This window comes from Symphodus melops, assembly GCF_947650265.1.
Source record: "Symphodus melops genome assembly, chromosome: 7".
Classification (NCBI taxonomy): Eukaryota; Metazoa; Chordata; class Actinopteri; order Labriformes; family Labridae; genus Symphodus; species Symphodus melops.
Window position 1 is genome coordinate 9,930,284 of NC_136697.1, and position 287,750 is coordinate 10,218,033.

The 287,750-nt window shown below is 40.6% G+C and overlaps 13 protein-coding genes across 28 annotated transcripts; 6 read left to right on the forward strand and 7 right to left on the reverse strand.

Annotated features, from left to right (window-relative positions):
• Positions 1–2,822: 2,822 nt before the first annotated feature.
• LOC306827527 (acyl-CoA-binding domain-containing protein 5-like) lies at positions 2,823–10,482 on the reverse strand. Of its 2 annotated transcripts, none has more exons than XM_079349416.1 (14): positions 10,283–10,482; positions 9,910–10,031; positions 9,507–9,630; positions 9,048–9,120; positions 8,453–8,597; positions 6,991–7,029; positions 6,465–6,686; positions 5,817–6,026; positions 5,336–5,433; positions 4,546–4,732; positions 4,149–4,357; positions 3,935–3,985; positions 3,731–3,846; positions 2,823–3,643 (listed from the first exon to the last, which is right to left on the reverse strand). In XM_079349416.1, exons 2-14 carry the CDS (start codon positions 9,989–9,991, stop codon positions 3,631–3,633), a joined length of 1,569 nt encoding a protein of 522 aa, XP_079205542.1. In that variant the 5' UTR covers positions 9,992–10,031; positions 10,283–10,482; the 3' UTR covers positions 2,823–3,630. The 2 variants fall into 2 exon arrangements, with proteins under 2 accessions (XP_079205542.1, XP_079205541.1); XM_079349415.1 differs by having other exon boundaries at positions 4,540–4,732.
• A 947-nt stretch (positions 10,483–11,429) lies between these two features.
• On the forward strand, positions 11,430–39,618 carry LOC306827528 (abl interactor 1-like). Of its 2 annotated transcripts, XM_079349417.1 has the most exons (11): positions 11,430–11,675; positions 19,837–20,004; positions 25,322–25,498; positions 28,375–28,389; positions 28,873–28,976; positions 29,153–29,293; positions 31,103–31,203; positions 31,845–32,060; positions 33,527–33,616; positions 36,419–36,604; positions 36,703–39,618. In XM_079349417.1, the coding sequence occupies exons 1-11, from the start codon at positions 11,559–11,561 to the stop codon at positions 36,876–36,878; spliced, it is 1,491 nt and encodes a 496-aa protein (XP_079205543.1). In that variant the 5' UTR covers positions 11,430–11,558; the 3' UTR covers positions 36,879–39,618. The 2 variants fall into 2 exon arrangements, with proteins under 2 accessions (XP_079205543.1, XP_079205544.1); XM_079349418.1 differs by lacking the exon at positions 28,375–28,389.
• Positions 39,318–53,364, reverse strand: LOC306827529 (amyloid beta A4 precursor protein-binding family B member 1-interacting protein-like). The gene is made up of 13 exons (XM_079349419.1): positions 53,344–53,364; positions 49,954–50,013; positions 47,100–47,172; positions 46,097–46,302; positions 45,956–46,018; positions 45,714–45,873; positions 45,431–45,552; positions 45,261–45,335; positions 44,523–44,666; positions 42,377–42,487; positions 40,906–41,004; positions 40,700–40,787; positions 39,318–39,996 (listed from the first exon to the last, which is right to left on the reverse strand). Exons 2-13 carry the CDS (start codon positions 50,011–50,013, stop codon positions 39,905–39,907), a joined length of 1,293 nt encoding a protein of 430 aa, XP_079205545.1. The 5' UTR covers positions 53,344–53,364; the 3' UTR covers positions 39,318–39,904.
• A 2,670-nt stretch (positions 53,365–56,034) lies between these two features.
• LOC306827524 (uncharacterized protein) lies at positions 56,035–62,513 on the forward strand. The gene is made up of 6 exons (XM_079349408.1): positions 56,035–57,119; positions 57,253–57,458; positions 57,844–58,014; positions 58,562–58,714; positions 58,967–59,033; positions 59,193–62,513. Exons 1-6 carry the CDS (start codon positions 56,456–56,458, stop codon positions 60,764–60,766), a joined length of 2,835 nt encoding a protein of 944 aa, XP_079205534.1. The 5' UTR covers positions 56,035–56,455; the 3' UTR covers positions 60,767–62,513.
• A 4,311-nt stretch (positions 62,514–66,824) lies between these two features.
• Positions 66,825–75,633, reverse strand: anxa13l (annexin A13, like). Of its 2 annotated transcripts, none has more exons than XM_079349425.1 (11): positions 75,508–75,633; positions 74,181–74,256; positions 73,529–73,623; positions 73,267–73,434; positions 72,760–72,793; positions 71,981–72,060; positions 71,307–71,375; positions 69,666–69,767; positions 69,498–69,573; positions 69,278–69,390; positions 66,825–68,312 (listed from the first exon to the last, which is right to left on the reverse strand). In XM_079349425.1, exons 1-11 carry the CDS (start codon positions 75,520–75,522, stop codon positions 68,193–68,195), a joined length of 948 nt encoding a protein of 315 aa, XP_079205551.1. In that variant the 5' UTR covers positions 75,523–75,633; the 3' UTR covers positions 66,825–68,192. The 2 variants fall into 2 exon arrangements, with proteins under 2 accessions (XP_079205551.1, XP_079205552.1); XM_079349426.1 differs by having other exon boundaries at positions 73,267–73,437; positions 75,508–75,632.
• A 1,510-nt stretch (positions 75,634–77,143) lies between these two features.
• gpr158b (G protein-coupled receptor 158b) lies at positions 77,144–149,727 on the reverse strand. The gene is made up of 13 exons (XM_079349407.1): positions 148,279–149,727; positions 139,254–139,359; positions 118,602–118,704; positions 114,170–114,381; positions 111,834–111,902; positions 104,094–104,203; positions 101,663–101,901; positions 94,930–95,068; positions 88,310–88,415; positions 84,398–84,544; positions 82,204–82,447; positions 81,026–81,579; positions 77,144–80,117 (listed from the first exon to the last, which is right to left on the reverse strand). Exons 1-13 carry the CDS (start codon positions 149,130–149,132, stop codon positions 79,146–79,148), a joined length of 3,855 nt encoding a protein of 1,284 aa, XP_079205533.1. The 5' UTR covers positions 149,133–149,727; the 3' UTR covers positions 77,144–79,145.
• A 7,710-nt stretch (positions 149,728–157,437) lies between these two features.
• dis3l2 (DIS3 like 3'-5' exoribonuclease 2) lies at positions 157,438–168,706 on the forward strand. 3 transcript variants are annotated; one of them, XM_079348505.1, is made up of 21 exons: positions 157,438–157,544; positions 158,106–158,879; positions 158,977–159,107; positions 159,368–159,421; positions 159,604–159,705; positions 159,853–160,021; positions 160,159–160,223; positions 160,638–160,867; positions 160,948–161,121; positions 161,250–161,329; positions 161,420–161,532; positions 161,654–161,761; positions 162,931–163,164; positions 163,593–163,672; positions 164,459–164,642; positions 164,965–165,051; positions 165,145–165,292; positions 165,547–165,677; positions 165,951–166,055; positions 166,413–166,517; positions 166,844–168,706. In XM_079348505.1, exons 2-21 carry the CDS (start codon positions 158,132–158,134, stop codon positions 166,943–166,945), a joined length of 3,150 nt encoding a protein of 1,049 aa, XP_079204631.1. In that variant the 5' UTR covers positions 157,438–157,544; positions 158,106–158,131; the 3' UTR covers positions 166,946–168,706. The 3 variants fall into 3 exon arrangements, with proteins under 3 accessions (XP_079204631.1, XP_079204630.1, XP_079204632.1); XM_079348504.1 differs by lacking the exon at positions 157,438–157,544 and adding an exon at positions 157,631–157,840; XM_079348506.1 differs by lacking the exon at positions 157,438–157,544 and adding an exon at positions 157,905–158,011.
• A 2,142-nt stretch (positions 168,707–170,848) lies between these two features.
• LOC306827541 (unconventional myosin-VIIb-like) lies at positions 170,849–195,478 on the forward strand. Its single transcript, XM_079349435.1, has 48 exons — positions 170,849–170,920; positions 171,047–171,199; positions 172,236–172,304; positions 172,426–172,541; positions 172,633–172,760; positions 173,217–173,359; positions 173,559–173,672; positions 173,764–173,917; positions 174,309–174,385; positions 174,483–174,602; positions 175,630–175,772; positions 175,854–176,064; positions 176,185–176,320; positions 176,415–176,581; positions 177,544–177,684; positions 178,726–178,884; positions 179,061–179,153; positions 179,533–179,627; positions 179,789–179,873; positions 180,013–180,114; positions 180,623–180,763; positions 180,876–181,091; positions 181,179–181,433; positions 181,530–181,685; positions 182,445–182,510; positions 182,603–182,727; positions 183,368–183,494; positions 184,214–184,333; positions 184,433–184,606; positions 184,726–184,953; positions 185,834–186,001; positions 186,083–186,200; positions 186,547–186,673; positions 187,165–187,331; positions 187,428–187,609; positions 188,338–188,447; positions 188,847–189,001; positions 189,559–189,712; positions 189,804–189,959; positions 190,422–190,527; positions 190,785–190,898; positions 191,231–191,318; positions 191,395–191,501; positions 191,599–191,784; positions 191,879–191,995; positions 192,088–192,171; positions 193,157–193,276; positions 195,299–195,478. The coding sequence occupies exons 2-48, from the start codon at positions 171,089–171,091 to the stop codon at positions 195,392–195,394; spliced, it is 6,327 nt and encodes a 2,108-aa protein (XP_079205561.1). The 5' UTR covers positions 170,849–170,920; positions 171,047–171,088; the 3' UTR covers positions 195,395–195,478.
• Positions 195,479–198,459: 2,981 nt separating this feature from the next.
• Positions 198,460–212,146, forward strand: LOC306826345 (serine/threonine-protein kinase tousled-like 1-B). Of its 4 annotated transcripts, none has more exons than XM_079347588.1 (22): positions 198,460–198,597; positions 200,944–201,065; positions 202,102–202,170; positions 202,862–202,900; positions 203,016–203,091; positions 203,350–203,393; positions 203,486–203,575; positions 203,673–203,753; positions 203,862–203,954; positions 204,051–204,161; positions 204,836–204,972; positions 205,112–205,303; positions 205,563–205,629; positions 206,358–206,455; positions 206,574–206,655; positions 206,754–206,845; positions 206,954–207,043; positions 208,196–208,365; positions 208,869–209,004; positions 209,149–209,260; positions 209,383–209,490; positions 209,922–212,146. In XM_079347588.1, exons 2-22 carry the CDS (start codon positions 200,949–200,951, stop codon positions 210,069–210,071), a joined length of 2,154 nt encoding a protein of 717 aa, XP_079203714.1. In that variant the 5' UTR covers positions 198,460–198,597; positions 200,944–200,948; the 3' UTR covers positions 210,072–212,146. The 4 variants fall into 4 exon arrangements, with proteins under 4 accessions (XP_079203714.1, XP_079203716.1, XP_079203715.1 ...); XM_079347589.1 differs by lacking the exon at positions 198,460–198,597 and adding an exon at positions 198,605–199,190; XM_079347590.1 differs by lacking the exon at positions 202,862–202,900.
• Positions 212,147–213,443: 1,297 nt separating this feature from the next.
• Positions 213,444–219,624, reverse strand: LOC306826519 (Golgi reassembly-stacking protein 2-like). Its single transcript, XM_079347883.1, has 10 exons — positions 219,408–219,624; positions 218,658–218,738; positions 217,411–217,614; positions 217,219–217,305; positions 216,988–217,118; positions 216,077–216,209; positions 215,794–215,908; positions 215,606–215,713; positions 214,946–215,068; positions 213,444–214,386 (listed from the first exon to the last, which is right to left on the reverse strand). The coding sequence occupies exons 1-10, from the start codon at positions 219,468–219,470 to the stop codon at positions 214,115–214,117; spliced, it is 1,317 nt and encodes a 438-aa protein (XP_079204009.1). The 5' UTR covers positions 219,471–219,624; the 3' UTR covers positions 213,444–214,114.
• A 3,479-nt stretch (positions 219,625–223,103) lies between these two features.
• Positions 223,104–246,419, reverse strand: LOC306826409 (glutamate decarboxylase 1-like). 5 transcript variants are annotated; one of them, XM_079347717.1, is made up of 17 exons: positions 245,931–246,419; positions 241,340–241,459; positions 239,406–239,462; positions 237,723–237,860; positions 236,558–236,800; positions 234,670–234,760; positions 229,499–229,611; positions 228,925–229,040; positions 228,552–228,631; positions 227,896–227,950; positions 227,696–227,812; positions 227,553–227,617; positions 227,033–227,111; positions 226,532–226,681; positions 226,275–226,382; positions 225,987–226,076; positions 223,104–225,188 (listed from the first exon to the last, which is right to left on the reverse strand). In XM_079347717.1, the coding sequence occupies exons 1-17, from the start codon at positions 246,220–246,222 to the stop codon at positions 225,015–225,017; spliced, it is 2,088 nt and encodes a 695-aa protein (XP_079203843.1). In that variant the 5' UTR covers positions 246,223–246,419; the 3' UTR covers positions 223,104–225,014. The 5 variants fall into 5 exon arrangements, with proteins under 5 accessions (XP_079203843.1, XP_079203845.1, XP_079203846.1 ...); XM_079347719.1 differs by lacking the exon at positions 245,931–246,419 and adding an exon at positions 242,420–242,715; XM_079347720.1 differs by lacking the exon at positions 245,931–246,419 and adding an exon at positions 241,591–241,680.
• Positions 246,420–248,120: 1,701 nt separating this feature from the next.
• Positions 248,121–259,883, reverse strand: erich2 (glutamate-rich 2). Of its 4 annotated transcripts, none has more exons than XM_079349428.1 (12): positions 259,721–259,883; positions 259,442–259,472; positions 259,263–259,287; positions 259,100–259,136; positions 258,964–259,003; positions 249,990–250,050; positions 249,261–249,297; positions 249,075–249,169; positions 248,859–248,956; positions 248,613–248,670; positions 248,416–248,487; positions 248,121–248,329 (listed from the first exon to the last, which is right to left on the reverse strand). In XM_079349428.1, exons 1-12 carry the CDS (start codon positions 259,726–259,728, stop codon positions 248,154–248,156), a joined length of 738 nt encoding a protein of 245 aa, XP_079205554.1. In that variant the 5' UTR covers positions 259,729–259,883; the 3' UTR covers positions 248,121–248,153. The 4 variants fall into 4 exon arrangements, with proteins under 4 accessions (XP_079205554.1, XP_079205555.1, XP_079205557.1 ...); XM_079349429.1 differs by having other exon boundaries at positions 258,964–259,000; positions 259,721–259,882; XM_079349431.1 differs by lacking the exon at positions 259,721–259,883 and having other exon boundaries at positions 258,964–259,000; positions 259,100–259,161.
• A 21,121-nt stretch (positions 259,884–281,004) lies between these two features.
• LOC306826520 (kidney mitochondrial carrier protein 1) lies at positions 281,005–286,979 on the forward strand. The gene is made up of 9 exons (XM_079347884.1): positions 281,005–281,248; positions 281,373–281,520; positions 282,101–282,195; positions 282,438–282,523; positions 283,204–283,299; positions 283,395–283,519; positions 283,906–284,029; positions 285,160–285,240; positions 285,757–286,979. The coding sequence occupies exons 1-9, from the start codon at positions 281,185–281,187 to the stop codon at positions 285,796–285,798; spliced, it is 861 nt and encodes a 286-aa protein (XP_079204010.1). The 5' UTR covers positions 281,005–281,184; the 3' UTR covers positions 285,799–286,979.
• Positions 286,980–287,750: the final 771 nt, after the last annotated feature.

The window sequence follows — 287,750 nt, forward strand, 5'->3', positions numbered from 1 at the left end:
AAAATAGGAAAAGCCTTCTGCTATTGCCTTTGACCAGTGGTTCACAACACACTTTAATTTAGTTATAAGCAGAGAAAAGGACTAATGTGTGTCATATATATGTTTTATTTCATGTTTGTCATCCATAACTTCTCCTTTAAAGTGTCATGTTTAAATAGAAAATACATAATCAATGCACAGTGATAAACCCGTTCTAACATTTAGTGTGGAAACAGCATGATCTAATCCCTACTGTTTGTATTGTTTTAAAGCTCTCATGAGGACTTTTTAGATGTTATAAATGCTTGAAACAATTTTAACTAGATAGATGTCATATAAGGTTGTTTACAGCTTCTTTACATGTTAATATATTTTACTGTTAAAAAGAAGCAGGGTCAGTATTTTTTGTTTATAAACATGACTCATGAATGTGCAGACAAAATGAGTATAAAGACAAGATGTACCGTTTTGTTGACAGGGGGTGCCAAAAATCGATTAAACAAAAAGTTCCTCACAGGAGCTTTAAATATACGTTGTCCCCTTTCCTCATGTCCAACTTCCAATGCCCTTCCCTTCACTGGTGGATGGTACTCAGCGGTCAATGATAAAGAAGAAGAGATTTGTATCTATAATGAGAGGCCAGCTGGAGTTTGACAGGCGTCTTCTGCAAACTGATAAAAAAGGGAATGAAAGTGAACAACAAGACGAAAGAGAAGAAAAAAGGGGACCCAGAACATTTGTCTTCTCACCTCATACTTGTTGAGATAACATGGGAACAGGGAGAGGGCACAGAATCACAACTCTTACCGGACAGAGAGGGGGATCTCCTGCTGCTGAAATGTCAGGGTGACTCGCTGTAAGGCAGAAAAAGACTCACAAATCTTTTAAAGCACATTGTGTATTCTGTGCTTATCCATCCCATTTGTAAAAAAAAAAAAAAATCAAGATAAATAAGAAAACGTGTTATTAAAAAATCCTGTGCAGTGTGCTCTTGACAAAATAAATAACTACATATGAATGATCAATATAGATGGTTTAATGATGTTTGCATTTTGGTGAAAGTTTATTTTAAAGTTTTACAACCTAGGGATTTGTGTCCAAGCTGTATTTAGCAATCATGATTCTTTACTGCCTCCCAGTGGCCATAGAGTCAAAATGCACACTTCAAGAAGAAACTGAAAGGATTGAAGAGCCACTGGATGATAAACAAAATAGTTCAATAATGTGTTAAAATAACTTGGTATGAATGATTTATTTGATTATCTTTATTTATTTTTAAATGTAAAAACAATCTATGTCCACTCCAAACATTTGTTCAGAGAAGAGGATGTTGTCATATTCTTACGCTCATTGTCTTAATAATTTTGTTTTTTCCCCTAACATTTTTTTGACTGGCCTGGAAACAACCATTATTGATCCGTCATGGTTTTTAATGGCTGCAAATGCCTGCTATGGGACTGCAGTAAAAACACACTTTATATTGATAGTGATCAGTGATGGCTATTACAGAGTCGGTGAGTGGCGTGTAGGTAATGCATCCAAAAGTTGTTTGCCAGCTCTTTTAGCAACCACAGAAGAAGCAGACGCACAGTTACGGCCTGCTGACAGACATCCTTTGCTTTCACTGTGAACCCATCAAATTAAATCAAAAAGGAAACACTGAGAATTAAAACATATTTTTAAAACAGAAATAAAAAAGAATAATCCAGAGAGAAACTGTAAGAGCCCATATTAGTAGCGTTCGTAAGAACTGCTGTCAATGTTGTGTTTTGTCTCTGTACATTGCCTGTCAACACCTGTGTGTCCAATCGGACTTACAGCTGTTTGTTAGCACTTATTGGCAACGTTTTCTTTTTCCAAGATCCTTGCTTCTGTTTTAGGCCTACTTACTCTCTGGTGCACAGTACTTTGGATAAAATGCATTTAATACTGTTGATAATGAAATATTTGTTCATAGACTTTATGATTTAGTTTGCTTGTCAGGCCCTGTTCTTGACTGGTTTTAAAAGACAGGAAGTTTTATATTACACTTTTTAATATAAAGAGAGGTTCTCTCTGGGGTTTCTCAAGGATCAGTCCTTGGGCCGCTGCTTTTATTAATCTATACATACACATCTTACATTTACAATTATGAAGTAACTTGACATACCATACACACACTGATGACACATAGTTGTATATTTCACTTTCATCTGATGATCTTAGCTATATTGAAAAATGTACAGACTGTATTAAAGGATTGAACTCCTGAATGTTCAGAAACGTTTTAAATCTTGCAGACAAGTTCTCATTCTTGGTCTAAAACAGCAAATCCATCTTCAACTCGAATTCATATCAAAGAGTTACAGTGAGTAAGTCTGGCCTTAGCTTTGATAAAATCACATCTCCAGCTTTACCATAACTTACTTTTACTGTTTAAAGAACATGTCACATCTTACCCTTCATAGCCCAAACAGAGAAACTAGTATTGCATTAGTAGTGCATTAATTTCACAGTAACAGTTTAGACCTCATTGGATGTGTTTTTGATTTGATTTCTTCATCTTATTCATAATTATAGAAACTGACCGAGGATAAAAACAGAAATACTAGAAACAACAATGTAAAGCACACTGTACTGATGAAATATGCCTTATAAATAAATGTTATACTCTATTCAATTTAATTCTATGCTATCATATAGAATGACTTTTCTCAGAACCTGCAACTGAAACTGACTTCAAGTGTCCCTATTCTTCTCTTAATTAACTAAACAAAATGTGATGAATACCATTCTGCCATAATGTACCACTTCTATGTAATCAGGAAAAACAAACAAACAAACATTCAGAGACTCTAAATCGATTATTTTGATTTTGACAATGTGTTTATTGCATTTCAAAATGTTCTTATGTTTGTTTTACATCTGTAGATCTGAAAGCATGATATATAGGGTAGAAGAGATACTATTTTCAATTCACTAAACAGCTATAAAGACAAAAGGATAAATAAGTGAGTCATCCTGTACTTGAAAGTGACATCTTTGCTATTATTGCACTAGAGTCATAAAATAAACAGTTTCAAACATAAAATACAATATTTTTTCCACATATAAATAAAATTTATGCTTTATATGTATATATATATGTGTGTGTATATATATACACACACACACACACACAGACAGACAGACAATGCATATAAAAGGTGCTGATTTCTAATTGCAAGAATACATTTACAAAAACAGTAAAGAAAACATAATAAAAAAAATAAATGTACAATAAATAAAATAATTACCAATAACTATGGTTGCTTATGTTTAAAAACTTTGCTTACTTAAATTATGTTTATGTTGAATATCAGTGAGATATTTCATAAATAAGACCCCTGCCTAATTCTATAAGCTAACTTTAACAAAGACATTGTGCTATCATGAATCTTCCCATTCTAAAACATCTAAATAGTGCACATCAAAATGCTACACTTCACAGGAAAAATGCCCTTTAAACAGCTTTCTGACAATCTATGTGTCTAGGATAACCTTTTGCACTTCTATCAGGGCCTCATTTCACCCAGAGTGGGATTGATTGTGGCTTAAAAAAGCCATAAAGCAACTCAAAGTGCAAGATTTTCATCTCAGGTTCATGTTCTTTGTTGATGGATTTCAGACTAGTCAGGTTATCTTCCTGTAAAGAGAAGAGCAGAAATAGAGGTTTAGTATTCCCAAGTATTGCTATAAACAAAAAAAGGGTTGTTGCCAATAGTTTTCTTACCTTCTCCTTCGTTGTAAATACAGATGGACAAGCCAATGGGAAATCAAAGGCCAGAGTGCTGTCAACACCACGGTGAGTGGACAGAAGTCAAAGGGCCACCAGGAAGGTCTCATAAACTATAAAGACACAAACTTTCATTTCACTGTTCCGATTTCCTAATTCCAAACATATACAGTAACATCAATTTAAGGAAATTTAAATGACCTTTTGTGCTATTGGAAGTTGATCCTCCTGTCTTGGTGAAGATGTTCTTGACTGTAATTTGTTTTATAAAAAAAAAAAATATATATATATATATATATATATATATATATATATGACAAATTGTCAGAGAGACATTCAGAGTACCACAGTGCCTCACATCTAATTCTGCAATGAAAAGACGTTCTTACAATCTCTCTGTCATCGTGTTTCTTACCTGTGACACAGTCAGCTCCTCCAGAGCATGCAGCCTGTGCAGCACAGCAGACATATCGTGCTGCAGCCTGATCAGAGCTGTGGCTATTTGCTCATTGATGTTTCCCCTGGCAGCACTGACAGTGTGTCTGCTCGATGACACACAACAGCAGGCAGCATCAACACTGACACACCTCTGAGAGCTGCAGCTTGCCCCTGGTGAATGAACACCTGAAATTAAATCAGAACGTGAAAGCTAAGTCCTTGAAAAATTTAACTTTTCTGAAAATGTATCTGTGTTTCTGTATATCTGGTGCCTTCTAATATTAATGAGGGTAAACTAAGCGTGGTTCTTAAGAGGAAAGGTTAATTAAGGACAACATGTCAGTTTGAATCAAAGTTGATGACTGCACTCTCACCTCTCCCTCTTCTTGAAAGAGAGCTGTTGTGCTGGCTTGTACTAATCCTGTCTTTAAAGTAGAGATCTCCCACGAGTATCTGATCCTCTTCTCCATTCAGGGTAGTGTTGCTCTCAAACCAAAGATCCTTTTGCCTCACTGAGGCAACTCTGGATCCTGGTGTCCGAACTTTAGATGAACGCAGTCCCTTTGCAGATGGAGGAGAAAGTCAACCCCAGTTGAGAACAATTCCAATGTTGTTTTATTTTACTTTGTTACTCTCATGAGTTACTCTATTCACCTGACATGATTTAAAGGGATAGATATTTTGGGAAAAAAACATTTTTGACATTATCCCTCGGACCGAGAGAATCGATGCCACTCTTCATTAAACATCCTGCTACAACTACTACTACTACATCAGTTCAGCTGCTGCTTAGCATAAACTCTGAGAGCTGGGGATCAGCAAATTTTGCAGTATGAAGTTCAAAACTACACCTGCATGAATTTTTACAATAATAAACCTGGACGGTAGTTTGATCAGTACAAAGTCTAAACAAACGTGCATCAACATTTTTCTTTCACTGGGACTTTGTGTGCTGTTTTGTTTCTTTGGTCAATACTTGGAAGTGTTGTGCCCTTTTAGGGTGTGGGTAGACCTGGGTGTCATCTCTCACTGTCTACTGCTAGCTTGCTGCAAATGTAGTGTATAGACCTGATGGTGGAGAGGATCTTGTCTTAAAGCTCTGAGATTTAAAGCGAATCAGAATCAGATATTATAACTATTGCTTTGACGTGGTGTAAACCACACCTCTTCCATGGCCAGGTGCTCCATTGAGTCACAGAATTCCTCATTATCTGAGTCTGTGGATCTGCGGAGGTTCTTCTCAGGGACAACATCACTACGATCTAAAAAAAAGTGAAAAACAAAGCACACAATCATCAACAGGAAATGCATAAACTACATAATCCTTTTTTTTTAAAACAACTTCTTGTAACTTCGCTTTGGGCCTTTGTGTTAACATTTCTATTGTGCAATTCAGAAAGAAATTACACACTAAAAATGTTCTGATCAATATTTTAAAGAACGGGAGTATGTGAAGAGGTTTTCTTAAAGTGACTAACACAGAAAAGCCTCATCCAACAATTATACAAACTGGAACCCTAATTAATTGCAATATTGCATAAGCAGACTAATGTTGCAAACTTTGACTAAAACATGTGTTTCTCTAGGGGTCCAGGTGGCGTTTTACAATCATACAAACATTTTTATTATGTATTTTCTATCTTACCACTCCGGTGTCCATTAAAGGTCATATTATATTGCCCACTGGGCTCCATAGAACAGACCAGCTCCTCCTCCTCCACCTCACTGTTGAGGGAGCTGTGTGTCCCATTGGTGAACGAGCACATGCTGGGTTCCATGCTGCTGCTTGACTCCCTGGTGTCAGACCTTCCCCTCTTGTCTTCCACCATCAGCAGCCTCGGGTCAGGACTCCAGCCTTGGACAATACAAAAAGAAAGAGACTGAGTGAGAAAAATAGAAAGGGTGCAAGAAAGTGAGAGAGAGACAGAGATACAGAATTGTCATCTATTTCAGGCGCTTTTGTGTGTTTCAGGTCAAAAAACATCATGTGATAAATATTCATTTTCAAAAAGGCTGTGTATCTTCCTATAAATGTAGGAAAAACAATTATTTTGTTTGGGGCTATTTTTAGTAGTTTATTTATAGACATTTGGTACACTAGAGCCTATTTATAGCAGCATTTTGGAGGACAGACTCTCAAAGTGCTGTCTGCTTGTAGTAAAGCGGAAATATGTCATTCATTGCACATTTGGGTCCAGTGACATGTAAATAATTATATAACTATTACTGTTTAATCGCTACAACACTGCACATTTCTGAGCACAAAACAACTAACAACAACTACTGATGGTACCTTTTTCATTCTCTTTGTCTTCATCATCTGTATTGTCTTCTTCATCCCCATTCTCCTCCTCCTCCTCACTTTTCCTCCAATCACTGCTTTCCTCACTTCTGTCCATTTCACTATTTTCATTGCTTCCCCCTGCATCCTCATTGCTAACACTTACGCCATGAACATTGTTGTCTTTGTCATGTTCTTGGAGGTTTTGAACATCATCCCACAGATCCCCAAAGCCTGAGCAGCAAGGGAAACACTCTTAGTTAACTCCTTCACACTGCACACTGCACAGCTACATAAAGCAAAGACATACCCACGGATGGCTGTCAGAAAAATCTACCTTTCACAGCTTCTAAACACTACATCTACACCGCAAAGTGCAAATACAGACGCAAGCCAACAGCAAACACACCAACTAACTAGAGCACACACATGACCATCTACCGTACACAATTAAGAGCAACTTGATATGGTTTTAAAGCTTAGACACTGAGGGACTCATTTATAAGCTCTATAGCTGCTGTGAACACCAAAGACTTGCCTTCCATTGTTGGTTTCTTAAATGGTTTGACCAGCTCATCTAGTGATGAAAAGACAAGTCAGACATCCATTAAAATCATAAATGTGACTAAGAAGATTAACAGGAGTACTACATCCAGCACGAGCAGCAAAGCCCTCCAGAGACTCTATTCATTATTTATTTGATTCATGTCGCTAGCACTTTAAGATGAATTCCGGTTTCCCTTTCACCACCTTTCAGGTATACTACTGGATTTTACTTTTTCATGAGGGTAATATTCAGTATCGATTCCTCGGATAATATATGAACTGTATGAATCCATTTTTTTCTGTAAACTATTTTAAGCTAAGCCATAACTGGTAGCTACATATTTGAACAGTTAGCTTACTATTTTGAAAATGAATTGATTTTTTGAGTTCAGTATTTCAGCTGCTTATCCTTTTCCATTATCCATACTGTTAGCCAAATGTTGCTGTTGATTTTATGTTCATATTCATACCTTTAGCTTATCTATCAACTATTAGCTTTTACTAGAGCTAACTTTTTTCAAAAGATATCTGTCTACTCTAACCGTTTCATTATCATGTCATCAAGTGACTTACTATCCCAAAAGTATCCATTTCTTTAGCTAACTATTTCAACAGTCTGTTAGCTAACCGTTTGATCTATGTTGATCTTTTAGCTGTTTCAACCCTTAGCATTAGTTTTACTTTAGCCTTATATCAACCTTTATACCATTAGGGATTTTTTTTTTTTACAATAATTCTTTGACTGTTGATCTAACTGGCTAACTATGTAAACTATTAGCTATTTTGCCCAAGTGTTTAGCATTCACGAGAACTATCCCAGCCATTACTCAATATTATAAACCAACATTTTGAACCGATTATCCATAAGTATTTTATTTTTTTATTAAAATACTATATACTATATACTATATAATATAATACTATTTATTAAATTAGTTTTTTTTTAATTTATGATCTGTTGATAAAGTCTAGCCAACATGTGAAGTGTCTATTTGAAACTGTAATCCTGTATGTTAACCAAACTATTTCCACTGTTTTCCATTACACTTTGCTGTTATTTAATCATTTATCCATTACTACAGTTAACAATAATCTGTATTTCAGCGAACTATTTCAACTAGTTTTTAACTACTTTTTTTGTTTATTTAAACTTTATTAGTTGGCTATTTTAAACTTTAATGAAAATGTTAGCAAACTTTTAATCCTGAACTTTTCATAATTGTAGGTACCTCTGAACACTTTTGCTTGTTCAGCTTATCTTTGCATACTCTTCCAGGATTGCAATAGGTTTGATCAGTTACAGCTGAAACAATGATTATGTTCTTTTACACAAATAATCATTTCTGTGTTTCCAAATGTGGTAAACTGACTGAGTTTTTCTGCATACTTCATGGACAAAGCAGAAGTACTCCTCGAGCAATAAGTACCCCTTTGGGGAATAAAATGTAGTTTACCTGCATGCTGTGCAAAAGGCCTGGTGAAGGGTCTCCTGTCCACTTCAATTTCTTCTCTTTCCTCTCCATCCACCTCTGTGTAGAAGGAGCCAAGCTTTTGAACCAGGTCAGACACTTCTTCTGACATTGGGATAGTCTCCAATATCTTGCAACACATAACATTTACAGTGCATGTTAAAAAAAAAGAGGAAAGAAACAAAAGTCATATAAGATGCATGTGTATTTATACGCAGCTTGTCTAAGACTGTATTGGTAACATTTTTGATGGTGATTTAACAGCCATAAGCAAAGGATAGCTGGTTTATTTTTATCAGACCAAACTCAAACTGATGCAGGCCCCTTAGATGATTTTAGGGTTTTTCACATTATTTATTTACACAAAAATGTTTTTTCTTCAGTACATGTAGCCATATATCCACAGTTATTCTAGCAGCTATTTGAGGCAGGCAAAATGTCATGCTAATGTAAAGACAGTAAAATGTTCAACATGCTATTTACTGTCTGTTTAACACAATTAATGTTTTGCTCCATCTTCAACAACTTATTATTCTGTATGCTGCTTCTATTCATCTTTTTTTCTCTTGAGAAGACATACCAGCTGGATGTCCTCAATATAATTCTTCATGGCTTCCTCTTGTGTCATATTTCCCAAAGAGTTCCATGCATCCCTGGCAACACAATGTCATAGTGAATTACTAAGAAGTTAGTGAACACGAAGGAGTAAAAGTGTTATTAAGTTACTATGGAATAAAGTATTACAGAAACCACATTAAACATAACCTATGCTGTAACACAGGAATATCCACAACATATATCTGCAGTATAACTAAACAAAAAGTTCAGAATAAGGTCAGGCATGCAAAGCAACTGTGCCTGTGATCCAGATTTCAAATTGACAGGGGGGGCAGACTTTGTGACAAAGCGAACAGTATAGTTCATCAAAGTTATGGAATCAATTTTAAATGCATAGTCTGTTTGTCTTTGCAAGAAGTAGCCATGACTCTAGAGTTGAAGTATTACCTTAGCTCTAACACAACTACATTAAACTGTTTACCATTTAGCTTTGCCTCGAGTGTCCCAGAAGCCCATTGGTCTGGGGATGTTGCAGGGCCCCAGGGTGGCCTGCTTATAGTAACTATAGAACATCAGCATCATGTCATCAGACGGCTGGAAAGGACCTGATAAATGAAGAAAGCAAAATACAACGTGAACAACATACAATACAGGCATCATTATGCTAAATACATACAGTATGATGCACAAGTTAGGTTAAAATGACTGATTCAGTTAACCGTCTCATATCCTTATAGCAGCTTTATCAATAGGTAAGTCAAGGGTTCATGCATGTATGTTAATCACCTCAATGTTAACACACCAACAGGAGCGGATTTCATATAATAGCACAAAACTTAAACATTGATCAATATGAGTGAAGTTTGATAGAATAGGTTAATCACCTTCTTCAGGTAAACTCCGGATCACACTAACTGCAGCAGCAAATTTCGCCTCCAGGCTGTGTTTGTCCTCCTCCTGCGCCATGCTGACTCCCAACAAGGATGCCAGGAGCGAGTCCTTACATCTTCAACAAGAAATTCAAACAATTCATAGGAAACAATCATAGTATAGATCAATCAGTTCAGACCGACACGTCAACAGTGTTTGGTCATCAATAAAGCTTAAAGCCTCTTATGGAGGCAGACAGTTTCCTAATTAACCTATGATGTTTTTGGATATGTTTTGTATAAATGTTCATCGGGTTGGCGCTAATGGGCTTCATCATCAAACAGAAATAAATCCTTAATTTCGATCTCTGATTGGTCAGATACTCACCATAAAGTTACCGTATGCGGATGGGATAATTATTTCATTAGCCGATAATAACAGTCTGCTATAAGCAGCACAAGCCAATCCTGACTCCAGTCGAGGACGAGCAAACAGTCAGTCACTGATCATTAAACTGATCTGGGAAATGTAGTTTTTGCTAAAGTAAAGCGCTGTCTTCAATTTACGATCAGACCCTTCAGACTCAGCGCTTGGCTCCTTCAAATCCCAGATAGCCATCGGGGAGGGTATTTAAACCGCGGGGATGCATGGGAAATGTAGTTTCTACAGGTTTCCTTCTGAAATAGGCTTTTTATTTGGGGTAAGACTTTCTATTACAAGCATTAATTTACACATGCTCTGACGACAAGTTTATCTTTATTTAGAGGAAGTTTAAGGAATTATGAGTAATGATGGGAAAATATATACAGGTTTACTGAAAAATCAGCCATCCTTCAATATTTCAGGCAATCTTATCTGTTAGGTGAGAAATGTAATGCCATTTTGATGTTGAAAGTTATTCGTTTACAATAAAAAACACATTTAACTTAATTCTTAAATTCCTTTATCGAGTATTTTTACATTCTTCTCTGTCTTTTAATGGATGTTTTCTTTCTTCTGCCCTGTTTTTTTAATTTCTATTGCATTCTTTCCTTAAGCTTTTTTTTAATTATTGTTTTTCTGTTGTTATGTCTGTGAAGCACACAGTGCTTATAAAATAAAAGCACTTCTTTTCTGTTGCTTTGATTTGATTTTGAGAACTGTAAATTAACACGTGTAATCTTTGTTGGCTTAATTTTCATTTTTTGGTGGAAATTGAAAAAACTAGATTAATGTAAATTATTTATAGAGAATATATAAAAGAAAATAAAAATGTGTTTTATGAACATGCAACATTTAGTGCTAAATTTAAAAAGTTTTGTTTTAAGAATGTCAAAATGAGTTATACAAACATTTTGTCATATAAAATACATTAATCTTCTTATTATTAAATGTTTTAATCACACTTTCTTCTTCGTTATCGCAATCTTATTTCCCCTTTTTTCTTTAACGGACTGAAACGTCATCATCACGCTAATATGTAATTGGTCCACTGAGCTTCTTCCTCGGTCTCTCAGCCAATCATCGGCTTCCGTTGATAACGTAGCTGCCATTTGTCACAGACTGGTTGAATCAGAGAGCAGCGGCCCCACAGTGCCAGGCGGGGGAGCCCCTCACTCAGCTCCACAGCAGCACAGCATCACCGCCTCGCCTCGGAGAGGAGAGACATGCAAAGGGATGTAAGATGGCAGAGCTACAAATGCTATTAGAGGAGGAAATCCCTGCCGGTAAAAGAGCCCTCGTGGAAAGCTACCAGAACCTGTCCCGGGTTGCGGAGTACTGTGAGAACAATTATGTTCAGGTAAGAGGAGCTTAAAGGTCGATAAATGTGGTGAATGTGTGAGTTATCTCCGTCGTGTCTGCGGTGTGTTGTAGTACAAGTGAAACCACAGGGACAGGAAATGCTGGTCGTAACGAAAGGGAACATAAAACCCACTGAGGACCACACGGAGTGGTCTTTATATCCCGGTATTTAGACTCATCTGCGGCTCTATGGCCGTGTTTCATGGTTTCCTGGTGTCGACCAGTCCGTTCACATTTAAAAGGCGACACTGGATCAGAAGAAAGCTGCTGGGGGGAAGGGGGTGGGGGGGGGGGGGTGGGGGGGATCAGAGGGTGTGTCGTTGTTATGACCAATGATTTAATACTGACTGCATGCTCTCATATGTACCTGTGACAGAAGATGAAAAAAACCCAACATATTTTCATGCATGTTCACATTTGATATACTGATTCAGTCTTTTTAAAAGGACGCACATCACATACCTGTATCTCACATGAATGCTGTAAATGGAAGAAATGGTAAAGGAAATGTACGAAAAGCCACATTGGTAATTAAAATGTCATAAATAACATTATCATATAAAGAAGGCTCTCAGTCATATTACGTGTACATGTTTTTAGACAAGAAAAAGAAAAGGAAAGCTTAGTCACTACAAACTAACTGGACACGATGATTACTGTTATAACGCTTTATAAGGGTTTAAAACATTTGTATTATATATTAACACAGATTCCAAACATCTCTTATCTGTGAGATCTTTTTTTAGACTGTAAGGGAAATTACAAGTCATGTTAGGATGTCGCTGTGAGGTCAATCTACTCATGATGTAGATACCATATGCATACTAACACAGTGCTGACGAGGAGCATGTTCATTCATGATTTGCCTACAATCAAATACCCATGCAGGTTAGAATAAGGTGTGGTTGCAAAGACAGATTGTTAAATCAGGTATCACAAGCACTGATTTCCCATATTTGGTACATACTTCAGAGGATGCTGCATGTTAAGGGTACTTGTTATTTTGTGATTTTCATTGAATGGGCTGTTCTCAATCTGTAAATCACTTATGTAATGTCATTTAGTTCTTTATACGTCCAACAGCTGCACATGTATTCATTAAATGTTTTTTTTGTATCTGGAATTCTTTCTATGAAGCCAAACATGTAAGATTCAGCACTGGCAAATTTTAAAAATCAAAATCTTTCATTTCTTGATCTATATTTAATGTTGTATTTCAGTCATGACTGTGTCCGTAAGATGATAAAATAAAGCTTTGGCATTAGTTCACAAAATGAATTTTTGTAGGGTTTTAACCAGAGCTAAATCATGAATTATATGAGACAGATCAGAGCCATGCAGAGTCAGTAGTATGCAGCTGTTCAAATACTACTGTAATAATATTATCTGGGACTGATAATTGGTCACACTCAGTATCGGGTTTAATTATCTGACATGGGGAAGGAAAATGGTTTAGGAACATTTATAACGGGGAGACTTCCTCCAGAGAAAATCACAAAGATCCATTGCCCCATAAAATATTCAAACCTTAACGGGGGGATTTCCTTCATTTAAAGTTACTCATGAGAAACCTCATCATCACCCTGTTAATGTTCCTGACTAGTCAAGTGTACTGAGTGTGGGTGAGAGTGTGAGCTGACAACGCAGACCGTCACTGAGTTCAATGGTCTGGTGCGATCGACACACCAGAGTCCCCGCTGTGCTCTAATTTTCTGACTGTGGTGCTGAGGAAGACCACAGTTGTGCCGTTACAATAACACGTCAGATCACATCGCCCTGGTTGTCATCACAAATGCAATGTAGGTTACACTGCTTGAACGCACGCCTTGACTCTGACACGCATAAACAGCTCGACGTGCTAAATGTGTCGTCGTGTCCTCTGATCACTACAGAGAAAACAGTCCGTGTGCCCTGAAGTCAAGCTTTTACCTTAAATGATTATAAGATAATTTCAGTGCAGTGTAATCATCTGAACTGAAGTGTTCAACATAGTTTGTTAACTTATGGATAAAATCAAGGACATGAATTTAATCCAAATGTTCTTAACACTGTAATTAAAAATGTTTCATTTTTAATTCATGTTTGGATTCATAAATCATTTAAGATTCGGGCTGGGTTTGAGGAGTCTAAATTTTCGGATTTAAATCGATTTTCATTTAAATGATCGATGCATAAAGTCCACAAATCAATCTTTTAATCGGCTATATCCCCCCCCCCCCCCCCATCCATTCAAATCAGTTCTTCTTCAGGCCCTGACGTCTGTTTCAGGCTGCACTGGCTGCTCAGATATCAAATCAAATCCAATCAGGAATCGAATGGAATTAGGACTCTGTGAATCAGAATCCAATTGATAGAGGCAATAAGTAGTGACAGCCAACCCGAGTAAAGATCAGATAGAAACACATATGTGAAGTCTTTGAAATGGACAAGAGACATGTTCAAATCAGATTTACTGACTGCTGTGTCTTTTAAGTCACCGTCCATCAAGAGCGAAAAACAAACTGAAATAAGAAATAAGATAGAAAGTATGACAGAAATATGTTTGTCTGCTGGGGGGGTTTATCACATTAACCCCCGTCGTGGTGAAACCAGTAGTACTAGCAGCAGTGCATTGTGGGCTTCATGATGTTTAATATAAGACACGTACGATTCAACAGCTCTTATTCTGTTGCTTCCCTTTATTGTGAGGTAATCACTCTGATGAGCACTTTAATGCACCACATCTTCTGAAGTCATGAAAAACGTGTCTCCATTAATTACTTAAAAAAAAAAAATCTACTTCTCAGAGTCGGTGACGCTTATTTGACTTTGAAAATGTTGTGAAACAGAAAGCCATATAATTTACAGCCTCAGGTTGTGTCTTCATGTGTTTTTGAGCTGAGACAGTTTGATGCTCTCCATCCCCCGTCACTGCTGGTTCTCTGATCTGTACTGGGCCGATCTCTCTGCTGCAGTATGGAGAATATTGGCTGGAATATGAAGATGCATGCTGCTGCTCCTGAATCAAGATCTCTTCAGGGACATGAACAACGTTAGCTGCATGCACATGCGCACGTTTCCTGCGCACAACAAGGAATACACAGTGAGGAGGCTGAGCAGCTGATATTCACATGTTCTACTGTAGCATTAAATATACAGTACAATATATATTATATCATCAAAAAGTCTCCTTCAGCCTGGACTTAGAATAATACCTGGTTGTGTTGATGTGACAGATCGTCATAATGGTGTGAGGTTATCATTTAGAAATTCAGTTTTTGTAGTCACACAATCAGCAAACTGTCACACAACAACACGTTACACAGACGTGTAAATCTACTCTGGAGGGAGAAGTGGATCGTTTTATTTTTGGATGAGATGTTTGAAATGAGCCGTTTGAATGAAACGTCACCTCCACTATGATGCGCTGCGTGAAAGAAGCTTTGTTGGCACTTTTCTTTGGGCCTTTGCGTCTAAAATAGCATCTCTTTGGAGGATATCTTTAGTGCTGCTGATAGAAACGGGCCTTCGCTGTCAGTGTGAGATTGTGAGCGCTGGGCTACGTTCTGATCCAGTATGAAGTTTGTCCTTTACTGACCGTGCATGAGAAGACGTTTTATCAGATGTCTTTTCCCCCAACTTTCAGCAACCCATCTTTGTGCTGTTGCTCTATCTAATCCGCTCTATTGTCTTTTAATGCTTTAAGTGAGTATCATCTGAACAAGCTCAGAACAATGAGCAGCGTCAGTATTATTGAGCTGAAACCTTTCAGCAGCATTTATAGACTGGTGTAGTAATGACGTATTTTTGTAGGCCAACCCGAAAAAATGGCGCCGGTGGTTCCTACGAAAATTGGTCTATGGGATTTTTGAATTGGATTTTAGATCATTGCTGAAAATAAACTCTGTGTCAAACACACGTTTCTGACGCGTTGCTGTCTTGTTCAGCGGGATAATCTTTACAGATGAACATCATTTACCGTAAATTTCGGACTATAAGCCGCTACTTTTTGTCGCGGTTTTTAACACTGCAGCTTTTAAAACGATGCGGCTTATTTATGGATTTTTCTTGCGGGACAATGAGCTTGTGCCGCAAAAACATTTGACTTCGTCACGTCGGATCTTAATATCAGTCATTTTGCGCTTCATGCATGCACCCTCATCATGGAAAACACATGGAGAAATACATATGATGCAGCTTTCAAGTTAAAGGCGATCGACCTGGCTGTCAAAGAAGCTAACAGAGCTGCTGCACGTTAAGATGACACTGACAGCGACAACAGAGACTGAGGAAGTGAGTAATGAAGTCATTCTGAGGCAGTGAATGGATGGACTTTTTCCTGTGAAATATATTACGGTAATCTTTTTCATCAGCCGCGTTACAGACACTGTTTGATAAAGGATTTACAGTAGACTTCATATTTGCGGATGTTACCAGTAGTACGTATTTCATTAAAAGTTAAAAAAATGTCTTTGTGTCACGTCTTTCTGTGTAAATAGCTCTTGTTATAACGTGGACACCTGCGGCTTATAATCAAGTGCGGCTTATATATGTACAAATACATTTTTCTACCTATTTTTAGCCGGTGCGGCTTATATCCAGGTGCGCTCAATAGTACGGAATTTACGGTATATGAAGTTTGAAGAGTTAATGCAGCCGAGAGAAGTAAAAAGCTAACGTTATGCGCTAGCGAACTACACCGCGGTCGATTTATAATGACGTCACGACCGTTATGCTTCATCGATCTAATCAGCGAATTTCACAAGCTAGCTAAACGTTAGCTTAATAAGTTGTTTATTAACCTAATATTTGCAAGAGCACTGAAAAACATGACTAGAAACTGTAAGGAGGATTAGTGAGAGAGTTCCCGGCATGATGACGTTTAATGTCTGTGACAACCACTGTAGTTTCAGTTAGCTACTCGTTAGCAACCGCCGTTTAAAGGTCGCGTAAAAAATGTAAAAGTCACAAGTGGGGTCTTAGCTAACGTAGTTTTGCTCGTCTAACAAAACATCAACATCTCTTCAGCTTGTGTTAACCACAGACCTTATTTCAGGTGTCTAAACACAAACACATTCAAAATCCCCATTGACTTTTAGAGGTTGTCAAAACTCAATCCCTTTTAGTAACCACTTTTCATAAGATTGAATTTAAAGAATTACAACCTCTTATAGTTTATTGATTGATAGTTTTATAGGATATCAAAGTCAGATTTCAGAGCTGAATCGTTGCCAACATTGTGCAATTCAAACAGTGTGAAAGAGTCTGCAGGACATGACTGAATATTCATTGCCTATTGAAAAGGTCTGTTTTTTGTTCTCGAATCGAAGACGACACTAATTGTGTTCTCTTTGTTCATCGTCTGTCGCGTCCTGTCTTGAATTTTCCCCAAACGCTTTTATGCTCTTCCTCACTGCTTGTTGTTGTCTTTCTGAATTCGAAATGTTTATCCTTGAACTAAGAGAAGCAGCTTCTCCGTCCTTCAGTATGTGTAGTCAGAAGAGTGAGAAGAGTCATCTGACCCCCTGAAACCCCCGGGAGGGGGGGGGGGGGGAAACTCACATGGTACCTCTCTGACTCACGGCTGCTCCATTCATGACTCATGAGCCTCGTACTATTTCACTATCAGACCTGGAGCTCACTGTGACACGATCTCACAAGAGTCTTCTTTGAGTGCTTTGTGAAGGTACGTTCTGCTGATGTTAACCATCATATCTCAAAGCAGGAGACAATGAGGGAGTGAGGTCCTTGTAAATGTAGATTATTAAGTTTCATTCTGTTGGAAGATGAACTTCTGTTTAAATCTCAGTTCACAGGTTTTTAACTCTTGTTTATGTGTAAGCCTGCTTTAAAGAGATAACTCTGTGTATATGCAGCATGTCTTTTCTTATTGTCTATGTACCGCTTCATTACATCTTTGTGTGTTAGTGATGTAACGCCCTGTGGGGCTACCAGTTACCCACAATTCACCTCAATCAAGCACATCAAACACGAAGGCGAAACTCCGGGCTTTATAATAACTAAATCATGACGAAAACAAACCCAACAAGACAACACACCATCACAGACTCAGAGGCACGGCAGTCCGCACACCAGAAGCCTCTCTCAGCCGCTTCACCTGCAAAGAGCTGAAGACACCAGGAGGGGGGAAGAGATGAACAGCACAGGGGAACACAGTCGACTCGTCACAGCGGCTGAAGAAAATAGTCAAATGTGACTCTGCATTTCCTTTTGTTTAAAGTTACGCTGCGACTGCCCGTCTCTTGGATAGTGCGCAGTTAGCACGCTGTTCTTGCCGTCTGACTCCATGTTGGACAAACAGGCAGTCTAAGGTCCACACGGGTGGACCCAGCCTGCAGCACTCAGCAGACATCTGCGTCGGATAATGGAGGTGCAGGTGGTCCTGCTGTGAAGTGGTGTCATGGTTACCACTCACATCCACCTCACTGGTTTGTTTACAGCTGTTCAGTTGTAGCAGAAGTATTTGTTTCCCCCCAGAATCGATGGCAAACTAGATTAGAGCCTTGAAACTCAACAGGCACAAAAAAGTACGATGATGGATATGAGCACTTTGATAGGAAGAGTTTGACATTTTTAAAAGCCCTGTTTGTCTTCCTGCCTGAGGTTGGGAATACATCGTCATATCTGGGCCACAAATTTAACCCTTTATAGGGCAAGTGACTATTTTTGGTAGTTTCCACTAACATCACATATGGCCAGCCTTCTGCACCTCAGTAAGGTCGAGAAGCATGTGATCCTCACTCAGCCAATCAGAAGAGATCACCCTACGCCACTGATCCTGCTATTGTGGCATTTTAGCCAAATATGGTAACTTTGTCAATGTTTATTACACTTACAATTTTTGAAAAATGTTATAAGAGAAATAAAGTTCTGTTATGTCCCTGAATAACACTCGGAGGTTCAATATTTTAATTTCAAAGTATTTCAATGAGCAATGAGTAAAGGGTTAAAACAACACCCGAGATGATACACGTTGCCTCGTAATGCTGAAGCAGGATGTCAGGCAGTGTAATTTGGCACATAACATAATACACTGGGGGGCACGGTATCCCATCTGTGCTTTTTTTCTTTTTTTGTTTTCTTAGCCATGTTATTCATCAAACATATCTATGATACAAATCTAACTCATTCAACTCAGGACTGGTTATTAGACAAACATGTTTTACTCCCTAAACTCAAGCTGTACATCAAAGGCAAGACAGCACATTCATGCATTACAGTTTCACGTTACGTTAAATTCACAGAACTGCAATGTGCCAAGATGTACTGTAGGTTATCAGGATTTAAAATAGTGACACAACAGCTGTATCTTTCTTTTTTCCCTTCAGCGAAATCATATTCTGACTTAAGACTAAAATCACTTCAGTGATCAGCTAAACATTTAGGAAACAGACCAAAAGGCTACTGTTAAATGTGATGTACCGTCTATGGCAACAAATATAGATAATAGTGTAAGAGTAAACGTTTACAGGTCATAGCATAAAACAAGCTAAAAGGATTAGCATTTCTTGATCATTTCTTTTTGTGCTAGAAAATGACTCTGAAGAATGTTTTGATAGAAACTAAAGCCACCATAATGATTTGTCCCGTGTTGGAGAGCTTCTCCGGGCAGCCTCGTTTTCCCTGTTTTGTTTCTAAACTATAAATATGTTCATTCAGTCCCTTCGCTGTTCAAAGGCCTCCAGAAACAGATGGTTTGCGCAGCCGGGTTGGAGATTTTAGATCCTGTGAAATGTCTTGGCATTCCTGCTCACAGGGCTCCCTGAGTTCCCACCATGCACCTGTCCCCTGTCGTCCATCTTAGCTATTTGGTTAGTTATGTTGTCCAAGTCCAGGCTGCTCTGATTCCACGGCATCCTCCCCTCCGAGAAAGAGATCCTCGCACAGCTTTTCAGTTTAGGAGCAGCAGAGAGTATGAATGTGGCTGTCAGATACAGTTCACTCCCTGCTCACACGACTGAGAGGAGAGGAACAATAAGACTGCAGCATTTGCTCCTGAGTGTTCTGCAGCTTACCTTACTTCTCTCTGCCAACTTCTCCATTTCTAACACCCACACATCCTTCCACTGATTTTCTGACATGTATTTTGTCTTTCCCAACCCCTCTCTCTCTCTCTCTCTCTCTCTCTCTCTCTCTCTCTCTCTCTCTCTCTCTCTCAGGCTCAAGATAAGAAGAAGGCCCTGGAGGAGACCAAGGCCTACACCACTCAGTCTCTGGCCAGTGTGGCCTACCAGATCAATGCCTTAGCCAACAATGTGCTGCAGCTGCTGGACATCCAGGCGTCACAGTTACGGCGCATGGAGTCGTCCATCAACCACATCTCTCAGGTACACTCCACATACCTACCTGTAAGCTACAGATGGCTGATAGTCAGGGCAGTATCAAACAAAGGCATCCATTTCTAATATACGATGGTTTGAACGTTCCATGTTCGCCTTTGCTTTCAAAGTCATGTCGCGGTAACACCAGGTTCTCATCTCTAATAAAAACACTTCATTTGACGATACTATGTTGAAGGCATATTTCAGTGCTTTAAGCTCAGCTGTCATCACATCATTGTACTGGGACGGCGTAATAACTGTGTCCCAACGGTCAATCCACATTGCATCTTGGCGTTGCAGAAGCACAGCACGAGCTCCACATACACGTGTAAGACGTGCACACACAACGCTGCGCTCCCCGCCGACTCACATGATTCTCTTCCTCCTCTTTCTGTTTTAACTTCTGAAGCAGGCGGTCAGTTAAACTGTGCCTTCCCTAATGTACGCACAAGTCATGCCTCTGTAGATACCGTTTCAACAGTGATTGAATATGTTTATCTCTGTCTTTTTTCTTTCTGATATAAAACCCAGTTTAACAATGATTATGAATGAATCACAGCCCTTTAATGTCTTATCTTCAATGTAAAACCTCAAAGGCTTAATGAGAGGAACAACTCCTCCAAACGCTGATTAGCCTTCTGAGGTGGAGCGAGACGGGATCATCACCAAATGTCAGATGCTTCCACTGCGTGTTCACATGTTGTGTCTGGCTTGTTTCCGCAACAGAAAAACTCAATATGAAAATCTCACACTGGTGCACCAATATCACGCTGTTGCAGACAGTCAGTGAAACAGTGCAAAAGGAGATATGACTGCGGAGCTTTGTTGTGGCACTCTGTAGGACCTTGCAACCTAAAAGAAGAGCTGTCGACGTCAGGCACCAGAACATGACCCTCAGTGGCCCGAACAACAAACAATCCAACCGTCAAAACCATTTAACTGGAAGTTTCCCAGATTGCCTGTTTCTACTCCTGGTGTGATGGAGCTGCTAACAGTCACTCCTAAATGTCATATCTTGTTTTGCCATTTGGTTTTTCCATCTGCTTGAACCCATATGAACCTAGTGCTCTTCAGACTATGATGCAGATGGTTGCTCTACCTTTGTATCAGCAACACCAGTTTGTTCACAGGTAACACAGTGTGCCCAGTCTGCATGAAGAATGAAGAAACACCTGGTCACTCACGGGTCAACATCCACCTGCTGTGGAACATTTGCAGGATCTTCTGTCACTGTGTTGACAATGATGTGAATGTACATATACAGCATCTATGTAGGGCTGTTCAGGTGTAATTATGAGGATTGTCAAATGAGGAGTGTGTGTCTGTGTCATGATGTCAATATGTGCCCACAGAATATACAGACAGAAACGGGGGGGGGGGGGCACAGATCATGCTGGAGCTGCCAAACCTCCACACCGCCCCTCTTGCTTCATCAGCAGTCCTCTCTCTATGTCTCTGTGCGCTTCATGCGGCCACGCTTCCTGTCAGCCAGTGAATGTCCCTGACTGTCTCCTCCCTGTGCGCTTCATTAAGCCTGTCAGGGATGAAGTGAAACCCTGACGCCAGCTCTTTCGCCTGGTTAGCATATATTTAGCTCCAGCTTTACGCCACAGGCTGCAGAATGGAGGAGAGTTTGGTGAAGATCTACTGAAGTCTGTTATCGATGGCTTCGTACACAGCAGGGTCAGAGGACACTCAAACATCACTCAGAATGAGCGTGAGCTGATTTGCATTTGGAAAGTCCAACTTCTGTGTTGCAGCAACATTGAACACAGAGCACTGTGTTGTACCTGATGTAGTCTGCGTTACACGTGAAAAATCAAGATATCTCTGCGCAATAAACTTTGGAAAAATGGGTAATCAATTTACAGTAAGTAAGAATGGTTTCCTCCCATCGTTTTTATAAAAGACCTGTATGAGATCAAACGGAAGGACACATCCAATTTCTAACCCCAGTGCTCCGACTCGCTCTCACTGAGGTATCATCGTCGATCGGGGTTAGTGAGGCAGTCCTCTCAAAGTAGATATCTCAGGCACAGATGGATTGGACTCGCCTCCAACATTTTCGAAAAGTGAATTCACTTTAACATCCATCTCTGCAGGTACAGCATGTCCTCCAGGCTAAATTGATTATTCTGGTAGTGACATGTCCAAGAAATTGAATTTTCACTTGCCTTGTTGTTGCCAAGTATTTTTTTTTTCTGGCTCACACATTGCAAATTGTCTCGGCTCGAAAGAGTTAAAAGGGGATTATAGAGAGAGAAGGTAGCCAAACATTGCTGCCAAATCCAAGTCCCATCTCTGCAGGATTATAGAGCCTGCAGCAGAGGAGGCTGTCACAAAATTATACATGAAATGCTAGCTTCTAAATGGAAAACAACAGTGTGTTTTAGTTGAAGCGGGGCTGTTACAGACGGTTTCTCCTGCATGTGTGTGCTTTAAGTTCAAGAGTGCAACCATTGCTTGGGATTCTGATGTGACCCAAAACACTTAAAACCTCCCCTCGAGTCATTTCCCAAGTCTGCCAGTCTGCCCTTTGATTCAGCTGCTCCTTTTTTTTCTCAAAATGTTCTTCCAAGCTGAGTGACCCATATGTGCCTCCATTCTGACTGATCATATCTTCTTAAATCAAAGGGAGGTGTCACCATTTAAAAAAAAAATGTTTTATCCGAAGTTCAAGGAATGATAGAGACACAGCTGTCACACGAGAACATAAACATTCAGAACTGAACGTTTATTTCCACTTGTTATTGCTACCAAGCAATAAGCCAAACCAAACCAATGAGATCATTGACGTATGAAGTCACACATCTGCCGGCACGCCTTTGAATCTCGACGCAGCCTTCATCACAGTTACATCTCGCCAATTATATTTCAACACGGGTGAAAGAAATGTTCAACTTTAGTGCAGAGACTAATCATCACCACAGTGCAGATGTTTTCAGGAGAACCTACTAAACACACAGAGATGTGAAACGACAGCTGCTCCCTCTGCTCTCTGAAACGTACCGCCAGATGTTTCTAAACGAGATTACACTGAGAATGAGAGCGAGCGCTCACAGGAAGGGCGGACAGGTCTGTTGTCAATGATTAGCTTACAGTTATTACATCTAGATGTGTCTCTCAGATAGCTTCAGTTTCAGTGAACAAAAAAAGATGAAATAGTGACGACAGGGTCCAGTCATCAGCTGCCGATCAGAAGCACTGCTGCTCTTTGTTAAAGAAGGTTCTGGATGCTTCTTTGGTGGTTTTAAAGTGCAGATGCGAGATGGGCTGTGAATTGGGTCAAACAATTTCTAATTTAAATCTACAGACTTGTCTTCAGCGCTGAGACCGTGTGACATGTTCATCCTTCTCTCTGTCTTCTCCAGCTGTCTGAGCTCTCTGACTTCAGTTCTCTCCTCTGCGCTCCTCCTCTGCTCGCCTGTCACTGACAGGAAGTAGGCGGTGTCTCTATTTCTTACTTCCCAGCTGAAGTTGGGGCGTGTCACTTACATTTCCTTTTCTAAAAAAAGAGCCCAGCAGCATGTTCTCTATATATATCCCTCACATAGAGCTTTCACACGACAGGTTAGACGCAGAGTTTAACAGTCGAAGATCAACATCACAAAAACACAGACTGTAGGTCTTCACCTCTAACACCCACACACATCTATCTATCTATCTATCTATCTATCTATCTATCTATCTATCTATCTATCTATCGATCGATCTATCTATCTATCTATCTATCTATCTATCTATCTATCTATCTATCTATCTATCTATCTATCTATCTATCTATCTATCTATCTATCTATCTATCTATCTATCTATCTATCTATCTATCTATCTATCTATCTATCTATCTATCTATCCAGTCTCACACATGACTTCATGACACCCACACTCTTTAACTGAAGACATCTATTCCCCCCTGTATTCCTCCACATGACGTTCAGCTCGCCCTCTCTATCCACTGTCATCTATCATTCATAAGCTGAAGGCCAGTGCGTAAAGAGCCTGCTGTGAATGGGTGCTGTGAGCCATGATGACTGTAATTGCAGTGGAGATGGAGGTCACTGTTGTGTTCACTCACTTCTGTTGTGAGGGGTTGAAGCAGGGCTCTGTCAAATGGGCCCCAGGGTGCAGGCCAGCAGAAGTTCAGCTGAGAGACTTGGTATAAAGAAATCAGAGTTTTGACTGAAAAAACACCATTACCATTTGTTATTGCACGTTTGTGTCGTGGTGTTTTTGAAGGCTTTGTCTGCATTGGATTTGACACTTGAAAAATAAATAAGTATGTTACGCCTGTATGTTGTCCTGTACTGTTTGTCCCTTCTCACTTCCTGTTGTCTCCAGCCCAGGTGAAGTCACTGATTGGCCTCAGAGCTTAAAGGGCCAGTGCCTCTCAGCCAGGGACTGTGTGTGTGTGTGTGTGTGTGTGTGTGTGTGTCGTCCTGTTTGATTACATCAGTTTGGAGTTGATCCTTGTTATCATTTAGTCTGTGTAATTGTAATAAATCCCTTTGTTGGACTTTGTTAAGGGCTTTGTGTGTTTAAGATGTGGATTGTTGTTAGGCAGCCTCATGTTGGGCTGTAATAGGGAAGGATCCTCTCTGCATCCTCTCCTGACAAAGATCAGGTACACAGTCTTATCATCATTTTATTCATGCATTTAATATGTTTGAAATAATTGGTGTGAATTAGACATGTTGTGGGGGCTGTTACTGATCGCTGTAAACATGAGCTCAAAAGGTCAAGATCAGTCGATCATTGGGACACGGTTAAAATGTAAATGAAACAAGAATGTGATGATTTGAAAACATTGAAAGATAATATTTTGTTGAACGTGGCACAAAGACTAAATATCACATTTTGAAAATGGAAAATGACACATTGTTCTTTAATAATCAGAAAGCTGTTTCCATTGATGCTATCATTAAAAAAGGATGAGGCCGAATTATTGATGGAACATGTCATAGTAAAGGAGCTGCATGTTAGAAACATGATGCAGTTTGAATGTGCATCCCAGAGAGGCTGAAGTAAAGACAGGGAGGTGTTGACCACTCCATCACTATCTATCATCCAGCACAATGACCTTCTTACTGCTCGCCTGCAGTCCAGACTTGGGACCCATTAAAAATGCTGGTGGCACAATGAAACGTAAACGATGAAAAACTGTTGAAAACCCGACATCAAAGCAAGAATGGTAAACGGCTCAAATGAGAGAAAATGTCCTCGTCAGTTGCCTGAACAGTGTCGTGTTTTAACATGAGCCTGGACATCCCAACATGCTTCAGTTGTACTCAAGTACCCATCCTGCATTTCTCTCCCCTTGCAGACTGTGGATATTCACAAGGAGAAAGTGGCTCGTCGCGAGATCGGCATCCTGACAACAAATAAGAACACCTCCCGCACTCACAAGATCATCGCCCCCGGCAACATGGAGCGACCTGTGCGCTACATCCGCAAGCCCATTGACTACACACTGCTGGATGATGTGGGACACGGCGTCAAAGTAAGAAATATGAACACTCAGAGTTCATTTTACTGTGAACCAAACGGACTCGCATGAAGGCCAATAAAGTTAACAGGGTCGTTTACAGAGGTCATCTCATCTCGCTCCATAACGCACCACAACCAGACTGTTCACGCTAAATCCCATCACTGTGATAAATGGAATCGATTTCCAGAGTTCATCAATCTCGCAAGTCAAGAAAACACGTACTTAGTTCACACCTGGCCACTCATTGGCTGTCTGCTTTCATAACTCACTCCCACGCACACATCTACTCACACTTACAGACGATCAATACGCCGGGCTTTTAGTTAATGAAGCACAGAAACACTTTCATGTGCAACACCGGGGGGGGAAAAGACGATTAGTCCGCGGATGACTGTGGCCAAAAAAGATTTGATTGACAGAGATTTTGTTCATTCACAGTAACAACTTCCTGAATGTGAAGTGAATGAAACAGTGTGTGTTTGTGTGTGCATCCAGAGTGTGACAAAGAGAGAGAGAGATTTTGGCTTGAGAGCTCCTCGCACACTCCCATCTCCGGTTGAACGGTGGCAAAATATTCTCTCAACCCTCTCTCCGACTCTTTCTTCAATTTTTTATTCTCTCTCCACACGAGCTTCCTCTTCGCTCGACACACACACACACACACACACACAGTTTTGTGCATTGATTGCCGGTGTCACACACATTTCCGCACCGTGTTTGATTCGGCCTCTTCATCCCGGTCTGTCTCTGTTGAGATAGTGGCTGTCTGCTGATTTTCAAACATCCGCTGATTCAAATTCAAAACGCTGCCGTTTCCTCCTCTGAGAGCTGGCTCACACTGAGACAGATTTTGGCACAGCTCGCTATGCAAATGAAGCATCATTCACGGATACTGCAAATGATGCAGCTCTGCAGAAATCAGCGCCCATCAGGGAGGGTGATGTGGAAAATAAAGTGTGCAACCTTTTTTTGTTCCCTCTTTAAGCCCGACCTACGTGGAAGAGAGGCTTATACTGCAAACGCTTTAAAGAGCATAGACGTGTAAAATGAGGACTTTAGGGAGCACCTCCAATTACAAGTTATTTTAGTACAGACTAGATTGTGACATCTGTGAGCTTAAGAGTCTTTGGTTCACTTTAAATTGTCTCTGATTTCTGTCTGGCCATGTGCGTCTGTGTGTGTGTGTGTGTGTGTGAGACTTGGTGCATACTGTAAATGTGCATCATATTGAATATTGTCCCTCAGAACACTTCTTACCCACTGCTTCATCGGAAACAATAATAGAACTACAGTTTTGTTAGAAGCCGTTCAGAGTTCACGTGTTTTTGCTTTTGTGTGTGTTTACATGTTTATTGGATGTTCACTTTGTGGGAAATAGCAGCTCATTGGCACTCCATGCTGGCAGCCTATCATCACCCCTCTGCCTTTCATGGCCTCCTCCAGGGGAGCTCACCCGAGGACGGATGAGCGATCAGACTGGAGCACGGAGACGATTCACACGTTTACTGATGAGCCTGCTTCACCACCACTACAACCTTTTACTGGCATTACTGGCTGTAACTGGGGTGACACAGTCTGTACACCTCACTGCTGTTACTGATGAGCTCACCATGCTGTACTGTCTTGTTTAATGTTGTGTTAATAAGCACATACATGTACAGTAGCTTCAGCACTTCTGCTGTCTGCCTCTCTTTCTGATTAAACTGTAACAAAAGCGACAGAGCTGCAGACAAACACACAAACACACTGGGTTGAGCAGAAGTTTCACGATGTATAATTCATCAAAAGGGACATTTTATTTCAGTTTTCTCACAAAGGGGCACAAACATTGTTGTCTTTCCCTGTAGTGGGAAAAACCTTGTTTGGATTGAATTTCCAGTCGGCAGGTTTTTTGATTGGAAAAAGGGGGGGGACTTATATTATATAGAAGTATTTCATCTACTCCTGAAGATGGTGTTTGTTGTACAGTAATGTCAGAATTATTGTAGCCAGTTTTAAATGCAATGAGACAACACTCTGCTCTTCCAGTTCATATATTTGTAAAGGCTTTCTTGGGATTAGATTTGTTTTTATCAATATTATCGATATCAGTTTTTTTTCTCTCCCCAGTATCAGTATCGGCCCCAAAAAATCCACATCAGTCGTTCCCTCATTCGAACCTTCGAACCACCAAGCAGCTCAGTTTGGTTCAGTTTGGTAGGGTAAACCCTGAACTTGCTTGTGTTTTCACAATAACCTTGTTTGGTAAGAGTTGGAGACAGCTGTGTGGTAGTGTGACTTCATGTTAGTCCAACACAGTGGAGCCAGATACTAATGAAGTAAAATGTCCAAGAAGAAGAAGAAGGACCCGTGGACAGAAGGGCTCCAAAAAGATAGGACAGTACGCATCCCTTCTTCCAACCTTTGACAGCGGAGCTCCTATAAAATTATAAATAGAAACCTCACTGAACCGAACGAGACCGCTTGGTGGAACTGAGGATTAATAGGATCAAACTAGTGAATGAAACATAAGCATTAGCACAAACAGGAGAAAGCTTTTTAATGTGATAAAAAAACCCAATACACACTAAGTGTAAACACATCAACTTTGTTTTCCTAATCAGAATTTGAAAAGGCCTTGACTGATGTCACTTATTAAAGAAGTAACCTGGGGAGACTGGATAACACAGACATGAAGAGCCTCTGTCAGAATGACAGAAGTCATTTTGTCCAACCTCTCCTTTTCGTCATCATTCTCATGAACTGTGTATACAAATGTTTTCATTATTTTCAGGTTTCATTTAATTCTTGAATTTCACACTTGCTCTCACTAATCTCTCTTTTTTTTATACAATTAACCAATGAGCGTGTCCTGTTTTCTGTCCTCTCTTTTTCCTGCTTTCACTCAGTGGCTTAAGGCCAAGGTAAGACATGGTAGCCTTCTCTCCTTTTCATTTAGTTTAAAAAAAACAAACTCCAACCCTTTAATTTATGCATGCAACCGATACAACTTTCTGTCATTTGAAAGTAAAACAAAACAGTATCATAAATGAACCTTCAAGTTGGAGCGGTGAGTTCAACCCGAGACGTTTAGATTCATGTAGAAAGTCTTTTATTTGACATGTACAGCATTCATTCATGAACACTTCCTGTTTCTTGTATATCTTCATCTGATACCCACTCAGTGTTTGGGGTCCTGTTTTAAATCCACAGTTTCTCCAGAGACACATTCAGCTGATACTCAGTGATTCTCATTTGATGCTCGTTAAAAACTAAATTCCACTTTCGATTACTCATTATGAGTTCATCGTGTCTGCTCGGCCTTAACGGTTGTTGACTATAAACAAAGACGTAAAGCCAACCAGAGAATACATCATTCACTTTTTAACTCGTGGTCACTCCTCCAGCAACACGGTAACAATGCAGCGGGACGAGGAGGGACCATTTCCAGGACCAACCCCCCCACACAGAAACCCCCGAGCCCCCCCATGGCTGGTCGTGGTACACTTGGGTGAGCACTGACATGAACTTTATAAATGAGTTAATGAATAATCTGTTCTTCCTTTTCAAGGCCAAAAAGGAAATGTGTTTTTAACAGTGTCTTCATTATATAGAACAATGATGTTCGATAACATCAGGAGCTCAACACATCAAGGAAACAATAATAATGAAATGTTTTGTATCCAGGCGTAATACTCCCTATAAGACTTTGGAGCCAGTGAAGCCTCCGGTGGTGCCCAACGACTACATGACCAGCCCGGCCCGACTGGGCAGCCAGCACAGCCCTGCACGCACAGCCTCGCTCAACCAGAGGCCCCGGACACACAGGTGACAAAGACCCTCCCTTCTTATAACTGGAAACAAGCAAAGATTTAGTACTTCATGTAAAACCATGAGCCCAATTCAGACTGTCGTGTGAAACTGCAGTATTCATGCTTCTGTGAGGACAGAGACGTTACAGAGGGGAGTCAGGATCAACTGAGCCAGCGGTGTAGCGCAGAGTGTGTGTGCATGTCTGACTGTGACTGTATGTATAGCTTATAACAATACATTTAATATTTTAAGGTAAAAGTTATTATATTTTACTGCCCTCGATAATTCCACTGCGTTATGACCTTAATTAAGAAATTATGTGGGAAACAAAAATAAAGAGCCACCCTGTTGGCTGAAAATAATTCTAAAAGACCAATGGAGAAAATTAAATGCACGCTTTATCGGCATCTTTAACAACAAAATCAAACCCATTCAATTGTTCTTCCAAAAGAAAATACTGTCCTCCTTTAATGAGAAAAAAAAAAAGTCCATCCAGGCAGAACTGCCTCCTTTGTCTGATTCTGTGGAAAAAAGTATCCAAAACAAATAAGGAACAGAAAATGTTCATTAGGTTGGTACTCACCGGTCTGGTAGCCTTCTTCCTTCCTGACCCCGGGGAGATAGAGGTCTCTGTTAGTCTTCTACAGTCCTCCAAAACCCATGCTTGACACCCATGTGCAGGAGGAAACACCTCACCTCAAAAAAAAGTCCACTGATGAAGAATCCACTGATCCTCATCCGGAAAAACACTTCTCTCTCACCGTTCAACGGTCCACACCCCACCAAAGCCAAAAAAACAAAATCCCCACAAACATTTTCCCCTCTGCCTTTCTTCACCTTAGCCCCGCCCCCTACACACCTGTGTGTCTCTGGCCAAGCAGGTCACCTGACCAGGCTACAGGCATTGAAATTACATGACACACACACACACACACACACACACACACACACACACACACACAAATGGACCTCCCTAACAGTCGTGGCCATGTCACAAGCTCCCACTGTGCCGTGCTTCCACAACGCCAAAACACAATTTGAATTCACATACTGGGACTCCAGTATTACGTCGTTCGGCCATGAATGTACAGAGACAGACACGATGACTGCTGAGCTTAGTGATGGAAAAAGCAGTGTGAAAAGGGCGATGTTAATATCACTCATAATAATAATATCACAGGCGTTACCTTTAAGAGTCATGAAGCCGTGAGTCAAATTGCTCTTATTGAAATATTGATGTTTGATACGAGGGGGATCATTATCCTAACACAGGAGTGAGGCTGTTGTCCCCTAAAACAGATCTAGTACTTAAAGCCTTTTTATACAGTAACCTGAATTTACATCAGCACAGTATAAATCCAGTATGAATAAAAATCACAGTGATCTTCTAATCAACATTGTTTGATGTAAGGCCTGTATGCCAGAACACGTTTAATTAAGCTGCTAACTGTGTCTGTCTGCTTGGACGAGCGATTCTCAGAGTGAAGATCATGAAGAAGCTTTTAATTTGGCAAAAGGACGTTTCAGCTTAAGCTTTTACATTCTTTCATCTGTTACCTGACTTTACATGGTTCTGATGACGACAACATCGTTTCATATTCAAAGTGATAATAATATGTTCATGATTACTCCGGAGAGGGAGCATGGTTCTGTCCCTTGCATCCTAAACAGCTGTTGGTCCGTCTTCTTCCACATCTGGGCCCAATGCTCGCGTGTGAACACGGCATATTCACAAGACTGTAACCATAGTAACACTAATATATATTATGTATGAAGGATTGGCTCCCATGTCGTCGTAGTGATTTGTCCGTGTGTTTCTTTCAGTGGCAGCAGCGGGGGGAGCGGCGGCAGGGAGAACAGCGGAGGCAGTGGAGTTGGAATCCCCCTCGCCGTTCCAACCCCGTCCCCTCCCAGCATGGGGCAAGGTGAGTCTCAGCTGCTGTAACCTTTAGCACTCACCACAGGCGTCCACAGTGGGAGCTGTTTACACCGTTGAACACATCTCTGGACCCCGTCGCTTCATTCTTATCCTGCACACTTTGTTGCTTAAGAAATGTGAAATCCACTCAATCATGAGGCTTTAGGTCAAACATATCGGACTGTAACACTACAATACCACATACCGCAAATACCACAGATAGATACCATATACCATAGAATACCACAAATAATGCAACCAAATGAAAGCAACATTGATACACTTTCACTTCATATACAGGCCTTTACAAGCCGTCGTCTTCACCTCAGGCTAATTTAAGGAGATGTGCTATAGGCCTTTGAAGAAACGTACAGTTATATGGTACAGGTATATTGATGGTAATGAGTATTTCTGAATAAAAGTTTTTTATAATGTGTGTCTGTGGACCTGAAGTGTTTGTTAAAATCACTTCTTTTAAATGCACATTTTATTCCAAGAGCAACATATTGTCCTTCTCCCTCTGCCAGGAAGTACAGTCAAAGCTAGCAAATACTCTAACAGCACTCCTGCTCATATTTATACCATATAAAAATGTAAAGTGACTTATTGGGCCACAGCTTTAACGCCTCCCCCCCCCCTCCGCTGCAGTGGCACCATCCTCGGCCTCTGTGCCCCAGGGCCCCGGCTTGGGCCCCATCCCCATGTCCCAGTTCGGCACCATCTCCCGCCAGATCTCCCGTCACAACTCTTCCACCACCTCCTCGGCCTCCATGGTGTCGGCCACCGGCACCTATCGCCGTGCACCCTCAGTCTCCTCCCAGCAGCCTCACATCAACGGCGGCCCGGCCTACCAGCAGATCGCAGGTAATACAGGATCAGTTTACGTATCGATAGGACTCTGCGTCTCAGCATGTGCTGTTCTTAAAGCGTTGACGTGTAGAAACAGTAAAACCAGAGCAAACCTCATCCTAGATCCATACAAGGCATAGTGGAAGCTCTTTTTGTTTTTATTGTGCCGTCCATTCTCTGCACTTGTCAGTTTTTGTTCTCTATAATCCATAATTATGTTAACTGGTAAAAACTGTCCTCTGGGTCTGAGAGATATGCAGGAGCCTGCTCTTCCAGAGGCTAATGAAAATGAAGGATGAGCCATAATTACTGAAGTCAGGGTTGCTGAAACCTTCCCACCTCAGCACTGCTGTGCAAACTGTTTCATTAACATTTCTAATTGAGTTATGACATTATCGCGCCAGTCAGCTGGAGGAGACAGGCAGGCAGGAAACTGCTGTTAGACAAGGGGAAACCCAGGACATATGCATATTGTCTGTCTGAAGAGTATTATTTATTTTGGCAGGCATCACTCTGAGCCGTTCTCCTCTAATAGCTTCTCTCAAAGGACAAACCTCTGCGTTGGCGGAGGGAGAGGAGGCTGTCTGTCTCGTCTGAGACGACAGAGATGTAGAGCTGCCTCCACCGGGGACTCAAACTGGGACATCATATGATCTCTGCGTTGCCTCCTCGTTGAAATTTCACGAGAGTGAGAGATGCGTTTGGATTTCAGAGTGTAGGAGAAATAGCACAGAACAAAAAGCTCCTTCACGAGGGAGCTCTGTGATCCCTGCGGACGGACATGGTTCTGTGGTGAGAGCACGCTGGAATAAGACATCACCGTCTCGTGAATATTCTCCATTACATGTGATTCATGAGTCAGAGCGTGTTACATCACGTCTGCCGGTTAGTCAATGAATGTGTTTTCATTTATCTCCCCTTTTCCGTCGAGGAAGTGAAACTAATGGAGAGAGTGATGGAGATGTGTCTGCTCAGACTGGACACGAAGGGCGTGGTTGAACTCAAATGTTACACCTGATCCAGACAGCTCAATAATTCAGCAGTTGATGAATTTCCGGTCAGATGAGATACAGATGTGGCAGCTCAGTCGGTACCTCATGTCTCTGATGTTTTGGGCTCTCTGTAACGCTTTGCAGCTTTTTCACCAGAGCACAAACCTATCGCTAGCTACATCCTTTGCTTTTCAGATTCTGATAGATTCTCACACTGCCATGAGATGAACACTTCTTTAGTCCAGCTTGAAAAAACTCAGCACAGAAGAGCCCCGATTGACAACGTGTTTCATGCTTCCTGCTCTGTGTCGCTCACTCACAAGCCTTTTTTTGTTTTTCTGTTTCCTCTTTCTCTCTCCCTCTGTATCTGGACTTTATTCCCTCTGTTTTCTTTATTTCATCATCTTCTTGCCCTGTCCACCACCTCTCTCTCTCTCTCTCTCTCTCTCTCTGCTGCTTCGTCTTCCGCTCTGGGTGTTGCTGCTCCAGTGTCTGTGGCTCCTCCGCCTCCTCCTCCGATGGTGCAGCTGACCCCACAGATCCCTCTGACCGGCTTTGTGGCCAGAATGCAGGAGAGCAGTAAGTAGACACCCGCACAGAGACGTACACTCGTGCATGGGACGATGGAATCGACTCTTTACACAAATGTGTACACTCACTTTGTCTCAATTCTGCCAAAGACCTCAAGATATGTACTCTTAAAAAAACTCTGAACATCCTCTAAATCAGACACATTCACTCCCCCACATACAGACTGTAGGTGAGGCTGGACCAAAACATTCACTGTCTTCAGTTACATACCTCACAAATCTCATACCGACTGTCCGTCCAGTGAGAAGAGCTACGACGACCAACAACATTTGAACACATCTTTAAACAGCCAATCAACAGCATGGAAGCTGCTAATGTAACTTCATACATCCCCCTGTTCCAACTTAATCCATATTGAATAATCTATTCTCATCTTTGAAGAATATACTGATGTGTTCTTTTAAAGTATTTAGGGTCATTTAAAGCAGTGGTTCTCAACTGGTGGGTCGGGACCCAAAAGTGGTTCACGGAGCTGTTTTCAGATGGTCGTGAACATTTGACTGTAAAAAATCAAAAAAGTGCCAAAAGTCTTTGAAGTGCTCTTAAACATGCTGGTTTTGTTCCTTCTCTTTGTTCCGTCACGTTTCGTCCAATCTGAGGTCTGAACTGCACTATTCATCATTCAATACATCTGATTGGTTGAAAAAATGGTGGTCACAGTTGTCACGAGGAAGTTGTTGGTGGGTCATTGGGCTAGACCAGGTGAGAACCACTGCTATAAAAGATATATATCACAGATTTGTTTTTAGATAAATTCATATTTTAGGCCCAAAAATTGTAAAGCAGCGTGAAGCTCTATGAAGATGAATCACGTCTCGACAGTGCTCTGAAGTTGTCTCCGTGTGCACCTGCTGCCACATATGATCTCGTCTGTGGCTCGCTCCACTCGGCACACCTTCTCTTTCACTGTATTAGGCATTGAAAGGGATCACATGCCCCTCAAATGTTCGTCTGTAGCCATGGTGATGGATCACGTCACGGAAAGGCGTGCAGCCTGCACCGTCTGTCCAGTGAAGAGAGAAAATGTGACCCTTTGTCGTGTCCAGATTCCCCGCCCGCCTGTCTGTAGAGATCTGTGTTTGTCTGCTCGAACGTAACGCAGGCTGAGTGATGAGTCACACTGGCAGACAAAGAGCAGATTAGACCAGGTTTTAGATGTTCAGCCCATAGTTAGCATGGAAGCTTTACCTTTACAGGTCTGCTTCAGAGCCTGTCTGGCACACAGGAACCGATGCATTTGAAAGTTTCAGCAGCAGAAACAGGGCTTAGTCTGTAAAGAGCAGAAGAGCTGTGAAGTCAATATGACCAGCAAGACTCCGGCGGCAGGCAAAGGAAAGACAATAAAAAACGACGGCACTGAGTAAACAAGCAGAAAACCCAATCGCATATGTTAACATATTTTAATGTTGTATCCTCTAAACAGTACAGTTCAGTTAAACACAGTATTTCCTTTCCAACCTGAGTAAGCTGAGCTGTGTTTGTTCAGACTGAAATGTAAATGCTGAAGCACTTTCAGTCCTGATTGTTTAAAAAGGATATAAAGTTGTGAGACTAGTGGAAAAAGACACGTCGTCTGGTCCATTATCTCAGTTTGTTTAATTCTACAGAGTCAAGTAGGTAGAAAGCAGAGGATGCTTGTATCACAAACACACACGGTTCAAAGACAAGTCAAAAAATCACTCCTCGGTTTAAACACTGATCCGTCTGTTTTACCACCTCGTGCATGTGTGACCCCACGCAGAATGAAGTAAGCCCACAGTACACAGAGAAGCGTACTACACATGAACACATTCTCTGAATGAAATAGAAGGGACTCTTTAGTAAGAGTCAGTTTAAAATGCCACCATTACTTTCTCAGTAACTAAGATTGAACCTGAACCACTTAGAGGAGGCTATTAAAGCGAGACCAAGATGTTGGCCACAAGATATTATAGGGCAGATTTCCAGACCACCAAGCTTGGGGTTCGGGGGGGATTTAGAAATCGTGTCAGCAAGTATTTTGTCCTGCAGAAGGTGCTCTGTCTTCATAGTTAAACTCTCTGCACTGTCTGCACACATCCGAGCAGCGCTAACATTGGTTAACTATGTAAACTAAATGTAAGTTGTACTTTTAAGAAAAGTGCCGCCCCACCATGTAAGACTTTTTCAAAACAGTGTCAAATTAAAAGGTTCCTATAGGTCATCTTCAAAGGCTTTCAAATCCTCTTAAGACACAAGAACATAAACATGAGTGTTACATTGACGAGGTCTTGTTAAGATCATCCACAGTGGTCACTGGAAACCTCGACTGCTCCTAAAGTTAGTCACACTAGTGCAGTAAAAAGGACCCTGAAGTGCCCTCTAGTGGACATTTTAATGAACACACATCGACTGTGGTATCATTTAACAGTGACAAGATGGCCAAGCTTTTTATTGGTCAACACGATGGTTCTCCAAAAAGACAAAATAAATCAACACTGTGTACGCTCTTCAGTTTAGCTGACATAATATTAATAAATATTAATATTAGATAAATAGATCTATTTATCATCAAGATAAATAGATAAATATTGTCCCAGTTTGCTTCTACATGGAGATGCTCGCGTTCAAGCCTCGTGGCAGATTGCTTTAACATTTTGACTTTGACCAGATCCAGCGTGAACAGTGGCGATATTTAAAGAAAAAGTGGATTTTTTAAGTGTAACATTTGCACACACGCTGCTCTGAGAGATAACATTTTAAAAAGAGCAAACACATCTCATGCCCTCCAGTATCTGTTTTGACTCTGTCGATCTGTCTGTCCTTTCTCAGTAACAGACAGCCCTGCCCCGCCTCCTCCGCCTCCCCTCGAGGACATTAATGTGTTTGAGGAGCCGTCTCCCCCTCCTCCTCCCCCACCTGTGGACTACGAGGAAGAGGAGGCTGCGGTGGTCCACTACAGTGACCCGTACTCTGACGGGGACCCCAACTGGGCCCCCAAGGCCTATTTAGAGAAAGGTTAGTGACGGCTCTCACTATGTTTATGCTCTTTACTCATTCAACTCAGCTGTGTTTCTTTGAAGAGAATAACCTTTCTGTGATGTTGTTTGTTCAAGTCGTAGCAATCTACGACTACTCCAAGGACAAAGAAGACGAGCTGTCCTTCATGGAAGGAGCCATCATCTACATCATCAAGAAAAATGATGACGGCTGGTTCGAAGGCGTCGCTAACGGGGTTACTGGTCTGTTCCCAGGAAACTACGTGGAGTCCATCATGCACTATGCTGACTAAAACAAAAACAAACACCCAGAACAGCACTGCAGTTTAAAACAGAGTGACAATGTACAGACAGGCGTATGCAGTTCATGCAGCCCCCTTTCTGAATGAAGTGCCATGCTGAACTTTGAAACTGGTTATCTTGTGGGGGGCTTGGGCTTGCACGGATTTTGTTGTGCTCCAAAATGATTTAAAAAACAAACAAACTGACGCACAAAGAAGGAGGGGCCTGAAAGGGAGGGGGGGGGGGTCTGTTAGTGTACACTGTGGAGCAACGGGAGGAGACAACAGTCACATCTGTGTCGGCAGGTAACAGTTTAACCTCCAGAGAAATAAACAAATAATGTCAAAGAAATCATGGCTAATCTCCTTTTAGAGTCAATTAGTGTTTCTGCAGTGTTACTACAGTTCATGACCTGACAGGGCGGCGCTGCTCCTCCTGTATGAGGATCAAGTGCTCCTCCTCCCTATATTTACACTGTAGACCTGCAGACCAACCCACTCTTCCTTTTTTCAAACCCTCCATGTTACCTTATCAAACAAACCTACAAGGACAAACCGTGGACAGTTATAAGAAGTGGACGTAGCCTCTTGTTGAAAAAGTGAAGCAATCGCAGAAATGCCTTAAAGCTGCTTTTTTCCTCATGGCCAGCAGAAAGATTGCAAAGTAATTTTCATTTTGTAAAATATAGTCCCACTTGAATTCAAATCGACGTTTTAGGGCGTGGCTTCCTGTGATGGACGAATCACTACGCCTGTTAAAGCCCCTGCGAGGAGAGCTGGTTATGAACCAGACTGAAATTAACATCTCTGTGAGCGTCAAAAAGCAGGAAACATGATGAGTGACAACACTCACCATTTCAATATTATACGTTTGAACTCCACTAACTGCTGTCACAGGGTCGAGATGTAAATGATGTTTCCTCCCTCTCATCTAAATGTTCTCTATTTCTTAGGTTGAAAATGTCCGCTTCTTATATTCAGTCTATAGAACAAACAGACTTCAAGTGCATTAGGACACGACTGAATGTTGGATGACGTCGATGTCCGAACCACACAAAGTTTAAAAAAGGGGATCAAACACATTGGAGTTTTAGCACGCTCTGTGTCGGTGGAGATGCTGTTAAAAAGGACGAACCGAGTGTACAAACGCATTACAAGAAAAAAAACAAAGTCAACAGCTTCTTCTTTCTGTTCTCTGACTTGTAAATAAATAAGCTGTCACGCGAGAAGCTGCCAGTACAGTTACATTTGTCAGTGTGTTTCACCTGTGACTCTCCGTCAGCGTCAGTGGAGGTGATGCCAAGATTCAGTGTTTTCCTTTCAAATTGAGTTTGTTTTTACTTGAATTTTAATTCGATTCATCACTCACGGTGCCATCTTAACTCCAAGTGGCTGCATGTAAACATGATTTTTTTTTTATCTATGTTCAGTCCGAGTTTCATGAGTTTGGTGAAGCTGTCCAGCTACTGTAGCAGAGCTCTGAAGGGTTCGCTGCTTCCAACTGTGAAGCAGAGGAAGGACTAACCCAGGTTTTCTTTTTTTAAATATGTCGTTTTTCATTGTGCACTGATTGTTTTCAGCAACTGTGATGACTTTATGATCACCGCTCTGATTTTTAAACATTCGCTTTCCTGAAATATCAACTAACCTTGATCCTGTCGTCGTCTGTTCTTTCAGTGGTTGCTGGTGTGGTGCTTTACATTGGTGCTCAACAACCATTATCACCAACACAAACAACCTCAAATTATGAACTCTCTATGAAGTGTAAAAAGGTAACAAGGGATTCAAGTGGTCATACTTTGTTTCAGAGACTGAACAAGCACTCGATTGTAATAGTCTTCAATCGCCTCTGCATTTCTTAGTGAATGTAGACTGAAGGAAAGTGATCAGTAATGTACTAAAGCTAGAATCAGCTACTTACAGATACAAGTGTGTGCTCCACATGAATGATTAACTGCAGTGAAGGAATGAATTACAACCCCAAGGTCTTAAAAAAGTGTGCATTTAAAAATATCGGTTTAGATTTTTCTGACTTTTGCAAAACGAGATGTCTGCTCTTAAAAAGTGATTGTTGGTCAAAGCTAATGTTTTGTAACAAGCCACTTCAACATCGTCCCATGTACTTGGGAAGTGTGGGACATTGAAGGTGACATTTGAATATAGTGTGTAAACAGTCTTGAAGAAGGATTGTTCCAGAGGACATTTTCAGGTTTCTACACAGACGAGAGGAGACGCAGATGAACAGTATTCATTCAGCTTCTGTGCATGAAAGTATCTAAACGTCATTACAGTGAATGATCTGCCACTACATCCCATTCTTGATTGTATCTTTTCCATCATGAGGTCATTTTGTGAGAACTACTTTTTTCTACCTAATGTATTTCTAGCTTTGCATTGGACATGTTTTTGTCTGTGTGTGTCAGAGACTGTGGCGAGACGGCTGACGAGCAGTTTGTATGTAAAGGCTTTATTTATACTTTTTTTTTCTTTCATAGAGAAATCATGAGACAACCGCTGACGTGCAGAACTTTGTAATGTTTACCACGTAACGTCGAGCATTTCAGGGCATCACAGGTCAAGGCGCCTCTCTCCGATGTGTGTTTTCTTAATGACGAAAAAAAAAAACAGTAACTTAAATGTTCATGGGAACAGAATCCAGTGTTTGTCTTCTCCTCTCAGTTTGTACATAGGATGTGTTCATTGAAATGTATGTACAGTCTTTTTGTAATAAACAGCTCATTGAAACAATGAACACAGCTGTGTGCTTCTTGACTGCCCTGTGCTGAAACTGTTGTCAGCTCAAAGTACGGTACTCATAAATAGTTTGTTTGGATCTATTGAACCTGCAATGCCCTACACTACCACTAGATGGTACTATAACTCCCTTTATGTATAGTATATCACAAACACCTCTGTTTCTGTTCATATGTGAGTTATTACTGATAAGATTGTTGGCTCCAATTAGGACTTTTTTTAATGCTTTAAAGTTAAAGGAAACTAACAGGACCTAATCCAGGCTGGCTGGAGTAATCCCGGGTTCAGACTTGGACATGTCCATGAGGAGGAGGAGGAGGGATGAAGTCAGGTGGTGACTGATGAGGATAGCCTTCAACATGACTGTTGGATGTTCCTGTAGAGACACATTTTGAGGGTTCAGATATTTTTTATTAGGCAGAGAGAAGCTTTTTGTCAGCATTTTTCTTTGAAAAATTCTGTGTTTGCTATGTTTTTCTTCTGTTTTAGCCAGTTTGCATTGAAGCAAATATTTATCTAGTGGGTTGTCTATATTTAAAAACAACAAGAATAACAAGAATAACTGTTCATCTAAGGTTTAATTATGTCTCGAGGTTGTACAAATTGAACATGCAGATACATAAAGTGGAGGAATACATAAGACCTGGACAACTGTAGGTATAAATAATCCAGGTCTAAGCACTCAGGATTGCTGCAAGCCTGCACCCTGAAGAAGGAGCAAGTTGATACACGATGTATTTTAATGTTTCTATCCCAATGAATTAAAGGCTTTTTATATTTTTCTAACCATCCTGAGTGCCTGGACCTGGATTATTTATACCTATGGTTGTTTAGGTCTTTCATTTTCCTCCACTTTTTTGAAGTCTTTCCTTCCATGAGCACCGGTGGTTTGAGGGATACCAGAAGCGCTCCAGTTGTCTCTTCTTTTCAACATGCAGCGACTTGAACAGATACAGATACATGTTTACTGTCTCCTGAGATAGTGAAGACTTGTTAACACTGACTTTGCTAAATGATTTTTTCCAGATTCTTGTAACCATCGTCTTTAGTCAAAGTCCTGTTCTGATGTGTACACTCACCTGTTTGTGCAGCAGAGTGGAGAGTTTGCAAAGTGGGGGCAGCTCTCTTCAAAGCAGTCTGGTAGTTTCTATACAGGACAGTCCCATACTGATCACACAGAGGACACATGCACAAGCACATTTAACTCTTGAAATTCCAGAAATTAATTCAAATAACTTTTTAAAAATTATTATTTTAGCTTTTGTGTTACAGAATTGAATCTGACCTTGGCTATCCTGATGGAGTTGACCCACAGCAGAAGTGTGTGTTTGTCCTCACAGCACAGGAACTTAGTGTAGTCCGACTCTTTCTGAATGCAGGGATGCTGGGAAAAGTATAAAATAATAATAATAATATGGATATAGGGGCAATCCTAGGTTATTGTTTAATTTGACCATACCAGTACGTTTAAGACTTGAAAGAGACCTATGACAAAAGCAACATTTATAAATGGCAGAGATAAATCTAGATTGATGTCTCAGGCTCCTGCAGCGCTGCATCCTACACCTCCCATAGTGCAACTCAACATTATTTGTTTTTAGATTTCGCCACCCACATACTGAAAGCACCACCACTTCAGCTTAAAGGGATACTTCACCCATTAACATGAAGCTGTGTATCATTAGAAACATGGTAGTAGTGTTGAATGGTCGTGAATCCAGCCCAGAAGTTTTCTTCATGTGATGCAACATGACGCTTTTTGCATCACATGAAGAAAACTTTCAAGCAAAGAAAAACACATTTTTCTCGTCTCAGGGCAAAATGAGGGCTGGATTCACGACCATTCAACACTACTACCATGTTTCTAATGATACACAGCTTCTTGTAAATGGGTGAAGTATCCCTTTAAGTTTGTAAATCAGCGCCTTTCTTCCAAACAAGCGGTCTGTAAAAGTCAAACTAAGAAAACCCTGATGACATTGGTGAAGTTTCTGTGATTAATGATTGTTTCATGATTAATCTGTTCGGAAAGCTGAGTATTCCCAGGAATGAATAAAATTAACTTGATGCGTCAAATGGGTAGATTGTGGGGCACCGGTGATGTAAGGAGACTGACTCCAGACGGGAGTTTAAATCTTTTGCCACATGTCATTACCCACTCTATCTCCTTGATGTCCTATATCTCTACAATAAAGGCTTGGAAAGCCCCCAAATCTTCAAACAAATAAATAAAATTAATTGTATTGCACTTTTTAGTGCAAAATCTTGTTGCTCTGCTCTGTCAGTTTATTTGTAGTCACACAAGAGCCAGCAGAGGGCAGCAGATAAAAAGCTGCACCCATGGCTCTCTGTGAGGGACACTGGGACTGGAAGCTTTTCACTGGAAATGTTGTTGACCACTAATCACTTTGTGTTTGGTGTCATCACATAGTTCACACATTAAATTACACATCAGACCACATAGTGTAAAATGCTCTCAGCACTATCTTCACACATGTTACAAATATGACATTGGTAAATTTCTACGAAAGAATAAATCCCAGTCCCACTTGTCCCATCCTGAACTATGAGCTACAAGTTAAAGTTCTTGTCAAACTTCTGCTCATTAGTTTTGAAGGACACATGGGCTCATTTTGTTAAATGTGCTGGGAGCAGCTTAAAATAGTATGAGTTAGAGTTAGCGCACAATGTTTAGCATTACAAAAATGTTCTCTGAATTCCGTTTACATGTTATTACTAACATGTGTTGAGCTTACTTTCAGCATGAAGCAGAAGTTGGTGGGAGCTCTATACTTCTGTTTGTAGTTGATGGTGGTGTAGATGTTGACTTTTTCAAAATGGATGAAGCAGGCAAGATCACTGGTCGACTGTCAGAGAGAAAAAACAACATGCCTCAGATCTTGTAAATGAGTCCTGCACACCAGAGCTCTTGGATGCTTTATGGGACGAGTGAATAACAAACATATTTACCTCAAAGGAGAACATGTGTGCAAGTTAATATGATTTACAGGATTGGTAATACAGAACATTTGAACAATGATATTTGAAAAAGTAGCATAAATTTAATAAGTCAACACATGGCTGTTGAATATTTAGTCTTAACGCTCTGATGTTGTTTTTACATTTTGTTAAGATGAAACCAACTTTGTCATTCTGACTGTATGCTACAGATAAACATTAAGACACTTGAAAGAACAGTTCAATGTGAGAGTGTTTGTTGTTTTGTTTAACTTTAGAAGAAATTTAAATCGATTTTCAGAGAAGAGTTTGAAGAGTTTGTTTCTCCCTTGAGCATTTCCCCATTCCTTTCTTTAACATTTGATGCTGTGCAGAAGCACATCATGGTCACACATTTAACCACGACGAAGACACGCACTGTTTACTGGACACAAGAAGTGTCTGCATGCAAGCAAAGGCAAAACCACTCTCTTTGCTCTATGAAGTTTCGTTCCAGACATTGTCTTGCACCTTTTCATCTCTTATCTTTCCTCCAATTCTGCCTGACTGGTTCTCACTTATATGAAGCCTACAGTACATGTGGGTTCATTTCACACTCCTGTAGAATATTGGTTATGCTTGCTCCTTGTCTGATTTTCTCTTCCTCCCTCCTAATGAACTATCTTTTTCAGATCTCCCTCCATAAGTCCTTGGCCTCAGATGATTCCTGCAGCTCTCTCCTGTTGTCCATTTACACATCTGCCTCGCAGTTTTCTCATCTATCTTTTTGTTTTTTTCAGGATGTATTTTTCTCCTCTCTCTCACAACAACATGTTTTTTAGCGTTATTTTTCTGTCTTGTTATCTTACCTTTATGCCTTTGAAATAGTTAAGCATTTAAACATTGGAGGAGAATGGCCACTTTGTGGTTTTTTGATGGTGATTCAATAAATTAAGGCCTACATTTTTAAAACATTTTTTAAGGCAATCGTTAAACATTTTGATTATTTGCTTTTAAACCATGAATTAGATGAAACGATTGAAACCACCCTTAAACAAACATGATGTAAAATCAGCAGATAGGGGACTCTCAATCAAAATAATAACAAAAGATGATGTCAGTGCTCATAAGGTATCACAAGAGTGATTCAATCTGCGACTTTTATTTGAGAAAAATTAAATTTTTAAAAAATAAATTTTTAAGAATATTAACATTTGTTTAATTAAGGGATATTTCTGGGAGTATTTTCTGTTAGTTAGCTTAGCATTGGACTATAGCTGTTTTTAACCTGATTTCAACGTTTCATTTTGAAACCAAAGAGGATAAAGAATTCATCAATAACAGCTAATACGTACTGGGAGAAAGCAGGTGGATTTATCATCACCTTTGATGAAGCTTGGCCCGCTGTGTCTCCGTCTTCTTAATCTTTTTAAAAAGCTAAGCCATATCTATCTATCTATCTATCTATCTATCTATCTATCTATCTATCTATCTATCTATCTATCTATCTATCTATCTATCTATCTATCTATCTATCTATCTATCTATCTATCTATCTATCTATCTATCTATCTATCTATCTATCTATCTATCTATCTATCTATCTATCTATCTTGGATGTAGAGGCAGAGGAGTGGTCTTCTCTTCCTTGCAATTTTTTATGTAGTAACAAAGCTGATTCTTTTTTTAGCCTACACCTTTTTTAGGTTAAGACTGAGGTAAGCTAAGAAAAACAAAACAGCATCAATTATCCAAGTAGATACCTAATAATAAACCCTTATTTATTTCCAAGACTACGGGGTACCTCCTTGTGTCAATGATTTAACTGTTTTTCTGATCATTAACATGCACGTTACAATCATTTTAGACACCTTACAGTTATATTAACATTTTGTTTGAGCCATCTTCAATTTTCTCAAAATTGGCATAATAAATAGTTGATAAAGCTTCTTTATATTGACAAACCTTTGTCTTCCCTCTGGGTACAAAGTAGAGGCCCGATGCCCTTAGAACAAAGAAGCGAGCTTTCCAAACTTTTTTTCCATCCTCCTTGAGGAACAGAGTGCCCTCAAGATCAGGAACGATCACAGTAGGACCTCCAAAATGCTCCTGCAGAACCGAACAACAAAGATCAGCATCAATATGAAATCATTACATGATGTTTTTCCACAGTGGATCATGTGTATGCCAAATGTACAACGAGGTGTCATCTGTCTAACAACAAATTGTGTTTTTGTATTTTTCACTAAAAACAGACCCCAAAGGAGAAATTTAAAGGAGAATTCTTGTGAGCTAAAGATGGGTACAAAGAATTTTTCAACAAAATCGTATCCCTTTTGTTTGTGAAGAGCGTATCATGAAGGGCCTGTGGTCTGTTGTACCAGCTAAGTGTTTAAGTTTTGTCTAAAGTTCTGGTTTATACCCTAAAACCTGTGTCAAAACTAGATGTGCAATCATTTAAGTAGCTGCATTATTTGGTTGCTATGGAGACATAAGGTACATCTTATCTAGCAGATATGACTTTTTCACTTCCTGCAGCCAATCAGCGAGTGATTTGTTCGTCTTATGTAAGAAAAAACAGGACCCATTAATATATGCAGGGAATTAAAGAGATAGGCATTAAAAAACAGTTTGTTTAGTGACAAACATCTTGATGTTTGTTCCTAATAATATGAGGAGTGTGCTCATGGGGCCGATACCAACCTTTAGTAAGAGCTGTTTGGCTTGTTCGTTGATCCCACTTGAACTTACTGCCCTCTTTTTCCACATGTAAAATAACTTCAAGCGGATAGAAGCATGATTTAGTTTAGTGACCACGAATTCATGTGTTTAATTAATCTTTTGCAGGAAGAGAACGACTCCCTCATACTCACCTGAGGGTCCTTGAACATTACATACTTCTGAGGCCTTGACACAAAATAGATTTTGTTTTTACTTTCATTAGTCCATGCAGACAGCGGCTCCACTAAATATTCATGGTCCTCAAAGCCTCGTTCTGAAATAATAAGAAACTTTCAATGTATGGTCTACATCTTCAGTCTAGGAACATGTATGTGGCAGTGTCTCATGCCTCGGCTCAGGAGTTTGTGCATGTAACACAATAGCGTGCATATGATTTGAGTACATGTTAAGCATGTGTGTGCATGTTTATCTCACCAATCTGCAGCTCAGGGTTGGTCTCACACAGGCTCCAGTCAATGCTGCAGTCACAGTGTGTCTTCTCAAACAGCTTGTCCAAAACCTCCCGGACGGTCTCTTTTTCATCCACCATCAGCATCTTGGAGCTGCCGTCACTCATCAGCACCTTGACAATCATCTTGGAAATAAAGTATTAACTTTAACTGTGCAGCTGAATGGTGATAAAAGACATGAAACAATGCTCGGTTTACTTTCCTTACTTTGGATTCTTTTATTTTCTCAAGAGCCAATTTAATTTTGTCCTCCTTTGTCTGTGGTTCACTCTGGAAACAAAAACAGTATGAGGACGTTATCATAGGTAATATATACTTGTACAGTTAAATGAGGATTTTTATGGTTACCATCTGCATTCCCCCTGAGGATCCAGCAGAGCTTGATTGTGGAGGAAGGGTGGGTTTAGATTGCTGAGTCATGGATGACTCTGCAGTTTGATTGTCTGTTTGGCTGCTGGTCTGTTGATCTGTAGGAACCTCTGAGGGGGTTGATTCTGATCTGAGATCAGCCACCAGAGCGTCCAGGTCCTGGTCCTCCAGCTCATTAAGAGACTCTGTTAAGGAAGGTCGGAGAAGTTATCCTGTAATGTCACTGATTCATCCCTGAGAAATGAATTTTAAAAAATTGCTCCTGCTGAGGTACACTAAACCTTTAACTTCCACCTGTTGTGGTGAAGCCCAATAGGAAACTTCACTTGGTAAAGAATAATTTAAAAACATTGTTGTAGGCACCAGTGGCTTGGTTAATATTTTTCTTGCCCATTTTCAGGAGTCTAGAGTCCTCAATGTGGGCAACCCGGGTTCAAATCTGACTAGTCCTTGTCGCATGCCATTCCCCAGTCTGTCTCTCTCTCCCCCTGACTCTTTCCCACTCATACTTTCTCATGTCTCTTTAATTAAGTGTATAAGGTAAATACATTTTAAGTCAATGTCAAATTGTCTTTACGAATCCTTCTCTCATTTTGTCTCTGAAAGAGGGAACAACTTCATTCTACTTGACTATTTTCAATACAGAATTTATTGATGTGATTCAAAGATAATTCTGATGCGTAAAAACTAATTTCTTTATGCTGAAGAATTTGAACTTGTAAATTTTATCCCACAAATATCTCTTGTTTCCGAAACTAACATAACTCTCCACTTATTCCCGTCAGTTTTTCAGAGGTTGGCTCGACCTCCTGGCAGAAGAAAAAGCAGTCACTCCCTGATACCGAACAGAAGCCTTATCTCTTGAAAGAGGGCCTCATACCTCCCTGTGCTCACTTTCAGGGCAGTGTGACTCTTGATTGGCTACGGATTTATGTACCATTCTTGCTTTAGATGAGAGCACAATGTTTCCATAAACACTCACCATTGAGATCTGTGAAGCCGAAGGTGCTCCTTCTCTGCGAAGCAGGGACCTCTTCTGTTTTGTCCACTAAACTCTGCAACAAATACACGCTCAATGAACAACAACTCACCCTGCTGCCTTGCAAACACACACACAACTGTAGAATATTTTTACAAAATTGTTAAGGTCCATCTGATGTTTACCGTCATGTTACACAGAAGTCTTGTCCTTGACAGAAGCAGATAACACTTACTTTCAAAGAGAAGCCTAAAAAGCAGCACATGTGTTTCTTTGAACTTTTCTCAATTATATAACAAGAGCCTGTTATTTATGACATTGTTTCCCTGCTTTTTATCATGCTGTGTTTACAAGTAACGGTAATAGAGAACACATTGCACTCTGTTTACTGTATGTATTGACAGTAAATCACGTCAGTTCATGAAGAAACATTAATTTGTCAGACCAGTGATGTTACAGCTTCTCTACAGGCTGCACAGTCTCTGCCTGAGGAATCTGAATGTCATAAAGAAAAGGGCTGATTTCCAAACAGCAATATATAAATCATTAACAAATGTCTCTGGCAAGAAGCCAGCTGCTGATCAAAATGATGCCTGCAAGCGTGCAGCTCAACCATGACGACTGCGCTGAAAACACATGTCGTCATGCTGAAGCTGCTGCTGCTGCTTAAGTAACACCTCAGAGCTCTCTGTAAGTCAGGGATGAAAAAGGGAATCAGTTTTTGTCCTCTGGCTCCAAGGAAAGTTAAGCAGGGAATTGACCCAATCAGAGCAATAAGTGGAATAAATTTAAATCCTTTCCTTTCTCAGTTTCTTGCTTTAATCAAAAGGCTTCTCTTGACGGTCTGTGGAGGGGTGTTTGTCACTCTGATAGGGCTCCAGAAGGACGCATGCCAAAGTGACATATAGAGCTTATTTTATCTGCTATGTCTGATGTAATGTTTTAGATTGATCCCACTCTCAGGGCTGCTCTCATTTAGCTTTAATGTGGGGATTTGAAACGGACGATAAAGAATTTCGCCTCAGGCTGAAGTTGCATCAGTTGGAAATGTGTAATGTTTTTCTTGGCGAGCTGCAGTTATATGATGAGCAGCTTATGTGAATTTAAGGATATCTGCAGCACTCGCCCAAGGTCAAATCCATATTTAATGACATCACATCTCAGTGTCGCCTTATATTTTTCTGTCTGATGCTGGGTTTAAAAACAAGGACTGCCGTTTGTAATCAAATAACGCTGAGATTACTGAGATAACCTTTGAGAGATTTGTCTGGCTCACCTTGTGTAACCTGTTCCTACTTCAAACGCTCTGACGGGAACATTCAGACAGAGTGTAAGGCTCATCTGTTCGTGTTTTGGGAAAGAATGCAACCAAAGATGTTGAAGATTGCACTCCGCCCACCATTCCAGATGAACCCTCTAATACATTGTGGCAAATATTGGTCAACTATTCTCCATGACATCAAAGATTTGACTTCTGATAAATGATTGGAGGTTAGTTGCTCAACAGGTTTACTTAGACAAAAAGATAAATAGCTGTCACCTTTCAGATAGCGAGTAAAGTAACAAGATATTTTGTTTTAACCCAAATGAAATCTCAGATTTGTAACTGTAAACTGTGTGCTTAAAATCAATCTGACATTACAAGTTAAATCGGGTTTTCTTGACTGATTTTCATGCAATCTACATGAAAGTAGCAGCTCTGAAAATGTCTTAACCCCTTGATGCCTGAATTTGTTTCCAAGTATTAAAACTTTTTTTTAAACATGTGTTTCTGCTTTCAAGTAGATGCTAAATGAAGTTGAGAAAGTTTATTTGAAAACAGCACATAAATAGATATTACATAATAATAGCACATCAAACGGATGTTGTTCTGTCTCCGACTGATCCTCTGACAAACTAATGCTTGCAAAAGTTTCCTGGGTATGTATTGAAAGTGCATCAACCGGCAGTGGAGGAATACGGACTCTTGCGGTTTGATGCAAATTCTCGACACTAGGCATCAAGGCGTTAACACTTATATTAAATAACTGAATAATGTTTTTAAAGGGTTGAGGGGATACTTTGACTCTTTCACTCCAGCAATCAACGTGTCAAAAGTTTATGTTTTGAATAGAATATCTAACAAACATTCGTGTTCTCATGAAGATTACTCAGCTATTTTGAGCTGTCTTCCTTTTCATACACACCTCACCTTTACCTTTTGTGTTTGAACGAAATCCCCAAATGTGATATGTGTGCAGTGGTAACAATTTAGGATTGTAACAATCTAGACTATAATAAATATATATCTTTAGCTCCCCCTACAGACTGGCTGCAGTCAAGGTCATAAAACTGACCTCCTTGGTTTTTTTGTGAAACAGTTTCTGTCTTCAGCATTGTTCTTATCATGCTGATTTACTCCTCAGTACTCGCTTTCCTTAAGTTTTAATGAGTCATCAGGAGCTAAAAGGGGATATATTACCATGATTAACCGAATGGATTAGAAGGGTTAGAGGAGACATGTCAAGAGGGCAGGTAGTAAACTACTAGGGTCATTGAAGTTTCCATAGTGTTTCTGTTCTGAGGAAAATTATACAAACCTCAGGGATCTTTGATGTCTTATCGGTAAGATAAAGGTATTTTTGGACACATTAAAGAACCACTACAGCTCTGCCTAAATGAAACTAATGTCACCAGAAGATTCACAGCCTATTGCAGGAGTATTTTGGCTTCAATTTTGTACAGGAGGAGAAAATGTAGATATGTCATCCATCTTTACAGTCCAAGGTCCAATTTCACACAGCTGGTTAGCAGGTAGCACCTGCATGTTAAGATGTTGAAGTATGCAGCAAGCTTACAGCATTGGTGTACAACTAACCTGAGAGAGCTGGTCCATCTCTCCGAGCAGGTGACTGAACATGGCATCTATGTCTTCCATCTGCAGATTTCATAAAGACTTCATTTAGAAGCAGTAATGAAAGTTTATCATGAGAAGTCGCATCAGGAACAGAAAAACTTGAAATAATTTCAGTTCATTGTAAAGTCAGTTTCTACTCGTACACTAGCATAAATCAAACAGAAAAGTTAGGGAACATTAACCAAATGAACTTTATTGAAAGACCAACATCAGCCCTCCACAAGCTCCTTTATAACAATGAACATTTTTGTGGTGTGGCGCTGCAAACACACTTGCACACATATACACACATGCATGTACACAGTAAATGTGTGCCAGAACTGCACAAACAGACCAACAGTGTGCTCAATCACCCTAAAGGGAAAAACAAAAATATGATATCAATTTCTAAATATGTCAAAAGTCACAAACACAATGCAAAGTCAGTGCCATGACTCTGCAATGTGACAGAGCAGACACTGATGTTTGAATGCTTTCCATGTTGCTCTGGCCGTGAAGTCAACACATTGTTTTCATCTCCATCCAGCAGACGAATGAAAGTAGTCTGAAGTAAACAGCATCACATTTAAGATCACATTCCGCTCACAATACACACCATCCAGAAATACACTGCATCTGATTTGTTGTTGCTTTGTCTTATTGGCCCCGAAGACACCACGAGCTGATGAAAAGCAGTGTGCCTTTTTCCTTGGAAATCTTTAAATATAGAATCCCCGCTACTTAATTAACTAAATACTCTTTTAATCATTGGTAATTGCTCAAGGCAAAGCAGATTTCAGTGTTTGGATTAATAACTGATACTTTCTGGAAGAAGAGAGCGTCACTGAGATCAAAGATTTTTCAACGGAAACAACTTTGTGCAGCTCAGGGTCTGGGTTTGTCCATATGGAGACGGCACCTTGCCAGCTTTAGGGTCAAAAATGCATCTCCCATGTGGAGCGGCTTCAAAAGCGAACAAAAGAATGAACTGTATGTGTCTTGCCAACTCTTTCAAATGAACAGAATAACAATGCATACAAATGTATAGTTAAGCCACAGCAACAGTATAAGCAGAGGACTACCAATATAGAATGAATAACTCAGACTGCTCCTCTTCTGCATTACTTCACGTGTACTTGATATGTTTTCAGTATTGCATAAACATGTTGGACATGGTGCTGCACAACACGCAAGAGAAGCACAACACACAGGAACAATGGTGCTTAATGAATTACGACTGCACAATTAAACTGGTCAAATGTAAGTATTTGTCTGTCATGTTGGATCATTACTATGAATGCCACTTTCTCATACAAAGTCATATAGTACTTTTAAACTTGTATAACCTTTGAGCAGCTCAGAACAGCAAACAAAGCTTACAACATTAAAGCTACAGAACCAAATGAATGTGCTTAAAGAAACTGAAGTGATTATTCAGTGATGGTTTGGCACTTTCACTTTTAAAAACAAGCTGCTCTCATAAAATACATTTTTCAGCCATTTGAGAGCTTCATGTATTTTATGAGAATGTGAATGAATTTTCGTAAGTGAATACAGTTTGGATCTCAATCAATAAAAGTACAACAATATTCTGTTGATATATTATATAAATTAAAACTACAGCTCAAATCGTGTGTCCTGTTTACAGAAACCCACATGGGCTGTTTGACACATTAATATATTTAGAGCCTCCGTTCTGGTCTTTTTCGCTGTCTTCATCGTCGATGTATTTATTTATACTCATACGCACATACATGCACAAATTCACACACACACACACACACACACACACACACACACACACAGCTTGTGCATATACACAAACAGACAGACATATAGTACACAGTTCTGACTGAGCAATGGGTTTCATTCTGTGTTTACGCTGCACGGTAAACAGAACATCCATTAAGCTGTAATGAGGAGAAGAGGAACAGTAAAGAGGGTGGGAGTGGATAAAGTATTGTTTCCTTATGAAAGTGAAAGCTTTGGGTCAAGAAAGTGAACTTTATGTTTGAGACTTCTGAAAGCTTCTGCCTCACATGTGTGAAAGTCAAACCTTACCTCTGATATAAATATAAAAGAATAACACATACTAGCACATGCATGTCTCTTATTAAATGACATGCACTCTTTATTGACACTGTATGTTGAGATCTGCACATAGACACAAAGACGCACAGACACATCGACCAACAGACACATGGATATTCAGACCCACAGATGCACGCATACACATAATCACACAGACTGATAGACACACAGACACACAGATTCACGGACACACAGACGCACAGACGCACAGACACACAGACGCACAGACGCACAGACACACAGACACACAGACGCACAGACACACAGACACACAGACACACAGACGCACAGACACACAGACACACAGACACACAGACACACAGACGCACAGACGCACAGACACACAGACACACAGACGCACAGACACACAGACACACAGACACACAGACACACAGACACACAGACACACAGACGCACAGACACACAGACACACAGACACACAGACACACAGACGCACAGACACACAGACACACAGACGCACAGATTCACGGACACACAGACGCACAGACGCACAGACACACAGACACACAGACACACAGACACACAGATTCACGGACACACAGACACACAGACACACAGATTCACAGACACACACACACACAGACACACAGAGGCACAGACACACAGACACACAGACGCACAGACACACAGATTCCCGGACACACAGAGACACAGACACACAGACACACAGACACACAGACACACAGACACACAGATCCACAGACACACAGACACACAGACACACAGACACACAGACACACAGAGGCACAGACACACAGACACACAGACGCACAGACACACAGATTCCCGGACACACAGAGACACAGACACACAGACACACAGATTCACGGACACACAGAGACACACAGACACACAGACACACAGAGACACACAGACACACAGACGCACAGACACACAGATTCACGGACACACAGACGACGCAGGCAGAGCCAAAGCGATTTATTGAGACTTGTATGCATGAAAGGACTCAAAAAGCATTGCCCGTTGACAGCACACCAACATGTTTTCTCTTCTCTTGTGGTTGAGCATTTTTACTGTTTTCTAATTAGTTGCACACCCTTCTATTGGCTGCTGGGAGAGGACATGTGTTTGTCCTAAACAAAGCTGATGTGGCTGCTCAAGAATTTAACTCCTCGTGGGACTAACAGAGTGATGAACAGGTATATACATTTCTTTAACAGCAAGTTGCTACAATACACACCTATCACACAAAAAGTCTTTAAAAAGATCCACAACCACTGAATTTGTCAGAGACCTTACCTTTTCTGTCCCTGTCACACATGGAGCATCATACAGTGTCTGTAAAGTGCTGTGACAGCCACAGTTCAGTGTATAAGAAACCACTTGCACACGTGACTTTGCACATTTTACTTCCTGTTAACAGGAGTTGAAACACTTATTCTGCTAACCCAAAGAGAAGTTAGTAATGTCTAATTTAGTTGCACATGTATGCCATGTTGTCTTCCACACATGTGCTCATGAACTAGAATCATAGCTGGAGATGCTGCATTCAGGTTTTAAACACCAAATATGTGGAACAGACTAACCCTTATTTCTTTTAAAACTGCTGTTAGAGATTTTCACTTTTATCATCATCTTCCAGTTTATTTCTCTATTTTCATTTCTTTTTATTTTATTTTGTGATCTTTTAAATCTTGTATATATGAATGCCTCTTTTATGTCTTACATGTTTAAAACCATGCATTGCCATCTTATTGAAAGGTCATTTACAAATAAACTGCCTTTCTTTAACAAGCTCTAATCAATCAGTCTAAATGGAAACATCTGTGAGTCTGCAGGGGCCAGTTGAGGTGACGCAGCCTATAACGAAGGCTTTGTTCAGACTGCCGCCCAATACTGATTTTTCCCTAAATCTTATTAGAATCCGATCTAACTGACTGACTATCCACATTACAAATTGCAAGTGACCAGATCCGATCTGCCTGTCCATATTGATGTGGTCTGATCCACACTGATTTCTATGGTAACAGGTAACGCCCAGCAAAAACAACAGCAAAATGGATGACAGAGAAGTGTGATTATTTCTGATGCAAACAATTTTACAGAGCAGTCTGTCTACGGGCTTGTTTTATTATGTTTGATTTGATTCTTTTTGTTTTCTTTCACTGACCGAAGTTAACTTCTGGCCTGCTGGATCCCCGTCATTGTTGTTATTGTCGAAGGTGCCGCGTTGAGAGTGACACAGAAGACACAGATCTGATTTGTAAAAATCAGATCTCATGTGGCTTCTTGAGTTCAGACTGGCAAAAAAATCAAACCACATACAATCTGAATGTGCTAAAATTCTGATTTGGAGATGCAGTGTGAACAAGGCCTAAGTGAGAACTTATAAGGTTGAGTGGAAGAATCTAGACAACTCTAGTTATTGAAAGAGTGTGCAAAATTAAAGAAATTATATTGGCATTTTGACAGAAGTGCCATAATGAATACATTCATCTGCCAAAATAATGCAGCTTCTGATCAGTCATGTGGAAGCGAACACATTGGAAAAATGATTTTCTGAGTTGTAAAATGCACATAAACACTGCTCAAGTTGAAACATTAATTTGGAAACTTCAAAAAGAATTAGGTGCCCAACTTGGTGTTAAGATACTTACCTACTTTTATGAATTGACGTATTGCACATCAACTTTTGAGTGACATTACACTGATCTTCTTTGTAGCGTGAACGCTGTTTTTTTGCTGTTGTTGCAACATTCCAACATCCCGAGCTGAAAGCATGTGAGCACGCAAAAGTTGGAAGAACGACTTCCCAACTTGGACTCTCAAACCATCCGAGGAGCGCATGAATGCAGCAATACAGCTCTATTGTGTAAAAAAAGGTAACAAAAAAAACATCTAGTTGTTTGAACTTCGAGAAGTTAGTGTTTGGATTTCTCTAGTTTCTTTGTACTCATTGCCTATTTTACTATTTCTATTCTATTTTCTATTCTTCAATTGATTTCTCCTCCTACTGTATAACAACTGAATGTCCCTCTGGAATTGATCAAGTATTTCTTATTCAGATTAAATTAACTGAATTTGAACTGAGGTACATTTGTATCTATTCAAAATCCAACTTGCCTAGTCAAATTAATATGTGATCTTTTAGGTCAGTTCACTTGTATTTAGAATTGCTGATTTTGGCAACACAGTATTTCCTCTTCAGTCATGGCTGAATCGACATGTAAAGCAGGCAGTTATGACATGAGTTAACACTAACATTTAAGTGATAGTCAACTGACTATGACTATAGTTGCAGTTATAGAAAGACGCTGATGATGAAAGAAGCACGATAGTGCAGACAGCAGCTACATTCAGACCGTGTGTGGTCTCAAACCTCAGAGGGTAAATTAGTAACTGTGCAACTGCTATCACCTGCAGAGAGTGTGTGTGTGTGTGTGTGTGTGTGTGTGTGTGTGTGTGTGTGTAGGTGTGTGTAGGTGTGTGTGTGTGTGTTCAGTATCGGCACATCAACTCCTTTTAAAAGTCAAAACATTTCTTCTTAGTCAGCAAGTGACGGTCTATAGACATTTCTGAGCATTACAATAAACTACAGCTGAAAAAGTGCAGCATTTAATACCTTGGCTTTCTCACTTATTCTGTTGTTGTGTCTCTAAGTGAGAGTTTGCATGACTGCCCTTTCATAAAGAAAATGACAAGAGGGGGAAACGTTTAAATTATTTTTTTAATGTGAGTTAAAGCTTTAATTAAAGACATGTGGGTGAGGGAGGGGAAATTAGAGGAGTAATAAACCGTAATTAAGTTTACATTTTACAGGAAATGCGGTTTTTGGTTTAAAGTTTACAACATAGCAGAGTTGTGTTTTGAAGTCCAGCCATTGCCCCCTAATCCAGTTATACAGAGGACATCAAAGCTGTGGCGCCATATAAAGTTGTGACGTTAATTCCAGTATGTAAAACGCCCATGTAGCTTTTTTTTCTTTTGGTATGAGCACACACTCATGAGTGACCCTCTGGAGTGTGAGAATACAAAGTTCAAATATTTACCACATGCACAGCCTCTATGGAAGTGCAGTGATTCGGCAGAGTGGAAAGCTACGGGTTAATTTAAGACTAGGAGCAATGCCTGTTGCCAATTAGGAGCAGTGAGCGCCACATGTGGGCTAGACGGAGCTCTCTCCAGAAGGGCAAAGGGGGCAGAAACCGCGGCGATGGAGACGAGCTGTATGTCTAAGCTTTCACCAGTATTACATTAATGGGAATTACATCTGCGGAAAATTACTAAATACTTTTTTTTGTTTTTCATAAAAGGGATGACCAACTAAGAACTGCTGGACTGAAGGATTAAAGCGCGTTAAAGGGCTGTATTCAGTCGTGGCCTGTTACCAATTAAACTTCAGCCTTGCAACATGGCACGTTTCAATACCATAGTTTTACTCTATGTAGCATCTTTACTCGGTGGCACAGGGAGCGTACCTGAACCCTGCCAGGGCTCCCGCTGCTTTCCTGCACAAGACTGGAGGAGACCATGCGTCGGAGCGCACTGCCAGAGACGCACGGAGTCTGTATCGTCTAGACGGCAGTTTCCTCAATCTGCACAGTCTCAAGGACACGTTTACCCGAGTTACCAACAAGACGCTCGTTTCAGTCATCACCAAGCCCAGAGCGCCCCGCTAGCACCCTACACCATCATCCAACCTGCCCAAGGAGGCTTCACGCAACAAGCGGAAACAGATGGCAACAGAAGGACGAACTCGAGGACTATCACAGCAGAGGTTTTTCATCCTGGCTGCGCGGGGGGGACCTGTCCGACCACTGTATCCCATCGCCAGAACAGTGATGATGGCGCAACGCGGGAGTGCAAAGGGATTGGATGTAAACTTCCCTCCATTATGCGCCAGAAGTCCAAGACGTGTGTCGGAGACGGTTGCGGAGCGCATGGAGGAGACTACGGTAGAGAAACTTCATCTCCAATTCATGTGACGGACAGGGCCGCACAATTTCTGGATGAGTTGCCAGATTTGGGGTCCGAACGCGGTGCGTGGATCCAGCTAACATGTGATATGAAACCAGGTCAGTATCTCCATGAGAGAGTATAGCCAAAAAGAAAGTTATAGGCCTATGTGTTCATATTCTTGCACTATTAGAAACATACAGTATTTATCCTTTAAATTGCTTCATAATTTTTTTTCTGACTTTGCTGCAGGGAACAATGAGGTCCCCTCAGAAGACGCTCTGGTACTGCAGCTGCAGCTGTCAAATAGCCAGGAGAAGCTGGTTGAGGCCCTCAGGGGCCAACAGGACGAAGTCAAAGAGCTTCAGAGGCTTCTTAGTGATCAACAGGGGGCGCTTGTCAGCCAGCAGAGGGAGATACTGGAGCAACAGAGGAGGATGTATGAACAGATGGAGCAAGTACGGCTTCAGTGATTGATGAAGGGGATTGATAAACAGGGAGATGATCATTTTCATGGACCAGTTAAGAGTTGATGGTTTTGTTTTTGGCCAATGATTAGAGAAAACCCTAAACTTTTATTTAGAGGAGATGAATGAAAAACACATGAACTAGAGAAGTTTTATTATGTGAGATGGTCCTGTGTGCTGACCTCCATATGGCACATCTGTTCTGTATGGGCATGAGAGAAGATGACTTTTGAACTGATTAAATTCAGCCCAATTTTACACAAAACTGACAGATAAAAGAAGCCAAAATAACCATGCAACTGTGGTTTATTTACATGTATCAAATCTCATAATGATTATTTCCATGATCCCGCTAAAATATGTTCTTTACCTTTAGGTGAAAGCCCAGTACAGCATGCTGATGGATGGCATCAAACAAACGTCTTTCCAGAACCTGCAAGGGGAGCTGGACACTCATATAGAGAGCATGAGTAGGCAGGTCAGACCCCATCAAGCGCAGCAGGCTCTGTCTCTTCACAAGGTGGACATGGATGCCAGCGTGATGGAGGTGAGCTGCAACCAGGGGGTGAAAGAAGTCTGACAATCAATAGTCAAGATGTTACCATCTGAAACACCAAATAAATACAAGAACAGTTGTGTGGTATCACATTTCGGTATGATAATTATGTACTAGTACTTTGTTGCACTTTTTTCCAACTTCTACTCCACAACATTCAGAACATCATAATGTACTCATCTTCAATCATCTGAAACCATTACCACTATAGATTAATAATACCTGATATCAACAAACATTAATCGTAATCCAATAATGTAAAATACATGTTTAATTTGGAAATACTGCATTGTCAGCATATCTTAATTCCTATACTTTTGTCAAGAAAGGTTTTAAATCTAGTATGCAAATTTAGTGGAGGATGATTCATCAACAAATGATTTATCTTTTCAGAAAATGGCTTACTCTCAATTCCCCTCAATTTCAAATGCTTCACCTTACTAAGCATGTTCTAAATAGACAAGGCAAGCAAATCATAAATGAACAAACCCGAGTTACTGTTTAGTTTTAGTCAATGTTTCATCTTTTATACCCTCAGGTGGATCAAACCATGTTGGCCTGTGGGACATGTAGTCCTGATGAGTACTGTGGCTTCAGCAGTGGTCAGCCTCACTGTGAAAAATGCACTATCTGCCCTGCTGGTTTCTTCCTGGTCGCCCAGTGTTCAGTCCACGCAGACAGAATTTGCCAGGTGAGCACCAACACAATTTTACAATATTGTACAAGCAGTTAGCTGCATTAATTCACGACTTTCAAGTGAGAACTTTGTGTGCAGAAACCCAAACAGTGTCCTAAAAGATGCTGAAACTAACTAACATGGCTGCAGAGTTTGGTGGCTCTATGTCTTGACTACCAATTCCTTTCACATAGAAGTTGTGGTAAAGTATTTATTCTTGCTTTAGAACCAATTCAAGGCTTTTGTTTTTGTTTTTTGTCATTACAGGACAGAGATGAATGCCTTGAACTATCTGATCTGTGTGGAGATGAACAAAGGTGTCAAAATACTCCAGGTGATCTGGACTTTTAATATCACTGGATTGTTTTTGCCAATTCTCTAAAAGTGATCAATAACAAATCTTACAATTTTCCATTGATTGAACTGTTAACAAATTATAGTGAATTCAGATATTGAAAAAATATTCAAACTAACTCAAGTTCCCTGTCCTCAGGTGGATTCAGGTGTCAGGGCATGACAGAACGAGATGCCAATTCAGGAATGTGTGGACATGGCTACTTCTACAACTCTGAGATGGAAGAGTGTCAGGCATGTAACGAGTGTGATGGAGAGCCCATCGCCTCACCTTGTACCTTTACTACAGACACTCTTTGCTCTGGACCTGCAGCAGGTGAAAGTGCCCTCTCCCTGTCCTGGGCTGGAGATGTGAGTCTGCATGGTGCAAAGGGCAATGTCCTTGCTCATGCCTTCCCCAGCGTGCGGCTTCACGTCCAGGGAAGAGGTGCCGCAGGTCTTGTGTCGGCTGAGGATGGGCAGCTGGTTCTACGGCAGCACGGTTTGGTCTGGCTGGATGAAAATCTTTCGGTGAGCCATGGATGTCGTAGCTTCATTCAGGTATGTCTGCGTTTGAACAACACAGATGGTTCTGAAGGTCGCGACCTTAGTGGAGTTAGGATCGAGCAGCGAGAAGGACGGTCTCTCCAGAGCACCAGCATCAGTGGAGTTGCAGAAGTTGCCCCTGGTTACGTGATCTCCCTCCTTCTCCGGAGTGCAAGCCACCACTGTAATCAAAGCAGTGAAGGCCTGAAGCTGTACGACCAATCAGCTGCTTCGTTCAGTCTCTTTTGGCTATCTCACGACACAGGGGCAGTTGCTATGACCGCACAGGCCACAGTGTCTGCACATTACCACACAAACTATCGGCCAACCTTTCGCACTACCTCCACCTCTGATCCTTACGTTGTTGGGCTGACTCATGATGGTCGTGGAATCCGTTTTGCAGAAAGTGGTACAGTGCGTTTTGTCTTCCAGCAGGCGTTGTACTCAATGGGTCAGGCATGTGTTAATGAGGGCTTCCAATTGTTGGCATACCTCAACCGTAATGGAACCGGCATGGAGCTTCTTCGTTCCTTCAAGTCAGGCGTTCATTATCGAGACATGTCCATATCTCTCTCTGGAGCAGTGAAAGTTGAACCTGGAGATGCCTTGGGCTTTGAGATCCTTTCTCCTTCTCAGTGCAATGTACGTTTCTTTGGTGATGAAACAGGCATCAGTGTCCTCAGCTTGGTTTGGGTCCCTGCTGCAATCTCTTCCTTTATGTCTGCCTCCGTGGCTCACATCGGCCTTCCTTCGGGAGCAGTCCGAAACAAACCGTTGTTCTTCCGCCAGACCAGTCTTCAGGTTTCCCAGATGGGGCTACTTGCCAGAGGATCCACAGATCAGAGACGAGATTTTCTCTTCAGGGAGAGTGGAACAGCGAGTGTGGCTTTGGATCTCAAACTCATTCACTCTTGCAACCTTGTTAAGGTGACTCTTCTACAACAAAGTGATAAAGGTGGGTCAGGAGGAGGCCGAGATGCAGATGTGGTACGACCAGTCCCACTGGCTCAGCAGGTTAGTGGTCAGATGTCCGAAGGCAGCCATTGGGCCAGTGTGAGCCTGCGTGCTTCCTTCCAGGTTCATAATGGCACCACAGTGTTCTTCACCCTGGACTGTGTCCGCGGACGGATTAACCAGATCAGCCACCAAACAGGAAGTGGAGTGTCAATCCTCTGGGTTGCAGCGTAACTAAAGAGAGACAAAACTTTACCCTGTTATTTTTTTTATTTTTGACTCTCCATTTAGATTAAAAGTTAACCCATTTATGTGATGGACAGGATGCATTGGTTTTATTTCAAAGGAAAAGTCGGACAGTTTGGGAAAGATTCTAGCTTTGGAGTTAGACGAAATTCTACCAGAAAGCAATGCATTTATGCCTAACCTTCTCCATGTGTAGGCCAACAAGTTGCGCTCCTGGCTTGAATCTAAAACCACACACCATGAACGTTGGATTTTTGCAAGCTTCATTGGCAGAGTGAAAAATCTCAAGAAACATCAAAAATCCTAGTCACAGCTTTGGCTGTGACATCGCTCAAGAGTATCTGGACAAAAGTTAGTGCTTCATTCTTTAAGGTCCACAATACTTGCTGTGTATTCGCAAGAAGATTGATACCAGCAAATCTCTGTAATATATTAAGTGAGTCTATTTGTTAGCTTAGCATAAAGACTGACAGCCAGCGTGGTTCTGTCCAAATAGTAACAAAATGTATTTATAAGTGACTTTAAAGCTAATTAACGCATCTATTTAAATTGTTCAAAAAGTGAAGCCTTTTGTGCTAAGCTATAGGCTAATGGATATGTACCGCATTGCTGATCTGCTTGTGTAGCTTATCATCATAAACTCAAAAAGGATTTTTTCAAATATATATTTTTTTATTCTTTGAGCTTCTTGATTTAATTTTGTATTACTATTTGTTTTTCTCGCTTTGAGATAAGATTACTTTTTTTTATATTCATTTAATTGAACAAGCAATTATGCACCCCTTACTGTATTTATAGCAATATGCATGATAATTGTTTTGTGATTTCTGAAGTACAAATGATGATGGCTCTAAAAAAATGTTAAAGGTCCTACATTCAGCTTTTTCTGGTTTTATTTGCTCTTTAGTGTGTTTTCCAGGTGTCTTGTGCATGGTTAGACACATCTATGTGCACTAATTCAAAGTCCCCAGAAAAGAGTCTTCTCCTATGGCCTTATGTTAGCTGTAGCAGTAGCTGCATGTAATGCTCTATCCCTAGCCCCCCTGAATGAAATTTGCCAGTGTAATATCACTGATCCAAGCCCACTGGCTCATTGTAGCAAGACCAAGCTCGTGCTGCACGCCCATGTGACACCCATGCAAAACGACTGACCAATTACAAAAGAACAAAACGGCCCACCAATCAGATCAAACTAGGCCCATGTGGGGACCCTGATCGTGGGGGTTTCAGAGCATTGCAAACACAGGCAGATGAGAGACACTGCATGGAGCGGCAGATTAGTGTGCACTTAAGTTAGATATATGAACCCCAAAGAGAGCATAATATGGAACCTTTAACAGTAACACTGCAAGACAGATTCAATTTTAAATAAAGTCCAGTTTTCTGCCATTTTAAATATAGAAAATTAATTTGCTTTGTTTTGTAATTTATGTAATTCAGTAAGCGTGTTGACACAGAAGTGCCTTCCTGCTCAATAACACTTTCTGCTGTCAGAGTGTGTTTTTCAGGAGTGTGTTTTCATGTTCCCCGCCATTTACTAATGTGAATATTTACTGCATGCTGTGTTAACGGACCACTTATTATGGCCCAAATGTCATGTTTAATTTAGGTCCTGTTGTAATTATACTGTCCTAAAGAAAATATATAGATAGACACCTTAGCACATTACTTATGACTGATTCTGTAATAAGATGTATATTTGATGTTAAATATCAAATTAAATCCGATGACAACAGAGTTGTTTTTTTATATTTTGAAGACATTTCTGAGTAGGTCTGCTTGGCGACATGTGCAAGACGAAAATAAAACAGTCAATTCTTAACCATTTAGAGGTTCACCTCAACAACCTAACTTGGTTTGGTATGTCCAGTGACTAACTCTGTAGTGGCTCATGTTAGCTTGTTTAAGCAGTTTTTTTTAATTTAACTTTAATTAACCCATTGAGATCACAATCTCTTTTACAGGGGTGACCTGTCCAAGAGGGCTGCAGAAGAGAAAACACCAATTGCATTGTGCAAATCGGTTTACAGATGAACTGCAGAGTCGTGATTACAGATTATAATTCAGACACTGTCCAATTGTCTCGCATTTTTGTCCTTTAAGATTGAGCCAAAGGTTTCAAGTGAAATGAGGTCGGCCATTTTCAAGTCATTCTGGAGAAAGTTCCCAGCCTAGAGGGAGCAGCAAAACTGCTCTTTTCCAAGCTCAGTGCAGACACAAGGAACAGACGGTTTAAAAACATCACAGGGACACAAGGCGTATTGGCTTCTGGTTCTTTGAAGGTATGCACATAAGTAATAAAGCACCAAACCAAGAAGCCCTATAAATAAGACTCAGCCAGTGTAAATACCTGTGCACCTTAAAGGATGGCCATTCAGATTTCATGCACAGGTCACAGTGATAAGTAAGGTGTCTGCAGCCTGTAACAAATCTTAATACAAATTAATACACAGTATCCAGTGACAGTAAAACGTTTTGCTGAGGCACCCATGTAAAACACATCACCATAATCCAACAAAGGAAGAAAGGTTGACGAAACAAGAGTGAAAAGCAGGATTCATTTCTGTCACCAAGTGATTTTAAGTGTCTTTTCAAAAAAGATCTGACTTACGTGGTTCCTTCAAGTGAATAAGTTATGTGTTATGAATCTCGTTAAAGTAAACAATACAGTTTGAAATCTCTATCATTTTTAATTGTTTTGGGGTTTTTTTTTACTCCAGTGATGATACGAGACCTTTTCAGTGATCCAGATTAGCTAATATTCACAGTGAGTGAATCATTTGTTTGTTTTTTTGTTTTTTTTTAAAGATTTATTTTTGGGCTTTTTGGCCCATGGACGGTGGACGGGGGGAGACATGCGGTAGGGTTGCCACGGGTTGGACGCGAACCCACGTCGCCCGCACGAGGGCTGTGGCCTCGATGCACGGGAGCATGCGCGGTGCCACTGGCCACATTTGTTTTTAAAGAGATGACAGAATGAGATTTTTATCAGCAAACATTGATTACTCATGAGTAGCAAAGAGATAAGATGTATTATTTTGTCCACAGGGGGGCACCGAGATCGCAGTACACTGAAAGTATCTCACAGGAGCTTTAAGTCAGTGAGACACAACGGCAGCTTGCAATGCACTGGAAACACGGCAAAATTTTTGTCTATTTTTCCTTTAATATACTTTTTTTTTTCTCTTTACAGGAGTTCTGTTGTATTGATTGATGCATTCTGTTCATTTGGTCAAATTGTTTTTTATTATGCTGTCACTGCAGATTTCTATTGCCAATTTTGGTTGTGATGAGCAGATTATGACGTTACAAAGAAGTGACACAACCCTTAAAAACACATTGTATATTCTCTCATGAGGATAATGGCCACCATTTGATAAAGGTAAATAACGCTTTGCTAGAAAGCATCCACGGCTAGATGAAAACACGAAAAATATTTTATAGTGTTTTTTGTATGATTTACTTATGATAAATTAATTTAAAACTGCAAAATTTTACAAAACATCACAGATTATTTCTGAGTTTTGTAAAAGTAAAGTTTCTTCACAAATGTATGATTAGGAGCATTTAGAGACTGATAATCTTGGATGTAAAAAAAAGCTATCATGAGATTTAATATGCTGCAGTAGCTGCCAGGTGTTACCTATTATACATCAAAGAACAGGGGTCCTCTATTGTGAATTGAAACAGTTCAAATGGCATTAGTCGGATAGTTAACCTCCTAATGGCCCTTTAGATGTCCACTGAAAATGTCTCTCTGTCCCAGAGAGCTGTTCTGCTTTGGAACAAGATCAAAAAGCATGTTACGATCTTCTGCATATGGTCTGTGAAAACCTGTGACCCGCTTGACGTTCTTATTTCAACCTTTGAAGTCAAGACTTCCTGCTCAGTGTGTGTCAAAGATTATTCAATAAATCAGGACTTTTTGGAGCTAAGTGCCTTTATCATGCAGGTTTGTCTCTTAGAAGTGCTGCTACGGAGTCTCTCAGAGAGTGCCGAGTCAGGCATTTCTCACTTCAGTTCTTTTTTTTCTGTACAGGTCAGGGTTGCTTGACCAAGGGGACATATGAATAAAACAAATGCAGCACAGTTCTTGAACTAATCGTACATTTTTCGCACAAGAGTCGTGAGACAATAACCAGAAGAGCTCAGAGAATAACCAGACTGGAGCTGAAGAACAGAGCATGGAAAAAAAAGCATATTGGGACAAATGGAAACCACTCCAGGCTGATGGATGGCGAGCTGTGTGAGTTATGGTGGTCTGTGGATGATAAACATTTAAGGAAAGAGGTCAGAGCCCCACAGTATGGAAAGTGGAGCTGTGTCTGGAAGTACTACTTGCCCTTACACATTAGCACTCTGGATAATAGAGTACAGATGGAGGGAAAGAGGAGCGTGTGCAGGTATGAGTGTGTCTTAAACACTGCACTGAGTTTAAAGGCATGCATGTATGTTGACTTTAATACTGATGCCTTTGGATGTCTTACAAAAGCAAATAAGACCATCAGCAAGACCACTGATTATTTCTATTTAGTGGTTTTTATGCCTGGCACACTGACATCATGTCAGTCAAGAGGATAAAGAACATTAAGCTCTTTGGTTTTTACATTTTTTGGGAAAAGTTTAATAATAATACCATAGATAATTAAAAGCAGGGACTGCAGGTCAACCCTAACCCTTATTTGAGTTCAAGAGGGCCAGCCTTGAAATCTGATTGACCCCCAAATCCTAAACTATGATTGGTTATTTGTCTTGTCAGAGGCGAGACATGTTAAGATCAACTGCAAGTACCTGTCAGCTTACTTTTTGGACGTTTACTTTCAACAAAAAAATCAACTCTGAATTTACCATGTTTTCTTTTTGAGTATTTAGAATAATATTTCATGTTACAGCTATGTTTTACCCTTTAAAGTAAAACAAAGCGACGTTTATGTAAGTAACACAGTTGAGCCCCCGTCAAAAAGTCTGGACACCCCTCTGGTTAAAATGCACGGTGGGACATGATCTATAATAGAATAAGACACACATTCATAGATAAGAAGAGAAATATGATGTTCTGTTTGTTCACAGGGTCGGCTTAGATAAATAAAATTGTCTCATTGTGTGTTTAACCTATTTTTGCTTTCATATGAAATGCTCTTATGCAGTTTGTTTTTGAAACATTAAGGAGGGTATACTGCTTATTATTCAAGAGGGGAGTCAAAAAATAAATCCTTACCTGGGAAGATAATGAACCTTGAACACACATAGGGTCTACTTACACACAAATAAATGTCTGATATCAGGAAAATAATTTATGAATTTCAACCATATACTGATAAATATTTCTCAAAGTCGAGTCTCACACTTGTGTGGGTATACCTCACTGAATCAACATCTACCTTTGTCTCATTTCCACAGACACGTGTTGCTCTCTTAAGCCAGAGAGACAGATCGGCTGCCAGAGTGGGAGTGTAGTATGAAGTGGACCGTCGAGCTGCTGGGATACATATGGTGCACAGGCTGTATAGGTAGCAAGAATGTGCAGAAAACAGGTGTTCTCTAAATGTTGCCCTCTGTACTAAAACAGGCAGAATGTCAAGGCAAAAGCAATGGAGAGAAAAGACAGATAGGGGGAAATGAGATAAAAAATAACAGTGTGGGAAAGAAAGTGAGAAATCATCTGCTTCTGGGTCAGTCTATCTGTTAGCATTTCTCTTTTGTTTTGAACTTTGAAATTTGCCTTTCATCCAGCCAGAGGCGTCACAATATTTCTGTGCTCTTTTGCAAAGGACAAGGAACATTTGGGGAAGATGTGGTCAAAAAATAACTTCTGACATCAAAGACCAAAACAAACACTTTAGAAATAAAAAGCAACCCAGGAACACATTTAGTGTAAGCAAGTGAAAAGTTTGTTCAAACACACTGCAGGTCACAAGTGTTAAACATTAGTTTAACATCATATCAGTTCTCGTTTGTGTTTGCCCTTTTCTACTGAAAAGAAGAAACGACAAAAAAGAGGTGCAGCACTGCCCTCTACAGGTCACACAGATACGACATCACAGGGCAGCTTTTGAGCTCAAATTTATTTCAGGATACAAATAAACATACATTTAAGGCCAACAGGTTAACAATAACTTCCTTCATATATTTAGTGTATTTATTTACTATGTGACAACAGAAACAGACATGTTATGAATAACAGTGTAATATGGGTTTGAAATGGGAAAGATATGAATCATGTGTCGATAATCTATGATTGTACTTCAGAGGTTAAAGAGCAAGAAGTCAAATAGAACTGTCATGACCAGGGCTGTCAAACTCATTTAATCACTTGTAAAGCTGGTACACTAAATTACCCCGCTGAGATTAATGAAGTCGAATCTGAATCTGTTTGAAATTCCATTATTTTGCATTTAAAAAAAAGTTTTAATGCTTTTAATTTGAATTTTTGTTCCGTTTTAAGTTAAGGGTTTGAATACAAACCTTTTAGCTTGAAATAAATTAAGTAAGTGCCTCGAGCTTGATATACCTTTGACTCGTTACCTGTGCTGTCTTGGGAGTTTTTTTTGTTTTTTAAGTCAAATGAGACATTCAAAGACGCAGCAGGGTCGTTCTTTTTCATCACTGTGACTACAGAGAGACGCTGGGGTGTCTTATCTATGGTGTTCTTCCAGGAACAAAATAACATGTGAATAATGCCCGCCTAATCACTTGATTTTAAAATATCATGATTGAGCAACGACAGGAGAACAGCAGCTGTTAAAAAAGTGTGAATGTGAGAGGCAGCATGTGAGCTGTGACTTATAATAAGACTGGACATCGTCTGAGTTAAAAATCCCTTAGAACAATAAAAGGGATGTGATTATAAAACTTTATACTCCTTTTAATTAAGGTAACAATATATTTAGCAGAATTAAAAGTGATGATTCAGCACTTACAGTAAGTGGTGCTGCAAAAAAGGAAACTGCTATTATTTGATGAAAGGCATCTTTGAGGCGTAGAGTGGTGGAGTTAATTGATGATGAGAGGAATAAAGTGACAAACATAAGAGGCTTCATGTGTTGAGAAACAGACCTCTTCATGTTTACAGCTTTGGTTTGAGCTTAAAATGCTGAACTGAGATTAAAAAGGTCTGTTAAGCTGCTGATAGTGGATGACGAACTGTGACAGTGGCATCAATTCCATTTGGATGAGTAACACTTGGCACCACTGTGTATTAAAAAACTGTAAAAGTAAAATACTGTCATATAGTTTTTGGTCCATGCTGCAGAGAGAACTGAGAGAGCGATGAAGACAGATGTGAGAGGACGTCTACAACGTGAATGATTGCACCGAGTAAAAGGAGAATAATGAGGAAGAGGATGAAGGGTAATTGGCTGCACAATGTGTAATGTTGGTTAAATAAGGCCTGCAGGGGGAAGGTGAGATGTTTTTAATGTAGCATCTCAATGAGGAGGACTTTGAAGTCTCCTCCACAGTCGGAGTTCAGAGCGTCTTTCAGGGTGACGTCGTATTTCTCCAGATACATGTCCTTCACCGTTTCCAGGTCGATCTGTAGGTTTACATAAAAAACAAATACTGCTGTCAACACAACATCGTTCTTCTCTCATTACATTATTTCTCTTTTTTTATTATTATTTAAAATAGTCTTAAATATTATTTAAAAGGAAAATAAGGACATCAGGATAATTATGCAGCATTTTTATAAGAGGGAGTAACTATAATCTTTATTTATTAATAAATGGGGGGGCGCCCCCACAGAGAACCCTTTGTTATGCTGGACCGAATCAAAACCTCTACAGAGCAAAATCAAAGCCTTCAAAGTAAAAGAAAGACAATTAAAAAATATCTTTAAATTGAAAAGCATTTATATATATATATATATATATATATATATATATATATATATATATATATATATATATATATACAGCAATATTAACTCTTTTCACGACACTTCACACTTAGACTTTTCATTTGTCATAACATAATACGACTATTATTACGTGATCATGATTGTATTATCAGAATATTGAGCTCATTATACGTTAAGCACATTTTATATTTACAGTGTTAATATATGAGAAATCATCTGTTCACTCACTGATTTTTTTTCATTAATCACACTTCTCATGTTCTATTACTTCATGTCATTCTTAAATACAAAGCTCTGACGTCCTGCCAGTCGCCCTTCTAAGCTCTTTAATTCTTCATTTATTTATTTGTCGATGTCTTTTCGTTGTTTGTTATATTTTTTGTTATTGACTTTGACCCATACATTGAGTGTCGGTTGTTTCACTGTCACTTCAAGTCGCTCAGCCCTGCACTCATCTTTAGCTTAGCGTGTTGTGAACTTCCAGCCTGAGTATGATCTTGGACGACATGTGCTGTGGTCAGACAGAATTGAACAGCTTTGATGTGATCTCCTGTCTCCATCTCATAGCGGGCATTACTCATGTGATCCAGCCACTGAACTGGATCAATCATAACATTATCTTCCACATCATACAGACTTGCCTCCGAGCGACCCAAAATGACGCGGATGAGCGTTTCTTCATCAGTGCCCGCTCCCTTCATGGCGGCATTGAGGCGCCGGGCAAAGTACAGCTGAGGGTTCTTAGCACACCGGACTACAAAAAAACACAAAGACAAGGACGTCAGTTTAAATAAAAACAGCTACTATGAAAGCTTTCATAACAACAGATTTGGTAAACACTACTGTTCAAGGGAAATCTACCCAGAGTGATGTAGCACTCCTTCAGAGTCCCTGTTGCCTCAGAGTCAATGGCCTCCAAAATGTCCGTTCCTGAAAGCTGCAAAACAAGAAGCACAAAAATGTATTATGGTTTATAAATAATGGGCTGCTGGAAGGAAATCGTAGAAAAGCAACGAGTGCTGTCCTCACCGACTCATAGAACTTAAAGGTGGCCTGAAGCTGCAGGTAGTTCCTGTGAGTCAGGATGAAGGTGAACGTCGACTCGTCTGTGCCAAATCGGCCTTCTCCTGCCTGACATTCAGGAAAACATTTGTCAGTTTGTGTCTCTGATTTAGAGCTGTCATGTTTCATTTCTCAGTTAAGCTTGAGCACAAGCACAGGTTTTCATGACAGGACTTTTCTTGTTTTTATTTCGTTCTGGGTCTCAAGTTCATTAAAAACAGCCAGAAACATGCAGATACAGTTTTATCATGGCTCCTTAAAGGTAAACATCATCAACAGACTACAGGTATTATTATCATTGGTTAGAGGAATATAAGAACACTGTAACAATTCACTGTGGCGTCAAGTATCAGGGTTTCTTTGGCTAGCACACTTCAGGCTGTATTTGGACAGAGCAGTGATGAGAGCTAAATGCTAACATGTAACTTCCTGAAGGTGGCAATGCTCACATGATGATGTTAAGCAGCTACAAACACAGGCTGTATAAACAAAGAGACGCCAGACTCCATGAATAAACCCACTGATTTGTCCCTACTGTAAGTTTGACATCATGACATCTGCTATCTTGATTTTTTGGAGCCAGAATAGAAGGCATGTAGACGAGAGACTGAATACATGCTGTGATGTCACTATCCCAGCGGCTGATGAGGCAGCTTGTGGATCACGGCCTACTTTTTCATCAGTTTAACGTCGAGTGGAACTCATTTCTAAAATGAAACACACAAATGTTCTGTAGAAGTGTGGAGACTCCTCCTGTTGAAAAATAGACCGACCATAGCTTTAAGGACCCTCCTCACTGGCTTCCCTTTTGAAACCAAGAGGCCCACTCATGAATATAACATTTGTTTTATTTTGATAGTACCTGCATGAGGACGACGGATGAAATGCACTGTCCTAACTCAATGAATACATAATGTGGGGCCTGTGGTAATGTGAAGCATGTTTATGGACAACAGGCACCCCCCATTCTCATTGTTATATTTTTTACATGTTGTATTAATGTACCACGTTCAATCATAATGTGATCTATATTCTTACTCAAAGGCACCTGGAATATTGCAGTACGTTTCTTTGCGGTCAAAGCTGAGTGAGGCTCACACAGGCACTTTTAGGGGCAGCACAGGGGTCCCAGGCATCTGGTTACAAGAAGCCACGATGAATTGATGTGTTTGTGTTTCTGTATTTCAGAGATCTAAGTGAAATTAGTGAAAAGATAATGATCAAAACAGTCGAGGGCTGATTATGTTCCTGTATGAAGTTAGTGTTAGAAAAAATGAGTCAACCGTTAAGAGTCAGAGTGGCTAAAAATAACTGATTCATGTTCATTTTAACTAAAGGAAAGACTTTATGAATATATTATAAATATTAGCCTCTTTGCATTCTGTCGTTTCTGCTCAGTAATGCTTTGAAACTCTGTAGACATCCATCTGTACTAAAAACCACAGTGCACGATTACTGATGAAAAACAGACTTGGCCTGTCATCCTGGGCTCACATGCTGGAACATTTTGACGAAGTATCACATTTCTTTGCGAGTCACTGTTATTTTAAGGGTCAACTATAAACCAGGCCTCTAATTTAAAGGAATTACTCAGCACCGTGAACGTACCTCAATCAAAGATGCAGCATCCTGTTCGGCTAAACCCTCATCCACCTCATAGCCCTCGTCTCTGCTCGCCTGTGGAATAAAAGGTAGGAGTGAGGGACACAGAAGAGCAGAGAGAGAGAGAGAGAGAGAGAGAGAGAGAGAGAGAGAGAGAGAGAGAGAGAGAGAGAGAGAGAGAGAGGAAGAGAGGTTTACAGGGATAAGGGAGGAAAAGTATTTTAAAAGCGAGAGATGTGTGAGGAAGAGGAAAATAATCTCAGGCATTTAACGGGCTAACAATCATCTGCTACACATCAGGGGAAATATTTGAAGGCCAATGGAAGTGGCAGCTCTTCTTAAAGGCGTCACTTTGAAACATGAGTCACACTGGCTTTGTCTTGATTTCTGGGGGGAAGGAAAAGGAGAAGGGAAGCAGCAAAGGGTGGGGGAGTTGGGGAAAAAAAAAAAAATCTGAAGCATGCCAGACAGTGGTGTGATGTGTGAGGAAATGTCTCTGTGGGAGAATGACAGCACAGAGAACAATTCTGTGAGCAAATAACAAAGAGGGGAAAAAAGGACAATCCTCCCTCTCTTTATGGCTTCCATCCAAATTCTACTTCCTCCTTTATAGTTTTGTTTACTATAGCTCCCCTTTGTTACTACTGGTGCTCGAATGACCTTTCTCTGATTGAATTTACCTGCAGCAGTGCCATCAGAAGATTCCTCACGTCTCCACTGGTGTCCCCCTCGATGTCTGCCTCCAAGTCACTCTCATGCACTGAGAAAACAGAGGACAAAAAAGGCTCTACTCCTCGTAGTCCTTCCACAGCCTTCACAACATCAACATGAGAGACGGGGATGGGTAACCCTCTGATCTGATATAATACAATACAATATGTGGCCCATGATCACTATAATAACCCGATACAGGGAATCTGGGATAAATGACATATTTTAAAGACAATCGTACAATGATGATGAAACATCATGGTATCTGTATATATTCACTTGGTTTCCGATTCATGCTCCATCTCTTCAATCCTTTGTAACGCAGTCGGACATTATCTCGCCGTCTTCCTCTTTTACTTTACCGCTTTCAACAATACAACTTTTTGTGCGGCTCAACCTCCCTTCGTGGTATTTTAATTCACGTTGTATGCTCCACCATGACGAGTCAATCTGTGGGGGGGGATTTGTTTAAAGCGCTGTACTAGGAGAGCGAGTTCATTATCGCAGTGCACAGTTCAGGACACAAGCAGCGCTGAGGATTCTGATATTTGTCCTCACACTACAGAGGAAGAAAATATGCTGTGACTTGAAATTGGAGCCTGAGGATGGGAGGATCAGACGGAGTTTGTGGCGAGTGAGTTAGGAAACCATGGCTCAACATGATTCACTCCCTGAAAAGAAACACCCCTCGACATCAACACAAACATGATGGGGTTTTGTGTGTGACTCATCGTGGGCTGAGACTCACCCTGCACATAGGCCTCCTTGTACCTCATGATATCCTGAAACAACAGAAGAGTAGATTTAGTGAAGCTGTTTCATGAAAGCTGCTTTTACCATTGTGAAATGGATCTCTTCACATGACGGTATATATGAGAGGTCGCTTTTATTGACAAACAAAGTATATCTGCTCAATCTTAAAGTGTCTCTCAGGTTTAGATTTCGTATTAAAGCCGGGTTTACTGTTTAAATACTCTCTTCCTCATTAGCTTCATTTCCCGCAGCAGGAAGCTGTTTCAAGCCAAAACACTGACAAACCCCCGAAACAATATCTGCCCAGAGCTAGCCAGCCCTCAGTCAAAGACAGTGATCATCCACTAATAAATAACGGAGGATCTAACATAGAGCGTAATCAAATTTAAACTTAAACACTGTATCAGGGATTTTTTCATAATATATCAACTCCAAAGAAATATAAGCAGTCACTGATAATAATTAACCTGCTTATATTAAAAAGTGTCTCAAACTGACAGACCTCATTGGTGGCCGTACACAGGATCTCTATGAGCACTGCTTCGTTTGTCCCCGCCCCCTTCATGGCCCTCTTCAGCTCCTTGGCGAAGAAAATATGTGGAGGGTCCAACATGGCCACGATGGCTTTCTCAAAGCTTCCAGTCAGCTCGCTCTTTAGGACCTCCTCCAACTCCTGGATGAACGGAAAGTTATTGCACAGCTTGTGTCATGCATGCTTCACATGCGTCTATGTCTGTGAGAGAGGACGCGAAGGAGCAACTCACATCGTCGTATTTTTCAAAGTAGGCCTGCTTGATCTCCACACGCTGAGCTGATGAACGATTGGCCAGGATCTGAATGATGCTGTCTTCATCTGTGCCTGCACAATAAAAAAACAGCATTAAACTTACAACACAAAATACCACGAGGTGTTTTCAGATCAAACTGTTCTGGGGACTTTTTGAGGAGGAACTATCCACTAAGAAGTTCCCTGAGAACGACACACCATGGGGACTTTTCTTTCTGACTGCATCCGCTCCACCGTGGTTTATTTCAAATCGTTTGAAGAGCTTTTACCAACTCTTATATGCCAACGTTTACTGTGGGATATAAAAATGGCGGAGTGGCTCTTATCTATGACCAATCAACGTACACTGATGGACCAATCACAGTGCACTTAAAGTCCTGAGTGGGGCTGAAACAGACTCGTATAATAATAAGACAACACTGCCAAGACATCGATGACACTATATTCCTGATAGGGTGTCATTCTCAGAGTGCTTTAAAAAGTTCTGTGTAGTGTCGTCAATGTTCAACTTCAATGGACTACAAAAAATGATGAACACATAACATGTTTCACAGAAGTGAATTATGTTTATTTGTAACGGTTACGAGCAGTGATGCAGCGAGTTCACATTTGATGCCTTGATCACTTACCTAAACCTTTGCATGCTTTTCTGATGGCTTTGATATCAGCTGTGACATCAAAGTCCTCTTTTGGGAATATGGTGGGCTGCAAAAAAGAAAAAGGAATTGGAGAAATAAAATGTATGCAAATGTGAAGAAATAATATAGCTAATAGCTATGCCCTTTGAAGTATACTATACATTTATCCATATATGACAGAGCCTTGTTCTGCTTTAAGGAGTCTGAATTATCTTGCTGAATAAGACGTATTAACTGACATCACTGTAGAGGCTAAATTATAAATATATTCAACCACAAGCATGGTCAGATTTTAAAACACGAAAAGGATAAAGGTTGTGTGAAATAAATCACATTTTTAATGTCACTACTATAAGTAGTGAACACTCAGTCTCAGGAATTAAATGTGTTTAAATCCGGATTTGTTATGATGCATTAAAGACAGATTTAATATGTTCAGTTTTAAAGCGTACACACTTTTCTGTTTTATGGATTTCTGAAGAAGCTTTGAGTATGTCGTATTTTAATTAATACAAATAATCTTTGTAATTGAAGTGTAGATGAGTCAGGACTTGTTGTCGTAATAAAAGTGCCCGTAAGCCTGTTTTAGGAATGGGCACTGTATGAATGAATCTATAATCATGTAGTCCATGCAACTTAAACTCTAATAAGACATATAAGTAAAACACAGACAATCTAAGAAAGTAACGCCCATTGCATTTAGTTTTATAAATTATTTATCATAAAAGGGGAAAGCTTCAATTTACAGTAAGTGCAGCCGGACAGATTGCACAGTGAGTCTGAGGATAAGATGAAGCTAGAAGGCTACTCTGTTACATCAGACCAGCCTGTCCCGCATGAAAAGGGTGCAGCCTGTGTTACAGCTGAGTCATGGAGCAGCAGTGTGCAGAGTAGGCCACCGTATCTCTCCTCGCCCACCCTCACATTAACACAATGAGGCCTTATTGATCAGATGTCTCAAATTCCTGCTGCTGCTGCAGCCTCCTCGGCCTGGCAGGAAACACACCCAGTACCAAAGTTAACTGCGCAACTTCTGCTCACACTGTTTAAACAACATTTTCCCCTCTTAAGAAAAAGCATTATCTAGAACACATAAAACACTCTTTTGACTGGCTCAGTAATATAAAGTGATCTTTTTTCCATGTTGATTTGTGACTGTGACTTTTATTTTGAAACATCTAAGAGCTATCCTACCGAGCTACATCAACGCTAACTCGGCATCCAAGCGCTGTCAAACTCTCTGACAAGTTACTTCATCATTTCAACGATGATATTCACTGACTAGCAGCAGAAGTTGTAGGAAATCCACTTTTCCTACCTGCACGTTGCCCATGACGATATTCCTGTTCGGTGTTAGTGGATAGAAAGTGGAGACTGAGTGTTTAGATGTTGTGCTCCTATGTATGATGTGAAGCGGATTCTGCCTGTGGTTCCTGCAGGGACGCAGCCCTCAAAACAGCTGCAGGGATGACGTCACTGCCGCTCATTAAATTAGCGGGATGAAGCTGCTGGATGCTGATGGAGGCGGTGGCTCCTCTCATAGATAGATACGTACATAAACAATTATTGAGGATATATAATATTTGACTTGTAACTGTTTGATTCGCTTAACAAGTATTTTCTTCAGTATTTGAGTAAAGCCTGTTATTCTACTTCCATATTTATATTAAACTACTTTGGAAGTTCACAAACTGTTTATTTTTCTATATTCCTTCAAAAGCTTTAGCATGTTATCAGCCCAGGAAAGGGTTTTTTTTGTTTTGTTTTTTGTTTTAACTTTTTCACTTACATTTTCAAGTTTAGCCTAACTTTTCAAAAGTTTAACTGCACACTAAATTTAACATTTAATCCCTAATTGAGTATAGCCTACACATTAAGTACTAATTTTGCACATCAATGGAAGAAACACTATTGCCATACAAATGTAGCCTAAAAAAAGAAATACTCTGATACAGGTAGGATCCTGTATTTACTTTGTCTGATAATATTGAAAGGATCATGATAAAAATGTACCAAATAATTAAAGGATTAAAAATGTTACGCAGAAATGTCCCTGCTTTGATAATAAATTATTTGATACCAAAACATGCTTAAAAATCTAAGAAGAGCTTTTGTCGTTCCTGTAGCTGAAGCTCATTACAGAAAAACAGAGCTCAATTTAAACTCATTTTGCTTTTATAAAGTGATTCTATACTGAACAATTGTAACAAGAAAACTGAAAAACAACATTTCACTTTGGGACGGCACCAAGTGGGAGTGAAGAAATAAATCTAAAGTAAAATCCTCCACACAGTGGCAGTGTTGCACAAACAGCTACAACATCCAACACCTGATGCTATGGAGTTTACAGAAAACATTTTTATTGTGCGTGCAGACAACAGTCTGAGTGTGAAGTGTGACACATCATTTACTGCGTATAATGTATGATACTAACGATTCCCTTACTGATTGCTGCATTTAAAAATATTTTGAAAAGTTTGAGTGTATGTTTCTTTTCTGTTTCTTGGCAACAGATTCTAAATTGATTTTTTCTTTTAATTTAATTTCTATTCTCCATTTCTGTATTTTTGTGTGATGAAGGTTTGTTACATTACATGTGTTTGTTATATCCCGTGTATCAATGTTGATCTCTGTGTGGTTAGTGAGCTGTGTAAGAGGAAACTTCACCAGCCTGTGGCAACAACATGATGTTGTTAAGATAGCTGAAAATGTTTGCTGAGATGACTCAGCCGAGGGGTTTTCGAGTCGAGCTGTGCATTGGCAGATAATCGAAATTCAATTACTATGACTGTATATACCGCGAACATACAATACTGGACAGACTGTGAGTGTTATTTTGATTTTAAGTTGTAAGATGTTATGATACAGTCACTGTTGTTGTGGACCCCAGGAGGATTAACAATGATGTGGCTAAAGATGATCCTAAACTGAATAAAGAAAGAACACATACCGGGGTTTCATAGAAAGATTTAATCCAGTATTGAGAACAGGGTAATTTCTGTATGTACATGCAACACAACATGAACGTACAATAAAAATACTCCCATGTGGATGCTACAACATTGTGCAACTTTTTGGAGCAACATTTTACAGCATAACGAGCATAAAATACATTAAGTGGGCAAGTTTCAACATTCCTTTGCAAAGAGGGGGCCAAAACCATCTGGTAGAAAAATGTAGTGAACGAGTGGTGGGTCATGTTTATTTATCAAGCCTATTGCTGTTTTCTGAACACTTAATAAGCAAAACAGATTATTGAAACAGAAAGTTATTTTTCCAAAATGCTTGATAAATCCATGACAGCTGACATCTACGTAGATTTAACAATCTCATGTGCTTATTAGCATTTCATTAAATATTCAATGATTTTTTAAAATCCTTCTCGTGAACATTAGTGCCATTACACCTGTGTTTTCACTGTTACACAACCGCAATGAAGCTGATCTGACTTGTGTGACTGTTTTGCATTGGACTTCACTGGTGGGTGGATGATCACAGTCCAGAAAGTCTGGCTGTGATGTTTGTGGACATGATGCTGAAATGATGAATTACTCATTTCCTGTAAGCATGAAAGTGACAGAAAAAGCTTTGGCCGTGCATCGTTATGGTTCTAACGACTGATTATGTGCAAAAACATGAAGTAAGGTGCATTCAAGCAGATGAGCAACTAAGTGACATAGAAAAAAAGCACTATTCAAATCATTGCCACAAGTCAGGCTCCGTGTTGGTCTTTAAAAGACTTCAGAACCTTTTTTTTTAAAACGTGGAAATACTCAAGCCTCAGAGAAGGGACATCAAAGGCGAGAATATAAAGAGTAAATAAATATCAATACTCTGTACTTGTACAGCTATTCCTGTTCCACTGTACTGTTTCAGCAAGCTGTTTCAAATGTGTGTGTCCATTACTTATGGCAACGCACCTCATTTCAAAAACATTATGCGTTACACAAGGAGACAAATACCATAGGCAACAACATCAACAGTTCCATTGTCATAATCGAGTACAAATTAACCAATTAACAGTTATTGGATGCTTGATAGTTTGGCACATGCAATAGAATTTTAAAAACACTGAATATTGAAAAATAAAACATACGCTGTATCTTTTTTTAAGGAGTTTCATTTCAACCCTTTGTGATTCCCTTTTTTTAATTTTCAAAGAAATCTTTTCGCTATGAATTTCTTATTCGGACTAAAAGTTGGACATCACACCCGCATCTTGGGCTTTGGTTTTTATTGTATCCCATTTTTCCCTGATACCTGCTGGTTTCATCATTAGCATCTGATGTTGCACGTCTCTGCTGGTTTCCTGTGTAACACAGAATAACGTCAGCATAACGGGACTCAAGAGTTAATGGGTTTATTGGCTGAAGCGTTTACTGTATTTGTGACAATCTGTACTCTCAACTGATGGTAAAAACAGGTTTCACTCATTGTTTTCTTACCTAGGTGGTCTCAGAGTGATAAAACATAGATAGAGTTCAGCTTTTAGTCTACAATGCCTGACTGATTCTTTAGTATTATCAACAAAACAGGACACATTCAACAAGCTAATCAGATGGAAAATTAAATGTCATTATAAAAAAGAGATTGTTTAATGATTCTTTTTCTGATTCTTTTTGATGTATTCAATGGCCTAAAAATGACATACAATGCAACTTCAACAAATGTGCAAGCAAAATTGCAGACTAAAAATTCCACTAGAGTGACTTCAAGGTTGCTTTCACTGCGATGTTACAACAAGAGGTTGCACTGAATTGCGTCAATGGACAGCAGAATAAATAGACTCTCTTGACAATATCTTTTTTTTCCTTTTTTTTTTTAACCTAGGTCACCCACAGAAAACCTTTCTCATCTTATTCAGCGCAACTTCTTTTTTATTCAGTTGCTCTGTTTTTTTATGGTGTGCTGTCAGTCAGTCTGTGAGTACAAAAAGTACAATCCTCACACCCCTCATCAAGCCATCTCTCCAGAGTCCTGCTCCTGAAAGTCCCAGGGGCAAACATCCACCGTTTTCCCCCCAGTACTCACTGCAGGTTTGTAACTAGTACTCAAAGAGCTCTCTTTCTTCTTCTCTGGGGATTTTTTAGTCTGTGTAACACTGGTGTGAGACGGCTCTGTTTCCCGGGAGTAAACCTCTGCCCTCCTGATTTCCATTGCTTCTGGGTCTCTTGTTGAGCTTCTCCGCCGCTCAGAAACAGCCATGCTGAATTCCGATGACTGACTTACACGTCTCCTTTCTGATTGTGGTTTACTGGAGGAGCTACGCCTTTCTCTACTTTTCTCCTTCCCTTTTTCCTTCTCGGCTTTGTGGTTGGATGAGCAGGAACCTTTCCGTTTCTTCTTGTGTATGGTGGGACTGTTGCACGACTTTTCCTGCTTAGGTGAGAGTGGAGCAGTGTAATCCCACGGGCAGATCTCAACCATAAGGGATGGTGGCTGCAAAAGGCTCCCTGTGGATTTGGAGTGATCAGAGTGGAGCCCCTTTGGTTTCCCATCAGTGGGTGTTACACTTTTCTTACGCCTGATCCTGTCCGGGGAGATGGAATCGGAGTCTCCTCCCATTATGGGTTGCTCTTCAAACTCCCAAGGACAGACGTCTGGTTTAAGAGGGAGAGGAGATCTGGGTGGGCGCGCTTTCCGACTCTCCCTGCCCTCATCCCGTTCTCCTTTATCTTTGGAGCGGCGTCTGTTGGAAGGAGAATGTCCTGCTCTTTGCCTCTGCTGAGATCGACTTCCTTTGGTGATTCCTGAGCTGCTGCTTCCTCTCCGGCCTGAGGTGGTTTCTACAGGAGCAATGGATACGTGTTTCTGGGTCTTTGCTTCATTGGGAGTTTGAGGTTCATCCATGTCCCAGGGACAAACCTCAGACACATCGTAGAGGCTCCTGCCAGTCTCAGAGCAAATGGAGGGCTGGCTGCCACTCACCTGTTAATATAAAGCAATGAATTAACCACTCAGTAAATCTGTTTCTTTATTGATCACAGACATTTATCTAACAATCAAATACTTTTGTTTGAATCAATTAGATGATTTGTGGTTTTCATCATTGCTTTAACTGGTGTCTGTTATTTACTTAAATTTTATTTGCCAGTGTTGACAGACTTATTGTCTAAAATGAAAGGTTCTCAAAATAAAACCCCAAACTCAAACCTTTACCAGCTCCTTTCATATAAAGTTCATCATCCTCAACACAAGATAGTCACTCCTCAGCTGGCATGGAGATATTTAAGATGACTTAATATGACTTACGTTTTTTCATATTGTGCTAAGAGGTTGTTGACTACAGATACTACATGTGATGTCGCACAATATTTCAGCCTTCCTGTCAATGGGAGTCCAGCTTTTTGGATACTCCTTTCTTGGCTTTTTATAATACTGACTTTCAGAAACTCAAAATGTGCTAAAATCAATATTTTCATTCTGAAAATAAGATCTCTCTGTCAGGCCAAAGTAGTGAACATCTCAAAGATTCATACCACCCAACTCTAAAGTTCTCCATAGCTAAATCCACCTTCTTTTGTGTTTTGAGCTCTGTACCTCTTTTTTTTTTTTTAGGTCAGAGTCAGTTTATTTCAAGTGGAAGCAGCAGATGTTTCCTGTTTAGGTCACTCTACATTACTTCTAAACACCAAATGACAGAAAGTTAGCAACTAGCCAGAGACTAGAACATTTGGCAGCAGTGAGTAGCAGATACTCGAAGGATTGCAACACAAAAACACAAAACACAAACATCTCAATATTTCAAGCCTACTTCTCACATACATTGTGTTTAGCTCTACATCTCTTTAAAATAGCCAAATGCCCAGTCTTGAAGGACAATTTGTTTAAATTACCTGTTGTTTCATGATACCCATCTTCATGGGTGTCTTGGAGTACTCCACTGATTGACTGATGATCATCTTGGGGTAATGCTCCGGTGTTTCATCCACCTCTGACAGCATCCTTTCGTCCTGACTCTTTGGACCCCTCTTACTGGCGTCCTCTACACTTTGCGTCTTATTGGTCAGCCCTGGCATCTTCTCCTTTGCACTTGCAATCACACTCAGAGACTTCTGCATGATGGAGGTCCTCAGGTGGACAGGTTTCTTCTCGTGTGTTAAGTTGTGAACGCTGGCTGATTTCCAGAACAGTGGAACAGACTCAGTGGACTCGGCTGGTTCCAGTCTTGGGGGGGTCGCTGGTTCGAGCTGCTTCTTTGTATGTTTCCTACCAATCAGGGAACCAAGAAGAGATCCTTCCCCACCTCCTCCAACAGGAGTTGTTTTGTCTCCTGCAGTCGAGCCAGTTTGGCTTCTGGTTTCTTCGTCCTGGTCGCAAACATGGTCATAACTGAGTGACTTCTTTAAGCCTGTGACTTTGTTCTTCAGGGAGTCATCGCGAGTTTTGCCTATGGGAATTTTAAAACAATAGATTTGCATTAAAGTAGGATGGATTTACTGATATTGTTGTCATTTGTCTTGGTTTAAAGTTGAGAGTTTCTACTCTAGACGCAAACATGTGTTTTATTCTGACTACGGTCCTATGAAGATTAGCACACGTTCATGCTGTTATTTTACACTGCAGCAAAGTTAGAAAGTATTATTCCTTATAAACTCAAGACATCAAGATAACTGTGATGATTGTTAAGAAAATCATGGGGATTAAATAATACTATGCATGCTTGTAGCAGGTATTCTCTGCTACAAGCATATTCACTAACCTGAAACAAATACTTGCACTGTGTGATGGTATACTGACTTGCTGCAGATTTCTTTTTTTCTATCTGTGGTTAAAATTGTAGTTTAACTCTTAGAGAATTTGATAAACAACATTAAGAAGACCCGGATGTACATGTTAAAATGCATGATTGCTTTTTCCCTTGAGCTGCTTTGTTTTGAGTAGCATTGTTCATGCTTGTTTACTTTTCACACTGTTATGGTCATGTGTATTCCAAAGAGTTAAAGATACATTTACTGTTTTTTTCCTACCATGACACATCATAATTTCTGCTTTGAAAAGAGGAAGGACGTACCATGGTGACTTGGTTCAAATGGGTTTCTTCTTAAAGTGCTGCGGTTGCTTCCATGTTCACTGCCATCGTCACGACTGCACTGCCGATGGAGGTGCATTGTCTCTGGGATCTCTGTTATGCGTTTCATCAGGGAGCGACCCAGACCTTTCTTGGAGTTGCGTTTCTTTTGGAGGTGAGGATTGTTGGCGAGCATCTTCTTACGTTTGTAGACTTCCAGCTGGGCATAAAGCTTCTTCAACTCATCCTAAAAAAGGATAGGAGACTGTTAATATTGGGCTTTGAAATACCTTATTGATACATATTTTGTTGATCAACTTTTAGATATGGATTGGTGTCTAAAACAAGTATCCTGATAATATGAGTTCCTCAGGGCTTATTGCTGGGCTCTCTGTTCTTCTTTATATACAAGTTCATTTGGTGCTGTTGAACAGTGTCATGGCTTCTCCTGCAATTGCTACGTTTAATGCTAAGCTAATTTCAATCTTTTCCCCTTGCAGCCTAGATAGATAGATAGATAGATAGATACTTTATTGATCCCGAGGGAAATTCAAGGCATCCAGTAGCAGTATACAGACAGGCAGGACACAAGACGTTACAATACACACCCGCTGTAACTAATGGACATATCAAAGGGGATGTCAAGTAATATAAAGCTTGGCCTGGATGTTTACAGAGCTGTATTATACAGGGGAAAGGATCTCTGGGACATGATTTTTCGGGGTTGTACATGGAAGTGACTCTCTATGACTACATGGGTCAAACATTACAGCAGAAGTCCTAACCTTATAATATTAGCTACTTTCTCACCAGGGAAAGTGTCAAGGTAATTTCACATCTACGGCCTGCACTACTGTAACACCTCCCTGCTGCTTATACATCAGTCAAACCTTTCCAATTTGTCCAGCAGGAATTCATCATACAATCCTATTTTCAGCACAACTACTCTATGTTCACTATTCTTGCTCCAACACAAAGCTCATATAGTGAAAAAAATGGAAAGGTCCTCTCAACCAGTTCAAAACCTTCGTGCCGACATACAGGGCAATAAAGCACTAGGCTCTTCTTCCCAACTTTAAACAAAGACGAACCCCTAAACCTGAGCAGGCTAAAAACACCATCTTGTCAGACTTTATTTGTAAGACTCTTGCTAGGATTAACTAATGCCCAAGTAAATTACATGTACAGAAGGCCTAGCACTTAACATACAAGTTGATTGTCAAAAAGCTCTGCACACCGTCTTTTGGATAACATGTAGCACTGACTCCTCTTTTGAATATACTTAATGTAAACTTTTTGGATGATTGCTCCTTCTTCTGCCTAGCACACTTATTCCAGGTTGTAAAACAGATGTTTTGTCACAATCCTTTAGCATCTCTAAGATGCACATAGTGTGAAATGTGTTTGGTTAGATCTGACAAAACAACATTAATGGTCAAATGTAAGAAAATAATCCCAAGGTAGTTTATTTCTATAAAAGGTCACTTGCTTTTGGATACTAGACTTTAGCCCCTGTTTCCTTTAATAAGATATCGTGGCTAATCTACCAACTCCAATTGGTACTCCAAGTCCCTTTCTAAAGCATCAACAAGAGCAGCGAGTCAAAGCATCTAATACTGCCGCCTATGAGTTTCTATCAATATAAGGCGAACACCTGGAGGGTCCCATGTAGTCTCCACAAGTAACGCATGTGTCTGTATGAGACACCAACATCTATCGGTGGTGTTGTGTTGATATCTTACACCTCAAGAATGTGAATGTGCTGGCTTTTCTTTGTGTACACCGAACCTGGTGAGACAGAGCCTTTTCCATCGCTGCCCCCAACCTCTGGAAATCACTCCCCAAACCTGTCTGTTCCTGCACACACCTCCCAACGTTTAAAGCCATGCTCAAAACTCCCCTTTTAAATTCGCTTTTAATACACAACTCTTTTCTTTTCTACTGTTTTTCTGTTTTATACTGTCTTTTGCTGTTTTTAATGTGTAAGGTGTCTTTGAGCATTTGTAAAAGTGCTAACAAATAAAATGTATTATTATTAGTAGTATTATTATTATTATATTCAAATTATAATCATTTCCTATGTTTAATAAACTCTTGTGTGTTGCATTTTCTGTCAGTTCTATATTAAGGGAAGTATGGGAGTAAAGCAAACAACTAAAACAAATGTAATACTTTTTGTTTTTAAATGATGCTTTACCCGTATATCCTCAGGATCCAGACTATGCTCACTCCAGGCCGAGGTGATGCTATTGTTGAGGTAAGACCCAGATCTCCCCATGTCCAGCTCCTCCTCATAGGCCTCAATTGCTATATCATCCCTGGCCTGAGTCCCTTTGGTCAGGAACTGAGAGAGATGGAAAGAAAGGTAAAAGAATGACATCGGTGAGGCTGCTGGATGGCAAGAAGAGAAGTATAATTGGAAATGTAGCCCCTCAGACAGCACAGGCCCTCTGTATTGAACTCCTCTGGCCTGATTTATTGCGAGAGAGACCAACTATGTTGCTTAAAGGTTTAATGTTAGATGGGCTGGAGATAAACAACTTTTTCCTGCAGCAAAATATATTTTCTGCCATAGATTTTATGTCAAGAAAAAAAGTTACTGTCCTGCCCTGGATCAACTTTTTCAAGGAGAATTATGTTTTTTACTATTATTCATTTTCTATTATTCATTGCTGTGTTCAATAATTTCCAGACAGTTTAATACCTCAGATATCGGATTAAGATTTAACATTTCATTTCATCTGTTGTCTGCAGGGCCAAACAAAAACGGTGTCAATATCAAGTTGGATTTTTTTTATTTTTTTACACAAAAAACCTGCAGTGCAGTATTCAAAAAGCATACTGTGAATAGTGTTAACAGGATAAAATTAATTATGAACACATTGGTTTTCAGCTGGTCATTATTGACCTACTGATGGAAGAGTATAGAGTCCAATCACTTGTAAAGGTAAGGGTAAATTAATACTGATAAAACCTTCTTTTTGACCTACACAAGCAAACAAGGCCATTAGCAACAACACTGATCACTTTGTAATGATGCTTTATACCTGCAACTGCTGCCAGGGGGCGGAATGAGCATACTGACAAAATATTTCTTTTTAAAAAATGTTTTTCACCCATACACTGTAAATAATAATGGATGCAGGAACACTGGCAACAATGCCCCGTCCTGTCAGAGTACTCTCTGACGACTTCAGGACCTTTCAGATATGACACGCTGCTGCGCTCTGTTGTAAAGCCCATTGTCTTTTGTGTTTCTCCGTGCAAGAGCGTATCTGTGCACCACTGAGTTGAGCGCAGCTAAAGGTCCCGCCGCTGAGCTGCGCGGTACCCTGATTTGTTGTGCGGAAGACAACACATTTTTAATAAAAGGGAAAATCAGATCATAACAGCGGTCCGGTGTCCCACTTTCCTGAGCTCTATAGGCCTACCAGCACATCTAAGAGAAATATCAAGTTTGAAAAGAAATGTCCAACAAATTGGGTTAGCAGCAGTGTGTCATGCTTTTGAAGCAGTTGTTATAGAGCTTTAGCTACGGGACGAGCCTAAACTATCCTCAATCCTGGCTGTAGTGCCCTGAGGATTTAATGGACAGACAACCTCTCTTTCTGTTTTACTCGTCTCTTCTTCATCAGCAGGAGAAAGATCAAAGTTTTAGTACTTATTCATGGACAGAAACAAAAACTGTATTTACAAAAAGGAGCTATTTTCCACCACCGTATTTAAAGTATGACACCTAAACAAACTGTATTTAAAAAAATCAAACTGTTTTGATCATTATGTTGTATACTGTCTATAATTTCACATCAAATATTTTTATTGAGCGATACATTAGAGTTTTTAAATAAAGCAGGTGGAGATCCTACTCACATAAAAATACCTCCAAAAAAGTGACTGTGTTTAATTAAAACATTTCTTGAAATTGTATTATTGTGATTTAAGTTTATGCAATAAAGCAGGAAATTCTGTTTTAATCGAAATTCATGCAGCGTATGTTTTTTGGGCACTACACTCCTCCTTACTCTTATTCCTAAACGGGGGAAACAAAAGGGGATATTAAGTTGTGTTGTGACAGTAAAGTCTGAAATTAAGTACTGTAGAAGCTGTAATGATGCAGCTTTTTTTTTATCTTGATTTCATAGACAAATGGTTTTGTTTTGCTATAATAACAAATTTAAAAACAAATGAAGACCACATATTTATAGATTCAAAAGCATACGCTTGGTGAGACTAACTTCTTCCCATTGTGTTTAATTATCCCAGAGTCCTCGGCTGACTTGTTCTTCTGAGGTACCCTAATTAAGAAAGAATGAGAGAACGCAGAGGGCTGATGGTGTTCAGCATTTCTCACACAGCGGGAGAATGAACTGTTTTCCATCAGACTTGAGAGATTGACCAGAACGACACCCGCAGGAGTACTTAGCTAAATTACAACACATGCTAACGCAGTTTGAATGAGTTTATGGTAGCGAATATTTGCATTTGTGTGTGATCAGTCATATCAAATAAACTTAAAATGATTTATGGTCTGCTGTGTGTAAAAGCTAAATTACAGCAGTGGAAATTATGGAAATCTCTGTAGCCTACTAATGTAATGTAACCTTCATTTAAATGGAGGATTTTGAAATCCCTCTCATAAGAAAAGTATAACTTCTGCTTTGATCTCTTCCAAACTTTCAATGGATGTTCCTTCATATGTACAGCTTTGTTTCCCAAACTAGTGAAGTAAATATCTGACACTAGGAATGTTTATTTGTGCCTATTCTATTTAAGGCAGGTTTGGTAGTTTTTGAAAACTAGCATGATTTCGAAAGTGGCATCCTCTCCGTATTCACCCACCCCCTCCCCTCTGTGTTTTCTCAAAAGTCAGGTCCGTCACTCACATGCACTAGCACCATTGTTCCAGAAGTGGATTTCAGCTCATGCTTTGAGTGTGGGCTCATACATGCATGGGGTAGAGAGGCTTGATTTGTTTATAAGACGTGTGACGAGTGCACACATAGGTCAAAGTTATTAAGTGTTTACAACTGCTGCAGATGACAGATTTTTTTGTTTCTTTTTTAAAAGCAGACGCATTATTAATTACTGTCAGGATCTAAGAACAATTTCAGCAAGAATCTTAAAAGGTGTATCTGGAGAAAATTACCTACCCTGCCTTTAATCTTTTGTTCAAGCACATAAATTACATTTTGGATAGTTATTACTTTCAAGGACAAACTTCCTCAAAGGAATAATGCATGCCACCATTATCAGTGCAATGAGAGTGAGTGCTGTCAAATGGGGCCCTATTAAGGGGGTTTCATTTTGTCATTGCAAACATTGCACATTTGCAATGTGTGATTTAAAATGTGTTAGCTCTCGGTAGTCCCTCATGGCCTGGGGTCTCAAACGGTTGCCTGCCTTGCCTGTTGACAAGCAGCACCTCTGCTTTCCAACATTTCATTTTCCACTCTTGCTTCCTAGTTTCCTACTCTACCTATTGTCCATCTAAAACCGAACAATATTTCTAATAAAAAAAACATTAAAACAGCTTAGGAGTTGTTCTCACTGGTTTCCAGTCCAGCTATCAGGCCCCTCCAAAATGACTTAAGATAAATCTGAGGGGTTGTGAAACGAGAACTGGGGTGTGAATGAAACATTAAAAAAGGTTTGCTGAAGAACATAGATTTCAAAGTTATATGAGGGAAATTTTCCAACAAATATTTTGTCAGGTCAGAATTGTCCATATGAATATTAGAGAAGGGAGGTATAGCAGACAAATCATCGAACCAACATCCCAACTCGTGTTGTTCTGTCCCTATAAGTGATTGAACCTAAACTATGACTTTGCTTCTGCTTCCCTAACGTAATTCCTTAGCTGTGTCTATTAAATGATATGAGAGTTGGGTAGGACCACACTGTTATTTTTAAAAGCAGATCTCTTGTCTATCTAAAATCTTATTTTTGTTTTAAAATCAATGTCGTGGAGTAAAAACAATGTTAAAGGAAGGTGTGGAAGACTGATTTAAAAAAAACGATGATTTTACAAACAATCAGCTTAAGGCTTATATTGAAGCCCAGTATAAGCTACACACAGGACTGAGATTGTTCATGAGGTATGAAGCTTTACCTTTGGAATGAGCAGCAGGCCCAGAGTCACGGTCACACTCAGGTGAGTGTGTGAGAAGAACAAAAGGAGCATCCAGTCAGGGTGCAGCCCGGGAACCAGGGAGAACCTGCAGAAAAACAACAACAGAAGACATGTTGTTCAAAAACACTTGATCAAAGTTTATTTACATGAGAAACTCAGCTGTGAAATCTTCAGACACCCATTTAGACACTGGCATTAAAAGCACTTTGGTGATTCTCTTGGTGAAGAGAACAGAGGTAAATATACCTAAACCACTAAGCAATACTTAAACAGAGTTATGGTGGTGAGTTACCACATTGATCAACACCCTAAAAGACAAAAATCATGAGTGGGCAATATTTTAAGGTTAGATCACATGATGTGATGAATATATGTAAAGATCATTCTGTGGTTTCTTATTTTCTGGTTTATAGCAGGTCAAAGGACATTTGAGACTTGGTCCTTGTGTTCTACTTCTGGGATTCTGAAGAGTTTGAGTTTAATTCCAGCAAATCAATTAGAAATAGTTGGGACAGGATCATGTTTACGATTCTAATGCATCCATTTCTTTTTAAACTTTTGCGTCTTGAGAAGACCCATTTCTGTCATTACTGCAAGACCTTCGATGAAAATAAGCTGTCTTTTTTGCATCATATTTTTCTCCAAAATTAATATATGATTAAGCATTAATGGTGCTTTCACAAATGTGCAAGTCAGCCATGCCATGTGCATTAATGCAGCCATGACCAAGATGCAGATAAAGCATCAGCGTTCCTAGGTTTGGTTTGTTTAGTATACGGTCATGTACCAGAGAATGCAGCAAAGGAACCGTGCTCACACAAGCTCAGCTGTCAACACATCTTTGTACATTCATGTTGGTGCTGAGACAGTGTAATATTGGTGTCCCAGTCTTTCAATACTAATTATGTTTTACATTACAGAAGCACGGCAGGATCTCTACATAAACACAAAGTCAGACACGCACACACACACACACACACACATACACACACACAGCGCTGCATTCCCCAGTAGGCTAATCTGATACTGTCTCACCTCTGTAACACCTCTGCTACTACCTCCTAAGATGGTAAAGAGGGGGGGATCACTTTCTCACCCCCTCACGCATCCGTGACATGAAATGAAGCTTTACATAAGCTGCTACTCCCTAATTTGACTTCTCATAAAAACATCCTAGATAATTGATTGTACCCATATGTAAAACATTCTCCAGCTGTCATGATGACTTTAACATTTTAAGAGTTAACTGCTTGTATTTGAAATCTTGCCATGATTAAGAGTCTGTTTGTTGTTTGTTTACTCCCTTACAGATATCTGAAAAATGTTTCATTGTGTTCAGAATGTAAAAGGACAAAAAAAGGCCCTAATGAGCTCTAACAAATGGTTAATGGATTAACTAAGGTTAAAGGGAGCAGGACCACGCCTAAACCACACCTCCAATCACTAGACAAGCCTACTTAAGCCATCCTACTCCACACCGTTTGTCTCAGTACTTTGACGACCCACCCTCGCTTCCCTTTTCTCATCCATTCAACCTCCTGACTCGTTCCACTCTTATTCGTCCAATAGGTACAATCTGGGGGGCAATGATCAGCTCAGGCAGAACTACGCCTGAGACGGAACCCCCACCCTGTCTCACTCCGCCCTGCAGTCAGTTCAGCCTTCCAGACCAGCAACCTACAACGTCCTCCTCCATCATAATCATGACCTTATATTCATCTCATCATTCATACCATCTATCATTAAATATCCTATCTTAAACGTATATGGTTTTGGTGTGGTCCTTGCTAGTGAAGTGAGGCTTTGGCTCTCATTTTGGACGAACCAATCAAAGCAACACACAATGATTAATTAATCAAAACAATTAGACAATCAAACTGCATATTGTGGTTTTTGTGAAAAGTGTGTGGAACAATTTCTTATCCAGCAAAAACATGCCAAAGACTTGTTTCTGTATCATTTGTAAGCTCCCAATAATCACACACTCATATCTCCAGCGTGGGCACACGTCCCTGAACCTGATAACCGTAATTATTGACGGAGGCCTTAATTTGAGAAATGATGATACAGAACATTTCCTGTAAGTTATTTGTGATACCTGAATTGACTTCGCCAAATCAAGTCAGCTGACACTATTTGCTCCTGACTCTCTGAAAAGAAGAGACTGTCCACCCAGCTGTAATCCTTTTTATCAAATCACTCATCTGCATTATCTCTGAGGTAGCTACAGAGGCCAGGGGGGAAAGTCACATTTCTTCTCAGGCTTTCATTGGCGAAAGAAGCTTCGGAGCTGTAAATGGAAGGTCCTGATTGGTCAAATGAGGTGTCAGTCAAAAGGCCACTATCCGCTAGGAAACAGTTGAACATTGGAGGGAGAGTTTGAATCATTACTTGGGTCTTCATGGATACATTGTGTTTACTGGAAGTGAATCATGGTGATGCAGATAGAGCATCAGACTGTATGAAAAATGAATCATAAAGACGTGTTTGTTCTGCAGCGGTCTGACAGATGCGTAGATTATGGCTGTTCTGTTGGTTGGATCTTGAAATTGTTTACATGTTCTGAATCAAAGTGACGCTGACGATGAGAAAGCACAGTTAGGCTTCAGTCCTCTGGCAGGCGGGCCATCAGGGGATATGATACTTGAAAAGAGTTTTATCATGCCCTCTTAACTCTTAATGAACAACAGTACAGCTACACTAAAAATGTAACCAAAGATAAAGTGTCAAGAAGTGTCAAAGTTAAACACAAAGCAATGTTGTGATTTAAAGTTTGTTATCTCTCAACGATAAGGTCAGGGGTTTGAGCCCCTGCTCCATGGGCAAGACACTAAACCCCTTACTCCGTCTTCTTCATCGGTGGTGTGTGAATGTGAACAAATGGATGAGTAAATACTGATGGCACACTTTACATAACAACCTCTGCCATCAAAATGTGAATGGGTAGGTGTGTATAAGCACTTTGAATAGTCAGAAGACTAGAAAACGCTATAAAAGCTCAAGTCCATTCACCATTCACCATAAGATATCCAAAATGAGATTTTCTGTGTACTGGCCACAAACAAACAGCAGCCTGCACTCGTCCCTTCTTAGCTAAAGGTTTCAATAGCAGGCGGACTATGCCACATGTTTTCCCCTAAAGCAAGCAGGACCAGCATGATTTATAACAGCTCCACACTCATATGAAGACATACCCATTGAAGTTACTCGACTGATTAAAAGGCTGTGATCTTTTCCTTTTCTGAGCACAATGGACAGCTGGAAGAAGAATCAATCAGCAACTTTTATAAAGGAGACGGTGTGACAATGGAAGTTTTTGCCCGAGGCTCATGTGAGCACAAAGAAAACCACCTGAGCAGATTTACTCCCACTGCAGCAGGATTTAGAAAGTTTCTTTTTCTTTACGAGTTTAGAAACAAGAAAGTGTGTATTTCTTCCTCCAGCAGTCTTTAAAATGCTCAAGTCTTTCAGCCCAGATACCCAGAAAACCTATATTCAGACAAGACAAATAGAAACCAGTGCACTTCTGTAAATGATCCAGAAGTGCAGTAATAAGCTAGATGTATTATGAACATGTAAAGTAGAGTGGCTGTAAAGATGTTTGAATAATGTTTGAAGTCTCTGCAAGCTGATTGTTCATGCAACACAAACCTAAAGCAGCTGCTTGTAGGAGAATCACATTCATTAAATCTGCCTCCACGGTGCTTTCTTCATAATTCAACACAGGTCATCTTTAAATACGCAATAAAGTGAACTCATCCAAACCACATTGTTTAGTTCAGACTTGAGCCAAAATAGACTTGTGCAACATTGTAGCACACTTTGTATCCTCATTGTTTTGTGACAGATTTAAAAAGACTTACAACAATGTAACCTACTTATTATTCATTTTTGGACACTTGTAAGCAGCTGACAAAGCTTATAAACAATACTGGCACATTCTCACATTATAAAGCTGCTATACTGTAGTTGTGTGATATTGTTGCATTGGTGTATTATTACTGCTTAGGTTAGATAAGCAGTACATAGGTATCATAACCTCTTGATTTATTTACTGCATACTGTGTGCTGTATTTCTCTGAGCTTTTCCATTTTCGTCTCTTGTATTTTTCAAAGGAAAGTGCTGAAAGAGATGTTTGACAGAGAGACTGTGAAAGCTAAGTTGGTTGAAGAATAAATGGCTACAGACAATATGGAGAACTTCAAGTGTAACTTTTACACAACCAGCTACTGAGTCAGATCCCCAACACTGGCTAAAGTCTGAGCAAATAGTTACAGAATTAAAAAATAATTCTTCAGACCTTAGCATGTATCTATATTTGTTCTTTAATGCAAGGGGTGTTTTTTGTTATATTTGCGTCTTCTTTTTTACAACATATTTTGGGGCCATTTTTGCCTTTATTGAAAAGGACAGCTGAAGAGAGACAGGAAATGTTGTGAGCAGAGAGACATGCAACAAAGGGCCAAGGTCAGATTTGAATGTGACATGGACTAAAGCCTCTGTTGTTGAGACAGATGCCCACCAAAGCTGCAGAAATAAACTGAAAGCAGAGTTAAAAATTAGTGAAGAGTAAAAAAAATGATATAATCAAATAAACATCTATAAAAATGTGAAAAACATCATAAAGTTGTGGGCAAAAACGCTCTAACTCAGATATTTGATCAATCATTCTTATTAGTCGATATCATTTGTTTTAAATATCAAATAGTACTATGATAATGTAATCCTCCGAAGTACAAATCAAAAGACATGTACGATACTCAGAAAGTTGTCTCACTGAGTACATGATGTCATTTCCACCTCTGTGGATGTGATATGAAGGCAGACAGACAGTTGCAGTGCAGCGAGAGCGTATTTTGGGTCTGGCTCAGAGGATCGACTGTGTCTCTGCTTGGGGAAGACATTTCTTATTTACTTCCTTTCAACTGGCTTACACAAGCACTCGGCTGACTCTGCTTTCTCCCTGATGAAGAGGGCGACAGAACTCTCTTCCTTTCATCTGACATGTTCAGCATTGTAATGCCTGCTCTAACAGGAGAACACCTCCATGGTATGATTGAACAACAAGCTTGTGCTGCAGGAGCAAGTCCTCTAAGCCTCTGCCATTGTTCACACTATTTCCTCCTCAACGTCACGGGGATGTTCAAGGGGAAGCTTTGTTACATTTCCCCTTTATTCCCCTTTTCTAACTCTCCATGTTATCTCTCCCTGTAAACACTAGGGATGTTCCTTGTGACTAATTTTACTAATGCTTAAATATAAGATGTAATTCTTTCCATTCACCTAATATAAAGGGGATAAAACAATCAAAGAGCAGTCCCAATTTGAAGCAATTAATGTAACTGTAACTGTCTCGAGCCATTTTGCATGTAGCCTATTTAATTAGGGCCCGAAGCACTGACAGTGCGAAGGACCCTATTGGGTTTTTATTCTTCGCGCCTTCGCCGCCATTTTTAAGTCCCTGAACGTGAACGAAAAGTCACCAAATGTTCAAAGGTCATCAGGTCTCGTGAAAAATTAAATTTTTTTTCCAAAAAAAGGTGGTTACCTGGTGGTTAATTAGTGCTAACCTAGTAGTTAGTTACACATACATTTCCCACTTACTAATCATTAGCTACTTTAGAACATGTGTTGAGGAAATACCAATACCTAGTAATTACTTAGATGTTAACCTCATCGTTAGTTTCCCTTTCGTTTCCCACTAACTATAAAAAATGTGTTGCAGAAGAACAAACTATGATTAGTAGGTTTTTTTGGGGGTTTGTAACGACTTAAGAATGGTTGAACATAAGCCGGGTCAAGCCTGTGCTTCATGTGGTTACAATTTGCTCCAGTCCAGTGTTTAAAAATAATTTGCCTGTCCTGCTTCTACAAGATACCATTGGTCCACTGTGCTGGTTTAAGTCCGGGCGGTATAGGGAAGAGCTGTTCCATTAAAAGAGCTACAGCCCCAGTTAGGCTGCAACCCAGCTGGAGCACACCATTTAACCAACATCGTGGGCATTAGTTTTACTGAATAGTAATTATGTTGCTGGCAAGGATGACCATTTTTAACCCTTTAGTCAGTTACACAGCATATTCCTTCATACACATATGAGGAACACATTGTTTGTTTGAAATCAATAGACTTTGATGTTCTTGCTTTGATGTTGTGTAGTGTCCAAACTGCTGAGGGAGTCGAGGACTTAATATTGTATTTTATTATGTACAGGCAAACATATGTATTTTGAAAGTGATACAACCAATCAAATAGCATCCTTGAATGCAGAAGAAAACTGAACATGAATAATCATGTTACTGATCTGATCATCTATGTTGACTGTTGTTGTGCAGATCAGTTCTCCTTTATCAGTGCTTCCACTGCCTACATGTCGAGGAGAAAAGCTTGCTCTTTTGTGTATTTTGTTATATAAACTGTGTTTTGTGTCCACCTGCTTGTTTCTGCATTCTGGGCTAATATGTTTTGAACAGATAAACAACTCACCTGGATAAATACAGATTCCTTTCAAGACTGTTTCACAATGAAAATGTGAAACTATGGATTTAGCCGAACCATGAACTTCTGATATGAGCCTTCTCCAACCTCTTCCTCACCCACCTGATGATGTGGAAGATGGCTGATAAGAGGAGCTCATTGTAGATGGCCACAGCCATGTAACGCGGCTCATGGAAAGCTGAGGGTACGGTGCGGACAGCATAGCAGAGATACACACCCCACAGCAGGAACAGGAACTCCGCTGGAATACCAAAAAAAAACAGAAAACAAACTGGTCATAAGTTGGGTTATAGAAATATGTCTTAATTAAATACTACTCCCTTTTAAAACCACTCAAGCTTGGACAAGTAATCGAAATCCAAACAGTTCAATTTTTTTCTTATAAAATGGCTATTTTTTAAATAAAGTGCCAACCTCAATTTAAAGCTTTAATTAATGCTACAACATTTTAGACAAGCACACATATGTTGTATTTGTTTGTCTGGTTAAAAGACCAGCACACACTCATTTAAATTTAAAAGGATTAATGGTTTGACATTTATGGTGATAATTATCGATATTGACTGATACAACATTTTTCGATGGTAATAACATTTTTAGTCATTCCCTAAATCAGACAATGACAAAAAAAAAACTCTTTAAAGCTCACTTTTCTGTTACTTTCACTTGTTTATGGAGAGATTACACAAATAGTCGGTGTTGAAGGTGCTGGTTTACAGATTTTTTGTTTTGAAGTTGTTTAAGAGTCAGACAAGTTGTTTCCAACATGATTGGTCAACCCCTTTTATCTCCACTTCTAAAAATTATATTTAAAAGTGGAATCAACCTCCTCCTCCAAAACATAAATAACATTGTTGCTCTGACCTATCGTGGGAAACCTGCAACATGCTGGTTTAATCCACTATAAAATCTAATTTCTAAAAAGACATGTTCAAAGATTCTGATCGTCTTTGACACTCTACCCCTCTAACACAATCGCAGCTCCTTAATTAGATCAAATGTCTGTGTTCTCACTGTTAATACTGAATCCAAAGGGGGAATGCAGCTGCTTTATTGACAATGTGTTAACATATTGCTGCTATCTTCATTCTCACATATGCTCCACACCCATACAGCAATTCAGATATATTACACACTGATGTGGCGTCACAGTTATCAACACATTGCAGGATCAACCGTTCAGGATATGTGCTCAGACAGCTCATTACCACTTAATTCATCTGTGAACTGAAATTGTAAAACACATCAGTTACAAAAATCAATATTAATCATATTTACAGTATGGCACAGGCAGACACTGCTGGTCATCCTCAGCTCCTCATCACTTTATTGACATTCATGTAGAGATTTAGAGCTTTATGACATTAGGTTCCTTACATACCAGGTGCTGAAGAGATGTGAAACTAAGAAGAAGACTTTCAGAATATTAAGAGCTAAACAACATGAAACAAGACTGCGTAATGCTGTGCACATGGCTGTGATTTCTAAGAATTGTAAACATTTGTTGTCAATGAATATTGCACATTGTGAATAATTAGGAAACTGAATGAGTAAAAAAGCAGGTAATAATAAATGAATGGGTAAATGCAATAAAAGGCACAGTGAAAACCGTCCAGTGTAAAGTGTCAGTAATTATTGTCTACAATTCACTTAGCAGACGCTTTTATCCAAAGTGACTGAGAGTAACCACGACACAAAAAGGTTTTCGAAAAGAAGAAATGTCAGTAAGTGCAAACGAACAGCTTTAAGTTCGATCAGACACTAAAGCTGACAGGAAGTGACCAGACGCACAACACAACACTGGCAGCTGTTCTTGAGAGCTCCTTTATATAGAAACCATCTTCAAAATCATTGTTATCCAACAAAACCATTATCATCCCCATCATAATCTTCATCAATAATATCTAAACCTTTATCATCACCATCATAATCTTCATCAATAATATCTAAACCTTCATCTATCATCAACAACATCATCAACAACATCATCATCATTATCATCATCATCAATAATATCTAAACCTTCATCTTCAACAATAATATCAAAACCTTCGCCATCACCATCATCATCATCATCATCATCATCATCATCATCATCATCAATCATATCAAAACCATTATCATTAAGGTTGTAGGTATTGATGAAAGCTTTTATTAGCTTTTCAACATTGTGGATATCAGCCTCGATCAGGTTTCTGTGTCCTTTTCTTAGAAATCCTTTGGCTCATTTAACTCATCACCAAATGTGGAAAGGAATAAAGTAAGTAAAACTTTACTTAGTATGTTTAAAGCACACAGGTATGAAGCAGTCAAATAACTAATAAAGGGGAGAACCTTTACACAAATAACTCATAATGCTGAGCAGGTCAAAGGTAAGATCCTGTAAACACAAGAACAAACTAAAGAATAGTTTGGGAGTTACATGAACGCTTGTCTGCACATTGAAGTTTGAGTTGTTTCTTTAAACAGGCCAAATAATAATATCGAACGTGTGAAATAATTTGCCTTCTCATCATTTGGAAGCTTTGAAAAAATGATAACTATTACCGATAACTACTATTTCTGTTGATTTGAAAATGGCCCGTTTTATATTCAAACTGATGTACATGCGCCTGAGCTGCCTTACCTGACATTGTTAGGTGCTCTTTGATAATGAAAAAACAAAACGATTAAATATAATTAGTTATCGATAAAAGCATATAAAGTAAGGTCAACCAAACACGAGCAGACGGTGAGAGCTGCAAACCTGTTGTTTGATGGCAGTGAAGTGAGCACAAAGAACTCTGCTGTGTTTGCATCCATAAAGTACTTCCTGTGATTACACAACATTAATATTCATGAACAGGCTGAGTCTATAAATCATGACTCATTACGTGCTACTTAGCCTCTGAATGGGGATGCATGGAAAGCTGTTTGCGAGAGAGAAAGGAGAATAATTCACACTGATGCAGATTAATTGTGGATTCAAATAAACCGCCTATTGTTGACATTGTCGATTCTCATCTGCATCAGCGCTGCTTTTCACTGCATTTCAATGCATTTTTTTCATTTTCCAGAGCTACACGTGTCACTGAGTCAGCACATGTGAAAGCAAAAGAAAAAAAGGACATTTTCATATACACGGCAAAAACTTGGTTGCTTGATTCCTCCAAAACTGGTTTTCAGGGTCATTCCTGTCCCGCAGTGTAAAGCCTCGGCACGCCAACCGGATCCTGTTTTTTTTTATGAAATTAATACAAATCATAGGATGATAAAAAAAAAAGATTGGGGGCTGATTGTGCTCTGTATTTCATTTCATTAAAGGTTCTGTTTTTGTTCCTCCAGGTATTATCTGTTCCTCCACTTTTGTCCTCAAGTTGTCCTTCCTCTCCCCCTTCTCTTCCTCAATCCAGCTGGTTCTGCATCGCTGCCCACATTCGAAAAAACCTGCATCCTTCACACGCTTCACTCTTCTTCCTCCCTGTCTCTCTTTCTCTGAGCCAACCTGTCTGTCAGCTTTAAGAGGCAGAAGAAGCTTCTCTCAGGGATCCTTCCTCTCACTCTTTCCAAACAGGATTAGTCTCCCTGCTGTCAGACCGGCTTCAGCGAGGTGCCCATCACTGCCTCTTGCTTCAAGACACATTTATTAGGAAGCTACTGTACCACAAAAGTAAGGCTCTCTATAATACTTTAGGGATATTGCCTGCAACTTTTTACCAATAAAATCAATGTTCAGCTAGCCAAGGTTCGAAATTAAGGTCAGTAAGATTATCCTCAAAACATCCTTCAACACTAGCTGGTTCTAAATGGCTAAATGTGCTTAATACAAACAAACGAGACACTGGGTGGCACCTCTTCCCCTCAGTTGGGGCTCAGCTTCAATATGGCTGTCCAACACTGTAGAATTAGAATAAATAGAATGAGAGTTCCTCTAAGTTCCACTCAATTTACATTTCCAGAAGTCATTTTACTTCAAACCATCCTCTCAATTTGTGTGCAATCCATTTCCCTCTTGCACCAACAACTTCTATAAAAAGGACCACGCAGTTAGAAAAGATGAGAGCAGCTACTTTATTGCCAGCTCAATTCTGTGAGGCTGGAGCTTCTCTGTTTGCCTCTGTCATGGACTCAGCTCAAGCTTGCGACTAAAACTCTCCCTCCTGCTGCCCCTCTTGCACATACCCTCTGCTCGTTTTCCATTCAGCACCTGCCAGCTTTTCCCTCAAGTTCCTTGTCTACACCCATTGGCTTTTCCCTGTATTGTCTCTCAGCCAATCGGCTGCCAGCGTGCTAATTCTGCCAGACACCTGTTGCTTGTCGGCTCAGTACTTAAACCAGTCAGTTTGGCTTGTTTGACAGATTGTAGTTTGTGCTCCTGCTTGCTTCGTTTCCAGCCTGATTGTGTGTATTGACTGTTTGGATTTTTGACCTGTGCCTGCTTACCTGTTTTGAGTTTTTACCTGATGGCTCTGTACTTGTGCCTGGTTATCCTGATTTTAGTTTTTTTACCTCTGCAATGCACTGAATTGTACTCTGCCTGAAAACTTCAGTAAACTCTCAGTTGTTGCCTTACTCCTGCCTCTGCCCTTTGATTCTGCCTGTGGGTCTGTGGATTTTAACAGCCTCACTTTGTCCATCAGTGTTTGAACTGTGCAGACTGTTTCCCTCTGACCAGGTGGACAAAAGCCTCAAAGCTGTTAAACCTAGTTTTTGAGTGATGCCCCAAGTTCACTTTTTTATTGTTTGTGTAATTTCTAGTAGCTTAATTTGAGAAAAAAATTTCCATTCATATTAAAAAAAACTGCAGGCAGTATTTATGACGTCAAAATAAATGTGTATACTAAAAGGATTGACTGCCACCTTAAAAGACTTTAATCAATGACCTCCTTAAACCCCCCCCCCCTTTATAATACGTAGCTGTTACTGCTAACATGGCACAATCTTGAACCATTACAACCAGTTATCCCGGCCACGTAACGACGAGCAACAAAAACAACAACCGTATTTCCCCAGTAATAAATGAAGTATTTCTGATTCTGTTTCTACATCTACTTTATTCAGTGCTTTTCTTTACGTCTCATTCTGCATTTCCATCTGACCCCTCACAAAGCTAACACAGTTTTGACAGTTCATGATGAGTCGGGATCTGCTCAATGTTCTGCTCAACTGGTTTTTCTTTGCCAAGTGCTGTGCTCATGATGGACTAATGTTGGGTCTTTGTAAATAACATAATAAACAGTGAGGTACAGACCTGCTCTTAAGATACCATTCAATTCAATAAAATAGCACTTTATAAATCAAGATTGGTTGATTTTCTGTACTGATGTATGTCATGATTTGTTTAATTTAGTTTGTTCAAGATTGCATCTCATGCAATGTGACAACTGAGCATATCTCAAAGGCAAAAATATGATGCAGTCCAAAGCAGTAGACTGTAGCCCTTTGTCATTTTAAGTCTTACTTTAATAACCCTTCACAGAGGTATAATCGGAGGGAAAGTGATCCTCTGTACCGTCTTCAGATGTAGTGAAAGAGGCGTTACAGAAGCGAGATGAGATCAGCTGAGCCAGTGGGAAGCACAGCACTGTGTGTTTGTGTGTGTATGTGGAGCTCCAGCTGTGCCACGCTTCTGCAAGGCCGAAACACAATTTGAATTCACAGACTAGAAAAGCAAATATTACATTGCTGCAGAATCAATATGAATGCACTAAGATGTAATGACGGCTGAGCTCAGTGACGGAGCTATAGCAGAAACAGTCTGACAGGGTCTTGTAACGTCCCTGTAGGGCGTGGTTGGAGGTGCATGTTTCTGGCCCCAGTTAAACCGCGGTATCTTGTTTATTTTTTCTGGTAAACAAGCAAAAGTAATGTTTACATTCAAGATAAAAACACACCAGCTTTATGGGGCTAATCCTTCATAAGGTACCTCAAACTTATCCATGAATGTGTTGTTGTTGAAACATGAATGATATATAACACACACACACACACACACACACACTCACACACTCACACACACACACTCACACTCACACTCACACACACACACACACACACACACACACACACACACACACACACACACACACACACACACTCACACACTCACACACACACACACTCACACTCACACTCACACACACAGTGCAGCAGACAGTGCAACCACCCCAGAGGGAGAAATAAAGAGAGAGGCAGGGAGCCAAGGTCGTCCAGCTTGGACATCTGCAATCAAGCTTGCCATGAAATAATTTAGTATTCACATCAAGGCTGCAGCGTGCTCAATGTTGAAGAACATTGTTCTGAGATTACGTCTTTAGAGTTATTAATGCTATCTTGTTGTCATGTACATTTCCCAGAGGAAAACTCTGAAAGAGCACAGCATCATTTCTTTCTGTGTGGAAAGATGTATAGCTGTGTTTATATAAGTTGGCCCACTTCATTAATTCTGAATTAATTTGTGTTCAATAAATTACCTTGTTTTTCAAAGAAGTTTGTATGAATAAAATAAAGTAAGAAAGAAAGAAAGAAAGAAAGAAAGAAAGAAAGAAAAAATATACATATACTGTATATACTTTATATATACTTTATATATATATATATATATATATATATATATATATATATATATATATATATATACTCTAGATATTCAAAGCATTTACATCAATAATGTTCAGAGAGTCACAAACCCATATGACCCTATCTGAAACATTTCAAGTAAGTAAACTTTGTCTTTAACTTAACCAGAATTAGCTTTGACCTGAACTTTGAGCCAATTAGTGTCAGGAGGACCTTTCTTTCACTCCTCATCAGATACATCAGAAAACAAAAACACCACTCATAAACGCACACTTACCGACAGCCATCATGTAGTCCCAGCGGTCCAGCAGACACATGCTGAACTGCAGACCCTCGGGGGTCAGGCCTGCAGCAATCAGAGCCCGGCTCAGCTCTGGGTTCTGGCACACAGCGGAGGTCCAGGCCACCAGGAACCAAAGAACAACCAGCAGGATAACCAGGAGCAGCCGCAGCACCCGCCAGCTGGTCATGTAAGGCGTCCTCTGAGCCGTGCGGGACAGGAACACCTTTAACACCCTGAGAGAGAACAACAGAGCCTCAGTTTACTGCAGAAATGATCAGTGTATGGATACCACTGATTCCCTCATATGATTGACAGCTCACACCTCCAGCTGTTGCTCATGCCCACTTTCATTAAAATAAATTAGTTTGGTGGAAAGACATGAGCAGTGTAATTCATGTTTTAATTTCTCCTAGGGTTAGGAGCCACTAAACAGAGGGCAGAAGTACTGTATGTCTGAAAGAAGAACAAGGACACTCATTGTTTAAAACAAAATGAAACAGATATTTCACTTGAATTATTTTTCTTGTGGAAATTAGTTTTTTAATTTTTTCGTTTTGGAACTAAAATAATTTACAAACATATATGTCCAAATGCATGCAGAGCTGCTTCATCTATGAGCTGCACAATATTCACTATAAGGGAATAAAAACTACAACATATCAGCCAGTATAAGTTATAAGAAACAAAGTATGTATATAAGAAGTGGACCAAACATCAGCATTGCCCATCTACAGATCTGCATTACAGCAGTCACTATCTTTTTCAGTTTTGGACAGATGGGCCTTGTTAGGTCTTTTTGGTTGTCGACAGGTTTACTATGGTCGCAACTTGTCATTTATGTTATAACTGTAGCATAGCATGCTTTGCTATAGTATACTACCGACATTATGCATTTTACTTTACAACATAGCTGCACAAATATGCAATAGTTATTCAGTACTGGCTATTACTTAAGTCTAGATATCATAATCATATCAGCAAGGAAACAGTCGTATCATGGAATCCTAAGTGAGAGGTCAGTTTCAGATCTTGTTTAATGAAGTCTGGCTTTTTTTTGTATATTTTACCTTTACAGTTAATGAGAGACAGAACATTTGGTATAGACATCCATGAAAGAGCTGAGGCCGGGAGTCAAAACCTGAAGCTGATCAGTCGTGTATTGAAGGCTCCATATATGAGACCCCTGCTTCACAGACTGAGCCAAAAGAAAGCGCCCTTAACATTTGCTTCACTTTTGAAACCAGATTGCTTTTAAAGTCTATGTTATATAAAGTAATCAGTGTTCAGTAAAGAGCATGGACAAAGACATCATCTACTCCAATATCACCATAGTCTACTCTCTGTGCTCCTCTGCCCTCTTCATACCAGTCTGAGACAAATCTATTTGATCTTTGCATATTTAGGGGGACTGGGCTGTAAGAGCTCTCCTCATGGGTCACACTTCACGCCCACCTGGTGCAGAAAAAAAAATCTAATTGGTAATTCTGCCAAGGGAACTCTCCTGAGGACCTCTGACCCCCTTCTCCCATCTCAGCAACACTGGAGAGCAGAAAGTGAGTGTGGGTCTGAAGAGATACTTCAGCAAGCAGACGCACAGGGAGCAGACCTGATGTGAAATTCAAATGGGCTCATTGGTAACACAATGTCAGTGTGTGTGTGTGTGTGTGTGTGTGTGTATGTGTGTGTGTGTGTGTGTGTGTGTGTGTGTAGGTGTATGTGTGTGTGTGTGTGTGTGTGTGTGTGTGTGTGTTTGTGTGTGTGTGTAGGTGTGTGTGTGTGTGTGTGTGTGTGTGTGTGTGTGTGTGTGTGTGTGTGTGTGTGTGTGTGAGTGTGAGTGTGAGAGAGAGAGTTGTTTGTCTGTGTTTGAGAGGGAGCTGAGCAACTGAAAGTGAGAAAGACTCATTGGGCAAGTTAATAACTGAGAGGAGAGGAGAGGAGAGGAACTATCGCTCAATTTTGGTGAATATGAAAAAAAGTTCCAGAATTTAAAAAAAAAAAAAAAACATAAAATAAAGGGGGACTGAAGGGACTTCAAGAAGAGAGAAAGAATATTAGGTGAAGAGATAAGGAAGTTTGGAGGAGCGAAAGGAGGGATAGGAGAGGATATGGAAGACATTGCATTTAATGTTAACAGACAAGGGGATAACTGTAGAAAGGAAGAGAGGAGAAAAGAAAAGGAGTTAAGGGGATCACAAGAAGAAACAAAAAAGGAAAGAAGAGAATAATTAGGGATCTGAAGATGGAGAAGAGAAACATGCAAGGAGAGGAGAAAATGTCTATTTTTGGATTTTTTTTTACTACTTTAGTTTTCTTCTTTGGCAAAACAAATGATCATATGAAAGGGATAAGTTATATTCTCACCCGAATGATCATTATCACACTTCTGAATCCTTGCTTTAGTTATAGTAAAGTATTGTAACAGTACCTGTAGAGCTTGAGGACCACAGTGCCGTACATGATGGCGAATCCCAGCAGGCGGACCCACCTCAGGAGGATGCATCGAAACACGCTGGGATGGAAGTATAGGATCATCACCTACAGCGAGATACAACAGTTTAAGTGTTCGAAATGACTCACACATGTTGCTCAGTGAATCACTTCCTCTCCTGTGCTCCTCCTCTGACATGAACACAGAGAGAATCAGAAATGAAAATTATGTGGATCTGCAGTGCGTGAGAAGCTGGAGGCAGATTTGACCTTGTAGACATGAAGAGCTCCCACTGTATGTTGCTCATATGTCGGCCGTACAAACACAGCAGATATGAGCATTTTAAGTGTTAGATAATATCTCACTGGTGAAATAGAGTATAAAAGTTATTCATGTGAGAATGACTGCATCAGAGTAGGATTTGGATGTTGTTATCAGGCGAGTGTCACTTGCATACTGTATGCAGGGGAGGCATACAGTAATAGTAGCATGCACAGAAACATGTACAAAAGCATTCAGCGACCTTTATTAATCCAGTAAATCTGTCTACTTTACCCATAAATATTTTATTATACAGTCATTAAATTCTTGTGTAACATTTGTATAATTAACAGTTATTTGTATACTAGAGTCTTTAAGGACTAAGAGGAGGTAATGACGGTAAATGCCTCCAGGTAATCAGCGGTGAGGACTTTTCCCCAAGACTTTGTTTATGGAATGAAGAACGGAGAGCAAAGCTGCAGTTGATGCAAAACATGTAACAGGCACATTTGTAAGCTTTGCTTGCATGCAGACATCGGTTCATATACATTCACTATTGCTAAATGTATTTTAGATGACCAACCATAGTTTCCACAATTTTCATTATGGCTGATTTCATTCTGGCTTGGTTGCTCTCTACCTGGACTGTTTTCCTGTGTACAGTACAGTCAATGTAAAAACACAAGTGGATGATGCTACATGGGAGACAAACACAAACATGACGACACCTGACCGGGCAGAAGGTAATAGTCTAACTTCATGGGGTGACACCTGGGGTTGCCGATTAGATTTCAAGGTCAGGTGGGAAGCCAACCCAGGCCACCAACTGAAATGGCTACTGACAACATGTGTTAGAGAACATGTGACTGTGTGTACATGTGCAGCCCAGAATGCCATTTTAGATTTATAATAAATCTGAGAATTTCCAGGTTGGCTTGATGTTCGTTTCACCCCGAAACTGTGAAATCAAAGCATCCATTAGCATTTTTGTTTCTACTTTGTTTCATTTCATTGGAGTGCATCTCACAAGGGTGCCACATGTCACATGTCCACTGACCCGAGTGAAGCTTAGTTCTAATCTCTGCTCTGAAGATCCAGCACAGCAACTCTGTGCTCGTTTCTACTTCAGCAAAGAAAACCAAATTCACTCAGCTGATGGATAGACATCCTCCAAGGTGTTAAAGCTTGACTCCTTCCTGAGTCAGACTCATCCTACTGTTAGAATTTACTCTGCATAAATTCACATCAACCACACAGGATCTCATCTTTTAATTGTTGATAAAGCTTCAACTGAATATTCCACGTGTAAGTGCTTCAACTGAGTCCTCTTATAAGTCTGTATCATGCATGCCCGGAGGCGTTGATCCAAAGACGTAGTATGGAGGAAAACTTGAGCTTACTACAGACGAGACCTCTCATGCTCCTACGAGCAGTGAGCGTGGGATTTACATCAGGCCGACTCATCCACAAGTCCAACTGGCAGGTTAACTCCAGCTTTAGTGCCTCACATGGATTTATATCATCAAGACCATAAATAAATGCTGCCGAGAAGCTTGGCTCTATCTCTTATGCCACCATGTGATGTCCCCGGCTCATTACCTGTTGAAAGCCTGCATGATTGGTAGTTTAGAGCTTCCTATTTCTTTATACATTGGAAAACAGATTGACTGTTTTCCATCACCCACAGTATGTAATAAATGTGCAGGTGGGGGAAAGGCAAGTTTCCTGCAAGTTAAGTTATTGATCACCTTTTGGCTGCTATGACTTATAACAAACATAACAGGATCTTATTTCCCTTCAGGATAAAGATCAACTCTGCTACTGGGATAAACAATGTACGTTTACTCAGTTGCTCTTGTTTTTGTCTGGATTTCCCCTCTGGGGATCAAAAAAGTATTATCTGCATTAACACCTTTAATTATTAACAGGTTTTTTTCATTTCTGGAAAGTCTTCATTTTGACAAGCAATTGAAAACTCATGTCCTTCAGTAGATTCTATATATTATTACATTTATATATTTTTCAGTCTTGGTGAGAGGCCTTTTTGTTTTAGGCTGAAAAAGGAAGTGAGACTTTGTGTTGACTGAGTGTTGGTTTGAATTCCTGAGGTGTTATTGTCAGTAATGACCAAAGAAATTATCTCCACACATTGAGTAGCAGTTACATTATGCCTTCATATGAACTCCGTGGATGCACTAAAACATTGCTACATGGATGTACTGCCTCAAATAAAATCAATAAAAAACAACTGAAAACTGTATAATCTGACATGTTTAACACATGGAGATTACCTAATCAGGGTCCAGATGTTCACAATGTTTCAGCTTTTGGGCTAAAGCTGCATTGTACATTATATCAAATCAAAATCATCTTTAGCTACCTTTCGAGGTTAAAGGTTTTTCGTGTGTGCTATTTACGGTAAATAAGCGAGGTTATATTTACTGTGAGCATGCTACAACAATTCACCATTACATTTATAAACTGCATTAAAGATGGACGACTTTAGAGTTAGCCAAAAGTGAAGCCAAAACATTTGGCACTCCCCTGGGTGCAGTTTATGTCATGAACCCTGTCTCCTCAATGTTAAATGATGGGACATGGGTCAAACTAAAATATCAAAATACACGTGAAATAGATTTCTTATTTTAGGTTTTCATCTTAGATCAGGACAGAGTGGCGATGCGGTCAACCTGTGGCTACTGATAATTATTTATGTGTATTTTTTTTTACACATTTATTTAAAACAATATGTTTAAAGTTATCATTAGTTTATATACATTATATACATTTCTTCATTGTCCTATTGAGTTCACACATCATGTACAGTTTATTCTTCTGTATATCTACATTACTATTTTTAAAAATGTGTATTTATCTTATTATTCTTTCAGTTTTGACTTTTTGATTTCTGTATTGCTGCTGCAATGCCTGAATTTCTCCTTGGGGATCAATAAAGTAATATCTTGTATTTTCTTATACATCAGCCTTGTGACTGACTTGTGTTGTCTTCTCACCTAACATGAGCTGTGTTAGCCTCTCTCACCCCTCTGCACTGGCAGGATGTAGCTCTTGTTAATGGACGGATGGATTACAGATGGATGGATTAAGCACTTCCCTGAGGAGCAAAGTGATGTAGCCCCGCTCCACACTGCTTTGGCATTAAAGAGACAGCAGCTATCCAGAGTAATTAAGCTTCAGTAACAACAACACCTGTAACCTCTTTTTTCTCGGAGAAGAAGCACAACATCTGTGAAAAAAATAAACAAGCAGGCAACCCCGAGGCAGGAGCAGTCTGTCTGTAAGAAAACCTAATTGGGAACATGAATAATGGTGTAAACTTTGCGTTGCAGAGAGAATAATGAAAAGATTAAAAAAAAAAAATCTGAGGTTTGAGGATACCAGTTCAAGTGTAATAAAGAAATGTTACAGGGACATTATCAGTGAATTCATACAGCGCATCGGCATCATAATTTGATATATTTGTTGTACTATATAGTTTCATATAGTTTTCAAAATGGCGCGATCAAACTGGAAACTGTCCGAAACTGTCCGAATAAGAACTTTTAACACAGTGACTAAACTGACACTGGCCATGTTTTCCGGCCTCCGTCGGTTCTTGTTCAGTTTGGTTCAAGACGTTCATCTCCTCATGATTAAAAAAAATGACTCACAGAAATCAAAGCACTTCTGTTCCCATCTACAATCCTCATCAAATTCTCACAGTGCCAAAGTCTGTCATTGGTATTCTGGTCATAAGTGAGCGTGAGCCAGGTCCATTTTATAACCAATAACAGGATTTAAGTGTGTTTCTTTTAATGATCTGCTAACCATGTGAGTCATTCTACAGATCAGGATGTGATATATTAGTAGGCATGTGGAGAAAAGACAGCTATGTATTAATAGAAGGGGTTTTGTTTTATATAATCATTTTGGAAATGTAATTGCTTCCAAAAAAACGTTGCTCCATTTTCAGAGAAAGATCTGTAAAATAACAGGGCTTTCTGAAGGATGAGGGCCTTATTTTCCCTTTTTTTTTTTACCAGTGATGGTACCAAAAGAAACTGAAATGAGGAGAATGATGTTAGTTTTGTGTCCGTGCATTTATTACAGCACTACAACCAGGAAAACATTGAACTTAGCATCAGGGAAAACAGAGAGCTGGTTTTGTCTAAAGTAAAAAAAAAAAAAACTACCAACACCTCTTAAGCTTATTGGTTAACTAAAAGTCTGTTAAGTCTATAATAAAAACAACAATCTGTATCCTAAACCATTTCCTTGTTGACAAGCCTATAAAAACATTTGTTGGAACAACTCACAGAGGAATAGTTAGTTTTTTGAAGTGGGGCTGTGTGAGGTACTTTTCAATGGTGTTTAGCTACAGGAGATGTTCAACACTAGTCAGAGTCCCTGCACTGAAGCTATACACCGCTGTGTACAGGGCTGGATTTACCCCATAATTACACTATTTTTACAGCCATACACTAAAAAAAACATAAACACCAGGTAATTGTCCACTACATCTAGAAAGGTTTTATTTTAGTTTCATTGTGTCATGCAACACCAGGAGGAAAGTGTTAAACTGATTTGCAAGCAGAAGTGAATCCTCGCTCCTTTATTCTGAACAGTTCATGTGGGCCTGGCTTCAGCTCCACACAAACACGTGACTGCCATCAAACTATTTCACCCCAGAGAAGAAGGCAAATATTACCTCCTATTTTGAACCTTCTTTCCAGCATGTATTCATTTATTTTGAGGCCTACTGTATATGAGGGCAGCATTACAGCCTAAATACACAACCATATATCATCAGCATTTAATGATGATATGGTGAACATGCAAGCAAACAGTGACTTAATACAAATCAGGCGTATAAAGGTTAAAACTACTTTTCACTTAGAATCATTTGTCTTGCAACTTCATAAGTTCAGTATTTTCACTTCTATCAGCTTCATTTGAGGTCATCATTAATTCCATGGACATTTATTGATAGACATAACTAGAATTGTGGATTTGACTGAAACTGTTTAAATCCACTTCTTAACATATTTCTAGTTTTACCTTAAGTTCAACAGTGTTTCCAATATGGAACGCCACTTCAGTCACCAATGGGTAACATCACTGAGACAACGTCCATGATATTGGCCTCAATGTGCAGTGTTCATTATTGATTTGTTTGATAAAAACAGATTTACTGAGCAGATTTGTGTCTTTTGGAGGAAAGTGTTGTTCATAATCTTCAGTGTCTTCTCTCATGCTCCTGCCTCTACAGATCTAATTGCTAACTTGTGGTTTCGATTAGCCTCCTGCCTGGCACCTTCATGTCTTTGCCTGCTGGGCAAACATCCAGCCTCCCCGTGCTCTGGTCCCCATCACAGACCAGAACCATAAATCTCTTCCTCAAAAACAGGTAAAAGTAGGCCATGCTGTTTCTGACTCCCACAAACTTGAATACACAAATGCAGTAATGCTAACCATGCATGAATGCACATGCAGATAGTTACATAAAATATGAAGTTTTTGATCCACTTAATTTATAATCCATCCTGCCTATACACACACAAACAGATTCGCAGAGACAGACATAAAAACACTGTCACACCCTTTGCGCAGTGCTTCCCGTGTGGACAGCATACCCACGGGAGACTTTCAAATAAAAAGCCACATTTTTATTCTGCCCTGAAGAGAAGGTGGCCCTTTTGGTTTGCATCCAACCTCCCATCCCTCTTCCATCAATTAATCAGCAGATGTATTTTTAAAACAACTTGTGCTAGAACTTGATGGACTGTTTAAAAATGCATTGAGCACCAGAAGCGGAGCAGCTGCAGCAGCAAACTCAGCTGAGCAGGTTGCTTGTGATGGCAGCAACAATAGTGGCAACAAACGTTAAGACAACGAGAAAGGAGACAGACACAAAGGTAAGGTGCAGGGAAAGCATGCAGAGGGGTAATGAAAGGAAAACATGAGGGGAGAAGGAGAGGGAGAAAAGGTAGAGACAGGCAGGTGAGGTGCAAAGAAAAAAGCAGCAGAGCAAAGGGAGGAAGAGACGCTTGAGTGTATCCAAGTGCGTGTGAATATAAGAGAGTGGCAGGGTATTTTTGGGGAGCTATTATTGGTACTTGAGCTATCCTTAGGGCTGAATGGGGAAGATGGAGGATAGATGGATGCAAAATCAAAACCAATTTGAGTGTAATGACTGGTCACACAAGGACAACCCTGTAATACCTGGGGCCTTTAATCTGGTGCAAGACAACTGCCAGACTTCACACGCTAATGCTAATATCTTTCTTATAGTAACACTCCAGAAAGTCAAGAAAAAAAACCCATTATCCCAAGAGTCATCCGAGCCCTCAGAAAATCTTTCTTCTCAACAGATTTTACATTATTTTTTTAAAATGGCGAACATCCAGCCACCAGGCTTTGTGTTTGAGGACAGCTTCGGATTGGCGGCCTGTGCGAGTATTTGAAGGGAACGAATCCCCCGGTTCCATCAGATCTCATCGACGCAAGTTTCTTCCATCTGTTTCCTCGCTAAAGATGGACTTCTGACGCAGCACTCCAGGTGCACTGTGGGTTGTGTGCACAAGTGTAATCACACAGACACACACACACGTCGACAGCACACATTGGCAGGGACCCACATGGACCTGCTTACTCGTACAGACAACAGAAAGGCTTGCAAAGGCGCACACACAATGAGACTCTCGTACTACTCATGCCACCAACTGTGATGTCCAACTCTCTGTTTCTGTCCAGCCAAGAATCATAAGCATAATACAGTACAATACAGTGGAGTGCAATATTATAACAGCAGCCAGCTGTCCCTGACGAAAAAGCAAGCATGGTTTACTGCCTAATGTATTCACTCATTGATATCAACAGAAATACTATTTTAGAGAAGTTATCTTTTTGCCTTGTCAAAATAAATGCATAAAAGGTTATATTCAACACACACACACACACACACACACTGGCGGCCGTAAATAGAGTGCCCAATACTTATCTCTCTCAGAACGCTCTGTTTCGGTGTGTGTGTGTCTCTTTAAATGCAATGAGCTCGCCCCCCCTTAGTTTTCCTGGTAGACATCACTCCTCTGTAGCGAGAATAAAAATGACAGACCTGCACAAAAGTTTTGCTCTAGGCTGGGGTTGGGGTCAATGGATGGAGAAAAAAGGGGAGGGGACCTTTTTTTTTTTATCATAATCTAACTTGTGATGTCACAAGTTGAGCACATTTGAAATGGAGCCATTTTCTGTGCTTTGTAAGAGATGGCTGTATTTCACATTTGAAATACAGCCATCCAGTCTTTTGGGTTGATAGACACTTATGTTACCCAAATAAATGTTCAAAAAGAATGTGAAAGTAGATTTTTCATAATATGTCCCCTTTAAGGCATTAAAGTGAACAAAGACACTATGAATGACTAGCAGACTGACTGAGTACAAAAGTAGGCGGTGATAATCAGGAGGAACACTTACTGGGAAGTAGAGCAGTAGAGCCCCGAACAAGATGGCTTCCAGGAGAATGAGACCAGATGTTCGGATGCTCTGTAAGTCAAGAAAGGGAAAAAAAGAGTAATGACATCAATCAACCAAAATAATCTTAGAGAGAATGTGCTGTATTTATGGTTTAGTGTTTTCAAGTAAAAGATCTCTTTTAATGATCATTCATGTGGTTTAAATAAAATGCATGATGCATGATAAGAGGGGCCGGTGTTTACACTTGAGATCCTGTTGCTGCAAATCTGAGCTGACACCACAGTTTGTTCATGCACAGTATTTTGGAGCAATTGTAGCTGCAGCGTCTTTACCACCGTAGGCAAGTGCAATTAATAAACCTGTTTTTGTTTTAGCAAAACAATCACAAATAGGCATGAAATATATTTTTTTATGTTTTTCCTTTCCCAGTAAAAGGAATATGGGTGACATCAGCATTTTGTGTGTTGGATTTAATTACCCACATTATCTCCTGGAAGATTTTTTTATGTAAATTCGAAGAGCTCCGGGGACATTTCTTGTGAACCGATGAAACGCTGGAGATATTGAGGGTACAACACATTTATCTATAAATAACACACAAGGGAGAAATCCAGCTCAACTCTGCCTGAGGATTGGCTGTAATTATCCAACTCTTTGAGAAGCTCATATTTCTTTCACTTTATTCTTTTGGTAAAGTCGATATTAAGACACAACTTTGTGCTTTATATCTGAGTGGACTCCTTTTGTGGATGGTCATTATGTAAATCTGCATTATAGTGAAAAAACAATGTAAGATAAGACATATTGTCTCTAATTTAGCTCAACTTCTGACGGTGTCTTAAAAATGTATGTGTGGAAATATAAATGTTTAATCCTCTACAGTGTTCTGATTTTACATCAATTCACTTTTTTAATCAGCGTACACAGGGACTTCTTTTTCAAAGCCTTGTAGAAGATAGTAAACTGTAATTCATCAAGCACTCCCACATACTCCCCCAGGTAAAAAAAGAGCAATTATTACTTACACTTGCACCTCCACAAAGTTTGAAGAGTCAAGAATGATTTTTTTGCTATGTCCAATTCTAAGCAGCAGATTTTGTGATTTGAAGTCCTTAGTCATGATCGCTAAAGTATGATGCAACTGTTTACATAATGCAGCTCAATCAAGGCTCCTTGCCAAGTCTTCCTTCCAGAGACAGCATTTCTGACTTTCAGTCTAAATCGGTCTCAGTGAATCTTCTCATGAAAAACATGGACACCTGTTTGTAGGGAGAAACTCTAAACTTTATCTACTGAAGAAGCTACAGCAGATTGAAGAGATTGACAGGTGGTTCAAGCTAAACCTACACGCCAAGACTTTTATTGAGCATGCTCGACGAAATTAGTTATTACAGTTCCTCACAACAAACTTAATAGAAAGTAAAGGTTGATAAAAAAAAACATAGCTCTGCTCTCTGTTGATTGTGTGTGCTATCTACGGGGGAGGAGTAGGGTAAAGGAACAAAATAAACATTTTGATTTTGACTTTTTTTTTATTCTGACTTTAAAAGCAGTTTTGTTGTTTTATTCTACAGATAAACTTTTTAAGATTTTGGTTGAAATTGTCTTTAGGTCTTGACAGAAATAAATAATTCATGTTCTCTGAAAAGGACATGGAAGGGTTAAAATGACCAAACCCACCTTTAATTAGAATTCTGAGATTACAGTCAAAATAACCAAAAACATCTTTTTCACTGGCCCTAATCCTCTTCTGTAGTTATTACATTAGGCTGACGTCAGCTGTTTTTATGTCTGACTAATCTCACAGGTAAGACCAACTTGAATGATCGCTCCATTGGATGTTTCTGAATCAGAAGTCTTTTAGGTTTACTGATTGATGCATTTGATGTTTATGACATGGGAGTATAAAAAAACAATAGCATATCTGTGATTATTGGTCTGTAAATGTTCATGGGCAATGCATGACTGTTTACTGTGCACATGCACACAGTCAGGGTTAAATAAGGGTAGCTTGTTATTCCTCTTAAACACAAGATGTTTGATTAATCCATCAGTGTTTAAGTGACAAACCTTTTAGACCCTCTTCAGCTAGAAGATGTCCAGCTCTCAAACCCAAACTCTGTGACATCCACAGACCTTCATATGTGGCCAAACAGAAGGTAAGACTTGATTACACTCCAGAGCTAAAGCAAACCCTAAAACTTTTATTAAATTTCTGATTTCTTATCACAATAAACGTCTCGTGAGGACGGTATAATGTGTTTAATTTGTGTAGTTCATTTTTATCTTATTTTCTTTGACTCTAACAGGAGACCACTGTATCCCGAGACCCTCACCTTGTTCTTCCTGAAGTGATAAACCACAACCATGATGGCTAGATCCAGCACCATGCACAACCCCTGGAAGGAGGCCACAGCAAGCCTCAGAGCTCCGTCCTCTTGAACCAGACAGGGTGTGTCGTCCCGGCAGTATGGGCAGCCTTCACGACACGGCAGACACTTAGTGGACACGTCAGAAGTCTCGTCTCTGTTCGAGCCCAACTCCTTACCTGATGAAAGGTAAGAGGACAATCAGATCTCTAATGCTTGTTTATATTAATACACTGTGTATTCCTGCAGAGCTCCAGTATTTGTGCTCCTGTAAAGCTTTTTGATCAATTTTAATTTGATTACAACTCACAGAAAAGGTTGATTCAGAGGAGGGTTTTCAAGGATTATCTATGTAACTAATTTGTGTTTATCTGTCACCCCGACTCCTGATTAAATACTCAGTTAATCAGTTTGAAGGAGTCTAATAAATCACAAAGCCTCGCGGGTGATAATTACCAGAATGCCGCCTTTGATTAGGCAGATAAGGGAATAATAACGAAGTGGAGAATTAAATATTGTGACACCATTTCCTTCACCACTGCAGTCTGTGTTATTGTTATCAGCATGTGGCACACTTACAAACCTGGCCCAAGATTACTATTTATTCCCTCATTCATGTGAGTGATGTGTTCTGAATCTGACCCATTACACGTGAGAATGTGACACCCAATGTGAGAAACACAATATACACACTGCTACGTGTCTTTAGTGGCAGTATACAGAGTCAATCGTCAAAACCTCCTTTTTTCACTGAAGACTAATCTTGTCAAGCTCTTCCAGCAAACAATGCTTGATAAGATCATTAATCCTCTGAAGGGCTCAGAGCTGGAACAGAATGCAAACACTGAAATGTCGTCATTCAGTACTTCAGTGGAGAGTGATGGCTAAAGAAGATGTATAAATTGTTAGAAAAAACAGTTTGACAAGTTGACAGGTAAATTAATTAACAGCTTGATAAATACAATGATCTATCACGTGGGCTCTGATGTGAGAAAAAACACAAAGTGTTAGTAGGCGGTTCAGATGGTTTGATTTCATATGAAGGAACTTGAAACAAGTAGCAAGTGAACAAAAGTCTTTCAAACTTCCTTGCTTAATTCTTTGTGCACTTTTCAAATGAGTCCTTCAACACTTCAGTTTCTAATGATTATCAAATCTTCAAAGGTGCCAGACTCCAGTGTCAGATAATGAGGTACATCCCTCATCTGTTCCAGACTCAAGCACTTCACAAGTTTCTTGTCTTTTCTTAAGCTATCTTTCACAGCTCAAATGATCAGGTTAAAACTGATGAGGTTATTCCAGATGCAATATTCCTGCAAAGATCTTACTACCGTGATGATTAATCATGAATGCATAGTGAGAGGATAAAAGGAAAGACAGATAAAACCCCATGAAGTTTCTCTTTTTGGGCTCAGTTGTCACATTGTCAGGCAGCACCTCCTACCTGTCATATTACTTTTATAAAGTGATCTCACACGGAGTTTAGAGAATCACAAAACATTTAAGCTGTCACTGGAGTTTTGTTCTGATGCCTTTTTGCATACCTGTAATTACACTGTGATTCATTAAACCTGCCCTGCTTGAAGCTGCTGCAGAGTTCACCATCGCTAAATGCACCACCCTTTCAGCAGACATTTCAATTGAGATGAACTATAGTGTTACTGGTAACCTGTGCTGCCTCTTTTTTGGTTTTGGTTTATACAGTGTTTATCAAGCCCCATGCATTGGACAAAAGGCAAGTTAGTATTTCAGAGGTCAACTTTTATTCAGTCTTTATCTAGTGTATAGACAGGTTCCCATTAATAGCATCAGTGAAATGCACCAACAAAAAAAGGGTTCAAAATCAATCAAAATACCAAACAATCAGAGGCTGTATTTATTTTTATTCATCCATCTATATGCCATTCCAGATGTGTTTGTTCACCACCTTATTTGCCTCTATGAAGGTTTATTCTCTGATGGGCCCACTGCCCAACAGAAATGTAGTTTTGCTTATGTAAATTATGTAATGAAAAACAACAACAACAAAAAAAAAAACCGCCCTCGCTCGGTCCGAGCGCTTTCACGTGAAACCATCACATAAAACGGGAATAATTTGACGAGGGTAGCGACAATGTTATAAACAATGCGACGACAATAAGAAGAACAACAATTGACGAGAACAATGACAGTATTAAAGCTTTTCATGCTTTTCCATTCATCATACCCTCCATCTGCCAATCCATATATTCAAATACTATTCAAACTATCTGTCCATATGCCACTTTTCATTCACCAGTCTATCCATTTTGTTATTGGACAGCCAAATGTGTCACAATGAAATGTCTTATAACACCAGCAAAACCAATTTTCATATACATTTTAATAAAATTGTTATGTTTTGAAAGGTCCCACTGCGCATTTCCAAATAATTGAGTTGTTTTCTCCAGCCTTCTTTTTCCCCTTTAATATCTGTCCTTTTGGCCTGTTGCTAGGGAACAATACAAAATCTGTTTCCAGTCTGGTGTATTAGGATGCACAAGGAATAACAGACAGGTTTAGAGGGGGGAATCAGGGTCACCAGCAAATGCAACCCTGTCTAAACTGCAGGGAGTTTTAATGACAGGGGCTGCACAGGGTTTGGAAGATGAGGCTCTTGACAGACTGAGTCGTTTGACTGCCGACCTCAACGCACTGCATTTCAATAAAGCTGCAGCTTACACCATAGGCCCCTGGGTAGTTTGTATTGTTGGAGTGAGAGATGAAAACGACCAGAGATTTCTGATGATCTCACTCATCAGGGCCAAGGTTTCTTCCAGAGGAAACTGCAGCACTCTCAAGGTGTCGGAGTACAAACATTCAGGGAGAGATAGTACGTATTTTTATGGATTGCCTCATATCGATGAATTTGTGGATATATCTTTTAATTGTGTCAACCATGTGAGAGTAATTCTGTTAGGTTTGTGAAGCTGTAATACATACATACGTGAAAGAGATCTTATTATAGCAGCAGAGTTATAATTCATCCACCGCCAACTGTCTGTTGTCTGAGAGGTTTTGCTTAACATAGATGTTTGACATTTCAGTCAAGGAGATGAGTTCTTCATGCCTTATACAGAGTCAAGTATTTGTGGGCTGTCTTTCTATCAGAATATAAGGAACACTGTGAAGAAGAATACTTTGGCCAGTGACTGCAGAGTCCTGGTCCAGCATGCAAGTAACTGCAAGGTTCTGGTCATCAAAAGCATGTGGTCAATCATTGTGAAGTCTTGGTCAAGCATGTTTGAATAATTGTCTGTGATGTAGTTATGTTATTTGACAATGGCTAAATAAATCTAAGATGATCCACAGGTCATTCAACACAGAAATAGAAACCCCTCACCTTTCAGTACAGGTAAAGGACATATTAGTGGAGAAAGGTCAACGCTAAGGTGTGCTGTCTTTACTATCATTTTTTTTATTTATCTAAACAAGAATAAAAGGAAAAATAAGGATTGGTGTGACGCCCCTGGGGCTAACAACAAAAATTGACACGATAAACATACAGCAGTAACACGTGCCTATTACATTAGAAAATGGGATAATTAGATTTCAAGAGGCTTTTACAAAACTAGAAGGACAATAGTAGGCAAAAGATCCAACAATATCATGTTACTGCAAACATCAGCATGCTTGCTGTGTTAGTAACTGCATCTTATTCCCATAAATAAATGAAGGCTATAAGCCAATTACATAATTATACTTTTAGGTTGCATTTAAATCTAAAGTTTGGCAGTCGAGGATGTTTATGATGTGATCCAAAATGTTACAATTTTAGAGATTCAATTGAATCCTTCTCTTTCGTAATTGGGAGGAATAGTGTTTGTTCATCTCTTGCACAACTGACTCAGAGTAGTGATGTAACAGACTGACTTTGTAGTAGGTTCAATAGAAATTGAAAATTGCCTGGAAGTGAACAATGTTATTTGGTTTTCCGGGGTTATTATTTAATTAAAAATGTGCCTTCTACGGCTCCCCTGTATGTTAGAGCAGTGTCGAAAGCATTTCTATCATACTCGGTTAATGAATGCATGCCTACCTGCACAAGAGATCAGAATAGAAACAAAGAGGACATTTCCACACTGAAAACAGAAATAATTACAGAATGGCTGATATGTTGAAATTTCAGCTGCTGCAAGGACACAAACAGTCGAATTCCTTTGATTGAGGTTTAAGGATTCATAACCTCACATGCCCCGGGAAACACGTCTAAAGAACAGAGGAATTTCAAACAAAGTGTGTGGCTGTCAACTAAACAAAGGATGCAGTTTTATTTTATTTTTTTATAAATCCCAGCAGCTTGCTTTTGAAAGAGTGAACTTTTTGATCTGACAGCTCTCTGCAGTATGCATTTAAATAACAAAGGGGATTTTTAACCTACTTTTGAAGCCATTGAGCGCCACCCGGCTTGGATGGTAGAACCCTCTCCTGCATTGACACTTGTACTTGTCCAACACGAATCCATGGCCGACGATGGGAGTGCACTGTGAGAGTAAAAGACAGAAAAAGACCCGTGAAGGAAAACAAAAAGTCTTTGTTGGCTTTCTCTTTTGTTTTCAACAAGAACATCACAGGAGGTAATTGCATGGGGGCAGAAATGAGAAGCTGAAAAAGGAAATACAGTAACACAATTGTGAAACAACAGGATGTAGAGGGATGATGGAAGATGGTGAGTCAGCAAATGCAGCTCCTCCATGCTTCTTCACTCCAAAACTACGTGGGAGTTAAATGATCACTCTTTCTGGTGTTTGTGATTTCAGGACAACAATATAAGGTAATGAGACAAAAGGGCACAAAATCAATCTGTCAGAAAGGTTCTAATTTCTGCAGGAGACACTTCGAGCTCTGAGACAAATATTACATTTGTCAATGTACAAGCTAGTTCAAGAAACTAATGTGTCAAACGAATTAAGAAAAATACAATGGAAGATAATTCATTCAACCAGACTCATTTCAGTCTGGCCTCATGACGTGTTTACATGTCACAACTGTAACTGTATCATGATAGATCTACATCTGTGGTTTTCCTCACTTTTACCTGGATTTAACTTGTACATAGCTTCTGATTGGTTCGTTCAATGACAGGAGTAGTAAACATATTGTATCGCACTTAAGCAGATACAAGCATGTGTCCCGATTACTAGGCTGGATCCTTCAGAATTCACATTTGAACAAAGCGTCCCAGAAGCTGCTTTATTTGAAAGGCTCCAACAAATGCGTTCTCCTTCCCCAACATCTCTAGATTAATTCTGCATCAATACAAATGAGTGATGACGAGTGATGACACACTTTAAAATGATGTCATTGGTTTAAACTTAATTGTAAATCTGTCTATGCTAATGTTAAATATATGAAAGGGGCTTGAAATTTCAAATTTTCTTTAAGACAGTGGGTTAAGTTACCAGACGTTAGTTATGTTAGCTCGTCACAGTGTGCTTGTCGAGGTTGCTAGGAGACAGGGCCAGCACCTGGAAACAAAAGGGTAGCCTATGGGCGAGAACAGTCGCTGAACCCAAAATGAAATCCTTTGTACACCAGATCATCTCATTTCAGTTCGACCTGTGCTGAGTCTATGCGGGTGGATCCTTCAAAGGCTGCGACCCTGAACTGACACAGCCCAGGTGTGTAAGGGCCAAACAGTTTACAGGGAAGTGATCATAAGAAAGTTATCCATCTGGATCCTGAAGAACGCTTCTGTTACAACAACTAATAAAGCTTTGACGTAAAATAAAAAAAAGCCAAAGATATCATGTAGAGATGTGAAAAATAAAAATACAGAATGGTTGATATATAAAGATGACTTTGAAATCTCGACTGCGACAAGGACACAAACATTTTTTCCTCAAACATTCATTAATAATTTCTGCATTTCTGTCTCCACAATATGCTTCAACATGCCTCTTGAGTAAATATGAGCAGTCTCGGGTTGAAGCCTGCAAATATTTACACTTGTAGGGAAACACCGTCGAGGGCTAATACACGGAGACTGAACCACATACAGAAAGAACAAGTGTAACATTTATAAGGCAAAAGGCTAAACATGTCTTAATCAGTGAAATCTAATAATTGGAACATTGTACATAAAGTCACTCTGTGTTCACTCTCCTTGACATTACACTCCTGAATGGCCATGATTGTGGCCTCAGTTGGTGATCTTGCTTCTGTGTTGTTCAGTCTCCACGTGTGCTGCAGCAAGCGCTCCACTTACAAACATGCTTGTGTCAGGGGAAATCACACGATGTTGCCAAGTAACGGGGAAACTAATTAATATCTAAATGAAGAGATGTTTGCAGGATTTGAGTGCTTCTGTATAAATCGAGCCTGCATGGATGACTGTGGAGCTCCATGGGCTTACCGACCATCTGGAGGGAGAACTCACACAGTACTGCGGCTTCATGAACGCACAAACCCCTTCGCTAAAATAAAGCTGCAACACATCCAACATGAACATTCATAAATAGTGCATTACTTTGCATGCTAGCAGTAAAGACAGTAAATCTCCTCAGGGATGCCGACTGTGGAGAGAAGCGGGACTATATTTATATCTCATGAATCAATGAATGTCACAGATAATCTTTTTATTTCCTGATATTTGAAGCAAAACCTATTTTTGATATTTTCTGCCCAAGAGCAATCTGAATTCATTTTTACCCATGTGCCTGTCGAGATATTATTGGCCAACATTAGAGCATGAATGAGAGATAAACAATAGCTTGATATAATAATCACATATGCACAGAGAGCGTTGTGTATAAAGCAAGGCAAGTTTATTTATATAGCACATTTCAACAACAAGGCAATTCAAAGTGCCTTACACAAGACAACAAAGGCATCATGACAGGAAAGAAAAGACACATTCAAAAATCCAGTTTTGCTTATTCAGAACGATGTATAGGTTCTTAAAATCATGTTGGGTCTGTATATGATAAGCCCTGCAGTCAGAGCAGGAGACAATGCTTACGTCTTTAATTGAAATAAAATTGTGGACAGTTTTAGCAGCGGTACTTGTCCTATGTGTTCTTGGGCTTATGTTGCTCCCCTGGCAGCCACGGTGTACAGTATGCATGATTATGAAAGGGATTAGTTACTTCTGATGGCCCTTTAACATAACTGCCGTCAGTGTGTGGATGGGTAGGTGTGACATGCAGTGTGAAAGTGCTTTTAGTAGTCAGAAGACTAGAAAAGTGCTATATAAGCTCAAGTCCATTTACCATCAACAGATTTGTATGCTCTGAGCTTTTTCTTTAGATTTCCTCGACAAGGTGTACGAAGATGTGCGGCCACTGACACACTGATACACAAACCTGTCAGTGTACAGGGGAGACTAACCTCACCTTGTTGTTACGAGTTAGCATGTCTATAAAACAACTTCTCTACTGAGTCCAAACAATCTTTTTAGAAGGCGTTCACATGCTCCATTAATTTCTCCTCTGAATTGATTGTAAGCTACCAGTGACTAACAATCTACAACCAGTTGTGCTCCACACAGAAAACACGTTTGCAGAGTGTGAGGAATATAGGGAAACAATAACATTTCTCCTGACAGAAAATATTAGCTTTTACAAGACAGTTGACTTCCTTGCCTTGTACTCACAACAATTAGCAACATTTTCCAGGAGATACGCTGGCCTTTTTTAATTTACCAAATCATTGTGTTATTGTTTTTCAACAAACAATATATTCTGTATTTTTGAGTACAATTCAAAGACTGCTGTGATGTTTCCTCCCCTCATATAAATTTTGAATGATTGTAACATAAGAAGGTCACATGGTCATTTCATTGAATTCTGAGCAGGAAAGCAATTATCTCTAACAATGGAGAAAAGCTTTCTTTGAGGGGTTTAAAGTGCAAGTTGACACATGCAATAACATAAAACAACAGACAAAGCATGATTATTTTAATTACAGTGATTAAAGCAGGCTGGTGAGGAGATGACATGAATTAAAGGACATTTTTATCAGGGTTCTCAGCCTGACTTCCACGACCCTTGCACAACTCAAATATAGAAGGGATATTTTGCAGTTTATTCCCTGCAGAGCTTTGCTTTGATCTTAATGAAATTTACATATGAAAAGGACGGTAGCTTTGAATATTTAATACTTCAAATCAATTTAAAACATGTCTGAGTTTGGTACTTCAGTCTTCTTAAACCACATCTTTTTTTTCAGATATGTACGTCATGTTTTAATATTTTGGTAAGGGGAAGACTTCCACTCGGGAAAGCCTTCTGCTCTTCTGCTCAGATCTGTTGTTTTTCAAAGCAGACAAATGGCCCCAAATCTCTGAACTGGGAGGCTGCAGCAGAAGTGGTGGGTTTAAACATCTAAACTGGAGTGACAAAAGTGTTTGACAGAATAAACAGATAAAGCGGATCATTGCGCCACTGTTGCACCAGTAAAGACAATAAAGAAGGAAGCTGTGATGCATGTTTTCAATTGTTGAAAAACGAGGAAAAAAAGGTTTCCCGCTTGAGGATTCCTCGCTTGTCTTTATTGTTTTCCTAATGTAGTTTTGAATTTTAAAGTTTATACACTTTACCTGTTGGTTTATTTTTAACATGTATATGTGTCACTCGTCTGTCTCTGACATTACCACAGGTGTTTGTTTTGCCATCTGAATCTGTCTTCTATAAACAATCGGGCATGGAGAAACAAAAGACTGACTGCATAATTTCACCAGACGCATTTTCGGTCCGTCTCCGCTCTGTTCCGGAAGCAGAGCTGATAGGTTTCAGTGCCAGTGTGACTGCGCCCTAAAGCTACAGACACAGAAACAGCCTGTTCTGAGCAGAATTAGAGGGGTTTATTGTTACCTTTAAACAAAAGAACAGCCACAAAAATTAGCAAAAACACATGAAATGAATGTCTTGTGTACCAAATATAAGTGACACTCTGTTTATTTAGGTTGTTTTGTATGTAAAGTGAAAACGCAGAACTGTTGTTGATTTATCATTAGAAATAAGCAGAATGCAGATATTGACCTTCAAAAGGGTTAAACTTTCATTGTCCGTGATGTGTTATATTCAAAGACAGCCATAACGAAGCTAAATTACTATGTTTAGTTTGACTCTGCACAATATAAAAAGCATTTGTGGAAAATGTTTTCAATAGTAAAAGCAGCAAAACAAATCTATTAAATCCTGACAGCAGTTACAGATACAAAAATTAGCACAATTATTCCATCACTAATAACTCTGTTTCAGCATGCCTTAGCTTGACTGTTGACTTTAACCTGCACTGGGAGCATTTGGTAGCTAAACTAATGGTCTCGATCAAGCTTAAGGTCTCTGTGAGGCTATGCTAAGGCTAACACTTTGAGCTAATTTAATATAATTATGAGCTAGCATCATGCTAAGCTTAAATTTGTATGTTTAACATTAGCATAACAGCATGTTATTGTTTGCTGATCGGCACTTGAAAGATTGATGAATATTCTGAACTGAACCAACAACAGAGCAACATTTTGACTCGTTAGGAGCGCTAGCGTTGTTTTCCAGTGTTGTACGTTTCCCTGTTTATACTCTTAACGTTACACATATCGACACACACACACACACATATATATATAAATATATATATATATATATATATATATATATATATATATATATATATATATTTCTATTTTTTCAAAGGTTTTTATCTTTTCAATTATGTTAAATTTCCTTTGGTCAAATGTAAAATATTAACAGAATGTAACATTCCTTTAAACTAAAGCATTTGCAGGCAAGAGATTGTTTTCTTGACTTCGGACCTTCACATCACAGCAACTAATCAAACTTTTAATGTTCTTTAGTTTCTGTGTCCTTAAGTGCTTTTGCAGTTTGAACCCTTAACTAACCAAATAACTCTGAACCAAGAACACAAATCAGCAATACATTAGTCCAACATCATTGACACAAAGAAAGCCATGAATAAAGACGAGAGAAAAATGACAGCTGAGTCAAAGAGGAGAGTGTAGAGGAAAGAGGTTGAACAGTCTAAAGAACAGCTCGGTTCATAGCCCGGTTGATCAACGCTGCTTTCCTGTGTGAGGATGAATCATGTGTCATGGTTTGGAGATTTCCAAGGTTAAATGTCAAAGTACAGTAATATGTGAGGCTAGAGAAACCATAATGTACCTCTAACTGACTACATAGTACTCCAGTGTGAAGAAAGTTACAAGTCAAGGTCTCTAAGTCTGAAACAGAAGCAGCAGCAGTGTGTGTGTGTGTGTGTGTGTGTGTGTGTGTGTGTGTGTCTGTGTATGTGTATGTGTGTCTGTGTGTCTGTGTGTGTGTGTGTTTATATTTGTTTACCGTCACAGGAGATAAGCATGGGTTTTAAATCAAAGACTGCAAAACACAGACAGGGCATTGCTTTGAGCTGAAACCTGAATCATTTTTTAGTGAAGAATGATTCAAGGTCTTGACCAGGTTGAGTCTGCCTCTTATGACTGGAGGAGCAGCTGGTGAGTCGAGGACTCACACTCCTCAAAGACAAACACAGCTGGAGTCCAACTTTAAAACTTTGAACATCAGCTAAGAGGAAAAGATGAGAGGCTACAATAGACAGGTGGATGTGTACACTTCACAAGTTGACTCGTGATTCACATCATCCATTTCTTATGATGTTCAATTATATTTTAATTAGCATGTTCAGCAACTTGAAAGTAACGTTTTAAAACAAACCCATAGTGTCTCTTTCTACCCGTCAGCTCTCCCTCACTATACTGTTCGCGGTGTGTGTGTGTGTGTGTGTGTGTGTGTGTGTGTGTGTGTGTGTGTGCGTGCACATGTCTTTAACTGTAACTATTTGTAATGTTTAGCATTCTATTCTTAGTCCTTTTTAGTGTTCAGTGGAGGATTGAAGATGATGTAGTAGGAATGCTTAGGCTTGGTGGTTTGGGACGATGGATGGTCAAGCGTCTGTCCAGGCTTTAAGCATATTTATGGCCAACTCCACTGTGGAGCCCTGCATGTGCAAAATTGAGGGAAGAGATGTACCTACCTGTTTGACAAGTTAGGAGTGGGGTGACAAAATGTAGAAACTTTCCATGTGAATTAACGGAAATTTATGGGAATAAACAGGGAAAAAAAAGGGAATTTACAAACTTGAATGTCGGCCTTTAACAGGGAACTTAAATATATGTATTTTAGCATAATCTTGATTAAAACAAACATATTTCATGCAAGTATACATGTATATGCTATTCCTTAATCACATGCACAGAGCACACTAGTCTCATTAAGATAAGAAATTACCCAGGAACACTGAGGGTGGCAGGAATAAAATATGATGCTTATTTTGGACTTTTATTAGGCTCTGTGCTTGTGTTTTGTTGTATTTATTAAACCTGTCGGTGCTATCACAGCAGAGGCCGATTTCAGTTCCTAAGTGCATTTTAAAGTGAAGCAAATAAGAGTGAGTAACAATTAATCGCCCATGGCTTCAATACCCAAACTGATTTCAACCTTGTGTGAGAAGATAAACATTTTGTTTCATACAAACTCACATCATTTGAGTCCAAAACTCTCCAAGTTCAAGTACAGATCCTGTGAGCATTTGAATATCAAATATATGCATTTAACATGGCCAAGGCCCATCAAAACTAGATTAATGTCACCAAACCCGAGAACAGCCTCACTATTCACCGAACCATATGTCATCTTTCACCAGAGCTCCTTTTATCCATTAAAGTGCTTCCCACACATGCAGCAAAACACGCACATACATCAAATAGACACACATACAGCGACATTAACAGTACCAAGGCCAGCCTCCGTTTTTCCTGAGCCTCTATGAAAGTGCTATAAAACGGTCGTTTGACGTGTCTCCGTTTGATGGATCACCTTCATCACACTGCAGGCTCAGAGTGTGGAGGTATGTTATAATTGGACCTTACTTTGGACGCTGTGGTGGAGTTTAATTCCACTTTCCATAAGACTTGACTGACAGGGTTCAAGGTTGCATTGTCAATCACAGAAAGCTAAAGTGAAAGACTTATCTTTAAAGAAAGGACACGCAGGGGAGAGCGAGCGTTTTTATTAAAGAGCCAAGACCTGATCCCTGCAGTTTCTTAGACCCGTGTAGTTCATCAGAGGCATTTTACCATTTAAATGCTAATTTGAAGGGAGAAGTTTGTGGTCATTTTTGCACTATACAATGCAGTGCTCTAAAGATTTTTACAATCACTTTACGTTTATAAGATGCCCTTTTTCTCCGGGTGCAAGCACACTCACAAAAACAAAGGAAAGAAACCCTGTCTTGTTTTTTAACCCGTCATTTGTTCAGTCATTCATTTTCTCAACTTCTTACCCCTTCTTCATGCTGCCTACAAAGCTCTCACAGAAACCCAGAAATAAAGATAACTTTTAAATCAAAAGGTGAAAAGATCATTTCCACAAAGGCACAATTCACAGCTTCGTGAAGTTAACCTTTCAGGGAGCGCCAACAACAAATCCTGAATCTCACTGGCCAATGAAAAAACAAGTGTACGGTAAAACCATAAACATATCAATCCAAGTATGTCACTCGATGGAAAAGCTGGAGCACAGACTTCTTGGACACTCAGTCAGTGTGTTGATGTCTAGCAGAAAGCCAGCAGTATCAGCCTGTCACTCAAAGCTACCATCATACATGTGAGTTATATGACACAACAGTCCTCATTGGAGCTGCCGTAGGTTTGAATCCAGTCTCGGTTCTTTGCTGCGTGTCTTCCCTTTACTCTCTCCTCCCAACATGTCTTGTCTCTCTGCAGTCCAATGCAGAGAGTCTATCTGTCCAATAAAGGCAAAAACTGCTGAAAAAGACAAATGTAAAAAAGATGACTGTCTTTGTACATGAACATGTTTATTTCCTTTATAACATTGGGCCTTTTTTAATTCAGGTCAAATGGGGATTGCTGTTTTTTGGCTTTTTAAGTTTTTGCCCTTTCATCTTTGGTTTAATCTTTTAACACCAAAATAAACACAACAGAGCTAACTTTCATAATCTCTAAAAAACTAAAAAATGCCCAAGTTTCACTTCAAAGGCAACACATCCCTTGCTGTACATCCCTCCTGGCATACTGTATGCTGCTGGTCGTCCAGCTCTGGAGCGTTTTTTTTCTATTTTTTAGGAGGAAACTTGGGACGAAACAAAGCAAACTGTTATGGCAGCGGCATAATAGTTGAATCTCCGTCATTCTAGAGTTTGTGTTGCATTGTGGTCTTCTACGACTACAATCAGTGGGTTTTTTAAATGTTATTATTATTATTATTATTATTATTATTATTATTATTATTTTGGATTCACTGGTTTGTGCATGAGAGTCAGTTCCCTACAGAGAATGATGCTAAACAGCGCAAAAAATTCATACTAAAATTTAGCATGCACACAAGATCCAAGAATGATGTGCACTAAAGCTTTGTGATGCGATGTGTGCATGTGCAGAAGTCACATTCAATATTGTGCGATGTCACGCTGCAGCTTTTGTGTCATTTGATGCAAACATAAACCATACATTTTCTTGTTTCAAGGGCTAATTACCAATAAATGTCTGTCTGTCGCCAAGAGTTGTCAGAGAAGTGACCGTCTGCATGCAGAGTTTGTGTCCCTGCATGTAAAATTGTACAAGCTACAGGCGACGCTACTGCTGTCAGATAAACTAGCAGGACGCTTTTAAGTAGACACTTAATGACAGATTTGAAATGAACATATCTGCTGTCGGCAGAAACTCATCCCAGTGCTTGTTATTGCTTTGGTCACATATACAGACACAACAGAGAGAATGTGCTGCTGTTTGTTTACCGTGAGTACCTTCATCTGCAGCACACACGTTTTCTGTAAGCCAGAGGCCGCTGAAGATGGTAAGCTTTCGTCGAATGAAGTTACAATCACTGAGCTGGCCATGTAGAGTAAAAGTAACTTACTGATGTAACACCGTTAGAAATGGTTGATGATATACAGTAAGTAAGTAACACAAGAAAGCTTCTGTAAAGCTTCTGATGAATTGTGTCGTTCCTTCAGTTCTCTCTCCACCTTTCCTCCTCCTTCTCCGAGTGTGCGAAGGCCTCTGTCAGGATTCAACAGAGAAAAACCAAGTATACTTTCTCACAGAGAAAATCATAGTACTTCTCACTGAACCTAAGGTATGATAATGTACATATTACATATACCGGTAGTCTGGTATTATCAGAGGCTCTATAGCATAGTGCCACATAACAGATCACTTGCTATCACACTCTATGTGGAATAATCTCAGAGTAAGTGAATACAAATCCTTCATAGACTGATGAAGAATTAAAAGCAAACATGACTTATCTGTACCTCTCCAATGTACACCCCTTATGTTTGGACTACAACCTGCGTTTCCCGTTACAGGATTTTCACCCTACAACTCGATGAAAAACTGTGAACATAATAGTAAGAGGGGAGTTGAAGGGAGCGAAAATGAAGTAGCGAGGGAGGGTTAGAGCACTCGGCGTCCCTGAGAGATCTATAAATACACTGAAAGCATTAAACCCTAAAAGCATTACAATCACTCCGTCCCCCGGGCTCCGCCTCTGACTGCCGTTTCATGGGACGTTCAAACACTGAAACAAAGCATGTCTGAGGAGAGGAGACCTTGGACTGAAACCTGTCTGGAATTTCTCCATCAATCGAAGAAGCAATAAGAGTGACATATAAAGAGTTATTGATTGGTTGCTTGTTGTGGTTACAGTGCCGTGACTGGAGATGGAGTCACCGGGAAGGATAATGTTGGTCTTTAAATGACATTATCGAAGGGAAAAGGGGATGGGAAGGTAAATGAGGAAATGTTGGGTTATTATTAATAAATCAAAGGTTGGTAAAGTTGCAAAATGCTGAAAATGTCACCGCCGGCTGGCTGTGCAGCTTTTGGAAAATTGTCAAACATATAATTGAAGTCCCACTTGGCACTAAAAGACTTGTGAGATGAAGCCTCAACATCCTCGCTCACACATCTGGGTGGGTGGTCTCCAGCTCCCCAGCTCCCTGCGTAGACTCGACTGGGAGGCCTCACTCAATTAAGATCCAACTGCTGCTGCCGACTAGACAGCCTCTTACATTTCACAGTGGCAGCCACTGAGCTGCAGGCAACAGATTAGAGAGTGAATAGTGTTTCTCAGTGGAGGATGATTCCTCCTTGACGACTGTCCCTCTCTGATGTCACTCCCCCCCCCCCCCCCCCCCCCGCCCGCTGGCCTGTCTCGTCCTCGTCTTCATCCTATATAACTCCTTGTCCTTCTGCTCTCCTTCCTCACTGTATGTTCAATGTATGAGTCATCATCCTAATTTAAGATCTAAGAATACCAGACAGTTCTTAAAGTTCTGCAGAGCGTATTCACCAGATAGCTTTGATTTTGTCACAAAACTTTAAATGCATGTCCAATTCACATTGGGTGTTTTTTAATATCTTTCAACAGTTTAATGTTAGAGTATAGCGTTTGTCAGATATAAAGAAAGAGCCAGAGCAGGCTTTAAAGAGCTGTGTCAGATAATGAGTTAAATCAGCAGAACTTAGTCGCAACTACAAAGACTGGTTTCAGAAAAAGAGGTAAACATCATAGAAGAAGCGATTAAGATACCCGAATTCCAGTTTCCAAATTGGGTCAAGAAAAATTACATTCAAAGAACATTTCCAAAACAAGTTTTGGAAAGTACAAGTCTACTTAAGCCCCGTTTCCACCAAGCGGTCCGGCTCAGTTCGTCTCGGTACGGCGCGCATTTGCTGCGTTTCCATGGACTAATCCCGGGAAAGATTCCCAAATAACCGATCCGTACGGTCCCACTTTTTGGGACCCTTCCTATAGGGCTTGGAATCAGTGTTCATTCCTTTAAGGCTCCATGCAAAACAACCTGATGCCAAGAAGTTCCCATTCAAACAACATGACATTGTTCCATTTTGTATACAGATCGAGAAAAAAAACATTATTGTAGCAGCTAATCACAAATGTTTTTCATGTTCATGCATCTTCTGACTCTTGAAGCCCGTCACTTACATGCACTACATTTGTTCAGAAGCAGATTTCAGTTCATGCTTTGATTGTGGGCTCACGCATGCATGGGGTAGAGAGGCTTGATTGGTTTATAAAACGTGGTCGAGTGCCGACATTGGTCGAAGTTTTTATGTGTTTACAACTGCTACGGATGACAGATTTTTTTTCAAAGGACATAAATTATTAATTACTGTCAGGACCTAAAGACAATTTCAAACAAAATCTGAAAAAGTGTATCTGAAAAAAAATGACCTACCCTCCCTGACAGAGTCTGGACTAATTGGACATCTTAAATTAGAGAGGACCCAGAACAGATCTGTGACGGACAAGCTGGTGTGAAGCTGATTTCTTTTTACAGAGGAGCTGCAGGACTGTATTTTGTTTTCTGACATTATCCATTTCCCTTCTGGAGAATAAGGAGCATCATCCAGTAGAGTTTCAGCATCAGTCTTTGTAGAGAGTGAGAGATACACATCAGCCATAACTCAATTCCAAAGGCCATTGGCTCTCATGTTACATAGTATAAGCTAAACTGAATGTCTTTAAACAGAGATCAACTAACAATCTGCTATTATGTAATCTCTCGACGACAACTTGCTTTCCAATCTTACTTCCTAAATTTCAAAGCAGACAGCAGTTAGTCGTTCCCAGAGTAGCCGATGGTCTCAAAGAGGGGGACTCAAACTGTTACCAAGGACAGAAACCACGATTGGAGGCAGCAGAATGCAACATGAAGTGTTTCACCTTCCTTGTGATCTATTTTTTAAAAACTTCTTGCGCCACAGGTTGTGCAGGTTGTAGTCTGATTTGGTGGAATTACCCTTTAGGGTATTCTTACTTTGGATATCAGATGTCAAAGATCCAGCTCATCATACATCTCACCAAAACTACACATGAGCTCCTGCTCCTTTAAGTCACGTTGTTATTCATCAGGCATCATTGAGTGTCACAATGTAATTCCATCCAATAACTTCTTGTCACTCAAGATTAATAGTACAATTCATAAACACTGTTATTTAGCTTAAACTTTGACAGGAAAGCCCCACAAGAGGAGGCTTTTATCTGCAGAATCTGCCCTCTGAATGTTTTATGAAGGAAAGGAGAAGTATTACCAAAGTCCCTTTTTAATAAAAATTGTTTATGGTCAGTCCACCAATAGTGAGAGCAAGTGATAAAACAAAGCATTGCATTAAACTTGTATGTTGTTTTAATATTGACGTGGTTTTCATATTAATAAAGGTCTGTTTAGATAAAAACAGTTCTGTGCTCCATGTGTGCTTCTGTTGAATAGATTTAGATTTTTCACAGCCCCCATTAAAAACACTTTGTTGCAGTCTGCGCAGTGTTTAAATGTTCAGTATAAGAAGAACATAACGCCTTGCTGTGGTGTGTATATGTTTTACCAAGTTGGCTCGTTTGTATAAAAAAAAAAAAAGGTAAGTGTTACAGTCGTGGAGGTGTGTAGGAGCACACGGGATGTATGCTAAGACACAGTTTCATCTCTTGCTCCGTTCCCTGCAGCCTCCTGAGGAGAGCAGACATGTTTTTGAATATAATAAGAAAAACGTACAGCCACAGGGACAGACTATTACATTTCCAAAGCTGCACTGTTCAACTTTTTAATTTAAGGTTTTATTTACCTTACTCTGACCTTTCCTGTGAATGCAACCGCTAATGGTCTCTTTGATGATGAAAGGTGAGAGGGGGGGAACCTTAAAAGACAGACAAACACACACCTTCATGCTGTGCCAGTTGCTGTACACACACTCAAAGTCTTGAAACACTTCGTCCTGCTCTAGCAGTGGAGCTTCAAGCTCCCAGAGGAGAGACAGAGAGCCTCTGGCAGAACAAAACACAAAGAGGAGAGTGAAACAGGGAAAGACAGAGCAGAACTGGTTATATTTTGTCTGCTCTGCTCTTCAAGTTACAGGGGTTTTTTTACATGCTGGATAAGAAAACAAGTCTTTCTTGAGAGTGCCTGCTTCTCTGACAAATTCAGAATGACACTTCAGAGTATTCCTTCAACCTAAATATCCATTACTACTTACATTCTGCACAGGCTTTGTGTAGCTGGATATCCCTCCTGACATACAGTATTTACAGCAACGTTGGAAGCGCAAATCCTTTTCTTTCTCTGCAAGGTGCAAAAGAGGATAAGGACTGCAAAAGCGGCACAGCACGGCATCAACAAATATTTAATTTATGCCCTTTATTTCGCAGGATTCAGCGCAAGTCTGCAGAGCAGTAGCCTGGTTCTTCTTGCAGCAGGGCAGAAAAGGCCTCTTGTCCAGATGATTGGACTTTCACAATAGAAGGGTCTCAAACATCACAAGCTGCAGCCAGAAATAATGGTATTTTTTCATTGTCAAATGGTGCTTTTCCTGTGTCTACATCCACAAATGAGGGGGGCAGAGAGTGTGAGCGCTGCAGTGAAACTGCACTGCTAACAGCCGAGGTCGCGGATTAGAGCAAATAAGGATGTTTCTAAAGTAGGATAAGATAATGAGGAGGATTTCACGATTATAGCTTGGTCAGATGAAATGATGATTTAATGTTTAAGGATGTCAAATAGCAGTGAATGATTATTTCTTGGTTGTCTTGCTGCCCTCCTTAGAGCAGCTAATTGGCTTTAAGTAGAGAAAGAAAAGGAGCTAAGGGTGATTGAAAAGGCAACACATGGAGAACCAGAGTGTGAAAAGGAGACAGAGAGGGACTGATGACTTAAGAAAGAGGGACATTTTGGAGAGTATGAATAGCCATGAAAACAGAGTAGGCTAACAGTAAAAGAGCTGGTGAAGGAGAGGAGGAAGTGTAGCTGATTGAGTAGAGAGAGAGAGAGAGAGAGAGAGAGAGAGAGAGAGAGAGCAATGGGAGACACAGAGGGGGTAACCCTGCTCGGCTGTCACAGCAGTTTACACTCATTAGCAGAGCTCTGCCTTTGAAGCCCCTTATCTCCAGCGGCACGTTTCATATGGCAGGAAAAGAGAGAAAACACACATACAGTGCACACACATATGCAAACAAACTGCAAACATATTGATGCTAACTTCAACTCAAAAAGCAAACACACAGAAAAAAAAATCAACTCTGATTCATCCAGTCAGAAAGCTTCCACAGTGATCACTCCTCAAGTCCCCGTCTAATTATATAAGCAGTGGCTACTTATGTAAGATGCTTCCCCTACCACTGAGTATCCATAATGCATGAAGTCTTGTATTTGGTTCATAGTGACACGTTCTACCTTCGTCTTCTGCCTTGTTGTATCCGGGCAGACCAGAAAAAGAAGGCAAAGAAGAAGAGGATGAAGAAGATCAAGACAACAGAGTTGGCGTTAAAGAAGAAGACGACAAAAAAAGACAGAAGAAGACGAAGAGGACAACGGGGAAGTCGAAAAGTGATCCTCAACCCAATGCAAGAAATCAGTTCTAGAAACACAACTCTTACTTTGAGGGATATTTTAGTGCTTTTAAGGGGATTTGTCTTCTGATCATTACTATGTGTTCAGTTTATAAACGTCCGTAGGTCTTGTACACTCTTTCCTTCAGCCATCAGACAAACATAACATTTGATTGCACCCAACATTTTAAAATATTTTAACTTTCCTAAAGCCCTATGTTACTTAAACAAACAATAGTCCTATGTTCCTAAGCGTGCCATATAATGTTTACTACAGCTATTTATATCAGCCTTACATCCATTACCATTTGTATAAATATTAGAATGAATCTTAGAGATAACTGTAAACTCTCCCTCTCTCTCTCTCCCTCTCTCTCTTTCTCTCTGTCTCTCTCTCTCTCTGTCTCTCTCTCTCTCTGTCTCTCTCTCTCTCTCTCCCTCTTTCTCTCTGTCTCTCTCTCTCTCTCTCTCTTTCTCTCTCTCTCTCTCTCTGTCTCTCTCTCTTTCTCTCTGTCTCTCTCTCCTTCTCTCTCTCTCTGTCTCTCTCTCTCTGTCTCTCTCTTTCTCTCTGTCTCTCTCTCTCTCTCTTTCTCTCTGTCTCTCTCTTTCTCTCTCTCTCTCTCTCTCCTTCTCTCTGTCTCTCTCTCTCTCCCTCTCTCTCTTTCTCTCTGTCTCTCTCTCTCTCTCTCCCTCTCTCACCCCGATTTCTGACATTTCTGACATTTGAACCAGAAGAAAGAAATGCATATCTAATTCCAGCTGGGGGTTGTAGCTTACCCACTCGTCACATTAGGAGACATATTTTTATTTAAATTGTCAAATAGCATTCTACAAATAGCATACTACACTTTTATGTGGTAATTAATCTTTCGTCATTTTAAACCTAATGTCATAATGTGAAAGCTGTATACAAAATAAGCAGCAGCTGGCTCACATTCAGGTGTTAAGAACGTGTTGTTTTGCCCCCTATTTCAGTACTAAATGGATTCTTTGCATCTCAGATTCAACTTTCAGTGAGTGATGCTTCGTTGTAGTGAGATTTAGACTGAGGGATAATTCTGACACATTACCTCCTCAGGTTGCTTTCCTGCCTTTGGGAAAAAAAAAAGAAAATGGGCTTAAAATTGGCTCTTTTCCATGAAGTAAAGGAAACGCCATAAAAAAGCCATCTGAACCATCTTATCACAGTTACAATAAGAAGAGAACTGTAACGACAGAACACATGAAGCTCAGGCACATCAGACTGTTTTCTTATTATCTGTTCTCTGTGAGACAAAGCCTCAGGGTGTGTTTGTGTTTGATGTGGAAAACAATAATCCTCACAGTGACTTTCTACGGCCTATTGCACACACACAAAACATGTTTAGAGAGATTAAGAAATAAACTGTTTTTAATCTGAATTGTGGACACAGAAGATATTTTCAAGGCTTGTAACAACTACCTAAGAGAAATGAACTTCTTCTGTTCCTTAATGAAGGTTTTTTCTTAAAGATTGTAATAGGTGTGTGTTGTATTGAGAAATTATTCTGTTGGAAGACTTCAACTGCAACAAGAAAACTGAGATGCCAACACATCAATGTTGAGGTAAAAGAGATAAAAATGTCAATGATGTTTAAACTTTCATATCCTTACATTTAATTATCCACATTTTGTTCCAGGCTGGGATCAAAAACCGAAACAGACACAAACAGGGAAACAAAAGCCTGCTGTTTATTTACCATATTTAGCCCCCACATTTGATTGTAAACAGTGTTTAAACTGTAAATGTTAATAGACGAAGCTTGAGTGATGTCATTGCAGGGGGCTCCGGAAGCTCATCAGCCGCCATGCTGAATACTGACTCAGCCTAACTTTAAGTCAGGTTTGAGCCACCTGTCAATCATGTCAGCTATGCGCTTAAGGATAACGTTTTTAAAACACTAATCCCTATACAGTGTGTGCTCGATGTCAATAGCAGACTAATATACCGTAAATTCCGTACTATTGAGCGCACCTGGATATAAGCCGCACCGGCTAAAAATAAGTAAATAAATGTATTTGTACATATATAAGCCGCACTTGATTATAAGCCGCAGGTGTCCACGCTATAACAAGAGCTATTTACACAGACGTAGGCTACCGGTAACATCCGCAAATACTGTAGCGTCCGTACGGACGTTAAAGGACGACGAGAGCGTTCAAATAATAACTTTTAATAACCCGATCACTGTCGGCCGTGACCACGCCGTTTACAGCAGAGAGCAACACATAACTTGCCGTAACAATCCAACTCTCTCCCCCCAGCGTTCTCTCATACAGCCACTCAACACGTTCTCGCTGGTGCATTCACTGACTCTCCACATAATCGGAATTATGAACACATTATCAACTACTGACTTTACAACATGAACCGTTACAATACGAAGCCTAGCCGACGGTGTCTGTAACACGGCTGATGAAAAAGATGACCGTAATACATTTCACAAGAAAAAGTCCATCCATTCACTGCCTCAGAATGACTTCATTACTCACTTCCTCAGTCTCTGTTGTCGCTGTCAGTGTCATCTTAACGTGCAGCAGCTCTGTTAGCTTCTTTGACAGCCAGGTCGATCGCCTTTAACTTGAAAGCTGCATCATATGTATTTCTCCGTGTGTTTTCCATGATGAGGGTGCGTGCATGAAGCGCAAAATGACTGATATTAAGATCCGACGTGACGAAGTCAAAAGTTTTTTTTTTGCAGAAGCTCATTGTCCCCCATAAAAAATCCATGCATTAGCCGCACCGGAGTAGAAGCCGCAGTGCTCGAAGTGTGAGAAAAAAGTAGCGGCTTATAGTCCGGAATTTACGGTACTTCTACTGTAATGTCTTTTTTCATGGAGCTAGCCTCAAATGGAACAGAACAACAGGATTTTGCAATTCTGCTTTGGCATCATTTTTGAAGATGAGAGGTTGCTACTTGGTTAAGAGCTATTTTACAAAAAAGAACATGCTATCAAGCTAAACTGATGAGGTGAACAGGTTAGACCTGCTTTGCATAAGCATGTTAACACAGTAATTTGTAGCTGAATCGTTTTAAGCATTTTTCATGAACCACAGTTGTCATCGATACGCACTCTGCAGTGTCTTAATATGGAGGATTTTTTTTCTTCAGCATGTATCCTGGTATCCGGTTTGTGTCTAACTTAATTACCAAGACAAAGCTGCACCTTTTCGGATTGCTGATTTGATCAAGAAGAAAAAATATTACCCTGTTTCCATCTATCAGCATAATGTACATATATCTCAGAGAATATTTGCTGTAAAAGACGTACATACCATATTTCAATCATTAAATATTGTGTATTTGGAAATAGCAAATCTTTACACTGATAATCACATTTGCTTTTGTGATTCAAGATCCGTTTATATAGATTCCAGTCTTATCATAACCAGCGAAGAGCAGGAGCTTTAAACACTTATGTATTGTGTGAATTCTAACAGTGTTTTGAATTAAATCATAAAAACATATTGTTTACTTTATCATTCGACTGCTTCTTCTGTCTTCAATTTCAACAAGGACAGCATTCAGGCTGAGCATGACAAGGTGACCAATTTAAGATTCTTTCACTTCAGTTCTATTATTATTACTTTTGTAATTTTTTAAGAGCTTTATCATGCAAAAATGTTATTTTTCAACCTCTTCCTCTGAGCAGTAAACCTCTTGAACTTCCTTCTGTTTCATTTCAGACCAACCTTACACATGCTGAGGAAAGCTGATATTTCTAAACTCATCCTGCAAAATACATCGATAGCTTTGTTCATCTTACCACAGCATTCAATCATCCTTTAAAGGACAAAATAGGTTATATTATTGGAAATAGATAGCCAATACTTGTCCCCTTTGACAACACATTTGTAACATATAATGTCATTTACTGGGTTGTTTTCGTGCTTATATTGCTCTATCTGAAATAAAATGATAGTGAAGACTCAAGACGTCACTGACTGGAGTTGAAAGAAATCATGAGAAATCATGAGAGGAGATGAGTAATGAGCGGTAAGCTGTGTAATCATCCTTTAAAAATGTCCTGTCATTGTGCTGCATGTTCAGGATTAATGTTATTTACAGAATATAAGCAGTTTGAAGGAAACATTTGCATGGAGATTAAAAGGAAAACCTTAACACATGCATCCAATGTGAACCAAAATAAACATGTTTCACTGAAGTTGACAGGATGGCCTTGGTGGGCTGTCGCTGACACACACACACAGACCATACAGACCTTAACATAGTACTGTACAATCATCACCAACCAGGTTACCACAAACAGCAGCCAGGGGAGAGTAACTCACAATGAATGGATGATATGGAGGAAACAGTAGATCAAGACAGACATGGACCCCTCCTGTTCTTCTTCAGTAGTTTTACCCCTCGACACACAGAAAGGGGGCCGGCACACAGACAAAAAGCATGGTCAATTATTCACCACATCTCGCAGCAATCCATTGCACTGCATTTATTATACATCATATGGCCAGCGACATGCCACGCAAGCCTGAGCAGCTTCACTCCCATGCTGGAGTCAGGAGAGGCTTTCTGTAATTCATCACCGACAAACTAACGCATCGGCAATGCCATGAGGAAGGCATGGAACGCACACACACACACACACACACACACACACTGACAAACACACACATGCACACAAAAGCAAAGAGTACTCAGAAGCACTAACAAACATGATGAATGGCTGCTGTCAGTTCCAGCTCAGCTCTCACACAGGTATGAACACTGTAGACACTTACTCACATAAATCACTATTACTAAGACTCATCAACAAAGACAAGCAGCCTGCAGCACACATACACAAACTCACATACACTCTTTTCACACCGTTTACTATGTCATGATGTCAACAATCTATGGGTCACTAAGTAGCAATGTTAGCACCGTGGCGACTGGACTGTTTTCACTTGGTCCAGACTGAAAGTGTCTGAAAACACACACTATTCTCAGATCATGTAAGAGGGTTTCCACTGGGGCGGCAGTAACTCAGTCCGTAGGGACCTGGGTCGGGAACCGGAGGGTCATTGGTTCAAGTCCCGGTGCGGACCAAAATACGGAGGTTGTTCTGGTAGCTGGAGAGGTACCAGGGCACTTCTCACGCACTGCCAAGGTGGCCTTGAGCAAGGCGCTGAACCCCAAAATCCTGCATAGCATTATGTGGCGTTAATATTTATGTATGCATGTCCACAGGTCCTATTTGTGCATCTGTGTGATGCATTTCCCTAAAAAAACAGAGTGCAAACCCGAATTTCCCTCAGGGATTAATAAAGTTTTGAATTTTAAAATTTCAAATAAAAAAAGAATTCAAATTAAAATGTAGCTTAGACCAACAATATGCCAAAGCACAGCCTAACAGAGCTGTTGGATTTAAACAAGTCTAAACCAAACAAACAATACCTGCTCAATATTAGTATGTTCCTGTCATTGTGGTCATTTAAACATATTCCTTTTAAAGAACTCTAAAAATAACACACCTTATCATTTTAGGACTGCATATTAAGAGGAGATGATGAAAAGACGTATCTAAATATGGTTCAACAATAAGTAGGGACAAAACACTTGAAAAAAAATACTTTTTTGTGGTTACTGCTGAAGGTTTGAAAACACAAGTCTATGGTAGAACGGACTTACTTCCATACTGGTGAGATTACAGCGATGAGTCCCTGCAAACCAGCCACTGGTGGAGCACTGATCAATGTCCACATCCTGCAGGTTCACATCCACTCGAACGACCCCCCTGCAGAGAATAGGAGAGGAAAAGAGGGAAGGAAGTAAAACAGAGTTTAGAGGGAAAAGTATGAGAAGTAAGAGAAATCATGAGAAAAGATGCAACATTTGAGACGAGTCACAGAAAGTGAAGCGAGGGGCAGAAGATTCAATAATTGATTTGAAAAGGAAGCAGGATTTAATGAGATGGGTGCATGGCAAAGTATGAAACAGTAAAAATGGAAAATGCAGAATAAGTAGATTTAGAGAAATGATAACCACATGGAGGATAAAAATAAAAGAAAGACTTAATATATGGGAAAGGCATGATGAGAAATAGGAAAAATGAAGGACAGTTATGTTGGAGAAGTTAGAAGAGGTTAAAAGGGAAAGAGTCGAGAAGTTAAACAAATGCGTGTGAGGGAGAGAATGAAGGAGCAGAAGAGGGAAAAAGAGAAAAACCAGAATGAAAGTAGAAAATGAAGAAGGACAGGAGGAGTGATTCTCAGAGGGAGTGAGGTCAAGAGATTAAGAAGAAGGAAATAGAGGATGGTAATAGAGAGAAATTGAGGAAGTGGATTGAAAAAAGGGAAGGAAATTAAAAGTGATGTTTGATTTAATGAAGAGAGAGAGAAGAGTAGATAGAGGTAGAGACATAAAGACACAGAAGAAAAGTGGAAGTTCTTTATTTAACAAGAGTTAGTTTTATCTGCTGGACATTATAGAAGCACTAAAATGCAGAAACGGTTGTTCAAAAGTAATCCACATTAAAACATCAACATAATGGCTTTGTGTTTTTTTGGTCCTTTTCATTTTGACCAATGTTGTGTTGTTTTAGAAATGCAGAGGTCACCACATTTAGCTGTAAGGATGTATACTTCTTTGTCTCTTTCGTTGTTGCAGTGTGTTACTTGCAGTGTATTTGTTAATCACAGGGGGCCACTCCCTAAAGGGTCCCATGACCTCCTATCCGAATGACGAGGCCTGAAGCCTCAACATGGAACGTCAGCTCTCCCACTGGTATAAATAAGCACAATATTTATTTGGGTACTGTTAATGGTGAGTTGGCTATATATTATTTAAGAAAAAGAACATGTGGCAACGGCTTCACAAGTAGTTGACTCAGGATATTTCCAACACGCTTGCCAGTTTTTATTGCCAGGTGGTTGAAATGTGTCTGTAGGGCAGAATAGTTTTCAGTGAAAGGACTCGAAAATTAAACTGTACTGTTCCAGCTCAATGCCAAACAGGAAAACATACAAAGCTAGCAATGCACTAGAAAAAATAGCAGACACAGCAGCTGAAGATGAAGATATTTGTGTAGAACAAGCAGAGTAAAGATTGGACTCTTTGCGGCAGATGCCCAAAAGAAACATCCTGAAATGATGATAAGACATCTCTCTGCTGGGCTGCTGGATTGCACTATATGAGGTGATTCTGTTATTCTGCCTGCTGAAATTGATGATCTGTAGTGAGGCAAAATAATACAAAAAACTTTGAATGTAACAATACAATTTCATTGCAGCACAAACTGCAACCTCCAAAAAGATCAGACATTTGTACCAACACCTCTATGAAATTGTTTTCTCATCAGAAGATTTCATTATGAAAACAAATATAGTGATGTAACTCCTATAATATTCAGTGGCGATTCTAAAGCCTGTTGAGGCCCTAGAAAAATCAATTAAGGGGCGGCTCCAACCTTACTCAGCAGGGTAACGAGATGAGTGCTGACCGATGGGGCCCCTTTGGGGAGGTTTCCTATCGTCGTTGCAAAATGTGGACCTGCATGGTCACTGCTTTGGGGCCCCCTACTGGTGTGGGACCCCAAGCAGTTGCCTGTCTTGTCTGTTGACAAGCAGCGCCTCTGATAATATTACACAAGATGTACATAAAATGCAATAATTCAAAAATTCCTTTATTCCCAATGCAATTGGGGCACTTAACACCATGTCCCATTGATGTGTTGTAATGTAGCTGTCATTGCTGTCCTGCCTTTTGCCCTGAAGATGTCTGTGTGTAAGTGCTGTTGTTATTGTTGGTGTTCTGCTTGACAAAAGACAAATTTCCACTCCGTGGACAATAAATGAAATGAAATGAAATAACCATTCATTTTGCCCAAGCCGGTCAGAACTCAAATGTGTGCAAGAGGGGTCTTCAACGCATTTGTAAAGTCTGTTCTTAACAAATCCCATGGAAGAAAACATTGATGAATCCCAGAATCATCTTCAAAAGTTTGTACGTGGGATGTAAGAAAATATTTAGTCTTAAGAACAGTTGATGAATATCAACTGTGAATATCAAAACTACTGTGAATATGTGAAAAAATTGTGAATATCAAAACTTGAATTTCCTTCGGGATCAATAAAGTATTTATCTATCTATCCATCTATCTATCTATCTATCTATGGCCCATTGTTCTTTTGACAAAAAGCCATTTGGCTGTGGTTTTTTATAGTTATAGTTAAATGCTGAATTGATACAGGACTTTTTTTTCTACATATACATAGTTTCACATGTATTAGTGAATGTTTAAAGCTGTAGAACAAACTACAGTCTATTACAGTCATCTACCGGGTTCATCATAATGAAGGGACATGTCACCTCGGGGAATAAAGGGGCTCATTAATGTGTTTTTAATAGTTTCTGGAGAACAATGAAGCGCCGTCTGAGAGGAATAGGATTTGGCACGACAAACAACAATTGATAGAGGGATAAATTCATCGTGTGTGGGTGTCTTTGTGGGATTTGTTCATAATAAGAGTAGATTTATGCCTCTATCCCTATGAGAAATAATTTAGAAAGTTTAGTTTCATAATATCTATGGCAGGTAGCAGCACTCCTGGTTTGGCTCTGAATCTTAAAGGACAGCTTATGTTGTTGGTCCCTCATGTTACTGTTCAGTAACAATACAGACATGTGGCAGAAAGTCAGAACGAAATCTTGTTTTCTTTCAGCTTGAAAACTGAGACATCTCAGCAAAACATAGGAGCCGCTTGAGATGAATGAATTTAGACAGTTCCAGTCTGTCTGTCTGTCTGTCTGTCTGTCTGTCTGTCTGTCTGTCTGTCTGTCTGTCTGTCTTACTTCAGTTTCCCATATGAACACAGTAGCCTATGCTTTATGATATTGGACATGCTGATATTGTCATTTTTATTCACCCAATTCTCAATTGCATTTTAACTGAAAAGACAATTAATATTGAAAATCAAGTCCTTTTCTCAAGAAAAAACAATATAGAGTAGGCTATTCATAACTGAGCTACCATTAGACAACGATTAATCTCTCTCTTGTGAACATTAGCGAGGAATGTTTTGCCCTCCCTTTCTCATATCTTTCTTTCTCAGAGCTGTTGAAATGTTGTTTGCTTCTATAGCAAAAGGAATAAAGATATAGTCTATTAAAATTTCTAACTAACTACAGTTACATCTGTATATATATTTTTTTCTTTGGTTCTGATTTTTATGCACTGTAAAGCACTTTGTTCAGCTGAAGCAGTTTTTAAATGTGCTAAACAAATACACTTGACTTGACTACAGTATAGCTCACAATACATTTAAGTACAATTGAGCTTCCTTAGATGTCAAGGTTTAAAAAGTTTATCTTTAGATTGTTTTAACGACAAATACATTTAAACATTAACAAGAAAGTGAATGTCTAGCCAACATAAGGTAATATTGGCTAGAATGAAAATTCCTACCGATTCTTTAGATTGAAAATAAATTGTTAGCTTAAATTATACTCACAATGTAGAAAGTACTAGCTAGCATACATTGACAGAACATTTCTACTCATTATCTAGAAAGTTAATTTCTAGCCCATTATCTTAGCTGGTAAAGTCAATAGCCTAACTATTTTTAATATTAGCTTCAAATGTTGTAGCTAATGGTAATATTATCAAGTGTTTTCTGCTAACATTAACTGTGTCAGACTGTAGCAAATTGACTTAGAAGGATGTTGTTTTTACTTAAAAAATATCTACATATCCATCCAGATTTGAAATGTTCTTCTCTTTCTCGTCAATTCAGAAATGGTAAAATAAAGCTGCTATATCAAATACCATATTCATACAACTTACAACCTGAAACACAAACTATATCATATCAGCTTTGGAGCTTTTCAGGGCAAATGGCAGCTGTGTGAAGATAGTCACTGCAGCATTTGAGGAGAATTTTAACTTGGATGAGATCTTTTCAGTTGTTGTCGTAAAGCCATGTTGTGCCAAACCCAGCTCCTCACTTTCTCTCTCTGCTTGTTACGTTCACAAGTAAAGGCTGCTTACTCTTCTTTGATTTAAACCTCTCTGGCCAAATTACCCCACCATCAAACAGCCTGAAAATTCATGCACTCTTATATGTCCCTTATCCTTTTTTCCTCTGTGGTTCAGTGGATGGGACTAACACCTTTATCTGGCCACTCGCAAGTGGAACAAACCGCCATGGAGAGGCTTTCACCACCAGCTCTCTGACCAAGTAGATGACCAAGGAAAAAGATAGGGAGGCAGAAGTGTTAGTACCACTGACTGACAGAACAAGTGTATGTTTACAGGTCGAGGCTTGACAGAGCAGTAGAAAAAACAAAGAGATAGGTGCCATCTGTGGAGGTAGACACAAATGTCAAGTGTGGACAGACATACTTCTTTAAGCCATTACAAATTAAAAAACACTGAAGCGTTTTTGTAAAGAAATGACAGTCAAGGTTGAGACTTTGCAAGCTGCTATCACAGATCAATGGCAATGAAAAGCTTCTTAGAACTCAATACACATTCATCATAAGTGCTTCATTGTTCCCCAGCACAAGGTAGATGTGGATTTATTACACCTGCTCTCTCCTGCATTGTTGGAAACGTATTGATGTCAAGAACAGAAAGGAAAGGGGCCTACAGCCACGCTAGCAGCTCTGTCAGGCTGTATGAACAAGATGCTTGCGCATCATGCTAATATTAATATGCTAAGAATGACTTGCTGATGTCACACAGTTATTTTGATGATGTTTTTTTTTTTATTGTTTTAGTGTATAAGCAAGCTCACATTAGCAGCAAAGTAAAGCTGAGGCTGAATGGAAGTTAGGTACTTTGTAAGAATGTCAGACTGAAGCTGTCGCTCCTGAAAGCTTCTCCAAAAGTACAGGACAGCCTGCCCAATGAAATTTTTCAAAGATGTTTTTCACACTTGTCCCTCACAGTCTGAACTATTCCCTGTCAGAGCAGAGACATGACATGAAAAGAATAGTATTTTTAATTAACAAGGTATCAAACATGATAGGCTAATTAAAGTTCGACAATATAAATAGCAGTTTTTGCCTTAAAATCAATGCTACATGTTATATAATGTGTCCTCAGTATCAAAAGAACATAGGAGAACATACTGAGGAGCGGAAGAGTATGAAATGCCTTTACACAAGCATTATACACACGTCACTCACAAGGTAGAGTGATGTAAATGTAATGACACCCTTCTGAAACACGCATGGTATCTGCGCAATGATCACCTGCTGCATTCACAAATTTGGATTTCCCCATACATACATACATACATACATACATACATACATACATACAGAAATTACACCAGGAGGCAAGCAAGAAAAGTACCCAAGTTATGCATGGACTTCTAATTAGCTGTTTGCTTTCATGTTTTGAGTTTAGCTGAGTCAGCCGTGGTTAACACATTGAGACAGAGGGCTTAAAGATGCAGAACATTGGATCATGGGTAAACAGACCAATCTGACCAAGCGCCCTTCTTTTTAGGCATACAACTGTATGAACATGTGAAAAGTGTCATGGTTCATAAAAAAGTGAATCTGGGTTGGATGGGCAGTGAGAAAATATGAGAAACAGCTGCTTTGAGGTAGAAAGAAGAAAACATGGTGACCCCATCATCTACACTAGCTTATACTTTACTGACCAAAGCTATACAACTTTCTATTTTTGGAAACCTTATCACAGGATAGGGATGAGTGAAGAAGCCATACAAAAGCTGCAGACCCCGACTCACAATACAAGAAGGAGAGTGAGGAGGACAACAGCTTGTGTCTGAATGTGAAGTTACTGCCAATATCTTTACTCAATTAGGGAGTGAGCCTTATTACATGAGCCACTCTGGTCTTAAACAACCATTTCATTCTGTTTCATTCTCATTCGTCTTCCACTGCTGACATTCAAAGTGTTTCCAACAAATGCCAAGCTACATTACTTTGGAAAACGAACAAAATAATCTCAAAGTCTTCTGGCTGGCTGGCTGCTTTTTGGAAACACTGAATTAATTTAATAAAACTGCACATCATATGCTTAAGTCAACTGTCACAAGTGCATAGAGCTTTTTGTCATCTCATGTATCATTACTCCATGTTGATGATTTCAGACAGGAAACATCCCAGACCGCAGTAAGTCAATTTAGAGACCAACAGAACATCAAAAGCAAGAACTGTATGAGCTCTAGCAAATTAAATAGTCCACTATTAAAACATGTGCAACAAATTATTTTCTATGTAAGCTACAATCTAAAATCATGAAGATATTCTTTTCTTTAGTCTTTGTCACTCAACAACATGCAGCCACCTCAGAGGCTCAGAAGTTCTGACCAATAAGATTCCTCAAACAGCCACTAGAGGGTGGCTTAAAAGAGAAGTCCATCACTATTAAGCCCAGTATTAAAATGCCAAACTTTACACTAGAAATAAACATGTCAGAGGACAGTTTAGGTCTCTATACCTTGATTTTCTGTTAATGAAACCTTGAAGGGATTTCAATTTTATACAATTAACTTTGGGTCTTTCGGAGTAGATGTCCTGTAGGTTTCCCACCTTTTAACACCAGTCTCTCATACCAAAACGGAAATGTTCTTCAGCAACAACCTGTCCTTTAGGGCACCACCTCCCCTCCCCTATTGTTCGGACCATGTGTGGCTGTTTGTAGGGCAGATCTTTTTAAGACTTCTCGACAACAGAAAAGATTTCCTTTGGTTTGGATAGCCTGTTTGGTTTTCAGTCTTCTGTCGGACTGTAGCGACGACACTCCACTATGAATCCTTCCATTTCTTTACATTCAGGGATTAAAATTAACCGTATAGCTTCACTGATGTTTCTAGTGACTTTCAGGATTCTTTTTAAAGGCAATTATAGGACATTATTATGGCTTGATGTTTGGTTTATTTTAATGATAGGCTGTCTAAGATGTCAGTGCTGCTTGATTGCAATCCGAGCACTGTATTGATCGATGTTTTAGGTCTCTCTCTGCTGCTTCTCTCCACTCATGTTCCTTGCCTGTAAGCGTGTTCAGTGTTTATCATACACTAATTTATTCATGGGACATGTGCAAGGAATCAAGGATGTTGTTGGCATTTCCCCACAGAGAAGACGGTATGTTAAAGAGATGAGCTGTTATTCGTCATTTACCCGCCCCTATCTCTCTCTGTGGAGATGTGGGTAACTGAGAGGGCAGCCTGACATGTTGCTATTCCAGTTAGCTACGACCACAATGAGCTCATTATCAAGCATCTAAGTTTGCCATGAGGTCAGATTGTTTAGCATTGATGACTTTGCACTATGGCCAAAAAAAGCTGACGGCCAAAATGCTGAACTTAACACTTCAAAAAGGCACTCATAAACCAACGGGTGATTTCACAGTGGATATTTTTATTATTTATATAGGTTAGGGATGACAACAATTGCATTGTATTTCCTAAAAATGTCCTGAGTGACTCAAGGCCACATCAGAACCTTAAAGTGAGTGTCCATGAAGAAGTTATTGATACAACTTTTTTGCTCAGGGACAAGTAAACAGGGTGCCAACACATCTGGTCTCACCTAACTCCCTGCAGCCAACATTTCAGCGTCATCCAAATGAAACGTCACATTTGTTTTGTCCCCAACTGCAGTGGAAGATTTAAATAAACGTTTTTTTGTAGGTGTAAGTACGAAGGCGTTTTTTGGCATCAAGGGCAAACTCTTTCTTGTCAGATTTTCTGAGCTTTATTTGTGATGTATCCATACAGATGTAGAGCATTAATGCACCTGCCATTCACAGTTGCTTCTAATGCAGTTAGTGATCATTCATTGTTTATTCATGATTTAATTGATCTTCTCCACACACTCTTGGACTGCAGCCTTGAAATATGAGATCCAAGGGTGATTTTGTGCACCTCACGGCTACCCAAACTCATACCAAAGCCAGCTTGTTTAGATCCCTTCACCCACAAACACTGTGTAAAGCCTGCTGTGTTCATTAGATGGAGGGATGCAGCAGTGGAGATTCACAGCTGTGCTTTGACAGGCGAGCATTTTAAATGAGAAGAGTCTATACCTGCGTCTGTGAAGTCTCTTTTACACCATCTGTTAACAGCATCAAGGCAGCAGATGATCAGGATCTATATTCTAGTTTCATGGTGAATATTGTCAATCAAATGGAAATGGGAATTTCTTGAATTGATGTCTACAATAAATAATTTGGGTTGATTTTGATAACATTATTGACATTTATGAAAAAAATAATAACTAACAATAACACATTTTTCCAAGTGGCGAAAAAAGAGTACTTCTTCAACACATAGAACTAATTATACAATTAGTAGAAAAAACACTTATTACTGACAGTTTGCTATATTTGATTATTTTAGCACTGTTTTGGTAAGCTTTCTTTTCAAAATAATTAAGCTAAAAAGTACTTTTTTTAAGGGAGCTTTTGCATATATAAGATGAATGTACTGAATGGTTAACCTCCGATAGTTTTGACAATATTGAGACAAATATCGAAACCTATTTCTAAGTGATTGATTTCTCAAGTGACGTCTTAAAACTGTGGAACACAAAAACGCCACATGAAATCCAACTTTTCATTTTAGAGACAAATAGTGAAGTGACAAAACTTGTGAAAAACTATCTTTGTCTGCATGCTTTGCCTCTGTTGCTCACATTGACTCTAACACAAACACAAACGTGCACTTCCTCTCACCTGAACTCCGGGGCAGAGTTGCTCTTCAGTCCATAGAAACCTGCAGACAAGGTGAGAAGCCAGTGAGGCACAAACGCCCCGTGCTCGCACTCCAGGTACGGAGCGGACCACTTAATCTGGTTTTTCTCCAGGAGGTAACCTCCACTCTGGGCTGCTTCCGGGAGTCTCCTGTGCATCTGTGGTCTCCTTCGGTCTCTGAATTCGTTATACCACTCGAACTCCGGGCTCCTGCTCTTCAGGTGACGGTGCGCAGAGCTGGATAAATCCTGCAGAACCACCTCTTTCTCAGTTCTGGTCGCCTGAAGGAAAACATGCGGTCCTGGAGTCGGCGCGTCCTCGTGGAAAGTGACAACAGCTCTGTGGATTTTGGGATCCCCCTCTAGGATGCTCTGTACCAGCGCGTGGTACCAGAGGATGTCCCTGCGTAGGGTCTGCTCACGGGACCTGTTGGCCTGCAGGATCATGTTCAGGAAGTTTGTCGCGTGCGCTACGGTGTCCAGGATGCTATGCAGGGAGTAGTGGGAGGCGACGTGCAGGCCACCTCGCAGGCTGCTCAGCTCGTATCTACGTGAGCAGTTGACCTGCCGGAGCGCGGAAGAGTCCCCGGTGTGTAAGAAAGCGGTCACGACCCGCGGGAGGTCCTCCTCAATTTTGTGCGCCACCACCGCGCGCTCTGTTGCCGGTACAGGAGGATAGTAGGTCGGGTGGTGGGGCGGCTCCCTGTTGATGTTTTGAGTGCTGAAGACTTGTGGGTTCTTATCTTCTCGGTCGTTGTCAGACCACTCCACGTACCCATAGTTTGAGCCCAAAACGAGCCCCGCGTGCAGGAGCAGCGGAACCACCAGGAGAGCCATAATGTTCCTCTTTAAAGGCGCAGAGATGAAACCGGGGGCACTTTGCAAAGTAAGGCTTGCATAACCAAACCTCTATATTTGTTCTTTTTTTATGGATTAGATACACTTACAGATGCCAAATCCAGAGAACATTCTAAATTTCAAATCCATAATCGCTCTAAAAAGATTCCACTTCCCGTCTTTCGCTGTTTTCTTCGTCGTCTTCTCCGTTTATGTGAGTCAAAAATGCCCACGCAGCCTGTAAGCCTCCTAACTCGTAGAAAAAACAACAATGACTCCTCATCAGTCCGCCATCCATTCACGTGAAGCGACGTTAGAACCGCGCGCGCACGGTCTCTTCTTACTCCCTCCCGGATAAATCCATGTGAGAGAGAGCTAGATGACGAGCAGGGGAGCAAATTGTGCCTGAAGTTTCCTCCCTCCCAGTAAAAACGCGTAATAGGCCACCTGAAGTGTGGCCCAGCAGCGTGTGTGGTTGTTTCTCACTGCCTGTCAGCTAGAGGTGGGCGGAGCGTGGGAAAGACGGGCGCTGTCCGGTGCTGAAAGTATCGCGCCCGTGGGAAGAACAGCGAAGGAGGTGTTGAAGATGATGGTGGTGATGATGATGAAGGGGTTCTTGGTAATGAGGATGGAGAAGCGGCCTGTCAATTAGAGTTAGTCTAATTTTAGAACAGTAGAGTGTGAAGGAGGGAGAGACCAATAAGACACAATGATCCACACACCTTACTGTATGCACCTTACATTTGCATCACTCACTTTCATAAACACTAGATTTAATACAGCCCATCTATAATTATGGCATTTTTAATAGATGCCATTTTGGCTTGTTGGTTGAATCAGGGTTTTTTACACACATTTTCACGTTTCACGAGATAAGCAGAGGAAAATATATTAAACTGCTATCATTATTTGTAGGTAAAAATGATGCACTGTTGGATGTGCAAGGATCAGAAGTTTGAAGGGCCATTTTATGTAGTGTCAGTGTAAAGTGTACATACGGAGGATAAAAATATATATATGTATACTATATATACTATAAACAATTTAATGTACATGTTCAAAAGTGTCAAGGAGGCAATAAGAAAATCTTTTATCTAAGCACCTGCCATTCATGAGCAGTGGAAGCTATTTTCTGTCTTCAGATATTTTTATCTGTTTTTGCAATACAACGACAAGAAGTGTGTCCACATGTATTTCTCCCCTTTAACATCAACCAGGTCTCATCAGGAGTCAGTCCAGGGCTGTAGGTAAATGGGCGTTGCGGTGTGAAGCTCGCCCGGGGTGACTCGCAGGCCGTTGCCATGGCAGTGGGAGGTGACGACCGCAGAGTTTCTTCCATCGTGCCCGCTGCAGCCGGCCCTGCAGCACCTACATCTGCTCCAACAGTGATCAACTCTTTCTCTCTCTCTCTCTCTCTCTCTCTCTCTCTCTCTCTCTCTCTCTCTCTCTCTCTCTCTCTCTCTCTCTCTCTCTCTCTCTCACACACACACACACACACACCAAATCAGCTTTATAGTTAGGCTGTAATCTTGCAAATTATACAGACAGATATTCACAGGCAGAAGGATAACTGCTGATGGAACAGATAATGAGAAGTGACACGTATTTCACCATCAAATCTCTCATTCAAGACCCAAATGAAGTGTGGATGTGATGAGATGGTGAAAAAGGCAGCAGAAACAGAGAGTCGGTGCAAAGTATAGAGGTAGCATGGGAGAAAAAAAAAGACACTGTATGAAGTGACTGCTTCTGCCCTTTCTATTTCATCCTCTTTTACAAGCTGCACTGCCTCCCCTGGCCTGATGAATATTTGATGGGCATTTGCTGCTTCATCTGCATGCTTTACAACTCAGCTCAGTACAACCGCAACAGTGAAGAGACTGCTGTCCCAAAACTTTTTCACCAATGCTCCCTGTTCTCCCAGAGGTTGCTTAAGGGTTTCCTCAGAGAAAAGCAAAGAGTTGACAAAAAAAAGACCTGTTTGAAAAAGTCTGTCCTCTGTGGTGCTTTATTTCTGTCTTCTGCACATGCAAGGAGATGTTTTGAACTAAAGCAAGTAGAGCTGCCTTTAGAGTGGAGATAACCAGGGCTAAAGAGAAATGTTTCACTGTTCTTTTATTTTAAATGTCTGCATTCAAACATTAACTGGTCAAGCATTAATTACCAGTTATCATAAAATTAAGACAAAAATTAAATTCCCACTGAGGCTCACGACAACTGGATTGGATCAAAAATGATCAACATCCAGTCAAGATCATTGATTGTATAAAAAGATGGATGTTGTCTTTGTGATATCACCCATTCATGTATGAAGAGGATTTCTGAAGCACAATGTCACTATATTGGAAATACTATCTAACATAATTATTAATCAGTGTGATCAGTGTGCAAAGAGGTGAAGCTGAGGCGGGCCGAAATGAAGAACGACAACTTTGTTAAAAAATAAAGAAAAAAATCTTTGTTTTAAGTTTTATGTTTCAAACCCCCTGAAATGGCCAAACAAATTTTATTTCATACTACAATGTAGGACTAGAAATACTAGGGAGGGATTAATCGGTGATGTTGATTGCTATTTACAGAAGCACATTGAAATAGGCTCGGTAACTAGAACTCCAGCAGAACTGCAGTGAGAGGAACAGGAAAATCTTAAGGTTAGCGTACATTGGATGCTAACCTGCAAGCTCGCTCATAGGTCATGGGAGAATTACAACTATGGAGGTGACAATGAAAACAATTAGAAAGTATCGAATTGGATTAAAAAATCATGTATTTTTAATGTCAAGTATACTTTAATGTTTATTATCTCACTTATACTCACTTATCAGAGCCACTCTGAGTCAATCAAACTTGTTTTATGGAGATGTGAAACAGAATCAGGTCATCATGTTTTAAAGAAGAGAAATGATCGAGTTCAGAGGAATGATTCTTTCATTTTAGTGTAAATTTCACCCCAGTAGCATTTGTCACCCGGTTAAATGTCATCGCTCCAGCTGACAGCAGCCTGATGAAGATAAAGAACACTGCTCGCAAACTGTGTTACCTTTAGCTGGTACTGTCTCTCAAAGGAAGAGAAGTCTAATGCTGCTAAAAAGAAATATATTTCATTTACTATCATAACTATCATAACATTGTTCAATGGTCTGAATGTGTGGGGTAACTGTGAAAAAAAACAAAACAAATATAACTGTACTTAACAAATGCAGGTAAAAATGTGCCTGTTTATGTACAGCTGTGTTTCCCTATGCACACACGGTAAGAATACAATAAGCACTGAATCCCAAGCCAAACAGGAACAGACATTCTCCCTACTATGAGATATCTTGCTGAACTTTTCTCATTCTACAGTAAATGCACAAATTTAGAACATAATTAACAGAGCCAGACCGGTTAATCAGCCAGACCGTATAGTATCGGGCCCATATGAGTTTATCACTTGACAGTTTGTATCACCTAGTTTAATTGCAGATGTGCGAGAATTATTCACCAATGAAAAAGCATTTCATTTGAGTATCATTGTATTAGACGAGCACTTGTCTTTCTGGCTGTCACCAGCAGAGGGTGCTGTATGGATTACAACAAGCATGAGCCCTCTCCAGAATGTCAAACTGTGAAACATGTACATGACCTGTTAAGCCTAGTTTATACTTCTGCTTTGTAAACCCGACGCCGTCATTGAGCATTCATAGTTTTGCATCGAGGGAACGCGTTTCTCTGCAATTCACCGCCAAGCCGCTAGGGCGACGAAGGAGACGTTTGCGGAGGTGGTCTGTCTGACAACTAAACCAATTAAGGCTGAAAGCGGGTGAATTTAACACACTTGTTAGCTCAATGAGGAACCTGGAAGAATGTAAATAGGCCGATTTTCTTCGCCGTATACAGCCTTGTAATATTTCCGTTGTGACCGAAAAAGTAACTGCCTGAAATGACGTTCTGAGTGGATCAATCACAGTCCTTGCAGTTCGCGTTGAGACAAGGCGTAGTCAGAATTTTTTGGAGGTGTGCATCGGGCCGCCACTGTGTAGGGTTAGCATAAAGGTCCACGTCAACCATGTAGCTACGACGTTGACACAACGCAGAAGTATACATTAGGCTTTGCTTTCCAGTTGAGTGACCATCTTGTCTTCATTATATATTTTTTCTACAAGTGTTTGATAATCAGCTCAATAAACATGTTTATCTATTAATCTGTCTTAATGAATGAACATACATTAGGTCTAAGAACAATAGTGGCCTTTATATCGGTACTGAATTTTTTACTCTTCTCAATATCGGCCAAAAAAAATCCCATATTGGTCGAGCCCTAATAAATAGGTGCTTCATCTAAGTGGCGCCAACAAGATGCATCATTCAGCACATTAACAAGGTCACATGATCTTCAAAACATCTTTGCAGATGTATGTTGGAGTTGTAAGTTGCCGATTGACAGACAGACAAACAAAACAAACCTCTCAGAGAGCAAAGCGAATCACTGAGTTATGAATCAATGATTTAACAGGACAGATAGATGGATGGAGTGAGTGTCAAACTGGGAGATCGTTACATTCCAGCAGCAGATGGTCCAGACTTGGCCCAAATTTACACAGTAAATGTGGGAATGGCCACACATTAGAAGACAGCTGTGACAGGACAGATCAAAACACACCAAAAAGAAAATAAAAAGAATTAACATAAATATCGGTATAATATAAATACAACACACAGCATATAACAAGGGTAAACATGATTTAGGCCTACTATGCAGATAGGTAGTAAAGGTTGAAAAATGCAAACACACATTTACAGAGCCGCCCCGAAGTCAGCTTAAAAAAGGAATGTTTTCCTGTTCTCTGGATTTTAATTGCAACACTGTAGGCAAGGTTTACAAATCCGTGGGCAGATTACAAATCCAAAAGCATGGTTAATGAACTGCACACAGATTAGTGAACCCAGAGTACAGATTTACACATGGATCTTTTTTTCTGCACTGACTCCAAGGGGGTTCTGAATATTTCTCTCCCAAAATACATGAAGCAGAAGAGGAAGTGTTGGATTAAATCTGTTGGCTGTTTGGCATTTCTAATGCAGTTAGCATCATCACCAAAGATTAAAAAAAATACTCAGTATTGCTGTTAGTTAACATGCTAATTCCTTTGGATGTTAATCATAAGTGATCCCTTAACAATCCCTTCAGGTTTTAGAATAAGTTCAATACTGTTTCCAACAAATGTAAAACTTATATCATTAAATTCTGCTATGGGTGAGGTTTAAATTTAACAGCAGATGTGACTCAATTAAATCATATCTTTTTTCCAATTACCGCCTGATCACTGCATCACTGTGTTACAAATGTGCAACCCAGGTGGGTTATAATTAGAGAGCAGATGTTTCAGACAGACAATCGGAGTTGTCCTGTTGGTGTCAGATAACATGAACATTGCAATGTTGTTAATAAGACTCACTGGTAGAGGTAGCAGGCTGGTGTGTGGCTCAGGAGTGCGAACATGAGACCAGGTGTTGATAGAGACTTTGCAGATGAATGTTGAAGACTTCATCAAAATGTGACAGGCATGAGCGGTGTGTAAGAACAATAAAATATGCAAAGCTCCAACTGTAAATCACAACATTAACTGAAGCAATCATTGTGTGTGTGTGTGGGGGGGGGGGGGGGGGGGGGGGGGGGGGGTGCATTCGTTTTCAAGATATCCTGGCTTCCTTCACATTGAGATCTGCCAAGCTCATCCGCATTATCCCCTCAGATGTGTGAGAGCCCATCTGACTGCACTCACCTGTCCTGTGTGTCATGGTAAAGGTACTGAGGAATGAGAAACAGCACAAGTGAACACAGTAAGACTTCAGAAAATAAACATGTCAGTGGCCATGAATAAGATAAAGGACCAGACAAATTTAAACTGAATCGTGTTGTTACATTGTTTAGTAAGTTGACAGATATGTGATTGCTGTTTCTGGCCTGGCTGTCTGATTTCGCTTTACATACTACACGTGTGTGTGTTTGATGGATCCCTCATGACTTGTCTTTTTGCTATGCAAGCAAAGAAGCCTAGTACAAGTGAACAGACAGGTATGAAATCAGCCTGTCAAGAAAGAGAAGATAAGGATTTTTAGTAAAACCTGACACTTCAGGGCTACATTTGTTAAAACTTAATTTTAAAAATATACATAAAGCTATCGTTGTTCATATCACCGAAAACATACAAGTTGGAGTTCCACCAGTCTGGTGTCTCGTAGTAGTCCATTGATAAATGAATAGAAAGGCAATGTGTGTGTTAGTCAAACTTAAAGCGCTTTGTAAACCATTTTTAGCTTTGATATGAAATAGACTGAGATCAAGAATGATGGTGCCATCTTTTGCTTCAATGACTCAGTACAGGATGTATGAACTTCATGTGGTTTTATCTGGCATTAATATGATATCACTGTTCTAAAGCGTCTCACGTGTGATTTAACACTAACACTATTTGCATTAGATCAAAGTATCCAAAGAGTCCAAACAAGGTTACAATGTGTATGGTTAGAAATGCATGTGTAGAAATGTCTAGAAACATTTTTTTCCCTTTAAAGCCCTTTACTGAACTTTTTTTGGTCCTCACACATAATCTAAGATGTCATCATTTAGAGTGGTGGTGCCTGAAGTAGTGGGCATACTCTTAATTTTTACCCAATTTTTCCCTGATACTCACGAGACTCTTCTTGTATTAAGTTGCTGTGTACTAGTCAAGTAGAGACAGAATAGGGAGGGTCACCATCCTAGGAATTGCAGCATCCTACTGAATACTCAATCACAATCCAGCCCCTTATGCTACTGGACAAACTGACAAGCATGCAGGTGGACCCCCTCCTGGTGACTTGGATCTCCAGCTATACTCACTGACAGACCGCAGTACACGGATGAAGGACATCGCGTCTGACATCTCTTGCTTTAGTAGCACAGGGGCCCCTCTTCTATTCACTCTGTACACCTCAGACTTCAGCTACAACTCTGAAACCAGAAGTTTGCTGATGACACAGCCATCAGGAGTATTGAAGCCTGGTGAGGGACTTTGTTATCTGGACCCATACAAATCACCTGCAGCTCAACACCTCAAAACCAAAGAGCTAATCATAGACTCTGGGAAGTCCATACCATGCCCTCAAGCTAGGACGTGGAGGGGGCTGATGTGGAGGTTGTGGGTGCCTACGATACCTCTGGGTGTAAATCGCTGAAAAGCTGGATGAAGCAAGAAACACAGACCATCTGTACAGAAAAGGTAGACTGCATTTTTTGAGGAGGCTGTGATCCTTCAACATCTGTAGGAAACTCCTGTGGATGTTCTGTCAGTGTGGTCGCCAGCGTCCTTTTCCACTCAGTGGTGTGCTAGAGGGGCAGCACATAAAAGAGGGACTCCTCCAGACTGGACAAGCTGAACAGGCGGGTCGCCTATTTTTTGAAAATAAAAGGTTAATGGACTTGAGCTTGTATATCACATTTGTAGTCTTCTGACAACTCAAAGTGCTTTTACACTATGTTACACCTACCCTTTCACACACTGATGTCAGTGGTTGCTATGTGGTGAGACCATCACATGCTACTGGCGAAGCAGCAGGAGCAATTTTGGTTTAAGTGTCTTGCTCAAGGACGCATTGGACATGTTGCTGCAGGAGCTGGGGATCAAACCCCCAACCTTTCAACTACTAACTGAGCCACAGACTCTCACTGAAAAAGAAACAAGCAAAACAATACTGACATACACTAAATATTAAACAATCAGGTAAATGGTTACTGTTCCAATTGAAATTTCATAAAATAATATCAAAGTAAAGGCTCTGTTGTACATAATCAACCACTTTTCTTTCTCACTGAATGAGATTTTTATTTCTGAGTGACACACAAAACCATTCTTCATGTCTTTGCTGCCATCTAGAGGTTTCCTGTCTACAGCTTACATTGCCAAACAGACATACCCGGTTCTTCTCTAAAATAATGTATCTGTACGTTGAGTTATAATGCCTGAATCCATCATTATGTCCTTGGGTGTATTTCATACAAATATATACAGTAAGCCTACCTCGCTGTACTGTTTTCAGCGAAGAGATATTTTTTCAAGCAGTGACATTAGTGCGATAATAAGATGTGTCAAGTCCCTTTAGTGGGAATAAACCATTATTATTACCAAGTTTTGTTCCCTCCTGGTACTCTATGAAATCTCATGTATTTTTTTCAAATACATTAAAAGTTAAAAAGGTTGAGTTTGTATCCTATAACAATCATTTTTGTCACCGCATAAAATACAAAATAACTTTTGACTTTCCCCAATGGGTCGTTTCAATTCCGATATTTCCGACTGCACCCAAACGTTGCATAATTTGAACGTGACGACGAAGGACGTGAACGCATCAGCTAACACTTCGCTCTGAACAACCGACAAGTTACACAAGGTAAGAACTGTTTTGTTTTTTTTCTAATGTTTGACCTTTTATGTTTGACAATCGTGTCCCACTTTTCAGCGACGTTTGTCGTGGTCATGGAAACGGTTGTTAAGCGTACATGTCAGTTAACGCCGTAGCAACACCTGCTGTTGCTGGCAATGCTAATAGCTGCAAGCTAACGTGAGGTTACCAACTTTGAACTGATATTTAGTCCAGATATGTTGTAAAAGACATTTTAAAGGCATGTTAAGAAAGACAACAGGGTGACACAGCATTTTCTAATTGTACAACAACAGCAGCCCAAGGTAATGTACATTTTGGGGTCATCTCGTATCTTTACTACATTATTACTCATCAAACATATGATGTAAGGGAGGAGGAGGACTCCGCAACAAGCCCTCTTCTGGAGAGCTGTTCATGTGAAGATTGACCTTTTCCTGACTTTTGTATACTTTCAAAAACAACAAGACTTTAAGGTACACTAGCTGATAGCATTGCTTGTTCACTCATCTTTAATTGTAGCACTCAAATTTGTACGTTTTTTTTGTTGTTTTTTTTTTGTAATTTCAGAGACAGTATATTTCAGGGTTTGCCTCATGGATTCTCCGAGGCACTCTAGAAATGCCAACCTGAACCGAGAGCCAAAGAGCAACCAGAAGCAGTCATCCGCTCCTCGCCAGAAAGATGCCTACGCCAGGCTTCTGAGCCAGCACAGCAGCAGCAAGTTCAGTCAGTATATGGAACAATATGCAAGGGAAACATCTTTCCAAAGAGAAGGAATTGGACTGAACACACAAGCCCAGAGTGACCGGCTGAATATACCACAGCGAAAGAGGGACCAAGCGCCGTGTGATTTCTCAGATTCGAGTGACTTCTCCCCCTCGTCCATAAAAAGCAAAGGAGAGGAAAGTTCACTGTCTTTGTACATGGAGAAATTGAGCAGCCGCAGTGGTTTGCAGGACTGTGAGAGGAAGCAGGGTGTGTCTGACAGACAGCAACGGGGACAGAGAAGAGACACCGCCACCAGTCAAGATGGAGACATCGACTCTGGCGAGGAACTCATCTCTTTAAAACCCAATGACTTGAAAAAACAGCAGAAACAGCAGAAGAAAAATAAAGGCTCCAGGGAGCCCGACTCGTTTGTTGGACAGACCCAGTCCCAGACGACAGCGAGTACAAGTGGACAGGAGCAAGAGAAGACCACAAAGTCAAAGAAGAAAAGTCAGCCGAAGCACCAAGAAGAGGATAAAGTCAGAGAAGAGCCATCAAAATCTGAGGTTGACCCTCAGACGACAAGGCCAAAGTCCCCTCATGGCAGAGACAAAAAACCACAGCAGTCTAGAGGTAACTGCTGGGTTAGGTTTTATCTGCTGTGATAGTGTTGTTTGGATACTCTTGATCATTTATGCTTGACTAAATTAATCCGTGAAATTTATTTTAGCTCCTAGTGCCAACTCCCCTGCCGACAAGCGTAAGAACAAAGGAGGTAGAGGGTCAAAGAAACAAGTGTTTGAGCCCTACATGACGCTCGAGGAGGTTTCCCACGGCCTTAAAAGAGGAGAGCTCATTCAGGTACAAGTCCAGCGTGACAGGTCCTTAGACTGTATTAATAATATCCACAAGGTTACTTTGACTAGGGGGTCAAACTACATGGGTGTAAGTTTCTTACCATTACAATGTAAAGAAATACCTCTGTCTTGGTCTCCTTTACAAACCCTCTTAAACCTCCATATTTAGATAAATGTTAAAGTGACATTAGTATTTTATTTCAGAAGTAAATGACAAAGTATACTGTTGCATATGTTTCTAATGTCTCTGTACTTTGTTCGCAGGGTCAGTTAAGAATCAACCCGAAGAAATTCCATGAAGCTTTCATCCCGTCTCCCGTAAGTTTGAGGGCTGAGTCAGACGCATTGAAGCAGCTTGTTGCTAACATTTCTCATGTGTCCTGTTAAACAAATGTAAATGTGTGATTTCAGTGTTTTGGCATGTACTCTATCCGTGAAAGTCCTGAAAAAGTTTAGAAGCAACATTTAAAGAGACAGAAACTCTTTTTTATGTTTTTCAGGATGACACCTGGGATATATTCCTCGACGGGATTGTAGTCCGTAACAGAGCGCTGAATGGAGACGTGGTGGTGGTGCAAATCCTCCCTCGAGAGCAGTGGAAGGTAGACGACGTTAACGACCACATTTCTTCAACTTCAACATCAGCTTTTCAACGTTTTCTGTTTTTTGGGGGTTTTTTTAATCACTACAGAATCCGAGTATTGCGTGCATCAGCAGGTTATAAATTCTCTGTGCGTGTCCTTTTTTAGGTTGTGAGGTCGGACACTGACTGTGAGGGCAGCAGTGAGTCAGAGACCCAAAGAGACTGTACAGTGCAGAGGAAAAGCGCACAACGCACCCCCAGGCCTGGCGTAGACCCGGGCAGCGACCGCGAGGAACCAATCAGAAAAGTTCAGAACGCCACTCTCACTGACGCAGGTACTGTAGCAGAGTGTCAAGAACATAGAAACACTTGCATTCAGTATTACAAATTCAAATGTGCCTGACTGGTTTGTATAGAAGAGTATTAGTTTAACGAATCAGTGTGAATCTGTCCTGTCATCTGGTGGAAACAGGGGAACCTTTGGAAGACCCCTCAACCCAAAGATCCAATGGGGAAATTCTCCAAAAGACGGCTAAAGTGAGTTTTTTGATTGTTTGTTGTGCTGCAGATTGTTCTTATCCCCAAATCATCACCTAGCTGAAAATAACCACTCAATCATTGGTGTTTCCTGCCAAGCTACACTGCCATGGTTCTACGTGTTAGCAATATGTAAAGGCGAGATAGTTAAGTTAAACAAATAGTCTGGATATCGTATATTATTTCCAGTCTAAATCACAACTTAAACCATGTGTTTTGAAACACAACAAAAACATTCAAATTGTTCAGCTGGTTAATAATAAAACTGAGAAACTTAGAGTTACTAATGAGCTTTTATTTAAGAAAAATAGTGTGCAGAAAACAATATGCTAAGATCACAAAGTTGCCACCTGTTCATTTGGTTTGCTTGTGCTCAGGACATTTTTTCTCCCCACGCTTCTTTTTGTATACCAGGTGGTGTACATCGTTGAGAAGAAACACTCCAGAGCTGTGACAGGCTTCCTCAAATTCCTGCCAGATAAACCTTTTGCCATGTTCTCCCCTGTTGACCACCGGGTACCACGGATTAACATCCCCCTCGTCGACTGTCCCGAAAACTTTAGCTCCCGCCCAGGCGACTACGCAAACACTCTGTTTATATGTCGGATCACCAACTGGGCAGCTGACAGCAACTTCGCGGAAGGGTGAGTGTTAAAATGCAAACGTCACAAGGTCACAACAGTGGAGCAAGCAACCAGACTCTGCTTCTCGATGTCTCCTCCAGTCAGCTCGCTAAGACGCTGGGTCAAGCTGGAGAGATCGAGCCGGAGACGGAGGGCATCCTGACGGAGTACGATGTGGATTGTTCTGAGTTCTCAGACGAGGTGTTGGACTGCCTGCCCAAAAACCTGCCCTGGAGCATTCCACCCGAGGAGATGAGCAACAGGAAAGATCTGAGGTACGGCTTTACTCTTTGTACTTTTAAATTTGTTGCAATTGCTCGACTTGCATTGGCAGCAATTATATGTACTGTACAACTTCTTTATTCAGATCATGATTGATACGGTACAATTTTATCTCATGTAGATCGGAGTGTATCTTCACTATCGACCCTGCGACAGCCAGAGACCTGGATGATGCTCTGTCCTGTAAACAACTCCCTGACGGTAAACAACCTCTGTCATGGATCTCGAGGATGACGACTTCTGGTCACAGATATTGACTTAGATGTTTTGGTAACTGTCTCTTTAACACAGGTAACTTTGAGCTGGGCGTCCACATTGCTGATGTGAGTTATTTTGTGGAGGAGGGCAATGCTCTGGATAACATCGCCAGCAGAAGAGCAACGAGTGTGTACCTGGTTCAAAAGGTCAGAGTTCCTATGTATAATCCCCCCACACATCTACTGTCTTTTTGTATCAGTTATCAGAACTTTGACGGAGCCCTTTTGATGCACAAACCTTTCCTCATGTTCACGCTTCCCTCACCAGGTGATCCCCATGCTGCCCAGGCTGCTGTGTGAGGAGCTGTGCAGTCTGAATCCTCTCACTGACAGACTCACCTTCTCTGTCATTTGGAAAATCACACCAGAGGGAAAGGTATGGACCTGTTAGAGCTGTCCATGTCGGGGTTTTTTTGTCTCGGTTATAAGTAAACTGAATGAGCTTTAAGTTGAAAGGGGAGATCAGTCCTGTTTAAGGCCCCGTGTCCATCTCGCGTTTTTTTTCCCCGGGCAGAAAAGCGCCGACTGTGCGCTCGCATTCAGCGGTTTGTGTGCTGAGAGAAAAGGCGCTGCACGTCAGCCCTGTCTCCATGACAACAGTTTGTTTACAACCACCGCTGTATGAACAACACAGCTCCGTTACTTTTTACTGCATGTTTTATTATATTTGATTGTTTTTTTCCCTTTACTCTGAGCATTAATCAGACTATTGTTGCCCTTCGGCTTTGTCTGGATGGTGAGCTTCACAATGACGGCCCCGTTAACACGACTCCAATCTGACACGGAGCGAGCAATATGTGGGTACAACACGATCCGTAGGAGACAAAAATACAGAGAATATCACCGAAACATTTACCAGCAACGTCAAGTGTCTGCCCAGTCCGCTCCCACAAACAGAACTTCCTGTCTTTGTTGTGATCATTTTTCTCTTTTCACTGTTCAATCAGTAACAGTTTAGGATAAACTGAAACGGCCGAAACCAACTTCTCCTCCACTGTTTTTGGTTGCCATGGTGACAAGTACCGGCCTTTCAACCTTGTGATTGATTCGTTGAAGGAAAAAAAAGCGCTGGTGACGTCAGCAGCGCCTTTTTGAAAAGTTGAAAGGTTTTTAACTTGATCGCACGGAGCGGCCGCACGTAAACGGCAGAGCGCTCGTTAAAAAGACGCCGGGCGCTGCGCCTTTCATCCAGGCGGCCGCTTTCTGCTGAAAACGCCCTCTACCCGTTAAAACAACTGCTAGATAGACACAGGTCCTGAGGCACACATTTGACACATATCTTTGAAAAGTTAGCTGCTTCCTGTGTAATATGTTGAGACGTGCCGACATTGACACTACTGCGTGTAGCCGCCATTATCACACTTTACACAGAACTTTGTGGTTATCTTCACTGGTCTCACGATTTGATTCATTCAGGTTACATCAAACGAAAGCCTTCAAGTAAAGAGGAGAGCACGGTCTGATAGTTGATGTAATTTAGCAGGAAATGTCCGTCGATGCTCCGGGTGGTTATTGAATCCCCTCGCCTTCCATCCCTCCTTCCAGATCCTCAGTGAGTGGTTCGGCCGCTCAGTCATTCGCTCCTGCGTGAAGCTGAGTTACGACCACGCCCAGAGCATGATCGAGGCGCCTGAGAAGATGTTCTCTGCTGAGGAGCTGCCTCCTGTAGACCCTGAGCACCCCATCGATGAGATCCATCAGGCTGTGCTCAACCTGCACTCGATCGCCAAGAACCTCCGAGCTCAGCGCTTCTCAGGGGGAGCTCTGAGGCTGGATCAGGTTGGTCTGTGCGTGCGTGCGTGTGTCTGTGTGAGAGAGATGGAGCAGGAAGGAACTGTCTCATAAAAAGCATCAGGCTGGAGAAAATCTCCAGAAGGAGTGATTTCAGTTTATCATCTTTAGATACAAATGAATCTGTGACACCTTTCAAAAAACTGATGACTGCAATTCAAATGTGTAAACTTAATAATGGCTGAGTCATCATTTTAACAATTCAGTTCATTCTGTGAGCTCTTTGTTGATCTGGGTTTCTTTGACTCGTGCTCTAATCTGTGCGGCTGCTAACGATGGTTTCAGCTTTTAGAGTTGGTCAAAAAACATTTATTGAGTATAATTGAGCTAGCTGAGGCGATATGTCGTCCCAATTTTTATAATGAATGTTAAAACCCAGATTATTAGATCCACTGTGTTTCTTGTTTTTAATTTAGTTGAAACTGTCCTTCACCCTGGACAAAGAGACCATGATGCCTCAAGGCTGCTATGTTTACCAGTACAAAGACAGCAACAAGTGAGTAACAGACCCGTGTCACCGACAGGCCTGCCTCTGTATCTCAACTCTTCCAAAACCAACAAGTGTTTCACGTGTTTGCATGTTCAGGTCAAACATCAACATCCTAGTGTTAGTTAGATAGTGAGTAGAGTCAGAAATCAGGGACAGACTGGCATTCAGAGAAGGAGGCACAGGTCAGATTCGATCCCAGGCCGCCCGTTTGGAGGAGAACAGCCTCCATACACACTAACCACTGCACCCCAAGTTAATTTTATAGAATGACATTTTCTATATAGCACCAGATCACAACTGAAGTCATTTAAGGAATCCTTTTTTCCGACAGCTGTTGTTAAAAGAAAGGCACGAACACCAAGATGTGACATGTCAACCTGTTCCTACCTCACCGTTTCATTAACAAAGTTGTCCCACTAACCCGAAGTTCGACCTGGTCTCGTCTAAAAACATCAACATTGGAGGCGGGGTTTGTGTTGCATGACCTCCATAGTCCATTCAGGCGTCTCTGTTTGTCAACTTAACGACAGAGCAACTGTGCACGTATGTGTAAACATGTCAAAGGTCCAGTTAGCAACGTTAACACCAGCACTAGGTAGGTTACTTCTGCCATTGCACATATCTCATGTGAACAGTAGTGACAGCGTCGCACAGTGTGACGTCACCAGCTTGTCCCCCCCCCCCCTCCTCTACACGTCAACACGTCAACTCCTCATCCAGGAAGGAGTTTGTGTACGTACGAAAGGCCAAGAACGTCCGCCTATGGATGGATATCATGTCTGTGTTTTCCAGGTTGGTGGAGGAGTTCATGTTACTGGCCAACATTGCCACAGCCAACCACATCTACCGCAAGTTCCCCCAGCTGGCCATGCTCAGACGACACCCTCCACCCAAAGCGAAGATGGTGGATGAGCTGCAGGAGCTCTGCGAGCAGCTGGGCATCAGCATCGATCTGTCCTCGGCAGGAGCGCTGCACGTCAGTAACAGATCATGTGACCCGTTCAAAGACATAGAGACAAGTGGAAAAAAAAAATTCATCCGCAATAAGATTATCACAAACGAGTTCTAGATGTTCTTTAATGGTCAATACAATAATTAATCCCAGATTCACACATTTCCTTGTCTATTGAACGTTCTCTAGCCCTCTTACTTCATCACTCTAGGAAATAGTTTCATAGAACTTTAGTGGTTTACAAAATTGTATCAAGTATGTGGGTCTTTCCCTCGAATGTATCAGACATATTGTCTTCGTAATAATACCTTAAATCTCTTCCCTGCTCTGCTTTCCCAACATGCAGAAGACTCTCAACACTGCTCTCGGTGACGATGAGTACACGTCGGCCAGAAAGGAAGTCCTGACTCACATGTGCTCCAGACCCATGCAGGTTAGAGCTCAGCTCGACATTTATTAACGTGTGTTGTCTTTCGTCAACTCAGGTCTTCAACAGTTGAATGATTGTGTCTCCGTGTTTTCCCAGATGGCGTTGTACTTCTGTTCAGGTGGTCTCAAAGACGAGAAGTTGTTTAAACACTACGCCCTCAACGTTCCTCTCTACACTCACTTCACGTCACCTATCAGACGCTTCGCTGACATCGTCGTCCATCGGCTGCTGGCTTCTTCTCTGAGTGCGTACCTTCCTTACCAAAGCCACTGAAACACACACACACACACACACACACACACACACAGAGCAGTGTGCTCTCTATGTTTGGAACAGTGATGCTGTTGATCAGAGAGAACAAAGCAGCCTCAGATCACTCGTTCAGTAAACCTGTTGATTTTTGCCTTTGTGTGTCTTCACTGAGGAGTCCTCTCTGACCCTCCTCTGTGCGTCTCACAGTTTAATGCTTGTGATCATAACATGCGCCTCTTTGTGCAGAGTGTGGACCTCATTTGGGGCTGTCGTCAGAACAAGTCCAAAAACAGGCAGCACAATGTAACGACAGGAAAACGATGTCAAAGAGAGTCCAGGAGCTGAGCTCGGAGCTTTTCTTTGGAGTGTTTGTGAAGGTTGGTGTCTCAGGAGTCGGTCAGGCTGAAACTAATGTTATTCTGATGGTCGTGATTCAATGATTAGCTTGTACATCAAATGCTTAATGAACTTTTACACACACGTTGAAAGATGTATTTATCTCATAAAGAAAGGTAAGTGTTTCACTGATCATCCTAAGCGTCATATATAAACCTTCTTCTGTGTCCTCTGCCCCAGAAAGCATCGTGTAGATATAAAAGAAGTCTGTTTCTTGATGCTTATCCTGCATCATGTTGTTCCCGTGTTCACAGGAGTGCGGTCCTCTGGACTCTGAGGCCATGGTGATCGCTGTGCTGGATCAGTCCTTCGATGTGCTGGTTCTCCGATACGGAGTCCGGAAACGCATCTACTGCAAGGTCAGCTGCATGACACGCTCGGCAACAGGGAGGAGCTTCAGTCTTCATGCTAACATCTGTGACCGTGCACGCAGCACGGGTCGTGTTTGATGTGCTTTCAATATCCTCTTTTATGGTCTTTAACAGTTTCAGGCTTATTAGACATTACTATACTTGTATTGCATTAGCGTCATTCAACTTCAGTAACCTGAGTAACAATCACATCTTAAAGTTAGAAATGGTTTATTCAGGGGAGAGAAAATGAGGACGTTAGGAGTGTGAGGGTGTGGAAGTTTAGACCAAAAACAATCAGACAGGTGGTGTCGGACGTGGAGGGACATCTGAAACAGTTTCAAACTGGTTTGTTTCCACCTTCAGTCTGTTGCGGGCCTGGACTCGTTCCGCCATCGTAAGGTGGGGAAGAAATCTGAGCTGACTCTGGTGTGGACATCACAGGACCCAGAGAAACCTCCTGAGGAGCAGGTGAGAACCACGCATGCTGAAAGATCGTTCAGTCAAGCTTTTGTGTCCCAAGAAAACATTAACAGTCTCTTACAAGGCTAAATAATAATACTTTAACATCATATAAACTCGATGTATGACTGTATCCAAATATCTTGGGGATCATTAGCTTGATGTAGCTCTGTCCACATTTACAGTTTACATTGTTTCACACAATAAAACAACACTAAAGATACATTCGGATCACAGACATGTCGTACTTGTAGCAGCGAGCTGAGGGTGTGTGTGTGTTAAAGCTTATTGACAGACTGTGTGGTTTTTCAAAGGGATGTTTGTGTTCTCTCCAGGTCATTTCAATCTTCACACTAGTGGAGGTCCAGCTCAAAGCAGACGAGGCCCCGATGAAGTACAGCGCTGAGCTGAAGAGGCCCGAGGAGACCAGCTCCTAAGCATACCGTGCACAAACACCGCGATGGAAAAGCTGTCCTGTAGAAACGAGTCGTAGTTTGAAACCAGTATTACTGTACTGAGCAGTCACTTCACTTGAATCCCTGTTGCAGGGTTTGCTTTTTTTGTTTTTTTTGTTTTTAGCCGCTTACTACGCACATGTTCATAACTGCTGCCAACATCACATTTTTACGAATGGTTTCAAACTTTCTGTAAGGAGGGACTTAACTTCAGGGCGTAAAAGGCGAGCCGACTTTTATTCCTCAGAAATGAACGGAAACAATGACGTTAAAAATGGTCAACATTTATTTGGATATTCTTTGTGAATTGTATGAGCTGTAATTTAAAGCCAGTGGGTTAAAACATGTAAATACTGCTATCTCTATCCGAGCTTAGATATGCTGATTGAAGGGGGTCATGCCCCTTCAATGGATTTTCAAAGTAAAAGTAAAAGACTCTGGTCTAACAGTTAGGCAGCAAATAAGGTTGACTCTGCTGTAGACTTCAACTAGTGATAAATGTTGTGCTAAATCTAATTTGAAAACTGACTTTTAACACATCTACTTTTAGATGCATTACTTTTTTCAGACTCAAAACGTGTATAGACCCACATTTGTGTCTGACAGCAATAGGAAGAGAGTAAACTGCACTACTGAAGCTTATTTATGTGGCTTTTCGTTGCCATCATATAGGATTTAGAGAGGTTACATAGATCAGTAAACAAAGTGTTGCATTAGCTGCAGGGAAAAACAATAACATTTGAAACAATAAGTTATTGTTGTTCTATGCATGTTTAGACTTTTACTGTAGAAAGAGTTTCAGATTCTTCTGACTCATAAAAAGAGGAGACTCTTAATGTCACAGTGATGAAGTCGTTTAATGTAAACAGTTAAAAAGTGTCTCTCGTGGATATATTACCGTGTTGTAGTCTAATGTGAGGTACACTTTCTGTTTTTAGAGTGCCAATCAGGACACCTCTTAATAATATATATATCAACTCATTGTTACTGTTTTTAATCGAAAACGTGGGAATGACTTGAATGTGAATTGCTGCTGAAGTAGTTGGTGGCCTTGGATCTTAATGCGTTTTATTTTGGCTCATCTTTGAAGTGCTTCCAACTGTTCTTTCTGTGTTTGTTTTTTTTAATACTGGGACTTGATTTGTGCAGCGCAAATACTTTATGGACCTCACTAATATCAACTGTGAATTCAGCCGGGTGAAGATAAAAGCTAAATATCAGTGCTGCTGCACATTTTAACTGATTTGGCCTCCAATTTCTTACTTTAACTGAGTCAGAGTGCCTTTCTGTTTCTTACTCTCTCACATCTTAGTTTAACAGTTTTATAGAAAGTCAAACAGATTAGCAGCTCAATATGCAAGCCTTTCTTTTTCTTATGTTCGGATATGAAATCTATTTCTGTTGCCATGTTTCATGCTTATGTTAAACTCTTTAAGACGACTAGCTTCAATTTGGAGGTTATTTTTATTTCCAGGGACTGACTGCGTGCCATGAGCTGTAATTTAAACCAATAAGTGAAGAGCTTATGTTGTCATTGTAGGGTGTGGCTCCCCTGTTTGGATTGGAAAAATACTTCCTCCTATTTAAAACCATCGAAACAAAATTCCACTTTGTAGTCTCTGTCATTGTTTTTGTTGTTATAGCGTAACATGTAAGGTCAAAGTGCATTTGTTCTCAGCTTCACAACATACTGAGAAGTAGATGTCTATGTCTGTAGGAAAATAAACACATGAAGTCCATCAATCAGTCAAAGTTTGTTTCTTTAGCACATTTAAAACAACCATGGTTGACCAAAGTGCTCTAGAGGCAGACATCACACTATTAAAAAAAAAAACAATTAAAATACAATAAATAGGAGAATGAAATAAAAAGATGTCAAGTTCAGCTTGTATTAAAGGCCAGAGTTTGGGTTTTAGCAGTGATTTGAAATGTTCGATGGTTGGAGCAGTTCATGCATCAGGGGAAAACTCACGACTGTTTTTCTTCTTCTAGAAGGCTACTGACTATACACAGTTTTTATCATCTTGGGAGTGTCTCCTAATCAATCAACCATAAACACACCAGCATGCTAGAAGATATCGAGGCAGACTTTTGTCACGGCTGATGACCCCATCTTAATTAACGACACGTACTGTAAAGACACATCTACATGAAAGTAGGTAAAACGTCACACACTCCCAACTGTGTTTAGAGTGCCAATCTGACATCTGGGGTATATTTAAAGTAAACTTTGCACAAGTCTACAGGTAATATCTACATGACCGAAGCTTCTTTCCGTTATCGTTTTTACTTGGACAAAGCACAACTTCACTGTTGTAGGATCCCAACTGGGCAACATGATTCTTCTAGAGATGTCTCGGGCCTATCCATGAAACATCAAGGAGGATGTGCCCACCTGATGAAGCGATTACTCTTACCCCCCTTCAAGACATCAAGACCACACTTTCTCAAGTTCCAATTACTGTAAGAGGGATTATTACATCCAGTCCTATGAGCTCAACTATAGTGTTGACCTGTCTTTGGAACAGTAGCAGACACTGTTTACGAGAGTTTATATTTCCACTCTTTGACTACCTTTCAGAAAATTTCTTATCAGAGCTGAACACTGACGTCAAATAACAATCAGTCACCTCATGTGTAAGGATTGAACTCAAGCCTCTTCAGTTTTACAGGAGTGCAGATAGCAAACAATTTCCACTTAAAGGGAGGTTTCCCTTCAAGTTAAAGTTCAGTTTTAAACCTCACACTGGCAGTTTAGAATCAGTACTTGGAAGATGTGTCTAATCTCCAACTGGGAACCCTGCAGGGTATTACTCATAATATGACTTGATTGATAACCCTCACACCAACAGCTAATTTAGTCTCCCCCACTGATTTTAAAGGATGGGTAATTTAATCTCATATTACAGATTTATTGCAGTGACAGATAGAGATGCCCAGCAGTTTCTTGTCTCTATTTACACAAGCAAAGTCCAAAGGTTGCACATAAATTCATTACAAGACTTACTGGATGGCCATCTTTATCAAGGCCATGTATGGAAAGAGTGGTTGAATAACTTACATCATTGTGCCTTTATTGATCGAAAACGGTTCTTTCTGAAGGTTACCCCAACAGATAGAAAACAGAGATCAACATGGTTGGGACAACACCCGCTCCATGACAGGACAGAGTCACACATCTACGTAAGAGATCAAGAGATTAGTTTTCTTTCCTCTTCCTTTTCCTTACACTCTGGTGCAAAGTCAAAGTGCCATAAAAATCTCTCTGTCAGTCCCAGGAGAGCTGTCTTGCTGTATTTCCTTCTTCTTCATTGAGACGGATAGCAGAGGGTGACGAGACTAACAGCAGCCCTACTAGCTGACCGAGTGGGATTAATGAAGATAAAAGAATCATCAGGTAGACGTCTTAATGTTTAGTGACATTTATTTATTCTGTCGAATGGATACACGTAATTGTTGTCTCTGGAATGAAAAAGCAAATGCGTTAAGTAAAATGTTCATTTTTTAATTGTTTCTAATTATGATTCGCTGAAAGCCTAACTGGACATGTTTTGATGGAGTTTATTACGTTTTGTTGAAAACTGAAGCTCATGTTTTGGATTCTTTTGTCTAGGGAGTAGGACAGTGAGGAAGCGGAGATGTTGAGAAAGGTGAGTTTGGAGAAAGAATCTGACAGTAAACTTGTGAGTGTGTTTCTTATACAACATTTCGTATATCATTTAAGAGCATATTTCTTTCCTGGAGGTAATGTCACATTTCTCTGCTGTAAATCAACCAAGGGAATTCATGGAAGGATATGAAAACGTTTTCAGATTTTCCTAGACAGGCTATGTTTATTGTTCTGTGTATTTTCAGGGGGAGTGGGTTTGGGTGGACTCGGACATCGGGGTCCCCATTGGAGCCAGGGTGAAAGTCACACCGTCAGGCCAGTGGTTTCTGGTGAACGATGATGGAAAGGTAAACACCCTTTGTTGACTAAGATATTATCAATACAGTGTATTCTTCTACATCAAACATGAGGAAAACATTTTCCACCCTACATAGAGTAGATCTTGTTTAATTTCTCCCTTTAACCTCGACCAGGAGCAGAGTCTCTCCCCGGAGCTCGAGGCCTCTCTCAAGATTATGCACCCAACATCAGTAGAGGGTGTAGACGACATGATCAAACTGGGAGACATGAACGAGGCCGGCCTCCTCAGAAACCTGCTGCTCCGACACAAACAAGGCAAAATCTATGTAAGCCCGCACAAACCTCTCAGCTGAATTCATTTGACTTTTGAAAGGGAACGTTCACCTGATATGATCACTGACATGACATGACTTTGAAACTGTGAAAGTGTTGCCACTAGATGTAGCTACATTATCTGAGTTAGAGTGTTTCCTGCATTGAAGTCAATGTTCTCATTCTGCTGCTACATTCATTTTTAAAGGGCTCGTTCACACAGATCCCAAAAATGTTTGTCGTCAGAATTTGGGTACATTAATTTTACAGCTCGGTCTCCCGGATTGAGATCATCAAAACGAGATCTGCAACGCAGCAGAGGCACAAACAATGTTTCCTGCTTCATACTTTCTTCTCCACCCGCTCTAGCCACACCAGACATGTATACCTCTTATTTTAATGATAAGGTTTCAACCAGCAGAAATCAGTATTCTGAGCCTGAGCAGCTCAGCTTACAGGCACACACTGAGAGTGCTTCTTTTTCCCTTTAAGCTTGTACTAGACTCTCAGCCCACCTTTCCTCTGGATTTTGGGGGAAAAAAAGCGTCTGCTTAATGAATTATAGAAAATTAAGGCACCCAAGATAGTTGCACACATCCTGCACTCTCTTTATTCACTTGGTTTCAGTTCATGGGGTCTAAAACAGGTTGTATTTAAAAGCCTGTGACGCATCACCTGTGAAGAGAATCACACCAATCAAAGGGCGTCGGCGGATGACTTTAGTCAGATATTAATCAGCAGCAGAGATCCTTTCAAATGTGAGTTCAATAATGTTGTAAACATTGTATTTGCCGTCTGAAGGAGCCCAGTGGACTGTCTGACCAAATGGGATGTTCTCTCTTTTTCTTTCTTTCAAAGAGCTATGAGAAAGTCAAACAAAAGTCCATTCTCCTCCTCGCTTAAGGGCGGCTGCAAAAGTTAAAAAAATTTTTTAGTGTTTGATTTGATTGAACTGATGTTCTAAGATTCAAAAGAGAAACTCTACACCACACTGAAAGATGAAATGTGAAACCTGATTTTTCATAATGCCATTTTTCTCTTAAACGTAAGACCTACACAGGCTCTGTGCTGGTGGCCGTGAACCCGTACCAGGATTATCCCATGTATTCAGCTGACCAGGTAAAGCAGGCAAACAATGAACAACCAGATTCAAAGCATATTCTTAATATTTAACTTTTATCCAGGAAAAAAGTGTAATCTCTTCCTCAAAGATTCTAAAAATCGGATGTGTTTTCTTCAGGTACGGTTGTATCAGGGTCGAAAGCTCGGAGAACTTCCTCCACACATCTTCGGCATTGCTGAGGCCTGCTACAGTAACATGAAGCGCCATCTCAGGAACCAGTGCTGCATCATTAGGTTGGACATAAATCACTTCTTTTTAGTGTTTTTGATAAGAACTTATGTCAAGTTTTATTTTTAATTGCTTGGTTTTTTTTCTCTCTTTCAGTGGGGAATCAGGAGCAGGGAAGACGGAGAGCACGAAGCTGATCCTTCAGTATTTGGCAGCGGTCAGCGGAGAGCTGTCTGAACAGCAGATTGAACAGCAGATCTTAGAGTCTAACCCCATACTGGAAGGTAAACAACTGTGCTGACACCAGTACATTCAAGCAGCAGACAAGCGATCACTGCATTTCAAAAACACATCCCTGCTGCTCAGCCAAACAGTCGCCTATCAAACACAATGACAGATCAGATCAGATCTTACAAAGTGAGAAAGGAAAAACTTTTTTTTTTTTTCAGTTTTTTTTTCTTTCTTTGTAGGGTTTTTTTTTGTTTGTTTTTTTCAAATATAATGTGTTTAATCCCAGGAGAAATGTAATGTTGTTGATTTTTCTCATAGGCTCATAAAACTATTTTTTTTTTCTTGAATAAGCAGTTTAAAAAAAACACTCAGACATTTTTCAAGTATTTAAAAAAAGAATTGTCTTATTGAATTATTTGGTTCTGGGATGCTCTGACATCCTCTGCACATGAATGATGCACACAGGTACAGAATGATGGTTGAAAGTCCTTCCCGTTTGTTCCCTGCAGCATTTGGAAATTCTAAAACGATCCGCAATGATAACTCCAGTCGCTTTGGAAAATATCTGGAGATATTCTTCAGTAAGGATGGAGTGATTCAAGGAGCTCGAGTGGACCAGTATCTGTTGGAGAAGTCTCGTGTCTGCCATCAGGTGAGGCAGTTTGGCTCCTCTTATCTCTCTCAGAGGGCACATCTTTTTGTACAGCTGTAAAACGCTATCTGTGGCAGGGCTGGGTGAATAAACATTCTGTTATCCTAATCTTGATGTGTGGGTAGAGCAGGATACACCATGACACCTGCAGTTGATCTTTCTGCCACATGAACACTGACTTCTCCTCTCACCCTGTCAGGCCCTGGAGGAGAGAAACTACCACATGTTTTACTGTCTGCTGGCAGGATTAACAGCAGAGGAGAGGAAAATCCTTCACCTTGGAAAAGCCGAGGAGTACAGATTCCTCACAAAAGTATTTCAATCTACCTTCAGCCTATTGAGTCTCCTTCGCCAACCACAAAGGTCAACAACAATAACAATAACGGGAATCTTCCTTTCCACAGGGCGGCTGCATCCTGTGTGATGGAAGAGATGATGCTAAAGATTACGCACGCATTTATTCAGCCATGAAGATCCTTAACTTCTCTGACAGCCAGTGTCAGGAAATCTTCAAGCTGCTGGCGGCCATTTTGCACCTGGGTAACATCTGCTTTGAAGGTGAGCGTATGCAAATGTGAACATGTTTCATGAGCTGGAGTGACGGGCTTCCGCTTTCATGTCATATTTATGAATCCGTTTATTGTGACTCTCCAGTGAGAAGAGTTGGTTGATGTAATGATTATTTATTTTAGCTCTTTAATGCTTGGTAGATTAAGCTAAATGAATGTTTAGTAATGTTAATCATATTAATTATATCAAAGGGATTGTATGTCGACATTATTAATAACAATTATAAAACATACGTTTGATGTATAAAGTACCAGTCAAAAGACCTTTAAACTGCAGTTCTTGAGTAAATTAATATTCTCTCCAGATCTCCCTTTTCTTCACACTTTATTACTGTGTTGTTGTTGTTGTCGTCACATTTGATTAATTTTTTTCCATCCAGCAAAAACCCAGAACAACCTGGAAACCAGCGATGTCAGCAAGTCAGAGCACTTCAGCATCGCAGTGTCACTACTGCAGGTGAACTTTTGTTTGTTATATGACACTACACCTAATGATTTCACCGTCTTTCTTCTTCAGCATTCAACTGAGCTGTTTTTTTTTTTTTGGTCTTCAGGTCCAGAAGTCTTCTTTGTCCTCCAGTCTGACCCATCGTTCGTTCATGACAAACAGAGAGAGTGTGACTAAACCTCTGAGCTGTGATCAGGCCTCTGACTGCAGAGACGCCTTTGTCAAGGTACTGAAGTTCACTGAGTGTTGGTAGATCAGTGTGTTTCCTCATTACATCCTGGCTCCATAAAAGAACCGTGACTGTGTAAATATTCCCCCCTGTGTCTTTGAAGGAAGTGTTGGACTTTAAGACAGCATGACGGGAATTTTCAAGTCGGTTATTGAGAGAATCACTGAAACATTATACTGTTGTACTTCATATATACATTAACAATGCGTTGTGTATAGACCCATGAAACCATCCCATGGAATCACCACTTTTGTTAGTGGTATTGCCTGGTATTAAAATGTATTTAACACAATTAATCTGCTTCACAAACAAAAAAGTAATCACATCTATCGGATTTAAAATATATGTTTGAAGGCTCTTCAAAGTATAACTGTAATATTTCCCCCAGATTAAAATGTTTCACCTTTATTTTTAATTGATGAAATACAACACCAATTCAATTCATTTCAAGCTTCTGTTGGGACTTTTCAGCTGTGAATGAAACAGTGAAATGAATACTGGTGTATTATTTTAACTTATGAAAGCAAACAAGAGTTACTTACTGCGGGCTGCATAAGCAGTTTTTTTTTCACATTTTATGCTGAAAAGATTCACAATATTTGATACATCTGACTGTATCAAGAAAGCAGGGAAAGATGTATTGTTGAATATTATGAGTTAAATGTGTATGCGTCAAAATCAGCAAAGTGATCAGAGGCGCTGCTTTCTTCCACAGGGGTCGCCAAAACCAGCACAAACCAAACTTTCTCACAGTGGCTATGATTTGCATTTAATTATAATATGACAAAATGTGTCAATAAGGATGTACAAAGATAAAGAAGTTGAAGGATCCAGGGATTAAAAACTCCAATTACTTTTTTCTTTTTTTATATCAACATAATTTATTTTCAGAAAACTTAGTTTAGGGTGTGCCAGTAAACTTGTGGTTGGTTTACTCTCTGTTCTGACTGTGTCCACTGTCCTATCTGTAAAATACAGGCCTAAAAAGACTGCGTTTAACTGCTGTTTGTGTCTGATCTTTCAGGCAATCTACAACAAGCTTTTCATTTGGATCGTTGAAAAAATCAACAGTGTGATCTATAAACAGTTGATCAAAACCCCCAAATCCTCCTTCCTGTCCATTGGCCTGCTTGACATCTTTGGCTTTGAGAACTTCAAGACCAACAGGTCAGTATGGTTTGTGAAACATCTGCAGGACTAATCACAAAAGCACAAAAACTGAACAAATACCTCCCTGTCATTTTACAGCTTTGAGCAGCTGTGCATCAACTTTGCCAACGAAAAGCTGCAGCAGTTCTTTGTGGCTCACATCTTCAAGTTGGAGCAGAAGGAGTACCAGAAGGAAGACATCACATGGAATAACATCAATTTCAGCGACAACCAGAAGATCCTGGACCTGCTGGCTGGGCAGTCCTGTAACCTGCTGGCTCTGATTGATGAAGAGAGCCAATTTCCAAAGGTGCTGGAGCTTTAATGGGTTGATTTTTCATTGACATGAACAACATGTGTCAAATCTGCCGATTCAGTCTAATACTAGTGCCTGTTTTTAAATTCAGAGTGTCCTTTTTGTGGCTCACAGGGCACAGACTCTACGATGCTGAACAAGATGAACCAACAGCACAGTGGGAACAAGAACTACATTGCCTCTAAAAGTCAACACGACATGGATTTTGGCATTCGCCACTTTGCAGGCGTTGTTCTCTACGACTCTGAAGGTAGGAAATGAACCACAGAAAGTCTAACAGGAGACTAAAGAGCCTGCTGCTGCTGCTGTAAATTCATAGGTCATTCTCCGTTTTTTGTGTTAAGGATTCCTGGAAAAGAACCGAGACGCAGTTAGTTCTGACATCATCAAGATGGTCGACGTCTCCACCAATAAGCTGCTCCGTCAGATATTTGAGTCAGAGCTCTCAACAAAAGGAGGGAACATCGGCAACAACAAGAAAGTCATCATGACACCTAAGAGCTCACTACGGGTATGAAATCACCTTAGCAGTCATTAGAATCAGGTTTATTGCCGACCAGGTTTAAACAAGGAACTCGTCTGGGTGCTTCTGACACGAGAACAATGAACACAGAAGTAGAATAAAAAGACAGTCAAATGTGCAAAATATGTAATGAAGGAGGTGGACAGTTGTGCAGGAAAGATGATTAACCCTTTATCGGGCAAGTGACTATTTTTGGTAGTTTATGCAAACATTACATGTGGCCATGCTTCTGCACCTCAGTAAGGTCGTGTGATCCTCACTCAGCCAATCAGAAGAGATCACCCTATGTCACTGATCTTGCTATTGTGGCATTTGAACCAAATACAATTGCATTTTTTTTTATGTTTGAACATAAATAACGTTATGTTACATCCCCCAATAACACTCACCCTTTACATGGCACCCATTTCAATGTGCATTTTCAATCGTGTCTCAACCGAAAGGTAAGGGGTTTGTTCTCCACCTCCTGCAGCAACATGTCAGATGTGTCCTTGGGCAAAACACTTAACCCCGAATTGCTCCCGCTGCTATGTCGGCGATTCGTTACTACTGATGGTCTTACTACACAGCAGCCTCTGCCATCAGTGTGTGAATGTGCAGGTGTGACCTGCGGTGGAAAAACACTTTGAGTAGTCTGAAGACTATAAAAGCGATACTATTCGTTTACCAATTGTACATAGTGTAATGATATTGTTTATTTTTTCCTTTACTCTGAGTCTTGAGCTGGGATAACAAGTGAAACCTCTGATAGAGTCTAATCTTATCTGATCTTGTCTTATCTTATCTTGGGCCACCTTTCTGGCGATGGAGAGATAATGTTTCCTGTTTGGCTGGAGCTCAACTGATTTTGAGCAGAAGACATTATTGTACCATCGAATCCTAGAATGGTCTTGAAATGTCTTAATTGTAATACACGTTGCATTGATTATGAAACTGGTCTGTCTGTACAGGGTCGTACTGACGGCAAAAAACCAGTGCTGACACTGAGCGGTCAGTTCCGTCAGTCTCTGGACTCTCTGATGAAGGCTCTGTCCGCCTGCCAGCCCTTCTTCATCCGCTGCTTCAAACCCAACAACAAAAAACAGTCTGAGGTGAATCACACTACTGCTACTACCGTACATTGCAGAATGATTACACAGAGTTACACAACAATGGCTACTATTTTAAGCATGTGTATTTAAACAATAATAACGAAATTAGGGAGAGTAGTGGTTATGTAAGTTTGCACTTTTTTTCCACCTTTGGCTCTCATGTAGAAAATTAATTTTCCAGTTTGCCTCTCAGCCCCCAGACTATATGGGTTAACAACTATCTCTTCCTGTTTGTTACCATAAAGCAATCGAGCAAATTTCCTATAATATAAACCAGAGTCGAGTTGTACCTCAGAGGCTTTCCTCGCTGCTTTTAATTTAGTCAGAGTTATATTCCCTCCTCATGTTTTACCCGCTCCAGCATGGGCTATATCAGTGTCTCTCCAGGACTTTGTGAAGATGGAAATATCCTGACATCTACTGGATGGATCTCCATCATAGTTTATGAGGAGGTTCATTCTCCCCAGAGGATAACTCCTCCCCATGAATCGACTTGTAATGCCTTTAGCATCTCAAAGTTCTTTTTAGTTATCCTCTGAACTAGCTTAAAATCTACTTGGTGGGTCATTCCTGTCCCCAAGATGACTCCTTATGAATTATGATGACTTTCCCTCCAGAGCCTTGAAAGTTTCATTGGTTTCATGAAAATTTGGTTTTAAACAGTCGACATCTCGCAATTTATTGCCTTTGGTCCTTTGGTTTGGTTTCATATATCCCCAAACTGAAGACATTCCCATCGACCTCGGCTGTACTTTGCATTCATCTTTTTTACCAATGACACTGCAAGCGAAACTATTTTGGTCTGCCGTGGTGTTTTTTTTAATTAGAAGTGGATATTTTTAGAGCTGTGCTATTTGATTATATAACATTTTATATAATACGGGTGAAATGGCAAGTAAGGGTGTGTTGTTTCCTTTCCTTTTTAAATAATATCACCAACAATAAGCTGATAAAACCGTTTCAGACCTATTGTTGCTGTTCCTGCAAAGAAAGAGGCCAAACGTACAGTATCCACACTCACTGAAATCTGCTCTCCTCCAGCTGTTCGACAGAGAACTGTGTATTCGTCAGCTGAGATACTCCGGTATGATGGACACTATCCGCATCAGGAAGCTGGGATACCCCATCCGCCACACTTTTAACGAGTTCCTAAATCGCTACAGGGTGCTGCTAAAGACCACCGTCTGTGACCCCAGAACGGTTAGTCCTGTTTCTATGATTCATAACAATGTGGACTTTAAATTACAATTTGAAAATGTTTATCTGTAATTTCAACCAAGACAAATTCAGCACATTTCATTGTTCTATCTTTAAAGGTTGGTTTGCATCTTTGATGTCTTGACTGTCATCATCAAATAAACTTGTTGTTTCTGCAGAAGTCGGCTGCTGACTGCTGTGAAGCCATCTGCAGAACGGTGATTAAAGGAGAGGACAAGTGGAAAATAGGCAGGACCAAGGTTTTCCTCAAGGTGAAGAAAACAGACATTAGAAGAAATCATTCTATCCGACTTAAATAACCTATTATAATAATAATAGGAATTGTGCTAATAATCTCAGCGGGGTCAAAATGTGGTAAAAGTAGGACAAATATCGGAGTTGCTTTTGAAAAATGGTGAGTAGTTAGAGCTCAGTAAGGTTTAGAGAGAGACACAGAACTGGCTAAACACTGAAGCTTCAGTGTCTGCCACATGGAAACCAGAGTACCAGACGACTGCAGCACAGATTTTAAAGCTAGGGCCCAGAGTTACATATTTCTCCTTTAATATTAGACCTACATAATTAAATAACATAATAAGTAATTTTCTTGCCAAACTGAAAATTGTGAATGTGTTTGTGTCTTGACTTCAGGACACTCATGATGTTTTCCTGGAGACCCTGAGGGAAGAAGAACTGAGCAGGAAAGCTGTGGTGATCCAGAGGGTCATGTTGGGCCATAAAGACAGGTGAAGAAGAGATATGAGCTCTGATTTTAATGAGGTCATAGGTACAATGCATTATCTTTATTTACTATATGACAACAGGGATCGGCTTGCTTACATTGCAGCTACAGGTAGATAGATGTTATTATAATGATATGTGCTGCCCTTTTTTTCTGTCTTTGCAGAAAGTCTTTTCTGAAGAAGAGGAGGGCAGTGCTGGTGCTGCAGAAGAACTGGAGAGCATACAAACAGAAAGAAGGAGAAAGAAAGGTCCGATTCTAACAAGCTTTTATGAAACTCACAGGTTATAGCTGACGTAACGCTGTCTGCCCAGGTGTCTGCTACAATAACAGAACTTATCTCAGGGTCCACTGACCTTGTCCTTTGTTTCAACTCTCACTCCAACCAGCTCCAGCGTGGCTACGACCGGCTGACTGCAAAGATCCGGAGTCGGAAGCTTCAGCTTCAATACCAAAATCAGAAAGCAGCAGCGCTGACAATCCAGAGCCAGGCATGTGACAGAGTGTATGAATACTGTGCCTATACATACATACAAAAAATACAATGATTTATGGTTTTATTACTTTTGGCATTAAATATTCTGAACTTTTTTTTATTATTTTTATTTTTACAAAATGCTTTTATTAAATCCAACTTACTTCACCCAAAACCTTGTTACTTAAAAACAATGTAACTCTACATATTGTTTGTAGAGGTGGGGCTACAGCAGCCCGAGCTGGCAGCCCCCTCACTCTGACATCTCTTCATTCGTGCATGTCCATAAGATCCTGTTCATGTGTGTGTAATTCAGCCAATGTGTGTGTGTAACTAGCTCAGCTACACGGTGTAAAATTGAATTTCCACTCACATATAAATGAAGTATATATCTTCTTCTTCTTCTGCTCGTCACACAGAGGCAACAGCTACTTTTCCTTAGATCAAACAGAAACAAGAACATTGAGGGACATCATTCTTATTAACTCCTTAATAAACTACTTAATGATACTGATTAACTACAGGTACGAGGCTACAAGTCACGAAAAGAGTGGAAGCAGAAGAGAGAGGCGGCTATCTTGCTGCAGGCTCACACCAGAGGTCTGCTGGCCCGAAGAGAAGCTGACAGATTAAGGAAGGACAGAAGAGATGCAGCGATTGAAACTGTAAATAATCCCATCACTGTTCCTGTTTTCCAAGGACTGCAACCATTTCTTTTGTATTCTGTGTGTCAACACCACTCTCTCTGTATTCTCTCTCCACAAAACCTCCTCACAGGACTTAGTTTTACTCCAGGAGAAAGAAAGACAAGCACAGATAGCCTTGAAGCTTCAGCAGCGTCTTCAGCAGCTTGACATCGCTCTATCACAACAAGACGAAGAGGAGCGTGAGTCAATCACTGAGCAGGACTTCAGGGAGAACGTGTATGAACGCACACCCACTCCTCCTGTGGAAGTGGTCAAACGAGAAACACTGATATCAGATGAATTTAAGGTAACTGATAATGTGACACAATTCACATCATCACATATTACATTGACTGACAAAACCGGTGATATTTATCATGCTTTCACTCTTAAGACGAGAAATAACCTGTTCGAGCCGCAGGAGAAACCCCCGATTAACATCATCATCAGTCCAGCCTCAAACTCGACGACCCCGACGCCTTCGATGAGAGTGGAAGAGGACGAGGATGACATGTTTGATGAAGACAGCGATCAGTTTTCTTTCTACAAGTTCAGCGTACAACACTTCCACTGCGAAGCTACACACACGCACGCCACGCAGAGAATCAAACATCCTCTTCTGCCTCACGATGACGAGGCCGACGCAGTGGTGAGAGCTCAGAGAAGAGAGAGAGAGATAGATTTATATTTTTCTTCTCATGACAAATCTAACTCGTACTTCCTCCACCCGTTTCCCCCCCCCCAGGCATGTCTGAGTGTGTTCTGGATTATTATGCGTTACATGGAGGACACGCCAGAGCCAAAATCAATGGACGGCGTGTCCCTCGCGTCAAGCACGATCTCACGTGATGTTCCTCACAGGCGAGGCCGCCGGCTGAGCAGCCTGGTGGGGCCGGACCAGGTAACAAAGTCTCCTTAGTGAGGTAGTCGCTTTTTATTGTCTCCCTAAGGAGAAATTTGTTTCGGTCACAAGAGAATATCACGTTCTCATACACATCACGGAAAAAAACAAAACAAAAACAAAAACACGTTACAACACAAAGGTCTGTTTAAATACAGCATAGCTTCATATCAGTAAAGTTGTTAAAGTGTGTGGAGGATTGTGGAGGTGACATATTGATTCTGTTATTGATAATCACCACCAAACATCAAAGTTATTTTTTGGCAGCTATTTGCGATTTAGTCACATTTGAGTCATTTTCACCCTTTATAGTTTTATTCATGTTGAGAAGCTGACAACTCATGGAGGTCCATTTTCAGCCTATAAAATGTCATTACATTGTTCATTACTTTAAGTCAATATGCTTTCTCCTTCTGTCCCTCTGCTTCAGCATACACAAACGCACATAGGCACAGACAAATACAGACACACAAAGACAACCACACACACATCATCTCTCCAGCCTTATTTTGACACACAGGTTGGACACATAGAACGTTTGATTATGAGTGTCCAGATCACGACTATCCTTTAAGTCCTATTTGAGGACAAATACAAAATATACGTATGCGTGGTCATAGTTTTTATGATCAAACTTTATTGTTTCTCTATGTGAGAGTGTTTCTATAACTGTTTAAAAGGCCTTTAGAAAGGTCTCAATGATTCATTGTTTGCTCAGTCATTAGTAATCCCTGTATTTTTCATGGCTCTTCTCGATAGAAAATTCTGAGGAAGAACAAGAAAAAGCTCGGAGGTGGAAGAAAAGCTTCCACCATTCCTGAGGAGGTCGGTGCTCTGCTGTTCATAATTTAATCAGTATATCTGTGTCATTATGTGCGATCGAGGCTGATTGTTCTTTCCCTCTCGTTGTTCACCAGTCGGAGGACCTGACAGAAGACGAGGGCGTCCTGATTGGAGAGGGTCCTAAACTACAGCGATACCTAACATCCCAGGAGAAAATACACATTATCATTGGATACGCTCTATCCAAACCAGGCATAAGGTCAGAATGAGAAAAAAATACAAATAAAGCACACTGACATTAAGATACAAAGTCTGTAAGCAATAGAGAGTTCCTTCACATAAGAACAGGCATGTTGCCTCCTGTACTGTCTGCAACATATTATAAAGGCGTCTTTGAACCATTTAAGTTGTCGTATCATTTCCCTCTTTTTTTTGCCTTTTTTATTTTTCTTTCTGCTCTGATAAATTAGATCCTGCTTCCTAAATGGAAGAGGCAAAAAAAGAAGCACCAAGTAACTCAGGAAAAAAACAACTATTTTTATTTTTAGAAAAATGGAAAAAAAGTTAAACTACAAGATTTTAGAAATTGTTCACATGGATTAAACAACATTTTTATTGTACATTTGCTTCCGAGACTTAAACACATCCATTTAACTCCGAGAATGTTTACAACACAGTGTATTTGGGTGCTGTAAGAGGAGTGGTTAGTATCTTTTTTCCTAATTGATTGGCCTGCTTTACTCTTAAATTGTTGAAATGAAACCTATCCTGCTTGCATCAATATATTTACAGTGAACTGTGGAAAATGAATATTTATGGATCATTCCTTTTTCCATGTAAAATGGTTAGCATTGATTGTTTCTGTTTGTTCCTGTCCCTCCTGTTTGTTTCTGGAGCAGGGACGAGATTTACTGTCAGATCTGTAAGCAGCTGTTGGAGAACAGGAACAGGAGGAGCCGCACTCTCGGCTGGACTCTTCTCTCCATCTGTCTCGGGATTTTCCCCCCGACAGACTTCTTCATGAAGGTCGGTGTGCAACGAGTCAGTCGCACAGAACCCTGTTAACTTAACGGTGTCATTTTGTGTGACTCTCTCACACGTCACTCTGTCCCTGTCAGGAGCGATTTCCTCCTTTATCAAAGATGGATGTCAAAAAACGATAAACACAGCACCTCATTTAAAGAGTTCACACCCACCTGCGCTGTTGGTTGTATTAGTCGTAACATGAGATAAGACGAGAACACCAAATAAAGTACAGTAATAATCTTTATCATTGTTTATTTTGAATCATCTGCTAGAAACTGAGATTTACATCCGTTCAATGAGTCACTTTTTCAGGATCTTTTTAAATACGTTTACGAAGCATCAGTCAAAGTTGGTGGTTAATCTTTTCCACCTCGTTTTAAACTTTAAAGAAAAAGGAAACAGGTACCACACCTGATAAACATAAATCAACACACGCTAAACCCTAATACATGACACACTCCTTTATTTAACTCTTTGGTGTCTCCTGTTGATCAGTCAGTCTTTTTAACTGGGATAAAGTCATTTATTGACTTTATTGTTTCTTGTTTTTGTGTGATAAGTCTTCCTCTTCCCTCTCTTTGTTATGGCTTTTACAGTCTTTGTTATTATTTCTGTGCAGCATCACTTTTTTTTTTACTTCATTCTTCACAATACTGCTCGTGTCCTTTTCTCTCACTTGGCCTCGTGTTGAATTGACCCTTTCCTGCTTTGTTCTGCAGTATTTGGAGAGTTTTGTCCGTAGAGGGCCGGGTGGTTATGCAGCGTACTGTACTGAGCGCCTGCGTCGTATAAGAGCAAACGGTGAAAGAAAAGAGCTGGCATGTGTCATGGAAATACAGGTAGAGACACTGAATCATATTTTTGTCCATTTCTTGGGGGGGGGGGGGTGTTCCTGATGTTTTTAATCCACTTTCACCTTCCTTCCTATTCTCTGACAGGCTGCCACGTCCATGGAGCCGTTAGACGTGACGGTGACTGTGATGGACGGGCGCTCCTTCAGTCTGCCTCTTGACTCAGCCTCTACCTCTGCTGAGATCTGTGAAGCTGTGGCTGACAATATTGGCCTCAGAGACACTTATGGATTCTCCCTGTATATCAGTCTATTTGAAAAGGTGAACTTTACTTTTTACGCTCATCTCATCCCTCCAGGCCGCCCCTTTGAATCATTTCCGACTGTTGTTTAATCAGCACTGAGTTCCAGTATCAATAAATGCTGCTGCTTTGCCTCCAGATGTGGTCTCTGGGCAGCTGTGGGAAACACATGTTGGACGCCGTGTCTCAGTGCGAGCAGGAGATGAGGAGGCAGGGAAAGAAGGAGAAGGACGCCCCCTGGAGTCTGTCCTTCCGCAAGGAACTGTTCACACCCTGGCATGACTGCTCAAAGGATGCGATCAGCACGGATCTGATCTACAGACAGGTCATCAAGGGGGTCAAGTCTGATGGATACACCAGCGAGAAGGTGAGAGGGGAAAAGCTGTCTGAGCTTAATGTCTGGGGAAATGCTAAAGCTAATGTGGAAGAAATAAAGAATTCTCAAGTCTTAGACGTTGTGTAAAATGTAAATGCATAACGCTGGTTATTCTTATTGTAATGTGAAACATTGTCCCCAACTCTACAGATCCACCCTGCTTTAATATCTGTTCTTACAACCCTCAGACCCCTTTAGCTCATTGTTTTGGTTTAGTGCTCTGATATTTTACTGTTTTAATCCAACTTACTTTCTGCTTCAGCAGGCAAGGGTTTCCTTTGAACCGTCATTATGCCCATCATTATTCAAAGTTAACTTTAAGCAGCTAAGTAGCAAATTACTTTGAACAAAGTTAAGCTGTTAGCAGATACTTCTTGATGGTGGCTTTGTTTGGTCAGTTTCCTAACCAGATTGGAACTCCTCACAGCAGAGGCGCTGCTTGTCAATAGGCGAGGCAGGCAACGGCTTTGGGCTCGAAGGGCTTACAAACCTTAAACCACAGCAGCGTGCACATTTTGCAACGAGAGCAGGAAACCTCTCTCAGGTGGCCCCATCCGACAGCACTCGCTCTCCATGCCCTGCTTAGCATCACATGCTTTGTTGCTGTGAAAACCAACGTTTTTCCATGAAAGTTGGCGAGAAGACAATAAAAAGGAATTATCTATGATGGTGATGAACGTTGGTTTGAAGGGGCCCCCAATGAAATTTTGCAAAGGGCCCAGACAGACTCTAGAATCGCCTCTGCTTCAAAGTATGAAAAAGGTGGTTTTTAGAATCCAGTAAACCACCTTAATGTGAGGCTCAGTTGTTTTGGTCAGCATCTTTCTTTCTTTAACATCATTGTCCATTCCCAAACATAAACATCTCTCAGGAGGATGACTACGTCCAGATGGCAGCGAGGCACTACTACATCCGGTTTGGCTCCGTTTACAATAAAGACAACGTGCGGAAGGTGGTCGATGAGTGCATCCCAACTCCGCTTATAGAGAACAAATCAATGGCAAAGTGGATCCAACTCATCAGCACTGCACACTTACAGGTACAGCGCACATATGTGTACTTAAAGCTGAGTTTTTATGTTTATGCGCCTAAGATTCATTGCAACGCTGTCATTGTTCAGGGGCCTTATTGCAACGGGCAGCAGACGTCAGAGAGTGTGAAAGGAGAACTGGTGGAAAGCGCTCGACAGTCTTGGCCCATTTTCTTTTCGAGGTTTTATGATGTCACAATGATGTCAGGTAAGTTAGCATACACCTTATCAATTCCAATAGGCCTTTGTGCTTGTAGGCCTTTCTTTTTATTAATGTGTTTTTCTTTTCAACTTCGTAAAAAAAAAACAAAAAAAAAAACTTTTAAATACCACACATGGTGAGAAAAAACTGTCAACGCGTTTTCTACTAATCCATAAAATATGTTTGTGGTGTGACACATTGTTTCTTATATTTCTAGTACATTTCTCTTATTAATACTCCTTTCATTCCCAGCATCCCAGCTGACATTCTGTGACCAGGTGCAGTTTGAGAAAACTGTAGACAACTCTGTACTCGTCCTCTGACACAGTTGTTTTCCCACATCTGTCCACAGGACCTCCTTTGGCCAAAAGCAAGTTCTTTGTGGCGGTGAACTGGAGCGGCGTCTTTTTCATGGACGGTAAAGACAAGAGTCTGCTGGAGCTTCCTTACCTGGAGATGAAGGAAGTCCGCTTGATAAGGTATGGAAAGCTTTCAGGGTATTCTGCTGATAAAATATATCTACAATATGCATCATAACTGCAGAATGACATTTCAAACACAGACCTATATGTCCAATTGGTCTGCAATAATTCTTACTTTTTTCTGAAACGATTAATGTATCATTTGTCTTGTTTATACGGTATGTTGTTGGCATTTCCCCTCCTCCTTCTTTTCCTTATTTTATGAGTAACACTCCAGCTATTTCCTCCGCAATTGATATCCTTTCTCATTTAACGCAAGATAGTGTACAATTAAAATAGGACACTATTCAGTCCTGCACAAACAAAACATTCAAGAATCCCATACGAGTACATGTCCCTGTTCTGTGTTAATTGGACTGAAAAAAGATGACACAAGAACTTGTTTCAACGGATATCCCTGATTCTGCGGGCCTCATCTCCTCTTTTTTGTTTTCAATGAGCTCTGACGGGTTTTTAACAGATAAATCTGATGCTTTGAATCTGTGCAGTGACGACAATTTGAGTTCTCAGTCAATCAGTTTGACCTCGATCAGAGATGAATTTGTCTTGATGACTGAAGAAGCTTCGGACATGACAGAACTCATAGAGAAGAACCTGGAGGGGCTGAGACAGCGCTCAGTGTATGCTGTAGTTCAGCATGATGCCAGTAAACAAGGTAAGAGACAGCGTGTGCACTTGTAAAGTTGTTCATTTTACTGAACACGTGTTCACACACACATTCCCTTGCATCTCTCTTTGGTCCTTTCTTCAGGTGACCCAAAGTTCCTGGTGTGTAAACGAGGAGACCTGCTGCTGGTAGAGAAAGATGAAGACTATCCTCCTGGAGACAACTTGATCACAGCCACTAATCAGAGGACCAGCAACAGCGGTGCAGTTTATACAGATGCTGTGCAGTTTCTGCCAACTCTCAGCAAACCCTCGGATGAAATGCTGGTAGAGTCCCTTTTCATGTCACACCTTTGAATTAACACTCACTGGATCAAGACGCGCAAGTGATTCACAGAAGAGGGAGTGTGTTGTGAACAGCTGTAATAGGAATATTTTGCACACATACACACACCAGTCCGAAAAGAGGCAGAACAAGAGGAACATGTGAAAGGAGTTATATCTATAAGCAGACTTGCATTCATACATTCGATTGACTGTCGACCTATCCTATCATCTCAGGATAAAAACGCGTATAAAGGAATCATTTTGTCATGTTTTTTAACGACAACAAAGCTTGTCTTCTCTTTGTGATAGCAGTAACCATTTCTGGTGGCTTGGTGGTTTGTGCGTGAGCCCCATGTACGGAGGCCATAGCCCAGGTTTCAGTCCGACCCGTAGCTCCTGTCCTGCATGTTGTCCCCCACTCTCCCACTCTCCCACTCTCTCTCTCTCTCTCTCTCTCTCTCTCCCTCTCTCTCTCTCTCTCTCTCTCTCTCTCTCTCTCTCTCTCTCTCTCTCTCTCTCTCTCTCTCTCTCTCTCCCCGATTTCAGACTCTTTCTGTCCTAACTCTCGAATAAAGCCACAAAAAGTCGAAAATATTCACATATTCAGAGTGCACACTACTGAAATATGTTTTTGCAGGGACTTGTCAGACCCATTGTTGTAGCGGTGTGTCACAGTAACATGATCTCCCTCTTGTGGTGAAACTGATGAAATGTTTCTTACCAAACAGGAGCTGCTCACTCCAGGCTCCAGGAAAACGTCAACAGCACAGAGCTTTTCTCAGAGAGAGGAAACAGTAGCTCCTTCCTCCCTTAAAGAGTTTGCACTGGAGAACTTCAGGTAGACATATAAAAGAGTCCTTTTAAATATTTAACAGCCAGCCAACTAATTATTTGGTTTAACATATAATATGTCATTTGAAGAGGAGGGTGCAAAGAGAACCTTTGACTCTTGTATTAGTGTAGACTGCTTGTATTTTTAAATATATTTTTGTTATTTATTGTTTCATTGCTTTATGATTACTGCCTGTTTGATGACAAATTACCCTCAGGGTCAATAAAGATTATCCTTATCTTTATCCAACAGTCATGTTGACCAAAGAGTTTGTAGGTAGTGTTGTTAAACTCTCCAGAGCAAAGTTAAACTTAAATATCATGCACCTATCGTTCATTTTAAATGAAATCCGGGGATATTTTTTCCGAACTCCCTCAGTGACTCTGTGTGCGCTCCTTCTCTCAGGCCTACAGGTAAAGATGTCAGTCGACAGGGTGCCCTCAGAGGGGCCCGCAAGGAGAAACTGTGGGCTTGTACCAAAGAGCCTCTCAAACAGCCGCTGATGAAGAACCTGGCCCGTCACTCGGACCTCAGCAACCTAGCATGCAACGCCTTCACTGATATCCTTTAAAACAAACGTTCCTGTTTATATAAAAAAAACATTCCTGTTTATATATCATGTCAGTGCTCTTCCACACACATCCCAGTCCTTTAAAATATTTTGTCCCTTTTATTAGATTCACATTTAGATTCTCTCTATTTCCCACAAGGGGACTATTCATTTAAAAATAATATAAAAAGTACAAATTAAATTTCTATGACATGCAAGTACAATTTGGAGGTGTGCAAATGAGAAATAGCAGTGCAAGTGAAGAAACCTTAATTTCCATTAAGTGTTTAAATTGCACTTGGGATAACCACAGGTTGAGGTGAAAAGCTCAAACAGAGTCTAAAGTGGAGGATTCCGGCAATCCAGTGTCGCATAATAAGGACCTGCCTGTTATTAATGTCCCGAAGTCAATAGCCTGATTACTCCCTAGAATATTGCCTGCTGTTTAAGTTTCCAGCCCTGCAAAAATACAAAAACCTCTGTTAAACTTCAAATAGAAGCTGTCTAGAACAGATAATGGTACTTTATTGGACTCTGCCTCCTGTTTTCTTTAACCTTTGCTGCTACCTATCCTAAAGTACATGGGTGACTACCCAATCAAACAAGCTCGCAGTCCTCAAGAGCTGGTCGAACAGATCTTTGGTCCGGCCACGCAGCATGAAGCTCTGCAGGACGAGATCTACTGCCAGATCATGAGACAGATGACAGGAAATAACAACATGTACTCGCACAGATTCTAATAATAAGCACATTTAAAAAAAAAACTAAATCAGATGCCAACATTTCTAATTGTCTTTGCATTTTTTAATCAGGTTGAGTATGGATCGTGGCTGGCAGCTGATGTGGCTGTGTACTGGCTTGTTCCCGCCGAGTCACAGTTTAATGAAATATACTGAGCGCTTCCTGCAGACTCGACCCAGAGAACAGCTGTCTTTCGAATGTCTGCAGAGGCTGAAAGAAATTCGCAGGTCAGCATAGAGTTTAATACATAAAAAAAAAACTTAAGCTATACCGAGAGGACGGTGATGTCAAGGAGCAGAATACATACATTACTTTTAAACGTAACTCAATGAACCAGTGATGGTATACAGAAATGGACGACACATCTTCTGACTTCACTTTTTGGGAGTTGTCATGTCGGCCATCTTTTTATTAAACGGGTGTAAGGTACATATAAAGCTGAGGAACTAGCAGATAACTGTAATTAGATTTGTATTTGTATGTTTTATATTTAGTTAAATGGTACAATCACAACATAGTATCAACTTTTTTAGTTACCTATATACATTATAAATGACATGTTTAAAATCAATGATCTTGATTTCTATTTCAGATCCCCGTTTGGTTTAAGTTTAGTTTCCATAAAGAAGTAGAAAAGAGTGTTTATGTGTGGTCTGAATTCAACAATCTGAATGCTTTTATACCCACAGTAAGGATCCCAGGAAACTTCCTCCTCATATGGTTGAAGTGGACGCCATCCAGCAGAACAGCACACAGATCTTCCACAAAATCCACTTTCCAAATGATACAGATAACGTAAGAAACATCCCAACACTTTAATGAAGTGTCCTTGTGTGTACAGACTCTCACCAGCAGTTGTCTTCGTCAGATTATACACTGCATGACTTTCTATTTTGAGTCATTCTTTTGACTTTTATCCAGCCTTGAACAGAGAAACACAAGCAAACATGATTTCAAATGTGTCTTTGTTTAGCTTTCAAATATTTTTCAATGTCAAAGACTGTTAGATTTTTGGAGAACCATTTGGGGAATCATCTGTTTCTTTCATGCAGATATTTGAGGTGACATCAACGACCACGATCAAAGAGCTGTGCTTCAGCATTGCCTCTCTGCTTAAACTGAGCTCAGCTGAAGGATACGGCCTGTACCTGAAAACACAACAAAAGGTGCAGTTTGGTAACAATCTTTCAAAATGAATGAATGAATAAATATATATCACTTTTGTTCAAACCTTAAATTACATTGTGATGGGACAGGAACAAAAGCTGGATTTTAATTTATCTTCACCAACACAGACTAGAAATGTTTTGCTTATTGATATCTTGTGAAAGAGAGGCAGATTATTTAAGATTAATCTTCTTTCATTCAAACTTTGAGATTTTATATTGTATTTAATTATATTGATTTTTTTTAAATGAAATTAAAATGTATAAAAAAATTAAAAAATACACAGGTCCATGCGTCTCTTCTGTTTGACATGCATGTTTTTAATTCTAAGGTCACAAGCATGGAAGAGGAGAACTATTTCTTTGACAGTTTGAGGCAAACATCAGACGCTCCAAAGAAAGGAAGAAAAGTGAAAGAAGGTATGAATCATGGTGACATCTCTACTTATTCATGTCAGTGACGCTTCATATTTTTAATTTGACTATTGTTTTCCAGGCACGCCGACCAACATACCACACCTGGTGCTCTTTAGGAGGAAGCTGTGGTTCAATGTGACTCCGGAGAAAGACCTGATCGCAGACCTCACCTTCCATTTCCCACAGGTATTCAACCAAACACTCTCTTCATTCTCACATATTCTCTTTTTTTAAGACATGTACCATTGTGGCGATACATGACTTCTGTTTTACCTCCATACAGGAACAACCAAAGTACCTGCGGGGATACCACAACTGCACCAAAGAGGACATGATCACACTGGCAGGGCTTCTCTTCAGAACTCAGGTAGATTCAGACAGGTCCCAGTTCATCATGATCCCAAAAATGTTGAAGACGCTGGTTCCTGCCGACCAGATAAAGCTCATGTCACCGGAAGAATGGAAGAAGGTACGAAAAAAAAGGTTTAGAAGCAGGATGGTAACATGTTGTGTTTAGTGTACCCAATGTCTATTGATTGTGTTCTCTGTTTTTATATTTGCAGCACATCATCTCCTCCTACAACAAGCAGAGCGGTATCACCGTTGAAGAGGCCAAAGTTGCTTTTCTGAAAGTCATTTCAAGCTGGCCGACCTTCGGTTGCGCCTTCTACGAAGTCAAAGTAAGTCATAAGGACAAAATATGAGAGAAGAAAGCCTGTAACAATTATAGGAAAAGTGATTACTCAAGTTATAATCTAACTTAACTTTGCAGCAAACATGTGAATCCAGCTACCCAAACATAGTTTTGATCGCTGTCAGCAAGCAAGGTGTGAGCCTAATAGACCCAAAGACAAAGGTATGTACCAAGCCAAGCACGAGGATACAAACACTAATAATCACTAGAGCTTGACCCATATATCCCTCAGAAGATATTATCAGACCGATACGGCCAATAATTGGTATTTCAATGTCTGCTTATTTAGTTTCATGCTCACAACATTTTTTCAAACAATAAATGTAACGCAGAAAGAAATGCTGAAATGGTTTCATTATGTAGTTTGTTCAGCATAACGTGCTCTAAGTTAAAGCCAGAATGTCCAACATTTTACACATGAACAGAGTAGAGATCCAGTATATCCTCTGAAAATCCCTGAGTCATGTCTATTAAGTGTGACACGTGAGTCCCGCTGTCTGTGATGTTGTCTGAGCATGTAGATGCAGTGTGAAGTTAAGTCCAAATTAAAGAGCGCTGACATTAGTCTGCTAACACAACAATGTAGCTCGAGACGAAGGTCATTTTGGCCGCCGCTTAGTGCTTCATTATGGTGCTTTCCAATTTGATCACTCCTTTAATAAAACACAAGGGGAGGGGGTTCGGAGGTGTGTCACTGTAGAAGAGTGGAGGATTCAGTGTGGCGGAGGTGTCGCCAAACAGCCGTTTACTTTGGTTTCATGCATAGTGCTTAAGGGCGACGTCTACTAGATCCAAAAGTCGCACATTCCTCCTTTAAGAGAACCGTAACAAGTTGTTTTGTAGAGTCGATAGACACTAAATTGTTGCACAATCCAGCTAGGTAAGATTAGTTTGGCATTTAATCTTAAAAATTCCCTTAATCTGCAACCACATGGCTGACTCGTGGGATGTTTCCTCTCAAATATCAATAATAGTCTCTAATATCTAAAACCAGCCCGCCTAATATATACATAATTTCAGGTTGTTGTGTGATAGCGAAATATTTGTACTCTGTTATTTTTGTTAAATATTCATAGACTCACATCTGTGTTATTTGTAAGAAACGTTGATAGCTTCATTTGGATTAATGAGGCCGTGAACCTTTCAGGAGCTGCTGGTGATGCACCAATATAACCGCATCACAGACTTTTACAGCAAAGGAGAAACCTTCCAGATGACTATTCGCACGCTGTTGAAGAGCACCATCTTTACCTGTGAAACCACACAGGTGAGCACCTTTCTGTCTAGTTATCCTGAATCATGAAAGACGGGACATGATGGAAAACTGTCCATTGTGCCAGTGGTTGGTAATACACATGAGGTTTGCCTTGATGTTGAGAGTGGTGTGAGAGCTGTATCTTAGATGTGGGAAAGATGTAAATCTTGGGAATCCGAGCAAAAGACAATTCAAATCAAGTTTATATAGCTAATTTACAACAGCTTCAGCTGACCAAAGTGCTTTGTTTGTTTGTTTTATTTTGGATCCTCAATAGCTTGGCATAGCGAGAAGCTATTCTTCCTGAGGTCCGCAGCCTTTCATTGTGACAATACATTTCACACATTCAGAACATAACAGTTTACATAAATAAAAACAAAAAGAAACAATCACAAAGGCTCGGTATGATTTTCAGTATCTTAACTTGGTTAAGATAACATGGTTACATAAAAAAGGCCCATGGTCCTATCAGTACTGATTTAGGTCTTTTTGAGATAATGTTCTTTGAGTATTTTCTTTTTAAAATGTATGCTGTGCTTTGTTGTTTAACCTGAATTTCAGCATTGCTCTGTATGTTACTGAGCGTTGAGATGCTGATGTTCTTGTTTTAGGAAGAATAAAACAACTTCCCACAGCATGCCTAAGGACAGAGAGTCAGGGACTCCTACAAATCATGAACCACGGGACACATCATCAGTAGTGTACCTTTGAGTCACAGGGTGTTTTAGCCTTTTAGCACTAGACACCCTCATCAAAGGTGGCCAGCTACAGGGTGATTAAACCTGAGCTTGTGTCCCATGCCCAATCATGAGAATTGCCCAGTTGTTTAAATGGTGCAGCTCATGGGACTATGCAAGGCAGGGGATGTCCTCTTCCCTGAGTCAAGCTTAGAGCTGATTGTTCACCCTACTCCTGGAGGGTTGGGATCTGGGTGAGGGGAGAAAGAGTATCCAGGTTCTTAAGTGATAGTATGCAGGATTAAAAAAAAATCCATCTGAGCCTTTGAGCTTATCAACCTATTTGGTAACTGAGTTTAATGATACGTAAACAGATTAATTATTTTCAGCCTGCAGTCATATTAGAACCTTGAAGAAATAAAATAAAAATCATTGCATATGTGACTTTCAGTTTTCGGATTGAGAAATATTTCATAGAAAAAACTTATTTTATTTATTTATAAAAATATTTTAATTTATTTATAAAACAATGGAGGTTCAAACTCCCCACCCTTGTTGTTGTTGCTGTTGTTACACAATTCTTGGCACATTGTAGAGATGCACCTGAAACACAATAGTATTCTTAAATTCTGACAAAAATAATTTGGAAAAGAATAAGAAAGTAGCCAATGTAAACTGTATTTTGACTTTACTGGGATATGTCAATGCAACAATATATCATGACTCCCTGAAGTATCAGATATGATGCTGACATTTTCACCAGAGCTTAATGATACGTAAACATGAAACATTAACTGTTAAATCGATCAACACATTTTCAACACCATTTTACTATGAAATATGCCACTTAATGGGGCTGCCGGTGGTGTAGTGGTTTGCGTGTGTGCCCCATGTGCAGGAACTGTGGTCCTTCGGCTGGGCAGCGCAGGTTCGGCCTGTGACTCCTTTCCTGCGTTTCATTCCCTGCTATCTCACAATTTCTGGCTCGTGTTGTGAGGCATAGAAAGCCTGAAAATAAACTTCAAATAAAATTTGCCACAAACTGTTATGTTACACATTGCCCCATCTACTGAATATTCATATTTAACTATCAGTAACAACATTAATTCTTCTTTTGTCTAATAATTTTCAAAGTTTACACAAGTATTGATGAAAATCACATTCTTGTCAGCGATGGACAATCCCCATTTTAATGTGTCATAAAAAGGTCATATGGTGCATGCTTTCTGCCCTCTCGGGGATAATCTGTGCACTGCATGTATCTGGTTATATTCCTCCGGTTTTTCTGGAAAACAATTAATTTGGGTGTGGATGCAGAAGTCATCAAATAGGTTTCACATGTTTTACTTTTTTTCAGGCCGAAACAATGGAGGACCTCCTTAGATCGTACGTCATCATGTATGAGAGGCAGAGGGAGACTTTTCAGCCCAGGACCAGCATGATTTTCTTTTGAGGCTTGAATGGAAAAGAATAGACTTACCTTATATTATTATCAATTATTATAAAATCTGGATCACTGTTTGCACAATAAAACACTTTTAAAATTAAAAAACTCATGTTAAAAGAAAATTTCTACAGAAGAAATTGTTGTCACTGTCTTTGTTGTAATAATTTACTTACACATTCAATACATTTACTTTTAACATGTAAAGTCAGTCATCTCTCATCCAGAGGGTTGGGGGTTGAATTCCCAGCTCCTGCAGGAAGTTTTTAACATGAAGTCCAGCGAGACAATGAATCCAAAGATGCTCTCAGGGTCTGCAGGTCACCTCATAGCAGTACAATTAGATTTGATCATTAGCCTCACATTTATATTTAATTTTAGCAGACTATAATGCTTTGTGTTGTTCAATGGACATTTGAAATCTGCACTCTGGAAAACTTGACAGTTAAATTTAAAGCAACAAAATTGCCAGATTTGAGTTTTTACAAGAATTAACATTTGACACAACACGAACACTTAGGTTCTTTAACAGGTTTGATCTAATCGATGTTGTAGTGTTTTAGAGCACCGTAGTAATGAGATATGAGGTGAATACTACTTTATAATACATTAGCTTAACCAAATACATATAAGTGATATGATGTTTATATGTCTGTAAAGTGTAGAGAGATATTTTAAATGTGTAATAGAACAAGTTAATTTATATAGAAAAAAAATCACTGTGGAAAATGAATAAAACTTGTCACCATGACAACAGCATCTTGAAAACGGAAGCTGTATGACCGTCCCGTTACTTTTTACTTCGTGTTTTATTATCTGAGCTTCGAAATGATGCTTGCCGTCCTACTTTATCCGATCAGATAACAAGCAGCATGTGAGTAAAGGATTCATAGATTGATATAAACAGGATCTACAGGAGACTACAGTACTGATGGCTAAATAAAGCTAGCTTGTTATACAGTAGTTAGTGTTAGCATGCTAACTGACAAGCAAACCAATAATAGACTTGGTATAAAATGTTATCTTCATCCTTTGTTTAAGTCACCTATTTCACAACTATTCACTCGGTCACTGATGAGACAGTAACTTCACAAGCGGAGCACAAAGCTAAGACTTCAGTGACAACTGAAACACTCAACAACAGACTCAAACACTTCCTGTTTCCATATTTCCTCTTTGACAATCGTCCCCTTTGAAGGTCTCCAAGCTCCGCCATACACTACTATTCAAAAACACCAAAACACAGCAACATCCTTGAAATGACTCTCTCCAAATCCACAGGACGTCCGCTTTCGCACGGGAAGTGACGATTTTTGTTGGCCAATTAATGTACAGCAGTGAGTCTAACTCAGGGAAATAAGTGGTAAGTACACATACATACATACATACATACATGCATACATACATACAAACATACATGCATACATACAAAGTGATAGTAGGCAGGATATTACTTATGTACTTAAGATTTATTTCTCTTTAATGTGGTTAGCCCTTTTGATAAGTGTGATGGTAACTAAGAGAACTGAGAAAGAAAGAAAAATGTATTAGCTGACATCTATTACTTTAAAAGTTTAGTTGTATTTGTGTGTGTGTGTGTGTGTGTGTGTGTGTGTGTGTGTGTGTGTGTGTGTGGATATCAAATGTAGCTCAAACTGATGTCTTTCTTGAAATATCAAACTTATGTTGAAAAAACGTCTATAAAAAAATTTTGCTGACTTTTTTGTATACTTTTATTAGAATAGGCCTACATCTGCAACAAATAATGAATTATGTGATATCTGAGTTGTTTCATTTTCTATTTGATGCCATGTGAAGGTAAAAGACTGCTACATCTTCTCATCATTGTTGTCTGCCACAGTTCTATTTTCTTTACACAAGCTGGAGAGCCAACACTGCACATTTTCCATCTGACATTTGATAGATGCTCCTGCAAGTCCAGACTGCTGCTTTCATATCAGTCACCCTTTTCGTCGTTAAAACACACCTCACATTTCGAACCTGAAATGGCTTCACAAACTCTGTGTGTGCATACAGTGTGTGTGTGTGTGTGTGTGTGTGTGTGTGTTTACGTGTGGAGATGTGTGTCGTGTAATGTAGTAGACTGCTTATACAACCCTCCTCATTGCCTGTCAAGACTATTGCTCTGTTACCATGGAAACCATGTGACCAAAAAAAATCAGGTTACCATGGGCAGGTGTATATGAGGTGCAGAATGATGGTTTGTGCCTCAGTCTGTTTCCTGATGCAATCCGACTGCAAGGAGAGCAGAGGTTTGACAGACAAAGACACTGAAACAGCGTTGGTACTACAACTCGGTGTCCTCATCTGAACCAATGAAATCACGTTTTTATTGTTTCTGAATAAACATGTTTTATCGAGCACAATAGACAAACAGCTTGCTGGTTCACAGTCCGGGCTACAGTTTATTAATATTTATGAAAATAAATGTTTTACATTTTGAAACAGTAGAGTGTAATGTAAAATTAAGATGTAGGCCAAACACTTGATCTGTGTGTCTGTGTGTCTTTTGTGTATATGGTGCCCTACAAGAAGGCAAAGGCATTTTGATGCACTGCACCAAATTTGGAACAAAAGACCTTATAGCCTAGACCACATCACTATCCTCCCACCTGCACCTCCCCCCTCAGCCCCCCCACCCCCTGCAACTTGTATTTCAAGACTGAAAACAGCACAGTGAGACTACAGTCCTACATATGCATGGACAGACACATAGCATGTGCACATAATGTATGTAGTCTAGTGTAGATGCATACTGTACATACTTTAATTTGTAACATGTATTATACACAGTGCATGAGGGATGGGAATCAACAAAATTATACATTTGTAAATTTGTATATTTCCTTCTAAAAGAACAAACACACACAATCACAGTAACAATCTATTTTTTATTTTTTTATTAGTAGTATTTATTATTTTATAAACGAACTTGCATATTAACCATTAAAACACACACACACACACACACACGTATATATAGGCTACATTGTACCCTCGTAATAACAACTAAATAATTTATTATGCTTGTTTCATGAAACTGTGTGCGTGTGTGTGCGTGCATGTGTTTGTGTGTGCGCGCGCGTGTGTGCTCGCGCGCGGAGGGGAAGTATGCTTTTTAGTGTGTTTGTGTGTTTGTGTTAGGAGTCGTTCTTCCCAGGCAGACAGGAACTTTCGGCCATCTTTTCGGGGTGTGTGTTGTTTTCAAAACAAGAGGGCTGCTCTCAGGTCGTTGCCGAGCTGTAGCTTCCAGTGAACCCGGGTCTGGTTTGGAGGAGGGTAAAATGATCCCAGATCAGTGTCTGTGTCGGTGTCATGCCACCCCCCTCGCGCTACTAGGTGCGCGCCAGCCTCGCGATAGCCTCGCCTACAAGAATCAGAGCTCCGCTCGCGAACTGGATGCTGACAGGCGCGCGGTGCGGTCATCATGCAAAGGTTACATTGGATCCGTTTCAGCGAGTCTCTGAAGAAGCCGCTCCTCCTCCACAGGACCAGCACCGGTCACAACATGACAGACGTCTAGCGACACTTAAAGGGGCTCCAGCTGACGTTTACCGGACTGTTTGACGACAGCAGGTGTCAAATGATGGACGCGAGTTTGGGATTTCCGCTAACGGCAGAGTGTACGCTGGCTCCTCTCGGCGGTAAAGTGGCTTCATGAGTGTCCAAAGTAACAGTGGAAGTGGTGGTGGAAGTTTGGAGGCGACGCCATCTTGGTCGCAGCTCTCCTCGTCCCCAACGATTTCTCAACAACCTATAACGGCGACCACAAAGAGCAAGGAAGGTATATTAGCCCCCCAAATACTCCGATCGACTCCTGCTCTCCTCATACTGAACTCTTTGGAGGAGAAGTGGACTGTTTTAACCGTGTACAGCTGACGTTTGTTGAAGTAAAAATGGATGTCAAGTTCACTGATGCCGTGAATTGGAAGCCAAACGTCAGCTGTCAGTTCAGTTGATGGCAGGTCGAAGTAGCAGCGAGCTCTCCTGTTTGCACAAAGGCAGCAGCGTTAGCCTGTTGGCTTGTTGTTTTTGATGCGATAACAGTGTTGTTATAGCAGTTTGTGACTGTCAGCAACCCCTTTCTGCATCTAGTTCAACAACGGAGCTATGCATGCATGCATCCATTAATGCATTGCAGTGCATGTCCCTGCTGCTACAAACTTGATAGCAGGCCCTTTATTTTACCTTCCTGCACAGTTTGCATGCAGTACGTCTCACATTTTCGACATGTTGACACTTATTTACTCTGATGTTGCTGAGTTGCTGGATGTGTTGTGACATCTGTAGACGCAAACGGTTGTAGTGAAGCTATGTTTTGAAGTCAGATAATATATTGTGTTGTATACAGATGTTGTAACGACGGTATAAAGTTGACCACAGTATTGGTGGTATCCTTGACGCATTGTTTCTTAAACCTGAGGCTCTGAACTGCAAAGTGCTAAACTATAGATGAATACAGGAAGAATATATGTCTAGCTTTATGTATTAATTAACCCAACTCAGAGCCTGTCCCTGGTTAACCTCACAGGCCTTGTAGTGTGTTTCACTGCCTCAGTGTTTCACATTATCCATTTTTGCCTTTCAGGGATCAGCCCTGTGCAACAAGGTATGTAAAGATGACAGCCAGGAAATGTCCAATAAGGTAGCACACACCAGCAGCAGGGGTCAACAGGCAGCAGAGGCGCTACATGTGTGTATGAGAGTATCCCTCCCAGGAAACCGGTTGTCATAGATTCAGTCCCAGTCAGGGAGCGTGTGTGTTCAGCCTGCTGCTTGTGACTCTTTTTATGCAGATTTACAGTGGTAAGGTTTTTACCCCTCAACAATCTGCAATTATGGGCATCTATTTAAGAAACTGAAGTGTAGGCATTTTCAAAGATGTATTGGTTAGTAAGAAGAAGAGCTATGAAATACAGATTTAAATTATCATAACTTTAGAATACTGATTGTGATAGCTGAATTTATGGATTTACCCGTATTACTGCTATAAACAGCTGCTAAATGATAATAACATTATGCATTTCTTACTGTTGCGCTCTATTTGCAAAGCTTCAGAGGAGATTTCTAAATATCACAGACTGTTTTAGCACAGTGTAATGAGGCCATTGTGACAGTCTCACTTCGGTCATGATAGAAAAGCCGGTTGGAGATTTTTGTGTTGACGCACGGTGAGTCTCCGCCCGGCCTCTGCTCTTCTCCCTGACTTCCAGGATGTCGACTGACCCTCATAGGTTGAATAAGAAATGCAGGGTCACTCATTATAACACTGTTCGCCGTCATAGCGTGAAAGTGCATCACTCAAAGAGCGACCTGCCGCCCAGCTGAATCAAATCCATTTTTCTATTTTTATCCTCTAATCACTCTAATTTCACTTTAATCCTCCCACAGATAGCATCCTACGCTCCTTCTCTGAGTGCTCATTTTTTATTCCTCCAGCAGTGTCGTCCCAGGAAAAGTGTTAAAGGCTCCATTTCTCAGATTCCTTGCTGGTAATGGTGATGATGTAACCTCACTTTGTTGTTCCCTCATGCCAGGCCCCATGGAGGAGCTGCACAGCCTGGACCCCAGGAGACAGGAGCTGCTGGAGGCCAGGTTCACAGGAGGCGTCAGTGGAAACACTGTAGGCAGCACTGGGAGCACCAGTGGAGGAGCTAAGGTAACCATAGCACAGCATAAAAACACTCTGTTTACCTACGTTAGGCTCAGACTCCAGACTCAGAAGGCCTCTCATTAGAGGACCCCATTCAATTGTTTTAATCTAAACACCACAGGAAGGTCAACACCATGAACACTAATAGTCAAACAGTACACAATATTATGAAGATTATTTCAGTGTGTTCGAGGGATGGTGATCATGTGTGATTTAGCAGTGGAGAAAATGTAAACAAAGACTAAAACTGGCTGTAATGATTCTCTGTCGAGAGAAAAGAAACCTGTAAAAAGTGTTTTGAGGAGAGCCGTACACACGGGTTGTCTTTTGTTCATCAACAGCTGGAGATGGGATTTTATGTCAACAGTAGCACGTTAGCCAAAGCGTCGGGGTACAGTATGTTTACTGTTGCTTTGGCAACACTGGCAGCAGTTGTGCTTTATTTTGAAAATCACTGATGTAATTAACACGATTTTAAATTCAAAATAAAACCCGTTTGAAATAATGGAGACAGGAAATGGGCGAGATAAGATTTGAAGCGTTGTCACCTTCTCTCTTGTTCGAAACCAGAATGACTTAATCGGTTAAACTAGCTATTCTTGTTTTGGCTCATGAAGTCCTGCAGTGATAGTTAAAGGTTGTGCAGCCACCTGACACTAGCTCTTTAGCTCCAGTTCATGGACCTGCTCTCTCAGCTCAGTGGACAGACAACATCTTGTAGACGCAGTTTGGGGGTTTGGAAGTATTATGATCTAGAAAATGGAGGTACACGTGTGCATCGAATGTGTGAGGCCATATGACCACTGGACTGGAGCGTCATGCTCACACTGCCACAGTCAGCAAACCAACTGGGCATTGATGAGCTGTTGATTGATTACAGAGGCTCTGTCTGAGAAGATCACACAGCTCATTACGACAATGATTGCACAAGATGTGTACATCAGTTACGTAACGTCATTGAACCGAGGTAGCACCACAAACATGCAGAGACTCTTTCATTTTGTACTCTGCGCTTACTTTTACATTTCTCATTGTTTTAAAGGGGCTGGCAAATGAGTCCTCCAACCACAGCTACGGCAGTCTGGGCTCCTCCAGTGACAAGGAGTCAGAGGTAAAACACCAACATACATTAATAGAGGTGGAGGGAGAATTAATATAGCACAGTGTTGTAATATTTTGTGTGGCGATATTACAGTATATGGTCTTATGGCAGCCAAGTATCAACATTTTTATTATGATAGTTTAGAAATGATTTTTTACTTTCTAACTGCTGAAGGGGTTGAACAATTCATTTTGAACAAGTTGTTAGACATCCATGTTCATGTTTGATTAGACTGAAATACCAACAGTTCAGATGGTGAGGTGCACTCAGCCTGTGAGCTTCACTCCCATTGTGTAGAAAAGAACAGACTGAAGGGAGTTGAATAGGCCGAGCATTTTTCTCAGTTGACAAAACAGTAGTTTAATTTTGTGGGACATAATATGCAATTAAAAAAGGTTCAATCACAATATTTTCTATCGCAATTCTCAGAATATCACAAAATGTTTAAAATCACAATAGAATCATATTGTGGAGACTTGATACTTAGACACAGTTTATCATTTCTGTTTCATGCATGTATGACAGTTTTATTTTGAAAGGGGGGGGGGACATACGCTGAAATGAAATGTTAAACATATAATTCCAAAGAAGCCTGGTTAGACATGGCTGCGTGTTTGTCAGCACTTTCTTCTCCTGGTTCCGCCCACTCATCTCTCCGTCTCTCCCACTACCTCCACCTCTACTTCTCTTCTCATCCTAGAACTCTGATTTGAAAAGAGGGAGCTCCCCTGCCTACTCAGTATGTACTGCTCTTTCTTGCTGAACAGCAGCCCTCAAACCAGCTTTGTTAGGTAAAACACAGGGGATTTATGCACCTTTCTTTTTTTCTTCTTCTGTCTCTTCTTTATCTGCAGACACCAGAGAAGAAGCACTCCGAGTCGTCCAGGGGGAGGAAAAGGAAAGCCGACACGTATTCAGAGAGCAGTCAAGGTATGACTGACACCTGAAGAAGTCAGTTTTATGTAGGCATAGAGGTTGTCAAAATGTCTTCGATACTTCAGTACTTCTTCGATACCACATGCATAAATGTACCATGTTTTGATGGTCGATGGTATGAAAAAGTACAGAAGCTTAAAGTCAAGTCCACATCTTTAGTTATACTTCAACACAAAGCGAGGGAAGTTCTTCAGGCGTTTGGTAAAGATGCAGAAGTCACATTGATGTAACTTCATGAAATCTTCTATGCAGGAAAGACGTCTACGCGTGGGCCCAAGATCAGTGACTACTTTGATGTGAGTCTTGTAGAAGCTTTCCTTCCTCCACTTCTCACCACCGCTCTTATTTTGAAACTTTTTAAATTATTGTTTTTTTTTTTTCTCCAAAGTTCCAGGGTGGAAACGGTTCCAGTCCAGTGAGAGGCCTCCCGTCAGCTCGCCGATCTCCACAGAGCTCCCACTCCGCGCCCGGCTCGATCGTGAGTAATTTCATCAAGCACAGGGGTGTTTTCACACCAAGTCAAAGTGAGTCTCTGTTTGTTTTTGCAAAGTTGAACAATGCCTCCTTGTGTGCAGATCCGGCAGAACAGCTCCTCTCCTACCAGTCTATGTTTCGGGGAACACAACCCGAAAGCCTCCTCAAGCAAATGTGTGCAGGTAACGCAACACAGACAGGAAACACTCATCTTTTCACTTCAAGATTCCTGCATGTCATTTTTTTTTAAATACACTTCTTGTCTGGTGCCTCTGTTTTTGAAATGTTAGACGGAGTTAACGGGTCTGAAGCTAGCTGCTCTGGAGAGCAACAAGAGTCTGGACCTGGAAAAGAAAGAGGGCCGGATCGACGATCTTCTCAGGGTGAGTTCAGCATCCAGAGACCTCAGGTTTTAAGAGGATTCTCATTGGCAGGTTCCCTTCCATTTGAACTCAGTCCCTTATCTCTTCTCTTCACAGGCCAACTGTGACCTGCGGAGACAGATAGATGAACAGCAGAAACTTCTGGAAAAATACAAGGAGAGGCTCAATAAGTGCATCACCATGAGCAAGAAACTGCTCATAGAGAAGGTATGTGTCTTCACACGAAATCCCCCTTCTGATTGATTAAAGAGCAGCAGCAGCATCAGGTTGTTTTTAAGATACAGTATGATGTTATCAAGCTCCAACCTTACGTATTGTTGTGAGTAGAGTTAAACCTTTCTAAAATGATACGTCACATGTTTGACTCAAAGCTGCACAGTGCTGTAGAGATTTACAGCACACTCCTGCCTTTCACAATACACTTTAATGGTTGATATAAAAAAAGAATCCTTAAATGGGGCTTTGTTATGAATGGAATTTAGTTAAAAATAAACATACCTACCACACCTTGATTCTGGGTGGAGATGTAACCTAGAGGTTGCAGGTGTGGACCTGTAACCACAATGTTTAGTTTGTCACTCCTCTTCAGAACAACTGAAGTGCTCCTACATGCTCGCTATTATTCTTATCCTGGGTTGGATCATTTTTAGGGATATGACAGGCATGGAACACCTTTTATATATGATGATGACCAAACAACAAAAAAACAGGTTCTGATCATCTGTATGTAGTTGTGTTTAGAGTTCTTACCGTCTTACTCACCTTATTCTGGAGCAGCAGGGCTGTTCAGAGAGCTGGGTGTGACGTAAGCATGCAAACGACTGTGCATGTGAACGGGCTGAAGAGCGTAACGTCTCATTTCTGCATGTTTGTGTGATCAGAGTACCCAGGAGAAGCAGTCGTGTCGGGAGAAGAGCATGCAGGACCGTCTCCGCCTCGGTCACTTCACCACAGTCAGACACGGAGCGTCCTACACGGAGCAGTGGACCGACGGATACGCATTCCAAAACCTGATCAAGTGAGAGGCTGCACATGCACAGTTTCCCTCCAATCGAAAACCATTTCATTAGATGTGTGCTACCGGTAGTTTCGCTGTTTTCATGTTCCCCGCACAGCCAGGAGAAAGACATGTTGAACGATTGTTTGTCTCTGTGCAGGCAGCAGGAGGGCATCAACCAGCAGAGGGAGGACATAGAGCGACAGAGGAAGCTGCTGGCCAAGAGAAAGCCTCCCAACCCTGCGTCTCCCTCCCTCTCCGTCGCCTCCACCTCTGAACCCAAGCAGCGCAAAACTAAAGTTGTCAACGGCAACGACTCGGACCCCTTCCTCAAACCGTCCTTGCCACAGCTGTGAGTGCACAGAAACATCTGCAGACTGTTAGTGTGGAGGATGAGATCGGAGCATGATTATTACTGCTTTGATTTAAAAAGTCATTATAAGCCTCTTTAAGATCCTTCTCTCTGGAAAACGGGACATTAAAAGATGAAAATAAGATGATTTGGAAAAATGACCACGACATTCCTTAGAATGAAATTTTTTTTCTCAATCAAGCTGATGTGTGATTTTTTATTTTTTTTTCTGAGTTTTTGATGTGTTCTTGTTTGGCAGACTGACCCTCGCTGAGTACCACGAGCAGGAGGAAATCTTCAAGCTTCGCCTTGGACACCTGAAGAAGGTCAGTGGAAAAATAAGATCATTCAAGCAAACCATCAGTCGACATCAGAAACAGTCAAAAGTGTACATGAAAACACCGAACACGATCGTTCAAATGATGTTTACATAGTTTTTAAAATGATGCTTTAACGCTCTGTGGGACTGGACCATAAAGTGCCTGACAAAAAAAAGAAGGGGATATTGTGAAATGTCTGCTGCGCTTTGAAGAGCTTTTGAATGAAGTGTTTGTTAGTGTGCAGAGTAGAGTCGTTTATTGACATTCAAACGCAGTGAGTGACAGAAACACACCCATTAGACAAGAAACAAAAAGAAGTGCAAAGTTATTTCAGCGTGGGGAAATGCAAGACAGAATACATGACATCTTTGTTTTTCACATCGTGGACAAAAGGTTGTCGTGTGCAGCGTAGTGCCGGCATATGACCGCAGGAAGCCATCGAAACTGAGAAGTAACTCTGAAACACACTACTCATTGAGACGTGCCCGTTGGCTACTTACGGAGACGACAGTTCAGTTTTGGGATGTCGATATTCTGTAGCCTTCGGTCCAAACTGCCAAACCTTTTTATGAGTGGATGTTTTCAGAAATTGCAGTCTTGAGTTTTCATGAAGGGGAAGTTGTCGGGTCCTGAGGCTGAGACCAGTTTAGAACCACTGATTTATTTGATTGCAGTTTTTTTTCCCAAATATGCAATTCTCCATCTTAAATGATGTTTTTTTTTTTTTTTTGTAGGAGGAAGCTGAGATCCAGGCCGAGCTGGAGCGGTTGGAGCGTGTGAGGAACCTCCACATCAGAGAGCTGAAGAGGATCAACAACGAGGACAGCTCAGCGTAAGTGAACGTATCCAAAGCTGCTGAGAGGATTGGTAGTTCTGACTTGAACATCACTGTGCAGAAAGAACCGTCTCTGTAGTGTTAGCCTTTCATATTCTTGTGCCTGGTCTTACAGGTTTAAAGACCATCCCACCCTGAATGAAAGGTACCTGCTGCTGCACTTGCTGGGCAGGGGCGGCTTCAGTGAAGTTTATAAGGTAACATTTGTACGAGTGGACCAGTTTCAATACGTTCCTTCTCTCTCTACAGTACTTTTTAAAGACTAATGTGTCTGCTTCTTTCACGTCCAAATCAGGCTTTCGACCTTTTTGAACAGCGCTACGCAGCAGTTAAAATCCACCAGCTCAACAAAAACTGGAGGGAAGAGAAAAAGGAAAACTACCACAAGTAGGTTTTATACGCACACACACAAAGAAATACTTTATAGGATAGACAAATATAAAACATCTCTCCAATAACACAAACTCTTGTGTTGATGATGTCATTTCCTGTCAGACATGCATGCAGAGAGTACCGGATACACAAGCAGCTGGACCATCCCAGAATAGTCAAACTGTACGACTATTTCTCCCTGGACACTGACACGTGAGTGACCTTTGACCTCTACAAGCTGCAGCCCTGCTGGGTCAACACATCCTGCAGTTGTTTATCACCCAGCTCTGGCCTAAAGAGTGTTTCTACACATTTAGTGTGAACGTTATTCAAGATTCTGTAAATACAACAACAAATGAAAAACAACTCTGCAGTGCGACCACTTCTAAAAGTCCTCGCAGTAATTATAATAAAAATAACAGAGATTAAAAAACAAACAGGAATTCAGTTAGCAACAGTCATTTGTGTCTTTTTTGTTTTTTATACTGTATATATATTTTATATTTAGTTTTTCAAACAGAGAAACACCGACAGTTCAGGACAAAACACACAAAGAGAGCCATTTGCAACAAAACAAAACAAAACGGGGTATTTGTGTCTAAAGTGCCTCGTAGTTAAACTCCGAGGTTTAGCTCAAAGGCATCTACCCCTGAATGAAAAAAAGATCCATGGATCTACATGGACATTACGGGGGGGGAGACACACACACACACACACACAAATAAACGGAAGGTTTAGCTCGGCCACGAGCGTCGACTTGAGACGCAGCAGTGAGTGTTTGGTGACAGAACTGTCGTCTGAAGAATGTCCCTCCTCCAGAGTCTCCAGTAGGCCATGACCAGATCTGTATCCGTTTGCACCGTTAGCACAGAGTGCTGGGACGGCTAACTCTGAGCAGAGGGAGCGACAGGAGAGGAACGGGACGTCTCTGAATGTTAGACGACGCTCCTCGGAGGATTTTAATCTTTTGGCTTGAACATTTTCCAAACATGAGTAGTCCTGTTTTTGTACTTTACACTCGCCATATTTAACAACAAGCCACTTAGATGTCTTTTCTATTTACAACTGGAGCTCTCCTGCTAGTCTTCGTGGCACCACGTCACCGTCCTCCACAGTGAACAGTGTTCACAGGAGCTGGGTTGTAGAAATGGGCTTTAAAAGCTGAAGGACCTTGTAATGAAAACGTGCAAAGACTTGTCATGAAAAGTGTGTGTTAAATGTCTTTTTGATCTTCATTGTTTGAACCATAAGATGAGGCAGACGTTTTCTTAAAGGCATTAGAATAACAGTTGATGGTTCTTCTTTGGGGTCAATAATAAATGAATTGACTCTTTAAGAGTAAGCACACGCGTGTCCCTCTCTCAGGTTTTGTACGGTCCTCGAGTTCTGTGAAGGAAACGATCTGGACTTCTACCTGAAACAAAACAAGCTGATGTCAGAGAAGGAGGCTCGCTCCATCGTCATGCAGATAGTCAGCGCCCTGCGCTACCTCAACGAGATCAAACCTCCCATCATCCACTACGACCTCAAACCAGGTGAGCACAGAGCTTCAGAACGAATCACATGTGGATATGTGCACTTAGCACTGGGCACTACATTGAGTTGGTGTCGGGTACTTCAAAACCACAAAGGAACGTTTTTACTAGATTTAATATTTCTGATTAATTAATGCAGCTGGCTTTTATAAACAGGAGCGTGTGGGATTTATCTGCACGAGGACTCACTTTGTTTTTGTCATATCAAAATAAATATTGAGATAAATGTCAAGTAACACATTTAGGCTACAAAATATCCAGAATGATGTTTGGTCCACATCATCCATTAAGGCCATTAAGGTCCCTGTATTCACCATAGGATTGTGAACATCAGGTGTATAATGAGACTGGAGTGTGTATCTTTTTATTTGATTATTTTATCTTTTGTAAAGGGCCCGTGTGCATGTTGCCTTTTGATGTATTGCAGCAGAGTTAGCTTAGAGTGAGTCAGGTGACTGTGCTTTAAACCTGATCTGGTCCATAACGCCGTTTGTGTTTTACAGGTAACATCTTATTGGTGGATGGAACAGCATGTGGAGAAATCAAAATCACTGACTTTGGCCTATCAAAGATCATGGATGATGATAACTACGGCGTGGACGGGATGGACCTCACATCACAGGGAGCGGGAACCTACTGGTAAAACACACACACACACACACACACACACACACACACACACACACACACACACACACACACACACTCTGACACAGAAACCTGGTGTCACAATCAAAGTGAAGCTTCAACACAAATCATCGTGTTTGTGTGTGTGTGTTGTAGGTATCTTCCTCCAGAGTGTTTTGTGGTGGGGAAGGAGCCGCCTAAAATCTCCAACAAGGTGGACGTCTGGTCTGTGGGAGTGATCTTCTTCCAGTGCCTCTACGGACGAAAGGTACGACACCAAAACCAGAGCACAGGTCCGAGTGTCCACCTCCAGCGGACTCAGACATTGGAGGGTCTCTCAGGTCGATTCTCTGAGGCTTACCGTTGTGGCTTTTGTTTTTGTTCTTGCAGCCGTTTGGTCACAACCAGTCACAGCAGGATATTCTCCAGGAAAACACCATCCTCAAAGCCACAGAGGTCCAGTTCCCCGCCAAACCCCAGGCCAGCACAGAGGCCAAGGTGACGCACACAGACACGTATACGCACACGCTCACACTCAGGCCCCACAGCTGATTGGATAGAATAAGACCTTGGAGGGTAAGGGATGACGGGGGGGGGGGGGGGGGGGGCAGCAGACAGGCTCAGGGGGATTATAGCCTCCATACACGGGGTGCACACACGCACGCAGTATGAAAAAGTTTCAGATTACATCATTTACATATTAAGAAATACTACAGTTCTGTTGGCATCAGAGAATAAACCTTCATAGCGGCAAATAAGGTGATGAACAAACATCTGGAATGACCTACACAATGTTGACACATGCTGGGATTTAGGGCTCCAGTGTAGCTATAAAAAAAGAGGCCTTCAGAACCGGTCTTTGCAAACAAACCCACACAGCCTGCAGCTCATGTTATAATCTGTGCCCTCCTCTCCGCTCCGTCCTGCAGGCGTTCATCCGCCGCTGTCTGGCCTACCGCAAGGAGGACCGCTTCGACGTTCACCAGCTGTGCTCAGACTCGTACCTCCTGCCTCACATGAGACGTTCGAACTCTTCGGGCTCCCTGCAGCCGTCCGCCTCCTCTCTCCCCACCTACTGATTGGCCCTCTCACGTGACTGACAGGACAGCCCGGCCACATCACAGGCAGGAGGATGGCGCAGGGTTTTTTTTTTTTTTGTGGGTTTTTTTGTCATTTAACCTGAGCTGTTAGCGGATGGATACATAATCGACAGAGCAAAATAAAAAGGAAAAGAATAAGGAAACGGGAGCATACGGTGAGGAGAGATGTGCCCTTGAACTCAACAGGGAGAGAAAGGTGGAAAGAAGAGGAGACGAGGACAGAAGAAGAGGGATTGAAAGAAAGTCTCAGGAGTCTTTAAACAAGACGACTTTATGGACTTTGCTTCATAATCCAGTAGGAGACGTTCAGACATCCTGTCCTTACGTCTCTTAGCTGGAAGCAGAAAAACACCACACATTTCTTCAACACGGGGCCGCTCTACCTGATGTTCTCCTGTTGCTCAGAGAGGAAGAAGAGGGTGAGCCGCTGTGTGCAGAAGAGCAGGTCGAGTCTCTGCACATCAAATACGGACTTCACGTTTAAAATCAACTCCTTAGTCTAATGTCCTGAGACACACCATGATGATCACGTGAATTAACCCTTAACTTAAAAATCATTTTCTAACTTTAAGTGGACTTGACTAAAAAGACAGATGTTCCAGATTAAATCTCTGGGTTGATTTGCACTTCTGGCCCGGGTCGCTGTGATCGGCCCTCACACACATTTGGCATGAAGTTCTGCAGCGCGGGCTGTCGCCGCCGCCGCCGCCGCCGCCGCCGCCGCGGCCCTCCGTTCACTTTTACGTTGAAATGCGAAACAGTCCGGATCTGCCGGGTTTACAACAGGTGGGTCTGTAAAAATCTGTCTTAATCCATTTCTGTGGTTCAGATTCGAGCAGAAATGTTCCAAAGAGCAGAGTGCTGCAGCAGCGTGTCGTCGTCCTCGTCACGCTGCCTGCCGAGCGCGCGACTGGACGAGCTGTTTCTGTGCTGCAAGGACTCGGAGCTCAGTGTAGATTTCCTGTGCGGCAAATACAACATCATGAGGCTTCTGTGTGTCTCACTTCTCTTTGTCTTCTCAGTTTGCTGCTATAAATGTTGCTTTTTTTAGTTTCTAACGTGGAGGTGGTTTCTGCCTGGCATATGTGTGTACTTGAACTGTGTTTAGTACATTCTCCAGACCCCCCCCTCCCCCTCTCTGAAACGGACCCCCACTGTGCTGTTTAAAGGAAGGAGATTGAATACATTCATCCCTGTCCCTGTGGGTTTTAGTTTCCTTTCATGTACGAGTCTGAAGCAGTTTGTTTTTTTTCCACACATGCGCTCCTGAAAAACTTCTAGAAGCAGACAGAACAGCCGGACCTTCAGATCTTCATGAGCTGTTATTCCCATGTGTCCCTCACTGCTGTGGGACGACCAGGGGGGGGAAAGTCCTGGGGACAAGTCATGAAGCTGAGGTTGTAATGTTTACAAGATGCAGCAACAGTCTGACCCCGATGCTTCATGTAATCATACATATTCACGATATAAATGAAAGAGTGGAAAGAACATTCTGGCGAGCGGAAAGGATTGTGACGCAGCTTCATCACGTCGCACCAGTCGTGTGATTAAAAACTCCATCGCCCCTTCCCATCTGTTCACGGTGAACTTTACGATTTTTTTGTTGTTGTTTTTTTTACAAGGTTGCTGACAGGAGAAGTTTGCCTTCAATCATTTAACTCAGCTTTTCAGGAGTTGTGAACAAATGTGTGAAAAGTGCACTACAGGCCTCACGTGGAGCCAGAACTCTTTGCTGTGTGGAGTGGCCACACCATGCAGCATGATTCACTGCAGCTCCTCATCAAGTGGAAACATCCAAACGTCGTCGTGTAAATAAAACTCTCCCCTGCACGCCGGTGTGACATCTGAAAGCCTCTGGGATGTTGGTAGCTGCAGGTAACAGCAGGTGAAGGTCTCTTCTCTCTGCGCTCTCACCTTCTTTACAAATAAGTCTTAATCGATTTTTGTGTGTGTGGAGAAATCAAGATGTAGTCTCAGCAACATGACAGGCAGATTAAACTACAGGAAGTACCCGCTCACGGCTTGCTGCTCCTGAATAAAAAGCTAATCATAAAGTGAAGTTGTGCACTTTGATAAAGTGTTATTTTATCCACTGCGGTGCAGTAAGGCATAAAACAAAATGTCACCACTCCTGTCGACTTCATCATGTCTCTCTTTACGTAGAAGACGTCTGATTATTAATGTGCAGGCGGAGGCAATCACAGCCATTAGAGAGCTCTACGGGGGGGGGGGGGTCCTGTCGTTCATATGCAATAAAGATCGCCTTACAAAGTCTTCATTCCTGCAGTGTGACCTATATTTCCTGCGGAGCGTTATGTAACGAGATGGAGGAGAGGAAGGTGGTGATATGTGTGTGTGAGGACACATATGGGAAGTGTTGAACACAGCTGTACAGACACCTTGAATATTTAGAGGCTTCTTCAGTGATGGATCTGATGAAGAAACTTCCCGTGGCCGCAGTGAAGTCAGCAGGCTTTGATCACATCTGCAGCCTGGAAAGGAACATAAGCTAATCATTTAAATCTTAACAACAAACTCAACACCCTCCAATAGCATCTCACAATCCTATCATTTCATCTGTTTATGTCAAAAGACGGAAATGTAACTTAAAATAGTTTTTTTTCCCTACTGGACTGCAACCATTCACTCCCCACAAGTCAAGATGAAGTCTTGACCGTCCTACAGGGATCGTGTCAGGTAGAGAGAGGGAGGCCGACTCTCTGGAGTGATTTATAGTTCGACGGATTCAAAAGTAAGGTGTCACCGTGTCACAATTAGCTGCTACTTTTTGGTATCAATCACATTTTAATTTACATCACCTCTCGAGGCACAGAGGACATTTAAGAAATCAGGTTCAGGGAATCCTCCACCAGGACATTTCATCTTGGTGTCTTCTGTTCTTAGATGATTTGTGCATTAGGCACCAAATCACATCAAGGTGAATTACTTAACTTTTTTTTTATTTATTAATTGTAAATATTTAGTGTGTGAGCGGGCTGAGGCTGAAGAGCAGACACTGACTGTTTATAAAATCACACAGAGGCATTGTGTAAAATTAATTTGGCTTTATTGCTCGCACCGAGTGTACTGTATACGTTTTCAGAAAAGTTGTTACAGTGACACCTTGTGGCTGAACTGCATCATTACCATATCACCTAAGTCGAGTCCAGAGGAGACTCCTCGTGTATTGAATAACTAAGTTATACTTCATTCAGTTGCTCATGCGTCTTTAAACCTCCGTCTCCTCTGACACGGCCTCCAGGCTGAAAACACCCCAGTGTTACAGAGACGCGCCTACAGTTCTGAGACGTACAAAAAGGGACAGACTAATAATTTCACAAACACAAAAGGTGGTGCAAAATAATGCAGATTCATTCATTGGGAGGAGACTTTCATACATTAATTCCAACGAAAAAAAAACAATACAGAAATGAAATTCTTTTGGTCAGGGGTCTATTAACTAAAAATAAAGATTACATGTTAGAATCGGACAAACAGAAAAAATCTTTTACATGGATTTATATTTAGTTTACATTTGTTTTCTATCAGGTTTCCATACAGCAGTACTTTGATATTTTCCTCCTGACGTGTTGGCTTGTTGTAGTTATTTCTAATGGATGCATGATGTCGATATTACTTCAGTAAATGTCTTTTCATGTTCAGCCCTGTTAACATACGCTGGTCAAATATATATATAAAAAAAGAGCATGTGAAACAGAGAGGGGGAAGCTTAAGACAAAGTGTGAAGTGAACCACAAACTGAAGAGAAGGCCTCGGCCTCCTCCTCTTACAGTAGCTTAACGTCACCCTGTGACACTCTGGCAATAAAGACAAGTTTGGAAGAGCAGTCTACATGGCTCCACACTGGAGCACTCTGACCTCCGTCTGTGTGACCGAATGCAGCTGTCCGTCTGTCCCCCTCAGCCAAATAAATAGAAAAACAGAGAGAAAGACAGACGGGAGAAAGAGAGAAAACCGGGTGTGTGTTTTGGTTTGATGGGAGGTGGGATTTGTCTCCCAGGTTACGACGATAGTGATGTTTCTGTGGGGGCGGGTGATTCCGTTTCGTTTGTGGAGGCAGTTTCTGTCGGGACTGCGAGGTCAGCAACGGGCGCGGGCGCGGGAGCTGCCGTGACGGTGACCGAGGCTGCAGGAGCAGTGGTGGAGATGGGCAGGAGGGGGGCCATCCCCTGAGGAAGGAGCGGGGGCAGCTGGGAGGGCAGCATAGTGGGTAAAGGGGGTAATGGGGCCAGACCAGGGATGTTGAAGGGTGGGAGGGATGCCAGAGAAGGGACTGGTGGAGAGAGAAGGAAACAAATTAAGTTGTGTTGATGATAAGTTTGAAAGAAACTTATATAAAAAAAAAATAAATAAAAAAAAACTCACAACGGAAACTTATTTTTTTAGCCACTAAAAAGATCAGGAAAGTCTCTTTCTGTTTAATAAATCTACCACTGCAATCAACAGCCCTTTAGCTTAGCTTAGCATAAACTCAGCCTGACTCTGCTGGCCAGGCAGCAACTCTGGAGCCACTTGATGAAGCTGATTCTTCTAGGATGTACCAGTAACCCCTGGTAACGATCTGAGGTGTGAATCAGTGAGCTTTGAAAAGATGAGGAAGTGGATTTTTCTGTATTCATGCTAACAGAGCGGCTGCTGGCTAAAGTGTCGTATTTAAAAAACAAACTTCAGACTGAGACAACTCGAATATAGTCTACACATGTGACACTCATGTTTACTTTATGACACACAGCTCATGTCACAGGATAAAATCTGGATTCAGACTGAAGTTGCGTCGTTTCCAGCTCAGACTACGTTAAAACAGTTCAGTGTGTGCAGTGTGGTTTATTTACCTCCTAAAGGTGGGGGCAAGGTGCTGCTGCCTGATAGTGACACAGCACTGAGGTCTGGGAGTGGCAGGTTGAGGTTGGGTAAGTTAGGGAGCGGAGGTAAACCGGCTGGGAAGGGCATCAGTCCTGCAAACACAAACACAATGACACCATGACGAGGTGTGTTGTCGTTTCTTGGCATGGAGACAGCAGACAGTTTCTGACATTGAATAATGAGCAAAATAAAAACAGATCAACGATCATGATAATCATTGGCGATCAGAGTTTCTTCTGATGGAGAAAATGAAAAATGAAAACAAGTGTTCTGAACTCAGACGATGTGCAGACTCAGAAACACAAAACTAACTCTTTTTTTATATCATTTAGTCTTCTGCTGATTATTTCCATAATTTATTGTCTGATTTTGTGCTTTTCAAAATAAAATAAAAACACTGGAAACAGCTCTTCATTATTCTGAAGAAGCCAAAGGAACAGCTTTAAATCGCTTCTTCTGTTTCAGCGACTTTCATACATGAAGAATGACGCTCATCACATCTGAGCAGCTGGAGCCGGAACATGTTTGACATCGCTGCTTCAAAACGAACTAAAACTAATTATGTGTTAATAAACAATCCATTAACCCTCGCAGCTCTGTTTGAGGAAGAACAGCGAGAAGGCACCCACCTGGTAGCGTGGTGGAGGGGTTGAAGACGGTTGTGGCAGGATTCAGAGGTGTGAGTGGGCTGGGGGAGGGGCCGCTTGAGGAGGAGAGCAGAGGGACTGTGGGCAAACCTGGAGGATGGCACAAGTAGCATGTTCGTTTATAAAATGTAAAACAAAGAAGAAATAAAAAAAGTTTTGGACAATCATACCTGTCTGCAACTCGCTGGGCGGGGCTGCGCTGATCGACAGGCCTGACAGTGAATCCTCAAGGCCAGTGGAGACGGCGGGTGCAGTAGAAGTAGGAGTCACTGCTGACAGCTGCACCTGAAGGGGTTAAACACAAGAGGTTTTAGAGAAAAAGATGGTGCCGTCAGAAAAAGTCACATTTCATCCAAATGTGCAATCATCCGCAATGAGCCGCTCTCCGTCCCTCTGCATGCACAATGAGGAAACGTGCACTTCTAGTGTGCTGATCTAAAGACACTCTCCTACCTCGGTGAATCCGTCCTTCAGCGGACTGACGGGCTCACTGGGAGAGTTCCCGGGGAAGCTGAACTTCTTGCCCTCCTCAAAAGGCCTGGTGGGAATCCTGTGAAGGTATCCGTAACCAATCCCACATCCAAGGCTGGAATGAGAAAAGAGAAAGAAAAAAAAAAGGTTGAGAATGTAAACTTTGCAAACTGAAAGATGTTCATTCAAACACATTTGTAATTTATGTGCTTGGATTGGAAGTCAAACAGGCCTGAGGCTTTACACACTGACAGCTGACTAACAATGACTGATTTTAGTGCGAGCATCAAATAAAACATGAAATCTTCCTGGACAGCATCCATAACACCAGCTTTTGTTTCCTAATAACACCAAAACACTTTTCCTCCTGGAGCTTTAACAAATGCAAAGAATCAAAGTATTGGCGAAACGTTCAACGCTCACTCTGAAGTTAAACACCTGATCGCTGGAATACTCTGAACTGACTGGCAGGAAGGTGCATCTCATGGCCTGTATGCAGCATGTGAGTTCATCATCATGCATATGACTATGTCATCATCAAACAGGTCTGTTTCAGTTTCTTTAGATCATTGATCATGATGCTTTATAGCAGTGGTCAAAACCGTTATTGGTATATAGTATAGTGGTATTTTTTTGTATTGTATTGTCTCTTGATGCGATCAATAAATCAAACACAGTGACTGACACAAAAAAGAAAGAAAAGACAGTATCTCTGGCTGTATGAGCAGCTGAACACACACTGAACCGGTGAGCTGGGTTCATAAGAACAGATTATAAGGATCACAACGACAAAGTGCATGCTGTGTGTTTCTTTGTTTCCTTTTGTTAATCAACTCGGATGTACTCTTGATGGTTTTAATTCTACCCCAGCTTCGACTGTGTTGATGTGTTACCTGCCCTCTCCTCCCCAGGCACCGTTGGGTGTGATGATCACCTCTCTGCAGTTATCTGTGTCTGTGTTGTACACATAGAGCTTCAGTCCTTTCCCCTCGTGGCTCTCTATCAGAGAGAACAGATCTTCTGACTGCACACACACGACAAGGAGAAACACAATCACTATCATCATCAGGTGGAACATGTGACACCAGGGACAGTTTGAAGCACATGAGGGGCACATTAGCAACCTCGTTCATAACAGTGTCGGCTCCAATGATGTAGTCCGTGTGCGGCCGCAAACCAGCGAGAGCGGCTGGAGAATTTGGCTCCACTTCCTGGTTGATCGAGAGAGAGAGGAGAGAGAGAGAGAGAGAGAGAGAGAGGGTGAACACAGCACCACTGGACCCCATACAGTCGCACTAATCATCAGGATTACTTACCAGCACATGCCAAACATTCTCATTGGCTCCCTCGAAGCTGCAGAAACGAATGGAGACGCCAAGCAGGCCCTGCCCCCCCCACAGGTTACTGGGGGTGACTGTGGACTCCCGCAGCTCCAGGGTCTTGGAGGAGTAAACCAGCATCTTGACTGGTTTCTCCACACTGGCTTTCAGCAGGTCCTTTAAGTTGTCGTTGTCCTTGTTCTGCAGCGATAAGAGAAGGACGGGTCAGTCCTGACCGAGCTCGATGCTCATCACAGTGTGTCAGCAAAAACAAACTGATGCTACGATACTACTGAGACACTGTCAGTGAGGCAATATATTTTCCCTTCCTGTAGCACATAAGGATGTAACGATTCACTCAACTCACAGTACGACTGTCTCGTACTTTATTTTAAAGAAAATGAGACTGTAGACAAATGAAGAGAGAGAGATGATAACCAGCCTGTCAGTGTGGTTTGATCTCTTCATGTGTTTTTCTCTCATCAAAGGGAGGCGGGTGAAGCTTCTCGTTGGTGTCCATTAAATGCTGCATCATGTTGGTTGTGCTGTTTGTGTAGTTCCTGTCTTCTTGTGATATTTGCACAGTTTTTGTCTCGTCTGTTATCTTCTTACTATCTTCTTCTTCAAGTCAAAAAGCTTCTACACCGACGATTTAAAAGACAGACGTGCTTCATCGATTTCTAAATCTTGACGCTCACCATGTTACCGTGATTCTATGTTCAGAGTGTGGATGTGAACCAATTTGTCACGATGCATCTTTACATCCCTGGTGACAACACTTACATCCTCGAGTCAGAACTCTCAACAAACACATTGATAAATATTGATGAACTTATCACAATTACGCTTCAACACCATACTGATGCTGTCAGATGAAGCTAATGCTAACCGCTACCATCAGATCAATTTAGTGGAGAAAAGTTTGAGGATTTAATTTGGGACAAACAGAGAGACAAACATGGAGACATTACACTGCGAGTATGGGCAAATATGAATCACTATTTCTGTTTATTTATGGCGATTGATACCATTATCCAAATATTGAAAGCGTCTCCTTATATCGTGCAGGCCCAGTATAAACCACAAATAAAAACAAACCCACGACCACAAAAATGGGCATCGAAACTCTGATTTCAAAATTCACATTGTTTAGTAAACAGTGAAGTCTGACTTATCCTAAAGCTCTGATAAGTGTACAAATATGATCTTTGACTACTACAGGTACAGCTGCGGTCTTTCCTTACCAGTCTGGTGTTGTTGATGGAAACAATAAAGTCAAAGAAAGGCTCCAGTCCTGCACGGTGTCCAGGTGAGTTCTCCTGAACCTGAACGACAATGAGAGAAAGTTTGAGCAGACTCTCTCCTTCATGCTGCTTTTACATGAAGTTAGTAAGAAAAACATCATCACATGACAGAGAGTTTAACACACACGTGTGCAGAAGAATAAACCGGTTATTAGTTTAACCAGCACATTTTATTTCAATAAAAGAGTCAACCAAGCACCAAACTTACATTTAAATGTTTATTTCTGTGAATAAAGAAACTCTCTCTGAGATCTACTGATGCACCAACATTACTCACAATTAACACAACTACAGGGTTAAAGCTGTTTGATACCCGACACAGAAGTTAGCTTGTTTAAATAAGAGTGAAATGATCCAGAAGACAGGATGAATAAACACTTCTTGGTTGTGTGTGCAGTCACAGCAGGGCAGCTGTCATCCAGAGATGCTACGTAGCTCGGGTTAGCTGACCTGAAGCTACCATCGTTAGCTTCGTGTCAGCTTGTTTTCTAAACTAAAAGACGACAGAAAATGTCGACATGATGTCCAAGGAGCGGTCACCCTGACAACACGTTAAAGGAAGGAACATTTTTCAGTGTTTTTCACGGAGGCCTCGCTGGTCATCCCCGACCTCTCGTCAGCATTCAGAGAGCAGGGTGAGCTGATGCTAAGCTAACAGCTAACATCAGACTGTACAAGGTGTAAACTCACCCGGAGCACGTGGTAGCCCTCGGACCCTCCGCCCGGTATCTCCACACTCTGTGCGCCTCCCATGTCTCTCCTCTGTTAAGGCCTGTTGGGTTTTAATAACAGCTTGTTGCCCTGCAGAGGTGAGATGTCTGAACACTTCCACACACCGGGTACACGTCGCCGAACGAGCTGCGGGTTGATGCGCATGCGCTGTTACGTGGCAGGAAATTACGCCTTTTCGAATTTTCTTAATTTCTTGTTTCTAGTCGGTGTCTTTTTATTTAAACTATTTTAAAAAATAAACTATTTTAATCAATGTTATACATCATTACGAAGTGGTCTTTTGTTACATAGAATTACTCTGGACACTTAAGTTATCCAACATCATTTAAACCCCTTTAATGTATGAAAACAGAGAATTAGACCTGAGGTCTCGTTGAAGTGTTTTTGTGAGCCAGAACTGTAATAAAGTTTGGATATTCTGATAAGGATAGCTGCACTAATTTAACTCTTACACTGATATAGAGTATACACGCTTCTTTACAAAGACCTTCGTGAGGTGCACTGTCACATTTGCTCTGTTGGACCAGTGGCATCACTACTTTCTGTTTTACCTTCAAACACTAACAGCTGCAAAAGTATAAGAAAATGAACTCTTTAGTTGGATATGTTCTCCAACATAATCACATTATGTAAACTCTGTTTAATCAAAACACAAGTGTACGCTTATGTCATCCAACAGAGAGCCTGAAGTCCCAAAAAGTAAAACAATGTTGTTGACTCTTGGCCACCTTGAGACTTTGAAATATGTTTTAGTTTAAACATGTGCATTGTTTTCAGGAAGATATTCCTTAACGATATGTTGTGTGCAAGATTGAAACATTTTGAACATTTGGACCTCAGGGGCTCAATATTGTCTGTTCTAAGACAAATCTAACCCTTGTTAAAATTATGTGATTTTACTATATCTGATCAAAAAAATGTTTAATTTTTGACTGTGAATCACGGGTCATAGATTATGTCTCCCTCAGACCCCTGTGCACTCGCATCTTTAACAAGCAAAGCACCTAAAAGTTCTTTCAAGTGTTTGAATGCCAAAGTCCCCAACCACCTAATTATTCTCACACTAATGATTAAATACACTTTAACTCGATGTGATTGTCCTCACTACATGTTATGTCACCTTTTAATGTGAGTTCTAAATCGTCCAAAGTAAAGCAGCTTTGAATATTTGCTATAAAATATTTGCAGTTGTAAAAAGTAGGAAGCAGAGCACAAGCGGAAAATACACTACAATATCATGAAGGACTTTTTAACACAATACAACAGAATGCTGAAGAATGCACAAACACTAATCTACTCCAATCAACACAGCCCAAGTATTTTATTCAAGACAATCAACCAACTGGTAAATCCAGATCCTGCTAGACAAGTTTTTCAGTTTACAGCAACACAGACTTTTCAAAGTTTTTTTCTCATTTTTCTTGTTGTTGAGTCAATCAGAGCCTCAATTTCCCCAAATTTGAATTTCATTTCACCACTTTCATTGTCTTGGGGAATTTAAAACGCTTCCACACCTCTGATTTAAAAGACTGTGGTATATCCACAATTTCAAAATCTTGGTCTATGCTGCTGACGCTTTCTGTATTATTGCGATTATTCTATTTTCATAGCACCGATTTGAATCTTGACACACTTAAATCGATTTTTTCACTATTATAAGGTTATTCTTTGAAGCAAGGTTGCAACTTTGTTTCTCATAAACAGTTCCTTTCCATTTTCTATGCCATAGGAGATAGACCTGAGGTTGAACCTGCCTTACAAGAATGGCCTGTTTACTTTATTTCCTTGCTTGTTTAATGAAGTTTTCTTGTGTTGGTTTTAAAACCTATGTGTTGTATAGGACAACAGGTAAATAAAAAGGTATTTTCTATTCTTCATTGTGTTTCTATTCTATTTGGGTTTCATGAAATCTTATGTCATGTAGGCTATCAAACGTCAGGCTTTTTTGTGTGTTCGTTATAAGTACATTTATAAAATTGTATTCAGCACTTTTAAACATAGGATGGTCCAAAGTTTTCATAGCTGGGGACAGACATTTACCACCAGGGGGCGTACACAGTACAGCACATCCTCATTGATGAGTTTCCTGTAGTCCTGAAGCTCCAGTCCTCTAACACCCTTCTCTTTGATATTTTTTAATGCCACCATGTAAAGGTTATGAAACATTGTAACTTGTGTATTTTTTTTCTGAATCACATCTGGTACTCCTGCGTGAGTAAAAGTAAAAATAGACATGTGAGATGGGGGAGTATTCAGAGAATAATGAAAAATATGAAGAAAGAAAGAAAAAATAAAGAAGTGAAGTAGAAGGGCTGAGGAAAGAAGAGATGATGAGATAAGAGGGGTGAATTGGAGAGGAGAGGAGAGATTTAAGGGGAGCATGGAGAGGGGTGATTCACCCTGGAAAAAAGCCAATCCTCCATACAGCTGGAGGCCAAACAAAGCTTCTCTGGGATGATTAGGCAGAGCGGCAATAATGTATATCCTCTGTGTGTGTGTGTGTGTGTGTGTGTGTGTGTGTGTGTGGCTACTGATAGAGACACTATGCTGTGGCAGAGAGGGATTATATCCATAAATTCAATTTCTTCATTTTTGTACAACATGTTTGTGGAGCTATGGAGTTTGACATACCCTTTCTTCTGATAACAGACTTGTGCTTTGTTATGATTCTCCATTGGATAAAGTACAAATCCCACATATATGTGGTGACAGAGTGAGTATGTTAACAATGATGTTTGGCCTGGCCCTCAGAAGGAATCCTATCCTGGAAAAAAAGATGATCGGAAACAAGCCAGGCTAATGTTAGCTGCCTTTTTTAATGTGTTGACTCATGTAGAGGACAATCAGAACAATCCTGATGTTGAAGTACTTACTTTGTTCTTAACCAGTTTTTACAAGATAAACTACAGCCGTTATAAATGAATAATGGGAAAACTGTAGAGGCTGAGATGTTGCTATTGCACTAACCTTAAAATGTGAGAACGCAGTGCACGCTTATCAAAAAAAAAGCAGCTGCTAGAAGTTGACATGACATATACACGGAAACATGTCAATCCTTCGGAGGGCTAAAAGTTGATGGTATCTGATCAGATTAGAAGGTTTATTTAGGCAGCATGAGACCCAATACTTTTAATATCAATACAGATCTGAAGCCACAGGGAGAGCCAGCAGTGTGTGAGAGGAGATGTTCATGCTCATTCAATAAGTCAGACTCACTTTTTCCCTTTAATAAACTTTATTTAAAGATTTTTTTTCTCCAGTTGATTCTGTTAAAGTGCCGACTTAAAATCGTTCCCTCACAGCTGGCTTCATCAAAAACCCAGATTGTTCACATACAGAAGTCATTGGCCACGTAAAGTTCACAGGTTACCTTAAATATGATTTATACAACTGTACCATTCACATATATGGTCCCAAGAAACCATAAATACTTTGTTAATATAAGTCTTATATTTTACTACCATGGTACACATCCATTTACAATGGAAGAAAGAAAGGTGAACATTGTGCAAAGACACAAACAGGAACTCTGTATACAAGATATTCCATTGAGCTCCCATAACACTGAGAATACAGGTAATATGTAGAACAGTTAATATATTATATTACAGTAAATGCATCAGGATTTCAACAGATACAACAACCTTTTCTTCACAGTCTCTAGAGGAGAGTACATTCTCACATCCTTGTGCTTTTCTTTAAACTACAGGACCGGCACGACTGCCAGAGTATTACACAGACTTCATTCTTAATCTCATCAGAAGGCCAGTCAGACAGCTGTCTCTAAACATTCAGTCAGAAGAACTCACAATCACAGAAAGAAAACACGATAGAGATTGCATCGCAGTGGAGGGTCAATAGGTAACATTTTACAAACACCTATAATCTATATGAAGATCTATATGAAGGACGATGGATTGTTCTCTTTCTTTGGCTGACAAAATCACTATAAATAAACGTCCTGTAATTACATTTACAAATGTATTAGTATAATACACATAAAGATACATTTAGAATAAAATACCTGAATCTGCAAACAGTGGAAATGCATTAAATATCTTATATAATCAAATATCTTAACAATGTTCATAGACACGTATCACATGATTGCATGAAACAGACAACGAGCCAGCGTTTTACATGTTCAAAGTCGTCACAGATTCGGGGAAAGCTGCTGACATTTTTAATCTTAATCTAAATCTTCTATGAGGAAATATTGCAGACTTTTGTGACAGGTTATCTCACACCTCTCAGCTTGATACATTTGCTACCTATGGTGTGCACGTTAGGTCATAATAAGCTTATTTCATCACACTGTTAGCCTAGAATACACAACAAATACACTCAGTGTGCCACACACACACGTACACACACGCGTACACACACACAGTTTATGGGACGCGTACACAGCTTTATGTGCACTGAGACTAAATATAATATACAGCTGAAAGCACCAGTCATTCAATTTTGTGAAGCAAATATATGATAGAGCAGAATAGTTATATTTTGAATGTATTTTTAAATCATAATAATGTGTTACAAGGACCCACGAGTTAGTTCAAGAAATAATGAAAACCACAAAACAGAACAGACACAAACAAAAACAAGCCAACAGCAATAGCTGTAATCACATCTAGCAAATATTGCAAAATAAAATCTTTTATATATATTTGATGTCCCCAAACACGTGACACTCACAATTATTCTTTCAGGAGTATTGCTAATGAGGACATCGTGAAAAACCGTCATTGTAATAATCTCTCCATTGGCGAGATGGACACGTTGTTCTTAACACACTGTGGCGTCAGACGGCTCGTTGTCGAACCCTTTCCGTCATACTGTGAGGCATGCAGGCGACTCTAAGAAAGGACCTGTAGCTGCACTCACAGCTGAAGTCCAGCCCCAGAATAAAATGAGTTCAAACAAAACCCAAATATTTGGACAGACCACAGAAGACTGCCATAAGTGCCACAGCTTTACATCCAACACCTGGGGTAACGTGGGGTCGCTGATCCTATATACTGTATATTACTAAGAATTTTCTTCTTAAAAGAATAAAATTGAAATAGAATCGGCTGATTCTTGGATCTTTCTCTTCCCTCAGGAATTAATTCAGTCTCCCTTAAATGCAATTCTTTAATCTAGCTACGGAGTTATATCCACTCCATTACAGTATATCAAAGGATAGTTTTATAATGTTTTTTTAATAGTATGAATCTGTGCTTTTCTCCCTATGAGTGTTTGTTCAAAAACCCGCACCCACACACCCACACACACACACACACACACACACACACACACACACACACACAAACACACTCAGGCATACACGTTAACAAACGACATTGGACAAAAACTAGATCACATACACATTACAACACACACGTACATCAGTGTGTGTTTGTTGTACCTGGATCATTCAGATACTTATTTAGAGATGTATATATACTTTGTCTATAGGAGGAACTATGCAGGGTGAGCAAGTACTAAACTCACAGTTTCTCTCTCTCTCTCTCAGCTTGTAGTTTCAACCTCTGACCACTAGAGTGGCGCTGGTGGAGACCTCTACAGGTCCTGACCCAGCCTCTCAATCTCATCTATAAGGTAGTCAATGTCAGACTGAGTGGCAGCAGGGTTGGAGATGACCATACGGAAGAAGTTGACTTTAGTACCCTGAGGCTGGTAGCCCACCATGGTGGTCCCAGACTCCATCATCATGGCCTTGATCTTTGGTGCTACCTGTTGGGACAAAGAGCTGATAAGTAGGGCTCTACATAGAGCTTTCTCTTTTATTTAACAGGGACACTACCACAACAAAACAGTAAAGCCTATGCTAAAACCCTGGATTCTTTCTAATGGCCAGAAGGGGAGACTCCACTGGATGCACAAAGAAGTCGTCTTGTATGAAAACAGGTTGGAAAATATCTTTGCTTCTTTGTTGACTAATTAATTTAGTATCCATGTTCCATTTCATTATATGGTCTTAATGCTCATTTAATAAAGAATGAGTGTTTATTTACACTCAAAAGACGGATCTAATGGCAGCATGTGTAGAGAGAACCTAACTGGGCCTCGATTTGAACCTTGAGGAACGCCAAATGTTTTCGGTGCGAAGGGGAGAAGTGATATTGGTATTTTATGAAGAAAAAAAGACCTCAGGGCTGATTCAGAAATGCAAAGACTGGAACGGATATTTGTGTGCAGCCCCAGTTCCACCGTGGACCGCTCGCTCTGTAAAAATTGATCGCACTAATTATAGCTTATTGCTGATGTCCTTCAGGTTTCCAATCCTGTATGTTATGAAACAGGGAATGCCTCTTCGAGCATCCTTGGTAGGTTGTTCACACATTTGTGTATTATCAAATGCTCTTAAATGTCCATTCTGCCTCTCTTCATTTGAAAATGCCCCACCAATAATTGCAAATCTAACTCTTGTTGTCATGTTTCCAATCTTTAGAAAAGTGCTCAATAAACGTTGTTATCATCATCCTTCTGCATCTGTCTCAAGTATTGGAGAGACATTGACAGCTTTCTTACCCTGTGGAGTTTCTCTCGCCGTTCATCCCCCTCAGGCATTCCTCTCAGGCTGGGCGGGATGTACCAGAAGCAAACATTGGTGTGCTGAGGCTGCAGAAAGAAAAAAATCCCACATTCAACCCTCGGATATACTAATCATTTTAATTTGCAAATTTACAAAGCTTTGTTGGGGGGGGGGGGGGGGAGTCAGGTGAAAACTGCTTTTTGAACTTATAAATGAAGAAAGTATATATAATAGTTTCTTGAGTGGCTGAAAATAACATGAATAAAAAGTGTAGAGAAGCTCACCACTCCATCAAACACCATCTGATAGCCCTCCCTGTTCTTGATCTTGTTGTAGAGGTACTGGGACAGGTCCAAACACTTGTCGATGTGCTGTTCAAACCCAATGGTGCCCTAACAGGAGAACATTTTAGTCAGTAACAGTTAGAAGAAAAAACCATAACACTGGTACTATTTAGTCATGACAGTACATCTGTTTGGTTTAAAGATATTTGTGTTTGTTAGTTAAAGTCATCACCACCACAACCACCAGGCCATCTCACCTTTGCCTTCCACATGAGCCAGAACTTAAAGATGTCGACGTGTCTGCCGCACTGGATGGCTTTGTCCCCTGTGTCATATGTGACATCGTACTGTTTGTCTGGTTGGAAGAGGTAACCTGCACACATGGAGTTACAGCCTGCCAGGATTCCCTACAGAAACAAAGGACACACAGCGTTAACCTTCTCGCCCCATGGCATGCTACAACTATATACAAACTATACTATACAGTATATGAACTATACAGTATTCACATATTATTAGTGCTATGAAAAGCAACATTAATATGGACACATAGAGCATGTAAAGCTGTCTTTTAAATAGAGACGGTCTGATTATCATTACCATTCAAGCACAATGGACAGTGAGACAATTAAAGGAAATCTTGTTTGCAAAGGCTGTGCGTGTGACTGATTTGAAGGCTGTGTGTGTGTGTGTGTTTGTGTGTGTGTGTGTGTGTGTTTGTGTGTATGTGTGTGTGTTTGTGTGTGTGTTTCCTGTACCTTCTCTCTGACCAGGATGGCAGAGCACTGAAGAGGGACGCCCATCATCTTGTGAGGGTTCCACGTGACAGAGTTCGCCCTGCAAAGTTAAAAACTTGTGTTATTGTAATGATTCTCAAATCACTGTCTTTCACTCCATTACGCAGCTATAGCACAATATCATCACACCGTGAATCCTTTTAAAAGCACTACTAGTACTACTACAGTGTGGCGGACATATTGTGAAGTTGAGCACAGCAGGATCTAGAGTCCTGAGGGTTTCAGATGTTTGGGTTGTAGATGAAAGCAGAATGAATGGAATAAGAAAAAACCTTATTTTGGCTGAAATGAAAAGGCGATGCATAGAAAGGCTAATTCCTTTTACTGCAATCAATAATTATTGTAGGTGAACTGACCCTGTTCTGTAGCTGGTATCTGCAGTGTGATGCTGTACTTTACTGTCTTATTGCACTGAAATAGTTTCACTGAAGATGTTCTCAATAAACTATCAGAAACAAGCTTTCTGTTCCCACGCACTCACCTCTCGACTCCGTTAAGCTTGTGGCGATGCTTCCTGGACATCAGCAGTCCACCACCCCACGCTCCCTGAGGAGACATGGACACAGTGTTACTACAACCATATTTACATACTTCAGCAACTCAGGGACTGTGTCAGGGACTCACATCAACATGGAGCCAAAGGTTGTATTTCTCACAGATGTCAGCGATCTCATTGATGGGGTCAAACGCACCATACACTGTCGAACCAGCTGTGGCGTTCACAAACAGCGGAACGTAACCCTGGAGAAAAACACACGAGGGTTACATCGTGAAAGTAAACACAGAAACAAAGACAACAAGGACAAAAGAAAGAGGACACCCACCTTTTGTTTAGCATCAATGATCTTAGCCTCCAGATCTGCAGGAATGACTCTCCCTCTGTCAGAACATAAACAATCATACAATCAGAGTCTCCTTAATTTCAACACATACAGTAGTTTTATCTAGCACATTAACTGTATCCCTTATTGCATTTTTGCTACCTTCATTTTCTTCTTTACTGTCTGATTAAGTCATTAGTCTAAAAAGCCGCTGTGAGGCTCCTCACAGAAGCACAAACTCTTTCATAGAGCATCTTTTTTAGTCTCTCTAAAGTGGCTTAAATCCAGGATTTCTGGGTTTTCCCAGTGTACCTGAGTTGAGTATTAAACCTTGAGAAGTTCTTGCTCTCCAGTCAGTAGCCCCTAAGCTTTGGAAAATCTCTGAATTAACCCGAGATCTGTTTTTTTAAATTATTTGAAAACAAGCTAAAGCCCATCTGTTTGCAAGCATTCAAACAGCATGCGTTATTTCTTTTCTTTAATAAATGTATTGTTTTATTTTTTTAATTTATATACTCGTCAGTCCAAAATCTGTTTCCTTTGCACATATTTTACCAGAGTTGATTCTCTCTATATTTGATCGTATCCCTTTTGTAGTCTGTATCTTGTGTCTGAAAGTAGTGCCTGGGCTTCTTTGCTTTCAAAGTGTAGGTTTCTACCTCTCGTCTGTGCTCAGCAGGATCACATTCTCCGAGCCAAAGCCCAGCGCAGCTCCAGCCTTCTTTATGGAATAGTGACTCTGCAGGGACAAAATCAGGAATATGACTAACCTCAGATTGAAACAAAGCAATGATTCTTAATCTCATCTTTAAAGTTATATTGTTTATAGACAATAGCAGATAAAAGAATAACTTGCTGGATTATTATTGTTTCTATCTAATGACCTTAATCCACATCCAGTAAGGTGTATCACCTGTTTTTTTAGGATGCCTAAAATGTAGATTGTGTGTGTGTGTGTGTGTGTGTGTGTGTGTGTGTGTGTGTGTGTGTGTGTGTGTGTGTGTGTGTGTGTGTGTGTGTGTGTGTACGTACATGTTCAGATGTAAAGAGGACAAGGCGCGGAGCAGCAGACATGCCCTTGGTCTTGACCTCAGGGAAATACTTGTAGCGTGCGATCATCACGCTGTACATGTTAGAGATGGCGCCCCCTGTTGAGCAGAGACAAACATCGACTGACGTCTACATGGGGAAAAGCAACGGCCAAACATCTGAATAGTTGAGGACTGAGTACTGGGCAACAAAACATTCAAAGACACACCAGAAGCTGCTTCAGTGAACATTTAATGAGAATTATCATCAGTGTGCCTGGGATGTGGCGATAACTCTCATTAAATGTTCATCAGGAAAACAACATTTTGACGAAAATGAAATTAAAAAAGAAGCTGGAATCCTAATATTTTTCAAAGTTTCTACATTCAAATTTTATGCAATATGATAAGACAAAATCAAATATAACGCAAATGAATTGTGAAATCTGTAATGGATGATTCAAAATGATTCTGGGTCACAAGCAGGGCCGTGCAGCTGACAGGAGGTTCATAGTTTTATGATTGGATCATTAGGCCTCTGCTGATGCCTTAATGGATACTGTTATTGGTGGGCTAACCTGGTGAAAAGATACCGTCTCCCTCTCCGTCGGGCCAGCCAATCATCTCTCTCATTTTCCTCAGAGTCAGCTGCTCCATCAACACAAACACTGGAGCGATCTCATAGGTGAACCTGTCAATCACATCAGCACACTCATCAATACAGCTCGTCTGCGACATTAACACAAAGAATACAAGAATATGTTTATGCATTACACAGAAATGCAGATTAGAAAGCAGCACACACACACTTCATTAGCTGTTCTATAATTTCATCCACAGAGCACAAACTGCAGCTTGTGCTGAATGAGCTCATTAAAAAGTGTCTGATAGGCAGCAAACATTCATATTTAAATGCTTCTTCAAAATCACTCAGAAGTTTAATTAAAGCACACAAAGCTCTGATGGCTATCTGTCAATCCTGCACATCTCTGCAGCAGGCCTGAATGAGACTGTGTGTGTGTGTGTGTGTGTGTGTGTGTGTGTGTGTGTGTGTGTGTGTGTGTGTGTGTGAGAGAGAGAGAGTGTTTTAAAGAGATAACGGCTTCTGCTGACCTAAAATAAATCGGAAATTGAGGAAGACACGACAATTGTTAATTTAATTTCCTTCATGAATAGACAGAAAAATGAGAAGATCATATGGACAAATATTAAAATTAAAATAAAATATTATTTGTTATTTGAGACATGAGAAGCAGGAGGAAAATGATCCACATATCTCTGTGGGCTTATTAAAAGTGACACCTGCCTCCTCATAAGACATTAAAAGAAAATACCAAGAATAGAAAAAGGAGAAGAATCCTACAGCTGATACTCTGCTCGATATTTTAATATTCAATATTTTGAACATTTTGCTTTAATATACTTATCAATCCCAGTCAGAATTATTTTTCCTCTCTTGTTCCTTATTTTCTTTTTCGTGTTGTTCAGACATTATAAAACATCTTCATCAAAGGTTTTAAAAAAACAAACCAAACCAATTGAACCCATGAGGGGAGCAGAACAATTAGAGAAGCTAAAGTCGATCAAACGTGTCGCAGGAAGCTCAACTCCTCCATCGAGGCCTTTTGCTATCCGACAGTCCATCTCACTGCCTCCCACTCACACCCTCAGGACTGAGGCCTGTTTGTCTCGCTCATAAAGAGGCCAGTTACACAACACTCCTCCACTCCCACCAGCAGCACCGACACCAGTACAATCTGAAAAAACAAACTATAACACTATCTCCTCTCCTCTGTTTTTTGGATTCCTCTTCTTAGCCAATGAGGACTGAAGGACCTCATAGTTCGGGGAGAGAGGCGGAGTGGGAGCAGTGGAGAAAACAAAGCATTGAAGAAAAACAATGACAGAGGACAACAAAGGAGGAGGAGGGGGTGATGGGGAAGCAAAGCAAGAAAGCTACAGAGAAAATCAAACCAGACAGAAAGGCAAAGAAGAGGCTGCAGCAGAAAAGGGGTTACAAAAGAGACAGGAAGCCGAGGTAAAGCACGGGAGTAAAAGGAAAACGACAAGAAGGAATAAAACATCCAAACATCTTCTGTAACTTATCCATAAGAGTGAAAGACTCATCTATTTAAAAGAAATTACAAATCTGTTCAAACTGACATTTAAAGAATTCAGGGCAGCTGTGATTTATGTCTGGAAAGGTGTTAGGAAGCGTACAGATAAATATTAATGCTCTGAAACAAAACAACTGGACACAATCTGAGTTACACAGACATGTGATTTCAGCAGCTCTTTATCTGAACAGATCCCGGGTAAGACCGAGAGGTGTATGCACAGAGGAAGCATGTGAACTGATTTGTCAAAGATGCAAACAAAGCACATTTGGCTTGCAATCTGATGTTTTGCAACTGCAGACATGTCAGGTTATGTGCAGGTTAATATTGGTTATTATAGACCTGTAAACCTTCCCCAACAATTCCCCACAGACGCACATGAGAAACACACTTTAGATATTTATACAAGGACAAGAAGGTTTTATGTCAGTCCGCCTGTCTTGTGTCTTGATTAGGGCTTTAGTTTGGTCTAATGTTGTCCATACAGATATTTCATTATGGATTCCCTCAGAGATCTGTTGGTTCATATTGCAGATATTGTCCATATCTTTAACCATTACTAAAGTACCACCATATCCCACATTAACTATTTGCTTCGTGCATTTCCTCCAGTGAATAATAGAAAGAAATTGACCTAAAGAGGACAGAAGGAAAAAAGACATTTTTCATGTGTAATTGTTCATGGTGGGAGCTCAGCCACAGGATGGATTTGAACGCAACATTAGCTTCTCATCAGCACAGCCGATCAGAATGTGACCGCTGGGTTTGACTACGTTCATTCCAGGGTAAAGCCACAAGGAAGACTAAATGTCTCATTTTGAAGCATCTCGCTGTCTTACCTTTCGACATACAGTATGTTGTTCTAGGATTTGTTCAAATGAAGCTCAAAGGAAGGAAACACAGATCCTGGAGGTTTCCCTTTCATTTCATCTTCAATGACATGACAGCCACATCAGAGAAGGGACAAAAACCAATGTGCCTTTTTAAAATTCTCCTTCTTCCTGGGAGTCATTTCACGCTGTAATGACAATAATGGTGATCATTATCACAATCACAGCCAATCATTGGTCTTTTCAGGGTGAAAATTACCCCTCAGTCACCTGCCCGTCTCCAGGGACGGCCCCTAAATGCCCTTATTATCATCATCAAGGGCACTCGATGTGTGTGATTCCACATTTGATTGTGTGTGTGTGTGTGTGTGTGTGTGTGTGTGAGACTAAGCCTCTGACCCCTGAACACACACTCCTCTCAGCCTCTCAAAGGAGCACTGAGTCAGTCTGGGTCCACGGGGACAATGAAGCCAGAACGAGGCTCCGCAGGGATCTGTATAGCCAGTTTCCTCTCTGTGACAGTGTTTTCTGTGCAGCCGGAGGACATTGTGTGTCAGTGTGGGGCCCAGCTGGCCTATCTGCTAAGACCAGCTCACAATGAGCCAGCAGTCAATGGACTGGAAACCCTGGCTGCTGTATCTGGGACAGCCAGACCTGGTGTGTGTGTGTGTGTGTGTGTGTGTGTGTGTGTGTCATTATGAAAGTGTGTGAATTGAATGGCCCTGTGTCTTCAGGCATTCTTCCAACCGGGAGATGAGATGGGAAAGTTTTTGCAAAGAGGAGGGGGTGGTTTGCACAGCTAATGTTTTGAGAAATGGGATAAATTTAGTGTCTCGATTTTTCTTCAGCTCTTGGTTTATTATCTTTGCATTGATCTTTTCTTTGGCGGCTCTGAGAAAGATCCTGAATGCTTAATTTGAGTGTAGGAGAAAAGTGTATTTTGTCCTTTTCAGTTTGGTCCTCTTGAGGTAAACCGGTTCTTCTGTCTCTAGTCCATATGTTGTCTCCCTGCATCAGATTCTGATTGATCTGTTGTGTTATTGTCTGTTGTCTCGTTATCTCTTGAATTGTCACATCTTACGTTTCTTTAATTGTTTTTGTTTTGGGTTTTTTTTGGGGGGGGGGGGGTTTTACTTTCGTTTGATAGGACAGCTGAAGAGGTACAGGACATGTTGGCAGGTGAGAGTGAGCGATGACATGCAGCAAAGGACCGAGGTCGGATATGAAAACCTTGGGCCAGTCCGAACATTTTGCACGCGACATAAACGCTAGGCTAGCTGCGCCCTCACAGTTTACGCTTCTTGTTGATATTTCATTTCTTTCTTTATGCAGAAAAGGTTGAGCTGTTACAGACAGGTCAGTTAGGGTTGAGTTAATGTTTTTTCAAGAAAAAACATGAAACATCGACTATTCCAAAACTTCTTGATTCTAAAGAACGTTTGCTTTGCTTTCTCTTAAATAACATTGCATACTTAATTTAAAATTTTAAGAGAATTTTAAAAGTCTTTCTTGACAGATAAATAAACATCAAGATTTCTCATGATTTTGGAAAGGGTGATGATCAGTTTTGTTGGGAACACTTTGGGAGATGAAGAAAAAAAGATCCCTTCATCCGATCGTTGAAACCCGACATGATAAGACTGCTCTACATTTGTCAGTGGTCAGCAGATAAATACTGTTAATTTTTGGGCACACAAAATAAGACATTTAGAGATGCCTCATTTGCCTCTAAGGAAAGCTTGGTGAGCAAATCTGAAAACTTTGATTCATCAATTCAATGGGGGAATAATCTGCTGATCAAAGGAGACAGACAGGAGTCATTGGTTGTAGCCGCTCAGAAAAGTGATTTTTAATCTGTCATCAAGTCTTCACATCTTTAAAAGAGATAAGATGAAGACATTTAAAGATGAGGTTCTGACTTTAGGGAAAGTAACATGAGCAGGTTTTAATATTTTAATATGTTAAAGACCAAATGATCATCAGTTCAATGAGTTTAATAATTGAAGAATGAAACAAAAAAAAAGGGATCAGAGCTTTACAGTGCTGAACATTTACTCTCCTGATTGATATGATTTTACGTTTGATACTTCTCAAACTCTGCACATAACATTTTCTTATTTTGACCTTTTCTTCTCAACTCAAATGAGGAAATCAACTTAGAAAAACGTAGCTTGGTGTCTTTAGCTGTGTGTGTGTGTGTGTGTGTGTGTGTGTGTGTGTGTGTGTGTGTGTGAGAGAGAGAGAGTGTGTGTGTGTGTGTGTTTGTTTATTCTGATATTGCACAGTATAGTATTGATACCTTGTGTCTTACTTTCTTCCAGTAATCATAACACAGAGTTACAGCTTTATTTACAAGAAGTGTGCGTGTGTGTGTGTGTGTGTGTGTGTGTGTGTGTGTGTGTGTGTGTGTGTATTCGTGCTGTCAATGATGTTCATGCCCTCTATCAGACGGGGCCACCATGTAACTGTGACCTGGGATCAATATGCAATCTAACCACCCCTGAGGCTGGGCAGCCTCCATACAGCGCACGGTACAGTGGCAGCCTGCCGTCCGTCAATACAGCGTCTCTACAGGACAAAATAAACACTTTTTATACCGACCGATTGTGGAGCGAGCCGAGAGACCTCCGTGAGTTCATGTGAAAATGACTGGAGGCTATTTCCAGTGGCCTACAAATAGGAAATCTCAGCCGCCCTTTCAGGACATGTAGAAGTGTTTCCCTTGTATACATAATAATTATACCACACACCGTCCATGGGCACACGGAAGGGGCATGTACTGGTTGATAGCTCAGGACTTACATGTTGGTGTTAGCAGTGGAGGTAAGCCACTCTCCAGCGAGTCCGATGATGTCCAGACCAGTAGACAACTGGTTGAAGAAACGCGGGTGACCTGAGCACAAAAACATAGATACAGAAAAAATCTTAACGTCTGACCTATGAGAAGAGAGTGAGGGCATCATGCTTTATATAAAGAGAAGAAACAACAGAGTCAGCCTCTCTTCAGCTAAATGTGTTCCATTAAAGCTCTTAAGGTGCTTTTTTTTTGTAAACACCTACTTAAAGGTTGTTTCTTTTCACTGGATCAATATGTGAAACACCTTACAAGCAGCACTTCAGGTAAATCTTGACGTGATCATTTTGAACCGAAACAGTTTGCAGGAGGAGGCGTGTCATCATGCCTGTCTTTGAGCTTCCAGCTTGTTTTGTTCTGTCCATGTTATTAATGAGCTCTTTTCTGAAACCTCTGACTATTTGTTTGATATTTTTGCAGAGAGTGCACCGGAGCAGTTTTGGAGTATGGTGCCTTGCTCAAGGGCATTAATATTTCGGACTTGAACCCAAGTCCCTCTGGATTGAGCTACTGCCGCCCCATGCATTTGTTGTTTCAAAGGGCTTTATAGGATCAACACTGCAGGCTTTGAATACACAAAGGCGGGTTTACAATGTTCACACTTGCAGGCTATAGCGGATCATCTAGATCTCAATGAGAAACATTAAAACATTGAATGAACATAAAGAAGCAGTTCTTAAATCAACTCATTCATATTCCATGTTTGTATGGTCAGCCATGAAACCTGGGGGATCTGACATAGCAGAGTTCAGTGTACCATGATTATGGAGGTAACAAGGCTCTATGACAGCCAGTTAGGCTGCACACACCGTCAACACGCCTCCAGCCTAAATGCAGTCATGGGTATAAGCACAGTGTGGTAGTGGTTCTGTACAGCGCCCATAATAAATCTGCAATGTCATAAAGAAGCTATTAAAGGTCACTTCGAATAAAATGTTCAAATGTATTAAAAAAAACACTTCATGCTTTGGGAGTGTTGAAAGTAAAAAAGGTTTCAGCACCATGGACAACTCCGTCAGATCAACTCCCCGACTTTCAGGCAGGAAAATGTTTTTTAAAAAGGATGAGAAAAAAACTATTTCCACATCTCGGGAGAAAAAGTGGGGTTGAGTTGTAGACACAGTGGACCCTCTGTGATTTATAAAACCCCGGGGACAGTTTGAGCGCTGTCGTTTTTAACAGCTTGAAACAGCCGTGTTAGGATCCCCTCAGGCTCCACTTGCTTTAATAAGTGGAAGGGGAGAGAAAAGGGGAGGGGGGGTGTCAAGAGAATTACCAAGGGGACAATAAATAAGGCAGTCATTGTAATGGGCTGTACACTAACTGGAAACAGCTTCTTCTTCATTAGTTTGTGCAGAATTCACTTCCTATTACTGTAAATATACATAAAGGTGTTAAATCTGAATTAAAAACATTTTAATGGAACAACCTTTGGAGATGTAAATACAGCAGATGGACAGGGAAATTATTTTCTAGTAAAAACACAGGATTTTCTCTGGATTGCATGATTTGCATGTTTGTGATAAAGGAACTGTTAATAGGAATCTTTGCTGTAGACGTCTTGGGAGATTGAAATATCATAGAAGGACTGTAAAGTCCTTTTCATGCTCAAGGTGAATGTAGGTCTTTGTATAATAATGTTTATGATCATATGTGGCTTTGCAGATTTAAAAAGCACGATTTTGAACTGGAAGACTTTAAGGCTACCTCTCCTGTAAACCATGTCAGAGTCCTTTTGCTATCTAAATTAACACCCCACCATATGTATAATTCAAAAGGCCCCAAGCTTTTCTAATCATATTCCCTCAACCCTGCCTTGAAGGTGTCCCAGCCTACCTGTCCGTACCCCGTACTTGAGTGTGTCCCTACAGTCTACCAGGATTTGTTCCAGGGACTCAGGCTGGTCGGACAGCTCCAGGTTGAAGCCCTCCATACCCTCCAGAAGCTGGTGAGGATGGTGGAAGTCCAGCACCTTAGTGGAGCGGTCAAAGGTCTTCTTAACGTAGTTGGTGAGGATTTCAACAATCTCCAGCAAAAATTGTATGGTGGGCTCCTCTCCATTTTTGGCTGGCAGCAGGTCTGAGGGGTAAAGTGACAGGAAACGGTATTTGAGGCCTCTGCCTATCTACCTGAACATTTGAATCACATCAGAAATGTATGAATAATGACCCCACTCTTTATTTTATAATAACAATTTTCATTTCATATATATTCAGCCAGTGAACTCAGTGATATCTAGAAGCCTATTTGATTATAACTTAATGTCTAATGTGTTTTATTAATCTGAACCTTTCATTTTATTACATTTCAGAAGTTAAAATCACATTTATTTTTGTAAATATATAATGTGCAGACAAATTGTAATAATTTGATACTGGTAAGAAATGTGTGTATTTCCAGTTGATAAATGAAGACAAGGTTATTAAATAGCATGAAGATTTTTGTCTAAAGGTTCAGGTGATATTATTTACAATTAAGTGATTTTTTTCCCCTTCAGTTTTATTAAGTTAAAGGTGAAGAAATTGTCCCCTTAAACGTGCTTTACGTTATTCAAATAAGGATATCAACAGAGCTAAAGCAAAGACAAAATATCAGAACACCAAAAAAAACCCACATTAACTTAACGTGCTGTTAATGGCACAATGTAATCAAACAGCAGTCATTAGTAATGGCTATAGATGGTCATAAACTCGGCAGATAAACTTTGTTATGTCTAATAAGTAGCCAAACTGTTAAGTTCCCAAAAGCAACGTTATATACAGTGGTTTTCAATGTTACGGTTTAAAATTCATTCAAAGCCACTGAATTGACCAAATTATGTTTGTTCATAATCAAATGATGAAATATATATTTGGATATATTTTGTGGATATGAGGAGGCCTTAAACGTGTTTCATCTCGACACAGCTCAAACAGCTGATGTCACTTTAAATGTAAATATGAACAGCATGATTTGTTTTGAACGAACAGAAAACAGTGTCACAGGTGGTGTTAGTTCTCACCTCTCGCGAACAGGTTGGAGAAGTCAGTCTCGGTGAGGCGGAAGCGCGCGTCCCTGTCACTGTTGTCGCACGAGAGCAGGTTCTTCTGTCCCGCGAGCCTGCCCTTCTCATCAAGACTGTTGTTCTTCTGCAGGAACCCTAGGGTGTTACACGGTGAGGAGGAGCAAGAGTTACCACCAAACACGTCCATCACAATCACGAAGAAGTAGGCACTGGTGAAAACAACCTTAATTTAAAACTGAAGAATAAAATACGAGTAAATAAAAAATGGCGTCAAAAAAAAACAACATGTGGCAGCTCGTTAAAGAATATCAGTGATGCATGCCATTAATGGCCTGGGTTCTATCCTCAGTAATGTTGGAGGCCAAAATGATAAGGACTTCTTATGTGAACACAGAGAAATAAGGTGCACGCCCCACATTGTGACGGTACGAGCACACCCCTGACAGCACGTCACAGACGGACCGTGTCGGTGGGCAGGACACCCCGTGGTGGTGGTGGTGACCCTTCCACAGCCGATAAATCCACATCGTGTAAAGACGGGTTAATGAAGGACGCAGAAAGTCCCATAGCAGTCTGAACCCGCAGGGCCCGAGAGTTTTCAATTCCATGATTGATCAGTTTCTGCTCATATAGACCTCTATTATTGGACGATAATGTGTCTGCGTGATGGGCTAATGTTCGGATCTAATTGCGCACAAAACACATGGAAGTCACACGTCATAGTTATCTGCTAACCCATTAAACACGAACTCTCATTAGGCTATTTTTCAGTGAAAACTCTCAATTCTCTGATCATTAAATACTAAATTACACATTTAAAAATCAATATGGCTCTGCAGAAACCCTCTAACTGCCACGGCCTCTGGTGTAGGAATATTTCCATAACTTCCATTCCAGTCCATTAAAATGTCATCAAGACCAATCAAATATATCAGTCAACATTTCATTTTCAGAAATGGAAATTGCAAACATGTTCGATCTTTGGATCTGAATTAATGTCTGCCTCAACAAACATGCCTTTTTGAGTGGAGCATCTTTGCAAAGCTGCAAGAAACAAATAGACTATACCCCGTGTTTTTTAGTTTCTGAGGCAATAAAGAAACCATTTCCACAAAATGATAAACACGACTTCGCTTCAGCATCATATATCCGATTACAAACGACACACTGGCCTACTGCCAAAGAAATAAAAAAATAAGCCATTGAAGTAAGACAATATATAATATTACTATTAATAGTGAAAACACTTATTTATTTACCGAATAGCCTACATTCTGTACTTCTTAATGCAGCCTGTATTTCTAGGCCTGTCTGCAGGACTTTTTCTCTTGTCGTGCTGAAATAAAGGAGACAGGGGAGGCTGAGGGGCGGTCGGGGGCGGAGAGACGGGGCTCTCATCATCAGACCTACAGGCTAATGTCCACTGACCTTTAGAAGATGGAAACACACAGTGACATTCTGTGTGTTTGTCCCGCTCTAGCAGCCTTTATTGTGGGCCATTTCAGGCCTCCACAGTGGCTATTTTATTTTAAATGACAAAATGCCAAAGGAATAGAGGCAAAAACGTAAATAAAAATGGAATATACAACGACAAATGCTTCCCCAATTTTTTTTAGTTTTGTGGATAGAAATATTGCATGTTCAAAGAATATGAACGTTTCATGTGGACCGAAAACTTACCACATATCTTCATCCCCAGTTTCCGTGTGCATCCGTGCATCCACGCATAATCGTTTGCTAAAACAGAATGAACGTTTTGAGTTTGTGTTTGTGCAGGCCGCGGAGATACGAGGATGGGCGGTGATGGAGAAAATGCTGCATGGTGGAGCACAGAGAGAACAGAGGAAGCGAGAGTGTCGTACGGCTCTTGGCCAGGTGTGTAACCCGGTTGTCTTTTGGGATATTTTTATTCACAATTCGGTTTTTCATTACAGCCTTTTGCTTTTCCTCACCAACATTTTAATTTACACAGAAGTCAAAGTACAAACTAATCGTGAGGGGATGAGTCTGATAACATTTCCGATTTAAGTTCAATCAATAGGCGCTGACAAAGGGCCGCACGGCACATCCACGCGCACACACCCAGCCAAGGGGCGGAGTGGAGTTAACGCCCGTGAAATGAGCTCACGGAGGAGGGCAGGAATTAATTGAGTGAAACACAGTATGTGACTGCAGCGAGCTGCTAATGTCTGGAAGTCTAGATGCAGAAAGTTATAGAACAGGGCGTCTCATATACAAACGACATGCACGCGCACGCACACACAAATATACAAAAAGCATAGATGAAGCAGAGTCAAGGCGAGGCGGTGAGTGTATACACCTTATAGAGAACTTTCAAATCAGAAACAAGTATTGAAATTTACTGAAGCAGTTTGACTGCGAGAAAAAGAGCTCGAGGGACTGAGGCCAAGGCAAACACACGGGCACGGGCACGGGCACGCGCGCGCACACGCACACACACACACACACACACACACACACACAATACACAAGCCGCCAGGCGTGAGATGGAGCGTGGCGAAGAGATAATGGCAACATCCAGCAGCAGTATACCAGCAAGTCAGACACAACAACAACTTCTTTTTAATGGGGTGCTCCCGGTTTATAGTCACAGCTGAAATAATTCAGGTTTTGTACAATTGTATTTAATCGACAGGCTACTCAAGGGCCACAAATAAAATGTCTGCAAAAATATTCAATATAATGAAAATGTATTGAAAATGAATAGTACATCCTTCTCCAGGAACTATGTTGACTTTGACAATGGCTGAAATAAAAATCTTTAATTATCCCCCGTGTTGCGCTGCAGATGGCTGCTCAAGTGCGCAATAATGGGCTCCATTTTGTGAATGTGACAAAGGCTTGAAATTATTCATTAACCCACAGGTTACTTTAAATAGATTTCGACTCTTTAAATACGAAAAATGGCAGTATATATTTTCCTATTAAAACAAACAACAGCTTCGAGGCCTAACGCTTGCTGGGAAAAGAGATCAAATTAATTTGATTGGGGGGAACATCATTCATTTTCATGCTCAGTTTTTTTCGAGCATTTTTTGGGACAAAATCAGTCCAAAATACCGGTTCTACCAAAACCCTGAAGACGACATTCTGGGAGTCGTTTTGAAAATGCGTATTTATTGTCTCAATCTACTAAATGCCGTCCCACAATTTATTAAAAAAATAAAAAATAATAATGAGATGCTTTAATTGCACGTTATATCTGGGCCAGGTCGGCTGCTCGGCGCGCTCCGCTGACTCGCAGGCAGCGACAGGCAGCTGTGATGGCTCTGTTTTTAACCGGAATGATTAACGACGGAGCCCACACAGCAAATGGCCAGGGCGAGACCAGCTTTTATCAGACGGAGAAAGAGGGAGAGAGAGGCAGAGGGGCAGACAGAGCCAGACAGAGAGATGTGGGAGGGTGTAAAGGTTTTATCCCTCGCTTTGGCCACGGATCGAGCTGCATAAGTGTCTCTGAGCAAGGCACCTATTCAATGTCACAACCTACGAGCTCCAGAGAGGGACAGCCTTAACGAGAAGCTGCCCCCAGGGGGGGCTCGATACTGGAACACGGGGGTATTAACAGGGAGAGGAGGAGTTTGAGGACATACTTGTGGTCGGAGGTCTTAAATTAGCAGAGTTGGGGTCCTGGTCCCCGCCGCTGGCTCTCGGTTCAGACGTGGCCATCACTCCACTTCTGGTGTCTGATCTCCAGCTGGGAAATAATTCAACTGCAAACAAAACGGAACAGATTTAGAGACCAGGTCAGACAGTCAAATCTACAGCGACAGCCAATATTCATATCTCAATAACTGCAGTCAGCTCAAACATAGTCCAGGATTTAAGAAGAAAAGGATATCACCTCCACTATGCGCCACCAGCAGAGCTTTATCCCCGGAGGAGGAGAGCTGGGTGGACTATCAAACAAGACGCGCAATTTGGAGAGAATTGCGCACGACGCACCAGCATTACGCACATGAGGATAAATAGGTTTGGTGATAACGTAATGCCTCTGTGGTTACATTCATTTTAGAGATAGCCTTATTACTTTGAATCGGTTTGCAATAAAATATTTTGACATTAATGTGAGGGAATTTTGTTTTATCAGGAACACAGACTTGTAGAAAATACCTGATAGCACGTTTGGGTGAGATGGTTAAATGTCAGACGGTAAAATGTTTTTACATGTTTCAGCTTTTACTTATGGCAGATTAAAACAAATCGATTTAGCCCGTTTAAACGTTAAGGGAATTAAGTAGCGACATTTTTTTTTCCTCAAAACACTTACAGCAGATTTTTTTCAGGAAATGTAATTAATTTAGAATTTTTTGACAAACTGCAACTTAAATGTCCACATTCGCCATTCATCTATTGACTCTAATCGACATTTCAATTAAGTTGTTCTTTGAACGCGAATATCCTCCTCCTCATCAGTCAATGTCATCCAGATATGAGAGACAGACTGAACATCTAATGGATTCCTTCCGTCACTCATTTTGGGGCTGATTTTTCTCAAACGAATCCACAATTCTAAATAGATTTCTTCTTTTAATTGTTACTATCTTTTTTTTTAATCCAAAATAAATCCAATGTGAGGATCTATAAATAGGACGCGCGTGCAACAATTACCTGTCTGTTTCTGGAGAATCTTTTAAAGCCTATAATTTAGGAAGGCAGAGGAGGCATCTTACCGGCTCACAGGTTGTCGAGTCCAAACTATAACTGATGTTCCAGTTGGCACCCAAAGACGCGACAAGCAGCACAATTAGTCCAGAGGAGTAGACGGAGGAAGAATATCAACAGAGCGGGCTAATAAAATCCCATCCAGCCGCGCGCGAGTGACCCTTTCTTCTCCCTGAAGAATATTTTTTTTATTCGTTATTTATACGTGAGGCTCGCTCTGCCCATTGGTCTCTGTGCACGCAGGCATGAGTCACAGCCTTGCCTCCCTGTGACGACTAATGAAGCTTTCCTGACAGCCTCAAGAAGCCTAAACAGTAAGAAGGAAAAACACCAGTGACGTACACCCACCCTGCTGCGTGTGCGTGCGTTTCCAGGTGTGTGTGGGTGTCACAGGATGGAGGATGGAGACTTGTGTTCTGATTTGGTAGAAGTTGACCTTGGGATGAAAATCAGCTGGTTTAATTAGCTTTAGTAACAGATGTATTCAGAATTCAAACCTGTAGCTACTTTATAAGATGCTTTCATTACATTTAATATTTTCTTTTAACACAATAGAAATAACCCATTCATCCATACAGGTACAGACTGTTAAATTCCCTGATGACAGCACTGCCAGCATCATAATTTGTGACCTGCACCCTTTTTATAACCTTGATATGGACAGTAACACTGGGACCTCAGAGTGAGTCCACCATGCCGGTGTCCTCTCTGTCTTCCTACTGTCTGTGTCTGTGTCCGGGTCCACTGAATGAGCAGAGAGTAGCCATTATGTTCATTCAGTCACTGCAAATTATGCCAGTTTTATCAGATGGAGCTGAGAGTTTCTCCTCGAGCAAGTCATGCGTACATACGACATATAAAGATGAGCTCTGCCGTGTGTTAATAACTCAAAGTATGACAGCTGATGGCTTTTCACAGGGATGGAGGGATGGAGGTGTGTAACCTTGAAGGTGAAGTGCCTATATTGTCACAGGACAAACGTGCATATTTTTTTGGATCAAAAAGTAAATCCTCATCAAAACAACAATTTTCAACCACCCACACCAATTCTTGCTAGATTTAAACCCTTGATTTGTATTATTCATTTATCTGTTTTTATAATAATGTACAAAGTCCTATACTGTGTACTAGAAATTTGTTGCAAAAATTGCATTGAATCCAAGCATCAGCCTCTGTCATTAAAAAATGAGACCAATTTGGAAGTGCAAAAAACCCCCCTGCAGTTCCCAGAGTGTCCACTAGAGACTGGCTTCAAAAGCCAAGCAATCCTCAATCTGGTCTCTATTGCCCACCTCCTTATTGGCTCACAGTGTAAGTTTTTTTTTTTTCCTCAACACACCTGTTGTCTTAAATTAAGGATAAGAGTGACGTTAATTTAGGGGTGTGGTTGAGTTGATTGACAGGTGAGTGTGAGGTTGCTGTTTGACTTTGACTGTTTCTCGGCTGACCGAAAATATTTGCGAGACCACTGTGTCTTATTGCGGGCTTAGCACTATCATTGGTGGAAATTGATACGTTCTACTCGGGGGAACCGTACCTGGGTTGGTTTGCAAGGTTGGGAGCCGTGGAAACACAGTTTTGAGGAATAAGAACTTGAATCGTTGCTTATTTTATTCAGAACAGTACTATAAAACATAATAAAATATGAATACATAAATACTTGAATTGTGCATAAATTGTCCTTTTCTTCTTTTGTTGATGCGTACCTATACATGATGATATTAGTATTAAAAGTCAGGCATGCAGTATATTTAGCCTGCACTATGGTGAACCTGAGAGAGTTCTTCCATTATTTGTGGGAGATCAGAGAGCCCTCCACTCCTCCGTCTCTGCTGGGATGTTGTAGGTTGACTCTTTCAAGGGAGAGAGGGTCCTCTCCTCCTTCTCTCTTTTGATCTATCGGGCTGTGGAGAGCTGTGAAGGACATCCTGAAGTCTGTGGAGGATCAAACATTTGTGGCAACAGGAGACAGAGTTTTCTTCTCATTCTCATCCTCCTCTTCCTCGGGTGGAGGTCCACCTCATCAGCATCTACAGTAGAACAGTAAAATAAAAAAAATACACCCTTAATTGGCCGAGTGTGACTACTAGTTTGACATTAATTAGAGATCAATTCATATGGACGTCAGTCAAACTAAAAACAGAACTGTCTATAAACACAAATGGTCTGAAAAAGTTTTGTCTTCATCAAAATTAAGAAACCTATAATCTGATCAAAGAAACATGTCAGCCTGAACCTTCTTTGACCTTTGACCTCACCAGATCTCAGAGGTCTGTCTGTACTCAGCTCAGGTGGGGGATCCTTTGGCAGTGGAAACTGGTCGCTTTCATTCAGTTCTAGAGGAGGACAGAAGGTGTTTGCTCACTCAATTTGTGGTTAACGCCTTTGAATGCTGCGGGGAAAAAAAATCTGCTGAATTCACTTTAGGCGCTAAACAAATGTTGAAACTGATTCATGTTAAGATTTGGTGTGCATGTTCGACATGTACATTTTCTTCTTCTGTTCACTGCTCTTGTTTGTTATGTTTTTCAGTGTTTTGTAAGCCCATGTGGGCTTTTGGTGTACAACAATTTGAAATAAATAAAACTAAACTTAAAAATCTAAAAGTTAACCCTTTGTTAAAAACACAAATAAACACCCCCTCCTCCCTCCCTTTAGGACACCTCTCCCACTGTCTGACACAAACTCTGACTTCATCGGGATTCAAGTCTATAAATCACTTCACAGTTAGGAAAGAATTTATATTATTTATTTCACATCTTCTTGACTTTAACTTAAACTATACCCCAGTTACAGACTGTTTATTTTTCATAATCAATAATAATCTCAGTGGTATTTGTAAGCAGGTGCCCCTATGCAATCAACAACACATCTACAATGTCATTCAAGTTTCACTTTGATTCTGACTCACAACCTGAATGAATGAATAAAAACATGACTTACTTGTGTTTGCACAAATCTGTTTCCGTTGATGCTGGTTGGACCCCTTGTGCGCAGGGGGGTGATTTCCTCTGCAGCCCTCCACTCAGTAATAAACATTTATAGCCTCTGAACCTGCGGGTCCCGCACAAAGAGTGTTAAAGGATCGCGCTGAGTATTTAATAATAAAAACCTCGCAGAGCCCCTGAACGGTACCTACCTGTAACCTCGAGATGAAAACACTGCTGTGGAGCTCAAGCGGGGGGGATCTCGTGTCACGCGCTCCTATTGGCTGTAAAGGTTGTCACCTGTTTTGTGTTGCATTCAAGCACATCGCATTATATTCGTTTAAAAGAAGACGCCAATGAAACGGCCTGCACAGCTTCATGCGAACTACCTGATACTAAAACGTGTACGAGATGTTTTAACCTAAGAGGGGGGACGCTGTTACCTCTAGATGTTTACTTCTGGAGCAGCTTCCCCCCCCCCCATGTCCACCCCTGACCATTACGAAATGAAAACCAGCATGGTGTTGCAGTGGTGCATTCACCTCATATCCAGTACCGGGGGGGGAGACAGCGACAGCAAACATGTTCTCACCTCTGACTGGTGCCAGCCTGTCACCGCGTAGATAAAGGTAGCACAGGGTGAAGATCCGCTGTCGTGACTGGTGTCGTAATGTTTCTTCAGTACCGTATAACTGGACCTGACCTGCTCCATCGTGCATGTTGGGAAACCCGCGTCCAGCAGCCACCACGGAGTTGAATGGGTCAGTGTGTCGATGCTTTCTCCCATCTAAACTCCCAAACGTGTTTAATTCTTTCATTAACGAAAGGAACAACTCCGTTTCTTCATCGCTGCAGAAAAGAGACGCTCCTGTTGCCGCCATCATGTTTGTTTTGCCGATACGTCATTTGGATGAGTCCGCGCATGCGCAGCTAGTCGGTATCTGTCACATACTGGGGACAGGTGAAGTGTTTATAGTCTATCTATGCTGTATAAATGGCACAGACTGTATCCCATTTTATTTAAGAATTATTCAGGTCGCACAATCGGGATGAGGGATTATCTCGGTTTCTGACATCCGACTGTGATGTTTACATGCACAACACAAAAATATTTAAAGCTCGTATACTCAACCTGTTACACTTGAACAAAGACTCACAACCCGGGATCAGCCTGATGTTCAATTTCTACTTGTGAGATTTTGAATCCAGCCCTCTCTTGGTTGATGATTTTTGTTTCTATTGACTGATGTTCTACATATTGTTCTCAACACATGATGCACCTTACATCAGTAAATATCTTCATCTTCAATTATTTGTTCATCAAGATCTGATATGTCATTGACTGATTTATTTTATTGACGAGATGGTTAGTGACAAACGAGAAGAAATAGCACAGAGAAAACATGCAGAAAACAAAGGCAAGTTAGTGACACACTTTATAAAGTACATATAACAAGGTTTACTGTCGAGAATTATTGTTGGGAGATTGATATTCTGAGGGTTAAATGCAGGAAACGTTTACTGAATACGTGTGATGACGGGAGTTCAAGGAGAACTTTCAGGTGATTTTGCTCTCCGACACACCTGTCCTATGAAAAGGATGTGTAAAGGGTTTTTCTATTTTAAGTTAAAATAAAGATAAAATATGAACGAGTATTTTTTTTTACAAAACAATGCAGACATAAAATAAATTGATTATATTAAGCAGACATTGGAGTATATCCTATACTAGATCTGCAAATATAAACAAACATGTCTATATAGCTATCAATATATAATACACAGACGTACTTCCACACCTGTACACACATCAACACAAGCAGGCACACACACACACACACACACACACACACAAGTAAGCTGTGTGGCTCACACTATTGTGTTTTGCAACAACAACACCACTTAACATCGTTCGCTGTAATTGAAGTGTTTCCTTTATTTTTTGTGAGCAGTTTATTTGTTGTCCTGTCGTCACTTTCTAACCACTGAAAGAGCAGAAAGTGACAGTCTGAGTATCAAAGAGTAAATGTATCCTAACCTCCCGCTGCCTATGATGACAGTTCAGATGCAACAGCTCTCAATGCTGATCTAGTATTTTAACTGGTGATTTATGTCTTAATTGTGGAAAGACTAATAAAGTCTCAGTGGTTATGAAGTGTTGAAGCTAAATGAGAGGGTAAAAGTCTTCCAATGATAATCTGACTTCATGCTCTCTGTTTTAATGCCAGAAAGATCTGAAAGTAATCGAAAGGTTAATTATTATTACATCAAACATACAGCCTATTTAAATGTATTTCAATGTACCTCAAGGAAATCCAATGTCTAAAGCTTTAATATTTATACATGTAGTTGTTCATTTCTAAATTTAAAAGTTTTTGAGCTAAGGAACCAGTTTTATCAGAATGAACACTTCATTTGTTAGGTTAAACATAAACTGAAACATAATTGTAATAACATTTCTTCATGTGTACAAAGATGATGTCTGTGGAAACAAAATAATAAAATTTTTCAAATCTAACATGAGGCCATTAAAAAATATGCTAATATTGGGGGCGCCGATAGCTCAGCGGCAGCGACAGCGCGCGTACCATGTTGCAAGGCTTCGCTCCTCGCGCGGGCGGCCCGGGTTCGCGTCCGGCCTGTGGCCACTTTCCCGCATGTCTCTCCCCACTCTCTCCCCATTTCCGACTCTATCCACTTTCCTATCAATAAAGGCCAAAAAAAAAAAAAAAGTGATTTAAAAAAATATGCTAATATTAAGAAACAGAACAGATGCTAACTGTTTCATTTGGTTCCACAGATTTATGTTTCATTTTTAGAAGTGTCTGTTCACCTGCTTTGCCTCTACATCCTCATTGTGATCATCATCATCTGAGGGTGCATAGGAGGAGCAAGATGAAGAGGAGCTGCGCGACGACTCCTCATCACTCCGAGAGTCATCAGAGTCGTCATCACCATTCTCTTCCTCGCTGCTGTGCTCGGCCTCTTGCTCTGATGGGAGAAGTTAGACACACTTTGATGGGTTTTTTTGTTTTCTATCAAGTGTTGGTTTTGTATACAAATGTAGGAACTCTGACCTTCCAGCAGCTCCTTCTTGATCAGTGGGAGAAAGCTGGAGGCCTCTGGGTTTTCTGGTTCATAGATGAGAACTGGATTGAGGAGGGAAAAGTTGGCTGATTTATGGACTGACAGATATAGAGAGACACACACACACACACACACACACACACACACACACACACACACACACACAGCGGAGACGCAGGATACTCACTCATCTGACACAGTTTGCTGGCCAGCTTCAAGTCTTGCTTCGTCACAGCTCTGAGGAACTAAAACAAATATTTATGCCTTAACGTTTTGTCACATTCGTACTGAATGTTTAAATATGCTGAATCCAGAAACGACAAAAAGTAAGAATGCATGGGATATTTATGGGAAGACACAAAAATGTTGCTTTAAAGCCTTTTCTCGACAGATCATGTAGTGTGGAAACACTGACAGCGATGGGTCACTTTACCTCGATTTTCAGCTCCACTGGCACCTTAATGTCGTCACCCTCTTCCCCCTCATTAGATAGATCATGCTTGACTTCAGGGCCAACATGTCGCCTTCTTCCTGTCAACCATTATCATCATGATTACTGTTACTGTCAACAGCACAAAAAACCTCATTCTCTAACTTTCTCTCCTTCATGTTTGTTTCTTTCTCTCCATGTTTGTCAACACCAACCTACCTGTTAGTGTAGAGACTGTGTCCTGCGCTGTTTTTAACTCTTTCCTTTTCAGCTCATTACCCGACACTGCGTCCTGCTGTGCTTTTTCTTGAACCCTGAAATCCCAGTTTGCACATATTTCAAATTGTTAGTTTGGTAAGTTTAGTTTCTTTACCTACTACTCTGTATGTTCTTCTGACTACAAACCTTGGCTGCATGCCAACTGATTCCTTTAGTGAACAATCTAAAGTAGGACAAGAAACACACAACAAAATGATCACTGGCATGGATTTCACTATTGTAGATAAAGGAAAAGGTCTGTGTGACAGACGTACAAGTAGCTGAAACCATCTGTTCATGACATTGTAAGAAAAATATTCAACTTAATGTTACTGTTCAAGTCATGACACAGATATGCCAGCAGAACTGGAGATTATACAATATCACTAACATGTTTACCAAGCATACATCTTTTTCTTCACAGTTATCTTCTTCTTTATTTGCAAGTAACTAACAATGTTTTCACAACAATCATGTTACATAATTACCTCAAGTTGCCTGCCTCAACCTCAACTGCCTCCATGGTGAAATACTCATAAGTGCCCTTGTCTGTCGATTGTCTGTCGTTCGTTATTTGTTGTCCCAAATGTCTTTAGTTATTTGTTTTATAGTATTGCTATTTTATTGCTACTTTTTTATTTATTTAAATTTGTCATGTTCATTGTTATTTTTTTAGTGCTCTTTTTATGCACTGCAGGTTTGCACTGGGGGTTGGGGGGATTGCAATTTCATCTGTGCTGTATGTTTAACATGGAGCATATTTGACAAATAAAGAACCTTGAACCTTGAACCTTGAACCTTGAAGTTTGTTTGGTTATCTCCTTATGTCATGATGTAAAAGAGTGAGACCGGTTTCCTCCTTTCGCCACCACATACCGTCTTCATTCAGCATGTCCCCATCTGGAAACCCTATTTTTTGACCTTTGTGGCAAGAAACCTTAAGAACAGAGAAAGTGAATACATTACTACATCATACCATGTTTCTGTCGTTGTAGCTTTGATGCAGTTTATCTAAAAATACTGTTATGGAAAATTTTACTCCATTTGTACTACGAAGGTCTCATAGAATCTGTCATATAAAATGTATCTGAAATGTCTTAGAATACTACATGCACAGCATATTGGGTGTTTTGTTTCCCATCATTTCGTTCCCTCTATTCTGTTTCTCACACTCTGTACATGTGGGAAGAGTCACCCAGGCTCTTTCTCACTGGACTCCATCTCCTTCTCAGCCTTGGGAGATGGTAAATAGTCATGTAGTCTCTTTTCTCACACTAGGGGATAGATTGTGCCCTGCCAGGTGGGCAGTGGCTCTATGTGGCGTGATGGGGAAGTGCTCTGTGTAATGTGATGGAAATGTTTAAGTTTTCATGTTTGCCTTTTCTCGGGGCCTCTTTCTCTCCTCACCGTGTGAGAGAGGGGTCTTCGAACGCTTATCTTGCCTTCGAATAAATGTTCATTGAGACCAGATCGATCTTGGGGTTCTTTTTTGAATAGATCTTCTCACTCTTTATTTTCACTCTTTGGTAATGGGAAAAAAATCCACAACAATTTGGCGTTGTCAGCAGGATCCAGCGAGCTGCTACACGAGGGGAACGGGTGAACGGTTCTTGGCCAGCCTGAGGAAAGAAAAAACTCAGTCCACCTGTTTGAACAGGGGAGCCAGGATCTCGTTTCCAGCATCTACGGCCGCCTGGATCCAACGGACTTGATCCGAGAGAATACTGGGTGAGATACTTTTCAAATTATGGACTCTCGGGCAAAGGGAGGACGGGTGTTTTTATGATTTCAAGCACTATAAAGAGGGAAAATCAGGACTTTCCAAGGGAAAATCAAGTGCTCTTATGATTTCAAGCACTATAAAGCATAGAAATCAGGAATTTTTTCTTGGAGACTCAGTGTTCTTATGATTTCAAGCACTAAAAAATCTAAAAGGAATCAGGACTTCCCAGGGGAAAATTCAAGGTGCTCTTAGTATTTCAAACTTTATGAAAGCAGGAGCTCTGGATTTTCTCTGGGGGACTCAGTGCTCTTATGATTTCGAGCACTATAAAATCTGAGAATCAGGGGACTTTCCAAGGGAAGATTCAAAGTGTGAGAATATTCTCGTGGCAAGCCAGTGCCCTTAGTATTTCGACACGATAAAATTAGGAAAGCCAACAAGAGACGTCTTGACTGTAACATGGGGTCCGGATCCACTAAGTGTCATGTGCCTTTCCCCGACAGTCCAGTGTGTAATATTATGGGATAAAAGAAAAAAGAAAAAACAGGAAAAAAGGGAAAAAACAAACAACAAAAAACAAATACGGTGAAAAATGTTTCAAATATCTGAATGAGTGGATGAATGAATATGGATTTCCAGAAGGAGTTTCGTTGAGTTTAAATCAGTTAAAATAATAATAAAAATATAAACAAAATATAAATAATAAATATAGTATAAATAAAAAAAAAGGTAAAGGTGAAAGTTAAGAAGGATTTGGAAAGATATGGGAGTCATAGCAAAAGTGTAAAATGTAAAAGAATGGCAGAGGGACGAGTTTAAGGTGAAGATGTAACTGGAAGAAAAAAACAGTTCAGCCCACCTCCATATAGGTCGAGTGATACCTCACGCCTGTCTCCTTGTATGCCCCATTGCAGGCACCATTGCAGGCCCTCAGGGTGACGGACTCGGACCTGGACTCCTACCCTCACATGCCACCGTCCCTGCCACCACTGGAACCAGACCAGCTGAAACCAGACGACCAGCCTCCTCCCCGTGGTCAACAGGGCCCAGCGAACGGTTCTCCAACATCGCAACGTTATGACAGCCCTAACATTGCCAGCTCCAGACCAAAGAGCAAAGCATCCAGATTGGGATAACACAGACACTGGAATACAAAGCTGCTGTTGCTACTCTGACCCGAGACCTGAGAGACGAATTCTTCAGAAACACTGATACCTGCTCTGACCCGAGACCTGAGAGACAATTTCTTCAGAAACACTGATACCGGCGCTATCAGGAGTGTTATGCAGCGCCCAGAGAAGCAAGCTGCTGATTTCCTGCATTGCCTGACAGAAGCCTTTAACCGTCACTCAGGCCTCCTCTGCAACCACATTACGGATGTTGCAGGGCAGACATGCATGTTGTACATAAGATGGTGTCATGGTGTAAGGTATGGAGAGCTCCAAAGACACGTTTTACACGCTCAGGACATGGTGAATGAGCGAGAAGGGAGCAGAAAAGACGAGAGAGACACTGTTGCATAAGGCTACGCTCACCATGGACAGTGGATCTGCCGTTTCCAGGGCCTGTCCCAAAGACACGGATGCGAAGGGGGCCGAGCCCTTGACTGACATTCTGACGTGTGCTATTACTGCCGGCAACCTGGCCGTTAAAGGGACGATTGCCTGCAGCGAGGAGGAGCTGAAGGAGGAGCCACCGGTGGGGACGGACGGGAGGTTGGGACTCCGGATGCGGACGTCAACCCGGTTGCTGAGGGTCCTGCCCAGGGGCGTGAGATACCACACACACACACACACACACACACTGCTACACTCTGTTGAAACGGCGCCTGCTTCTACTGATTCACATAGGTTACACACACAGGAGGCATTAACACACTTAGAGTTACAAACACAACCCCTGCCAGAAATGTGTTTATTTACTTATTTTTAGAAACTTGTGTTTATTCACTTATTTTTTAGGAACTTTTGTTTAGTTACTTATTTTGGGGTACTTATGTTATTTTGATTCTCCCGCATTTCAAAACGAACCTGTGTTTTTACGATAGAAATTTTGGGAAACTGGTGAAATTTATGGTTGATTTTTGAGGCTACTCATTCTGTGATCATAGATCACAGATTTATTTTGTCTACCTCAATTAGATATAGTGGCAGATATATCTATTCTATATCTGCCTCTGGGGAAACCATATTAGAGAAAGGGTTTCTAATCTAAAGATTTTCAGCTACGTCATTCATTTCTGGTTTCTCATCATGGACCTAATGATGATGATCCTGGCACGTGTTACAGCTGTCCAATGGGCCCCATTTGAACTGAAATATATCTATGAGTTGAGACTACAGTTAGGACAATCGACCCAGCAACTTGTTAAAATGACAAAAGAAAAGTTGCTCCTGACTCAAACTTCAAGCGACTTAATGACTTACTCTGTACCTCTCATGCGTCTAATGACTTCGACCATGTTTATGGAAAACAATGGTACAAACAATCCTCTGACAGACTGACTCTAACAACATTGTTTTGGAGCGCCCATGTGGCGGCTATCTGTGTGTCCTTGATGGAGCCTCAGGAAGGATTGTTTAGAGTTTACAGTTTCTCTCTGCATGTTTCTTCCTGAAGCTGAGCGCTCCTTTGAGCAATTGTTTATATTTTAGCTAATTGTTATTATTTAATGTTTATTTTGTAGAGAGAGAGCACAGTCTACTGAATTAAATTCCCTGGGTGTTAAACATACCTGACCAATAAAATTGATTCTGATTCTGATTAAAACAAGCCCTGTCTCAGTCGCCACCTGCCTCGGGTCTTCCTGACCCCTCCTGTCCTGTTGTTTAAACGGTGGATGAAAAGGGAGGATTTCTCTCTTCTGTCTTGTTATTAATGCATGGTGATAAACTCCGTTCGGTGGCCTACTCTTCATCCAAACTTGACCCTGTGGCTGTGGAACTTCCTGGGTTTTTTAGAGCTGTAGCAGCAGCTAAAGAAGCTGTTTTAGCTTCACGTGACATTTGGCTCCGATCTTACAGGCCTTGTTTCTCGTAATGTTTACATTATTTTGCTTGATCAAAATGCATGACACTTGTCTGCTGCCAGGTGATTGCGCTATTCCACCATCTTGCTTGGCCTCCCCAATTTCACTGTCAGGTCTGCACACCTCGTGCTGACCTCTCTGACCGACCCCTGATTAACCCTGACCTAATCCCGTTCGTTGATGGTTTCTCCTCCCGCTCTGACATTGGACTGAAGAGGGTAGAATACGCTGTCTGCTCTAAAAACAATGTGTGGGCCTCTGGCTCACTGTCATCTTATTACTCTGCACAAACAGCAGAACTTGTGGCTTTAATTGAGGCCTGCAAATTAGCATCTAAAACGGTCATAATCTACACTAACTCCCCTTATCCCTTCGGAGTTAATAGTTAATATTAGTTAATATTGCTAATGGTCTTTATTTCTCTTCTTGTTGTAGAACCACACACAGACACACACAGACACACACACTCCCATACAACTATACCAACGAAAGAGATAAGTTCAATCTCAACAGGCAATGGAAAAGCCTCCTTGTATTCCCTGTAATGCACCTCTGAACTTTATATAAACAGACTCCAACTGGATACTGGATTCTCTACCTTTTTTTTCTCACTCACACCCTGCATTGAAAATAGTGTCCTTACCCGACACCCTGAGGTGAACCACTTCAGCCAAAGATGTTCAGGTCATATGAGAAAGAGCACGAAAGTGATGAAAATCGTCCACGAAGATACAGCCACCTGCCATCACATCTCCAAGATTACGAGGTTGGTTACCCTGTTAGGCAACCCCTACGCGTTGATGAGCAGTCCGGAACGGCTACTTCAGCTGATGTTCTAAGCTCTATTCGTAGCATGAGGGAGGAAAATGATCAACTGCGAAAGGATGTTCAATGCCTAACAGAAATAATCTATAGCTCCCCTGTACTGGCTCCACAACCTAACACGTCCAGGCCTAGTCATCGTAAGGATGAGACAACATCCACACCAGCACACACAAGTAAGCTGACGCCATCAAGTGGTCAACAGGACCCACGTCAACATGAAAGTGCACTGCAGGTAATGAGTGATGAGTGTCCAACCTCACAACTCAGCCAACGTGACCTTATGGTGGATCTCAGTGACAGTCTAAAGGCAGCTGGATTACACAGTCAGCAAGGAATTCACCAGCATTCATCAGGTGAGTCCTCTCCAAGTAGCCACGACATCCCTCTACTAGAAACAGTGGAAAGAGGGCCTCCTCCACCTCTGTACCCAAATGTAGAAGAAAAGTCGCTGTTGCATCATCACAAAGATGTTAATGACTGCCCCCAACCGGGAACTGTCAATTGTCATCCGGTTAGCAAACACCGCCTCCCTCAAGGAGCTAGTTCCAGCCAGCTTGAGGACAATGAGGATCCCAGAACAGTTGAACCCTTTCGTCGCAAAGACAATTACAACCTTCGTGGTGATAGATACAATCCTAAGTATGGAGCTTCCTTCAGTCAACCTGACGATGGCTACTTCACTCCATATGTTTCTTCCCACCAGAGACATGATAACAGGGAACGCCCTATTAATCATAGCTATGGTGAAAGTTACAGTCAGCCCTCTGCATATCGTCAACAGCCTTTCATGACAGCCGATCATGAAGATCGCTTCTATGTGCAAGATAGCACCCAGTATCCTTCTAATCGCAGAAGTTTTCCTGAAGATCGCTATTTGCCTGATGCTGATTGGAACCAACGTAATGTCAGACAACATCCAGATGATCTTCGCCACTTCACGTATGATCAACGGACTCCTGCTGACACGTTCCATATTCCACCCCATGTTGGTAGACACCCTCAGGTAGACACTTACAGTGGCCCTAAGCCAACCATTCCTGATTTTGTGCATGATGACCCAAGAGAGTTTGCAAGGTTGAAACTTGCGTTGGACAACATCCTTCCGCCAGGTGCTTCAGAGCATTTCAAGTTCCAGATATTGACAGATCACTTGAAGCTGGAAGATGCAGTGCTCATCGCTGATTCGTACAGCAACAGCAGGTACCCATTTAGTGATACTATGAGAGCACTGACAGAGATGTTTGGTCAACCTCAACAACTAGCACTAAAGCGGATCTCCAATTTGATGGATGGACCCAACATCAAGAGTGGTGACATCAGATCCTTTAAGTCATTCGCTCTCCAAGTCCGTGCTCTAGTGGGCATGTTACATCAGTTGGGAGGCCAAGGACGGACAGAGTTACAGTGTGGCTCGCACGTGTCTCGTCTCTTGTCGAAGTTGCCACATGACCTTAGAGCCAACTTCCAGAGGTTTGTGAACCCCATTCGCACTCCTATTCCAACCCTTCTTGACTTAGATGAGTGGCTTGAATATGAAGTTCGTGTGCAGGTGGATGGAAGCCAATATTGCAGCAACTTAGGTAAAGAGAAACAAGCTCCACACAAAGATCGTCGCTTTGAGTTCAAGTCCCAGAAAGCCACTACTATTCTTCACGGTAGTGAGCACCAGGAGAGATCAGAGAAGGCTACCGCTCTATCAACCAGTGAGTCTAAACAGGAGAAACCAAAGAAGTACTGTCCTTTTTGCGATTCTGTGCAGCACTACTTGAACCAGTGCAGCAACTTCAAACTCCTGTCAAAAGAACAGAAGACAGAGTGGATTGAGACAAACAAGAGATGCTGGAGATGTGGTCGTGAACACCTAGCCGCAAAGTGTACCTTGAAGGCCAAGTGCAAACAGTGTGACAGAAGGCACCTTGAGGTGCTCCACGACGTCAATACCAGACAAACTACTGCTGCATCAGACAAGTCTAAAGCAGCTACAGAAAGCTCCTGCCTGGTGAGTTCCATATCAGAGACACTGTACCTAGATCGTCCAACAAACAGTAGCCAGGTGTTACTCAAGTTGAGTCGTGTCATCCTGCAGAGCGGTAACAAGGCTTTTGAGACCTACGCTATATTAGATGATGGTTCTGAGCGCACCATGAAGCTGTTGATCGCTTAGGTCTTCAGGGAGAAGCTGAAGACCTGGCACTCCGCACTGTTCGTCAAGAGGTTCGGACTGTCCGTGGAGCCACAGTATCCTTCTCTGTAGCATCCGCCTCGCAGCCTGGTCGTACATTCCAAATCTCCCGAGCTTTTACTGCTAAGGAACTTGGTCTAGCCAGCCATTCATACCCAGTTAAATCCCTGCAGTCAAGGTACAATCACCTCAAAGATTTACCACTTCCAACCATCAAAGATGCACAGCCATTGTTGCTCATTGGGTCTGACTACCCCCATCTGATCACTCCAGTAGAACCAGTAAGGTTAGGTCCTCCTGGTGGACCTGCAGCAGTTCATACAAGACTCGGATGGACTCTTCAAGGTCCATCAAGATTCCTTCGCCATCGTCTAACTCCACAACTGTGCCTGTTTACCTCCTGTAATCCTCCGGAAACTGAGCTATTCAACCACGTGGAGAAACTCTGGAACTAGATACATTGTCTTATCGGAGTGAGCGGCTCATCACCAGATCAAAACAGGACGCAGAGGCAATCAAACAGCTTGAGGAGAAGACAACTAGAGTAGAAGTGGATAGCGTAAGGCGCTATGCTACTCCACTTCTGTGGAAAGAAAATCTACCTCTACTTCATGCACCAAAGGAGGCTGTCTTGAATCTGCTACGTGGAACGGAGAAAAGGCTAGCAAAGCAACCTGATAAAGCAGCCACCTACTCAAAGGAGGTTCACAAACTGCTTGATGCTGGCTACATTACACCCATTCCTCCAGCAAAGGCAAAAGAGAGCAGCCATTCGTGGTTCATACCACACCACATGGTACACCACAATGGAAAAGACAGGATAGTATTCAACTGCTCCTTCACATACAAGGGCCAGAATTTGAATGACCACCTCCTTCCTGGTCCCACACTGGGATCGAGCCTGCTAGGAGTTCTCTTACGGTTCAGGGAACATCCAGTCGCCATTAGCAGCGATATTAAAGGCATGTTCCACCAGGTTCGCCTGCTGGAAGAAGACAAACCATTCCTACGTTTCTTGTGGCGTGACATGCAGTTAGACAAAGAACCAACTGTCTACGAGTGGCAGGTGCTCCCCTTTGGGACAACATGCAGTCCGTGTTGTGCCACCTTTGCGCTACAAACTCATTTCCAGCGCCACACTGAGCCAGGGGAAGATGCTCGTCTGCTCGTCTTTTATTACCTCTCATACATTGCTGATTCCCTACACGTTTCCACTTCCGTTTTCCTTCTGTGGAAAAGCAAACACACTCAACCGTTTCACTGGAAAAGAAATCAGACTCAAACTTTTCATTGGAAAAGCAATGACTCAGACTGTGAATCTTAGACCCCGGGGTAAGAATGTAACATAAGTTTTTATGTTCTTCGTGATCCTCACACCTTCACTGCACCGACTAGTGCTTTTTGTGTTCAATCTTGATCAGTGTACATTGTACACTGTACAGTGTACAATGTACACTGTACAGTGTACAAAAAAAAAAAAAAAGGTCTCAACCTCTTTGTTAACCCTTCTGTCTGTAATACTCGTCAAGACCCCAAAGGCACATATTTGGATACCACTGCAGGATGTAATATCCCTCTTAATGACTCCTGCTCTTTCTTTCTTCCTTCTATGATAAATTTGCTGTTTATTGGAATTGTGCTGCTGATTTTGTTTTTTTCTTGTTGTGTTATTCCCTGCACCAGAGCTCGGGTTCAGCACCTAGAGAATCAAACTGTTCAATATCAACTCCTTTCCATGACTTCCCCTGTTATTTCGAATTGTGAGAGTCCAGCAGTGACAGTTATGATGAAAAAAACTATAATCTGTAAATATTGATATGCTGTACCTTTATGAAGTTTTGACTTGAAGTGGTTACACATTGTCATTGGAATTACGGATGTGTGGCTTGCTGTGACTGCACACACATTTAAGAAAATGTGTATCATATGGTGTGATTAACATGTAATCAAAAGGGAGGAATGTTATGGAAAATTTTACTCCATTTGTACTACGAAGGTCTCATAGAATCTGTCATATAAAATGTATCTGAAATGTCTCAGAATACTACATGCACAGCATATTGGGTGTTTTGTTTCCCATCACAATACTCACCGGTACAGAATGAGGTGGTCCAGAGACAGGAGGACTCCTGCTGAATGCAAGATGTAAAATTAAGGATACAAAAAGTTTGTTGTTCATGTTGTGTTATTAAAGAAACAAGTATTTGCTCTGACATGACTTTACTTACCACAGTTTAACAAGGCCTGCCTTTTCCCCAACTGCATCTGTAATCATAGTATTTCATTGATACTAAACAAAAAATATAAGAACTTGATCAAAGTATTTAATCACATAATTAGATCAGGATTAGATGTTTTTAACATGGTCTTAGAGTCTAAATAGCTTCTTACCCATTTGTCCGTGCTTTTCTGCCGACTACATCCATATAAGAATACAATAGATAGTCATTATTGTCATTATAGGCCTACAATTGAACATAGATGCGTTTGCATTAAAGAAATCCGTAACAAAACAAACACAAAATCCGTCAAATAAAAACAGAAGGATGACTTTCAGCTTCATGTTTTACCTGTTTCTGTGAACCAGTGAAGGACTCCAACCTGCACAGGAAGTAACAGCATTATTTACAATAAGGCTCCATTAACATTTTACTACAACTCAGTTGGTCCTGATCCAATACAATTAGTCGTGCTGGAATAATAGAAAAAAAATAACTTTAATATAAGATAAAGATGCGCATCTAAGATTAGCTGGCGGCTAAAAACGTGACACTTTTAGCATCCTAAATGTATGCAAAAACAACGTAATGTATGCTTCCTTATCTCTAAGGAAACTAACTTCTGCTCACCTGCTCATGGAGGAATATGAACAAATGTCAGCTTCAGATTAGCCTGAAAGAACCTATAAAACTTTACTGTGCTTTATAATGAAGTTGTCTCGTTTTATATAAAGTGTTAGCAGCGACCAGACGATTGTAACTGTGACCATAGAAACCGTGACCATAGCAACAGAAGAATGCTGAGTCAGTGTTGCCTTTCAGTACTGCCGGAACTTTGCCGATTGTAATAATTTATGTATTTAGAAAGTAGAGGAACAAACCACCTAAAAATTCATCTAAACAAAAAATGAAAATAGTAAAAAAAGAGAGCTTCTCTGAAAGGAACAGCTCTGGAAATTAAAATTAGAACGTCACCAGATTTGGACAGGATGATCACAGACAGTAATAATTACAACTGAGCAAACTTACAACATTTATAGTGGTTTGCCACATAATTAAACATTAGTGCTTGTTCATAGGAATCTATTAAAAATTAAATGACTGTCAATTAAACCCTAACCCTAATCCATACCACTTTTTTTTAGGACCTGTATGCGGTTCGTTTGTAGTAATATCAAGAAACAACCTTGATCCAACCTTACTAAAGGAACCAACTTTTAGGGGCCTGCAGTTCCTCTACTAATTGATTAATAGAAATTAGAATGGACACCTTTTTAGCTCATTAGAGAACTAATGGATTTCGTCACATTTTATTTTTAAAAAGTTAATTATGTTTTTGTGTTCTCGTGGCATGGGCTGTTTAACATTTAATTATCCCATTATATGTGTTTTTTGTCAAACGTGTGTCATTAGAACAACAAAAAAAAGCAATTTTTTAAGATTATGCTTCAGTAACTTCAGTGTAGACCTGTTTTTGGGCTTTATAAAAAAGGGGCTTGTATGCAACACTGAAGCTCAGAAAAGAAAGGTTTGAATGGCTTTTCTTCGAAGCCCTTTTTGCACAGGGCTTAAGTGCCCCTGCCCACCCTCCATGTCAGCCATATTTCATCCAATAAGTAGCTGTAACTGCTACATTAGCTGTGCATGCATCGAAAGAGCTGCTTTCAGTCTGGAATATGCATTGACGTGTGCGTGTGTGTGCGTGCACGTGTGTGTGGTGAATAGGTTACCCTCAGCACTTATTGTTTCACGGCTGTCTTTTAAACTCAGAGAGATTTAAACTGACTGTCAGACTGACAGGCTGAAGACTCAGACTTTCCACAGAGAATAAATGAGCTCCTGACTGACAGGCGTGTTTTTGTGCTGACAGAGGTTTGAAGGACTGTTTAGGAAGCTCAGGTTAGTTTGGGCTGTTAAATGCGTGTGTCTTCTCTTTACCTCCCACCTTTTCTACACACACATGAAAATACACATCAATTAGGTGATGCAGTGGACTTTCTCCAACTGAATCCTCCCCTCAAGCAGAGCAACATGACACAAGTGTGTAGTTTTAGTAGGCTAAGTATGGGCATGTTTCTGTGCAGACTCTTTACATAACAAAAAGGAAAGGAGCTGATCTTTGAGCTGAAGTTTACTTTCCTGAAAAATTAAAGGCCACCTTTATACGCCATAACATTAAGGAAGACAATCTGGGACAAACGAAGAAATAACTGAAAACTTCATTTGAAAGCACCAGAACTGAGAAATAAGGGATACTTTTTTTGATGTTCCATGTATTCCCCATTTTTTTACCTTTAGTATGTCCCTGTAAAAGGAATGATTATTAGGCTTATACAGAGTTACATGTCTGGAGAAGGTTGTAGATTTTAAAGTAAAATATTTTCTTTGTCAGGAGTAGGTGTTGTTTGACTGGATTTAAACAACACAACTGTCATATTTTATCTCAAATCTTGAAGACTGGTGCAGTGAAATACTGTATATAACAAATCATGACTCTTACTAAGCCCCACCCACTTCCTACCAGAGAGAACAGTCAGTACGAACCTAAAACACTGTAATCCCTCATGTGAAATTACATGAGTGTTGTAACATTTGAGTGAAATGTTGACATTAGGATTTTACAGCTAAAATCAAAGGTTCAAACAGCCTGTAAATAGATTTCTCAATCGTGACAAATAAAGACCCTTCCTTTAACTGAATCTGTTGATGCAAAATGTCGATCTCCAAGGTGAAACATGAGCCGCAAAACTGCTCTGACACTGTCACCTTGTTTTTTTATGGACACTCAACTCCACCTGCCCAACACCAGACAGACGGGGGGAGAGCCCCATCATGCAAACACACACATACACAACCTGCACCCACAGCCCACCAGGCACACCTGCCAGAGACGAATGGGAAAATATATTCCACACAGACGACATGATAACAGAATCATTTCACACTCCAGTGATCCTCTGCTCACTCTGTGTGCATGTGTGAGCCCATCTATATATGTGTGTGTGTGTGTGTGTGTGTGTGTGTGTGTGCTGTTGGCATGTGTATGCTCTTGAGAGACTCTGCTCCTCACAAATTTCCATATGATGAGCCCCGAGGCCGTCACAGAGCAGGACAGAGGACAGGACGACACATCGCAGAGCTTCAGGACATCACAATGTTGTGCGTCAGGCGTGTGTTTCTGTGATTGAACGCCACTGAACATACTGTTCCAAGCGCAGCATCATTAACAGGGATCAGCCTTAACAAAATGAAGCAGCGTCCTGCTGTCATTAAGACTTCATCACAGACGTGGGCGTGTGTTCTCTCCATAAGTATGTTGTTGTGTGTTTTTGTGTCCTTGAGCTCACGTTTTTATGAAGCATCTGTGCAGGTCTGTCAGTGTATGAGCGTCCATTCTCATGGCTCGCAGCCTCTGGCAGGCTGGCGGCTAATAATAAATGCAAATTACAATCAGAGGAGCAGATCGGACCTGAAGAGGATAATTGCTCAATTATGGTCGTATGTGAATGTGTGAGTGTGAGTGTGTTTGTGTGTGTGTGTGTGTGTGTGTGTGTGTGTGTGTGTGTGTGTGTGTGTGTGTGTGTGTGTGTGTGTGTGCGTGCGTGCGTGTGTGTGTTAGAATAGATGGAAGGAGAAAAAGATGGAGAGAGATGAAGAGATGAAAAAAAGAGAGGAAGATGTGGGGAGAGAAAAAGACCAGGTGAGACAGGGAGTGGCAGACATGAAACAGAGGCAGACAGAGAGAATGAGAGAGAGAGAGAGAGAGAGAGAGAGAGAGAGAGAGAGAGAGAGAGCGAGAGAGAGAGAGAGAGAGAGAGAGAGAGATGGAAAGGGAGAGGGAGAAAAGAGATATCAAGAAACAGAGAAAGTCATCACAGACAGACAGACAGACAGACAGACAGACAGACAGACAGACAGACAGACAGACAGACAGACAGACAGACAGACAGACAGACAGACAGACAGACAGACAGACAGCATGTCAGGTGCTGACGTCACAGTCAGAGTACATAACAGGGCATTTGAGGTGTCACATATATTGATTTATCTGTTGGACAAATTTCTACTTTTCCTGTACGATGGCCAAGTAGGGCTAATTAAAGTGTGTGATGTAACCATCAGAAATCACAACAGATAAACAAAGAACTAATTACCAAGCTGCTCCACCATGTGGCTGTCAGTGTTTGAAATACAAAACTGTTTCATTAATCAGCAAATTCAAGGTCGCCTACAAAGAAGGCTCTCTTTGAAACATCACTATTTTCTGTTTCCTCTCATTTATTTAGATCCTTGTTAGGATGTTCCTGGAATTGAAAGAAGAAAGAGAAAAAAAAATCTCCAAGTCCAGTCTTGAAACAAAGGAAGAGACAGAATCTAAATATGCAAAGCAAGTTCAGAATCAAGATCAGGGGAGCACAAGCACAAAGTCAATCTGTCAGAGTCAGGGGACATTTAGTAGCGTTTAATGTAGGGCTAGTGAGGGAGCGGGTCAGTTGTGAGGTTATTCTTAAAACAGGATGGCCCTGGGGCAACTGTTTTTAGCTCCCTGTACACACCGTAAAGTGACTTTGGATTTTAACACCATCATCTACTAAAAACACAGCAATGATAGACATACATTACAACAATCCTGAAGGAAGGGAAGGACCATACATCAGAGGACATGCATTGACTGTGAATATGAATGGGCGAAGCCTGAGTGACGTCACCCATCTGTTGATACTGGGGGCTTTGGTGTCTCAATGCTGGAAATGTTGTTTCAACTGAGCTGTTAGTCAACCATAAGGACAGGCTAAGAACTGGAGCTGAGGCAGGTTTTTTAGCCCCTTAAGAAAACGTTACATTACGCCCGTCTGTTAATCAGGTCAGACACACTTCTTACTATGCATAACCACCAATGTTCATAAAATCAAAACAGATAAGTTATTTTAAAATGGTAAATAGAATGGATGTGATCTTGGACAGCACGTTAATTGTCTTCTGATGACTTAAAGCACTTTTTACACCTCAGTTCAAATCAGTTTATTCACACACTGATGATGATGTAAAATGCAGTGTGACTGCAGGAGACTTTTTTGAATGGGGTGTGTATGTGACTTCCAGGTCTCTTGGAGCCAGCCTCCAGAACTGCAGGTTTTTGCACTTCCACATTAGCATTGCAACTTGGATCTACTGTGTCTTTATATCTGTTTGTGTGTGTGTGTGTGTGTGTGTGTGTGTGTGTTGTGAAACAGACAGCTTATCTAACAAGGCTACTGCACAGATATAACTCAGTCGCTCTTATGAGGGATTTAATATCACATGCAGCATCTGACTAACGAGTCAAACAGCAGTAAAAAGGTATGTTTTGTTATTTGCGCATGTGAATGGAATTATTATTAAATTAGCATGTGCAATGAGAAATGCCCTTTCACGGCAATTGTCTTGAGTTTCATTAATTTTGACACATTTTATTTGATGTGTTGAAACAGGAAATGACTGCTGGCTCAGCCAATAGATCATTTTATTTGAGCGTTTGTACTGGTTGCTAAATGTTAATACTCGTGCATCACGCAGGGGAAAAAAAACAACAACTAATGTAACTTGCTTTATCTCCTTTTTGAAAAAGCTGTCATAATATCAGGTTGGTAAGGTGGCCTCAACAAACACGGGTTATTATTCAGGAAGTAAAAAACAGGAACAACTAAACCCGGTCTCCCTTATTGATACACACAAACAAGGACTATAACACACTGGTGAAACATCCGTTTTTTGCATTAGTTCTATTAAACCATCCACTTATTTGAGTCCTTCTAACAGCAGCCAAAGGGTCTTACTACTAATCTTTATATCATTACACATGCTTTGCTTTAAGTGAAATGTATTTAAGAAGATGACTACTGCTTCTGGGCACTGTGTTTGTGTGTGTGTGTGTGTGTGTGTGTGTGTGTGTGTGTGTGTGTGTGTGTGTGTGTGTGTATCAGTTTATTTGACTTGGTAAGCACTCTTTCACTTCCATTACTCTGCCACACAGCTCAGTGATGGAGTCAGCCCATCTGTCGCTCCTTGAGCTCATCCATCATTTCCTCACTCATCAGCTCCGTGTTTCTTCATTTTCTGTTCTCACTCCATCTCCGTCTCCCCTTCAGTCATCACACGTTCCCCCATCTCAAAGTTTTTTTTCCTGCCTCACCTCTTTATTTCATTCCATCCAACTGCTTCCTCCATTACAGTCTTTTTCCTATTATATTTTCTGTCGAGGTCTGTTGGCTGTCCATCCATAGAGAGGATCTTTCCATGAGACAGCAGACACACTCATTTTATGAAGGGGCCTTTACAGAGTAAAACAAATAGATATATGACTTTAGAAGGACAATTGAAAGAAAAAAGCCTCTTGAAACCAAAGGGCAGAACTGGCGGGGGATTCGTTACTTGGTAGTTAAAAATCTATGAAGTTATCTCAGTATAAAAATGTAAGATGATAACACACATATCCATATAGAAAGAGTGAACCCTTCAAAAGTGCCAAATTAGGGTGTAAATGTGCTGCGTAAAGGTATACATGTAGGATCCTTCAGTATCACCATCTCACAGAGATCCACTAAGATTAATAGTTGATCGATATTTCAGGTTCTTTTAATTAGCACTTGTATCAGCAGATGTGGGAGGTTTGGAAAAGAACATAAAAACAGCCCAGGAACTTCAAATTTTCAAGGATGCAACATTTTATGATCAGTTGTTCGACAGCTAGCTACTTCCTAGCTTACATTACTGTAAGTGGGAAGTAATATCTCGCATTAAAATTTAATATTACCAAAGAATCAATGCATTTCCTGCTGTAATGTGGAACACCCACAAATGTTAAGGTTAGCTTTCACTTCCTAGCTGAAGGTTGATACAGGAAGTGGCTAGTGCAAAGTTAGCTTTTTTATTTACTCATTAGATATTCACCCTAGATATTGTCCCTTTATTTATTTCAATGAAATTTATTTAAAAAAATAAATAAATAAAATAACATGACAGAAATGGTTGATGGATTTTTTTAAACAATGGTGGAACCCATCTAAAATGAAAATTTTCCAACATATACTTTATTGGACAAGCTTTCTCATAGCTCTTAAAAATCAACACATTTGAGCCTCTCACCCTTCACAGTGTCACAGAAACATGGATGCTGTGTGAATATGGTCTATGTCTTTCAGTCTTGAAAGACATAGACCTGATGCAGGTGAACGATGAGGCGGTTTGAGTGACAGCTGAAGCAGCCATTTGAAACATCTCGGAGAAGACGGAGAGGCCTGAGCGTGCGGTGGCAACAGTTCGGCTGCATCTTCCTCGGCTGAGGTGAGGGGGGAGATTATGAAGATTTATTCCTCGGGCGCTCCAGTGGCCCTGGCATGATTATGATACCATAACACAAGGTGCCATAAAGAAAACGCTGTCGGCTAAATGAAGAGCGGAGCGTTGAAATGTGCTCGCCATTATGTGATCAATCACACCTGTCAGGTGCACAGCCCTCGATCAAGAAAGCTGTCACTGTCAGCTGTTGCCTGTTTCTGCCCTGCTTTTTTTTTTTTTTTAATTTTGAATGTTTTTCTGGTCGTTTGTGGGTGTGTTTCTGGGTCATTTTGCCTCTTTTCCCAGGCGGCCACAAGTCTCCCACTTACAATACCTCATGTGAGCGCAGATAAGAGGTGAGGAATTACTAAACATGTCGGCCACATGCGGGCTGAGATCACACACAGACGGCCGCCTCTAATATTTCACAGGGAGGAAGAAAGGGACGCATACATCATCCTGACACAGCCCGAATGGAGAGAGACATCCCTCCGTTATCTCCACACACACACGTACTGTCAGAGATTTATAGTACAAGGCTTTAATGGTGCCCTCACACACCTCGCTCTCTCTGCTCTCACACACACACACACACACACACACACACACACACACATCCATCTATCATTCACCTCATTCTTTCTTTGTTTTCCTCCTCTTCTCCATCTCTCTTCTATCTGCTGTCCATCTCACATCTGTATTTGCTTCTCATTTCTTCACTCGGCTTGCTCTTTCCTTTCCTCTCTCTTTCATGACAGCTCCCGATTCCTCTTCCTCCTGCTCACTTAATTGAAAGTACAGTAAAAAAATATAAAGATGTCAAAGTCTGGCTCACACAGGGTTTCCATCAACTCTGCGGTGGAACATGCTCACACTGTAATACAGATGTGTTTTTATAAATAGCTTAATGTTCCCAATAAACAGCATGCTGACAGCCACACAGGACTCTCTAATAGGGAGTGTTAAACCTTGAGCACAGACCGTTTACCCGAGTGATTTATAGAGACTCGCCAGCCGCTGAGAGAGGCAGGGCTGGTCTCCTGTTTACCACCTGTAAAAAGGCCTGTTGTGTTGCTTATGTCACGCAGGAACTGTCTCAGATTTGTAGTATACAACGGAAAAAAGCATGAAGATCCTGTTTTCCACGTTTCCAAATAATGCCTATGATGCAATGCTTTTCCAGCATGTGAATACAGTGTGTGGCTTTGTCTACGTTGTATTTGGCACATTTGAAATTCTTGGCATCTTTCTGTACGGTACAAACATCAGCATCAACGTTGGTGTTGCAACTTAAGGAGTTCAAATCTGTCATGGAGCCTTTGAGTGATTTGGAATCTCAACTTTGTTTGTATCTTTACAAAGATCCCCATTACCTTCTGTGTTCAACATACTCGCCATATTTACACTGGAAAGATTTTGATCCTTAACAGGATGGACAGCTGAAGTAAAAATAAAGTGAGATGATCCCATCAATGAAGCCGGTTTTTGGAGATAAAACGGAAGTGTGCTTGGATAACTTTTGGACTACAAGCTAGAAAACGATTATACAATCACAGAGGCAACATAGAGTTTGATGTTATCACTAAAGTAATAAGTGAAGCTTTAAAAACATCTGGTCCAATCTTAAATACCAAGAGCAACATAATTGTTGATGTTTTTCCTCTCCATCATTAGATCACCAGAGTGTGTTGACTGTTCCAAAAACGCATAAACCCACCACTTCAGTGTTTTTTTTCTTTATTATTTACTGTTCTTATGAGTAGTTGGGTCCTTTAGTGTTTACCGCTTGGTATTTGTGTATTGATGTTTGATGTAAAGCACTTTGTTCGTTGTGCTTAAAGCTGGTGTTTGTGTTGATATATGCAACAAAACTGTACTGTACCTGCGTCTTTGCTGGTCTTGTGCTGTAGATGTGTAAGTAGTTTTCTTTCTGTTTCTCTCTTTTACATGACTAACATCCAACTCAAACAGAGACTTTGTTGTAGAAATGAAAAAGAAGACGGCTTTAAAAAAAACACACATAACATATACATAAATAGTGTTTAGTGCATGTGTGTGTGCATGTGTGTGTATGTGTCTTTGTTTGGTGTGTGCGTGTGTGTACAATATGTGTGTACTTGTGTGTGTCAGACTGTGACAGCTGCCCTAATGTAAATCAATTGGCTGCAAAAATCATAATCGATCAGTCGTTTCTGCTCTTCATTTTCACCTGAACATCAGATTTTGTATGCAAAGGGAGTCCACACTTTCCTACAATCACACACACACACACACACACACACACACACACACACACACACACACACACACACACACACACACACACACAGGCACACACCCTCTTGCCCTTCAACACAAACCTATAATTTGCCAGATGCGGAGAATTGCTGGTTACTATGGCAACCACAGTGAAGAGAGTTTTCATTCTACTCAATTTTGGCTGCACCCAAACACACACACACACACACACACACACACACACACACACACACACAAGCATCATGTGATCATGGATGAGGCTCTGAATGGGGGAGTGAATCAAAAACCTGCTCTGCCTTTTGCAGCCAATGGATGTTGATTTTATGTGATGAAGTGACTGATGTTCATGAACATGTGCGCGCACGCACACACACACACACACACACACACACACACAGACCTACACACACACACACTCACACACAGACACACACCCAGCAACATACACAATGTAGGAATCACATAATGTATCAGGAAAGCTGATTCTCTAAGCAGACACTAACCCTCTATGACAGGCTGAGTGACTCACTGAATACAAACACACATACACCCACGCACACACACACACAGACACACACACCTTGATGATGCTCTGATGTAAAGGACGCAAATACAAACTGATTAAGAGTTAAGAGTGTATAATTATTTTTTTTGAAAATGCCACTCTAAGATGTTTCTCGTAGTAATCAAAGGATGAAACCTTTAAAATGCTGCCGCTTCTAAAATAAACCCCAAGTCATCAGCTCCACCAAAAACTGGGTTTTGTGCTGAGCCAATAAAAGAGAGGCCGAGGATTATCCACGCACGCACACGCACACACAAGCAGCTGCATCTGGTTGGGGCTGATAAGAGGAATTCTCCTCCCCTCAGGGAATCAAGCAAAAGGAAAACACGACAGAGGGAGACGAGGAGTGAGAGGGCGACTCACGGGGGAGGAGAAGGGTACATGGGGGGGGGGGTGTGGGTGGGGTTGGCTGTTGAGAGTTAAAGCAGGAGTCATGAGCTGCATTTACAGTAACACTACGTCAAACATCATTTATGAAGCAACGAGTGTATCTGGGCGTGATGCTTTATTGTGTGACGCTTTACATGCTGCTTTAGGAAAATGGCAGATGATCAATAAACAGCATGTAGACACACAAACACACACACCTGCATCCTCCACCTGGTCAGTTCATTAAGTGACCAGGTTTTTCATTATATCTCGGAAAAAGTACATAAATGTGGGTTTGTTTGATTGAAAATTATGACCAGTGATTAAGGTTTTATTTTAAAAAAAAAATGTAAACGGAATAGGAAGATCAAGCTCTAGGTTTGACCTTGGTGTGCCCTTTAGAGGACTCAAAGCTTCCCTTACATGGTTTCGTCTGAATCAGTGCTCATGGGTGTCTTACGTATGTCTGACGATTCCCAACCCCAACAACGTCAGATAAAAAAAAAAATCCATTCCTCCCTGCCTCCATCTTCTCATCCTGTCAAGCAATGCAGCTCTGGATTTAAACCCCCAGTTTGCCTCTCAGGGGTATGAAGCTTGGGCCAATCAGAAGCCAAACTGTGTGGCAGGAATTTGCATAAATCTGCATGGCTAATGTGCTGTGCAAATTGAAGGAGTGACACTGTGACTTCACCTTTTCTCAGCGATAATAAAACACAACAGCTGACCTTAAACTGAAAACGTAACTGCCTGATAAATCCATTCATTTGCCTTCCAGTCGGACTGAGGGGGAAATAAACTGCATTTGTTTGTGTAATTGCCCATGAGCAGAGAGAGATGAAGGAGAAAGGGTGTGTATGTGTGGGAGTGGGAATAAACAGAGGAGATAGATGAGTCTATTAAAGCAGCAGCTAATCCAAGCTATTAGCAGCAGAGTGAAGGAGTGTGGGAGAAGAGGGGACACACGTTGGGTTAATGGCTCTAAATACAGACCTAAACGCAGCACAGGGCTGTTAGAGATTATTATGAATATAAATAAGGGTCGCTGGGAATTATGGGGCTTCTATACACTTGAGGTGACTCCGAACGTCCCCCCGATCCTCTTTTCTACGGTCTTTAGTATATGATTATATAAGTTCTAAATCTGTCAACTTACATCCAGTCACTAATGATCAGTTATCATACAAGTAATCATTAGAACAACTTTGCTGTTGTAATGCCTACAATACTTTTTCATTTCACCATCCAGCTCTGAGGATCATCTGTGTGGGAAAAACTGACCAAATGTTAATTTGGTACCATGTTTAAGGTACATTTCAAATAAACGTGAAAGAAAAATCATCTGGATTTGTCAGATACTGAAATAATTTGTTCTTTTCTTTTCTTTTCTTTCTTTTCTTTTCTTTGAGAACAATCAAGAATGACAAAAACAGAAGTGTTTCTGTGTTAAGATCTACAATGTGCTATTGATTTCCTCTATTCCTCAAATCAAAATATCCAAACTTTTATGTCAGTAGTGGATAGAAGAATCTATCAATCAGAATCTCATCCATAAAACAAACAAACTGGTGTTTATTTATATCTGGTTGTGATGTCCCATATGTATGACCTTCTCAGATCATTTCTGTTTATTTGAGTACTCCTAAATCCGGTCCAAAGATCACACTGCTGAGCTGACTGTGAGAGGTCCACTCTCCTCCAAGGAACAATGAAAACTCTCCTTCAGGAGAAAATAAGGGAAAACAGTCAGCACGTTTTATTAGCTCAAGGTTGAGGTCAAAGTTAAAGACCTTGGCAAAGTTAAACTTCCATCGTTATTTGTTGTACAATTCCTCAGATTTAACCACTTTTAGAGAATTTCCTATCACCGAACAACCTTCCTCTTTCAGCTCTTTGGAGACCTCGATAAGAAAGACCTGCTGATGGTGCAGAAACCGTGAGGATGCTGGATGCTTAGTGGACAACCAGGAAGCTCTATCCAAGGTTAGAACACACAAACACACACACACACACGGACATCCCACTATATCAGCAGGTGTTCAGGTGTTGCACAGTTTAATGGTAACATTTCAAAGTGTTCCCTCAGTAGGACGATTAGCCTGACAAGTGTCAGCGAACTATGGGAGATTTGTGGTGACGTCTACTGAGATTTCCTAATATGGTGTCAAAAAAGAAAGAAAGAAAAAAAAATCTCAAAGCTGGATTTATGGGAATAAACGTGACTGTTAAAAATATGGTTCTTGAAAAACGCAGTTATTTTTTGCGTCATTGTGATGTGTGTGTTTTGTGTAAGTAAATCTCACCTCTCACAACCTGCTTGCATGCTGATTGGAGGAGCAGACAAGTAGCAGTGCACATCGGACCAATCAGAGCGCAGCATGTCACATCCATAGTCGTGGTGATGAGTCCAATGCATTCAGAGCTGGAGGGTGTGAGGAGCAGAAAGAGAGGGGGCATGGTAAACAAGTAGGACACACACACACACACACACACACACACACACACACACACACACACACACATATAAAGAAACACACATTAACCATAGTGGACAAGCCTTCGCTTCCCATTAAGTTCAGTGCTGGCCTGAGGACGAGGTAAAAATACTTCAGCATAAAGAGAGGGAACATAACAACACCAGTGTGTGTGTGTACATGTGTGTGCATGTGTGCCTGTGTGTGTGTGCGCATCTATGAGATTTTAAGTGGAAAGACATAATAAATAAAATGGTGATAGGTCCAATTAAATTAAGATGAAAAAACAGATCATTTGATAACAAAAAACGTTTGTGTTTAAACTTGAATAAAATGGTCACCATGTATAATTGTAAAGCAACGTATGGAAACACACTTGTATAATGACAGTACTCGTTTCTTGTTATAAAGGATTTCCGACCGTCTCAGACCCCTTTTCCCTTACAGTAGAGGGGAAAAATACAGGAAGTGATGGTGGTTTCCTATCTAGGACATGTGTGGGTGTTTAAACCCTTCAGCATGAAGAGGCAGCTCATGACGTCATACCCCTCTTCACTATAAACGTCACACTGAATGTAAACTCGTCTTTTAACTTAAAGGATTCATTTTATAGTTTGTCTTTGAAAAGATTTCAACCACTATTTTGTCTCTACTAAAAATGTCTGATAGTAAATGTTATACTATAAGTTGATATGAATCAGATACTGATACCAAGGCCAATCATCGTGCTTTTCTAACTGATTTTTTTAACACAAAAAAGTCATAATATGGTAATATTTTTATATTAAGAACTTAAGAACGAGACTGTGTAAATGATCTTTCCACATCAAAGCAGTGACTCCAAAAGTAGGTGCAGGAACCCTCGTGGTGGAGTTATGGCAGAGGGGCCTGGAGAGGCCATGCAGCCAGTTTTTCACTGCTTATAAAACTTTGCAAACCTTGTGGGAGGACTTTCAGGTAATCACAAGGCTGAAAATTAATACAGCAGACATCCGAACTTTGGAAGTTTCATTTCAAAGTACACGTTTCACTTTTGAGTGCTTCCTCTTTAGAAAATGTTCTTTTGTTTGTTTTTCTTTCTTTTTTTGTTGCTGTCCTGGTTTTTTGTAGTATAATGTTTCAGAAAGATTCTGATTGTGGGAGGAGTGGAAAATGAAACATGAGGGTCTGATATGTAACTGGGTGAGTTTATGGGACCAACAGCTGGTTAACAAGACCAAAGGGCGATAAAGGTTTAAATTAATGTCTTTTAGAGGAGAGCATTGATCTGACTTTTGGTCATACATGACGAGTGTTTGCCACGACAGTGACTGCAATCTTATAAATCTGAGCAAGAAAGTGAAATAGAAAATCTCATCCTTGAGGGTTCATATAGTTCCATGTGTGCATTAATGTGAACACAGAGTTATGTAAGTGCCCATACATCCTCTGTCACACGCTTTACTGTGTTTTTACTGTGCCCAACAGTCCCCTTTACTTACTGTCATGTCTTACAGTAACACACACACGCACACACACACACACACACACACACACGCACATATATCTGCACTTTGCACAACACCATTTAGTTTATGCTCAGTGACATTAGAACAATGTTCCTGAAGTCACTCATTGTGTGCAAAACAAGAGCGCTCCCTACATTTAGCGGACACAAAAGCATTATAATTCAGTTTGTACCAGAGGACAAAAAACAATCAAAGCAGCAAACTACAGTGTGTGGGTGTGTTTATTACATGATGTGCACACATGAAAGCGGATTTTGTCGCACAAATGTGTGTATTTATAGAGCAGTTACAGCTGTTTTCAGCAAATTATACATTTATTTTATTCTTATTTATTTATGTTTTTATGCCTTTAAATCTTTGCACTGAAAATGCACAAAGGTTAAACAAATGATTCAATGCCATGTGATAGGACTCAAGCGCTGAGCTACCTCCACAGTCATCAACACGTAAAAACAACAATATACATGTAAACAATAGACATTACACATGAATCTACACATGCCTATGGGTGCTTACTCCCATTTTTCAGGCTACTGTGGAGTGGATAGTAACAAAACTAAATGTTGTTGTATTTGACATGCTTTGTCAACAAAGTTTTCATCTATCTTTGTCAAGTTTCTGTCCATTGCTTCTCTTTAAATAACACTGCTTTTGTCTCCACCCTCATTTTGAACACCAAACACAGATATATTCCCTCCTCTTCCCTCTCAGCTCTGCTCTCTGGCACTCCTTGACAAATCACCACATTAAAAATTGTCATTTTTAGGGGAACCACACTTCCCTCTGCTTATTGGTTTCAGATAAAACTGCAATATTTCCATTCATCTCTTTCCGTTTGTCGATGCCGTGTACAGCATTCTTCCGTGCACGCGCCACACACATTCAGAGACACACACAGGGATACGCACACTCTCACTTTCTCTTTGGTCGTTAATAATGTACTGATGGCACTAGTGGGGTAACTGACCCATAGCCGAGCCATTAATCAAACAATACAACTAGCATATGATCATTGTAAATATAGTCTGGATGAAAGTCTCACATTCAGGAGAATAGACTCAGTGTGTGCAGGAAGATGAGTTTTAAAGAACAAATAGTGAATAGATAACAAGCAGCCGAGATACTGATATAAAATATATTTTCATACTTTTAAAACACTTAGACAGATAAACATGACATCCATATAAACCCTGCAGTCACTCGTTGCTCTTTATCTGTTTATAATTGTCATTTAAACATATCTGGGTTTCATAATTAGCGGTGCTTTTCCTTGCTTTAAAGGATCTAAATGTTAGCTAAAGGTCGATAGGTGACCATCAGACGACATGAAACTGCTGGTTATAATCTGTGTATAGGCGTTGAACAGTTTTAAAATTGTGTTGTTCTGACCTCTAGTGGCAGTAAAGTTAAACTACAATAGATCAAGCTTTCACTAGAGGTCATCTGTTAAAACTGCTTCACACTAAGTGATGCTCAAACAGGATATTTAGTTTGTTGTAGCCCTGAACTGCCATTAAAAAGATGTGCTGAACACACCAGAAGAAAAACACCAGGGGCATCAGTAGTCAGTGGTTTGTGTTTGCACCTCGTACAGAGGCTACATTAATCTGAGCACGCAGCAAGGGAGCAAATACAACCTGTGTCTCCTTTCCCACTCGTTTACCATGCGCCCTCATTTCAGATTTTTATTCTATCTAACAAAAAAGCCCTTAAATAAATGAAGAAGAGGAGAAAGAAGAACACATAACAGAAGACAGCACTTGTATCTTGTATAAACAAATGTTTAATGGTGACTATATAGCTAACTATTTATGTATTTTTTCGATTTTCTTTTGACATGCATATAAACTTAGTGATGTATGAGTTTACATAAATTAGGAAGCTGGATACTTATCAATCAAAGAGTTATGGAGAATGAGTGAGATTTGAAAATGTTGTCCATACTAGTCTTTAATTACTTATTTCTATTGTTAATATAATGTTTACATTTGTACAAAGAGAGCACAGTCTATCGAAGTTAAATCCCTTATGTGTTAAACATACCTGGCCAATAAAGCTGATTCTGATCTTATTTATTCCAACTACTTTTTGGATACTCAAGCCTTTTTGTGATATTTAAACCTTTTTCTGACTGTCATCCTTATCGTATTAACTCCCCCACTTACTTATATATTGTAAGTGCAAACAGTTGTTAGTAATACATCTTAAAAAATCACATTGCGGTGTTGAAATCCTTCATGTCTTTCACAATTAACCTGACCACAAGCCCACCTGTGCTGGAAATCGAGACAGGTGATGACACGCTTCCCTTAACTCTGAGTCTGTTTTACCCAAGATTTCCACGTTTTGTTTTTGTCACTGTAACTTTGCTGAAGGTTGCTTTGTGCTCATGATGGATGAATGATGAGTCTTTGTAGGTAAAATAGCAACGAGTAAGATCATTTCCTGCTCTGGGTATAACATATGAATTGGCTCTTTTGGTTGATTGAAGATTGATTGCCTGTGCATTTATTTTATTATTGATGTCCATAAATACTCTGGCCCTCCTCATTTAGGTGACACATAAAGTAGGTACCGTAAATTCCGTACTATTGAGCGCACCTGGATATAAGCCGCACCGGCTAAAAATAAGTAAATAAATGTATTTGTACATATATAAGCCGCACTTGATTATAAGCCGCAGGTGTCCACGCTATAACAAGAGCTATTTACACAGACGTAGGCTACCGGTAACATCCGCAAATACTGTAGCGTCCGTACGGACGTTAAAGGACGACGAGAGCGTTCAAATAATAATTTTTAATAACCCGATCACTGTCGGCCGTGACCACGCCGTTTACAGCAGAGAGCAACACATAACTTGCCGTAACAATCCAACTCTCTCCTCCAGCGTTCTCTCATACAGCCACTCAACACGTTCTCGGTGGTGCATTCACTGACTCTCCACATAATCGGAATTATGAACACATTATCAACTACTGACTTTACAACATGAACCGTTACAATACGAAGCCTAGCCGACGGTGTCTGTAACACGGCTGATGAAAAAGATGACCGTAATATATTTCACAAGAAAAAGTCCATCCATTCACTGCCTCAGAATGACTTCATTACTCACTTCCTCAGTCTCTGTTGTCGCTGTCAGTGTCATCTTAACGTGCAGCAGCTCTGTTAGCTTTTTTGACAGCCAGGTCGATCGCCTTTAACTTGAAAGCTGCATCATATGCATTTCTCCGTGTGTTTTCCATGATGAGGGTGCGTGCATGAAGCGCAAAATGACTGATATTAAGATCCGACGTGACGAAGTCAAATGTTTTTGCGGCAGAAGCTCATTGTCCCCCATAAAAAATCCATGCATTAGCCGCACCGGAGTAGAAGCCGCAGTGCTCGAAGTGTGAGAAAAAAGTAGCGGCTTATAGTCCGGAATTTACGGTAGTATGCCGGTCTTACTGATCTGATTCATTGGTAATTGCTTTGTGATTGAGCTATCGATTTAATACCAAGGGTCCGAAAGATTTGACATTCAATGAAGTGAGTGTAATTTGAAGTACATTGAAAGTTGAAAGATGTAATTGGAACTTTTCACTTATTGTAAGGTAAAGGAATGAATACTGCACTGTAAAAGTATTGTAAAGATGTATTTAGATAAAAGTGTGAAAGTATAATCAAAATATACCCAAACTTTAAGAGTATGCACTCTTATGAAAAATGCTCCCTGTCTTTGTGTGATAATATTAAATTATGTTTATTATTTCATCTGCATTAACGTGAAGGTTGTATGTGACTGCTGTGTGTTCAAGGTTTCATTAATTTAAGTACTTTATGAACTGCTGTGCTCTCATTGATTGAGTTCATTCTTCGAGATAGTTAAAAGTTGATTTAATTTAAGAACAAAAGTAAAAAAGGTATTCATTCAGTTTACCAGAAACAACATTGTATTAATACAATATTGTAAAAAGATGATTTTCCCTGAATATTAGTTGTATGAGAAATTGTAATCAAATGGGTCATATCTATGTCTGTCAGACACATGTAGTGAGACATATTATGAGATATATTATTTCCCTCTGAGTTGTAGAGGAGTTCAGTATAAAGTCATGTAAAACAGAAGGTTTAAGTGTTAGCACCCTAAACTGAACGAAGAGAATAATGATATTGTTTTGTTGTTGGCATGTATACGTAGTGACATGACGAGCAGGTACTTAAAAGTTTAAATGTTTAGTTTGTACTATGTACTTGTAAATATGAACCATTGAATATATTGGTGACGATCTTTGTGGTGATAGGCTGATGTGGATTGTTGAACCTGACCCCAATCCTTCAATAGAAGACTGTTATTATTAATTGATACATTTCATACTCAGTTCAAATGATGTAAATATGTTATGTAATGTGCCACATGTGTCTTAAACCAAGTCCTGTATGCAAACGTATTTGCTTTGCACTCTGTATATAGAGCACACTTTAAAATAGGCTGTGTTAAAAACAACTCAGACTTAATAATAACACTGCTGGATCAATTTGGGACTAAACACTGTGTTAACTTAACCCAGCAAAATGGATGACCTGTTTAAACAGGTTCATTTTAAGTATATTGCTGGTTTTCCTTTCACGTAAATTAGTTGAATATTCAGTTTAAATGTTGGTATAGTGAAATCTTGAAACGTTGCTATAAAAAAATCAACTTGATCAATTTTATGACTAAAAACATCTACAGAAAGACATATCTGCAAAGAAAAATGTGGACTACCCGGAACCAGAAGGTTAATTCTGATGGAAAATCTCGTAAAGAAAGGTAGGTTTGTGAGCTATCATACTCTTTCCATATTAACTATATGTGGATCATAGACATTTAAAAGCTACTGTGTTAACTAGCAGTGTTCATGTAAGTCAGCATGAGTACACAGTGACATATTGGGAAAAGAGACATTGGATCAATAACATCACATGGATGTGTTGGCCCATGATTCAACCATGAAGACACAGTCACATGTTTATGTACTGTATATATTCATTGTTGCAATGATGGAGAACAGAGGCAGCTAAAAAAAAAAAAAGCAGCTTGTTGACTAAACAGCAGGTGCAGTGACATTCCTTTTCCGTTCAAGCAGACCTCTTAGACAGACTGTAATCGTTGTTATCTTAGTACTATGAGTACCTGAAAGGCTACTCGGAAAACTGTGTTGGTATGAGTTGGCTATGATGTGGTATGGCTTGTTTAAGATGCCTGTGAACATTTTTTCATTTATTTCAGACTCAACCTTTGATATCATTCTTTTGAGAAGGCTCACTTTTACTCCAATGACTCCAGGTTTAACAAAAGGGCCTGGCAAGCATGGCCTAGTGAACTCATCTCAGCTCACAGTCTGGCACTGAATATGACAACATGAGACCCTCCACAGGCCTGCACAACACACACACACACACACACACACACACACACACACACACACACACACACAGGCTTCTGCATGCCTTTTATAAGGACACCACGGCTTGTTATGCACGTGGATTTAAAGCAGACAGACATAAAGTGCTGACCTTCTTCTGCTTGAACGTGTTGAACATTTACAGCTCAAGATGAATGGCATTCACTCCCACTACTCAAACACTGCTGCCAACTGTGGACATGACTGAAGGTGACTGAAGCAGGTGGCAAGCACACAAGTGACACACTTTTGAATGACCTATATACCTTAAAAGTCAAATGAAATTGAAAAACTATGACCCACTAAGACAGGGACATTAGCTGTTGAGTTCTTGAGACAGATTAAAAATGTGACACAAATGATTTTTTTCAAGTATACATAAAATGTTAACATTTATTAGCTTCATTATATTTTAATATGCAACAGAATTCATTAATTTTCTTTTATAATGTGAATCATGACAACAATTGTGTCATTAAATATGTAAAGGCATTAGCTCTTTGTTACCTGTCTCTGACCTCTAAAAATGTGTTGCTGGGATTAAATGTCAAGTTAACCCACTGGAGCAGGGGGTCCTAGGAAGGTTATCGGTTGACTGATACGGTGCAATTTACAGAGTACTCTTTGACTCTAAAGGTTTTCTTCTTATCAGTAGAGTGTTGGTTGGGTCTCTGGTCTGCATCTTGAAATGTTCTGAAGGAACTGTATAACACCTAAGATGCTCCCAGTGCTGTGTGAGTGTGTATAATTCGGACTGAATAAGAAGATGGGAAGCTTTTCCATCAGTGTATGTGTCTGTACTTGTGAGCACATTTGAAGTTAGAAACAACTCTCTAACTAAAGTCTGCTTTTAATTTTTTGATTAATAGGATATACAAAAAAATTAAACTCACTCTTGGCACCCTTTAAGCACCTTTGAGTCACGTGGATGAAATGGTTTATTATGTTTGTTAAGTGCACGTGCAGGTTTACAGCCTATGGTTTAGATGTGTCACAAAGTCAGTCATGTTGAATGATTAACGTTGTTTCACACTTAGTTAGTTAAGCATTGGAACAAAGACATTCCTATTGAGAGTCCGGTATGACAGGGTGTGTACATTTCTCATAGACAGTAAATTGTCGTTGTATAATGAAAGTGTTAATCTGATGTGCACGTGTGTACTGTTGAAAAAAAAAACACACATTTGCTTCAAGGCTATTATGTTGGTGTCATGTCTGCTATGATGCTACTATAAACATATAAGCTCATCTTATTAAAAGCTTTTTTATTTACAAGCCCAACATCAACAACTAAAGACGGGTGAATTTCTAAAATACATATAAGAAAGAAATAAAGAGAATAATTATAATTTCCTATGACTTTGCAGAATGGGCCTCATATTACAAAAGTCATTTATTTTAGTAAGAATGTAAGCAATGATCAGTTTTAATGACATTTGCTCTTAACTAAACTTAAACTTTTTTTTATAGTGTGCTTTTTTGCCTGTACAGCACTTTGGTCAACCAAGGTTGTTTTAAATGTGCTATAGAAATAAACTTTGATTGATTGATAAATTTAAGATAAACTACTCATGACAACATTAACGACCATCTGGTTATATTATATAAATGTATTAAGTGTGTTATTAATTTGCCTTCAAGTATACAAATTTGCAGATATGCATATAAACTAATGAGCTCACACATACAATGAATTTAGATGTAGGCCTGTGTGCAAGTACGTATACTGATCTGTCTGTATCATACCTGGTTACCATTCATACATTAATACTATTGTATACTTCTAAACGTATTAGACATTGATCAGATGCTTCTGAGATTCATATATTCAGCTTTTGTGGGACGAACTTGTGGGGAAGACTTCAAATCGAGCAGGCTGAGCAACAATGAAACTTATTTCATCATCCGGGGCTCTTTTACGGTCTTCAACGGTCGCTTAGCAACAATCAGTGGGCCGTACGAGTAAAGTCAGTAGCCAATAAAAAGGGGGCAGTGGGCGGGGCTTCTTGCGAGACGGGCGTCAGGAGGTGCCACACTGGACTCAATTCTTCAAACACCGTCAGGGACTGAAACAAAGCTGCAACCTTTAAGCATTAGTTCCAGGTTTTAATACAGCTTTCTGCACTCTGTTAGGAGGTTTTACCGTAACTCTACACACGGCTGGAGACAAAACATGTCGAACGTGAACTGGAAGCCCTTTGTTTTCGGCGGGCTGGCGTCTATGACGGCGGAATGCGGTGAGTGATGAGAGAAGAGGCGGGGAGGCCGAGCTGTGTGGAGACCTGCTAAGAATCGGCTCTTTCTGTCATGAATGACTGCTTTTCAATGATGATCAATGGTGTGTGTCGTTTTGTCTTGCAGGGACCTTCCCGATCGACCTGGCCAAGACACGTCTTCAAGTTCAAGGCCAAGTGGGGGACAGTAAATACCGAGAGATCCGCTACAGAGGCATGCTTCATGCTATAGTGAGGATAGTCCGAGAGGAGGGGCCCCTGGCTCTGTATTCAGGGTCAGTATATTCATATGTTTCGAGGGTCCATGTGACGTAAAGTGTGTTAAACCACCCCCTATAATGTCTTCCAACCCTAAAACAATCTACTGAAGTATTTGGGGGATTTTGTATACAGAGGGGAGGGGGGACAGCGGGTGTGTATTGTAACTAATGTCTTGTGTCCTGCCTGTCTGTATACTGCTACTGGATGCCTTGAATTTCCCTCGGGATCAATAAAGTATCTATCTATCTATCTATCTATCTATCTATCTATCTATCTATCTATCTATCTATCTATCTATCTATCTATCTATCTATCTATCTATCTATCTATCTATCTAGTCATTAAAATATCGCACACTGTTTGTAAATGTTTACACTTCCTCATATTTGTACACTTCTTGTTTTTCCTGTTCCCTTTATGCCCCTGTATCTAGAAATGTATATTTGCAACTTATTTGCCTGTTTTAGTGGTGTATTTTCCCCCCCACATGTGCTCATACTTTTGGGATTTTCATTTTTTGTTTGCATGATCCACAGCTGCATGTCAGTGATGACCTCTGTTAAACTGTAATGAAAATAAACTTGACTTTCACAGAATCGCTCCTGCCATTCTACGCCAGGCCTCCTATGGGACTATAAAAATCGGCACATACCAGAGCTTGAAGCGACTGTTTGTAGACAGACCGGAGGGTAAGTCCTAGTTTCCCTCTGTCTCTTCAACAGTCTGTAACACATGCAACATTCCTCGTGGAGAGAGGGGGCTGCAGATGTGCGTGTGACCTATTTAAAAGTGTGTCCTCATACTTTCATACCACAAGCTTATTGTGTGTGTGTGTGCGTGCAATGATAATAAACTGCAGCTGACTGTCCAGTGCATCATATCAAATGTTGCTTGTTCACAATAACAGCCTCCCACTCTTCTTCTCTTTCAGATGAGACGTTGCTGACTAACGTGATGTGTGGCGTTCTCTCTGGTGTCATCTCCTCCTCCATTGCCAACCCCACTGATGTGCTGAAGGTAGCTGATTGCACAGATTTTTTTGAACCCGTTTGTTACCGTTTAAATGAGCTTGCCTCCAGGGCAGTGAAGCCGGTTTGACTGTTTCTCTGCACGCAGGACTCTAAAAGAGCCGTGTGCTCTTGTTATGCATAAACTGTAGTTTCTCATGCAGGCTCGAGGACGACTGCATTTGAAAAACATAAATCTTGCTCCAGGATGTGGGTGCGAACGCTTGCACGTGAAGTCGATTTTGAAGGGCATCGAGATGCTATCAGAGCCCCACTTGTGGAGTATTTATAGGCTAACGACTCAACAGCTTAACATACTGTTCGGAAAATGATATGGGTGCACAGATATGATGTACCAGTGTCTCCTCTCTATTCCCTGTTGGTCTTACTGACTTCATGTCCACAGAGTGAGTTGAAGGGTTAACAGGGCTGCAGGTTGGGAACATTGTGATCGTTCTCTGGAGAATACACTGCAAACTGAGGCAGATCTGTGAAACAGCAGATCATTTCAAATGAAAACGAGGCAACTCGGGAGACATTCTGCTTGCCAAAGATCTCTTTACTTTCACATTCCCGAGTGAGCTCTGGTGCTTAGCCGGGGGAAGCTGCAGCATTCCGCTCTGGTTGTTCATGTTTTCACATGTATTTAAACGTCGCTTTAATACATTTTACCTCCACCTGTGATCCCAGATCCGCATGCAGGCTCAGGGAAATGTGATCCAGGGCAGCATGATGGGCAACTTCATCAACATCTACCAGGAGGAGGGAACCCGAGGCCTCTGGAAGGTACAGGAACGGCTGATAATTGCTTCATTCCTGCACATGACTGTATTTTATATGACTAATATAACATACTCCTTTTTTTTTTTTTTTTGCATCAGGGTGTCTCTCTAACAGCTCAGCGAGCGGCCATCGTGGTCGGGGTTGAGCTGCCGGTCTATGACATCACCAAGAAGCATCTGATCCTGTCGGGTTATATGGGGGACACCGTGTACACACACTTTCTGTGAGTCCCAGGAGGAACATCCTCGCCTCATGTGTTATTGTTACATCCCTGGGGGGAAATCACTCGTCAAAGAGGGCTGTTTAAACATCTTAAGGTGGAACTAAGACATTAGACACGGCCTTGTTGAACATGTTGGTGTTTGACTATTAGAACTGAGCTGCTTTATTAAGTCTCTGTAGTTTAGTTTACAAGCTTTGACATGTTTCTGCTTCTTAGTTTCTCTGTCAGTAGTTCTTGAACCAGGAGGTCTTAATCTAGGTTAGTGTTCTAACCTGCAGGGATTACAGATTCACTGCAGCACAAACCCCAGCTATGACCATTTGGAAGCACAAGTTTATGATGGGACAAATATCTCATCATATGAATCTCTGTCTTCTGGTCCTCAGGTCTAGTTTTGTGTGTGGTCTTGCGGGAGCTTTGGCCTCAAACCCAGTGGACGTAGTCCGGACACGCATGATGAACCAGAGAGGAGGAGCTCTGTACCAGGGGACAATGGACTGTATACTGCAGGTCAGAAACAGTCAAATCCACATCTGACAGCTGTTCCTGTTCAGTTTGTCTTTACAGACTAACTTTAAAAAAAAACACTTGACATGTTTTGTTAATGACTAGTGTTCCACTGATGTTCTGGAGGGAGCTTTTAAAGTCAGAGAATGGTTTACAAAAAAGAGTCAATAGAGTTGGAAAGACAAAAAAACAAACTATTTGTTGCTTTAAAGGGAAAACAGTGCTGCAGGATTGGACAGACCCAAAGCAACACCCTCAACACAAGCCTGAAGGGCTTTTCTGTTTACATAACAAAGGAGAAAATCCGCTTTGTGGTGAATAGAAGTTTGTGATACTTTTGAGTTTTTATCAGCAATATGATTTTCCACCAACACTACTTTGCGATTTATGTATTTTATTTTTAAACGTAAATGCAGTCGCTAAAAGCTGAAGTTAGTCTTTAAATAAACTAAACAAGGTTGCATAAGTTAAAGGTCACGCCTCTTGAACCTCTCTTGATGTCTAATGTCCCCGACCAACGCTGCAGTTTCATTGAGCCACTCGTTTGCTTGCAGCGTCTTTTCGTCGAAAAAAATGCGTAAAACTTCAAGACTTGGTTGTTTACTGGTGTTTAACGTCAACAAGCAACACATTACTAAAATGTCTTTAATTTGCTGTGGGAGCATTTTGCCAAAGTTTAAAGCAAACTAAAGAGAGCTGAAGGGAAATGCAGGCAGGTGAGCGAGGAGGACTTGTAGCAAACGGACAATACAGGCCACAGAGGGAGCTGCGAGGTCACCCACTAAAGATCTCTTTGAGCTTGTATTAATAAGGGACCTTATTTCAGGCTCCTGACCACACATGCCCCCAAAAACAATTGCCTTCAAAAGGAGGGCACAAGTCGGGGGGAAAAGCTTAACTCATTTGTAAGGAGTCATTTGTGCAGCACTCTGTATGATCCTCGATGGGGACTTAAAGTCAAAATGGTCGTTTGTTTTGGTGTTGACTCAGCCATGGAGGTCAAATTAAATCGTACTTAATGATATTTGTGCCTATCTTGGTAAAAAAACAAACAAACAAACAGCATGTCCTTAGAGTGAGCATCAGAGGATAAACGGATAAAAAGGGTCTTAAACATGTTTGTTCTCTTACAGACGTGGCGCTCCGAGGGCATCATGGCCCTCTACAAGGGCTTCTTCCCCAACTGGCTCCGTCTGGGACCGTGGAACATCATCGTATCCTTTAACCATCTCATTAGTGCGCCATTAGTCTGTTTACAAACAGAAAACCCTCTGTGATGCAACACCTGCGGGAGCTGCAGGAATGGGCGGGAAACGAGTAAATTGTGTTATGTACTCGGTGACGTCCAGGATTCCAGACCACGCTCGAGTGGAGGACAGATTATCTCATAATGCTAGTTAACTCTCTTATGTAACTTTGAAAGTACTACCTCCGCACCCCAAAGCCCCTGTTCAGAGAGGAGGTTTGGGGGGCCTCTACGGAGGGGTGGGAGGAGAGAGAGGTGTGAACTACCCAAGAGTTTCAGGGGGAAGTGAAGTGCTGGCAGCTCATCACCGCTCTCCAACCAGGCCTGAAGAAAGTAATGAGATTTATTGACTTGTTACAGCAGACTGAGGTAACAAGGGAGGCTTTGAGCTCGAGCACAGACAGAGCACAGAACTCCTCAGTGAGCCTCGACAGAAACATGTTCCTCTCCTCCTTTCTCTTTTGCTCCTTAACTCCAGCTCCAGTTCTTCCTCACTTACGAGCAGCTGAAGAAGATCGATGTGTGAATGACAGACTGAGACGGGGAAGAAGAGATGAGTATGAACGCACGCTTCGAGACGAGCTGAGAGGACCAAACACCGGGAATGGCTGTGCAGGGATCCTTAATGGAAGCACTGCACTGAGGGGCACAGTGTTGATGAAGACCCATATATAAGGGGTTGGTGAGAGTCTGCCTGCTTCCTGTTTGGGCAACATGCTGCCCAAAGCTTGTTGCCAGTGTCGAAGACGCACACATCTGATGTTTTAGCTCATGAAAATGCTATGTTATCAAGGTTAAAGGCTCCTTCAAATTGGTTAGTGGCCCTTCAAATTAAAAATGTTTGAGAAATTGAGGATGGTAAAGAGTCTAAGACTCTTCTTTATGAGGCATATCTTTTTTCAGATTTCAACATTTTAGTGTTGTCCAGATTTGAGTGCCTTAGCTTGTGATGCAGGCGGTCTGTGCCTGAGATGCATTAAGCCTGAGAATGTCTGATAGCAGCTGACAATCGCAGGGATCGTTCCCTTTTGAAAAGACAAACGTTTGTGTACCAACTCAGACTGTGATCTATATTTTGTGCTTTTCTATCATTCTTAATGTTTTTTTTTTTTTGAAAGGCGGACATGTTTGTTCTAAGAGTCTCTGGAGGATTTACGGAGTCAAGAATACATGCCGGTGTACTGTAATAAATGTCAGGCTCGAGTACAGTGTGGGTGCTCAGACACAGACGCGCATCACATGACCTTATGAGGCTAGACTGGGGGGGGGGAGGGGTCCCTCATGTCGGCGAGTGCAGACGGTAAATATAACCTGAGGCAGCTGTGGGGGGGAGGGGTCCACTCTTCACTCCCTGGGTCCTTGTGTTATTGTGCATTATACAGACTTACGTTTGCCTACATTTTATATCACCTACTGCTTTATGTTCGGACCAATGGAATATGCTTCTCAAATGTGCTTTATTTATTCATTAACGCGTTAAAATCCCTGCACATGATCCACTCCAGGTATATGTATTTTCAGAAACAGTATTTGCACGCTGTATGTTTAAATGTGAACTTGTGAAGAGTTATACTGCCGGCTACTGTGTCTATGTGGGATGCTATTGCTGCCAAAGTGAACGCCAGTGCAATTTTTGTCATACTTATGAAAGTGGTGTAAATGGCTGCTGTAGCCTGGAGTATTCAAAATAAAATATCGACAACACAACCGTCAGCGTGTCTTTACTTTCACCACAGAGTGGCGCTGTGGAGCCACGCACCGGACCTGCACAGCTACACCCAGAAGAAACCGCTCGCTGTTTGTGTCTTCATAAATGTAAAAACCCTCTAAACTTTGAGGCCACGGATCTAGCACAGTTGTGTTGTTTCTGAGGGAGTGCCCGGTATACCTCAAACACACGTTCACACCGATTCCCACTGACAATGATTTATGATTTATTCACAGGAATCTCACATGTAATTGCTCTTTTATTTCTGCTGGTAAATTCCCAGTTTTCCCTCATCAGAGCAGTTTTTGAGGCGATGACGGGAGCGCCATTGCAACGTCGGAGTGAACTTGGAGTCTCACGACGCGTCTGTGCCTTGTTCTTTTATTTAGGGAGCCTCACCAGGGGAAGTATTAACTGTTGTGACTGTTATTGCTTCATCTAAGCCAGCGGGAGATTTACTGACACATTATTGTTGATGTGACAATCATGGCTGCTCCACATAAAACCATTTCTAAACAAAGCAACAGAAAACAATACACAAAGAGTAACAGAACCTTTGTATTTATTCAACACAAGCTAAATTAATACTGCATGTTAATGGTACTTAAAGCGAGCAGCTGTGTCTTTTAAGACGTATCCCAGCTATAGTTCTTAAAAATCCACGTGGACAGGTTGGGAAGTATATTTTGTGGGTAAAATACAAATGAACACAAATAATGAGAAATGAGAGGGTGAATAAAAACAATTGTAGAAACTGTTATCCACATTCA

What these genes read in the sequence shown, in the direction of transcription:
- LOC306827527 (XM_079349415.1), bottom strand. Translation starts at nt 9,991, where the DNA reads ATGGCGCAGGAGGAGGACAAACACAGCCTGGAGGCGAAATTTGCTGCT. An exon ending in CTTTAATGGACACCGGAGTG is followed by an intron (nt 5,434 to 5,816) that starts GTAAGATAGAAA and finishes ACTTTTTTTTAG; the next exon opens with ATCGTAGTGATGTTGTCCCT. An exon ending in AAGAAGAGGGAGAGGTGAGA is followed by an intron (nt 4,358 to 4,539) that starts GTGCAGTCATCA and finishes ATTTAATTTCAG; the next exon opens with GTGTTCATTCACCAGGGGCA.
- LOC306827528 (XM_079349417.1), top strand. Translation starts at nt 11,559, where the DNA reads ATGGCAGAGCTACAAATGCTATTAGAGGAGGAAATCCCTGCCGGTAAA. An exon ending in CCATCAACCACATCTCTCAG is followed by an intron (nt 20,005 to 25,321) that starts GTACACTCCACA and finishes CTCCCCTTGCAG; the next exon opens with ACTGTGGATATTCACAAGGA. An exon ending in CAGAGGCCCCGGACACACAG is followed by an intron (nt 29,294 to 31,102) that starts GTGACAAAGACC and finishes TGTTTCTTTCAG; the next exon opens with TGGCAGCAGCGGGGGGAGCG.
- LOC306827529 (XM_079349419.1), bottom strand. Translation starts at nt 50,013, where the DNA reads ATGGAAGACATAGATGCCATGTTCAGTCACCTGCTCGGAGAGATGGAC. An exon ending in CCTCAGGGGGAATGCAGATG is followed by an intron (nt 46,019 to 46,096) that starts GTAACCATAAAA and finishes TTTTGTTTCCAG; the next exon opens with AGTGAACCACAGACAAAGGA. An exon ending in TAATGTTCAAGGACCCTCAG is followed by an intron (nt 45,336 to 45,430) that starts GTGAGTATGAGG and finishes ATCCGCTTGAAG; the next exon opens with TTATTTTACATGTGGAAAAA.
- LOC306827524 (XM_079349408.1), top strand. Translation starts at nt 56,456, where the DNA reads ATGGCACGTTTCAATACCATAGTTTTACTCTATGTAGCATCTTTACTC. An exon ending in ACGCAGACAGAATTTGCCAG is followed by an intron (nt 58,715 to 58,966) that starts GTGAGCACCAAC and finishes TTGTCATTACAG; the next exon opens with GACAGAGATGAATGCCTTGA. An exon ending in AAGGTGTCAAAATACTCCAG is followed by an intron (nt 59,034 to 59,192) that starts GTGATCTGGACT and finishes CCCTGTCCTCAG; the next exon opens with GTGGATTCAGGTGTCAGGGC.
- anxa13l (XM_079349426.1), bottom strand. An exon ending in ATGCTGCATCTTTGATTGAG is followed by an intron (nt 69,768 to 71,306) that starts GTACGTTCACGG and finishes CCTGAATGTCAG; the next exon opens with GCAGGAGAAGGCCGATTTGG. An exon ending in CCTTTAAGTTCTATGAGTCG is followed by an intron (nt 69,574 to 69,665) that starts GTGAGGACAGCA and finishes CTTGTTTTGCAG; the next exon opens with CTTTCAGGAACGGACATTTT.
- gpr158b (XM_079349407.1), bottom strand. Translation starts at nt 149,132, where the DNA reads ATGGCTCTCCTGGTGGTTCCGCTGCTCCTGCACGCGGGGCTCGTTTTG. An exon ending in GCCTGCTGCTCATTCCAAAG is followed by an intron (nt 84,545 to 88,309) that starts GTAAAGCTTCAT and finishes CATCTCTCTCAG; the next exon opens with TTCCTGACCAAAGGGACTCA. An exon ending in ATTTGAACCAAGTCACCATG is followed by an intron (nt 81,580 to 82,203) that starts GTACGTCCTTCC and finishes AAATTCCCATAG; the next exon opens with GCAAAACTCGCGATGACTCC.
- dis3l2 (XM_079348505.1), top strand. Translation starts at nt 158,132, where the DNA reads ATGGATTCTCCGAGGCACTCTAGAAATGCCAACCTGAACCGAGAGCCA. An exon ending in AGCAACAGGAAAGATCTGAG is followed by an intron (nt 161,122 to 161,249) that starts GTACGGCTTTAC and finishes TATCTCATGTAG; the next exon opens with ATCGGAGTGTATCTTCACTA. An exon ending in GTGTGTACCTGGTTCAAAAG is followed by an intron (nt 161,533 to 161,653) that starts GTCAGAGTTCCT and finishes TTCCCTCACCAG; the next exon opens with GTGATCCCCATGCTGCCCAG.
- LOC306827541 (XM_079349435.1), top strand. Translation starts at nt 171,089, where the DNA reads ATGCACCCAACATCAGTAGAGGGTGTAGACGACATGATCAAACTGGGA. An exon ending in AGAAAGAAGGAGAAAGAAAG is followed by an intron (nt 179,874 to 180,012) that starts GTCCGATTCTAA and finishes CACTCCAACCAG; the next exon opens with CTCCAGCGTGGCTACGACCG. An exon ending in CGCTGACAATCCAGAGCCAG is followed by an intron (nt 180,115 to 180,622) that starts GCATGTGACAGA and finishes GATTAACTACAG; the next exon opens with GTACGAGGCTACAAGTCACG.
- LOC306826345 (XM_079347589.1), top strand. Translation starts at nt 199,064, where the DNA reads ATGAGTGTCCAAAGTAACAGTGGAAGTGGTGGTGGAAGTTTGGAGGCG. An exon ending in GGAGCTCCCCTGCCTACTCA is followed by an intron (nt 202,901 to 203,015) that starts GTATGTACTGCT and finishes CTTTATCTGCAG; the next exon opens with ACACCAGAGAAGAAGCACTC. An exon ending in GCATTCCAAAACCTGATCAA is followed by an intron (nt 204,973 to 205,111) that starts GTGAGAGGCTGC and finishes GTCTCTGTGCAG; the next exon opens with GCAGCAGGAGGGCATCAACC.
- LOC306826519 (XM_079347883.1), bottom strand. Translation starts at nt 219,470, where the DNA reads ATGGGAGGCGCACAGAGTGTGGAGATACCGGGCGGAGGGTCCGAGGGC. An exon ending in CCATCAACAACACCAGACTG is followed by an intron (nt 217,615 to 218,657) that starts GTAAGGAAAGAC and finishes TTATCGCTGCAG; the next exon opens with AACAAGGACAACGACAACTT. An exon ending in CCGACACTGTTATGAACGAG is followed by an intron (nt 217,119 to 217,218) that starts GTTGCTAATGTG and finishes GTGTGTGTGCAG; the next exon opens with TCAGAAGATCTGTTCTCTCT.
- LOC306826409 (XM_079347717.1), bottom strand. Translation starts at nt 246,222, where the DNA reads ATGATGGCGGCAACAGGAGCGTCTCTTTTCTGCAGCGATGAAGAAACG. An exon ending in CCATCCTGGTCAGAGAGAAG is followed by an intron (nt 226,682 to 227,032) that starts GTACAGGAAACA and finishes TTGTTTCTGTAG; the next exon opens with GGAATCCTGGCAGGCTGTAA. An exon ending in GGCTCATGTGGAAGGCAAAG is followed by an intron (nt 226,383 to 226,531) that starts GTGAGATGGCCT and finishes TTCTCCTGTTAG; the next exon opens with GGCACCATTGGGTTTGAACA.
- erich2 (XM_079349428.1), bottom strand. An exon ending in CACAGTCTCTACACTAACAG is followed by an intron (nt 248,957 to 249,074) that starts GTAGGTTGGTGT and finishes AATGGTTGACAG; the next exon opens with GAAGAAGGCGACATGTTGGC. An exon ending in CAGTGGAGCTGAAAATCGAG is followed by an intron (nt 248,671 to 248,858) that starts GTAAAGTGACCC and finishes TATTTGTTTTAG; the next exon opens with TTCCTCAGAGCTGTGACGAA.
- LOC306826520 (XM_079347884.1), top strand. Translation starts at nt 281,185, where the DNA reads ATGTCGAACGTGAACTGGAAGCCCTTTGTTTTCGGCGGGCTGGCGTCT. An exon ending in GAACCCGAGGCCTCTGGAAG is followed by an intron (nt 283,300 to 283,394) that starts GTACAGGAACGG and finishes TTTTTGCATCAG; the next exon opens with GGTGTCTCTCTAACAGCTCA. An exon ending in TGGGACCGTGGAACATCATC is followed by an intron (nt 285,241 to 285,756) that starts GTATCCTTTAAC and finishes CTCCAGCTCCAG; the next exon opens with TTCTTCCTCACTTACGAGCA.